The 288,358-nt window shown below is 43.9% G+C and overlaps 2 protein-coding genes across 3 annotated transcripts; one reads left to right on the top strand and one right to left on the bottom strand.

Annotated features, from left to right (window-relative positions):
* Positions 1-97,462: 97,462 nt before the first annotated feature.
* ASB3 (ankyrin repeat and SOCS box containing 3) lies at positions 97,463-254,424 on the bottom strand. Of its 2 annotated transcripts, none has more exons than XM_040430158.1 (10): positions 254,339-254,424; positions 248,675-248,876; positions 240,581-240,739; positions 185,102-185,214; positions 183,037-183,172; positions 148,797-148,974; positions 138,170-138,367; positions 126,539-126,784; positions 104,858-104,991; positions 97,463-97,860 (listed from the first exon to the last, which is right to left on the bottom strand). In XM_040430158.1, the coding sequence occupies exons 2-10, from the start codon at positions 248,868-248,870 to the stop codon at positions 97,643-97,645; spliced, it is 1,578 nt and encodes a 525-aa protein (XP_040286092.1). In that variant the 5' UTR covers positions 248,871-248,876; positions 254,339-254,424; the 3' UTR covers positions 97,463-97,642. The 2 variants fall into 2 exon arrangements, with proteins under 2 accessions (XP_040286092.1, XP_040286091.1); XM_040430157.1 differs by having other exon boundaries at positions 254,343-254,419.
* A 290-nt stretch (positions 254,425-254,714) lies between these two features.
* Positions 254,715-266,706, top strand: CHAC2 (ChaC glutathione specific gamma-glutamylcyclotransferase 2). The gene is made up of 3 exons (XM_040427540.1): positions 254,715-254,920; positions 260,194-260,229; positions 266,085-266,706. The coding sequence occupies exons 1-3, from the start codon at positions 254,786-254,788 to the stop codon at positions 266,466-266,468; spliced, it is 555 nt and encodes a 184-aa protein (XP_040283474.1). The 5' UTR covers positions 254,715-254,785; the 3' UTR covers positions 266,469-266,706.
* Positions 266,707-288,358: the final 21,652 nt, after the last annotated feature.

Genomic DNA, 288,358 nt, shown 5'->3' with positions numbered 1-288,358 from the left:
GTAGTCAAAGTGCTGGGTGGGTGACTACTCTCTATGTTCCAGGCCTGGTTTTGCCAGGCATAAAAACCAGCCAGCACTGCCAGGTGTGGTGGATTTACCTCCCTCTGACAGTGGAGCTCAGGAGTCTGTGTGCTGTGAACTGAGGGCTGTGCTGGGATTTGAGGTTTGAGCCGGACTGGAGGTCTCAGACCCCTCTAAAGGTGAACAGGCCGCCTATGGACTTGATGAGGCTGAACTGCTAACAGGGTGTGAATTAACACCCAAGAAAAAAGGTGACTTTTATTGTTTATGGACTTTCCTTGTGTGTGAACAAACTCCAAGCCACCTGCATTTTGTGATACACCTTATCTGCAATTTGTTATACACCAATGTGTGAATAAACACCGCTGTTTGATTCAAGAACTGTGTACTTTGCCTTTATACTGCATCCTCTTGTCCTAACTACCAGAGCGAATCCCCACAATATATATATATATATATATATATATATATAGTCAGGTCCATAAATATTGGGACGTCGACAAAATTCTAACATATTTGGCTCTATACACCACACAAATGGATTTGAAATGAAACGAACAAGATGTGCTTTACCTGCAGACTGTCAGCTTTAATTTTAGGGTATTTACATCTAAATCAGGTAAACGGTGTAGGAATTACAACAGTTTGCATATGTGCCTCCCACTTGTTAAGGTCCCAAAAGTAATGGGACAATTGGCTTCTCAGCTGTTCCATGGCCAGGTATGTGTTATTCCCTCATTATCCCAATTACAATGAGCAGATAAAAGGTCCAGAGTTAATTTCACGTGTGCTATTTGCATTTGGGATCTGTTGCTGTCAACTCTCAAGATGAGATCCAAAGAGCTGTCACTATCAGTGAAGCAAGCCATCATTAGGCTGAAAAAACACAACAAACCCATCAGTGAGATAGCAAAAACATTAGCCGTGGCCAAAACAACTGTTTGGAACATTCTTAAAAAGAAGGAACGTACCGGTGAGCTCAGCGACACCAAAAGACCCGGAAGAACACAGAAAACAACTGTGGTGGATGACCGAAGAATTCTTTCCCTGGTGAAGAAAACACCCTTCACAACAGTTGGCCAGATCAAGAACACTCTCCAGGAGGTAGGTGTATGTGTGTCAAAGTCAACAATCAAGAGAAGACTTCACCAGATTGAATACAGAGGGTTTACCACAAGATGTAAACCATTGGTGAGCCTCAAAAACAGGAAGGCCAGATTAGAGTTTGCCAAACGACATCTAAAAAAGCCTTCACAGTTCTGGAACAACATCCTATGGACAGATGAGACCAAGATCAACTTGTACCAGAGTGATGGGAAGAGAAGAGTATGGAGAAGGAAAGGAACTGCTCATGATCCTAAGCATACCACCTCATCAGTGAAGCATGGTGGTGGTAGTGTCATGGCGTGGGCATGTATGGCTGCCAATGGAACTGCTTCTCTTGTATTTATTGATTATGTGACTGCTGACAAAAGCAGCAGGATGAATTCTGAAGTGTTTCGGTTAATATTATCTGCTCATATTCAGCCAAATGCTTCAGAACTCTTGGACGGCGCTTCACAGTGCAGATGGACAATGACCCAAAGCATACTGCAAAAGCAACCAAAGAGTTTTTTAAGGGAAATAAGTGGAATGTTCTGCAATGGCCAAGTCAATCACCTGACCTGAATCCGATTGAGCATGCATTTCACTTGCTAAAGACAAAACTGAAGGGAAAATGCCCTAAGAACAAGCAGGAACTGAAGACAGTTGCAGTAGAGGCCTGGCAGAGCATCACCAGGGATGAAACCCAGCATCTGGTGATGTCTATGCGTTCCAGACTTCAGGCTGTAATTGACTGCAAAGGATTTGCAACCAAGTATTAAAAAGTGAAAGTTTGATTTATGATTATTATTCTGTCCCATTACTTTTGGTCCCTTAACAAGTGGGAGGCACATATGCAAACTGTTGTAATTCCTACACCATTCACCTGATTTGGATGTAAATACCCTCAAATTAAAGCTGACAGTCTGCAGGTAAAGCACATCTTGTCCGTTTCATTTCAAATCCATTGTGGTGGTGTATAGAGCCAAAAATGTTAGAATTGTGTCGATGTCCCAATATTTATGGACCTGACTGTATATATATATATATATATATATATTTATACACTGATGAGCAAACGGGTAACACTGTTTTGAACTTTTGACTTTCAGGCTCCATATCTCACAATCCACAGCTTCAAACGTGAGACTACCATCATTTTATAGACAATCATCTTGGCTATTTCATACATAAATTGGACTTGCAACTATTTAGCATATGATTAGTTATGCAGATTCTTGTCATTTAACTGCATTGTTGCTGTTTTGCTCCTGATGGTGGAACAATCTTTTTCTTCTTGTATACTACAAATTACAACCTGTTCTCACATTCCCTAATAGCTCAGTATGTTATTAGGTTGATTCCCAAGTCACTGGTTTGAATCCAGGAGCAGCCATGAAGATTTCCCAAGAAAAGAGAAAAAGCATCATCCAGCTCATTGATAGCGGTATCGCGATTGAGAAAATTGCCAAACTGCAAAATATCGGAGTCAACAAGTCGGCTCACAACAAGGTCTATCAGTTCTGGCTTGACAAATACAGCAGTGGAGGTGGTTCGTATGCTTTGCAATAGTGAGATCACAGACGTCCATGCAAGCACTGTGAGATTCGCATTACACAAATGTGAAATGGTAGTCTGAAAAAAGGTGAAGAAGCCTTGACTTCAATATCGTCATAAGAATTAGTGATGAGCGGGAGGTGCCATATTCGATTTCAACGAAATTCGCGAATATTCGCTAGAATATTCGTCTCATATTCGTCGAAATCGAATATTTGTCATTATTCTAGTTATCGCGATTAATATGCGATTTAAATAATCGCGTATTGCGATTTTAACTTAAGGCAACTTTCCTATTGGTTTGATATCTAGAATTAGCGAAGATGACGAATATGACGAATGTATTCATCATATTCCTCAAAACGAAGATAACGAAGTATTCTCCATCTTCGTTTTAGCTACCTATTCGTCAACTTTGCTAATTCTAGCAATCAAATAGGAAAGTTGACTATAGAGACAGCTGTGTTTAATTCGCTATGCGATTATATTACTTAGCTTTTTTTTTAATAAATAGAATAATTATAATAATTATCAAGTATTATAAATATTCTATTTATTAAAAAAAAATGCTAAGTAATATAATTGCATAGCGAATTAAACACAGCTGTCTCTATAGTCAACTTTCCTATTTGATTGCTAGAATTAGCGAAGTTGACGAATATGGAGCTAAAACGAAGATGGAGAATATTTCGTTATCTTCGTTTTGAGGAATATGACGAATACATTCGTCATATTCCTCTTCTTCGCTAATTCTACCAAGCCAACCATAGTAAACCAGGTCTAAGTTGAAATCGCAATGCGATTACTTCAAGTTCTATTAATCGCATTGCGATTTCAACTTAGACCTGGGTTTCTAATGGGTCAGCTTGCTAGATTTAACGAAATTAACGAATATGGAAAATAGCAGTGCTAAGTTGAAATCACAATGCAATTAATATAACTTGAATTAATCGCATTGCGATTTCAACTTAGCACTGCTATATTCCATATTTGTTAATTCTAGCCTAATATGGAATATAGCAGTGCTGTTGTAATCGCAATGTGATTAATATAACTTGAATTAATCGCATGTTCTATTTCTCATTAATGCAATTATCCAGTCAACCAATCACATGGCAGTTGCTTCAATGCATTTAGGGGTGTTGTCCTGGTCAAGACAATCTCCTGAACTCCAAACTGAATGTCAGAATGGGAAAGAAAGGTGATTTAAGCAATTTTGAGCGTGGCATGGTTGTTGGTGCCAGACGGGCCGGTCTGAGTATTTCACAATCTGCTCAGTTACTGGGATTTTCACGCACAACCATTTCTAGGGTTTACAAAGAATGGTGTGAAAAGGGAAAAACATCCAGTATGCGGCAGTCCTGTGGGCGAAAATGCCTTGTGGATGCTAGAGGTCAGAGGAGAATGGGCCGACTGATTCAAGCTGATAGAAGAGCAACGTTGACTGAAATAACCACTCGTTACAACCGAGGTATGCAGCAAAGCATTTGTGAAGCCACAACACGCACAACCTTGAGGCGGATGGGCTACAACAGCAGAAGACCCCACCGGGTACCACTAATCTCCACTACAAATAGGAAAAAGAGGCTACAATTTGCACGAGCTCACCAAAATTGGACTGTTGAAGACTGGAAAAATGTTGCCTGGTCTGATGAGTCTCGATTTCTGTTGAGACATTCAAATGGTAGAGTCTGAATTTGGCGTAAACAGAATGAGAACATGTATCCATCATGCCTTGTTACCACTGTGCAGGCTGGTGGTGGTGGTGTAATGGTGTGGGGGATGTTTTCTGGGCACACTTTAGGCCCCTTAGTGCCAATTGGGCATCATTTAAATGCCACGGGCTACCTGAGCATTGTTTCTGACCATGTCCATCCCTTCATGACCACCATGTACCCATCCTCTGATGGCTACTTCCAGCAGGATAATGCACCATGTCACAAAGCTCGAATCATTTCAAATTGGTTTCTTGAACATGACAATGAGTTCACTGTACTAAAATGGCCCCCACAGTCACCAGATCTCAACCCAATAGAGCATCTTTGGGATGTGGTGGAACGGGAGCTTCGTGCCCTGGATGTGCATCCCTCAAATCTCCATCAACTGCAAGATGCTATCCTATCAATATGGGCCAACATTTCTAAAGAATGCTATCAGCACCTTGTGGAATCAATGCCACGTAGAATTAAGGCAGTTCTGAAGGCAAAAGGGGGTCAAACACTGTATTAGTATGGTGTTCCTAATAATTCTTTAGGTGAGTGTGTATATATATATATATATATATATATATATATATATTATTGAAAGACCGCTCACTTGCTCTCCACTTTCTATATGTAGAGACCTGTTTCAATTTGAAATGGTGCCAGATGACTGTTGCCATGCTCTGGAATGCAAGTTACAAATTCAATGGAGAAAAATAGTAATCTTATTCCAGCACTCACTATTGAATCAGTTAAAAACAATCCTTTATTGAATCTTCATCATAAACAAAAGCTGTGCACAACCTAGAAAATACTTCCTACACGTTTCAAAACAATGCTGGTTTCTTAATCATAGCCCATCAGTTATCCATACTGGAATGTGTAGGCAGAAAACAACAATACGTACCCAGTAATCCGCTTGTGTGCAAACTGAACTGCCACCTAAGTTGCTGGCTATGCAGTTACTGCCATACCACTTAGTGGACTCCACTGCCTTTAGGGAACCGATGACGTGCACTGAGCCTTGATGGAAGATACCTAGCCACCATTATCTCTCAGAAAAACCATCTCTGTTTTATACTCTCAAATGGCAGAGAATGTGGGCCGTTTCTTGGAACTGTTGCTGTATAGCAAGGTGCATGGCACCATCAACATGTGAAGCAGCTGTTACGACCCACTTGGTCAATGTTTGGGTGGCAGCTGCGACACAGCAACACCGCAATGACCTAGGTGCTACTGACAGGACTGGTTCTCAGACTAGGTTCTTATTCACCTCCTTTACGTCCTCCTCAATAGACATCCTCCTGTCCCCAACATAAGCAGGGCAGATCATATCTTCCACTCCACCTCCCTCCTATCATATGTTACAGATGATGAGTCTTGGTGAGAGAAGACACAAAGACGATCAGTTACTAATGTGCATCAAGCAGCAAATTTCCCATTGGATGTATCTCTGCCAATTACAACTGGGCAAAGTGGTCAGTGACAATGGCAGGAATATTGTTGGTATGCTGCATTATGGAGATATAAGGCATGCTCCCTGCACGGAATGTATGATATATTTGGTAAAGCAATGCTTTCTAAAAAAATGTATGGTGGCTTACAGAAGGTGCTGGCCATGTTCAGGAGAGTGTCTATGCATTTCAGCCATTCTTATGTGGCTAAGAAGGTCCACCTGGACCTTCAGTGACAGAACAGTCTGCCTTGCACCGCTTCATCAGCAACATTCCAACTTGCTAGAATTCCACCTGGCATATGCTGGAGTATTTCTACAAACAGAGCGCAAAGTGGTTAATGATTACATCATGCATGAGTCTGATGAGCATGTGTTATTTTGAGCTCAGACAGTGGCAGTTCCTCAAGAACATACATAGTAACATAGTTTATAAGGCCGAAAAAATGCATCTGTCCATCCAGTTCGGCCTGTTATCCTGCAAGCTGATCCAGAGGAAGGCAAAAAAAAAACTGTGAGGTAGAAGCCAATTTTCCCCACTTAAGGGGAAAAAAATTCCATCCCAACTCCAATCAGGCAATCAGAATAACTCCCTGGATCAATGACCCCTCTCTAGTAGCTATAGCCTGTAATATTATTACACTCCAGAAATACATCCAATCCCCTCTTGAACTCTTTTAGTGAACTTCTCAGGCAGAGAGTTCCATAGTCTCACTGCTCTTACCATAAAGAATCCTCTTCTATGTTTGTGTGCAAATCTTCTTTCCTCCAGACGCAGAGGATGTCCCCTCGTCAGTCACAGTCCTGGGGATAAATAGATGATGGGAGAGATCTCTGTACTGACCCCAGATATATTTATATATAGTTATTAGATCTCCCCTCAGTTGTCTTTTTTCTAAAGTGAATAACCCAAATTTTGATAATCTTTCAGGGTACTGTAGTCCATCCATTCCAGTTATTACTTTAGTTGAAAACTCACTGAAAAAAGTGGCCTAAACGGGTGGAAATGCTCCAAACCCAGACACTGTAGCGTGTCTATAACCGGGGGAGCAATTCCTCCGCACGCGGTCCGCAGATAACGGCAATCCCCAGCAGAAAATGCGTACAATAGAGGATGCCAGGGCGAACCGCATGCACCACAAGGACATCTTACACAAAATGATAGCTAATTCCTCAAGCCGATATTAAAAGCTGAGAACTTTGCCAATATCTTCCAGTCAGGAACATATCGGAGCCCCTCATGCACCACGTCACGGTGTCTCAGCACGCATAGGGTCCTACCACTAAACTGCCCGTGGTGTGTGAACAGGGTCTGAACAGTGCTAGAAATTAACTCACAGCCAGGCTCACATGCCTCACCAATGCATTGTGAGGTAAAATAAAGACGTGAGCCGCACCCACAACAGACCATGTGACACAGAAGCTACCAGGTGCAAAAGAATGTTACCAACAAAATGAAGTGGCACATTCCATACACATGGACAAGGACAAAAACTCACTGAAAAAAGTGGCCTAAACGGGTGGAAATGCTCCAAACCCAGACACTGTAGCGTGTCTATAACCGGGGGAGCAATTCCTCTGCCTGTGGTCCGCAGATAACGGCAATCTCCAGCAAAAAATGCGTGCAATGGAGGATGCCGGGGCGATCCGCATGCACCACAAGGACATCTTACACAAAATGATACATTGTGCAGATGAAAAAATATATACATACACAAATCACTGCAAAAAATGCACCTAAATGATACGCAACTGACAATATTAGCTAATTCCTCAAGCCGATATTAAAATCTGAGAACTTTGCCAATATCTTCCAGTCAGGAACATATCGGAGCCCCATGGCGTCATTGGATGGGACCCCCCTTTTCTTCTTTTCGGACTACTGCAAATTCAACACAGCAGCATAATTCGGGAGTATACGAATAATCTGCAAAAAACTTTTTCGTTCGAACGAGAATTGATTCATCAATGCTACAAGGAAATTCAGCACAACTCACCCTCAAAGCTTTTAAGACTTTAATGAAGGAATATCGAAAGTCTCATTTTTAAATATTCGGAACAATACGAAATTTAACGAAATTGTAGCGAGGCCGGCTACAGGAAAACTCTTATCGGCACGGTACAAACACAGGAAGAATATAGAGGCAACAGGACGGGTGAGTGGCTGAGGAAAGAGTGGGACGCCCCCGATCACAGCCTTAGGGTCCATTCACACGTCAGTGGTGTGTTGCGGACCCGCAAATTGTGGATCCGCAACACACCCGGACGGCACCCGCTATAGAAATGCCTATTCTTGTCTGCAGCTGCGGACAAGAATAGGATATGTTATATCTTTTGCGGAGCTGCGGACCGAAAGTTTGGGGCCGCGCTCTGCAAATGCGGAAGCGGAGAGCACATAGTGTGCTCTCCGCTTCACGTCCGGGCCCATAGAGAATGAATGGGTCCGCACCCATTCCGCAAAATTGCGGAACGGGTGCGGACCCTTTTGAGGACGTGTGAATGGACCCTTAGGCTACATGCACACAACCGTACAGTTGTGTTCAAAATTATTCAACCCCCACTGAAATTTAGTGTTTTGGCCAGTTTGACATTGATTTTGATCATTTCAGTCATCTTGTTTACAATTAAATCAAAGAGGCACTTGTAAGTCAGACAAATATAACATAACATTTATAATGAAATAACCACAAATGTCTTTTCTGTGCTCACATCATTATCAGTTTTATTTAACCCCCAAGTGACATTCAATCTTAGTACTTAGTACAACATCCTTTTCCAGTTATAACAGCTTTCAAACGTGAAGCATAGCTTGACACAAGTGTCTTGCAGCGATCTACGGGTATCTTCGCCCATTCTTCATGGGCAAAAGCCTCCAGTTCATTCACATTCTTAGGCTTGCGCGCTGCAACTGCTTTCTTTCAGTCCCACCAGAGGTTCTCAATCAGATTTAAGTTTGGTGACTGCGATGGCCACTTCAAAATGTTCCAGCCTTTAATCTGCAACCATGCTCTAGTGGACTTGGAGGTATGCTTGGGATCATTGTCCTGTTGAAAGGTCCAATGTCTCCCAAGCCTCAGGTTTGTGACGGACTGCATCACATTTTCATCCAATATCTCCTGGTACTGAAGAGAATTCATGGTACCTTGCACACGCTGAAGCTTCCCTGTACCTGTAGAAGCAAAACAGCCCCAAAGCATGATTGACCCCCCACCATGCTTCACAGTAGGCAAGGTGTTCTTTTCTTCATAGGCCTTGTTCTTCCTCCTCCAAACATAGCGTTGATCCATGGGCCCAAACAGTTCTAATTTTGTTTCATCAGTCCACAGAACACTATCCCAAAACTTTTGTGGTTTGTCTACATGACTTTTGGCATACTGCAGTCGACTCTTCTTATTCTTTGGAGACAGCAAGGGGGTGCGCCTGGGAGTTCTGGCATGGAGGCCTTCATTATGCAGTGTGTGCCTTATTGTCTGAGCTGAAACTTCAGTACCCACATCTGACAAATCTTTTTTCAGTTCCTCAGCAGTCACACGGGGACTTTTCTCCACTTTGCGCTTCAGGTAGCGCACAGCAGTCGAAGTCAGCATCTTCTTTCTGCCCCGACCAGGTAGTGCCCTTTGCCTTGAATTTGCGAATGATGTTTCCTATGGTATCTCTTAGTATGTTTAACATCTTTGCAATCTTCTTATAGCCATTGCCCTTCCTGTGAAGAGAAATCACCTCTTCTCTTGTCTTCCTGGACCATTCTCTTGACTTCACCATGTTTGTAAACACACCAGTAAATGTCTAGAAGGAGCTGAGTATCACAGTCCTTTTAAATCTGCCTAATTGGTGCTTATTATGCTTGATTGCTGCTCCTTGACATTCACAGGTGTTTTCAATACCTGATCGAAAACACTTGAATGAACCTCTGTTCTTAAGAGTGGTAGTCTTTAAAAGGTTGAATAATTGTGTCAATGAAGAAATCACAAAAAATAACATTTAATACTGTATTACAAAAACAATTGATGTCATTTTAGTTGCATTTGGTTCTTTAACCCCTTAAGGACTCAGCCCTATTTCACCTTAAGGACTTGGCCATTTTTTGCAAATCTGACCAGTGTCACTTTAACCCCTTAAGGACACAGCCTTATTTCACCTTAAGGACCAGGCCATTTTTTGTAAATCTGACCAGTGTCAGTTTAAGTGGTGATAACTTTAAAACGCTTTGACTTATCCAGGCCATTCTGAGATTGTTTTTTCATCACATATTGTACTTCATGACACTGGTAAAATGAAGTCCAAAATTTTTTTTTTTTTCCATAAAAAAATACCTAATTTACCAAAAATTTGAAAAAATTAGCAAATATCAAAGTTTCAGTTTCTCTACTTCTGTAATACATAGTAATACCCCCAAAAATTGTGATGACTTACCATTCCCCATATGTCTACTTCATGTTTGAATTATTTTGGGAATGATATTTTATTTTTTGGGGATGTTACAAGGCTTAGAAGTTTAGAAGCAAATCTTGAAATTTTTCAGAAATTTACAAAAACCCAATTTTTAGGGACCACTACAGCTCTGAAGTCACTTTGCGAGGCTTACATAATAGAAACCACCCAAAAATGACCCCATTCTATAAACTACACCCCTCAAGGTATTCAAAACTGATTTGACAAACTTCGTTAACCCTTTAGGTGTTGCACAAGAGTTATTGGCAAATGGGGATAAAATTTGAGAATTTCATTTTTTTGCCTAATTTTCCATTTTAACCCATTTTTTCCACTAACAAAGCAAGGGTTAACAGCCAAACAAGACTGTATCTTTATTGCCCTGACTCTGCCATTTACAGAAACACCCAATATGTGGCCGTAAACTACTGTACGGCCACACAGCGGGGCGTAGAGTGAAAGGTGCGCCGTTTGGTTTTTGGAAGGCAGATTTTGCTGGACTGTTTTTTTGACACCATGTCCCATTTGAAGCCCCCTGATGCACCCCTAGAGTAGAAACTCCATAAAAGTGACCCCATCTAAGAAACGACACCCCTCAAGGTATTCAAAACTGATTTTACAAACGTTGTTAACCCTTTAGGTGTTGCACAAGATTTAATGGAAAATAGAGATACATCTTGAAAATTTCACTTTTTTGGCAGATTTTCCATTTTAATATTTTTTTTCCATTTACAAAGCAAGGGTTAACAGCCAAACAAAACTCATTATTTATGGCCCTGATTCTGTAGTTTACAGAAACACCCCATATGTGGTTATAAACTGCTGTATGGGCACACGGCAGGGCGCAGAAGGAAAGGAATGCCATACGGTTTTTGGAAGGCAGATTTTGCTGGACTGGTTTTTTGACACCATGTCCCATTTGAAGCCCCCCTGATGCACCCCTAGAGTAGAAACTCCAGAAAAGTGACCCCATTTTAGAAACTACGGGATAGGGTGGCAGTTTTGTTGGTACTAGTTTAGGGTACATATGATTTTTGGTTGCTCTATACTACACTTTTTGTGAGGCAAGGTAACAAGAAATAGCTTTTTTGGCACCGTTTTTTTTTTTTGTTATTTACAACATTCATCTGACAGGTTAGATCATGTGGTAATTTCATAGAGCAGGTTGTCACGGACGTGGCGATACCTAATATGTATTAAATTTTTTTAATTTATGTAAGTTTTACCCAATGATTTCATTTTTAAAACAAAAAAAAGTTTTAGTGTCTCCATAGTCTAAGAGCCATAGTTTTTTCAGTTTTTGGGCGATTATCTTAAGTAGGGTCTCATTTTTTGCGGGATAAGATGACGGTTTGATTTGCACTATTTTGGGGTGCATATGACTTTTTGATCGCTTGCTATTACACTTTTTGTGACGTAAGATGACCAAAAAATGGCTTTTTTTACACCGTTTTTATTTTTATTTTTTTACGGTGGTCACCTGAGGGGTTAGGTCATGTGATATTTTTATAGAGCCGGTCTATACGGACGCGGCGATACCTAATATGTATACTTTTTTTTATTTATGTAAGTTTTACACAATGATTTCATTTTTGAAACAAAAAAAATGATGTTTTAGTGTTTCCATAGTCTAAGAGCCATAGTTTTTTCAGTTTTTGGGCGATTATCTTAAGTAGGGTCTCATTTTTTGCGGGATGAGATGATGGTTTGATTGTTACAATTTTGGCGTACATGCGACTTTTTTGATCACTTTTATTACCTTTTTTTGGGAAGTAAGGTGGGCAAAATTTCAATTTCATCATAGTTTTTTATTTTTTATTTTTATGGCGTTCACCGTTCGGGTAAAGTAACATGACCGTTTTATAGATCAGGTCGTTACGGACGCGGCGATACCAAACATGTGTAGGGAATTTTATTTTTTTAATTTTTAATCAGTGATAAATGTGTTTTTTGATTTTTACTTTTTTTTCACTTTTTTTTACTTTTCTTTTTACCCAGACCCACTTGGTTCTTGAAGATCCAGTGGGTCTGGTGTCTGTATAATACAGTATAGTACAATATTTAGGGTACTGCACTGTATTTTACTTACACTGAACAGATCTATGCTTTCAGCACAGATCTGTTCAGCACCATGGACAGCAGGACGCCTGAGACGGCGTCTTGTTGCCATGGGAACCTTCCCCGTCTGCCACAACTTCGCAGACGGGGAAGGGTGAGGACTGGGCTGGCGGGGGGCTGTCTGGGAGTTCTCTCCCTCTCCCATCGGGGGGCTGCAAAGGCACAGCAGCCCCCCGATCGGAGAGGGAGGGCGCTCCCTCTTACTGTTAACTTTTTCCATACAGCGGTCCGTACGGACCGCTGTATGGAAAGGGTTAAACGGCTGACATCGCATCACCGATGTCAGCCGTTTATACCAGGGTGCTAGCAATGTGCTGGCACCCTGGTATACCCACTGTACACCAACGATTATTCATTGGGAGGCGGGCTGGGGATCGCGATCCCGCCTGCCGCACCGCCCGCCTCCCGCACCGCCCCCACCGCCCGCAACACCCCCCCTGCACCTCCCACCGGGCTAAAATCATTCAGAGGTGCAGGGGGGGTGATAAATATATATTTTCGCCACACTAAAGTTTCTGATCGCCGCGGTCAGTGACCGCAGCGATCAGAAACTGCAGAAAGCGCAACAAACCGCAGGTCTGAATTGACCTGCGGCTTTTTGCGATCGCGGACATGGGGGGGTCACGGGACCCCCCCGCGCATTTAGCCGAGGTGCCTGCTCAATGATTTGAGCAGGCACCTTGTTCCGATCACAGCCAGCCGGGCGGCAGTGATCGGAACGACACATGACGTACCGGTACGTCATGTGTCCTTAAGGACTCGGGAAACATGCCGTACCGATACGTCATGTGTCCTTAAGGGGTTAAGTGGTGATAACTTTAAAACGCTTTGACTTATCCAGGCCATTCTGAGACTGTTTTTTCTTCACATATTGTACTACATGACACTGGTAAAATGAAGTAAAAAAAATTATCTTTTTTGCATAAAAAAAATACCTAATTTACCAAAAATTTGGAAAAATTAGCAAATTTCAAAGTTTCAGTTTCTCTACTTCTGTAATACATAGTAATACCCCCATAAATTGTGATGACTTTACATTCCCCATATGTCTACTTCATGTTTGAATTATTTTGGGAATGATATTTTATTTTTTGGGGATGTTACAAGGCTTAGAAGTTTAGAAGCAAATCTTGAAATTTTTCAGAAATTTACAAAAACCCAATTTTTAGGGATCACTACAGCTCTGAAGTCACTTTGCGAGGCTTACATAATAGAAACCACCCAAAAATGACCCCATTCTATAAACTACACCCCTCAAGGTATTCAAAACTGATTTTCCAAACTTCGATAACCCTTTAGGTGTTGTACAAGAGTTATTGGCAAATGGTAATGAAATTTGGGAATTTCATTTTTTTGCCTAATTTTCCATTTTAACCCATTTTTTCCACTAACAAAGCAAGGGTTAACAGCCAAACAAGACTGTATCTTTATTGCCCTGACTCTGCCGTTTACAGAAACACCCCATATGTGGCCGTAAACTACTGTACGGCCACACAGCGGGGCGCAGAGTGAAAGGTGCGCCGTTTGGTTTTTGGAAGGCAGATTTTGCTGGACTGGTTTATTTACACCATGTCCCATTTGAAGCCCCCCTGATGCACCCCTAGAGTAGAAACTCCATGAAAGTGACCCCATCTAAGAAACTACACCCCTCAAGGTATTAAAAACTGATTTTACAAACTTTGTTAACCCTTTAGGTGTTGCACAAGATTTTATGGAAAATAGAGATACAATTTCAAAATTTGACTTTTTTGGCAGATTTTCCATAAAAAAAATTTTTTTCAAGTAACAAAGCAAGGGTTAACAGCCAAACAAAACTCAATATTTATTGCCCGGATTCTGTAGTTTACAGTAACACCCCATATGTGGTCGTAAACTGCTGTACGGGTACACGGCAGGGCCCAGAAGGAAAGGAATGCCATATGGTTTTTGGAAGGCAGATTTTGCTGGACTGGTTTTTTTGACACCATGTCCCATTTGAAGCCCCCCTGATGCACCCCTAGAGTAGAAACTCCAAAAAAGTGACCCCATTTTAGAAACTACGGGATAGGGTGGCAGTTTTGTTGGTACTAGTTTAGGGTACATATGATTTTTGGTTGCTCTATATTACACTTTTTGTGCGGCAAGGTAACAAGAAATAGCTTTTTTGGCACCGTTTTTTTTCTTTGTTATTTACAACATTCATCTGAAAGGTTAGATCATGTGGTAATTTTATAGAGCAGGTTGTCACGGACGCGGCGATACCTAATATGTATACAATTTTTTTTATTTATGTAAGTTTTACACAATGATTTCATTTTTAAAACAAAAAAAGTTTTAGTGTCTCCATAGCCTAAGAGCCATAGTTTTTTCAGTTGTTGGGCGATTATCTTAAGTAGGGTCTCATTTTATGCGGGATAAGATGGCTGTTTTATTGGCACTATTTTGGGGTGTATATGACTTTTTGATCGCTTACTATTACACTTTTTATGACGTAAGATGACAAAAAATGGCTTTTTTTACACCGTTTTTTTTTTTTACGGTGGTCACCTGAGGGGTTAACTGATGTGATATTTTTATAGAGCCGGTCGATACGGACGCGGCGATAACTAATATGTATACTTTTTTTTGTTTATGTAAGTTTTACACAATGATTTCATTTTTGAAACAAAAAAAATCATGTTTTAGTGTCTCCATAGTCTGAGAGCCATAGTTTTTTCAGTTTTTTGGCGATTATCTTGGGTAGGGTATGATTTTTGCGGGATGATATGACGGTTTGATTGTTACAATTTTGGCGTACATGCGACTTTTTTGATCACTTTTATTACCTTTTTTGGGAAGTAAGGTGGGCAAAATTTCAATTTCATCATAGTTTTTTATTTTTTATTTTTATGGAGTTCACCGTTCGGGTAAAGTAACATGACCGTTTTATAGATCAGGTCGTTACGGACACGGCAATACCAAACATGTGTAGGGAATTTTCTTTTTTTCATTTTTAGTCAGTGATAAATGTGTTTTTTTATTTTTACTTTTTTTTCACTTATTTTTACTTTTCTTTGACCCAGACCCACTTGGTTCTTAAAGATCCAGTGGGTCTGATGTCTGTATAATACAGTACAGTACAATATATAGTGTACTGTACTGTATTTTACTTCCACTTTGTCTGAACAGATCTATGCCTTTAGCACAGATCTGTTCAGCACCATGGACAGCAGGATGCCTGAGACGGCGTCCTGTTGCCATGGGAACCTTCCCTGTCTGCTCAGTAGTTGTCAGAACTTCGCAGACGGGGAAGCGTAAGGACGGGGCTGTCGGGGGGCTGTCGGGGGGCTCTCTCCCTCTCCATCGGGGGGCTGCAAAGGCACTGCAGCCCCCCGATGGGAGAGGGAGGGAGCTCCCTCTTACTGTTAACTTTTTCCATACAGCGGTCCGTATGGACCGCTGTATGGAAAGGGTTAAACGGCTGACATCGCATCACCGATGTCAGCCGTTTATACCCGGGTGTCAGCAATGTGCTGACACCCTGGTATACCACTGTACACCAACGATTATTCAAGGGGAGGCGGGCGGGGGATCGCGATCCCGCCTGCCGCACTGCCCGCCTCCCGCACCGCCTGCGACACCCCCCCCTGCAGGGGGATGGAAAAAAATGTATATGCGGCATTTTGAAGTTTGATCCCCGCGGTCAGGGACCGCGGGGATCAGAATCAGCCAAAAGCGCAGCAAACCGCAGGTCTGAATTGACCTGCGGTTTGCTGCGATCGCCGATACGGGGGGGTCATATGACCCCCCCGGCGTTGTGACAGGATGCCGGCTGAATGATTTCAGCCGGCATCCTGTGCGGATTAACCCCAGCAGCGCCGCAATCATTTTAAACTCATGACGTACCTGTCACGACTGTGACTGATCCAGACAGGTCTGGGAGGAGAAGGTTGCAGCGACTCGTGATAGCTTGTGAGTTTGGTCCGTGGTTCAGGGTATGTCATCCGGGTTTTGCCTTGTGAACCTTTTTGTCCTGACTGGGAGTTTGTAGGCATCCTTCTCAGGTGAGTCCTGTCTGCCACTCCCAGCTACTTTATTAGCTTAAGTTTCACTTGCAGTCATTGCCAGATATAGTCCTTACTTCCAGTGCTAGTCTGACCTTTGAAGGAGATAGTTTGACGGTGTTGCTGTGGAGCTCTTGTCCGGCGTGGACTGTCGTGTTTGGGATCGCCTTCTCTGCTCGTGACTGGATAAGTCTATCTCTGCTATAGATTGTTTGTTTGTTGCTGTCTTCCCCTGTTGTTCTCCTAGACGTGAGTGATGGTGACTAGTGCTCCCATCTGCCGTTCCCCAGTCTAGTCTTGTTAGGGTGACTGAGGGTTTAGGCATCCTGCTCGCCGCACGGGTTCACACCCCGTCTAGGGTATCAGGGCAGACAGGTGCCAGCTTAGGGTTAGTCAGGGGTGGCCATTCTATTTCCCATCCGTAGATAAGGGTCCCCCTTCCCCTCCGTCGGGTGCGACACGACTGCTGCTGGGATAGCGGTCGTGACAGTATAGCCATTTAAAAAAAAAAAGTGACATTTCTTTTTTTCTTTTTTTTGCCAGTATAGCCAATTAAAAAAAAAAAGTGACATTTCTTTTTTTTTTTTTTTTTTGCTTGCTGTTTTGCTTTGTATTTTTTCTGTTCCACTATGGATCCGGTTATGGTTTTGGCGAAACAATTACAGGGGTTATCCCTTGAAGTGGCAGGATTAAAAGCAACAGTGCTGCAGCAGCAGCAATCCTTGGGTTCCACCGTTGCTACGGGAAACCAAGGTACTCCTGAGCCAAAAGTGGCTTTACCTGATAGGTTCTCAGGAGGGAGAGACCAATTTGTAACCTTCAGAGAAGCTTGCAAATTGTTCTTCAGGTTACGCCCTAGATCCTCCGGCGGTGAGGAACAACGGGTGGGCATTGTAATTTCTCTCCTGCAAGGAGATCCGCAGGCTTGGGCTTTCTCCCCACCATCAGACTCTCCGGCCTTACGATCAGTGGAGGAGTTTTTTGAAGCCCTGGGTCTCGTATATGATGACCCGGACAGGGTCTCACTGGCTGAGTCTAAACTACGTAGACTTCGGCAAGAGAACCGGTCTGCTGAACTATATTGTTCCGAATTCCGTAGGTGGGCTACTGATACATTATGGAACGACTCGGCCCTTAGGAGTCAGTTCTGCCAGGGGTTGTCTGGAAAATTAAAAGACGCGCTGGCGGTATACGAGGTCCCTAGGTCTCTTGAGGCTGCTATGTCTCTGTCCATAAGAATCGACAGACGACTCAGGGAGAGACTATAAAATTTTACGGAGGCCTCTATAGGGCAGGGATCGGTTTATGATCTGGTCGAACCAATGCAAATAGGGGGCGCCACTAGACGGGTGAATCCTCCTAAGTTCCGCCGTAGGTCAGAGGTTTGTTTTCGTTGTGGGGGAGGGGTCATTTTGTAGAGTCCCCAGATTGTGCGGAGGATAACAGTCTGGGCGTATTCGTTTCCTCCATACGCATGTCTCAGTTTTTGTTGTCCGCTACCGTTGAGGCGGGCAATAAGACTGAGATCTGTTCCGTATTTTTGGACAGTGGGGCGGGGGTCAACTTGGTGGATTCACGGTTTGCTCAGGCTCTGGGTTTTACTCCAGAACCGGTACGCAGAACTATTCCTGTTTTTGCCATCGACTCCTCCCCTCTTACTCAGAGAGAGTTAACTCAGATCATCCATAATATCCATCTGCAGGTAGGGGACCTCCATAAAGAGCATATCTCTTGTTATGTCCTGGACGGTCTTCCGGCTCCTATGGTATTGGGGCTTCCCTGGCTGGTGACTCACAATCCAGTGGTGGATTGGCAGGCCGGGGAGATTGTGGAGTGGAGTGAACATTGTAAGGACAACTGCTTGAGTAGTAGGTGCTCTACACTCTCTGTAACATCTTTACCTGCCTTTCTGTCAGATTTTATGGATGTGTTCTCTGAGAAGGGTTGTCAGGGGTTACCACCTCATCGTCCATATGATTGCCCGATTAATCTATTACCTGGGGCAAAACTACCTAAAACCCGGTTATACAATCTTTCCGGCCCGGAGAGGAAGGCTATGCAGGATTATATTTCGGAGAGTTTGGCTAAAGGACACATCAGACCCTCTTCTTCACCCGTGGCTGCAGGGTTCTTTTTCGTTAAAAAGAAAGATGGGGGCCTGCGTCCTTGCCTGGATTTCCGGGAATTAAACCGGGTAACTATCCGAGATCCCTATCCTCTTCCTCTCATTCCCGACCTCTTTAATCAGGTTGCTGGTGCTAAATGGTTCTCCAAAATGGATCTCAGAGGAGCCTATAACCTGGTTCGCATCAAAGAGGGGGATGAGTGGAAAACGGCTTTTAATACTCCGGAAGGGCATTCTGAAAATCTGGTCATGCCATTTGGTCTTACTAATGCGCCTGCGGTGTTCCAACATTTTGTCAACGATATTTTTAGTCACCTTATCGGGAGATTTGTTGTGATAGATCTTGATGACATCCTGGTCTATTCCCCGGATCTGGATACACATAAGATCCATGTGAGACAAGTGCTGCAGATATTAAGGGCCAACAAATTGTTTGCTAAATTAGAGAAATGTGTGTTCACCGTAAAAGAACTGCCATTTCTGGGGTATGTGTTGTCAGATTCAGGTTTCCGCATGGATCCAGAGAAAGTCCGGGCGATTATGGACTGGGATCTGCCTGAGAACCTGAAGGCATTGCAACGCTTCCTGGGGTTTGCCAATTTTTATAGAAAGTTTATAAAGAACTATTCCTTGGTGGTCAAACCACTGACGGACATGACCCGAAAGGGATCCGATTTTTCCAAATGGTCACATGCAGCCAAAACTGCCTTTACATCTCTGAAGGAGAGATTCATCTCGGCTCCTATTCTCGTACAGCCAGATGTCTCGCTTCCTTTTATTGTAGAGGTTGACGCATCAGAGGTGGGGGTGGGAGCGGTACTATCTCAGGGCCCGTCCCCTGGTGAATGGCGTCCGTGTGTTTTCTTTTCGAAGAAATTGCCTACTGCAGAAAGGAACTATGATATTGGCAACAGGGAACTTTTGGCTATTAGGTTGGCCTTTGAGGAGTGGTGTCATTTTTTGGAGGGGGCGGTTCATCCCGTCACGGTGATTACTGATCACAAAAACTTATTATATCTGGAGTCGGCTAAACGTCTCACCCCTAGACAGGCTCGGTGGTCGTTATTTTTTACTAGGTTTAATTTTGTAATAACCTATCGCCCGGGGGCAAAAAATACTACGGCGGATGCATTGTCCCGAAGTTTTCCTGGAGGGGGTGATGTTGATGTACCAGAGCCCATTTTGCAGAAGGGGGTGGTGGTCTCTGCATTACACTCAGGTTTGGAGGGGAGGGTGTTGGAAGCTCAGGGGGACGCCCCGGCCTCCTGCCCCTCGGGTAAACTGTTTGTGCCAGAAAATTTACGCCTGGAGATACTAAAAGAACACCATAACTCCACACTGGCAGGACACCCAGGTAGTAGGGCAACCTCTGAGTTAGTGTCTCGTCGGTTCTGGTGGCCTAAGTGGCGCCAGGAGTTGTTGAATTTTGTGTCTGCATGTGCTACCTGTGCTCGTTCTAAGGTAGATCATACTCGTCCGGCAGGGCGTCTTTTACCTCTGGCCATCCCCAACAGGCCTTGGACGCACCTATCAATGGATTTCATTACGGATCTACCAGTATCAGCGGGGAAGACTGTTATTCTTGTAGTTGTTGACAGATTCAGTAAAATGGTGCACTTTATTGCTCTTGCCGCATTGCCTAATGCTAACACACTGGCTCAGGTTTTTATTGACCACATCGTGAAGCTTCACGGGGTCCCTTCCGATATTGTTTCGGATCGTGGTACCCAATTTGTTTCTAAATTTTGGAAAGCTTTTTGTTCTCGTTTAGGGGTTCATCTGTCGTTTTCTTAATCTTTCCATCCACAGTCCAACGGTCAGACTGAACGTACCAATCAAAACCTAGAGACATATTTGAGATGCTTTGTTTCCGAAAATCAGGAGGAATGGTCATCTTATTTACCATTAGCCGAGTTTGCCATTAATAATCGTCGTCAAGAGTCCACCGATAAGTCACCATTTTTTGGTGCGTATGGTTTCCATCCTCAGTTTTGTACGTTTAGTGAGGGGGGGCCGTCTGGGATTCCCGAGGAGGAACGATTTGCGTCTTCACTTTCTTCAGTGTGGCAGAGTGTGCAAGAAAGTTTGAAGAGAATTGGTGGTAGATACAAACGTGCGGCTGATAGGAAGCGCTCTGAAGGTCCGGACCTTGGGGTGAATGACTTGGTGTGGTTGTCTACCAGAAATATCAAGTTGAAGGTTCCCTCGTGGAAATTAGGCCCGAGATTTATTGGTCCTTATAGGGTAAGTAAGATCATTAACCCGGTGGCTTTTCGTCTGGAGCTACCTCAGACTCTAAGGATCCATAATGTCTTCCACAGATCTCTGCTTAAGAGATATGTAGAACCTCCTGAACCATTGCCACTACCGCCTCCACCGGTGGTTGTTGATGGCAGTCTTGAGTTTCAGGTAGAAAAGATTGTTGATTCACGATATGTTCGTCGCTCTCTTCAGTACCTGGTGCACTGGAGAGGTTATGGTTCCGAAGAGAGAATGTGGGTTCCAGCATCAGAGATAAAAGCGGACAGACTCATTCGGGCTTTTCATAGCTCCCATCCGGAGAGGCCTGGTCTTGAGGGTCCGGGGGCCCCTCGTAGAAAGGGGGGTACTGTCACGACTGTGACTGATCCAGACAGGTCTGGGAGGAGAAGGTCGCAGCGACTTGCTACTCGCGACTAGTGCTCCCATCTGCCGTTCCCCAGTCTAGTCTTGTTAGGGTGACTGAGGGTTTAGGCATACTGCTCGCCGCACGGGTTCACAGTACCGGTACGTCCTGGGTCCTTAAGGACTTGGGACCCATGCCGTACCGATACGTCCTAAGTCCTTAAGGGGTTAAAAAGTCCTTGTAAGATTTCATTCTGAACACAATTACAAATGTACACTAAATTCCCTAAAACCCTTTACAGCATTGGGGGTTGAATAATTTTGAACACAACTGTATGTGTTTTGTGGTCCGCAAATTGCGCATCCGCAAAAAAAAAGGATGACATTCCGTATGGCATCCGATTTTTTTTTTTGCGGATCAGTTTTTTTGCGGATCCATTGTAATAATGCCTATCCTTGTCCGCAAACTAGAAAAAAATAGGACATGCACTATTTTTTTTGCGGAGCAACGGAACGGACATACTGATGCGGAGAGCACACGGTGTGCTGTCCGCGTTTTTTGCGGACCCATTGAAATAAATTGGTCCGCATTCTATCCGCAAAAAAAAGGAACGGACACGGAAACAAAATACGGTCGTGTGCATGAGGCCTTATCCAACTAAGTCTCCTTTAAGTAGAGACAAGTATGTGTTACATCCTCTACTATAAGTCATTCTCTTCCAAAATGATATTTTAAGCATCTTGTCAAGAATTTTTAAGTGACCTCTCAAGCGCTATATTGCGATTATTTGCATCACATTTGATCACTATCGAACTATTTATGAAAAGTGACTATAATCTACATTGGAACCATACTACCTTTGTACTTTATTTATATAATATTTTTTTTGTACACTGGATTTCGGTGCACTTTATCTGCAGATTGCACAATATTTAAATCAATAAGAGACATAAATTTTTGCACCGTACTAAGGACCTAAGAGACTTTTAATTTCCTACTTTTTAATATATTTTTTTATATATATTTATATATATATATATATATATATATATATGTATGTATATATATAATACCACAAATAATGCAGCAGCACAGTCAGATGTGGAGCTCTGGGTGCAAGAAATCCTCACAGAGGCTGGCTTGTCCTCCAAGATATATATTCAAAGAATGAAGAGGCAGCACTTCCAGTTGTTAGGTGATAGGGTGACGACCCCAAACTTTATTCCAGCTACTTTTCTGCCTTCTCAATGAGGCCTGACAAAGGCCTCATTGAGAAGGCAGAAACGTAGCTGGAATAAAGTTTGGGGTCGTCACCCTATCACCTAACAACTGGAAATGCTGCCTCTTCATTCTTTGAATGTATATATATATATATATAGTGAAGGCGCTCGTTTCCTGTGCTTCTGTTGCTAGCTCGGCGGACGATCGCGACGTCACTTCCGGTCTCGGCAGCTTCCGGTTTGGTCCCTGCAGCGTGTGGTGCCCGCCGTGAGTAAGACCTTCGGCGCTTCCATCCTGCCCCTGCCTCCCCGGGCGCTTTCCCTCCTGCCGATTCAACTTCACGGCCGGACGTGCACTTCAGCCTCGTGGGGCCCTCCAGGCCCTGGATGGTCGGTTCCGGTCCAGCATCCAGGCGGCACCCCTTTCGGGCAGCCTGGCGCTCATCAGCCAGGCCGGGTTAGCCCGCAGGTACTCGCGGCCGGCGCTTGGGTCCATGCCTTGCTAGGGGGTGGGGTCCCAGCAGGCCACTCAGGCTTCCTCCACCGGCGGGTCTCGGCCCCACTGCGCCTTAAGCAGGGGTTCCTGAGCCGGGTTGCAGTATCCCCGCACCGGTCATGTTGTCACAGACAGAAGGGGGTGCGGTTGTTCTCCTTCCTGGCCTGCCATGTTAAGATTTCCCTCATCCCTCGGTCACACAGGTTCTTTCCCTTGCCGCAGTACCCGGCCGTCTAGGCCAGGCCACGTATCTCCCATAGGCTCAGGTCCTGTTCACTTGGGTGAAGGTTCTCTTAGACCTCCCTGTCACCTCCCGCCTAGGGCACGCTTAGCTTTGGCGTGGCATACCGCGGCGGCCAGGTGCGTTTCATTATCATCAGTTAACATGCTGAGACCACCTCTCGGGCTATGTAATCGGCTCCTTCCTTCACTCAGGCCACGTGTCAATCATACATTACTACCAAATTAGCTCAGTCTATCTGCTTAGCATTGCTACATTGGTCCCTGATTCGCTCAGGTCTATTGTTTTGTCTGTTCCGCTCAGGTTTCTTTCTGCAGGGGTTTGGTGGTTCCATTTCACCAGGTCAAGTGTCAATCATGTGGTTGCCCGATTTGCGCAGGTGCTGATGGTGCGATATTATGTTTGAATCCTGGGTCAGGTTCATGTAATCGCCTGAATCGCTCAGGTTTATGTAATTTCCTGAATCGCTCGGGTTTTATGTAATTGCCTGAATCGCTCAGGTTTTATGTATTTGCCTGAATCGCTCAGGTTTTTATGTAATTGCCTGAATCGCTCAGGTTTCATGCATTTGCCTGAATCGCTCAGGTTTTATGTAATTGCCTGAATCACTCAGGTTTCATGTAATTGCCTGAATCGCTCAGGTTTCATGTAATTGCCTGAATCGCTCAGGTTTCATGTAATTGCCTGAATCGCTCAGGTTTCATGTAATTGCCTGAATCGCTCAGGTTTCATGTAATTGCCCGAAACGCTCAGGTTTTTCTCAGGTTTTCTCAGGTTTTAGGTAATTGTCGGAATCACTCAGGTTTAAAGTAAATGCCCGATTCGCTCAGGTTCATGTTATTTCTCCATGAAAAGGTTTTTATGTTATTGCCTGAATCGCTCAGGTTCTATGTATTTGCCTGAAACGCTCAGGGTTTTTTTCCGCAGTGTCCGGTTGGTTCCTGTTTACCCGGTTCGTGTTCCGCATGTATGATTTCCTGAATCACTCGGGTCTTTTTTCATGATCGGGGTCATTCATTAGTCAAACATGGCACCCAGGCTGCATTCTGGTCTCCTTTTGCTTCAATCCGGTTCCACCAGGTCACACCCCTCTCCGGGTCTCGTGTCAACGCAAGCTTGTTTTTTCATTTAAGCAGGGCCTCAGGCTCCGGAATTCCGGTCCAACTCCAGTCGTGTCACAGTGCTCCTCTGTGTCCGGTCACTCCACGGTGCCAGGTTCCAGGTCTCCGGTCCCGCCAGAGAATTAGTCAGGGCTGACTGTTGGTTTGGACTAAAGATGTCCCAAGCGTCAGAGGCGGATGATAACATGTCATTACCCGGGTCTTTGGTGTCGGGACGCGCCAGTAACCCGTCCCTTTGTAGCTGGACAATTCCTAAACTCATTGCGGAGCTTAATAGGAGAGGGATTCATCATCCCGCATCAGCAAGGAAGGCGGAGCTCTATCGTCTCCTGATGACGGAGTCAGGGGGTTCAAACAAACAGCCCTCTCTCTCTTCTATTCAGCTGTCCCTGCTACAGTTGCAGTCCACCATCGGCAGTCTGGCCGGATCGGTGGCAAATATTCAAGTCAGAATGGGGGAATTGGAGTCCCGGCCTCCGGTGGCGCCACCATCTCCAGCTCCTCCACTTCTCAGGACCCGGCTCCAGGTACGGTCTGTGCCAGCCCTCAGATCGCTCCCTCGCATTTTATCCCGGAGAACTTAAAAAGGGATATCCTAGCGGGAAAGGATGTCAATCTGGCGTCCATTCTCATTGCGTCCCAGGATGTCTCTGAAAACAAGATCATCAATTGTGGGGAAGTGTAGGTTGTTCTCAGGGCCAAGGACGCTCGCTTGAATTGTAAATTGTCAATTCCTGAATTTGTACTTGCTTTCAGCCTCTACAGAGACACCATCTGTTCGGTACAACCGCACAGGCGTGAGGAGTTAGACTCATACTTGTACCGTATTACCGACTTAGATTACAAGTACGGTGGCACTAACTTTTATGACTACCACAGATCATTCTCGGCCAAGGCAGCCGCAGCCCTCGCCCAGTTCCAGTTTATCACTGACTGGGCGAACCTCGACATGGAACTCTTCTGTCGGTATTTCGCCGGTTTAAGGGCTCCTACTTGTGCGGCTTGCCAGTCAATCCAACATACCGCAGACTGGTGCCCCAACCTACCCACCCCGGCTCGGGAGGGTTCCCTCCCAGGTCCCTCTAGCGCCCAGCGGTTCCAGGCTTCAACCGATAAGCTGGGTAGACCTATTACTTATCTGGGACAGAGTCAAATCTGTAACAATTTCAATTCAGGGGGTTGCGGGTTTAACAGTTGCAGAGCTTTTCATATCTGCTCTCTGTTTTAGGGCCCATCCTCGTCCTAGCTGACCGAAAAAGCAGCACAAGACCCTATGACTAGCCGACATCAACATCGAGCTCCTGGGTGTTCTATTGCAGGACCATCCTGACCGCCAGTTGTCCCAGTTCCTTCTCTCCGGATTCGAGAGGGGTTTCCACACGGGTTTCATTGCCCTCCCTCAAGTTTCCTGGGAAGGAAGGAACTTGCTGTCGGCTACTCAGGAGCCGGTGGCAGTAGATACCCTGTTGCAAGCGAAAGTCCAGAAAGTGTTCCTGTTGGGTCCGTTCCAGTCTATCCCCTTCGCGACTTGGATAGTGAATCCGTTTGGCCTGGTTACCAAGCAGTCCTCCAATAAAAGGCGATTAATTTACGATTTGTCTGCTCCTCACATGTCTCCCATTCCCAGTTTGAATTTTTTAATTCCATCCGAAGAATTCTCCATGAGGTTCTCGTCCATCGATGAGGCCATCCATTATATCTTGCGGGCTGGGGAAGGGGCTTGGTTGGCCAAGGCCGACATAGCGAACGCATTTAAGTTGCTCCCTATTCTTCCCCAGCTATGGAAATATTATGGCTTGCATTGGGCGGACGGGTATTACTTCGCCAACCGGCTCACCTTCGGATCTAAGAGCAGCCCGTGGCTGTTTGATAGATTCGCATGCGCCTTGCATTGGATCCTGGTTCATCACGGGGGTTTGGACATGGTCATCCATTATCTCGACGATTTCCTGATCGTCGAGAGCCCCCAGGGTGAACCTACGGGCTTGGCGAGTTTGCTCCAGCTATTCGCCAAGCTAGAGGTTCCCGTAGCGGCAGCAAAGACTGAGGGGCCAGGTTCCAGGGTTACCTTCTTGGGCATCATCCTCGATTCTGTCTGCATGGAGGCCAGCCTCCCCATGGCGAAGCTTGCAAAGATCCAGGCCGCTGTCTCCTCCGCGGCTTTGTCCAGGGTCCTGTCCAAGCGGGAGCTCCATCCCGGTTAGGTTCCCTAAACTTTGCCTTCAGGATCATGCCCCAGGGCAAATCTTTTACTTCCAGGCTCCTCAGTCTCCTCCCTTCAGCTCCGGATCAGGATTCCACCGTCCAACTGGACAGGCATGCCATGGCGGACCTCCATATGTGGCAATCATTCCTTGCCAGGTGGAACCACGAATTTCCCTGTTTGTACCTTCCCTGGATTCCGCTTCCCCCATGGTCTTCACCGACGCCGCGGCCTCTCGCGGGTTCGCGGCCATATTCCATCCCCACTGGTTTGTTGGCAGTTGGCCGGTGGAATTCTTATCAGACGCTGGTTCTCTGAAGTCATCCCCTTTATTGGAGCTATACCCGATAGTGGCAGCCGCCCAAGTTTGGGGTTCACTCTGGGCCAACAAGTCAGTGATTTTCATGACAGACAGCCAGGTGTTGGTAGACGTCATCACGAAAGGGAGGGCAAAGTCTCAGAAAATCATGTCCCTCCTGCGTAAGTTAGTTTGGCTATCCTTGCAGTTTAAATTTCATTTTTTCACATTTCATATCCAGGGGGCAAAGAATGTCGCCGCCGATGCTTTATCCCGCTTTAACTACACCATCTTTTTTCAGGAACTACCAGAGGCAGACCCCATGGGTACTCCAGCTCCGCCATTCAGCTCCCTCCTGTTGGACTAGGGTCCCTGGTAGCCTCCGCATGGACTTTAGTTCAGCATTCTTTAGCAGCCAATACCGCCAGGAACTATGATGCCGGGTTCAAGGTCTTTCGTCAGTTTGTAGACACCCATCCTCAGGGGGATTTGGACGAAGTCACTTTCCTCATGGCGTTCATAGCTCATTGTCATTCTCACCGCCACCTATCTTTCAATACCATCAAACTGTATCTGGCAGGAATCCAGCACCATCGGATGCTCAGTGACCCCTCTGGCAAGTCCATTCTGGCAAATCAGGCCATTAAAGCTACTCTCAGGGGTATTCAGAAGGATAGCGCGGGGTTTCAGGTTCGCAGGCAACCGGTCTCAAGTGAGCTGTTCCGCAAGTTGTCTGTAGCCCTGGACGGTCTTCCTTTTGGGCACTCGGCCAGCATCACCACCAAAGCGGCCATGTACCTCAGGTTCTATGGGTTCCTTAGGCCTGGGGAGTTCACCTGCAGCTCGGTCAGCCATTAAACCCTCCTCAAGTGGCATCTCGTCTGGCATGATAACCATTTCACGCTGTCCATTCCATCCACCAAAACTAACCAGGCAGGTCCTCCCACCGAAGTAGAGTTCTTCCCCACATCCAATTGCTGGTGTCCCGTCAAGGTTCTCAAGGAACTTTTAGCCTCACCCCAGTCAACTGCCTAAGATGGCCCGTTGCTCCCGATAGACGGTAGGCCCCTTTCTTCTGCCCTTTTCATCTCTAACATCCGCACGCTAGCGGCAGGGCTGGGATACAATCCTAGTTCGGTCTCCGGGCACTCCTTCCGGATAGGAGCAGCTTCTGCGGCTTCCAGACATCAGGTGCCAGCTCATGTGATCCGTAAGATGGGTCGCTGGCGGTCGTCATGTTACGCGAGGTATATTCCTAATCCCCAGGTCGAAATATCTAGAGCCTTTTTGTTCCTTGGCATTGTAGGTTTCATTTTGCTCAATAAACTGATGCACCCTACACAGTGCCGGTCGACATTATTTTGCCCACATATTTAGGCCTTACCTCGTCTCTGGCTCTGGGCACACTCCAGCCAGATACGTCGGGGCAGTACGTAGGCATGCCTCTTCTGTCCCTCGCTCAGCTCTTACCACAAATAGTGAAGGCTGTGTACAGCCTGTAATTGTGGGAGGAGCTCCCTCCCCTACTTATACCCAGCGGCCGGGAGGCAGAGGGCGCTCGTTTCCTGTGCCCCTCCCTCCCATCCCCTTTTCTCATCTATCCCTCCTTGGGTGGCCCACATATTTAGGCCTTACCTCGTCTCTGGCTCCGGGCACACTCCAGCCAGATAGGTCGGGGCAGTACGTAGGCATGCCTCTTCTGTCCCTCGCTCATCTCTTACCACAAATATATATATATATTTATATATATTTTTTCATATTTTTTAATACCACTCTATTATACCACATTTTCACTATTACTTTTCTACCACACTTATAGGGATTATTGATATTTATCATTGATATTTATTATTGATATCTAGTATTCAATTTTGACATTACCTGTTTTCCCTAACTGATACTTGATATTTTACCCTACGACATTCAGTTTTAACCATTAAATACATCTATTTTTACATTGCTCTCAGATGGTGAGTGCCTGTATTGCCTTTTTTCTTTGATCTTTTACACATTTGTGACTAGGTGAGTCACACAACACAGAGCACCTTCACCAATTCTGATAAGGAGGGAGAGCCACCACAAATAGTATTTTGTTTAAACCTCATCTTCCACTTCTCTGCCCAAGTCTCCAATCTATCCAGATCCATCTGTAGCAGTATACTGTCCTCTTCCGTGTCAATTACTTTACACAGTTTAGTGTCATCTGCAAAAATTTATATTTTACTGTGCAAGCCTTCTACAAGATCATTAATAAATATATTGAAGAGAATAGGGCCCAATACTGACCCCTGAGGTACTACACTAGTGACAATGACCCAATCTGAATGTGTACCGTTAATAACCACCCTCTGTTTTCTATCACTGAGCCAGTTACTTACCACACATACAGACATTTTCTCCTAGTCCGAGCATTCTCATTTTATATACAGTTGTGTTCAAAATTATTCAACCCCCAATGCTGTAAAGGGTTTTAGGGAATTTAGTGTACATTTGTAATTGTGTTCAGAATGAAATCTTACAAGGACTTTTTAAAGAACCAAATGCAACTAAAATGACATCAATTGTTTTTGTAATACAGTATTAAATGTTTTTTTTGTGATTTCTTCATTGACACAATTATTCAACCCCTTAAAGACTACCACTCTTAAGAACAGAGGTTCATTCAAGTGTTTTCGATCAGGTATTGAAAACACCTGTGAATGTCAAGGAGCAGCAATCAAGCATAATAAGCACCAATTAGGCAGATTTAAAAGGACTGTGATACTCAGCTCCTTCTAGACATTTACTGGTGTGTTTACAAACATGGTGAAGTCAAGAGAATGGTCCAGGAAGACAAGAGAAGAGGTGATTTCTCTTCACAGGAAGGGCAATGGCTATAAGAAGATTGCAAAGATGTAAAACATACCAAGAGATACCATAGGAAGCATCATTCGCAAATTCAAGGCAAAGGGCACTGTTGAAACGCTACCTGGTCGTGGCAGAAAGAAGATGCTGACTTCGACTGCTGTGCGCTACCTGAAGCGCAAAGTGGAGAAAAGTCCCTGTGTGACTGCTGAGGAACTGAAAAAAGATTTGTCAGATGTGGGTACTGAAGTTTCAGCTCAGACAATAAGGCGCACACTGCATAATGAAGGCCTCCATGCCAGAACTCCCAGGCGCACCCCCTTGCTGTCTCCAAAGAATAAGAAGAGTCGACTGCAGTATGCCAAAAGTCATGTAGACAAACCACAAAAGTTTTGGGATAGTGTTCTTTGGACTGATGAAACAAAATTAGAACTGTTTGGGCCCATGGATCAACGCTATGTTTGGAGGAGGAAGAACAAGGCCTATGAAGAAAAGAACACCTTGCCTACTGTGAAGCATGGTGGGGGGTCAATCATGCTTTGGGGCTGTTTTGCTTCTACAGGTACAGGGAAGCTTCAGCGTGTGCAAGGTACCATGAATTCTCTTCAGTACCAGGAGATATTGGATGAAAATGTGATGCAGTCCGTCACAAACCTGAGGCTTGGGAGACGTTGGACCTTTCAACAGGACAATGATCCCAAGCATACCTCCAAGTCCACTAGAGCATGGTTGCAGATTAAAGGCTGGAACATTTTGAAGTGGCCATCGCAGTCACCAGACTTAAATCCGATTGAGAACCTCTGGTGGGACTGAAAGAAAGCAGTTGCAGCGCGCAAGCCTAAGAATGTGAATGAACTGGAGGCTTTTGCCCATGAAGAATGGGCGAAGATACCCGTAGATCGCTGCAAGACACTTGTGTCAAGCTATGCTTCACGTTTAAAAGCTGTTATAACTGGAAAAGGATGTTGTACTAAGTACTAAGATTGAATGTCACTTGGGGGTTGAATAAAACTGATAATGATGTGAGCACAGAAAATAAATTTGTGGTTATTTCATTATAAATGTTATGTTATATTTGTCTGACTTACAAGTGCCTCTTTGATTTAATTGTAAACAAGATGACTGAAATGATCAAAATCAATGTCAAACTGGCCAAAACACTAAATTTCAGTGGGGGTTGAATTATTCTGAACACAACTGTACTAACCTTTTATGCGATACAGTGTCAAATGCTTTGGAGAAGTCCAGATATACGACATCCACTGTCAAGTCTAGAACTTACCTCCTCGTAGAAACTGATTAAAATAGTTTGACATGACCGATCCCTCATGAAGCCATGTTGATATGGCGTTATTTGCTTATTTTCATTGAGGTGCTTCAAGACAGCATCTCTTAGAAAACCTTCAAACAGTTTACCCACGACAGATGTAAAACTTACCGGCCTATAGTTTCCGGTCTCTGTTTTTGGAACCTTTTTGAATATTGGCACCACATTTGCTATGCACCAATCCTGTGGAACACTCCCTGTCAGTATATATCCGTAAATATCAGAAATAAGGGTCTGGCTATTACATTACTTATTTCTCTTAGGATACGGGGGTGTATGCCATCTGGTCCTGGCGATTGGTCTATATTTTTAAGACGCCGCTGTACTTCTTCCTGGTTCAGACAGGGCACTTTTAATATGGAATTTACTTTTACATTCTGCATTTCATCTGACAGTTTAATTTCCTTAGTGAATACAGTGGAGAAAAAAATATTTAATAGCTTTGCTTTCTCCTCATCGCTCTCTGCAGCTCCCCCCTCATTACTCTGTAAAGGGCCGACACCTTCAGATTTATACTTTTTACCATTTATATAATTGAAGAACATTTTAGGGTTAGTTTTGCTCTCTTTTGCAATTAATCTCTCGGTCTCTAGTTTGGCTGCTTTTATTTGTTTTTTACATATTGAATTTTTTTCAGTGCTTCCTCGCTACCCTCCTGTTTTAGTGATTTAAATACTTTATTTTTGTCATTTATTGCTTTCTTTACATTTCTATTTATCCACATTGGTTTTATCTTGTTCCTTAATCTTTTATTCCCATAAGGTGTGTACAGTACATCCCACAATTAGATTTTAGGATGCTTTTAAAAATATCCTATTTTGTGGCTGTATTTTTTATTTTTGAGGACTTTGACCCAGTTAGTGAGACCTATGGCCTCTTTTAGTTGGCTAAATTTTGCTTTTTTTAAGTTTGGTATTTTTGTTCCTCCCTGAAGAAACACTCTTTTGAATGACAATTGGAAGGTTATTACATTATTGTCACTATTTCCCAGGTGTCCCCCAACCTGCACATCTGTTGTTCTGTCAGGTCTATTGGTCAATACTAGGTCCAGTATGGCCGTACCTCTAGTCGGGTCCTGAACCAGTAGGGAAAGGTAATGTCTTTGGTTATTGCCAAGAACCTGTTTCCTTTATGAGATGTAAAGGTTTAAGTTTCCTAGTCTATATCTGGGTAGATGAAGTCCCCCATAATAACCACCTCATTATGATCTACCGCCTCATCTATCTCATTTAGTAGTTGATTTTCTGTGGACTCTGGTATAGTAGGTGGTTTATAATAAACTCCTATTAGTATTTAATTATTGTTTTTGCCTCCATGTATTTCTACCCACTGTGACTCCACATGTTCATGTCCCTGACTTATATCTTCCCGTAGTGTGGGCTTTAGACAGGACTTTACATAAAGGCAGACCCCTCCCCCTCTCCAATTTTGCCGATCCTTTCTAAACAGACGGTAACCCTGTACATTAACTGCTCAGTTATAGCTATCATCCAGCCATGTCTCAGTTATTCCCATTATGTCATAGTCCTCCTCACACATCACTAATTTCAGTTCCCCAGTTTTATTAGTCAGGTTTCTGGCATTAGTATACATACAATTAGGAGGTTTATGTATATTTTTTACCTTACATGTATCACATACTCAGGTTACAAGCGGCTACCAGATTTGTAAGTAGGAACAACAGCAGCATCAATGATGTAATCTCCCTGATATTTATATTAGAGTTAATGTTCATACTGATGCAATAAGGGATGTGGAAAAACAGCTTCCACATCTTCTTCGTCGCCCTGTGGCTGTTGGGGACCCATACAGACAAAGTCACATGAAGGAGAAAGTGAAGGAGGATGAGGAGTTATCGAGGAGAAGTTGTTGGTGATGCAGGGCAACATGGAGTTTTGCCAGATATAGCTGCGGGATGAGGCTGATTATGTCTACTGGATAGCAAAATAGGGGAATGTCTTCCTGATACAGAAAGGTAGTCAAAAGTGTTGTATTACCAGGATACGCTCTACATCCAGCTTGCCATAGCTTTCATCAAGCAGACACCAGCTGCCCGTGTGTCTGACCAGGAGGCCCCTCTCAACCCTCCACTGAATTATTGACCTCCCATTGTATCTGCCAGCGATTCTGCTGCAACAAGTAGCAGAAGTCTAAGCAACAGCAGCAGCTGATTCAGTTTGCTTAACATGATGGAACAGTTTTTTTTCATGTGCCGTGCCAAACTGATGCATCTTCGCAAACAGATATGCACCACCTGAACAACCACATTCAGTCGTACCTGGACAATGCCCTTTCTTTAGAACATACTATGTTCTTCTGAGGAGGCAGATTAAATAGTTTGATATTGGTGTACTGTCTTTTCTAGCCTCCAGTGTACTGTTAGAGAGGTTATTCAGCACAGCATGTGGTATCATCACACTGAATCGGACATAATTGACATCCTCAAATTTATAGAAATGACATTTGTGAAAATAAATAAGCCTTGAATCTGTGAGGATTTTCACACACTTCCAGCTGATTCCAATGAACAGACCTGCCATTGCTGACAGTGACTGTTTATTGCTGGCTAAATGATGTCACTGCCTGCCTGTCCATCATGTTCCATACTGTATTGCTAATGCTACTCCCCCTACTGCCACTATTACTACATCTACATACCTGCACATTTTCTGCCTTGTCTGTCATTTTCCATACTGCACTGCTGCTGCTAGTACTGCCCCTAGTACTACCCTTACAAAGCTGCACATCTTATCCCTTGTCTATCAGATTCCATGCTGTGCTGCTACTGCTACTACTGCACTACTAATCCTCCACAGTGGCACATTTCCTGTCTTGTCCATCAGGTTCCATACTGTACTGTTGCCAGTCGCTAAAAAGGGAGATTTTATTATGGACCGCTTGTTCAGAACAAGCCACTGATGTTTTCGATATTACCCTCTGTGTATAAACATGCATAGGTATGTGCCCCAATTAAGGGATAATTTTGGACCACTTGTATAAAACAAGACTCTGCTTCTTGCACTATTACCATGTGAGTATAAAAATGGGCAGACATCAGTCACTAATAAGGGACCATTTTTGGAACAGTTTCTATCTTTTAACCACTTAAGGACCACAGGTGTATACCCCCCTAGTGACCAGGCCCTTTTTTACAAATAGGCACTCCACAACTTTAGCGGTTTATTGCTTGGTCATGCAACTTACCACCCAAATGAATTTTACCTCCTTTTCTTCTCACTAATAGAGCTTTCATTTGGTGGTATTTCATTGCTGCTGACATTTTTACTTTTTTTTGTTATTAATCGAAATTTAACAATTTTTTTTTGCAAAAAAATGACATTTTTCACTTTCAGTTGTAAAATGTTGCAAAAAAAAACGACATCCATATATAAATTTTTCTCTAAATTTATTGTTCTACATGTCTTTGATAAAAAAAAAAATGTTTGGGTAAAAAAAATGGTTTGGGTAAAAGCTATAGCGTTTACAAACTATGGTACAAAAATGTGAATTTCCGCTTTTTGAAGCAGCTCTGACTTTCTGAGCACCTGTCATGTTCCCTGAGGTTCTACAATGCCCAGACAGTAGAAAACCCCCACAAATGACCCTATTTCGGAAAGTAGACACCCTAAGGTATTCGCTGATGGGCATAGTGAGTTCATAGAACTTTTTATTTTTTGTCACAAGTTAGCGGAAAATGATGATTTTTTATTTTTTATTTTTTTCCTTACAAAGTCTCATATTCCACTAACTTGTGACAAAAAATAAAAACTTCCATGAACTCACTATGCCCATCACGAAATACCTTGGGGTGTCTTCTTTCCAAAATGGGGTCACTTGTGGGGTAGTTATACTGCCCTGACATTCTAGGGGCCCTTATGTGTGGTAAGTAGTTTGAAATCAAATTCTGTAAAAAATGGCCGGTGAAATCCTAAAGGTGCTCTTTGGAATGTGGGCCCCTTTGCTCACCTAGGCTGCAAAAAAGTGTCACACATCTGGTATCGCCGTACTCAGGAGAAGTTGGGCAATGTGTTTTGGGGTGTCTTTTTACATATACCCATGCTGGGTGAGAGAAATATCTTGGCAAAAGACAACTTTTCCCATTTTTTTATACAAAGTTGGCATTTGACCAAGATATTTATCTCACCCAGCATGGGTATATGTAAAATGACACCCCAAAACACATTCCCCAACTTCTCCTGAGTACGGCGATACCAGATGTGTGACACTTTTTTGCAGCCTAGGTGGGCAAAGGGGCCCACATTCCAAAGAGCACTTTTAGGATTTCACCGGCCATTTTTTACACATTTTGATTTCAAACTACTTTGCACGCATTTGGGCACCTAAAATGCCAGGGCAGTATAACTACCCCACAAGTGACCCCATTTTGGAAAGAAGACACCCCAAGGTATTCCGTGAGGGGCATGGCGAGTTCCTAGAATTTTTTATTTTTTGTCACAAGTTAGCGGAAAATGATGTTTTTTTTTTTTTTTTCTTACAAGGTCTCATATTCCACTAACTTGTGACAAAAAATAAAAACTTCCATGAACTCACTATGCCCATCACGAAATACCTGGGGGTGTCTTCTTTCCAAAATGGGGTCACTTGTGGGGTAGTTATACTGCCCTGGCATTTTAGGGGCCCGAATGCGTGAGAAGTAGTTTGAAATCAAAATCTGTAAAAAATGGCCGGTGAAATCCGAAAGGTGCTCTTTGGAATGTGGGCCCCTTTGCCCACCTAGGCTGCAAAAAAGTGTCACACATATGGTATTGCCGTACTCAGGAGAAGTTGGGCAATGTGTTTTGGGGTGTCATTTTACATATACCCATGCTGGGTGAGATAAATATCTCGGCAAAAGACAACTTTTCCCATTTTTTTATACAAAGTTGGCATTTGACCGAGATATTTCTCTCACCCAGCATGGGTATATGTAAAATGACACCCCAAAACACATTCCCCAACTTCTCCTGAGTACGGCGATACCAGATGTGTGACACTTTTTTGCAGCCTAGATGCGCAAAGGGGCCCACATTCCTTTTAGGAGGGCATTTTTAGACATTTGGATCCCAGACTTCTTCTCACGCTTTAGGGCCCCTAAAATGCCAGGGCAGTATAAATACCCCACATGTGACCCCATTTTGGAAAGAAGACACCCCAAGGTATTCAATGAGGGGCATGGCGAGTTCATAGAAAAAAAAAAATTTTGCCACAAGTTAGCGGAAATTGATTTTTATTTTTTTTTCTCACTAACTCTCCCTTTCCGCTAACTTGGGACAAAAATTTCAATGTTTCATGGACTCAATATGCCCCTCAGCGAATACCTTGGGGTGTCTACTTTCCGAAATGGGGTCACATGTGGGGTATTTATACTGCCCTGGCATTTTAGGGGCCCTAAAGCGTGTGAAGAAGTCTGGAATATAAATGTCTAAAAAAATTTACGCATTTGGATTCCGTGAGGGGTATGGTGAGTTCATGTGAGATTTTATTTTTTGACACAAGTTAGTGGAATATGAGACTTTGTAAGAAAAAAAATAATAATTTCCACTAACTTGGGCCAAAAAAATGTCTGAATGGAGCCTTACAGGGGGGTGATCAATGACAGGGGGGTGATCAGGGAGTGTATATGGGGTTATCACCCCCCTGTCATTGATCACCCCCCTGTAAGGCTCCATTCAGATGTCCGTATGTGTTTTGCGGATCCGATCCATGTATCCGTGGATCCGTAAAAAACATACGGACATCTGAATGGAGCCTTACAGGGGGGTGATCAATGACAGGGGGGTGATCACCCTATATAGACTCCCTGATCACCCCCCTGTCATTGATCACCCCCCTGTCATTGATCACCCCCCTGTAAGGCTCCATTCAGATGTCCGTCTGTTTTTTACGAATCCACAGATACATGGATCGGATCCGCAAAACACATACGGACATCTGAATGGAGCCTTACAGGGGGGTGATCAGTGACAGGGGGGTGATCAATGACAGGGGGGTGATCAGGGAGTCTATATGGGGTGATCACCCCCTGTCATTGATCACCCCCCTGTAAGGCTCCATTCAGATGTCCGTATGTGTTTTGCGGATCCGATCCATGTATCCGTGGATCCGTAAAAAACAGACGGACGTCTGAATGGAGCCTTACAGGGTGGTGATCAATGACAGGGGGGTGATCAGGGAGTCTATATGGGGTGATCACCCCCCTGTCATTGATCACCCCCCTGTAAGGCTCCATTCAGATGTCCGTATGTGTTTTGCGGATCCGATCCATGTATCCGTGGATCCGTAAAAAACAGACGGACGTCTGAATGGAGCCTTACAGGGGGTGATCAATGACAGGGGGGTCATCAATGACAGGGGGGTGATCAGAGAGTCTATATGGGGTGATCACTCCCATGTCATTGATCACCCCCCTGTAAGGCTCCATTCAGATGTCCGTATGTGTTTTGCGGATCCAATCCATGTATCAGTGGATCCGTAAAAATCATACGGACGTCTGAATGGAGCCTTACAGGGGGGTGATCAATGACAGGGGGGTGATCAATGACAGGGGGGTGATCAGGGAGTCTATATGGGGTGATCACCCCCGTCATTGATCACCCCCCTGTAAGGCTCCATTCAGACGTCCGTATGTGTTTTGCGGATCCGATCCATGTATCAGTGGATCCGTAAAAATCATACGGACGTCTGAATGGAGCCTTACAGGGGGGTGATCAATGACGGGGGGGTGATCAATGACAGGGGGGTGATCAGGGAGTCTATATGGGGTGATCACCCCCGTCATTGATCACCCCCCTGTAAGGCTCCATTCAGACGTCCGTATGTGTTTTGCGGATCCGATCCATATATCAGTGGATCCGTAAAAATCATACGACGTCTGAATGGAGCCTTACAAGGGGGTGATCAATGACAGGGGGGTGATCAATGACAGGGGGGTGATCAGGGAGTCTATATGGGGTGATGAGGGGTGATCAGTGGTTCATAAGGGTTTAATAAGTGACGGGGGGGTGTAGTGTAGTGGTGTTTGGTGCTACTTTACTGAGCTGCCTGTGTCCTCTGGTGGTCGATCCAAGCAAAAGGGACCACCAGAGGACCAGGTAGCAGGTATATTAGACGCTGTTATCAAAACAGCGTCTAATATACCTGTTAGGGGTTAAAAAAATCGCATCTCCAGCCTGCCAGCGAACGATCGCCGCTGGCAGGCTGAAGATCCACTCACTTACCTTCCGATCCTGTGAACGCGAGCGCCTGTGTGCGCGCGTTCACAGGAAATCTCGGCTCACTCGAGATGACGCCAATCGGCGTTAGTGTAGCCTGGGAGAGCCGCCGCAATGACGCCTTTCGGCGTTAGCGTAGCGGCAAGAGTTTAAAAAAGCATAACAAATCGAACAGTGCTTTTTTTGGTTGTTACAAAAAAAATATCAGTTAATACAGGTGCCTTGCAGCGCTAGGGTCCTGGGTTTGAATATGACCAGGGACAAAATCTGCATGGAGTCTGTATGTTATCCCTGTGTTTATGTGGGTTTGCTCCGGGTACTAATGTTTCCTCTCAGACTCCAAAAATAGGCAAATTAGCTTTTTATGAAATTGACTTCCCAGGGAGTCACCTTAGCCACACATTCTTGTGCTTTGAGTCCTTGCGAGAAAATGTTTGTTTTTGAGTTAAAGAGCCTGAGAAGGGAACACAGAGAAAATTTTATTTTAAAAAGTGAGATATACAAGAGAAAACTAAAAGTCCTAGGAGACCTAAGAGTGTCATACAGAAAGTTTCAGGCCAATTGTAGCACTTTTAGCACGTATTCGTGTCAAATAGAATCTTAGTTAGAACAGGACACAAAATAAATTTCAAGTCATTCCCTCATCTCTAGCTGTTACCCTAATATCACATTCCACACATAATGTACTGGGCCTTGAAAGCCTGATCATGGTAGTGTTCCTTCACCATATGCTCCCATCTTCCAGCACTGTTCTGGTTGTCACAGGTGTTATATAGGCAAATATCAATACCATGCATTGATTATTTTAATTGAAAACACAAATCTAAAAATAGACATGTCCTTCCACATTTGAGTCTTTTTACGTAGTTTTTGAAGCCAAAGGAAAGACTAGAGCTGTGGACACATATAAAGGAAAGCTGGAGTCTTCTCCTCTTTTTGAATCCAATTCTGGCTTTGGCTTCAAAAACTGCACCAAAAACCTAAACGTGGAATCCCAGCCTCAAATCTACCTGATATCTGATTTTTGGAGTGTGTCAATCCTTCATTTGATTTATGAGTTGTGCATAATGACAAATCTTTTATGAGGTTTATACTAGTGTTGAGTTTTAGGTATGGTATCTTTTAAAGAGAACCTGTTACATTGAACATGGTGTCAGATCTGCAGACACCATGTTATAGAGCAGGAGGAGCTGAGCAGATTAATGTATAGTTTCGTGGTAAAAGATTCAGTAAAACTTGTATTTCGTACATTTAAATTGCTACTCATTCTGGGCTTTGAAGTCCAGGAGGTGCTCCTATAAGTGAACGACGGCCTCCTCTCTATGACTTCTCTATACATAGATAGCTGTCAATCACTGATAGGACCGCCTCCTTGACTTCAAAGTTCAGATTGTAATCCCCTGATTGTAAAGCGCTGCAGAATATGTTGGCGCTATATAAATAAATATTATTATTATTAGAAGGAGCAGATATTTAAATGAATAAATTACACATTAGCTATACATCAATCTGCTCAGTTCTTCCTGCTCTATAATATGCTGCCTGTAGCTTACATTGCACTTTCATGGTGACAAATTTAAGCCTTTAATGCAGCTGTCTTCAACTCATCTCAAAGCATTCCGGGGGTAGTTGTTTTGAAACAACTAGCGAGTCATAGGTTGGAGACCACTGTGAGGTTTATATGTGTATATTTTACCTGGATCATATAAAATGCTGTATCTTGCTGTGTCAATGTGATCTTCGACTGAGGAGCCACTTGAATGCTTTCCTTTGAAGTCATATCATACCTGCAATACAGCATTTCATATTTTGTTTGAACCAGCATCCATCTGTGATTCCTCGTGAGGGGCTTTTGTTTTCCAAATGAAAATGAATCTTAATCTCTTGTTTTCTTGCCTGTGATATTTAATCCTTAAGGTGGCCAACAGTGTGAACGTCACATTCTTGTTCAGGGCTTATTGCTGTTCCTATAGAAGAAAAGAAAGATTAACAGCCATGTTAACAATCGCTGCATTACACACAACCTATAACAAATGAACAAAGGCAAATACTTACTGCAGTTGAAGCGCAATCCAAAGACAGACAAGAAGATTCAACTCCTATAAATGTGCATTTTGATTTCATTGTTAGGCATGAAAAGAAAAACAAATTACTACAGTAAGGCTGTGATAGTGCTGCAATTATACTTCTTTTATAAGAGAGCTGGTCATTTCCACAAAAGATTACCTATTACTACACATAGTAACGTTGAGATAGTGTTTAGAGCCGTATAAAGCAGACCAAGCAGTGATCAGGTGGGTAAATGTTATGTGGTCTTTACCATGTGAAGACCAGTCCCACCACAAGATTAGGAAGACCTGGTTATGAGATAAAGAAATTGTTTCTTAACAGCCAATGCATAATACCACCACGGTGGCTCAATGGTTAGCACCAGGCAAGGGTGCAAAGGGGATCACATTCCAGGGTGTATAGGGGCCTATGACAATCTCAGTAGAGTGCTGCAGAATGTGTAAATACTATATACCATATTTTTCATTTTATAATAAACACTTTTTTCCCCTTAAAAGTGGGAAACATGGCAGTGCATATTATAAAGCAAATGCTAGTGGCACTTCCATTATGGAAATATTCAGTAGTATGCAGTAGGTGTGGGGAGCCGTGAATACAGCACTCGTGGTGCTGGCTGCACTCACCATTCCCTGATCTTCTCCATGTAATGCGCTGCATGTCCTGACTGCCCACAGCATCAGGAAGTAGTGCGTGCACTATAACCTGTCGCTGTGCAATGTCAGGTCACAGTGCAGCGTGGACCCAGTGTACAGGGAGCGGTAATTGCAGGAAGAGTGACTGGATGTGAAGTGCTGCCCGGAGAGCTAAGTTAATTTAGTTATTTTTTGTCTGATCTGACAAAAAAATATGGGGATTTTATCTAAGGTCTGCTATGGGGGTCTGATCTGAGGTCTGATGAAATTGGGGTCTAATTTGGGCGTCTGATCTGAGGTCTGATAAAAAATATATATATTTTTTTTTCCTCTAAAACTTAGGTGCGTCTTATAGTCCGGTGCATCTTATGGAGCAAAAAATATGGTAAATGAAAAGAAAATAAATTCAAAACTAAAAAATGTTATATGGACCCTGTGTATTACTGATATTTGCGAAAGCACAGTGGCTAGAACCAAGCCCGCTTTCCCTATCTACTTGCAGTACAAGCCCTAGATAGCTAGACCACAACTGGTTGATGGTCCCTACGCTATTTAAGTGCAGAGATAGACTAATAAACAAAGACAGACAAACACAATACTGGAGTCGTACAAAAATGGGTCAGAACCAGACAGACTATGCTGTGCTAAATGAGAGACAGATAGTGGTCAGAAGACAAGCCAAGATCAGAACCAGACAGACTATGCAGTACCAAATGAGAGATTCAAATAAAGCCCAAAGTCCCTGGATCAAAACCTGATAGGTCCACTGCTAATCTCCCCCAGCACACACCTGCTGCAGGGAGAAACAGAGCATTGCATCCTGTTACTAATGCTGTCGCGTTACCAGGGGCATGGCTCAGCATCACGTCTCTCCCGATGCAGCTGTGCCGAGGCTGAGGATCACACCGCTGTAGCCCCGACAGGTTTGTTACATTACCCCCTCTTACAAGGGGTCACCGGACCCTCAAAATAGGGAGCAGGCTTCAATGGGAACTCATGATGAAAGTTCCCAATCAGACGAGAAGCATGTTCTCTCCTCAGCACCATATCTCTTCCAATAGATAAGGTACTGCAGAGAGCTTGCATAACAACTTGATCAGGAGGTTTAGTTGGAGGAATCAATGAAGGAATGTATTTCTTAAGTAGTGATTTGTGGAATAAATGATGTATCCTAAAGGTGGATAGCAACTAAAGAGCAAAAGATACCGGATTTATTATAGAAGTGATCTTATACGGGCCAATACATTTCATTGTGAGTTTACCTCTTACGAGCCTGGGCCCAAACTTTGCACAGATCATTCATGATAACATCCACCGCAGGATTCGCAGAACTAAAATCAGACACTGAAGAAAAATGTGGATTAAAGCCATAATTGCAATAGAAAGGAGAGAAGCTACTAGAGGAGCTGACATGTTGTTGACAGCAAACTCCACTAACGACAAAATAAATTTCCATTTCCAGTTGGCCATTTGTCTCAGGATAGAACGCTGAAAATAAGAAAAATTTGATTACCACCTTTTGCTAAACTATCTCCAGAATCTAGAGAAAAACGGTACTCCTCTATCAGAGACTATGGACTCAGGTCTTCAGGGCTTCAATTTGACAATATTTTCAACCAAAAAAACTGCAAGTTTCTTAGCATTAGGAAGCTTGTCAATGACTACCCAGATAACAGTTCTCCCCTGAGAGGGGAGAAGATCTGTTAAAAGGTCCATAGAGATGTAGGTCAAGAGTTTCTGTGGAATGGGCATAGGGACAAAGTAGACTCGCAGGACACCTCCTGGGTAACTTGGCCCTTGCGCAAACATCATGTGCCGAGACAAAGACAAACACATCTCGTGACCAAATAGGCCACCAATAATCTCTGTAGACCAGATGTTTAGTTCCAGCAACTCCCAGATGACCTGCAAGTACCGAGCATTGAGACAATACAAGGAGGATGAATGTTAACAGGTTTAGTATCAATAGACTCACAGGTCCCAAAACTATTGGACAAAGCATCCTCTTTCACATTACCAGACCCAGGACGATACGTAACAATAAAATTAAACCGGGTGAAGAACAAGGCCCAGCATGCTTAGCAGTGCAAAGGTACACCAGGTTCTTATGATCTGTAAGTACAATGACCTGGTGTTGGGCCCCTTCTAAGAAATGCCACCATTCCTCGGAGGCCCATTTTACAGCCAGAAGTTCCTCATTGCCAATGTCATAATTCTTCTCCGAAGAGAAAAATTTTCTAGAAAAGAATGCACATGGCTGCACATTAGTCAGCAAAGATGACCCCTGCGACAATACAGTATCCACTCCAACTTCTGAAGCATCCACTTCAACAATGAATTGCTTTGCAGGATGAGTACAGGAGCACAAATGAAACTCTCTTTCAGGGTTTAAAAAGCAGACAATGCATCCGAGGACCAGTTGATTAGAGGACCAGATCTTGCCCTTAGGGAACTTAGCATCAGCTACAAGTTCTATTGCACAGTCATATTCATGATGCGAAGACAAAGACTTGGATGCTTCTTTGAAAAAAACATCCTGAAAATCCTTAATAAATTGAGGTAATGGGCCTTCTCCTAATTCAAGAACAGCAAGCTGCATAAAAATGCAATGATTAAAGCACTGGGGACCTCATTTTACTAATTCACCAGTACTCCAATCAAAGACTATGTATGCTCAACCAGGGTAAACCCAGGACAACTTCAGCAGACAAATTTTTCATGACCTATAAGGCACACCTCTCAAAATGAATGGAACCATCCTTCATTATCAAATCTGGAGTCTTATACTAAATAAATCATCCAGCCAAAGGTGTAGTATCCATCCCAGATACCGGAATAGGTTCATGCAACCTAGGTAATTTGAGACCCAAAGCAATCACAAAATCCAAATTAAGAAAGCTACAGTAGCTGCAGCCCTCAAATCCACAAAAGCTAAGCCAGAAACAGATCTCTCTTGCTCAGGGAGATTCACAGGCAATAGAACCCTGTCAATTTTTTGGGGAAATACCTGTGCGTCTGGGTGACCTCCCTGATTATCACTCAGACACAAAGTTTTCTTTGTGGCCTAGTTGGACAGGATAGCAGTAGATGTGCCGGACTGCTGTAGTAGAAGCAAAAGCCATTCTTGAAGCTGTGTTCCTTCCTTTGCTCAGAAGACATGTTACCCACTTGCATGGGCTCCACTGGCACCTTCACCACATTAAGATAAGATAATATAAGATGCCTTTATTGTCACTGTACAATACAATGTAATACAATGTACAATACAATTAAATGTTGTTTGGAGCAATCCTAGATGCCATGGACAGAGGAACAAGAACTGACATTTAAACTAAAGCATTACACTAGAAAAAAAACAAAAAACATTGCACTAGAAAGCATTACTATTCACAGTTCACAGCATATATATAGCAAGAGCAAGCTAGGAAGTGCTTATGAGTATATATACACACTGATTCAGACACCACTGCAGACAAGAGATCATCATGGGTTCACGAATGCAGCAGTCACTTTCAGTCTGTGGTAGTTTCTATCCTAGGAAGGGGCAATAATCTCCGAGCATTTAGGAGACTGATTGTTTTGGAGTAAAAGCTGTTCTTCAGCTTAGTGGTGCGGGCATGTAGGGCTCTAAGACGCCTACCAGAGGGTAGGGGAATGAAAAGGCTGTGGCCGGGGTGAGTTGGATCCCCTCAGATAATTTTTGCCCTGTTGCTGCAGCGAGCAGTGAAGATGTCATCCAGTGATGGTAACTGAGTACCAGTGATTCTGCCAGCCATTCTGATGATGCGCTTGAGGGTCTTCTTGTCCTCAGAAGAGCAGCCGGAGTACCACACTGTAATGCAGTATGTGATAACAGATTCTATGGTGCATCTGTAAAAATTGACTAGCAGCTGTTTTGGGAGTTGTGCTTTCTTCAGACTCCTCAGAAAATAAAGCCTCTGAAGGCCTTTTTTGGTAATTTCTGTTGTGTTTTTTATCCATGACAGGTCCTGACTAATATGAACTCCCAAGAATCTGAAACTTTGAACTATCTCCACGTTTCCACCATTAATGCTAATGGGATGGTGTCCATTTCGTTTCTTTTTCCTAAAATCCAGAATTAGCTCCTTTGTTTTCTTGGTATTGAGTATGAGGTTGTTGTTCTTACTCCATCTCTCTAGGTTCTCAACCTCTTTCCTATAGGCTGTTTCATCATTGTTGGAGATTAGGGCTATCACGGTCGTGTCATCTGCAAATTTTATAATGGTATTGGTATTGTGAATAGGTTCACAGTCATTTGTGAAGAGGGAGTAAAGGAGAGGGCTCAACACACAGCCTTGCGGTACCCCAGTGTTTAGTGTTAAGGATGAAGAAAAGTGCTTGCCCATGCGTATTAGACGCATTAGACAGAGAGACAGAAGGGAAGGGAAAAAGATGGACAGAGACAGAATGTTCATACTTACGTTCCCTTAATCTAGTCGAATAGCAAGAGACATTGCCTTGTCTAAAGACCCTGGGGTTGGATGATTAACTAACAGATCCTTCAGAGTGTGTGAGAGGCCCATTCTGAACTGTGATCTAAGGGCCGGATTGTTCCAGCCACATACAGCACACCACCTGCAAACCTTGGAGCAATACTCCTGAACAGGCCATCTGCCTTGACACAAAGAGAGGAACTGCCCTGTCAGGCTCATCATACAGAAGACCGAGGGAAGAAAAAAAATTGTCTACAGAATACAACTCAGGGGAATTAGAGGGAAGTGCAAATGCCCACTCCTGGGGGTCACCTTGCAACAGAGACATGATACTGATTCTCTGTCTCTGTGCCTCGGTACCTGAGGAGTGATGTCTCAACCAAAAATACAATTTGAAACTTTCCCTAAAAGTTGCAAACCCTTACGGTCACTAGAGAATTGGTCAGGGAGCTTAAACTTAGGCTCCATCGGTGATAGGATTGCCGCAGCAGGAGTACTGGTCTGACAGGAATCCTGCTGTTAGACCCTCTCAGCTAAATCCTGCACCAAATGAGCAATGCCCTCCATCTGTGAGGCTAAAGTTGCCATGGCGTCCAAAGTAGTGGAAGTACCAAGTCTTTTTTGAGCCAGTGATAATGTTACGACTGTAGGTAGGGATAAACAAGGACAGTGATCCCTAAGGCTAGAACCCAGTCCGCTTTCCCTACCTACTTGTAGTACAATCCCTAGACAGCTAGACCACAACTGGTTGACAGTCCCTATGCTATTTAAGTGCAGAGATGGACTAACAAACAAAGACAGACAAACACAATACCGGAGTCGTACAAAAAGAGGTCAGAACCAGACAGGCTATGCAGTACCAAACGAGAGACAGAGAGTGGTCAGAATACAAGCCGAGATCAGAACCAGGCGGACTACGCAGTACCAAATGAGAGACGAGAGAGAGGTCAGGAGGCAAACCGGGAGCAGAAGCATGAGTAATCCAAATAAGCACAGGAGCAAGTACCATAAACACAGCTAGTGAGTCAAAGACTAATCACTGGCAATGGTGTACGGTAAGCAAGGGATTTAAATAGAGCGCTGAATCCCTGGATCAAAACCTGATAAGTCCATTGACTCGGTGCTCCATTAGTGAGACACACAAGACACAGTAACAGATCAGCTGAGCAAATCCCACTGCTAATCTTCCCCAGCACACACCTGCTGTGGGGAGAAACAGAGCATTACATCCAGTTACTAAGGATGCTGTTGCGTTACCAGGAGGTGTGGCTCATCCACGCATCTCTACCAGTTTGGCCTTGCAGAGGCTGAGGATTGTGCCGCGGGAGCTTGGACAGGTAAGTTTGGTACATAAAATTTTCAAAATACCAAATGCTCAAATACTACAAAATTAAGGTTTATGCATTTTGGCCGTAATACACAGCCTCACAGTTCTGTGTGGAGTGTCATATATGAGATTAAGTTTTCTGCTAGAACCCTGTTTGGTGTTTTAATGCACTGACATGAATTATGACGTATTCGGGGGACAAAAATGGCTATGTTGGGAAGTCAAATTCCCAAAAGCTGAATACACTGGTGGTGCTTGGATAAAGAAGACTTGTCATACTATTTGTCAGCATATCGCACCAGCAACTCTCCTCTTTCAATTTAGAGCCTTAAAAGGGCTTTCCAGGAGTTAAATATTGATTAACTATCCTCAGGATTAGTCATTAATATCTGATCTGTGTGGTCCAATTTCTGACACCCCAGCTGTTTGAAGGGGCACCTGGACGAGTTCAGCAGCTTTTCATAGTATACCAAGCACAATCTATAGTGGCTCTGTTTGGTATTTCAGCTTAATGCCATTCACTTCAATGGGACCGAGCTGTAAAATGGCCATGTCACAAATAAACGTTACATCACTGGCCGATCCACCAATTTGATATTGATGGCCTATCCTGAAGATAAATCACTATTATTTAAGTTTTGGATGTTATGAGCAACGGGGTCTCCCTGGCTGCTTCATATTCAAGTTACTAACTTTATTTGGGCAGATGTTATTTGACAGCCTGCATATGCATTTTGGGTTTGTTCATCACGTAGCTTTGCTGGTTGACTAAGGTGGGGTTGCTGATTGTTAAACTTTTATATATCCAGTCATCACTCCATTCTGGTGGTCGGGTATAGAGCTTGCTAGGTGCATTCCCTTCAGATATTTTGCACATTGTTTTGCATACTGGGAGCTCTAGTTCCATGATTGTATCTTGTTCTGGTCTACTGTGTTTCCTGGGATCTGTACTTCCATGTTTTTTCTTACTGTTTGAGATTTGTTTGTTTCTGTGCTGTTGTACTGTCCAGGCTTGTTGGCTGACTTGAATTCAGAAAGGGTCAACATGGTATTACTCCATTTCTGTTCATTCACCCGCTATCCACTCCAATGCTGGACCATCTCCTCCTTTCAGCATTCAGTTCATTCATCCACCAGTGAGTTTTAGTGTCTTGTTTTCTGCCAGTGTTGATAAGTACGTTTTTTTACTGTATGTCTTTTTGCGACCCTCTGGTTGTTGTTCAATTCTGCCCTACTAAGTCCTGGGGACAGCCATTGTTAGGACTGGGGAAAGGAGACTATAGATAAAGTCTAGTTCTGCAGTCTGGGGCGCACCGTATCATTACAACAGAAAACTGTTCAAAATGTCTATAGCCTGCGCTGCCCAGGAGAAGAACTGCAATATTCTGACCAGATGGCATAGATGCCCATCCGTTCTACACTCTTATTATGCCGAGGTTCCAGAAGTCTGCTGGCTTTGCAACTCAGAGGTAGGAAACATGACTCATATCTGGTGGTCCTGCCCTCTTATCCAACCTTTTTGGCGACATATTTTTAAAGTTTACCAACAAGTGACAGGCAAACAATTAACAGTAACTCAACAGATTGCTCTCCTTTCTCTCCTGCCGGGCCCTGTGTCAGCTATCAAGCGAGACGTCCTGTGTCACTTTCTCTCTGCCGCACACACAGTTCTCTCCAGACATTGGAGGTCTCAGACCCCCCCTTCTATTGAAGAATGGCTAACAGAGGTGGACATCTTGGAGAGAATAGAGACCTTAACTGCTGAGAACACAGAAAGGACTGAGGGGATGATGTGTATGTGGGACCCCTGGGTTAGATTTAAGGCCGGATCAGACTTTCCCTCTTGGCTTAAGAAAGATTAATCAGACCGAACAGGTCCTTTCCCTTGCACCCAGTTGGGGAGCTGCTGGAGCTAGTCGGGCTCCTTCCTTGTAACTGCTTGATCCTTGTCCCTATCTTCCCCATTAGATGAGCAAATTTTTAAAAAACTCGATTCACGGGTTCGCCGAATTTATTTGGAAAAATTTGGTTTGATCCGAATAAATTTGCAGCGAATTACGTTAAAAAACTTCTATTTCCTGGCTGCAGAGAGCAGCAGAGTCCGTATGACATGCAGATGACAGGTGTCGCTCTTAGAATCACTGCACACTTATTTGGGCAGTCAAGGGGCCAAAACTGACCAAATATATACTCAACCTTACAGGTCGATGTTAGCGTCAAGAAGAGCACTCCTTTTACCCCGTCGTCAGCTGATTCCACATAGATGTCTACAGAACCTATTAAACGCTTATACAAGTAGAGCCCCCCGACAGAGTGGAGAGGGTGTCAGCAGTAAGTTTGTGTTGTCACTGATTATTTTGCCCTTCCTCTGATCCGTCAAAACCATAACCCCCAAAAAACGGATCATGTCTGTTGAGCATCCGCCTCAACTCAGTCTGCATTTGGTCAGTAATTCATCAGTATTGCTAATGCCAAAAAAACAGGAGTGGATCCAAAACAGAGATTGGAGGTAGGAGCAGCATCAGGAGACCACAGAGTGGCAAGGTGACATAGTGTGGAGGTGGCGGCAGCATCAGGAGGCCACAGAGTGGCAAGGTAACAGAGAGTGGAGGTAGGAGCAGCATCAGAAGACCACAGAGTGGCAAGGTAACATACTTTGGAGGTGGTGGCAGCATCAGGAGGCTAAGGAGTGGCAAGGTGACATAGAGTGAGGTGACACAGAGTGGAGGTAGCAGCAGCCTCAGGAGACCACAGAGTGGACAGGTGACATAGGGTGTAGGTAGGAGCAGCACCAGGAGACCACAGAGTGGCATGGTGACATAGTGTAGAGGTGGCGGCAGCATCAGGAGGCCACAGAGTGGCAAGGTGACATAGAGTGGAGGAAGGAGCAGCATGAGGAGACCACAGAGTGGCAAGGTGACATACTTTGGAGGTGGTGTCAGCATCAGAAGGCACAGAGTGGCTATGTGACAGTGTGGAGGTGGTGGCAGAATCAGGAGGCCACAGAGTGGCTAGGTGACATAGTGTGGAGATGGCGGCAGCATCAGGAGGCCACAGAGTGTCTAGGTGACATTGTGTGGAGGTGGAGGCAGCATCACAAGGCCACAGAGTGGCAAGGTGACATAGAGTGGAGGTAGAAGCAGCATCAGGAGACCAAAGAGTGGCAAGGTGACATAGTGTGGAGGTGGGTGGCAATACCAGTACCCAATGAAGATGGTGGATGAAAGAAGGAGCACTTGGCAGATTGTGGCATCAGGCGGGTGGCAGCATCAGAATAGTAGCTGAGGCAGATAGTCAGAAGAAACCAGTCTCTTTTGTCAAAGTGGTGGTGTGGCACCATGGATTATCTAGTCAGATGCATCAGTAATTGGTGGGTGGAAATCCTGGCTGATCCACGCCTCATTCATGTTGACAAAGGTCATTCTCTCCACATTTTGGGTGGACAGACGAGTTCTCCTTGGGGTACCTATGGCCCCCGCCGCACTAAACACCCGCTCTGATGCCACACTACTGGCCTGGCAGGACAGCTTTTCCAGGGCAAACTCGGCCAGTTGCGGCCACAAATCCAGTTTGTCTGCCCAGTATTCCAGCGGATCTTCAATGACGGCTGGCAGGGTGCACTCCAAGTGTTCCACCACCTGCTGGTTCAGGTTCTGCTCCAGGTCTAGATGCTGCTGCTGGTGAGTAGTTTCTTCACTAGGCAGGTGAAGAAAGCTGCTCATCAGTGACTGTTGACTCAGGATGGAGCTGGTACTGCTCCTGCCACCCCACCCCTCCCCAGAAGCCATGGCAGAGGAACGTGAGCACAGTGGGCCCCCTGGTCAGACCAGCGAGAGGATGGACGATGGCGCAGATAGGCAGTGGCCAACTGACTACATTGGATGTCTCTATAGTAGTTCAGGTTGTCCTCCCTCTCAGCGGGTGTAAAAAAGGCCCCAATTTTGGACCGATAGCGAGGGTCCAACAAGGTGGAGAGCCAGAAGTCATCCCTCTGCAGAATGGTGACAATTCAGCTGCCACTACCCAAGCAAGTGAGCATACAGTGGGCCATTTGCGCAAATGACTGGGAGGGACTCCCTGCCTCTATCTCCACTGCATACTGCCACGGTGTGTCTGGGTCTTCTGCCTCCTCGCTCTGTAGCTCTGGGCTGCTCCTGCTCCTCCTCTCCTGTCCCCTGTGTAGAAAAACCACCCATTTTGCTACACATTGCTTGTGCTCCAATGTCCTCCGCCTCCTCCTTCAGTTCAGCCCCCACAGGGCTCATGTGGCCATGAGATCTAGGCGCCACGCCTCCAGTCCCCTGACCAGCCAGATTTACCAGCATCTGTTCCAGGACAGAAAGCAGTGGAATGACATTGTTCATCCTGTAGTCCTGGCGACTGACAAATAACGTGGCCTCCTCAAAGGGCCTGAGCAAACGGCAGGTGTCACGCATGAGCTGCCACTGGCTGACATCGAAGTTACACAGGGGAGAACTCCTGTCCGCTTGGATCATCAAGAAATTGTTTATGGCCTTACGAGTGGCTGAAGTGCATGCAGTTTCCTGGGGATTTTTAGGATGTCTTGCAGATGGGTGGAAGACTTCAGGAACCGCTTGACAACCAGATTGAACACGTGTGCCATGCAGGGCGCATGGCTCAGCCCTCCTTGATGCAGCGCCATCACCATGTTCTTCCCATTGCCGGTCACCATGGTCCCGAACTTGATTTGTCGCGGAGAAAGCCAGGATTCGATTTCTTGATGAAGGACAAGGAGCAGTTCCCCCCGTGTGACTCCATTCGCCCAGGCAAACAAGGTGCAGAACAGCGTGACAACGCCGTGCCTTGCACATGTGCTGTGAATTGTCCCTGCAGTGGAGGCTGAGGACACAGTGGAGGATGAGGAGGCAGAGGCGGACACTGTCGCAGGACCAACGTGGAGGGGGAAGCAGCATCACCTGGCCAAGTTGCTGGTGTGGCTGTGCAGGAACCACATTCACCCAGTGGGCTGTAAAGGACATGTATTGTCCCTGACCGTAGCTACAGCTCAACACATTGGCTTTGGCTACTTTTACACTGGCGTTTTGAATTCCGTTTGTGAGATCCGTTTCAGGGATCTCACAAACGGTTCAAAACGGATCAGTTCAGCCCTAATGCATTCTGAATGGATAAGGATCCGTTCAGAATGCATCAGTTTGGCTCCGTTCCGCCTCCATTCCGCTCTGGATGTGGACACCAAACCCCCCCCCCCCCCTTCCCGATTACACTACAAAAAGGGCTTTATAACATAACTGCACAGCTGATCGGCAAATATATTTTTCTTTTGCCACTAATACACGACAAAAAATGTTTTAGAACATATAACTGCACCGCACAAGGGCAAATAAGACATAGAAATATTTGCTTGTATTAAACCCTGTTAATGGCTGTATCAAACAGCACTTGCATCCCAATAAAAAGAACGGTTTGCTGGAATTACAGAGCTGTATAATGGCAATTTGGATCCACAGTCGGTGCAGCAAAGTGTAATAGGATTGTTCCTATTACCCAGGCTGTAACCTCCCCTACTGAACCCTGTTATGCATAAATGCTGTGGAATGATTCCTCCCTATCCTTTCCCTACACCTTGACTAATCTTTCCCTGAACTTGTAAATCGTTTTTTTCAGCACAATAAAGTCTTTCCTAGCACTGTCCCTAGCGCCTGCTGACGTCTCTCCCTGCACTAAGCCACACTGGAAAATTGCAGAATCCAAGATGGCTGAGGCTATTTATAGGGCTGTGAAATCACAGGGCTGGCTGCTGATTGGCTGCATGCATGGCATTGTGGGTGATTCCACCTTTACAGAGTTCCTTGCTCCATGTCCTTACACGTGCAGCAGCCATTTTAGGAAAAAATGCGATTCGTTACCACGAAGCATGAGGAAATTCGGATCGAATCAAATTTTTTCTGAAATTCGGATCTAATTCCACTTCGTCAACTTCGATTCGCTCATCTCTAATTCTGATTACACCAGCTTGTGTATAGCTCTGTATTGTGTACAACCAAATTTTTCTCATTGGACCTGCGTGCCCATAAGAGCTTTTCTTCTCTTTGATTGTGTACTTTTTCATAGAAAATCTTAATGAAAACAGATTGTACAACAGAAAACTGTACTCATCGAGTCATCGGTATCTCATCACTGACATTCATGTATATTTCTAGGAAAATGTTCCACTTTGTCTCTGCTTACAGCTTTTTCCATGTGCTGTCAAAAGCAGCCATTACAGTCAACAATGTCTGTTGGAGAGGACAACCCCATTAACGGCATCTGTATTCTCATTATCATACGGCAATTCCCTACTATATGATTACTCAAGCCGCTCCCTTTTTAAGATTTACCTTTATTTACTCTTCCCTTTTGCTTCCTGATACACCGGCTTGAGTATTAGATGTACAGTCAGGTCCATAAATATTGGGACATCGACACAATTCTAACATTTCTGGCTATATACACCACCACAATGGATTTGAAATGAAACGGACAAGATGTGCTTTACCTGCACACTGTCAGCTTTAATTTGAGGGTATTTACATCCAAATCAGGTGAACGGTGCAGGAATTACAGCAGTTTGCATATGTGCCTCCCACTTGTTAAGGGACCAAAAGTAATGGGACAGAATAATAATCATAACTCAAACTTTCACTTTTTAATATTTGGTTGCAAATCCTTTGCAGTCAATTACAGCCTGAAGTCTGGATCGCATAGACATCACAAGATGCTGGGCTTCATCCATGGTGATGCTCTGCCAGGCCTCTACTGCAACTGTCTTCAGTTCCTGCTTGTTCTTGGGGCATTTTCCCTTGTTTTGTCTTCAGCAAGTGAAATGCTCAATCGGATTCAAGTCCGGTGATTGACTCGGCCATTGCAGAACATTCCACTTCTTTCCCTTAAATAACTCTTTGGTTGCTTTTGCAGTATGCTTTGGGTCATTGTCCATCTGCACTGTGAAGTGTCGTCCAATGAGTTCTGAAGCATTTGGCTGAATACGAGCAGATAATATTGCCCGAAACACTTCAGAATTCATCCTGCTGCTTTTGTCAGCAGTCACATCATCAATAAATACAAGAGAAGCAGCTCCATTGGCAGCCATACATGCCCATGCCATGACACTTCCACCACCATGCTTCACTGATGAGGTGGTATGCTTAGGATCATGAGCAGTTCCTTTCCTTCTCCATACTCTTCTCTTCCCATCACTCTGGTACAAGTTGATCTTGGTCTCATCTGTCCATAGGACGTTGTTCCAGAACTGTGAAGGCTTCTTTAGATGTCGTTTGGCAAACTCTAATCTGGCCTTCCTGTTTTTGAGGCTCACCAAAGGTTTACATCTTGTGGTGAACCCTCTGTAGTCACTCTGGTGAAGTCTTCTCTTGATTGTTGACTTTGACACACATACACCTACCTCCTGGAGAGTGTTCTTGATCTGGCCAACTGTTGTGAAGGATGTTTTCTTCACCAGGGAAGGAATTCTTCTGTCATCCACCACAGTTGTTTTCCGTGGTCTTCCGGGTCTTTTGGTGTTGCTGAGCTCACCGGTGCGTTCCTTCTTTTTAAGAATGTTCCAAACAGTTGTTTTGGCCAGGCCTAATGTTTTTGCTATCTCTCTGATGGGTTTGTTGAGTTTTTTCAGCCTAATGATGGCTTGCTTCACTGATAGTGACAGCTCTTTGGATCTCATCTTGAGAGTTGACAGCAACAGATTCCAAATGCAAATAGCAGACTGGAAATGACCTCTGGACCTTTTATCTGCTCATTGTAATTGGGATAATGAGGGAATAACACACACCTGGCCATGGAACAGCTGAGAAGACAATTGTCCCATTACTTTTGGTCCCTTAACAAGTGGGAGGCACATATGCAAACTGTTGTAATTCCTGCACCGTTCACCTGATTTGGATGTAAATACTCTCAAATTACAGCTGACAGTCTGCAGGTAAAGCACATCTTGTTTGTTTCATTTCAAATCCATTGTGGTGGTGTATAGAGCCAAAAATGTTAGAATTGTGTCCATGTCCCAATATTTATGGACCTGACTGTATATTAGGCATATTAGCGGTGATGCATTTTTGTAATACAAGAGTAAACATTCACCTAAGGTGAATTTATACTTTAAAGGGATATTCTGGTAGGTAAAAATCATCCCCAATCCTACCGCTGGGACCCCCACTGATGGCCCCCTTCTGCTCCCCTGAAATGACTGGATCCGGCCAGGCGCACATGTGCGTGGCTATCTCGGGAACTCCCGTAGAAATTAATGGTGGCCGCGGACATGTGTAACCGGCTCCTATGGTCATTTCAGGGGAGCAGCAGGGAGTCTGCAGAGGGTTCGGGGTCCCCATTCTTGTGATCGGTGGAGCTCCCAGCGGTAGGACCCCAACAAACTGATAGGTATCTCCTATCCAGTGGATAGGGGATAACTTTTACCTATTGCATTGATGGGCAAACTGCGGCTCTCCAGCTGTTGTAAAACTACAAATCCCATCATGCCCTGCTGTCGGCTGATAGCTGTAGGCAGACTGGGCATACAGGGAGTTGTAGTTTTACAAAAGCTATAGAACAGCAGTTTGCCCATCCCTGACCTATTGGAATACTCCTTTAGTTTCTGTCCCGAAAGAAAACTTTAACAGGACCTAATTATGTGAACTGGGAAGCAGCCCTAATCCATCTGAAATCATGGATACCATGGGGTAAAAGTATGAGCTATGTCCTATTATGAAGCAAAAGATTAGAGACCCCAAAGAAAAAAGTGAAAGATATCAAAATTAAAGAGAATTTGCTGGTGCAGTATATCACACAAGACTCCTATTGCTAAGGACACAGCTGTGACTACATTCCGGCACAGCACATTTACAGGCTGCTCCCTGGTGAGAAGAAGAAATAATCCTTTGAATATCAATTGGACATGCCAAAAATGTCAATAGCTTGTACCTGCTAGTCACATAACACTGGTAAACATCATTTACTGAATATTAAATGAATGCAGATAAAACACACCAGATTCTCATTCTGTCAAACTTTTTATATTGTGATCAGTTTTAGTCTTTTTTAAGTCTTTTTGAAAAATAAAATATGGATGGCTTGTCTTGTTTAGTAAAACCCTCTTCTGATCTTGCATTTCCTTAGAGACAAAAGCGTATTGTAAAACTGCTCCTGTGTAATTGTAAACTCTTTTTTTTTTTTTTTTTGAGATGCAAATTCTCTTTAGGGCTTTTGCAGATTAGGAATTGAGGACTGCACAAACAAAATAGCACTGGATAGTTATGAGGATCAATAACCATCCCAAGTGGGGTTGCTCTATGGGAAATCAGACAGAACAGTCTGGGTTATATTGGCTTGCATCTGAATTGTAGAATTCTGCATTATTTACTCGCAGTAGTTTTCTATTGTATTATAGTATTTATAACACCTCTGTGCTTTTTCCTTTGTTTTATAGTAATGTGTTTAGGATGAAGGTTTTTTTTGCGGCTGTAATTATTTGGCTGCTTTCTTCTACAGTGGAGCTAAAAACCTGCCACATTTATTCACTCTTATTTAGAGAAGAATTGAAATTCTGATAAGGATGTATGTCTTGGAGATAATCGTTAAAAAGTGAAAGGCTCCTGCCTAACATTTCCAAACTAAAGAAAACTATTTCAATCTTCACTGGTGGTGCTTTCGGAGAAGCAGACGGTCTTGTGACTCTAAAAATGTTGCCGTTAACGTTATTTCAGACTCTTGCATATTAACCTTGGCAATTATATTTTACTACCTTGTGTTATCTCTGGTTACCAGATGGACTGTCTTTCTACCAAAACCATTCTGCTGAAAGTAAGGTGGTTTTAAACACCTCGTAATGACTGATAATAGTCTTTGTCATCCACACACGAAACCAGTGAATTAAATGTTATGATAATTATTAACCAGTCAGAGGGGCATAAACAGATGCTATTCATGTGTCTCATATTCCCACTTGCAATTAACACCTGTTACGGCTGCTTGTTATGTGGTACGGAACTGTATGTTAGCGAAACGAAGGATGAAAAAAAATAAAAATAAAGAAAACAGGAACCTAAAAGGGAGAATTAAAAAAAAATAATAATAATCTTTCATGGTAGAACTATAAAAAAGTTGCAGTGTTTGAAGTTCTTGGTTTCAGTAACCTTACCTCAAATCAGCAACCTACAACATTTCTAAAAGACCACCAGCTTAATCAATGTTTTTGCAGGTATTTTATACTTTGCAGGTATTTTATGCTTTGAAATTGTTCTGGCCTAGCAACAGCTTGTGTTTTTTATGTATAGCACCTGCGGTTTTTATGTAAACTAATGTGTGAACAAAAGAGATATACATGAACAATGGCCCTAATTCACACACAGGAAGCCGTTGCCCATAAGTACAGACAGAGTTGGCTATGAACCGTCATTGTTACACCATAAATAGGACCAATATAAATCACGTCATGCAATGACAAGAAACGAGTAGACGCTGTCTGTATGGCTTTTTAGCTTTTTGCATAAACAAACTACGGATTTTAACGAAGCTGGATTTCTCCATATATTTGTGCTATAAATAAGAATTCATAGCATTAGGCCAAATTCAGATGGCCGTATTATGGTCACATTAGCTGGACCTCTTGCAGATCTAATAACCTGGACTTCATCATCATAAGTTACCATGGCGATCTAAGTCCATTCTAGTTCTAGATATTATGAGCACCATATGGATGCTGTTCTGAATAGGTCACCATAGGTTTCATGGTGTTCTTAGTCCATTTTAGTAGAACTGCTATGGTGGTTTTAATACGGATGCTAGTATGCAGCCATATTACAGTCATGTAAAACTAGCCTAAACGGTCATTGAGATTGCCATTTTATACATCTTAGTGTGGGAGCCATATGGGGGGGACAAAGCAAGAAAAATGTTTCCAAAAGTTTAGCATTAGAACAGAGTTCCTGCTTTTTCCGGGCCTCTTCTGTATGGATAAACCAAAGGCAGGAACCCAAACATCTGAGCAGCAGGCCATTAGTGTAGCAGGGCAGGAACACAGATGCTGCAGAAGCGGAGACATAGCAGATCTGGCAGCAGACTTGTGACTGACAGCTACTAGTGTTTATAGCGCGACTGTAGTCATGCGGTATGTATAAGGATTGGTACCAGATCACACTCAAAATCACAGACAATACCAACAAAAAAAAATAAAAAAACATAGTTTGATAGGTCCGGACGGGAATGCTGTGGTTTCCGGCAATGCCGGATCCAGAGAGACCTGGCAAGCTGTTCCCTGCTGGATCTAACAACCCTAGTGTGAAACTAGCCCAAATTGGAAATTAAGCAACATAACCAACCAGCATTTTCTAAATGGGTGTCCCATAACGTCAGAGCCAGGTGCATGATGCCGCTACGTCCATATAGTTGTGTTCAAAATAATAGCAGTCAGACATCACTAACCTGATCACTGTTTTTGGTAGAAATGATATTTCTACATGGCAAATAATTTACTAGCAGGTGTAGTAGAGTAATAAAAACCCAACAGACTCAACAGTCATGACATGCATGCTGCTGATTCTCTGTAATTCAATCACTTATTGAAAGGGGCATGTTCAAAATAATAGCAGTGTGGAGTTCAATGAGGTCATTCATTCTTTGAAAAACAGGTGGCAATTATTGCCCTTATTTAAGGAAGGAAGGCAGCAAATGTTGTACATGATGGTTACAGTGCATTTCTGTCTGAAATTCTGAGGAAAATGGGTCGTTCCAGACATTGTTCAGAAGAACAGTGTACCTTGATTAAAAAGTTGATTGGAGAGGGGAAAACATATAAAGAAGTGCAGAAAATGATAGGCTGCAACGACCCCAAACACACCAGTAAACGTGCAACATTTTGGTTCCAGACCAACAAGAATAACGTTATGGAGAGGCCAGCCCAATTCCCGGATATTAACCTCTTCAGGACACATGACGTATATGTATAGTTCCGATCACCGCCGCCTAAATCATTGAGCAGGCACCTTGCCTAAATGCGCGGGGGGGTCCCGTTACACCCCCCCCCCCCCCCCGTGATCGCGATCGCCGCAAACCACAGGTCAATTCAGACCTGCGGTTTGCGGCTTTTACCTGTGGTTGCGGCGGTGATCTGAGGTGCCATCGGGTCCCCATGCGGCATCGCGCTGCCTTCCGGTGATGAGCCTGTGAGATCCAGCCCCCTGGATCTCACAGGCCGGAAGCTGTATGAGTAATACACACTGTATTAGGCCTCTTTCACACGACAGTATGTCTTTTTCAGTGTTTTGCGGTCCGTTTTAAACGGATCCGCTGTTCCGTTTTTTGTTTCCGTTGTGTTTCCGTTTCCGTTCCGTTTGTCCGTTCCGTTTTTCCGTATGGCAAATACAGTATACAGTAATTTCATAGAAAAAATTGGGCTGGGCATAACATTTTCAATAGATGGATCCGCAAAAAACGGAACGGATACGGAAGACATACGGATGCACTTCCGTATGCATTCCGTTTTTTTGCGGACCCATAGACTTTAATGGAGCCACGGAACGTGATTTGCGGCCAAATATAGGACATGTTCTATGTTAAAACGGAACGGAAAAACGGAAATACGGAAACGGAATGCATACGGAGTACATTCCGTTTTTTTTGCGGACTCATTGAAATCAATGGTTCCGTATACGGACCGTATACGGACCGCAAAAAACGGCCCGCAAAACGGAAAAAAAAAAACGGCCGTGTGAAAGAGGCCTTACTCATACAGCCAATGCATTCTAATACAGAAGTATTGGAATGTATTGTAAAGGGATTATACCCCCAAAAGTTGAAGTCCCAAAGTGTTACAAAAAATAAAGTGAAAATTAAAAAAATAAAAATAAAGTTTACCCCCCAAAAAATTAAAAGTTTCAAGTAAAAATAAACAAAAACGTCATTTTCCCCAAATAAAGTAAAATAAAATTGGTAAAAAATAGGGGGGGGGAGAGTATACATAATAGGTATCGCAGTGTCCGTATCGACTGGCTCTATAAACATATCACATGACCTAACCCCTCAGATGAACACAATAAAAAATAAAAACTGTGCTAAATAAAGCATTTTTTTGTCACCTTACATCACAAAAAGTACAACAGCAAGCGATCAAAAAGGCGTTTGCCCACCTAAAATAGTACCAATCTAACCGTCACCTCATCCCGCAAAAAATGAGCCCCTACCTGAGACAATCGCCCAAAAAATAAAAAACTATGGCTCAGAATATGGAGACACTAAAACATAACTTTTTTTGAAGAATTCGTATATGGATAGCGGGTCACCCTTCCTGCTTTCACGGATATGTGCTCTTACTAATATGTGATTCACCCTAATCACGGATTAATAGATTGAGAAAGTTATAGATATAGTGGGCACTCAATATCTGGACATGCATAGTGGGTACAACATATTTATTTACATAAAAATCTATATAAAAACAATATATAGAAGACAATTAAAATATTATTATATAGGTGATAAGAGGTAAACCACTAAAAATGTATAAAAAGATTATTCGTTAATGATAAGAGGTTCATTCAATAAAAAAGTTCTGATATTGCTTAGTAAGGTGCGCTTGATAGGATCCTATTATTATATTCCAGTATATTTGGTAAAAAGTCATTTGTTAGTCTTGGTTATATAGCATATGTTGTTTGACATCACAATCACCACTATAGGATACCAATTCCAGTCAATCTGGGTGTTAGTCCTTATTGGGGGTTATTGTATGCAGTTAGTTGTTAATACTCACTGCTGGCTGCTCAGTTATTTCTGTAGTCTGGCCGTGGTGGCGTCCCACCAGAGGTCAGTGCACTCATCCCTCTTCCTTTACCCAGTGGCGTGTGTCTGCCTGTAGTATCCTTCGGTGCTGTGGCTGTAATGTTCGGGACCTTCTTCCGGTTTCGATTCGGCGTACCACGTGTTTGGAGCGTCTCACGTGATCGGGGTGCCCCACGTGCCCTGAAAGCTATTCAATTTGCGTGATTTAGGCTCTTTACGTATTCCGGAGGCGGTACCAACCTCCGTGCATATGCTTTTGGGAGTCTTGTTGTTAGTTTTTCTGCAATAGCCAACTGTATGTTTCAGTAATATTACTATAGGACTTTTTCTAATATAGGGATCTCGTCCACTCCTGCTATACGCGTTTCGACCGGCTCTATAAAAATATCAGATGACCTAACCCCTCAGATGAACACCGTAAAAAAATAAAGACGGTGTAAAAAAAGCAATTTTTTGTCACCTTACATCACACGCACCCCAAAATAGTGCCAATCAAACCGTCATCTCATCCGGCAAAAATCATACCCTACCCAAGATAATCGCCCAAAAACTGAAAAAATTATGGCTCTCAGACTATGGAAACACTAAAACATGATTTTTTTTTGCTTAAAAAATGAAATCATTGTGTAAAACTTACATAAATAAAAAAAATTATACATATTAGGTATCGCAGCGTCCGTAATAACTTTCTCTATAAAAATATCACATGACCTAACCCCTCAGGTGAATACCGTAAAAAAATAAAAACCGTGTAAAAAAAGCAATTTTTTGTCACCTTACATCACAAAAAGTGTAATAGCAAGCAATCAAAAAGTCACACGCACCCCAAAATAGTGCCAATCAAACCGTCATCTCAGCCTGCAAAAATCATACCCTACTCAAGGTAATCGCCCAAAAACTGAAAAAGATTATGGCTCTCAGACTATGGAAACACTAAAAGATGATTTTTTTTGTTTCAAAAAAGAAATCATTGTGTAAAACTTACATAAATAAAAACAAAAGTATACATATTAGGTATCACCGCGTCCGTGACAACCTGGTCTATAAAAATACCACATGATCTAACCTGTCAGATGAATGTTGTAAATAACAAAAAATAAAAACGGTGCCAAAACAGATATTTCTTGTTACCTTGCCTCACAAAAAGTGTAATATAGAGCAACCAAAAATCATATGTACCCTAAACTAGTACCAACAAAACTGCCACCCTATCCCGTAGTTTCTAAAATGGGGTCACTTTTATGGAGTTTCTACTCTAGGGGTGTATCAGGGGGGCTTCAAATGGGACAATGTAAAGAAAAACAGTCCAGCAAAATCTGCCTTCCAAAAACCGTATGGCATTCCTTTCCTTCTGCGCCCTGCCGTGTGCCCGTACAGCAGTTTACGACCACATATGGGGTGTTTCTGTAAACTACAGAATCAGGGCCATAAATATTGAGTTTTGTTTGGCTGTTAACCCTTGCTTTGTTACTGGAAAAAATGGCTTAAAATAGAAAATTTGCCAAAAAATTGAAATTCTGAAATTTCATCTCCATTTGCCAATAACTCTTGTGGAACACCTAAAAGGTTAACGACGTTTGTAAAATCAGTTTTGAATACCTTGAGGGTGTAGTTTCTTAGATGGGGTCACTTTCATTTTATTTTTTTATTCTTTATTTATGAGTTTTCAAGAATATGGTAAAAGTTACATAATGTTGATCTACATATAACAGGATGAGTATGTTGGCACCAGGCCAACAAAAAGTCATAGGTAACATATTGATATCCTGTCAACAAGGTCAAAATATATGTAGGATATGATAGCCATCATATTGAATGATTAACATGAAAAAGCAATACAACCACTCCATGAGTGGTACAAAACATTAGGGCTTAATCAGGAATTTTGATAAAGAAAAACAAAGACCAAAAGAAAAAAAAAAGGGGGGGGAAGAGTCATAATGATAATAAGACTGAACAAAACAGGGGAGATGACAGGACAAACCCACATAGGGAGGGAAAGGTCACATAAGGTAAAGGAGAGCAAAAGAAAAAGGTTAAGCAGATGGAAATGATAGAAATGACCCCTTCAAGCCAGTAAGGATTGGTATTCCATTAAATCCTGGAAGACAAACCAAGGGGTCCAAGCAGTAACAAAAGCTTTATGAGTATTCTTTAAGGACGCCGTTAGTTCCTCCATTCTCCGGATCTCTTCCACTTTCTGTATCCAAAGCTCAGTGGATGGTGGAGTAGGAGACTTCCATTTCATCGGGATGCAGGACCTAGCTGCAATGACCAAATGGCGCAGGCAGGACCAACGAAGTAAGCTCAGGGATAAATCCGAGAGAAATAATAAGAAAAACCCTGGCGTGTTTGGTATGGGAAAAGAGAAAATAGATGCCAAGGTCTTGTGAATTGAGTCCTAGAAATGCTTGACTTTGTCACATTGCCAGAAAATATGAAGCAACGAGCCTTGAGATGTTTCGCAACGCCAGCACAAAGAGGACGTTGTCAGAAACATTCTCTGAAGACGGGTCGGGACATAATACCATCTTGATAGTATTTTATAACTGGCCTCCTGATACTTACTGGCAATGGAGGATTTGTGAGCCAATTGGAATATTTTGTTGTTCAATCATTTTATTGAGACACAATAAATGATAGCATACATAAGTACAACATAAGAATTATGGTATATATAATATCATTTTGGGCTGCTCATCTCGATTGAAAATCTCCGCACAAATTAAAGAACCCCGGCCCAAAAAGAAAAGAAGAAACTTCCACAAAAAGAGAAACTTATGCATAGACATGTAGACCAGACACACGGGTTGACAAACTATCACGACACATACACGACACATACACGACACATAAGGGTAGAGACAGTAACAAGGTATCCTACATAGAACCAAACGCATCACTCTGAAATAACCGGAGAGGCAATGGCCTGCCCCAACCAGTTAGGGAACTCCTGAGACCCCTTAAAGAGAAGCCATGGCGTCCACAGTTTCAGGTATTTCTGATCCAATCCCATGTCCGCAGCTATTAATTCCTCCATTCTGCGTAATTTTTCGAACGTCTCTAGCCATTCTCCCACCTTAGGAGCATCCTGAGACTTCCAGTGTCTCGGCACCACCAAACGGGCCGCCTGTACGAAAAATCTCAGGAGGCCCCTCAATTGGAATATTTTGAACCATTGGTCTGAGGAGATATCAAATCTTGAGTCCACTTGTCAGTGTAGGGGGGGGGGGGGCGAAAATCTGCTTCGGGCGTTGTAGAGTTCTGAGAGAGAATGGCGGTATACTCCTGAGCCTATGCATGTTTTTTCAAAAGGCGGAAGAGCTCTATCAAAGCCCGGGGAAGAGGGAATAGAGGAAAGGAAGTGATGTAATTGCCTAGCTCTCCACGGTCCGAGAGTACAGGGGTCAGACAGTCCCGAAAGTTCAGAGTATGTGAACCACCGTCCGGAGGTTCTAAAGAAAGGCGCGCGACATCTACCACTCAATCGCCGTTGTACAAATGAGCCTCCCAAACCACTCACCGGGAAGTCAGGATGTCCCAGGACAGGGGACATTGGGTATGGTGTTGGAGAGATCATGGGAATGTGTTGGAATTTGTGGAATTGAAGTAGAGTAGGGCCAATGATAGGGTGAGAGGAAATTGTAGATGGAATTTTCCTATCAGTCCATGGTAGTAGAGCCAGTGGGGTCTGGGATGAGAGTAGTTCAATGGAGATCCATTGTTTGAATGGAGCATGTCGGCACCAGTCTACCACCCGCTGAAACATGGAAGCAGCATGATATTTCCGTAAATCAGGTATCCCCAGCCCTCCCCTATCCCTCGGAATATGTAGCAGGGATCTAGTTAGTCTCGGGTTCCTTCCTGCCCAGATGAATTTAAAAAGGTCCTGGTGTGCAGTATTAAAGAAACTAGCTGGTATGTGGATGGGAAGAGTTTGGAATAGATATAACAGACGCGGGAGAACATTCATTTTAAAGATGGCACACCGACCAAACCATGTATATAGGCCTTTGGACCATCTCTTAAGGTCCTCCCTAATCCGACTCAAGAGAGGGGTGTAGTTTCTAGAAAACAGCTCCTTCAGATCCTTGGGGATCATCGTGCCCAAGTATCTAATGGCACCCGTCGTCCATCTGTACGGGAAGGAACCCGCTAGTACTGTTTCAAGGGAGTTTGGTATGGATATATTAACCCCTTAAGGACACATGATGTATCGGTACGGCATGTTTCCCGAGTCCTTAAGGACACATGACGTACCGGTACGTCATGTGTTGTTCCGATCACTGCCGCCCCCGGCCGGCTCTGATCGGAACAAGGTGCCTGCTCAAATCATTGAGCAGGCACCTCGGCTAAATGCGCGGGGGGGGGGGTCCCGTGACCCCCCCATGTCGGCGATCGCAACAAACCGCAGGTCAATTCAGACCTGCGGTTTGTTGCGCTTTCTGCAGTTTCTGAAACTTTAGTATTTCTAAAATACATATGTTTCACCCCCCCTGCACCCCTGAATGATTTTATCCCGGTGGGAGGTGCAGGCAGTGGGTATACCAGGGTGTCAGCACATTGCTGACACCCTGGTATAAACGGCTGACATCTGTGATGCGATGTCAGCCGTTTAACCCTTTCCATACCGCTGTATGGAAAAGGTTAACAGCTCAGGGAGTTCCCTCACTCTCCCATCGGGGGGCTGCTGTGCCTTTGCAGCCCCCCGATGGAGAGGGAGAGAGCCCCCAGAGAGCCCCCCTCCTTACCCTTCCCCGTCTGCGCAGTTCTGGCCACTACTGAGCAGACGGGGAAGGTTCCCATGGCAACAGGACGCCGTCTCAGGCATCCTGCTGTCCATGGTGCTGAACAGATCTGTGCTAAAGTGTAAGTAAAATACAGTACAGTACACTATATATTGTACTGTACTGTATTATACAGACATCAGACCCACTGGATCTTCAAGAACCAAGTGGGTCTGGGTCAAAAAAAATGTGAAAAAAAGTGAAAAAAATAAATAAAAATTTATCACTGATTAAAAATGAAAAAAATAAAATCCTCTACACATGTTTGGTATCGCCGCGTCCGTAACGACCTGATCTATAAAACGGTCATGTTACTTTACCCGAACGGTGAACGCCATAAAAATAGAAAAAATAAAAAACTATGATGAAATAGAAATTTTGCCCACCTTACTTCCCAAAAAAGGTAATAAAAGTGATCAATAAAGTCGCATGTATGCCAAAATTGTAACAATCAAACCATCATCTCATCCCGCAAAAATCATACCCTACCCAAGATAATCACCCAAAAGCTTAAAAAACTATGGCTCTTAGATTATGGAGACACTAAAACTTTTTTTTTGTTTTAAAAATGAAATTATTGTGTAAAACTTACATAAATAAAAACAAAAGTATACATATTAGGTATCGCCGTGTCCGTGACAACCTGCTCTATAAAATTACCACATGATCTAACCTGTCAGATGAATGTTGTAAATAACAAAACAAAAAAAACGGTGCCAAAAAAGTTATTTCTTGTTACCTTGCCTCACAAAAAGTGTAATATAGAGCAACCAAAAATCATATGTACCCTAAACTAGTACAAACAAAACTGCCACCCTATCCCGTAGTTTCTAAAATGGGGTCACTTTTTTAGAGTTTCTACTCTAGGGGTGCATCAGAGGGGCTTCAAATGGGACATGGTGTCAAAAAACCAGTCCAGCAAAACCTGCCTTCCAAAAACCGTATGGCATTCCTTTCCTTCTGCGCCCTGCCGTGTGCCCGTACAGCAGTTTACGACCACATATGGGGTGTTTCTGTAAACTACAGAATCAGGGCCATAAATAATGAGTTTTGCTTGGCTGTTAACCCTTGCTTTTTAACTGGAAAAAAATATTAAAAATATTAAAATGGAAAATCTGCCAAAAAAGTGAAATTTTGAAATTGTATCTCTATTTTCCATTAAATCTTGTGCAACACCTAAAGGGTTAACAGAGTTTGTAAAATCAGTTTTGAATATCTTGAGGGGTGTAGTTTCTTAGATGGGGGTCACTTTTATGGAGTTTCTACTCTAGGGGTGCATCAGGGGGGCTTCAAATGGGACATGGTGTCAAAAAAACAGTCCAGCAAAATCTGCCTTCCAAAAACCAAACGGCGCACATTTAACTCTACGCCCCGCTGTGTGGCCGTACAGTAGTTTACGGCCACATATGGGGTGTTTCTGTAAATGGCAGAGTCAGGGCAATAAGGATACAGTCTTGTTTGGCTGTTAACTTTTGCTTTGTTAGTGGAAAAAATGGGTTAAAATGGAAAATTAGGCAAAAAAATGAAATTCTCAAATTTCATCCCCATTTGCCACTAACTCTTGTGCAACACCTAAAGGGTTAACGACGTTTGTAAAATCAGTTTTGAATACCTTGAGGGGTGTAGTTTCTTAGATGGGGTCATTTTTGGGTGGTTTCTATTATGTAAGCCTCGCAAAGTGACTTCAGACCTGAACTGGTCCCTAAAAATTGGGTTTTTGTAAATTTCAAGATTTGCTTCTAAACTTCTAAGCCTTGTAACATCCCCAAAAAATAAAATATCATTCCCAAAATAATTCAAACATGAAGTAGACATATGGGGAATGTAAAGTCATCACAATTTTTGGGGGTATTACTATGTATTACAGAAGTAGAGAAACTGAAACTTTGAAATTTGCAAATTTTTCAAAATTTTGGGTAAATTAGGTATTTTTTTTATGCAAAAAAACAAAAAAAATTTACTTCATTTTACCAGTGTCATGAAGTACAATATGTGACGAAAAAACAATCTCAGAATCGCCTGGATAAGTCAAAGCGTTTTAAAGTTATCACCACTTAAAGTGACACTGGTCAGATTTTCAAAAAATGGCCTGGTCCTTAAAGGGATTCTGTCACCAGGTTTCACCCCTGTCAGCTAAACATATGCTGATGTTTAGGGCCTCATCAGAATTCCTAATGTGGGCTTCTAAATGTGATCCGTAGCCTTATTTTGCTAAAAAAACAGGTTTTACTAACCTGTCACTCAAAGAAATAAGGTGCCCAAGGGGATGTCAAGGGATGCAAGGTGCCGGCCGCACCCACCGCCGTTCGTGCCCAGCGCCGCCTTTCAAGACTTCTGTACTGCCTCCTAATCCTCTGTGCCGCCTCTCGCTCTCCCTCCCTCCCCCCTCCTCCTGTAAGATATTGTGCGTGCGCACAGGGCTCTGAGAGGCTGCGCCAGAGTGCAGGTCATACCTGGGTTGAGCAAAGTGCCGGCGCATGCGCACTTCGCTTTAAGAAGCCAAATCGAGAAGTCCGCACGGGCGCATCAGGCAGAGCCCTGTGCGCACGCGCGAGATCTTACAGCAGGAGGAGGGAGGAGGGGGAATGGAGGGAGAGCGAGAGGCGGCACAGAGGATTAGGAGGCGGTGCAGAAGTCTGGAAAGGCGGCGCTGGGCACGAACGGCGATGGGTGCGGCCGGCACCTTGCATCCCTTGACATCCCCTTGGGCACCTTATTTCTTTGAGTGACAGGTTAGTAAAACCGGTTTTTTAAAACGTCTTAAATTCAGCAATTAGATTGGGGAAGGTGATCCGAGGTTTGGTAATCGCAAACATCAGATCATCCGCATCGGCTGCTATCTTAAATTCCTGATCGCCCACTACCAAACCCGAGATGTCAGGGTTTTTCCTAATTGTCCTCAGAAGGGGTTCTAGGGTAAGAATGAAAATTAAGGGTGATAAAGGGCATCCTTGGCGGGTACCATTCCTGATATCAAAGGGGGGGCGAGAGCACACCATTAACCTTTGTGGACGCCGAGGGTGAGGAATAGAGAGAGCGGATCCATGATAACAGCGGACCCTCAATGCCCATATGGTTTAGTACTGCAAGTAACCAAGGCCATCCCACTCTGTCAAATGCCTTTTCGGCGTCGGTGGATAAAAGACAGAGGGAAGAGTGTTGTATCTTGGCGTGATGAATCAAGTTCAACACTTTCGTGGTATTGTCTCTCGCCTCCCTTGAAGGAATAAAAACCACCTGATCGGTATGTATAAGATCTGACAGGAAAGGGGTTAAACGTGTGGCCAGTACCTTTGCAAATAACTTAATGTCAACATTAAGTAACGATATGGGGCGGTAACTAGGGCAGGCAGTTGGGTCCTTACCCTCCTTATGGATTACCGTAATATGTGCATGCGTCATATCCTTAGGGATGGGGTTGCCCGAGCCTATTTTATTCAATGCATTGGTGAGAGGGATTTGGAGAAGGGGGAGATATCTCTTATAATATGAAGCTGGAAGGCCATCTGGGCCCGGTGCTTTACTAGGCTGCATTGATTTCAATGACTCTCCAATTTCTTCAGTAGTAATCGGGCCACTCAGACCCTCAAGGGCCTCTCTCGGAAGTTTGGGTAGGCCTGATCTGGTCAGGTATGTACGCATGGCTAGATCTAGGGATAAACTAGTTTGGTTAGACTGTGGGAGAGTGTATAGGTTCTGATAAAAGTGAGCGAAAGCCTCTGTTATGGAATCAGGGTTATTCAGAACATGGCCCCGTGGAGGCGCAATGCGGGGGACGTAATTCCTCGCTCTTTGTTCACGTAATGATCTGGCCAACAATCTACCACACTTATTGCCATATTCGAAATGTCTTCTACCCCTTGAAAGTATACATTTCGCACGAATATCTAGTTTGTCTTTAAGCTTACACCTGGCCAGTAAAAGAGCTAAACGAACCGATTGCGCATGGGAGCATTTATGAACCTGCTCCAGTTCAGCAATTTACTTCTGGGATCTGGGAAATTTCCAATGCCCTCTCTTTCTTGCGCCGAGCTCCATGTCTGATGAACTCCCCCCTTATCACACATTTGTGAGCAGCCCAAACCGTAAGGGGTGAGGCATTATTAACTTGATTTTCCTCAAAATAGCGAGAAAGAGCTAAGTTAATTTCTTGAGAAACTTCCAAATCCTGTAACAGTGACTCATTGGGGCACCACTGCCAAGATCTGGGAGACGGAAGAGGGGATTTCAAGGAGACATGTAGCATGACGTGATCCGAAAAAGTTATAGGATCAATTGAGGAAGAGGCGATGAGTGGAACTGCCGAATGTCTAAGCAAAAAATAATCCAATCTGGAGTAGACATCTCTGGGCGTAGAGTAGAACGTGAAATCCCTATCTTCAGGGTTAACTGCTCGCCAAACATCTACTAGCTGATAAGTATGAAGGAGGCCCTTAATGCGCCGAATATAGGAGTAGGCTAGGTGAGAGGATCTCTTGGAAACATCTACAAGTGGGTCCAATGCGACATTTCGGTCTCCACCGACCAAGAGTGTGCCCTCTGCAAAATCATCTAATTTACAGTACAGACCAAAAGTTTGGACACACCTTCTCATTCAAAGAGTTTTCTTTATTTTCATGACTATGAAGGCATCAAAACTATGAATTAACACATGTGGAATTATATACATAACAAACAAGTGTGAAAACTGAAAATATGTCATATTCTAGGTTCTGCAAAGTAGCCACCTTTTGCTTTGATTACTGCTTTGCACACTCTTGATGAGCTTCAAGAGGTAGTCCCCTGAAATGGTCTTCCAACAGTCTTGAAGGAGTTTCCAGAGATGCTTAGCACTTGTTGGCCCTTTTGCCTTCACTCTGCGGTCCAGCTCACCCCAAACCATCTCGATTGGGTTCAGGTCCGATGACTGTGGAGGCCAGGTCATCTGGCGCAGCACCCCATCACTCTCCTTCATGGTCAAATAGCCCTTACTTTCAAAGTTTTCCCAATTTTTCGGCTGACTGACTGACTGACCTTCATTTCTTAAAGTAATGATGGCCACTCGTTTTTCTTTACTTAGCTGCTTTTTTCTTACCATAATACAAATTCTAACAGTCTATTCAGTAGGACTATCAGCTGTGTATCCACCTGACTTCTCCTCAACGCAACTGATGGTCCCAACCCCATTTATAAGGCAAGAAATCCCACTTATTAAACCTGACAGGGCACACCTGTGAAGTGAAAACCATTTCAGGGGACTACCTCTTGAAGATCATCAAGAGAATGCCAAGAGTGTGCAAAGCAGTAATCAAAGCAAAAGGTGGCTACTTTGCAGAACCTAGAATATGACATATTTTCAGTTGTTTCACACTTGTTTGTTATGTATATAATTCCACATGTGTTAATTCATAGTTTTGATGCCTTCAGTGTGAATCTACAATTTTCATAGTCATGAAAATAAAGAAAACTCTTTGAATGAGAAGGTGTGTCCAAACTTTTGGTCTATACTGTATATAGAATTCCAGTTAGGGCCCTCAATTGTTTAGTATTGGGCAGGTATATGTTAGCCAAAGTGTACACCTGGCCTCCTATACGACCCTTGACAAACAGAAACCTGCCAGTGTCATCTGAACTAGTGTCCAGAAATTCCCAGGGGGTGGATCTAGCAATCACACCTCACACCTCTCGATTTTGATACGTTGTAACAGCTATGATAAGCACCTGGATATCTGGGAGAGCTAAACTTCGGTATAGTATCCCTGCGAAAATGAGTCTCTTGAATGAAGGCAATTTGTACCTTTTTACACCACAGGAGCCGGAGAATGGAGGAACGTTTCTCAGGAGTATTCAACCCATTGGCATTGATTGACGAGAAGGTAATTTCGGACATAGTCAGGGCCTGTAACAAAGCAAGAAATAAAAGAAAGGACAATAGGGGGGGGATAAGAGACAAAAGGGTAGGTGAACAATACAGAAGATTTAAATCAACAAAAACAAATACGACTATAAGGTCAGATATGTAAACCGGCTAATCCAGTTCAGAGAAAACAAAATTAAACAAGACTGTGGAAAATGTTATCCACTATGCGATACTTGGTAAGCCCGAATCGAGCGAGCCAAGACTCACGGTCCTAGTAGGGGTGAAGGAGAGCTATCTAGAAAGCATCCCTTTCCCCGGCCCAGACATTTTTAAGCAACAATAAGAGAATTAAGAAAGGAGATACATAGGACAGCTGAGGACTAAAATTAAGCGACTACCAGCGGGAAAAAACGGACCCGTTGAACATGTCAGAACCATATTCCATCCTCTGTATCCACTCTCTATCTAGCACAGTACCAAGTATTGTAGGTCACAGAACAAGGGTTCTTCTCAACCCATAGGACCTGAAACTACTTATGAAGCAGATAGTCCCCTATCCTGGAGATTGTGGAACTTGGGGACGGTCTCGTTGGGGACTACTGCTCAATCGTGGTGGGGGCCCAGTTGCTGGAGATTAAAAAACTGGAACGTCAAGCCAATCCGGTAGTGAGATGAGTGGACTGTCCAGAAACTGACTAAGCTCTCCAGCCTGGTCTGGGGAGTGTAGGGCAAATGTAGATCCATTTTTACGGACTATCAGGTGGAACAGATGGCCCAAACGATAGGTGGCCCCAGCATTGGTGATAATTTGCAGGAGGGGTTTGAGAGAGCGCCTCATAAGCAAGGTTCTCCTAGACACATCAGGTAGGATTTGGATTTGTGATCCGGAGAATGTTATAGGGCCCTGTCTCCAGGCTCTTTGTAAAAGTTCCTCTTTTTCTCTGAAGAAGTGAACTCTACATAAGACGTCGCGTGGAGCCGAATTCTCTGAACGCCTGTGGCCAAGGACCCTGTGTACTCTATCCAGTTCTATTTCAGACTCCTCAGGTCTGTCGAGAAGAGAGTTGAAGATGGCGGTCACCGTTTCCGTAATTCTGTGGCTTGGACCTCTTCAGGGATCCCACGTAACTTGATGTTATTACGTCGGCCCCTGTTTTCCTGGTCGTCTAGCTGCAAAAGTAGGTGTCTGTTTAAGGCCTGCTGCGAGGTAATGATTGTTTCCACATTAGTAAGGCGGGCATCCAGCTCAACTGAGACTTGGGCTTGCAAAGTCAACTTAGTAGAAATATCTGTTAGGTCAGCTTCGACTTCTGCTATAGCCTGATCATGTTTGGCCTCGACCCTTTGTATGATCACCTCCAGATCTGTTTTAGTAGGGAGCATACTAAGGAGTGACCATATATCCCTTAGCTTTGGGCGTTTAGCACGTCTACCTTGAGAAGAGGAGGCAGATGATGAAGCCCCTGAGGAATCAGAAACGGCTGAGGAAGGAAAAATAGCAGGAGTAGAGGGAAGATCCATTGGCAGAATCTGAGAAGGCCGGTCATCCCCATTTACGGTCTGTGAGCAGCTTTGGGCCTGCAGCTGAGTTGTTTGTTTCTGGGCCATTAGCGGAGCTTTGATACCATCAGACTGTGGGGCCAGAGTTTCAGAACGGCAGGGAAGATGAGACAATGCCGTCAAAATACCGGTACGAGGCCTAGGTGCGGTGTCACAATGCATCTCACTCACCCAGGTAAGTGTGGAGGTCTCATCCGTGTCCATGGACCCAGGAGTGGACGCAGAGGGCTGCAGAAGCGGGTCTCCGTCGGCTGGAACGCAAGGCATCGGGGCCAACTGCTGTGATGTCAGCTTGGCAGGGTCCTGCAGACCGTCCTTAAAGGTAGGAGCGAGGGGAGCAGTCATCTCTTGTGTTCCCTCAGGCGTCATCTTGGACCATAAGGCTGCCTGGACATACGACTTCTTGCCTGGTAAGTACGTGTGACTTATGGTTGCGGGAATCATTGCAGGCCAGTCTGAGGATAATGAGAGCACGTGAGAGGTTCTGGCACGAGAGTCGGCGTGGCAGAAAAATACCTCACGATGTGAGGTTCTGAGGCCATATATGTGGACCCACGGCGGCCCGAACGTCTGACCATTCTGTTCACGCCAGTTACTTCCAGATCGTTGTTTTTAGAAGCAGATAGAAGGGCCCAGGGTCCGGGAGCTCTGAAATGTGCGTGTTCACGGCTGCATGCTCAGGCCACGCCCTCGATGGGGTCACTTTTATGGAGTTTCTACTCTAGGGGTGCATCAGGGGGCTTCAAATGGGACATGGTGTCAAAAAAACAGTCCAGCAAAATCTGCCTTCCAAAAACCGTATGGCATTCCTTTCCTTCTGCGTCCTGCCGTGTGCCCGTACAGTAGTTTACGACCACATATGGGGTGTTTCTGTAAACTACAGAATCAGGGCCATAAATAATGAGTTTTGCTTGGCTGTTAACCCTTGCTTTGTAACTGGAAAAAAAATATTAAAATGGAAAATCTGCCAAAAAAGTAAAATTTTTAAATTGTATCTCTATTTTCCATTAATTCTTGTGGAACACCTAAAGGGTTAACAAAGTTTGTAAAATCAGTTTTGAATACCTTGAGGGGTGAAGTTTCTTAGATGGGGTCACTTTTATGGAGTTTCTACTCTAGGGGTGCATCAGGGGGGCTTCAAATGGGACATGGTGTAAAAAAAAACAGTCCAGCAAAACCTGCCTTCCAAAAACTGTATGGCATTCCTTTCCTTCTGCGCCCTGCCGTGTGCCCGTACAGCAGTTTACGACCACATATGGGATGTTTCTGTAAACTACAGAATCAGGGCCATAAATATTGAGTTTTGTTTTGCTGTTAACCCTTGCTTTGTAACTGTAAAAAAAAAAATTAGTGGAAAATCTGCCAAAAAAGTGAAATTTTGAAATTATAACTCTATTTTCCATTAATTCTTGTGGAACACCTAAAGGGTTAATGATGTTTGTAAAATCAGTTTTGAATACCTTGAGGGGTGTAGTTTCTAGAATGGGGTAATTTTTGGGTGGTTTCTATTATGTAAGCCTCGCAAAGTGACTTCAGACCTAAACTGGTCCATAAAAATTGGGTTTTTGAAAATTTCAGAAAAATTTCAAGATTTGCTTCTAAACTTCTAAGCCTTGTAACATCCCCAAAAAATAAAATATCATTCCCAAAATGATCCAAACATGAAGTAGACATATAGGGAATGTAAAGTAACTATTTTTGGAGGTATTACTATGTATTATAGATGTAGAGAAATTGAAACTTGGAAATTTGCAATTTGTTTACAAATTTTTGGTAAATTTTTGTATAAATAAAAATTTAATTTTTTTACTTCATTTTACCAGTGTCTTGAAGTACAATATGTGATGAAAAAACAATCTCAGAATGGCCTGGATAAGTCAAAGCGTTTTAAAGTTATCAGCACTTAAAGTGACACTGGTCAGATTTGCAAAAAATGGCCTGGTCCTTAAGGTGAAATAAGGCTGTGTCCTAAGGGGGTTAATCCAGTAGAAAACTTGCGGGGTGACATCAAAAATGCAGTTTCTGAGGCAAAACCAAGAAATAAAGAAGAACTGAGGAATGTAGTTCAATCATCCTGGGCTGGAATACCTGTTCACAGGTTCCAGAAGTTGGTTGACTCCATGCAACACAGATGTACAGCAGTTCTCAGAAACACTGGTTATACAACTAAATATTAGTTAAGTGATTCAAAGGCAAGCAAAATCTTCGAACATTTTTCAGTTTATGTAGTGAATGTTTAAGTTTGTAAAGAAGAATACAAACACTGCAATTTTTTTGGGAAAAGTCTAATATTCACTTTTCTTCAATTTTTAGAGGAACAACACAAGTTCAATATATATTTTTTATGTTTTCATTTGAAATAGAATGTGTAGTGTTCCCAATGCATTTGTGTGTATGGAAATAAAAGCTATTAGAAGGATTTTGAGCTTTATTCACTTTTTTAAACACACTGCTATTATTTTGAATACAACTGTATATCCATGTTCTGACGTATGGACACCACCTGCATCATGTGCTGATGCCTGACATCATGTCTTTTAATCTATTTGCATATTTCAATAAAGAGGTATGTTATTAATGTATTTTTCTTCAAACTTTGGCTTGTGGCACTCATTGCTTTCCCTGGTATTGCTTTATGGAGCTTTATTGCGGCATCCCAATAAGGCCTATAGCTGCGTGGCAGAGATTTTGCTGTACAAAGCCTTAAAATTATTCTCAGTGTAATGTTACTGGTGTAATGTGATTTTGCTGGTTTAGTGAAATGTCTCTGCTATTATCCTCAGTGTTTGAACAGTGAACTGGAGGCTGAAGTTTTAGAAAATACTATTTTAATTTGCCACTGCATCGTCTTTACATTATCTAAAACAAAATTTTAATTACATTCAGTAAGTGATTTTTCTAATGAAAGCTCTGTGGGGCATGTTCCCAGATCATTTCCACACAATTGCATTTACAATCCAAGTGGAATTTCCAAATACAGCTCTTACAGAGAGCACATGACCATTTTGTCCCTTTTTAAAAGGTCGTATCCCACGAGTCATTACTGTGCAAATTACGTGTTATTGCAATATACATGCAATAAATTTTTTATTTTTTTTTATGTACATCACATTTACCTCTGGTTTCATCCCCTGCCGTTACTCCTGTGGCTGACATTCTGGGCCACCTCCTTTAACATTTAGTGGTGGACTTTTCTTTCCCTTCTTCCTATATAAAGTATCTATATTTCTGTCTAGACAGTGTATGAGATTTTTGGAAGAATTACATACCATATTATCCTGGGGCTGTATGTAAGGGTCTAGGGCAGTGATGGCGAACCTTTTACAGACCGAGTGCCCAAACTGCAACATAAACCTTGAATACTACAGTCCAATATAGTATATCTTCTATGTACTTTATTATTTAGCTATAATATCCTGCCTACATTCAGTGCGCTGCCTGTGCTGTTCATAGTGCGCCCTGTGCTGATGACTGACAGGAAAAGTCTAAGGCATATTGGTACACCATAGACTTTTTCCAGGGTGTAGGTGCCCACAGAGATGGCTCTGAGTGCCGCCTCTGGCACCCGTGCCATAGGTTCGCCATCACTGGTCTAGGGGAAGGGTTAACAAGAACTAACTGCAATGCATCATGAGAGATGCAGGTGCTCGATTGTCTCAAATGAGCTGCTGCCCGCCCACAGAATGGGAAGAACGGAGTAACCCTAATTGACAGCTAATACTGTACACCATTTTACAGCAGCATTAGAACCAAGTCTGTTTATAGAGGACGGGGCCCCTATGCTGCAATCGTTGGGTAATAATGGGTTGCCACTGCAGCTGGGGTTCGAATGAAAGCCCCCAGGGCTGCTATCTTTGTATACCGATTAGGGCCTGCAAGATTCTTGACCTGCACAGGCGCAGTGGCAAGGTGCAGTGTTTTTGAATGGAGGAGACTGAAACATTTAAGGTAGCATGAACCTCCATCGGCAGCCATCTTAAGGAAGTGAGAAGCTGTGGATGGGATAGCAGGCTTGCCAAACAAGGGAGCATGGCTTCAAAAATTAACAAAATTGTGCACAGTTAAGAAAAGGATCCATGAGTAAGTCAGGTATATTAATCTTAAACATACATTGGATAACATGGCACATAAGTGAATTGTATACAGCTTATGGGAGGGCCTCCATATAGATATATCACATATTGGTGCTTCTTGGAGGGGTGCATGAATCTAAATTAAGAACCTGTAAGGCTACTTTCACACTTGCGTTTTTGTCTGATCTGGCAAGGATCAGCAAAAAACGCTTCAGTTACTGATAATACAACCATCTGCATTCATTATGAACGGATCCGGTTGTATTATCTTTAACATAAAAAGGATGGATCCATCGTAAACACCATTAAATAGGGATCGGTTCCGTTTTCTATTGTGTCCGAGAAAACGGATCTGTCCCCATTGACTTACAATGTAGATTTATGCCAGATCCGTTTTGCTCCGCATCCCATGACGGAAAGAAAACCGCAGCTTTTTCTACAGTGTTAGCCCAGCGGTCCGTGCTGGAGCTGCTGCCCCTACCCGCAGACACGTGTGCTGGGCTCCCTCTTTTCCTCCTGCCGCCATGCGCCGTGCTGACAAGCAATGGGCAGCAGGTGGCTTAACTCTTGTATCTGTGCTTATTGCCAGAGCTTACTTCCTGTTGAGTCCTGTACTGGTTTGTTAGGGCTTGCATAAGTGTGTCTCTCCTCCCTTGTGAGGCAGCACGTACACTCCCTCCGTCTCCCCAGCCTATGGCTGGATTGCAGGAAGTATTTAAAGGCGCTTCTTGCCCCAGGAAGATGCCTGAACAACTTATGGTCACTAGCTTGTCTAGTTCCTAGTGTGAAGGTGTTCTGCTTTTCTGTGTACCGGACCAGGCTTTTGGATTTATCGGATTTTGCTTTTTTGCTGCCTGCCTCTGACCTTGAACTTCGTTTACAGACTTTGCTTGATCGGTGCCTGCCCTGACTTCGGACTTCCTGACCACGTACTTCCCCTTGGTGCTTGCACCAGTATCTTTGACCCCCCTGGTCAGCTGCCACTGACTCGGGGTCTGCTCTGGAGAGGCACCTTGCAACAACCCTAACAGCTCAAGCCTATCCGCACCATCAGAGGCTCTAGTGAAGAGCAGGTAGTTGCTTAGTCACGCCCCTCCAAAGTATAGCCAGTCAGTGGCTCAGTGGGTCCACACCCGCTTGCATAACATACAGGATCTGAGCGTGGATATCACCTTATCAGAAAGTCCCCGGCACCTTAATATTTCGACCTCAGGATCCAGGCTGTAAGTTTTAGGAACTCTGGGTGAGGATGTAGAATGGACCCCTGTTGAAAAAGGTCCTTGCTGAGTGGAATAATCCAAGGGTCAGAGACAGAAAGTCTCTTGAGGGGGGAGAACCAGCTCCTGTTGGGCCAAAAGGGGGTTATCAGGATAATTGTCTATTTTTCCTGCTGGATCTTCTGAATCAGTCTGGAATTAGTGGAAGAGGCAGAAAAGCATGTCAGATTCCAATCCCATGTTAGTGCAAATTTATCTATCATCCAAGGCATTTTTCCACCTTCTTGTTCTCCTTTGAAGCGAACAAGTCTATGTCTGGTGTCCCCCATCTGTCAACAATCATTTTTAAGACCTCTGAATTTAAAGACCATTCTGTTTGGTCTAATTTCCATCTGCTTAGATAGTCTGCCTCTTGATTCTGAGAATCCTTGAGATGAGTTGCCGAAATGGACTTCACATTCTTTTCTACCCAGAAGATCCTGCTTGACAGGTCTAGAAGCTTTTCTGATTTTGTTCCTCTTTGGTGAGAGAGGCAGGCAATTGTTGTTGTATTGTCTGGAAGAATTCCCAGATGATCCTGAAGAGTCTTGCAGCCTTTAGGTTTCCCACACTGCTCTTAGCTCCCTGAAATTTGAGGACTGACTGCTCACCGACGGGTGCCAAGAGCCCTGGTAGTTAGTCTCCAATTTTCACTCCCCAGTCCGACTTGGTTGCGTCTGTTTTGATCTGAATATAAGGGGATCTCTTCCAAACTACCCCCTTGGAGAGGTTCCTCGGAATTGTCCACCAGGACAGGGATGATTTTATTGTACCTGGAATAAACACCTTCCGATTTAGAGACTTTTGTTGTTTGTCCATATTAGCAGAATCCAAGTCTGCATGGTGCGGAAATGTGACTGACTCCATGTTACTGAAGGAATGCATGAGGTCAACAGACCTAATATACTCATCGCCTCACTTATGGAACAATTTCTCCTTCTCTGAAAAATTCTGACCTTCTCCCTTAAAGACTGGATCTTGTCTTGCAGAAGAAAAGTGGACTGTGCCTGAGAGTCCAGGATCACTCCCAGGAATCGTACTTTCATTGATGGCTGTAGAAAGTATTTGTCAGGATTCACAATCCAGCCTAGATCTTTTAGCATGGATAAAAATCTGCTTAGATCGATTGATAATTGTCGGTCTACTGTATCGCCGACAAGTAGAAAGTCGTCTCGATATGGTACTAAGACTAGATCTTCCTGTCTTAGGTACGCTACCATTTCTACCACTAGTTTGGTGAATACTCCGGGAGCGGAAGAGATTCCAAACAGAAGGGCTGTAAATTGAAAATGGAGAATCCTGCCTTTCTGATCTCTGATAGCAAACCTTAGACATTTTTGGGAGTTGTGATAAATTGGGATGTGGTAGTACGTGTCCTTCAAGTCCACCGTGCACAAAGTGTTTCTTTTTATCAAAGGAATTATGGACCCAAGAGATTGCATTCTGAACTTCCTGTAGGTTATATACTTGTTCAGGAATTTTAGATTATAGTACGGAAAAAAACTTCTTTCTCTTTCACCAAGAAAAGACTTGAATGGAATCCATGTCCTTGTTCTGATATTGGGACTTGAACGACTACTCCTAGCTTTACTAGGTCCCGAACCCCCTGCCAAATGATGTTCTGGGCTTTTATTGATCCTAAGTTTGACACCAAGAATCTTTTCGGGGGGACTGAAGAAAATTCTATTTTGTAACCAGATCGGATTACCTCCAGGGTCCAGGGATTGGAGGCTATCCTTTCCCAGAAGGGAAGAAAATTCTTCAGTCTTACCCCTACTCTGGCATCATTGCTCATCTCCGGATTTATTTTAGGGATTAAGGAGAAACCACTTCCCTCTACCCTCTTTTGGGTAACTCCAGCACCCTGATTTCCCTTTCCCCCTAAAAGATCTATCCTGGCCGGAGAAGGAACGAAAGGGAAATTTTCTTCTATCTGTCCTCAGGAAAGCCCTTTTTCTTATCTGACACTTTTTCAAGAAGCTTATCTAAAACCGGGCCAAGTACATACTCTCCTGAGAAAGGGATGGAGCATAACTTCATCTTAAAAGTTTTTTCTCCGGACCATGACTTCATCCAGAGGGCTCAATGAGCCACATTGGATAGGCTCGCATCCTTAGCTGAAAACCTGATTGACTCGGCAGAAGTGTCTGCCAAGAAAGCTATTGCTGATTTAAGCAGAGGGATGTTATTTATTACTTCATCTCTAGGGGTTTTGTTTCTAAGATGATTTTCCAACTCATTTAACCAAATGTACATAGACCTTGCAACCGAGATTGCCGCCATGTTGTATTTAAGACTAAACATGGCTGCTTCCCAGGATTTCCGTAAGAAACTGTCTGCTTTCATCTCCATAGGATGTAGGACGAGTAAGAAACTGTTTACAGTGCTACTCCAGTGACTTCCTGGGAGCACCGTGGGGGCACCAAAGGATGAGACATGGGGGGGTGGTCTCAGTTGTGACCAAATAGACGGATCACCACTGTCGGGGATTAGTGTGAAAATACAAGAATACAAGGTTGAACTCCGTCAATGGTGCAGTAGTGAGTTAGGAAGAGAAATCAAAGGGGGTATACAGTCAGGTCCATAAATATTGGGACATCGACACAATTCTAACATTTTTGGCTCTATACACCACCACAATGGATTTGAAATGAAACAAACAAGATGTGCTTTAACTGCAGACTGTCAGCTTTAATTTGAGGGTATTTACATCCAAATCAGGTGAACGGTGTAGGAATTACAACAGTTTGCATATGTACCTCCCACTTGTTAAGGAACCAAAAGTAAAGGGACAATTGGCTTCTCAGCTGTTCCATGGCATGTGTTATTCCCTCATTATCCCAATTAAAATGAGCAGATAAAAGGTCCAGAGTTCATTTCAAGTGTGCTATTTGCATTTAGAATCTGTTGCTGTCAACTCTCAAGATAAGATCCAAAGACCTGTCACCATTAGTGGAGCAAGCCATCATTAGGCTGAAAAAAACAAACATCAGAGAGATAGCAAAAACATTAGGCATGGCCAAAACAACTGTTTGGAACATTCTTAAAAAGAACGAACGCCACGGTGAGCTCAGCAACACCAAAAAACCCGGTAGACCTCAGAAAACAACTGTGGTGGATGACCGAAGAATTCTTTTCCTGGTGAAGAAAACACCCTTCACAACAGTTGGCCAGATCAAGAACACTCTCCAGGAGGTAGGTGTATGTGTGTCAAAGTCAACAATCAAGAGAAGACTTCACCAGAGTGAATACAGAGGGTTCACCACAAGATGTAAACCATTGGTGAGCCTCAAAAACAGGAAGGCCAGATTAGAGTTTGCCAAACGACATCTAAAAAAGCCTTCACAGTTCTGGAACAATATCCTATGGACAGATGAGACCAAGATCAACTTGTACCAGAGTGATGGGAAGAGAAGAGTATGGAGAAGGATAGGAACTTCTCATGATCTTAAGCATACCACCTCATCAGTGAAGCATGGTGGTGGTAGTGTCATGGCGTGGGCATGTATGGCTGCCAATGGAACTGGTTCTCTTGTATTTATTGATGATGTGACTGCTGACAAAAGCAGCAGGATGAATTCTGAAGTGTTTCTGGCAATATTATCTGCTCATATGCAGCTAAATGCTTCAGAACTCATTGGACAGCGCGTCACAGTGCAGATGGACAATGACCCAAAGCATACTGCAAAAGCAACCAAAGAGTTTTTTAAGGGAAAAAAGTGGAATGTTATGCAATGGCCAAGTCAATCACCTGACCTAAATCCGATTAAGCATGCATTTCACTTGCTGAAGACAAAACTGAAGGGAAAATGCCCCAAGAACAAGCAGGAACTAAAGACAGTTGCAGTAGAGGCCTGGCAGAGCATCACCAGGGATGAAACCCAGCGTCTGGTGATGTCTATGCGTTCCAGACTCCAGGCTGTAATTGACTGCAAAAGATTTGCAACCAAGTATTAAAAAGTGAAAGTTTGATTTATGATTATTATTATGTCCCATTACTTTTGGTTCCTTAACAAGTGGGAGGCACATATGCAAACAGTTGGAATTCCTACACCGTTTACCTGATTTGGATGTAAATACCCTCAAATTAAAGCTAACAGTCTGCAGTTAAAGCACATCTTGTTCGTTTCATTTCAAATCCATTGTGGTGGTGTATAGAGCCAAAAATGTTACAATTGGGTCGATGTCCCAATATTTATGGACCTGACTATATATATATATATATATATATATATATATATATATATATATATAATTCATCAACTATCTCTATGGTCACATCATTGTGATATATATATATATATATATATATATATAAATCACAATGATGTGACCATAGAGATAGTTGATGAATTAGTACTGCAAAGGTGAAGGTGTCACGACTGTGACTGATCCAGACAGGTCTGGGAGGAGAAGGTCGCAGCGACTTGCTACTCGCGATAGCTTGTGAGTTTGCTCCGTGGTTCAGGGTATGTCATCTGGGTTTTGACTTGTGAACCTTTTTGTCCTGACTAGGAGTTTGTAGGCATCCTTCTCAGGTGAGTCCTGTCTGCCACTCCCAGCTACTATATTAGTTTCACTTTCACTTACAGTCATTGCCAGATATAGTCCTTACTTCCAGTTCTATTCTGACCTTTGAAGGAGATCGTTTGATGGTGTTGCTGTGGAGCTCTTGTCCGGCGTGGACTGTCGTGATTGGGATCGTCTTCTCTGCTCATGACTGGATAAGTCTATCTCTGATATAGTTTGTTTGTTGCTGTCTTCCCCTGCTGTTCTCCTAGACATGAGTGATGGTGACTAGTGCTCCCATCGGCCTTTCCCCACTCTAGGCCTTTTTAGGGTGACTGAGGGTTTAGGCATCCTGCTCGCCGCACGGGTTCACACCCCGTCTAGGGTATCAGGGCAGACAGGTGCCAGCTTAGGGTTAGTCAGGGGTGGCCATACTATTCCCATCTGTAGATAAGGGTCCCCCTTCCCCTCCGTCTGGTGCGACACGACTGCTGCTGGGGTAGCGGTCGTGACAGTATATCTGGCCTTTTAAAAAAAAAAGTGACATTTCCTTTTTTTTTCTTTTTTTTTGCTTGCTGTTTTGCTTTGTATTTTTCTGTTCCACTATGGATCCGGTTACGGTTTTGGCAAAACAATTACAGGGATTATCCCTTGAAGTGGCAGGATTAAAAGCAACAGTGCTGCAGCAGCAGCAGCCATCCTTGGGTTCCACCGTTGCTACGGGAAACCAAGGTACTCCTGAGCCAAAAGTGGCTTTACCTGATAGGTTCTCAGGAGGGAGAGACCAATTTGTAACCTTCAGAGAAGCTTGCAAATTGTTCTTCAGGTTACGCCCTAGATCCTCCGGCGGTGAGGAACAACGGGTGGGTAATTTCTCTCCTGCAAGGAGATCCGCAGGCTTGGGCTTTCTCCCTACCATCAGACTCTCTGGCCTTACGATCAGTGGAGGAGTTTTTTGAAGCCCTGGGTCTCGTATATGATGACCCGGACAGGGTCTCACTGGCTGAGTCTAAGCTACGTAGACTTCGGCAAGAGAACCGGTCTGCTGAACTATATTGTTCCGAATTCCGTAGGTGGGCTACTGATACGTTATGGAACGACTCGGCCCTTAGGAGTCAGTTCTGCCAGGGGTTGTCTGAAAAATTAAAAGACGCGCTGGCGGTATACGAGGTCCCTGGGTCTCTGGAGGCTGCTATGTCTCTGTCCATAAGAATCGACAGACGACTCAGGGAGAGACTATTAAATTTCACTGAGGCCTCTATAGGGCAGGGATCGGTTTGTTATGATCCAGTCGAACCAATGCAAATAGGGGGCGCCACTAGACGAGTGAATCCTCCTAAGTTCCGCTGTAGGTCAGAGGTTTGTTTTCGTTGTGGGGGGAGGGGTCATTTTGTAAAGGTTTGTCCCTCAGAACCCAAGAGACCACAAACAAAGGAGCCGCCGGAAAACTAGAGTCCCCAGATTGTGTGGAGGATAACAGTCTGGGCGTATTCGTTTCCTCCATAAGCATGTCTCAGTTTTTGTTGTCCGCTACCGTTGAGGCGGGCAATAAGACTGAGATCTGTTCCGTCTTTTTGGACAGTGGGGCGGGGGTCAACTTGGTGGATTCACGGTTTGCTCAGGCTCTGGGTTTTACTCCAGAACCGATACGCAGAACTATTCCTGTTTTTGCCATCGACTCCTCCCCTCTTACTCAGAGGGAGTTAACTCAGATCATTCATGGTATCCATCTGCAGGTAGGGGACCTCCATAAAGAGCATATCTCGTGTTATGTCCTGGACGGTCTTCCGGCTCCTATGGTATTGGGGCTTCCCTGGCTGGTGACTCACAATCCAGTGGTGGATTGGCAGGCCGGGGAGATTGTGGAGTGGAGTGAACACTGTAAGGACAACTGCTTGAGTAGTAGGTGCTCTACACTCTCTGTAACATCTTTACCTGCCTTTCTGTCAGATTTTATGGATGTGTTCTCTGAGAAGGGTTGTCAGGGGTTGCCACCTCATCGTCCATATGATTGCCCGATTAATCTACTACCTGGGGCCAAACTACCTAAAACCCGGTTAAACAATCTTTCCGGCCCAGAGAGGAAGGCTATGAAAGATTATATTTCGGAGAGTTTGGCTAAGGTACACATCAGACCCTCTTCTTCACCTGTGGCTGCAGAGTTCTTTTTCGTTAAAAAGAAAGATGGGGGCCTACGTCCTTGCCTGGATTTCCGGGAATTAAACCGGATAACTATCCGAGATCCCTATCCTCTTCCTCTCATTCCCGACCTCTTTAATCAGGTTGCTGGTGCTAAATGGTTCTCCAAAATGGATCTCAGAGGAGCCTATAACCTGGTTCGCATCAAAGAGGGGGATGAGTGGAAGACGGCTTTTAATACTCCGGAAGGGCATTATGAAAATCTGGTCATGCCATTTGGTCTTACTAATGCGCCTGCGGTATTCCAACATTTTGTCAACGATATTTTTAGTCACCTTATCGGGAGATTTGTTGTGATATATCTTGATGACATCCTGGTCTATTCCCCGGATCTGGATACACATAAGATCCATGTGAGACAAGTGCTGCAGATATTAAGGGCCAACAAATTGTTTGCTAAGTTAGAAAAATGTGTGTTCGCCGTAAAAGAACTGCCATTTCTGGGGTATGTGTTGTCAGATTCAGGTTTCCGCATGGATCCAGAGAAAGTCCGGGCGATTATAGACTGGGATCTGCCTGAGAACCTGCAACGCTTCCTGGGGTTTGCCAATTTTTATAGAAAGTTTATAAAAAACTATTCCTTGGTGGTCAAACCACTGACGGACATGACCCGAAAGGGATCCGATTTTTCTAAATGGTCACATGCAGCCAAAACTGCCTTTGCATCTCTGAAGGAGAGATTCACCTCGGCCCCTATTCTCGTACAGCCAGATGTCTCGCTTCCTTTTATTGTAGAGGTTGACGCATCAGAGGTGGGGGTGGGAGCGGTACTATCTCAGGGCCTGTCCCCTGGTGAATGGCGTCCGTGTGCTTTCTTTTCGAAGAAATTGTCTACTGCAGAAAGGAACTATGATATTGGCAACAGGGAACTTTTGGCTATTAAGTTGGCTTTTGAGGAGTGGCGTCATTTTTTGGAGGGGGCGGTTCATCCCGTCACGGTGATTACTGATCACAAAAACTTATTATATCTGGAGTCTGCTAAACGTCTCACCCCTAGACAGGCTCGGTGGTTGTTATTTTTTACTAGGTTTAATTTTGTAATAACCTATCGCCCGGGGGCAAAAAATACTAAGGCGGATGCATTGTCCCGAAGTTTTCCTGGAGGGGGTGATGTTGAGGTACCAGAGCCCATTTTGCAAAAGGGGGTGGTGGTCTCTGCATTACACTCAGGTTTAGAGGGGAGGGTGTTGGAAGCTCAGGGGGACGCCCTGGCCTCCTGCCCCTCGGGTAAACTGTTTGTGCCAGAAAATTTACGACTGGAGATACTAAAAGAACACCATAACTCCACACTGGCAGGACACCCAGGTAGTAGGGCAACCTCTGAGTTAGTGTCTCGTCGGTTCTGGTGGCCTAAATGGCGCCAGGAGGTGTTGAATTTTGTGTCTGCATGTGCTACCTGTGCTCGTTCTAAGGTAGATCATACTCGTCCGGCAGGGTGTCTTTTACCTCTGGCCATCCCCAACAGGCCTTGGACGCACCTGTCAATGGATTTCATTACGGATCTACCAGTATCAGCGGGGAAGACTGTTATTCTTGTAGTTGTTGACAGATTCAGTAAAATGGTGCACTTTATTGCTCTTGCCGCATTGCCTAATGCTAACACACTGGCGCAGGTTTTTATTGACCACATCGTGAAGCTTCACGGGGTCCCTTCCGATATTGTTTCGGATCGTGGTACCCAATTCGTTTCTAAATTTTGGAAAGCTTTTTGTTCTCGTTTAGGGGTTCATCTGTCGTTTTCTTCATCTTTCCATCCACAGTCCAACGGTCAGACTGAACGTACCAATCAAAACCTAGAGACATATTTGAGATGCTTTGTTTCCGAAAATCAGGAGGAATGGTCATCTTATTTACCGTTAGCCGAGTTTGCCATTAATAATCGTCGTCAAGAATCCACCGATAAGTCACCATTTTTTGGTGCGTATGGTTTCCATCCTCAGTTTTGTACGTTTAGTGAGGGGGGGCCGTCTGGGATTCCCGAGGAGGAACGATTTGCGTCTTCACTTTCTTCAGTGTGGCAGAGTGTGCAAGAAAGTTTGAAGAGAATTGGTGGTAGATACAAACGTGCGGCTGATAGGAAGCGCTCTGAAGGTCCGGACCTTGGGGTGAATGACTTGGTGTGGTTGTCTACCAAAAATATCAAGTTGAAGGTTCCCTCGTGAAAATTAGGTCCGAGATTTATTGGTCCTTATAGGGTTATTAAGATCATTAACCCGGTGGCTTTTCGTCTGGAGCTACCTCAGACTCTAAGGATCCATAATGTCTTCCACAGATCTCTGCTTAAGAGATATGTAGAACCTCCTGAACCATTGCCACTACCGCCTCCACCGGTGGTTGTTGATGGCAGTCTTGAGTTTCAGGTAGAAAAGATTGTTGATTCACGATATGTTCGCCGCTCTCTTCAGTACCTGGTGCACTGGAAAGGTTATGGTTCCGAAGAGAGAATGTGGGTTCCAGCATCAGAGATAAAAGCGGACAGACTCATTCAGGCTTTTCATAGCTCCCATCCGGAGAGGCCTGGTCTTGAGGGTCCAGGGGCCCCTCGTAGAAAGGGGGGTACTGTCACGACTGTGACTGATCCAGACAGGTCTGGGAGGAGAAGGTCGCAGCGACTTGCTACTAGCGATAGCTTGTGAGTTTGCTCCGTGGTTCAGGGTATGTCATCTGGGTTTTGACTTGTGAACCTTTTTGTCCTGACTGGGAGTTTGTAGGCATCCTTCTCAGGTGAGTCCTGTCTGCCACTCCCAGCTACTATATTAGTTTCACTTTCACTTGCAGTCATTGCCAGATATAGTCCTTACTTCCAGTTCTATTCTGACCTTTGAAGGAGATCGTTTGATGGTGTTGCTGTGGAGCTCTTGTCCGGCGTGGACTGTCGTGATTGGGATCGCCTTCTCTGCTCGTGACTGGATAAGTCTATCTCTGATATAGTTTGTTTGTTGCTGTCTTCCCCTGCTGTTCTCCTAGACATGAGTGATGGTGACTAGTGCTCCCATCGGCCTTTCCCCACTCTAGGCCTTTTTAGGGTGACGGAGGGTTTAGGCATCCTGCTCGCCGCACGGGTTCACACCCCGTCTAGGGTATCAGGGCAGACAGGTGTCAGCTTAGGGTTAGTCAGGGGTGGCCATACTATTCCCATCCGTAGATAAGGGTCCCCCTTCCCCTCAGTCTGGTGCGACACGACTGCTGCTGGGGTAGCGGTCGTGACAGAAGGACTTACTTTCGCTGGGAGGGAAGTATAGGATAACGGAAAATACAAATGTGATAGCACTCTACATCCAGCATTCTGCCCTGCCTCCATGCTGGATGAGGCATTGGTGTACATTTTGGCCAAAGCGTAATAAGCCACTCACCATGTCAAGGTCGCCTCTATTGAGTGGTCCCTAACACTAGTTCCTACCTGTTTATGGGCCATGACAGCCACACAAAGTCCAGGGAATGCAGGTCAGCGTGCACGCCAAGCACACTCTGCTTTTAACCCCGTCCGGTGCCATTACAGCTTTCATCGGATCCAGGGATGCAAGTACCAACATGCACGCTGAGCCCACCATGTTGGTACTTGAATGCTGGATGTAGAGTGCTATCACATTTGTATTTTCCGTTTGTATATGTATTTCGCCATAGTGATGTGCACCTACATACAGGTTGAGCTGACTCAATCCCCCACATTTTTTCTTTGTAGTATATATTGGAGGCGTGGCGATCTCCTTGGAGTCATGCACACCTGACCAGTCAATCTGTCCTGGAGGCTGGTTTTAAAAGTCAGTATAAAACTGAGTCTGCTTATATAGAACCTACCAGTAGCCATTTGGCTCCAGGAGAAGTATATGGTGGGCTCAGCGTGCATGTTGGTACTTGCATCCCTGGATCCGATGAAAGCTGTAATGGCACCAGACGGGGTTAAAAGCAGAGAGTGCTTGGCATGCACGCTGACCTGCATTCCCTGGACTTTGTGTGGCTGTCATGGCCCATAAACAGGTAGGAACTAGTGTTAGGGACCACTCAATAGAGGCGACCTTGACGTGGCAAGTATAGGATAACCTCAAGACACCTATACTTTCCCCACCAAGGTCGCCTCTCAGTATATAAATGTGGCTTCCGAGTCCCCAAAGGATGACACCAGGGCTCCAAGATGTAGCAGAAGTCGTTATTCGATATAAGAAGCTCAGCGCCATAGGATCTCTTAATTGAGATGCATCCTCAAAAGGGAAGGAATTATTTTTTATTTACTTGCAACTTGTACATCTATTTTAGGAATTTCGTCAAATATTTTTGACTCTGATGGATCAAACAGAAGATGACTTTTGAAATCCTTTGACACCCCCAATCTTCTCAGGATCTGACCACTCATCCAGGATCATGTCTCTGCTATTTTCATTGATGGGAAATACTCTAGTTCTTTTGACCCTCAAACCACCAAACATTTCTTCTTGGATGGAGTGTGCTTTCTCCACCCCCATGGTGGCCCTAACTGCTTTTAATAGATCATTTATTTAATCTGCAGCAAAGTATAATTTTTTACTTCCTTCAGAAATTTCCCCCTCTGATAAGGGGTCCTCTTCATCCCACTGTCTGGAGGAGGGTGCGTCATCCACCAAACACTCTGAATCAGAGGATGAAGACGCTATTAATTTTGGCCATTTGGGTGGAAGCGGCCCTAGGGAAGCTTCAGACATGTGAGACAAAGAAGATCTAATTTCTTCCTGTATCATGGTTCTGAACTCGTCCATGAGTCAGGGTTGCTCCGCACGTACAATATTTGCAATACAATCTTTGAAAAATTTTTGAGGGTACATATCTGGCAACTTTTTGTAGCAAGAAATACATTTTGATGTTTTTTAGGTTTTTTTCTGTGTCTCTTTAGGGACCTATGAGGCGAGAAACAGACCAAAATCAGCAGGAGAAGGGTGTATATTCATAATAATTACATATAAACAGTGTGTATAAATATATATATATATATATATATATATACGTCCTGGTGTGAGTTCAACACTAGGCGCATCTAAAAGAGGAAGGTAACCTTCCATTTCCTTAAACATGGGTGCTCCCCCTATGTCCCAGTGAGAAAATTAACAGGGAGGGAACTTACAGGAGGCAGCGTAGCAGCATCAAGCTTTCTAAAAGATTGCAGCATCAAAGCTTTCTAAAAGATTGCAGCTCAGGGCCCGACATAACTGATTTCCAGACCTCAGATCAGTCATGCCCCATGGCTCCCCACTTTATACCTGATATCCGGACGCTGCACTCCGCCTCCTGGGTCACTTCCTGAATCACACCAAATTGGAAGTGCCGACATTCAAGAGCGAAAGACGCGCTGGGTGCTCACTCCCAGATTAACCCACCAGGGGAAAGGATGAAGACGGCGCCCCGGATTAACCAGAGCGAGCCCTCCCGAATCTCTCCTGCTCAGCGTTAGTACTAGACCACTGGCGAGCAGGGGAACACCGTGATTCAGATAAGTGCTACTCCGCTCATCCGTGACACGTATAATAAGGATGGATATTTTCTTCCTTTATCTCCCTGACGCACAGGGAGACCTTTCTCTGCCCTTTATAGGTGTACGGTGGAGGGAGGGAGCAATTTAACCTTTCTCTGTTCCTGCTCCTACAGAGGTCGGGGGTAGAGTTGAGCGGACACCTGGATGTTCGGGTTCGACGGGTTCGGCCGAACTTGAGAAAAAAGTTTGAGTTCGGGACCCGAACCCCATTGAAGTCAATGGGGACCCGAACTTTTGAGCACTAAAATGGCTGTAAAAATGTCATGGAAAGGGCTAGAGGGCTGCAAATGGCATCAAAATGTGGTTAAGAGCACGGCAAGTGCTCTGCAAACAAATGTGGATAGGGAAATGACTTTAAATAACAAAAAATAGGTAAAAATAAATAATAATAATCTTGATCTTGGAGGACGAGGTCCATATGGAGTAGGAGGTTGAGGAGGCAGTGGATATGGCAGTGTAGGTGGAAGCGGCGGTGGAGGAGGTAGCCTACACTGCTTTTTGGTTTTAAATTTTATTTTTAAAATTAGGGTACACCCCAAAACATTGGGAAATATAACCTGTGAGAACCCCCTCCAGTCATGCTAAACACACGTTCCGACAATGCACTGGCTGCAGGGCAGGCCAGCACCTCCAAGGGGTAAAGGGCAAGCTCAGGCCATGTGCCCAATTTAGAGACCCAGAAGTTGCAGGGGCTGACCCCTGTCAGTCAGTTCGTGTAGGCGTGTGCACACTTACTGCCCCACCATGTCGCATGTCCCCGTGATGTTTACGATACAATTTGATATCTGCTCTATCAACTTTCAATGTTCTTTTATGCGCCTACCATGGTGATCACGGGTGGCGGGGAATCAGGGTTCCAGGCCAGAGAGGGAGCGTGAGAAAGAGAGACCGCATCCAAGGGAGGATTCATTTTTTCAAATTTAAAATTATAAAGTTAAAATATGGGAGAAATTATTAAAGCATAAAAGTGTAACAACTTTTCAAAGTTTAAGCATTCAATGAAAGGATGTGGCGCGCATTAATTACTGAATAATTTATAAAATTTTATTCCCTGTCACCTATGCATAGCAGGTGTTTATTCACGTCTAAAATTGTATAATGTCAATCCAAGAATGTAACAGAAAAATTATTGAAATTTATTAAGCTGTCAACTAGGTAGAGGAGGGGTATATTACACCCAAACATTGGTGAATTTCACCAAAAAATGTAACTGACAAATTATTATTTTTTTAAACCTGTCTACTAGGTATAGCAGTGGTACATCACACCCAAAAATTGGTGAATTTCACCCGAAAATGTAACTGACAAAATAGTGAAATGATATAAAATAAAATACACACAAATAAATAAAAAAAAATTTATTTATGAGGTGGAGTTCCATATGGAGTAGGAGTTTGAGGAGGAGGTGGACGTAGCGGTGTAGGTGAAAGCGGCGGTGGAGGAGGACGAGGTAGCCAACACAGGTTTTTGGTTTTAATAATTAAATTTTAAATTAGGGTACACTCTAAAAGAGTGTGAAATATCCAAAATACAAGAATGAGCAATTGCACTGCAGTATAACAATGGCTGGTTAGTGCCGGTATACATGTCTATTCTGCACAAGGTACGGACAAGTCCTGAGGGATCCATGCCTGGTTCATTTTAATGAATGTGAGCTTGTCCACATTGGCTGTGGACAGGCGGCTGTTCTTGTCTGTGATGACGCCTCCTGCCGTGCTAAACACACGTTTAGATAATACACTGGCTGCAGGGCAGGCCAGCACCTCCAAGGCGTAAAGGGCAAGCTCAGGCCATGTGCCCAATTTGGAGACCCAGAAGTTGAAGGGGGCAGACCCGTCATTCAGTACGTGTAGGCGTGTGCACACATACTGCTCCACCATGTTGGTGAAATGCTGCCTCCTGCTAAGACGTTCCATATCAGCTGGTGGTGCTGGTTGTTGTGGCGTGCTGACAAAGCTTTTCCACATTTCGGCCATGCTAACCCTGCCTTCTGAGGTGCTGGCAGTGCCCCAGCTGCGTTGGCGACCTCTTCCTCTGCCTTGTGCTTCCACTGTGCCCCCGCTGTCAGGTGGGAATGCCACCAGCAGCGCGTCGACCAGCGTGCATTTGGACTCGCGCATCTTACGATCACGCTCCAGTGAGGGAATTAAGGACGGTACATTGTCCTTGTAACAGGGATCCAGCAGCGTGGCCACCCAGTAATCAGCACAAGTTAGAATGTGGGCAACTCAGCGGTCGTTGCGGAGACACTGCAGCATGTAATCGCTCATGTGTGCCAGGCTGCCCAGAGGCAACGAAAAGCTGTCCTCTGTGGGAGGTGTATCGTCTGTGTCCTCTGTATCCTCCCATCCACGCACCAGTGATGGCCATGAGCTGGTCTGGGTGCCACCCTGCTGTGAACATGGTTCCTCCTCCTCCATCTCCTCCTCATCCTCCAGAACTGTGCCCTGGCTGGACAATTGTGTACCTTGGGTTTGTGGGTGCAGGAACCCACCCTCGGAGCCACTTGGGAATGACTGGCCGAAAAAAACCCTAGGAAATTATCCCTCTTCCTCCTCCTGTGCCACATCCTCTTCCATCATCGCCAGGAGCATTTTTTCAAGGAGGCATAGAAGTGGGATAGTAACGCTGAGAACGGCGTTATCGGCACTGGCCATGTTGGTGGAGTACTCGAAACAGCGCAACAAGGAACACAGGTCTCGCATGGAGGCCCAGTCATTGGTGGTGAAGTGGTGCTGTTCCGCCGAGCGACTCACACGTGCGTGTTGCAGCTGAAACTCCACTATGGCCTGCTGCTGCTCGCACAGTCTGGCCAACATGTGCAAGGTGGAGTTCCACCTTGTGGGCACGTTGCATATGAGGCCGAAGTTACGCTGCAGCGCTGACAGGCAAGCAGCAGCAGGGTGAGAACGCCGAAAGCGCGCACAGACGGCCCGCACTTTATGCAGCAGCTCTGACATATCGGGGTAAGTTTTAAGGAATCTCTGCACCACCAAATTCAGCACATGCGCCAGGCAAGGGATGTGCGTCAAAGCAGCTAGTCCCAGAGCTGCTACGAGATTTTGCCCATTATCACACACCACCAGGCCGGGCTTGAGGCTGACTGGCAGAAACCACTCATCGGTCTGTTGTTCAAGGCCCGTCCACAGCTTCTGCACGGTGTGGGGTTGTCCCCCAAACAGATAAGTCTTAAAACTGCCTGCTGTCGTTTACCCCTGGCTGTGCTGAAGTTGGTGGTGAAGGTGTTACGCTGACTGGATGAGGAGCTGGTAGAGGATGAGGAAGCAGAGTAGGAGGAGGAAGCAACTGGAGGCAAACTGAAGCGCCCTGCAATCCTCAGTGGTTGAAGGACATGCGCCAAACTGCTATCCGCCTCAGGCCCAGCCACCACTGCATTTACCCAGTGTGCTGTTATGGAGATATAACGGCCCTGACTGTGCTTACTGGTCCACGTATCCGTAGTCAGGTGCACCTTTCCACAGATGGCGTTGCGCAGTGCACACCTGATTTTGTCCCCTACTTGGTTGTGCAGGGAAGGGATGGCTCACCTTGAAAAGTAGTGGCGGCTGGGCACGACGTACTGTCACAGCCACCGCCATAAGGCCTTTAAACTATCCGTCTCCACCAGACGGAATGACAGCATTTCAAAAGCCAGTAATTTAGAAATGCTGGCATTCAGGGCTAGGGATCGCGGGTGGGTAGGGGGGTACTTCCTCTTCCTCTCCAGCGTTTGGGAAATGGAGAGCTGAACGCTTCCGTGGGACATTGTGGAGATGCTTGGTGACCCAGGTGTTGGTGGCAGATCCTCTGTTTGCGGGGTGGCAGGTGGCACTGTCACTCCAGAGGTGGATGAGGAGGCAGAGACTGCAGCAGAAGAGGAAGCAGGAGGAGCCAGAGACCTTTCTTGGTTTTTGAGGTGTCTATTCCACTGCAGCTCGTGCTTTGCACTTAAATGCCTGGTCATGCAGGTTGTGCTCAGGTTGAGAACGTTTATGCCACGCTTCAGGCTCTGATTGCACAGCGAGCAAACCACTCGTGTCTTGTCGTCAGCACATTGTCTGAAGAACTGCCACGCCAGGGAACTCCTTGGAGCTGGCTTTGGTGTGCTCGGTCCCTTGCTGCGGTGGGCAGTAGCAGGCGTACTGTCTAGAGGACGGCCGCTCCGCTTTTGCACCCTGCTCCCTCTTCTGCTGTGCTGGTGGCTCTGTGCGACCACCGCCTCTTCCTCCAAACTACATAGGTCATGATTCCATGTGGGGTCGAGGACCTCATCGTCCTCCACATCATCTTCCACCCAGTCTTCACCCCTGCCTTCCTTGTCGGTCTGCATACTTTCGAAAGCCCCAGCAGTTGGCACCTGTGTTTCGTCATCATCAGAGACGTGCTGCGATGGTCCTCCCATGTACTCATCTTGCAAGATAAGTGGTTGGGCATCGGTGGAAGGGGTTTCACTTGTGCGTGTAGCTGGTACAGATCGACCACGTCCTCTCCCTGCAACAGGAGCTCCACCAGCAGCACCACGACCTGGGCCACGTCCCTTTTTGACGCTCTCCTCATATTTCTCGAATTTAGGATCTTGCCCTAAATGGATGTTTAATTAATAGTAGAATAGAACTACAGTATGTAAAGGGTGTATCTCAGACGGCCTGAACCAGACCAGGCCTCAATTAAAGATTTGTTTGCCCAAAATGGCTGTATTTCAAATACCTGAATTAAACCCCTGTATTTAAAGGGTGTATCTCACACGGTCTGAACCAGACTAGGCCTCAATTAAAGATTTGTTTGGCCAAAATGGCTGTATTTCAAATACCTGAATCAAACCCCTGTATGTAGAGGGTGTATCTCACACGGCCTGAACCAGTGTAGGCCTGAAGTAAAGATTTCTTTGCCCAAAATGGCTGTATTTCAAATGCCTGAATCAAACCCCTGTATGTAGAGGGTGTATCTCTGAATCTAACCCAAATGTATTAAGGGTGTATCTCACAATGACATATGCAGCAAAGGCTGCCAAATAAACTTTTTTTGTCCAATCGGGTGTTTGTTTAACAACTGAATTTGACAGCAGTATATAACCCAGGAATTTCAAACGTGCTTATGCTGCAAGGCCTGAAATATTGTGTATTTTGACCCAAAAAGGGTTTTTATTAATGAACAAATATAAGCCCTGTATATACAGGGTGTATCTCACACGGCCTGACCCACTGTAGGCCTGAATTAAAGATTTCTTTGCCCAAAATGGCTGTATTTCAAATGCCTGAATCAAACCGCTGTATGTAAAGGGTGTATCTCACACGGCCTGAACCAATGTAGGCCTGAATTCAATATTGGTGCACCAAATGGCGGTATTTCAAATCTCTAAATCTAACCCAAATGTATTAAGGGTGTATCTCACAATGACATCTGCATCAAAGGCTGCCAACTATTTTTTTTTTGCCCAAGCGAGTGTTTGTTTAACAACTGAATTTGACAACAGTATATAAGCCTGTAATTTCACACATGCTGATGCTGCAAGGCCTGAAAATAGTGTTTTTTGGCAAAAAAGTGTGTTTTTAAAACCCTAGAAAATTATGGCTGTATTTCCAGCTTAAATTGCACACTGACTAATCCAGATGTTGTATATTGACAAAAAAATGGTGATTGTTAATGTCCCAAAAGCTCAGATGCAGTGCTGGTGCACTGAGCTTGCATAAAATGGCCGCCGCCCACCTAACAGACGGATAAAAGTTATTTTTTTTTGGTCAATGGGCTCAGGGCAGGGTAAAAAGATTTTGCCCTGCACCCACACAACTATTTCTATGTAGATCGCTGAGTTAGATTCTCTCCTATTCTCTCCCTGAAATCACCAGTCCAGCAGCATCCTCTCCCTACACTTGTAACAGCAGAGTGACGTGCAGCGCTACGTGAGTCAAGCTTATATAGAGCCTGGGTCACATGCTGCTCTGGCCAATCACAGCCATGCCATTAGTAGGCATGGCTGTGATGGCTTCTACGGTCAGACAGTTAAACGCTTGTTGATTGGCTGCTCTGCAGCCTTTCAAAAAGCGCCAAGAAAGCGCCGAACACCGAACTTTTACTGAAATGTTCGGGGTCCAAAAATCCTAAAGTTCGGTATGAACCCGAACTTTACAGTTCAGGTTCGCTCAACCCTAGTCGGGGGTCAATCTCCTTGTCATGCCGTTATGGTGATGATATGGAAATCTGAGCTTTAAGAGTATGAGAAGTTAATGCTACTGAAACTTAAATTGTTGAACTTGGAGATTATAAAATCTGCTTATAATCATAATTGTGTGGCCTGTAGTGTGTAAGAGTATGGTTTTATCAGTAGGCATGTGCAATACAACATACTGGTAGAAATATATAAATATTCATATAATCTAAATAGGTAGATCTGGTTTTCATTATACGTAACGGTCTAGTCTTTTCTCTACTAATGTATGCATATTTCACATATCTTTTATATTGTTTTAATTGGTGACAATGTTCAGCCAGTTCAACAGCTACTGGAACCATGTTAAATTTGTCATAATAAGCCCTCCTTAATAAATATGAGAAACTGTCTGTGTTACGTCAGTCTTATTCTTGAGCACAAAATGGTGCATATGCTTTCTTGTGGTCTCTACCAGCTGACGTAACTTAGGACAATCATTGAAATCTCTGGAGTGAACTGTGTTAGCGTGGAGTTCCTGAGCAACCTAAATTCTCTACTCTAGCAAGTAACTCCAGCTCGGTGAGCCTGACTTGTCCAAACATTACACTGTTGGCTGTTCATTTCGGTGATCATATGTGGCTTTCTCCATTGTTAGCACCTGATTGTAGGGGGTTAGATAAGCCACATTGGAAAAGGTCGGTCAACTTAGGTTAAAACGTGGATTTCCTGCTGAGACAATGCTTTGAAGTACTGTAAACTGGAACCAGCATCAGAGCTCCTATTGCTTGTGTCACACATATACTTGCTTGTTTCAGGATTACACCAAACTTGTAATTCCAGGGGAGAAAAAGCGGTCTAGAAGCCATTACTTCAAAGTGTGTACAACAGAAAATATAGGAGGAAATATAAGAACCATTATTAGGTATGATATACTCTTCCAGTAATTCTCTGTGTCAGTTTTCAGATATTTGTTTCCACCTACCGAGGAGCAGGAGGCATTACGGCCCATCTAGAATGACAGTTATATTAAAACATAAATAAATCAAACTACATGGTCGCAATGTCTTTCATACTGGAAGAGACCTTAAAAGATGCATTGAGTCCAGAACCAGCCGAATAACTTCCCAAGGAACATGTTTGCACAATGCATGAAAACCTTGATGCCCGTGAGCCTATACAAAGACACAAAACATTGACAATAGAACAATGCATATTTATAGGGCACATTTTACATGATATTTACATCTATACTTCCTGCTCCTTACATCGCAGATTTACATAGCAGCATGTTTCAGTCCAGAATGCATCAAAAACATTTTATAACATATCTACAAGTGGTATTCAAAATTGAAATTCAGCCTAGGGCAGTGTATTAATGTCCAGTCAAGGTGATATACGGATTTCCATCAATCACTTGCTTGAGAGATATTTGCTAGGTTATCCTCAGGAGAATCATCCTTTCTGGCAATACCATGGTGATGTAGCACATCAGAATACTGCAGATAATCTTGAAGGCAGACAGGAAGAGGCAGTCGAGATATGTATTTATTAGACCGTAAATGTTCCGTTTTCAAGAGCGAACGGATTTTAAGTCGGCAGAGATGCATCAGTGATGGGAGAGATGCTGTGCATAAGGGAACAAAAAAATTCATATTTTGAGAGGAATACAAAAGTTTGTTGAGTGTTTCAGTAAGCTAGAGGGTGCGACCACATTGAGGTAAGTCATTCATATATTGCAACAGATGTTTAAATCTTATGGCACGAGAAGTAGTTGGCAAATCGGACAGTGTAGTTGCTGAGGTTCCACATGAGGCTTGTTCTGCTAACATATGTCTAGTTATCTCCCAAGGCCTCAGACTTACATAGGTCCTAAATTCCTGGGGACTAAGAGCCTTCACACACGACCAACACGTGGAAGAGAGGCAAACGCTCTAGAGACACCAGGTAAATTTGTAGGTACTTAGTAGGGATGAGCAAAACCGTGGAAGTTCAAGTTTGCCGGGTTTGGGACCCGAACCCCATTGAAGTCAATGGGACCCGAACTTCACTTTATTATTTTCCGTTATAACATGGTTATATCAGAAAATAATAGCAACAATATGGCCATTTAGGGGTTTGAAAAAACAACAACTCGCCTCGTCAACTTGATCGCACTGCAGCACCTTCTTTTATCTTTACTGAACAGGACCTGCGATATGCGTGATGACATCACCATGTGGCAGGTCCTGTTCACTGAAGATAGAAGAAGCTGATGCGCGATCAAGTGGATGAGGCGAGTTGCTGGGTTTTTTTTTAACCCCTAAATGGGCATATTGTTTTGCATTCTGTCTTAAGAATGCTATTATTTTCCGATATAACCATGTTAACCCCAGTAAAGACTGGATATGGAAATAATAGCTTACCGTTTAGACTGAGAAGTCTTGGCTCTGGCTTTATATACTCTGCTTTGTCCAACTGATAATTTGGGAATTAACAAAATCTATTAACATTTTTATTCTAAAACCCATGAATGCCAAGTCCTGTATCCTGCTACTTTCAATTATCTTCAATGCTTGTGTCTGAGAAAGCACCAGTGCCACCCTCCTCATTCACCTCTATCCTTGCATGACACCGCTAGTTGAGTACACATCAAAAGAATTTCAAAGCCTCTTGCTTCATCCATCACCTCCTGAATAGATATTTTACATAAGGATTATATTTCTTTTTCCATCTTCATTTTTTTCCCACCGGATTACGGCGTGAATACATTTAGAAAGTTTGGACTGGATGCTTGCAAGTATTAGGCAGTCTTAAACTGAGCAGTTACAGTGTGTTCTGATAGGAGCCAGGAGGTTTATGATTGTCAAGCTTGTTATACAAGCTTCAGCTTCTCGCTAACTTTATGTGCTGACAGGAAACATTGGAAATCATCATTTATAAAAGTCTGTCAATGCTGGACTGTAAAAAAAAAAATATATATATATATATATATATATATATATATATATTTCCTATCCATCCTATTTTTAGCCTGAGCAGTGCTGAAACTTTTAGGATTCTTGTCAGAAGTTTAAAATTTAAAGAGCACCCGTCACCTACCGACAAAGCAGATGACCAATTTGTGAGCTGGGCCATGACGGCAAAGCATCATGACTTCTCCCACAGGTCTTGACGTATGTTCACAAGGATGTGCAGGAATCATTTACCTGCAGTGTGTTCATTATAGGTAAACAGCTTCTAAGACATCTTGAGAATTTGTCTCTCAAGACGATCATTGATTTTCTGGAAAAACCACTGCAGCAGACCACAACCATAGTATAAAGCAGTGGTAGAGTGCATGCACTGAATGGATTCTGACATATTTGTAGCTGCAATCAATATAGACAATCAGGAGCAGATGCTTAACAGATCAAAAAAGGGACTCAAGGGGACGTTCACATGGGGCGGAATTTTCAATGCAGATTTTGCTGTATTTCCACAACTGTGATTTTGAAGCAGATTTCAGCCTCTACATTGCAAAGGGTGAAATCTGCAATGGAAATACACAGCATAAAGTGACATGTGCCAGATGTAGAATGCACAACGCAGGTCAATAAACACTGCGTGGATGAACTTTATCAAAACCTCACATTTTTTGCTGGATGAGAATGCAAATTTGAAGTGTATCCATCTCACGTGGACGTACCTTCAACAGTCCCACTGTATGTCCAAGTGGACGTTTAGTTTGCTCATCTTTAGTTTTCTCAGTAAAGAAAAGCCAGCTCCAAAGACATCATTGGTGGTACAGCAAGAGTCTCCCATGGACATCTATGTGCTGAAACCTACTGGTAACTGTGGCTTGTGTACCGATATCCGTGTATACTGTCACAGGCTACTAGAGTGGGAATACCCCTTTAAATAACCTCAGCAGCACACGCTGAATACATAAACTGCAGAGAAATACAGAGGGATTTCTTTTAATTAGCACTGATATTTCTAGTAAAAGGTTAAAGTAAATGTAAACCACTGACTTTTCTCCTTTTGCTGGCGATTTAGCAGAATTTCTGATATGAAACACAAAATGGCATCTCAGTAAATAATTACCTATAAAAGCCGACTATGAAAGGTCTTTTAATTAAAAGGGGTTTTCTGGTAATTGTTATTTTTTATCAAGTGCCTGCAATATGCCCCCTGAAACAGAAGATTCATACTTACAGTACCTGCTCCAAACTGCTATGGTCTACTGCGCTGCCTCCATCTTCCGACATGGTTACATGCACCCCTCCACTGGTGACGTGCTGCTTGTGACCACATCCCAGCTGAAGCCAGTCATTGGCTGGAGAGGTGCATGGGACCATGTCCATAGCCAGCCCGAAGTAAACCGTGCGGGGAACGCTACACGGAGGCAGCAGGGGCAGCGCTGAGGACTGGAGTGGTGTGAAGCAGGTAAGTATGGTTCTGGGGAAATGCGGCAGGAACTTGATAAAAAATAATTACCAAAATAAAACCCCATGAATGGCCGTTCTACATTGCCAATGTATTTTCTAATGTTACCATGATTTTGTTTTAGGCATTTCTGTTACTAACTGTATTTATATTCAACTAGCAGAAAGACCCGGCTTCGCACTGGTATATTTCATCTAATGTTTGTGTGTCGTTAATATATAGACAGTATCCCCCATAACAGTGACATCTACAGTACCCCACTCCTTTTAACAGTGACCTTCACAGCCCCCCCCACCCCTTAACACTGACCCCCCCAAAGTGCCCCGCCTCCTTAAAATGGGACCTCCACAGCAGCCCACCCACTTAACTTTGACCTTCACAGCAGCCTGCCCCTTCAACAGTGACTTCTACAGCACCCGCCCCTTAACACTGACCATAGGTTACAGTCCCTTTAACTGTGACCTCCACCATTCCGGGCCGCCTTAACAGAGACCGCCACAGCGACTGTCCCTTTAGCAGTGATTGCCACAGTACCCCGCTCCCTTAACAGTGACCTCCACTGTACCCCACTCCCTTAACAGTGACCTCACAATACCCCGCTGCCCCTTTTAATAGTGGCCTCTACAGTCCCCTCCTCCCTTAACAATGACCTCCACAGTGCCCGCCCATTTAACAGTAACATCCACAGCGCCTTCCCCTTTAACAGTGACCTCCACAGCGGCCGCCCCTTTATTAGTGACCTCCACAGTATCCAGTCCACTTAAAGGGATTCTGTCACCAGGTTTCACCCCTGTCAGCTAAACATTTGCTGATGTTCAGGGCCTCATCAGGATTCCTAATGTGGGTTTCTAAATGTGATCCGTAGCCTTATTTTCCAAAAAAACAGGTTTTATTAACCTGTCACTCAAAGAAATAAGATGCCCAAGGGGATGTCAAGGGATGCAAGGTGCCAGCCGCACCCACCGCCGTTCGTGCCCAGCGCCGCCTTTCCAGACTTCTGCACCGCCTCCTAATCCTCTGTGCCGCTTCTCGCTCTCCCTCCATCCCCCCTCCTCCTGCTGTAAGATCTTGCGCGTGCGCACAGGGCTCTGCCTGATGCGCCCGTGCGGACTTCTCGATTTGGCTTCTTAAAGCGAAGTGCGCATGCGCCGGCACTTCGTTCAACCCAAGTATGACCTGCACTCTGGCGCCAGCCTCTCAGAGCCCTGTGCGCACGCGCAATATCTTACAGCAGGAGGAGGGGGGAGGGAGGGAGAGCGATAGGCGGCACAGAGGATTAGGAGGCGGTGCAGAAGTCTGGAAAGGCGGCGCTGGGCACGAACGGCGGTGGGTGCGGCCGGCACCTTGCATCCCTTGACATCCCTTTGGGCACCTTATTTCTTTGAGTGACAGGTTAGTAAAACCAGTTTTTTTAGCAAAATAAGGCTACGGATCACATTTAAAAGCCCACATTAGGAATCCTGATGAGGCCCTGAACATCAGCATATGTTTAGCTGACAGGGGTGAAACCTGGTGACAGAATCCCTTTAACAGTGATTTCCACAATAACCCACCCCTTAACAGTGACCTCCACAAAAGCTGCCCCTTTAATAGTGACCTCCACAGTCCCCCGCCCTATTAATAGTGATCTCCACAGCGGCCGGTCCTTTATTTGAGACCTCCACAGTACCCCGTCTCGTTAACAGTGATTTCCATAATAACCCACCCCCTTAACAGTGACCTCCACACAGGTCTGTTCCCTTAAAATGTGACCTCCACAGCACCCCGCAACCTTAACAGTGACCTCTACAGCACCCCGCCCCTTAACACTGACCTCCATAGCCGACCGTCACCTTAACTGTGACCTCCACAGCAACCGCCCATTTAACAGTGACCTCCACAGCGGACGCTCCTTTATTAGTGACCTTCACAGTACCCCATCTCCTTAACAGTGATTTCCACAACACCCCGCCCCCTTAACAGTGGCCTCTACATCAATCTGCCCCTTAACACTGACCTCCATATCAGACTGTCCCCTTAACTGTGACCTCCACAGCAGCCTGCCCCCTTAACTGTGACCTCAGCACTCTGCTCCCTTAACAGTGTCATCCACAGCACCCTGCCCCTTTACAGCAGTGAAGAAAAATGGCTGGGTTGTTATGGAAATCTGGTGTAAAACTGTGTGTATGTGGAGACTAAGGGCCTGCGAGCTTCTATTGGCTGATAAGGGTCATGTGACCATGTGTATGGCAGTCGGCATATGAGGAGAAAGACCTGCAAGCTTCTATTGGCTAATTTAGATCATGTGATGGTGCTATATTTGCATTTTTGGCAATATCTCAGGAATGGTCCAAGCTAGAGAGCTGAGACCTGGTCTAAAACCTTCCCGGACACCCGATGTACCTGTGTGCCAGATTTCGCAATTGTAAATGTGATGGTGCAGATTCCTTTAGCGGACATACATACTGTGAGGGGTAGCTCTCTTTCACTGGGGTCACGCTCACAGATATCTTCACAGACAATGGATTTTCATGTTCAAAATGTGCTTTATTGTGGCAAAAGCTCAAACATAAACAGTAGGAAATAAATGCCTGCCCGTCTGGGCACTAACTACAACATAAGACATGTCTCTCTGACTCACCTACAGTATACATCACAGTTCACACACTGTTTCAGGTGCAGCTTTCTCAGCCCAATAGTCCACCAATCCCCAGGCTGCAGCACGGTCAGAATATCTCCCAGCCTCCTGGTCTCTCAGCCTGGTCCAGCTGAGACCACACTCACAGAGCCTCACCAGGCCTCTGTTTGCACACTCCCCCCTTACTTACACCCTGGCCTGAGTACCTCCAGCTGGTCTCACTTGTGGTGGAATAGGGGTGTGGGCCGCACTATCCACTCCTTCCTTGCCTCTAATCTGTGTGAGATCTGTCACTGTCTCACAATACATACATACATACACTCAGTTTTATATATTAGATACAATCCATTGCATTTCCTCTGCAAACCATAGCATCTGTAAAGGCCCCCGTTCACATCAGTTTATTATTGGCCAAACTGGCTGACATTTTAATGTATTTGGAGAGCTCCTGACTCTTTCCCGAAGATGATGTTGGTGGAGTAAAGGATGGGGCAAACTGGGCAAATTTCTTTACCTGATCCTTTTCTTATCTGAGAGAAAAGCCACCACAATAGATGTCTGGCAGCAGCTTTCTCTTTTTCCCCCAATAAAAAATCCATACACACTTAAAGGAGTTATCCACAAATTAATATTGCTGACCTATCCTAAGGAGAGGTCATCAATATCAGATTGGTGGGGGTCTGACACCCGGGATCCCCGCCGATCAACTGTTAGAAAAGGCCTCTTCCTAGGCCATGTGACATCATCGTACATCAGTCACATGGCCTAGTTGCTGCTCAGCCCTGTTCACATAAATGTGGCTAAGCTGCAATACCAAGCACAGATGCTATCCAGTGTACGGCACTGTGCTTGGTAAGCTCCCGGGAGGCTGCTGCGCTCACCAGTGCTTTGGTGAGCGCAGCAGCTTCCCAAAACCACTGATTAGCGCCGGATGCCCCTTTAATGAACTGAGCATACTGTATGCGTATTATGTGTATAAGGGGGAGTCAGGAGAGAGAGCAGTCAACTGAACAAGGCGTTCTGCCAGCAGCCTATGAAGGTGTATGGGCACCATAACTTTAGGGACAACAGTAGGGCGTCAAACATAGTCAAAAAGTGCAACTTCGTGCATGAGAATTTCAAGCACAACCATACACTATAGGGCTAAAATTTACATTTGCCCTAGAGACTCCATTCGAAATTCTGATAGATTTGACATAAAAAAATTGTGAATGTTGATTTTTCTTGCCATAAAAAACTCTGAAACCCTAATGAGCTCCATTATAAGACAATAGGGTCCATCGTTCACATCTGTCCTACAACGGATATCACACAGCTACATCGCATGTGTGACTAAAGTCTCATGTGGACGAATCCTCAGAAGATATATCTCCATACGCTCATCTATACGTGTACAGTTCCTCTGCAGTAAAATCATTTTGTTATTTGCTTACAAGACAAGGAGCTGTTATTTTAGCCAAAAGCGTAGACTTGTACTTCACACATCTTACTTAGTCCTGTACTGTTGTAGTTTTCAGTAAATGCCCTGAAGAGCTTTTTCCCCCCCTCTAATCACTATAATCCGAGGCACAGAGAATTCATCTGACAGTTGTTTGCTTACCGAAATGCTTGTGTGGAATCCAGGTGAAGTGTTCTGCGTGGGTGGACAGGAGCATCTCCACATCTGCAGAAAGCCGCTTCCAATTAGTGAACTCGAGAGTAAAATTAACAACCTCGTTATTTACAGAACGGATCCTGCACAACGAAAAATGAAACGAAACGTAATACAGTGCCCTGGAACATCCTGTCTCTACCGCTTGGTGACATCACTCATTAAATACTGAATGGACAGATAAACAGATAAAGCAAGGGACTTCTATGGCAGAAATGGAAGGGGGGTGGTCATAAATAATAAAGATATTATTTGCATTTTTCTTAAAATATCTGTCAGTAGATTGTAAAGTCAAAATAATAGTTGGAAAACCTTAAAATAAAATCTGGAATCACTCGACCAGGTTCAGATTTTATAAATTTATACATATAACCTTACACAACACATTTTTTGTCTTTTGGGGCTGATGTCTACGAGCCTGGTACATTAACTGGAAGAGACATCTGTCCTTTCAACTATGCAATTTCCTATTATTCAGAGATCCCTTGTACACTGTCTAAGGACCACAACTGCCGTGTAACCATCTACAGCAGCTACATAGAGGATGCCGACCGGACCTCTTGAGAAGTTTACTTTTCATATTATGGTTTGCTTATCATATTTAGCTTGTTTAATCAATGTTACTTATAAAGGTGGTTGTCCACTTCTTTACTATTGATGATCTCTCCTCACGATAGGCCATTAATATCTGATAGTCAGGGGTCCAACATCCTGAACCCTGGTCAATCAGTTGTTTCAGAACTGTGAAGCCAGTGCCGGAAATACACAACTTGGTCCGTCGTGTAGTGGACGGAGCTGTCTGCTACAGCACTGCTCCCACTGAAGTGAATGGTGGCAGCACTGCAGTTACAAGGTCAGCCCACTGCCCAATGGATGGAGCTGTGTACTTCTGGCGCAAGACTCTAACAGCTGATTGGGGGTCAGACACTCTGCAACCTCACCAAAGATCAGATATGATATTGGAAATTAGTTGATAACCCCTTACAGTATTCTCTATCAAAGGTTGGCTCATTGATACTTGACATTCCAAAAGTACAGATTCTCAAATTCAAGAAAAAACAACCTGTAGCATGTTTGTTGTCTGTATATCTCTAATAACCTTCCACTCAACTACAAAATCAATTTACTACTCCAGGCATTATATTCAGTCCCAGTTTCTGATCCACTCTCTGAAAACTTTAACCACCGCTGCCTTAAATGATTTAAAAACTCAGCAATTTGGTTTATTCTTGCATTACACCTTCACTGTTCCTGTTTTGGCACTTACAAGGTCCCCCGCTTAGTCAGTCACTGGCTGAGGCAGGCCAGAGCCACGGCCAGTGATTGGCTGAGAGGGAATTTACTGTGTGTCAAATGGGACCAGAAAGCAAAGACCATTAGGTTCCCACTAAGGCCCCCTACATATTTGTCGAGCTTTCAGGCTCAGTTCCCCTCCGGCATGAAACAGAAAACGCACAGGGGGAACTGGGCCAGAACTGATTCCATATCTTTCTATAGGATCGTGGACATACATTTGGCACAACAGTTGTGATGCCGGATGCCAAATAGCACCAGACACAAAAAAAAACGCTGCATGCAGCATTTTTATGTCCGGCCCTATGAGTGTACAGTCGTGGCCAAAAGTTTTGAGAATTACATAAATATTGGAAATTGGAAAAGTTGCTGCTTAAATTTTTATAATAGCAATTTGCATATATTCCAGAATGTTATGAAGAGTGATCAGATGCATTGCATAGTCCTTCTTTGCCATGAAAATTAACTTAATCCCAATAAAACCTTTTCACAGCATTTCATTGCTGTCATTAAAGGACCTGCTGAGATCATTTCAGTAATCGTCTTGTTAACTCAGGTGAGAATGTTGACGAGCACAAGGCTGGAGATCATTATGTCAGGCTGATTGGGTTAAAATGGCAGACTTGACATGTTAAAAGGAGGGTGATGCTTGAAATCATTGTTCTTCCATTGTTAACCATGGTGACCTGCAAAGAAACGCGTGCAGCCATCATTGCGTTGCATAAAAATGGCTTCACAGGCAAGGATATTGTGGCTACCAAGATTGCACCTCAATCAACAATTTATAGGATCATCAAGAACTTCAAGGAAAGAGGTTCAATTCTTGTTAAGAAGGCTTCAGGGCGTCCAAGAAAGTCCAGCAAGCGCCAGGATCGTCTCCTAAAGAGGATTCAGCTGCGGGATCGGAGTGCCACCAGTGCAGATCTTGCTCAGGAATTGCAGCAGGGAGGTGTGAGCGCCATCTGCATGCACAGTGAGACAAAGACTTTTGGAAGATGGTCTGGTGTCAAGAAGGGCAGCAAAGAAGCCACTTCTCTCCAAAAAAAACATAAGGGACACATTGATCTTCTGCAGAAAGTATGGTGAATGGACTGCTGAGGACTGGGGCAAAGTCATATTCTCCGATGAAGCCTCTTTCCGATTGTTTGGGGCATCTGGAAAAAGGCTTGTCCGGAGAAGAAAAGGTGAGCGCTACCATCAGTCCTGTGTCATGCCAACAGTAAAGCATCCTGAGACCATTCATGTGTGGGGTTGCTTCTCATCCAAGGGAGTGGGCTCACTCACAATTTTGCCCAAAAATTTGGTGAAGAACAATGCATTTTCCAGCACGATGGAGCACCGTGCCATAAGGCAAAAGTGATAACTAACTGGCTCGGGGACCAAAACGTTGACATTTTGGGTCCATGGCCTGGAAACTCCCCATATCTTAATCCCATTGAGAACTTATGGTCAATCCTCAAGAGGCGGGTGGACAAACAAAAACCCACTAATTCTGACAAACTCCAAGAAGTGATTATGAAAGAATGGGTTGCTATCAGTCAGGAATTTGCCCAGAAGTTGATTGAGAGCATGCCCAGTCGAATTGCAGAGGTCCTGAAAAAAAAAAGGGCCAACACTGCAAATACTGACTCTTTGCATAAATGTCATGTAATTGTCGATAAAAGCCTTTGAAACGTATGAAGTGCGTGTAATTATATTTCACTACATCACAGAAACAACGGAAACAAAGATCTAAAAGCAGTTTAGCAGCAAACTTTGTGAAAACTAATATTTGTGTCATTCTCAAAACTTTTGACCACGACTGTACTAGTTTAGTAGCTCTTCTCTGAACTCTCTCCAAAGTATCAATATCCTTCTGAAGATATGGTCTCCAGTACTGCGCACAATACTCCAAATGAGGTCTCACTAGTGCTCTGTAGAGCGGCATGAGTACCTCCCTCTTTCTACTGGTAATGCCTCTCCCTATACACCCAAGCATTCTGCTAGCATTTCCTGCTGCTCTATGACATTGTCTGCCTACCTTTAAGTCTTCTGAAATAATGACCCCTAAATCCCTTTCCTCAGATACTGAGGTTAGGACTGTATTACTGATTTTATATTCTGCTCTTGGGTTTTTACGCCACAGGTGCATTATCTTATCCAGATTTTTGACCATTCCTCTAGTTTTCCTAAATCCTTTTCCATTTGGTGTATCCCTCCAGGAACATCAACCCTGTTACAAATCTTTGTGTCATCAGCAAAAAGACACACCTTACCATCGAGGCCTTCTGCAATTTCACTGATAAAGATATTAAACAATATGGGTCCCAGAACAGATCCCTGAGGTACCCCACTGGTAACAAGACCATGGTCTGAATATACTCCATTGACTACAACCCTCTGTTGTCTGTCACTCAGCCACTGCCTAATCTGGGAGTCCACGCACAAAGACTGCAATTTATTGATAAGCCTTCTATGTGGGACAGTATCAAAAGCCTTACTAAGGTTCAGATAAGCGATGTCTACTGCACCTCCGCCATCTATTATTTTAGTCACCCAATCAAAAAAATCAATAAGATTAGTTTGACATGATCTCCCTGAAGTAAACCCATGCTGTTTTTCATCTTTCAATCCATGGGATTTTAGATGTTCCACAATCCTCTCCTTAAGTATGGTTTCCATTAATTTCCCCACTATTGATGTCAGGCTTACTGGCCTATAGTTGCCCGATTACTCCCTACTACCTTTCTTGTGAATGGGCACAACATTTGCCAATTTCCAATCTTCTGGGACGACTCCTGTTGCCAGTGATTGGTTAAATAAATTTGTTAATGGTTTTGCTAGTTCGCCGTTGAGCTCTTTTAATAGCTTTGGGTGTATCCCATCAGGCCCCTGTGACTTATTTGTAATAATTTTAGAGAGCTGACTTACAACCTCTTCCTCTGTAAAGACACATGCATCAAAAGATTCATTAGTCTTCCTTCCTAACTGAGGTCCTTTTCCTTCATTTTCCTTTGTAAAAAGTGAACAGAAGTATTCATTGAGGCAGTCAGCTTGTTCTTTATGTTCTTCCATATACCTTCCTTCTTTTTTTTTTAAATTTGGTAATTCCTTGTTTTAGTTTCCTTTTTTCATTTATGTATCTGAAGAATGTCTTATCGCCTTTTTTCACTGACTGAGCTAATTTCTCTTCTGCCTGTGCTTTAGAAGCTCTTATAACTTGTTTGGCCTCTCTCTGCCTAATCTTATAAATTTGCCTGTCATCCTCGTTTTTTTTTTTATTTTTTATAATTACTAAATGCTATCTTTTAGTTTTTAATGATTCTGGCCACTTCTGCTGAGTACCACAGTGGTCTCTTCCTTTTTTGCTTTTACTGACAAGCCTAATGCAATTTTCTGTTGCCTTCAATAGTGCCACTTTTAAGTAGCCCCATTTCTCCTGGACTCCATTGAAACTGTTCCAATCTGATAGGGACTCGTATACCACTAATCTAATTTTAGAAAAGTCAGTTTTTCTAAAATCTAAAACTTTTGTTTTTGTGTGGTGTGACTCAGTCACTGTACTTATAGTAAACCACACTGACTGGTGATCACTGGATCCCAAGCTTTCCCCTACAGTAATATCAGATACCAAATTCCCATTTGTGAATACTAAATCTAAAATGGCTTCCTTCCGGCTCCTCAACTACTTGCTGTAGAGATAATCCCAGTAGGGAATTTTGAATATCTGTACTCCTGGCAGAACTAGCTATTTTGGTTTTCCAGTTTACATCAGGAAGATTAAAGTCTCCCATAATGATAACTTCCCCTTTCAATGTCATTTTAGCTATTTCCTCAACTAGTAGATCATCTAATTCTTTGACTTGGCTAGGTAGTCTATATATCACACCTACACGAGTTACCTTATGATTATCAAGCTGCAAGGTAACCCAAACTGACTCTAAATAGGTCTCGCTAACTTGTATCAAATTAGATTTCATGCTATCTTTCACATACACGGCCACCCCTCCCCCTTCTTGCCTTCTCTGTCTTTCCTGTATAGAGAGAACCCTGGTATTGTTATATCCCAGTCATTACTCCCATTGAACCACATCTCAGTAACAGCCACTAAATCTATATTCTCAGATGCCATTATAGCCTCAAGTTCATTGATCTTATTCCCTAAACTGCGAGCATTTGTAGACAAGAATCTGAGCTTGTCATTTCTTAACCTTTGTGCTACTGGCATCTTCTGGCATTGTTCCGGGGGGCAGTCGGACTGCTGGATTATCACTCTTTTGCCTCCCTTTCCTAGTTTAAATTCTCCTTAGCAAATACTGGGAACTGTTCACTGAGGACATTGGTTCCCTTGAGAGAAAGATGCAAACCGTCTTTCTTGTACAGTTCTTTTCCATTCCAACGAAAGCATGAGACACAAAGCCAAACCCTTGGTTCAGACACCATTCACCAAGCCATACATTGAATTCCTTAATGCGCATCTTCCTGTCATGCTGAAGGTTATGCACAGGCAAAACTGCAGAGAATGAAACAGTTGATGCAACCTCCCGTATATCATTTCCAAGTGTGTGAAAAGCTTCCTTCACCTTTGAAACCTCATTGCAAGCCAGATCATTTGTCCTAAGATGGACAATAACAACCACCTCTCTTTCCTGCTTTGCTTGCCTAACAATATTAAGGATCCGTCGTCTATCCCTGCTAGCGGTAGCACCAGGGAGACATCTCACAACACCATTTTCCTCAAACTTCACACCTCTTATGATGAGGATTCGCCCACCAACAGCTGCTTACTATCAGTCCTCACCTTCTCCTTTTTGTCTTTGGCTGCAGTCTTGCATACTTTAGGCATGGGAGATGATTGTTTCTCACCCACTGTGCTTGAGCCATCCCTCATGTTGCTCTTGCACTCTGAAAGTGCTGCAAATGAATTATGCAGAGCCACAGACTGTGGGACATGTCTTCTATCAACAACTCTCAGTCTACCAGAACCTGCAGTAACCCATCTTTCATTTCTAGGGGGCCTCTGTGGCAGTGGCATTGCAATGTTCTCCGCCTGAGTTTGTTTAACGGTTAATTTACAAATCTCAGATTTCAAAAATACGATTTCCTGCTGCATTATGAAGAGCTGTCTACAGATCAGACAGCATCCAAACCTTCTGAAGAGTGGAACCTGAAATAAAAGCACAACAATTCCTGCACAGAACCAGGTCTGCCATTTTAAAGAGGGGAAAGATTATAAACAAACAAATCACCTTAATCACCTATGCTCATTTGCAATCAGACAATAGTGATGGCGTTCAGTTAAGAATAAGGGTTCAGAAGGGGGAGAATTAACAGTGAAGAGTCAGTTTACCGAACATCATTAGCCCGCCTGAAAAGATGTGTTTTGAAGGCATGTTTGACGCAATGGAAGTTGGGAATTAACCTGATTGTCCGGGAAAGTGCGTTCCAGAGAGGAGGTGCAGCTCGAGAAAAGTTTCAAAGACGGGAGTGTGAGGTTCGAATTATGGAGGATGTTAATATTAGATCATTGGAAGAATGGAGAATGTGAGTAAGGTGGTAGATGGAAATGAGGGAGGACGCGTAAAGAGATGCAGCACTGTGGAGAGCTTTGTGGGTGAGAAGTTTGAACTGTATTCTGTGGTGGATAGGCAACCAGTGAAGTGATTGGCTCAGGCTGGAGGCATCCGTGTAGCGGGTGCACAGATAGATGAGCCTGGAAGCTGCATTTAGAACAGATGGAAGGGGGGAGAGTTTAGTGAGGAGAGACCTATTAGTAATTAGTTACAGTAGTCAAGACGAGGATGAATCAAAGTAACCACCAGAGTTTTGGTCTTTTCCACCATGAGAAAAAAGCTGGAGAAAAATATAATTACGATATTAACTTTAATTTATCCTCAATGAACGGCCACATACATATCAGTTGTGTCCAGCTCACGCCCTAAAATACCTCGCCGGACACAACTGATGTGGAGCTGGCCTAAGCATCAGAATGAGAGCGGTGAGGTGAATATCCTTTTTACTTAATCTTGTTATGCCATTCTGGCCATTTTTGGAAAAACCTCTTCAAAGGGGACCTCTCAGCTCTAACACGTCTGTTTCACTGGCATTTCTCTTAAAATGACGATGCTGCAGCACCTTCCACTTGGCTAGTTGCTTTTCCTTCTTTTACCTCCCAGCGAACTGATATCAGCAGTATCTGCAAAACAGCTCCTTGACAGACCCCTTAAGGACTTAAAAGTCCTACCGGTCATAATACACTGACCTAAAAATATGTGACCGTTCATTAAAGATACCGTAAATTAACCACTTGCCGTCACGGTAACGTCGATAGGCGTCCGGACGGCAGCGCTCTCAGGTCTCAGTGACGCCTATTGGCGTCATCTCGTTAGACCTGAGATTTCCTGTGAACGCGCGCTCACAGGAGCGCGCGTTCACAGGATCGCACAGTTCACAAGTTGAACTACAGCCTGCCAGCGCTGATCATTGGCTGGCAGGCTGTAGATTTTTAAAATAACCAATCAAATAGGTATATCAGACGCTATTTTGTAAATAGCGTCTGATATACCTGTTACCTGCTCCTCTGGTGGTCCATGGTCTTTTGCATGGATCGACCACCAGAGGACACAAGCAGCTCTGTAAGTAGCACCAAGCACCACACACACACACATTACACCCCCCCCTGTCACTTATTAACCCCTTATTAACCCCTGATCACCCCATATAGACTCCCTGATCACCCCTCTGTCACTGATCACCTTCCTGTAAGGGTCCCTTATCACCGCCAGTTAGTTAGCTACTTGTTAGGTAGTTAGCGCCCAGTTCACTGCACAGCAGTCACTGATTAGTCGCTGATTAGCGTCATCACTGTCGCTAATCAGCACTAGTGTAACATCCTGAAGTATGTCACCAAACTTCTGTTCCCCTGCTTCATAATGTTAATGTAAATGTGTTTTATCATCTTGTGTAGTATAACTGTGTATTTGCCAAAATGTATATTTTTATGCTTGTATTGTATATCTGCTGTAATTCTCAATGTACACCAGCAGGTGGCAGCAGTATGCAACAGGTCAGAGTTAGCTTCTAGCCTGGAACAGACCATTCCAGTCTAGTCTCCCCTACATGAGCAGAAGTGGGTTGTCCCATGCCATGCTTTATGAGGAGGAGAAGGAAGTTAGAGAGTGTGAGCCACCCCCCTGCTGGGGTAGGCTGTGTTAGTAGGCGCTCCCAGAACCATGGACCCCAACCAAGGATCCAAGCCTCTGCTGAGGCCCAAGATCAACCTTCCCAGCCTGAGTCCCTTACCTCAGCTGGTGGACAGAGAAAGCAGCCATCTACAGAACTATCAGATCTCCAGGAAGCCTCCACCATACCCTGCGAGCAGTCCTGTAAGTAAAGATCCAAAGCAGATCCAAACCAAGCAGACTAAAGACAGAGCAGAAGATAGATATCTGCCAGATTCTAATAGGCGTATGATCAGATGCAGAATACTTATAAATTCCTGCCAAAACCTGCTGGGACCCTAGACTAAAGCTGTATACTTGTATGGATCAAAGCTGCATATCATAACATCAAGTAAAGACAAGTTGGACCCTATTATCTGTGTGGATTTCCATCATTCCTCAATTACTCCTATTAACAGCACTCATTTTGTTGCATGTGAGCCAGGATACAGGAGTCCAGCCGTACCAAGGTAGGAGACACCGTTGATACTACCACATCTGCTATACAGAGACATTATCCCCCTCTGGCATTCTTTACCTAGTACGTGAGCTCATAACATCTTAAAGGGCCCTGCTACAGTACCTGCGCAAGCTGCAACTGGCGTCACAAACTTATACACATATAAACTGACCCACTGCATAGCATTCCCACTGACCCAGTGTCCTGCTCATTGCACTAGTACTATATAGTATCTGTAAGTGATCAAGACTGATCGCAATCAGATCTATATCAGTACATTAGGGTCACCTTAGGCTCTACAAAAAACGCAGTGTTCGCCCGATCAGGCCTGGTCTTGTGCCCACACTTGCGTTCAGTCCGCCCCACCGCAGTGACAGAATTGTTTTTTTTCTGATCACTGCAAAAACACCGTCAAATCGCTGCGGCGCTATAAAGATCACTTTTGAGCTTTTTCGATCTTTATTAGTGATCGCAGCTTTACTTCGCAAGCACTCCCTTTTTACTAGGCAGGTGTGCTCTTTTTCCTGGGTAGTCTCAGAGGAATACCCCCTAAATTTAGTTAGCCCAAAATGTCAAAAAAGGGGTATTCCGCTGAAGAGTATTTTTAGGATTTCACAGGGCATTTTTACGCATTTGGATTCCAAACTACTTCTCACACTTTAGGGCCTCTAAAATGCCAGGGCAGTATAAATACCCCACAAGTGACCCCATTTTGGAAAGAAGACACCCCAAGGTATTTCGTGAGGGGCATGGCGAGTTCATAGAAGATTTTTTTTTTTTTGCACAAGTTAGCGGAAATTGATATTTTTTATTTTTTTCTTACAAAGTCTCATATTCCACTAAGTTGTGACAAAAAATTTAATTTTACATGAACTCACCATACCCCTCACGGAATACCTTGGGGTGTCTTCTTTCTAAAATGGGGTCACTTGTGGGGTATTTATACTGCCCTGGCATTTTAGGGGCACTAAAGCGTGAGAAGTAGTTTGGAATCCAAATGCGTAAAAATGCCATGTGAAATCCTAAAAGTACTCATTGGAATTTGGGCCCCTTTGCGCACCTAGGCTGCAAAAAAATGTCACACATGTGGTATCACCGTACTCAGGAGAAGTAGGGCAATGTGTTTTGGGGTGTATTTTTACATATACCCATGCTGGGTGAGAGAACTATCTCTGTAAATTGACAACTTTGTATAAAAAAATGGAAAAAGTTGTCATTTACAGAGATATTTCTCACACACAGTATGGGTATATGTAAAAATACACCCCAAAACACATTGCCCTACTTCGTCTGAGTACGGCGATACCACATCTGTGACACTTTTTTGCAGCCTAGGTGCGCAAAGGGGCCCAAATTCCAATGAGTACTTTTAGGATTTCACAGGGCACTTCTCACGCTTTAGGGCCCCTAAAATGCCAGGTCAGTATAAATACCCCACAAGTGACCGCATTTTAGAAAGAAGACACCCCAAGGTATTCCGTGAGGGGTATGGTGAGTTCATGTAAAATTAAATTTTTTGTCACAAGTTAGTGGAATATGAGACTTTGTAAGAAAAAAAAACTAATAATAATAAATTTCCGCTAACTTGTGCCAAAAAAAAAAAATCTTCTATGAACTCGCCATGCCCCTCACGGAATACCTTGGGGTGTCTTCTTTACAAAATGGGGTCACTTGTGGGGTATTTATACTGCCCTGGCATTTTAGGGGCCCTAAAGCGTGAGAAGTAGTTTGGAATCCAAATGCGTAAAAATGCCCTGTGAAATCGTAAAGATTCTCATTGGAATTTGGGCCCCTTTGTGCACCTAGGCTGCAAAAAAGTGTCACACATGTGGTATCGCCGTACTCAGAAGAAGTAGGGCAATGTGTTTTGGGGTGTATTTTTACATATACCCATACTGTGTGTGAGAAATATCTCTGTAAATGACAACTTTAAAAAAAAATGTATACAAAGTTGTCAATTTACTGAGATATTTCTCTCACCCAGCATGGGTATATGCAAAAATACACCCCAAAACACATTGCCCTACTTCTTCTGAGTACGGCGATACCACATGTGTGACACTTTTTTGCAGCCTAGGTGCGTAAAGGGGCCGAAAGTCCAACGAGTACCTTTAGGCTTTACAGGGTTGCTCACAATTTAGCCCCGCCCAAAATGCCAGAACAGTAAACACACCCCACAAATGACCCCATTTCGGAAAGTAGACACCCCAAGGTATTTACTGAGGGGCATAGTGAGTCCGTGGGAGATTTATTTTTTTTTGCCAGAAGTTAGCAGAAATGGAAACTTTATTATTTATTTATTTTCCTCAGAAAGTGTCATTTTTCGCTAACTTGTGAATTTTTTTTTAATCATACATAAACTCACCATGCCCCTTCGCGAATACTTTGGGGTTTCTTCTTTCTAAAATGGGGTCATTTGGGGGGTATTTATACTATCCTGGCATTCTAGCACCTCAAGAAACATGACAGGTGCTCAGAAAGTCAGAGCTGCTTCAAAATGCAGAAATTCTAATTTTTGTACCATAGTTTGTAAACGCTACAACTTTTGCGCAAACCAATAAATATATACTTATTGGATTTTTTTTTTATCAAAGACATGTAGCACAATAAATTCTGACACAAACTTGTATAGAAATGTAATTATATTTGAACAATTTTACCAGAAAAAGTTAAAAATACACTTTTTTTTGAGAAAATTGCAGTCTATTTTGATTAATATCAGAAAAACGAAAAATGTCAGCAGCAATCATATACCACCAAAAGAAAGCTGTATTTGTGAGAAGAAAAGGAGGTAAAATTCATTTGGGTGCCAAGTTGCATGACCGAGCAATAAACCGTTAAAGTTGTGAAGTGCTGATTTGTAAAAAAGGGCCTGGTCACTGGGGGCTATAAACCTGTGGTCCTTAAAGGGGTTATCCCATCATAATGATCACTGTTAAATCTGTTAATGATTTGACAGTGATCATTTTTGTAAATATACTTTATTAACAAATTCCCACCGATTAGGAGAAAATTCATCCCCACTTACCTTATTGTTGTGACTCGGTCTCACCTGGTTACGACCACCGCTCTTCCGCAAGATCCCGATGGTCGCGCTTGCCCAGAAGACTTCTTCTTTTCTCCCGGCCGGGCCACTCGCTGTCCTGAACGCGCACGCTGCCGCGCATGCGCGACGGTGACTTCTTCCCGGCCAGAATAGTACAGAGCTGCGAACGCGCACGCCGGCTCTGTACTATACTGGCCAGAAATAAGTCACATTGCGCATGCGCGGCAGCGTGCGCGTTCAGTCCAGCGCGCGGCCCGGCCGGGAGAAGACTTCAATCAAGATGAAGCCCGCCCCCAGCCAGAATCCAGGAAGTGAACGCGCGGTGGCAGCAGGTAAGTATGAAACTGCTAAGTGGGATAACCCCTTTAAGTGGTTAAAGTGAATAATTATAATTTTTGCAACTTTTTTTCCTATGATATATACATGTAAGTACCAAACTTTATACATAAATTTGCTTGTAGGTGTATTTGAATCAGTTTGATTGGACTATACGCCCTGGGATAAAATGCCACAGTTTCTAAAAGTGACTATTTTTTCATTCTGTACCCAAGAGAGACCAGTGTGGAGGGGGCCGTGATGAGCACAGATTCAGAGGAGGGGGCCGGGTGGTTAGCTGTTCAGAGCAGCTTTTTATGAACTAGAAAGTGATAGCTCAGGCCCTGGGGAAACTGTGCTCCAGATGATGCCTGAGCTGTGAATTCTTTATGCTTTCTGAAGCTTATTCAAGTGCATACAATAGTGCTCCCATCTCTCACCAACTACGCAGCGTTTATCTGTCGGGTATGTTTGCACTGAATACTCATTTTTATTTCATAAAGAACTAATTATGTCTGTGTCGCTTCAGCAAAACTACATTGCATAAAGAGACCGCATGAAATGATCACAGCAACAAAAAAAAGAATGAAAAGGGAATCCCAAAGCCACCTAAACCACAAGGAGACCGCTGGTGTTCATTACAGAGCATTGATGTTAGAAAGGTATATAGCGCCCCCTGTACTGGTGTGGAGTTTGTATCAATGACATTTATCTTTCATAACACAAGGTGTGGCTTGACCAGCCAGGGAGAATAACTGGAAAGTGTTCAGATGGCAGCAATTGTAGGGGCCATTAGGATGAGCTTTTTGATGATAATCGGGGGATTCACCTGAACCCCTTTATGATGGAGCGATTTTTTGTTTTTGCATTTTTGTTCTTTTTAGGGCTCTTTCACACTTGCGTTCTTGTCTTCCGGCATAGAGTTCCGTCGTCGGGGCTCTATGCCGGAAGAATCCTGATCAGGATTATCCTAATGCATTCTGAATGGAGAGAAATCCGTTCAGGATGCATCAGGATGTCTTCAGTTCCGGAACGGAACGTTTTTTGGCCGGAGAAAATACCGCAGCATGCTGCGCTTTTTGCTCCGGCCAAAAATCCGGAACACTTGCCGCAAGGCCGGATCCGGAATTAATGCCCATTGAAAGGCATTGATCCGGATCCGGCCTTAAGCTAAACGTCGTTTCGGCGCATTGCCGGAGCCGACATTTAGCTTTTTCAGAGTGGTTACCATGGCTGCCGGGACGCTAAAGTCCTGGCAGCCATGGTAAGTGTAGTGGGGAGCGGGGGAGCAGTATACTTACCGTCTGTGCGGCTCCCGGGGCGCTTCAGAGTGACGTCAGGGCGCCCCAAGCGCATGGATCATGTGATCACGTCATCCATGCGCATGGGGCGCTCTGACGTCACTCTGGAGCGCCCCGGGAGCCGCACGGACTGTAAGTATACCGCTCCCCCGCTCCTACTATGGCAACCAGGACTTTAATAGCGTCCTGGGTGCCATAGTAACACTGAACGCATTTGGAAGACGGTTCCGTCTTCAAATGCTTTCAGTACACTTGCGTTTTTCCGGATCCGGCGTGTAATTCCGGCAAGTGGAGTACACGCCGGATCCGGACAACGCAAGTGTGAAAGAGGCCTTACTCCCTTGCCTTCCCGGATCCATACAATTTTTAATTTTTCCATTCACATAGCTGTATGAGGGACAAGTTGTGCTTTTTAATGGCACCATTTAATATTGCACAAGAAGTATTGGCAAGCTGGGGGAAAGAAAACTCCAAATGGGGTGGACCGTGGAATGGGGAAAAAAAAACACAATTACGCCATAGTTTAATGGGTTTCGTTTTTTTTAAATGTTCCCTATGCAGTAAAACTGACCTGTGCCCTTCATTCTCTGGGTCAGTACGATTACAGAGATACCACACTTGTATTGTTTTTCTTGGGTTTTAATAACTGAAATAAAAAAACTTTTGAAAAAAATATTTTTTTCTTTTCATCGTCCTATTTTGACTCCCATAACTTTTATTATATTTAAGTTTACAGAGCTGTGTGAGGGGCTCATTTTGGGCAGGGCGAACTGTAGTATTGAGTGATAAGCACTATGGAGTGTGTGACTTTTTGATCACTTTTTATAAAAATTTTGGGGGGAGGTGAAGTGACAAAAAAACGGCGCATTGGCCATTTTGATTTTATTTATGTTACACCATTCACTGTATGGGATGAATACATTTATATTTTAATCGTTCAAGAGTTTTGGGATGCAGCTGCGCAAATGATCTTTATTTTGTTTTTTATTGTTTATACTTTTTGGGGAAAAGGGGGGCAATTTGAATTTGTACATATTTAAGCCCCCCGTTACTTCTCCCATACACCACAGTGATTATATACAGTAGTGTATGGGAAATTTTGTGTATTCTTATGGAGCACTGCCACCTACAGGCATTTTCTATTCTGGTATTTTTATATTTTTTTATCACTGTAGGAGCCACTGAGGATTATAATTATTTGCATCCACACGACTGTTGAGCTGTCCTTTTGTCCACATGAAATGTGAAATGTACGGGATGATTTGTGAGAACGACAGTGTTTGTCTCGGTAAACCTCATTGTTAGTAGATGTGTCCTTCAATTACACCGTGGGGAAAACTGCTGTAAACACCAGATATTTAACTTTCATATAAATCATAAGTGATAGCTTTCCAAAGCAATACTGTATCACAGGCGAATGACAAGACTGCAGCAAGTTTAATTAGCAAACATTTCTTATTCCATTGGAAACACTTAATTTGTTGGGGGATTTTTTTTTCTCACCGGCTTTGGCTGACTTGCAAGTATTTTATATATCATGCCTGTCTTAAGCCTTTTCAGAATATCCAATTTGCAGACTGCATTGTGACAGGCAATTATTTCCGAGAGTAAATCTTTCTAACTTCAAGCTCTAATTTTTCTGTGTGTATATTTTGTCACGCTTGAAAATAATGAGAACAATCAAAAGTAAATGCCATGTCTACTGTTAGTTGATGAGGTGTTATTTTTTATTGTTGAGCTGCATTTATGAGACGTAGGAGCCTAAAATACTACAGTGTTAAAAGGTTTATTGCTACTTGCTATTGTTAGGGTCACAGAATAATCTCTCTCTTGCACACAGTTCTTGGAGGCAGCATCCTATGGCTCCATTAGAAGGCCTCTTGCACACGAACAGGTTTATTTTTTCCGTTTGTGTTCCGTTTTTTTTTTTTGCGTTCCAATTATCGTCCGCATAACAGACAAGGATAGAACTGTTCTATCAGGGGCCAGCTGTTCCGTAAAAACAGAATGCACAAAGAATGCACGCGGACGTAATCCGTATTTTTTGCGGACCGCAAAATACTGAAAGAGCCATACGGTCGTGTGCAAGAGGCCTAAAGCAAATGGTTTAGGCTACTTTCACACTAGCGTTTTTACTGGATCCGGCAGGGTTCAGCAAAAACGCTTCCGTTACTGATAATACAACCATCTGCATCCGTTACGAACGGATCCGGTTGTATTATCTATAACATAGCCAAGACGGATCCGTCAAGAACTTTATTGAAAGTCAATGGGAAACTAATCCGTTTTCTATTGTGTTAGAGAAAACTGATCCGTAGCCATTGACTTGCATTGTGTGTAATGACGGATCCATCTTGCTCCACATCCCATGACGGAAAGAAAACCGCAACATGCTCTCCGGTATGGGAACGCACGCAACCAAACGTAACGGAATGCTTTTTGGAGCATTCCATTCTGTTCAGTTACGTTTTGTCCCCATTGACAATGAATGGGGACAAAACAGAAGCGATTTTTTCCGGTATTGAGATCCTATAACGGATCTCAATACCGGAAAATAGAAACGCCATTGTAAAAGTAGCCTTAAGCCTCATGCATACCACCATATTTTGTATCCATGACTGCACATGGGCCTATTCATTTCTGTGGGTCCGCAAAATAAATAAATAATTAAACGGAATACACATGGATGTCATATGTATGCTGTCTGCATCCGTGCGTCCATTCCACAAAAAGATAGAACATGTCTGATTCTTGGCTGCAAAATGCAGCCCACGGACCCATTGAAGTCAACGGGACCACAAAAAAATCCAGACTTAACACAGATGTTACCCGTGTTTTGCAGGCCACAAAAAGGGATACATGAGGCATGAGGCCTTAGGGAACAGAGAAGAGATCCAGCAAAGGTTTAGGTCTTCTTTAAAGAGAATGCCCCTTCTGCAATGGATTCGGTAGCTCAAACCCCTGATAACGATCAGATGTTATTTCCTGAGTGAAGCCGTTTGCAGCAACTACTTTCTCCTGCAACGGCCACTTCAGGAGAAATGTGGTATTGCTTGTGTCCACTCAAATGAATGGAAGATTATGAAATACATGGTCATGTTTTGTGCAACAGTACTCCACCTTAAAGGCCATGTACACTTTTGGAGGCATTTTTTTTTTTTTTATTGCACTGTACTCATTTTGAGCTAAAATAAAATAAAAAAATATGCATCCTTTTTTCTGTACAGAGCCGACATGCTCTAGTAGCACCCTTTGGATTTTCTCTCTTTTCCAACATTTGGGGAGCTGAGGGACTCCTTATCTCTGTTCTCTGACATTATAAACAATCACTATAGCTCAGTTCTTATCTTACTGTTAAGAATGTGGCTTAAATAAGTGTTTATACTCCTCTTAGAAGTTTAGAGATAAGGGTTATTAGATGGCAAAAAGTGAAAGTACCAGTCACACAGTTAGAAAAAAAGTTAACCCTTTGTGACAGAACAGCTCAATATTTTTTAATAAAGACTAATCAAAAAAAGGATTTTTAGCCAAAAACACACAATAATAAAAAAAATATTGCCTCAGAAGGTGTACATAGCTTTTAAATATTAGGTATAGGTTCTGAGACAGCATTTTTGCGTCAATGGGTCAAACAGGTAAAAAAAAATACTAAGAAAAGGGCAACTGGTGATATCATAGTTTAAAAAATGATGATCACTGGCTACTTCTATAGCCCCTTTCCCGACTTCACTATCAAAATACAGGAGCTTAAGTAGCTAGTTTCCCTGGGAGCACCTACGTGGCTGTATCCATAAAGGCATCACTTTTGGTGGTTGAGGCATATTAGGAGATATGTTCCTAATATATGTGAGGGTTCATTGTTGGTTGAAGCATGATCAGCACTCTGTAAATTTAGACAAATTTATACATTTAGGATAGGCCAACATTTTTGTGATCAATTGTGGGTCCCAACCTCAGGACTCGCACCGCAATCATATGAATAGCAGCAGGTTATCAAGTAAAGATGAAGTACTCCAAAAATCTTCTCAAAAAGAGTGATGAACTTAAATATTTCACTTCCTCCACAAAATGATCTTCAAACAAAGGACAGAGGCAGACACATGGACATTACTGTGTCAGACAATGTAAGGGAGAGAAGCACGGCTACCCCAGTGATCAAACTTAGAAAATCTATCCTGTAAAATCCCAGAAAAGCCCTTTAATTAGTGTAGTCTATTAGGCTGACAGATCCACTTTAAGAGGAACTTCAGGGGTGATTTGGTGCCACCAACATACTCATCAAGTCCCAAGAAGACACCAGCACACTGATGAGAATAACCTTCATTCTACTATTAAAGCCACACTACCTGGAATAACATCGGGTAGAAATTATTTTTGCCCACAAAAAACTATTCTTTTCAGACATGGTCTGTGACATTTGGCCTTCCGTTGCTCATTCTCATTACTAAACTGATCTAGTGTGGTCCAAAAACCATCAAACAATTACCGTAAACATGTCATATGCAAATCCACTAATTAATTGTTGTCTGCTGCACTATGAAATGTGAATTCCATAAAGCTATGATAACGGCTTTTCCTGCCTAAGGTCAGGGAGCATTATTAATAAGTAATGTGGCAGTTTGTGGTGTTGTTAACGGAAGACAATTTTCTAGAGATCATTAAGAAACCGCTCCATTTTACACCTCTCAGTGACTGTAATCTCCATGAGAGTGATATAAAGGAGGCAGTGGTGAAGATCATCCTGTGGACCAGGCTGGTACAGTTGAATCCTCCTTAGGTTTCTCAATCACCCTTCATGTAAATTTCTCTCATGACGATGCTAGAGATACACGACATACACGAGTTGTGGATCTTAAGGCCGGTTCTGTGGAGAAACAGCGAAGTATGGATGGATATCTAAAACATAAGGTTTATTGACAATGATGAAAAACACCTATTGTGATAAAGGATGAGGTATCTAGATTGCAGAGCCCAAAAAATCTAAGAGGCTGTGCTCGATAATGTTCCTCATTTGCAGCAGAGTGGACCCACTCGCCCTGACCACACTACCCTTGCTGTCTCGCTGTGAAACGTCTCCATGATGAGCTTGACATTTCTATATAGGCAAAACATGTAGGAGAAGCAGCAATTCAGTGTGTAGGGTCAGTCATTTAGGCGTAGGGATTGGGTTCCGGTGCCAGACCAGGGGTCACCCTTGTCAGGGCAGGTGCTCCACTCATGTCTGGCTTTAGGGTATAGCATGCTCCTACAGCAGACATGTTGGGATGCTATTTCGGCATAAATGTCGGCTGGACAAAAATCAATGAATGCAGCGGTAATTGTCCAGCCAAAGGCCACCATTTATGCCACAAAGTGGCCAGATCACCGCCAGATCCCATTATAGTCAATGGGAATCTGGCGGAGAACTGTAGAGTCCAGTAAACTCCAGCATGCTGTTCTCTGCCGGAACAGCCTGACGGATATTTTCACCAGAGATATGAAAGCAGTGTAATGAAAGAACAGCGGCTACACCCACCTATCGGCTGTAGATATGAGGTGCTCACCTCTATTGGCCTCACCCTAAGGCCTAAGTAGCAAGATATGAAAAAAGAATTGAAAGGGGCACTCTCTACAATAAGGGAACACATATGGAAATATCGATTCACCCAGATAAATGATACTATGGTTTTAATATATTGACATAATATACGTGGTAATACTCAATGAATCTAAAATACACTTATCATTAGAATATGTTCAGTAAAAGAAATAAAATAAAATAAAACCCCTAACAGTGGGAGCAGTCCTTTAAAGAATGGTCCAATTAGCCTGTCCGCTCCTATAGAGCATACATTTCAATACAGTTCCAAAGTGTGCATTCCAGTATTGTTTGTTCCAGTAGGATTATAAAGTGCATATGCATATTATCAGTTAATTGCACCAAGGGCAGACCCCAGCCTATCGGTGCACCCTTGCTCCTCCTGCTTCCTCTGCCAGTCCTTTCCTCTTCTTCTTGGTTGACAGGGCCAGGTTCCTGCATAGTCATCTCAGCTGGCTCGAGCCCTACAAGCATCATGCCTGGTTTTATAGTGAATTCCCTGGTGACAGGTTCCCGTTCATAGTAAATTTGCCTTGTAACTAAACTATGAAACCTACAGAAGAGGACACCCCCACTATCAGCACTGTAATGGTGACTACATTGGCTTGGGTCATACCAGTCGTCCATTTCAGTTTAAAGGGAACCTGTCATGTTAATTAAACAAGGTGTTTGAGCTGCAGGCAGCATATTATAGAGCAGGAGAAATGGAGCAGATATGATATATAGTTTTATGGGAAAAGATTTTGTAAAACTTGTAATTTATTTGTTTAAACCCTTCCTGACCACCCCAGGTAAATTTACATCAGTGGCTGGGCATTTAAAACAGGTGCCTCCTGTTTTAAACAAATGTGACCATGGCATCTGGGAGGTTAAAGACTGGGAGCGTGTGCTCCCGACCGTGTACCGGCTCCCCCCGGAAAAAGGATCAGGGGAGCCAGATGTAATGTGCTGCAGTCTCTGTACTCAGGAGTGGAACAGAGTTGCCTCACATTAGTTCCTATGGAGAGCCTGCCTGTGCAATTCTCAAGCAATCTAATAATTGCTTGTTATAGTTCCCGAAGGGCACTATTAAAGAGTGTAAAAAATAAAATAAAATGTATATATATATATATATATATATATATATATATATATATTAAAATCACCCTCCTGTCCCCAAAATAAAAATAAATAAATAATAAAAAAATTAAAAAAACAATTAACATCACAGGCATCACCGCATGTGAAAACACCCATACTAAAATATAAAAATATAATTCCATATGGTACCTTTCACAAAAAATGTAATAAAAAGTGATCAATAGGTCATATGCACCCCAGAATGAAATCAATGAAAATTACAAAATCGCCCCGCAAGGAGTGAGCCCGGACACAGCTCCGTAAACATAAAAATAAAAAGTTATGGGGGTCAGAATATGGCAATGCAAAGAAAGTGCACCTTGTCCCGCAAAAAAACAAGCCCTCATACAGCTATATGAATGAAAAAATGAAAACGTTATGGCTTTAGGAGGGCTGGGAGTAAAAAACGGAAAATCACCCAGCCTCGAAAGGGTTAAATTCCTACTCATTCTGGGCTCCATATACATAGTCATAGAGGGAAGGCCGTCGGTCACTGATAGGACCACCTCCTGGACTTCAAAGCCCAGAATGAGCAGGAATTTAAAAGTATAAAATACATGTTTTACAGGATTTTCACCCACAAATCTATATATCAATCTGCTCAGCTCCTCCTGCTTTATAACATGCTGCCTGCAGATTACTTAGCATTTTCATGGTGACAGGTTCCCTTTAAAGGGGCTGTGTCATCTCAGACAACGAGGGCATATTGCTAGGAAAGGTGCAGGTCCCACATTTTCAGCTGCCCCCTAAAAACTAATAGACGGCAGGTGCGCATGTGCAGTGCACCCTCCGTGACTTTCAAGGCTCCGTTTACAAGATAAGTGCAGGTCCCAGCGGTGGGACCCGCACCTATCAGACAATGGGAGCCGATCCTAGCGATGTGTCCCCATTGTCTGAAATGGGAATACCCACATTTAGATACATGTCAGTTGTCTATCAAGAAGTTAACATGACGTCTAAGCTAATGGACGGTATGTTCGCATTATGCTGTTTGGTGTATTTGCCGAAAAAGCTAATTCTGGGTTGGGACGGACTCCGTTATTCCTGAGGCATCCAGTTAGAAACACATATTGCACAGAAAACTACTATAGGAGCCTGTGGGCAATGTACATCACAGTATTCCTATATAGTAGCACACCTAGGAGCCTTCTGTCAGGGGCTATGTGTTAATACAAGTACATTTTATCCCTCAAATATTACAGATTTTTTTCTTTTTAACATTTAGCATGCATACCATGTAGTCTAATATCAACGGATTACCACTGTGAACTGAAAGGACAGGAAAGTAATATATAAAATACATATATAAAAGCTCTCACCATGTAACATCCAGCAAAGGTGTAGGATCAAGGCCGGCCAGTAGCAAATAGGGCAGCCATTCTTTGTAATGGCTGGAAGATGACTGTAGTTTAAATGCATCAAGTTCATTCCCAGAAGGCAATGGGCAGGATTGGCTTAGAAAGTAGCGAAATAAAGGAAAATTGTTGTATTCTAAACACCGCTGTAAATAAAAGCTTGACAGCTGGAATCCATACTGGAGGAGAAGCGGAGCCATTACCGAGTGCCTAGAACAGACAGGGACAGGTCAGTGCTTGATGAGACAATATTGGCCGTCAATAGGTTACTTGACGTCTAAGCTAAAATAGTACATTCACGGACGTCAGAATCAGGAACGCACACATAAAACATCTTGATAAAAGACTACACTGGTGGGAGGTCAAACCCTTACCGCTCTCCGAGTAAACATGGAAACTTCCGTCACCATAGAACTTGATAAACAGCGCCGCCATTTTCTCAGTCTAGAACAGGGATGTTGTAGTGAACGGCCGCAGTGGAGCATCCCCGCTCTAGAACATTGATCGAGATTTACTAATCAAAATGCATTAGAATTCTGGCACAACTTGTGCCCAAAAAAATGTACATGCTTGCACCAGATTTACTAAATGATTTCAACCCTTTTTGACTACTCTGACAAGGGGGGGGGGGGCTCAGTGTAAACTGACATGGCCTACTGGAAAATGGCACTGTTAAAATGGGTAGTCTGACCCTCAAGATTAAATCACCTAGGGGCCCAGAATGCGTTAAAATAAGAAAGAAAGCCACGCATCTGTTCACCGGTGCTCCGTCCCAGCGCTGAGGGTCCCCGTACCCTTTGCATCTACTCTTACAGCTCTATATTGTGCCGTTCCTCTATTATCTCTGCTAGAAATGAACTGGATATTACCAGTTGAGGGGTGTTCCTGCACAGTTTGACACTGGTAGCATGGACTGGACGGTGCCAGAGTGTGTAAAAGCACATCTCTACATGGTAACACCCAACAGTACCTTTATTCATCAACTTCTAGAACTAATAATAGAGGAAGGGCACAATATAGCGTCATAAGAATAAATGCTCCAGAATAGTTATTACTAGTGTTGAGCGAACGTCTGTTTTCAAGTTCGGCGTACAAACTTCAGGTTATTTAAGAATTCCGTTGTGGATTCCGCGGAATCCGTAACGGACTTCATAGATGACCCGAACCTTGTACGCCGAACTTGAAAACAGAAGTTCGCACATCCCTAGTAATTACACGTGAAAAACAATTGTTTACTGAAGCATACATGTAGGGCTGGACTGGGAACATAAAGTAGCCCTAAAAAAATAATAATGGTTGTAGGCGGGGCCAGATTGACAGGAGGGCAGGGGAGGGCAGCACAAGTAGGCAGGGAAACAAGTAGGTGTGGCCAACAATACCATAGTGCAACACAAAATACTGCCCCAGCAGAACCAAATATCACGATGCAGCATAAAATACTGCCCCAGCGGAACCAAATATCACGATGCAGCATAAAATACTGCCCCAGCGTTACCAAATATCACGATGCAGCATAAAATACTGCCCCAGCGTTACCAAATATCACGATGCAGCATAAAATACTGCTCCAGCGGAACCAAATATCACGATGCAGCATAAAATACTGCCCCAGCAGAACCAAATATCACGATGCAGCATAAAATACTGCCCCAGCAGAACCAAATATCACGATGCAGCATAAAATACTGCCCCAGCGGAACCAAATATCACGATGCAGCACAAAATACTGCCGCCACAGTATTCAACCTGATCACTGTCCGGAGAACAGCAATACTGTTGAATCCAGGAGGGCACCTGGTCAGTGGCCTAAGTACTAGATGCTCCTTGCATTAATTAATGCTGTGAGTATGAGACTGCTATGTACCTGGCCATGAGGAGGGTTCAGGCGGCCCCCAGGGCATCAGCCAACCAAGAAATGACCCTATAGGGGTCTGCCCCACATAAATGTCAGAAGTGGTGATAGGTCCTCTTTTAGAATCAACTCAAATCCTGTGTAAAGTGTACTAAAGGTGAGAGAGAAGAGTACCGTTGAGTGAGGTATGCAGGTTTATAGAAGTAGTGACCAAGGACGGGGTTGTCTCGCTTCTGCAAATTGCATTTATCAGGAGACAAAGTTAATACAAGGCACTTACTAATGTATTGTGATTGTCCATATTGCCTCCTTTGCTGGCTGGATTCATTTTTCCATTGCATTATACACTGCTCGTATCCAGGGGTTACGACCACCGTGCAATCCAGCAGCGGTGGTCGTGCTTGCACACTATAGGAAAAGGCACCGGCCTCTCTGTGGGAGCGCGCATAGGCTGGTGCTTTTTCCTATAGTGTGGAAACAGGGAGATGGCTGCAGCAGAAAGGACACACGCCCCTGAACTGCCAGGCTTAAAGGGAACCTGTCACCGGGATTTTGGGTATAGAGCTGAGGACATGGGTTGTTAGATGGCTGCTAGCACATCCGCAAAAAAAACGATTTGATACATATGCAAATTAACCTGAGATGAGTCCTGTAGGTGAGATGAGTCAGGGACAGGACTCATCTCAGGTTAATTAGCATATTTATCAAATCGGGTTATTTACACAATAAAAGCACACAGAGCTATGGGGACTGGGTATTGCGGATGTGCTAGCGGCCATCTAGCAACCCATGTCCTCAGCTCTATACCCAAAATCCCGGTGACAGGTTCCCTTTAAGAGAAGCTAGCAAAACAAATGGAGTAAATTAATGAGGAGATCTCTGGATCGATGGGAGGTACAGGGCTGGTTCTATATGATGTCTGATTCTTTACATCAATCATGGCATAACCCATTTATGGGAAAGGTTTCACAAAAGTTCTCCATATGAGGATCTAAGAGCAGCGTGAAGCATTTATTTTATTGCTACAGGTACGCTTTAAAAGTCATTTTTTTCAGATCATTTTGAATTTCATCTTTACCTATAATTTTTTCCATCCGCATAACCTGCTGAAGTTAAAATGTGAAAGGGAAAGAGGACAAATCAAGAATCAGTATAATCCAGACCTGTGCTTATTATGATATTGCACTACACTACACTCGATAGCACTACTGCACTTTTTTATAGTTGTACTCCAGTAGAAGCACTTCCCCTCTTTATGCAAAATCTTGACTTCTAGTACTTAAATTTTCCATTAAAATGTTTTGATTGCTAAAAGAAAATTTGGGAGGATCCACCAATCCATCATCAAGCCGGAGTTTTTATTTCTATTTTCTAAAGTTTGCTGTACATTTAAAACCATTTCGAAAAGACTCCACTTGAATCTGGCCCTAAAACGACATTAAAAGTTACAACAAGCCATTAAGATTTGCTCTACAAAAATTAGTCACTGGCAATGGATTTCAGTTAAAAGCTGTCTCAAGGAGCTCACGCAGAATCACAATAAATTGTAGCTCCAGAGTCTGACTACGGTGCTTGTTATTCAGTTCACACTCCGCTCTGCCCTAAATAACAAAACTCCGCTCAGAAAAGCGGCCACTAGCAGTCAATTTCAGCAATCATACCTAATGGCAAAAAAACAAACAAGAGCAATGATACTCGGTGACAAGTGCCGAACAAATGAGACCTGAACTAATTTGATTTCTCCAGTTTAAAATCATCCTGAGATGAACGGCCGCAATATGGCTTATCAATACCGCAGTCTCTTTTTTTTTTTTTTTTTTTTTTAAATCAAATAAGAACTGCAAAAAGACTCAGTGATGACCTGACGGCTAAGCTTCTCCAGCACGAGACCAAACAATAACTGCACAAAAAACATCTAAATAGTCTATATTCAGGCAGCATGTTGACCAACTATAAAAAGCACAAAAAGCGACAACAAGGGGGGTTAGCCTATTATCTATTTTTTATTAAGTCATTTGCTGTAGACCAAACCAAACTCGCTAATGATGCGCTGGGATTTTTGGAGGACATGCTCCAGTTGATACACTGTAAAACGCTATACAATAAACCTTAAGCAGTGCTTCATTGCAAAGCTCATGCATAATTTATCAGGGACCTGCCAGAGAATACGCTGGCTATTATCCAGGCGTACGTGTTCACATGTGCAACCAAGGACTTGGATGAGTTCCTGCCTCGAGCAATTTCAAATCATCCACAGTCTGACCACAGAAACATTAACTATAATAGGTTAGCTATAATGCAAATGCTTTCATTACAGAGTGTGATCTCGCTGCTGTGCTTGCTCAGAAAAGGGCCCTTATTTCTTGCCGCCGAGCAGATGTACTCGGTATAAACGGTTTTGCCATTTTTTCTAAATCTAGAAAATAGAATAAAGTAACTTCAGTGGGTTGTGTCACTTCAGCCAATGGCATTTATCATGTAGAGAAAGCTAATACAAGGCACTTACTAATGTATAGTGATTGCCCATATTGCCTCCTTTGCTGGCTGGATTCCTTTTTCCATCACATTATACACTGCGCGTTTTTTAGGGGCTGCAGCACAGATACAAGGTGGCTGGGACAGGAGCTGCTGCGCATGCGGACCTACGGTATGCGCACTCCTGTGGCTCCTTTTCCTATAGTGTACGAGTACGACCACTGCTGCTGGATTGCAGGGTGGCCGCAGCCCCTGGAAATGAGCAGTGTATAACGTGATGGAAGAATGAAAGGAGGCAACATGGACACAATACATTAGTAAATGACTTGAATAAACTTTCTCTACATGATAAAATGTATTTTCTAAAGTGAGACAACCTTTTTTTTTTTTTTTTTTTGGTTTTAAAAGTTTTATTGAATAAATCAGTACAATACAAAAATAGAGCAGAAGAGAAGTAAACAAACTCCTCTACTCTTATATATAAGAAGAACAGAATACAGGTCTGTCAAATATTGTGAGACAACCCTTTTAATACGTTTTTCTTAAAGCTATGATGTAAGAGAGCTAAGTCCATTATTTATCATTTTATTAAAGAGGACCTTTCATGTTTTTTTATTAATTGAGATAAATACCTTCACTTGGGGGCAGTGATGGCCAGTTCCCCCCGCGAACACATGCGATCTGCCATATTAACTGACAAGTCCGGCAAGGCACAGGTAAGTCCTTACCTGTGCCTGTGCGCGAGCTGGTCTGAAATGAAATGCGGTTTCCGGGTGCAGGCAGTTCCGAGAACAGCCCGATGAAGGCCCCCGGAGGCTGTTCTCGGAACTGCCTGCTCCCGGAGACCGCATTTCATTTCAGACAGGCTCGCCGGACTTGTCAGTTAAGATGGCAGATAGCATGTGTTCGCGGGCGAACACGGCGAACTGGCCATCACTGCTTGGGGGGTACCCCCCGCTGATGCTGCCACCCTGCTGATTTTTTAAAATATCACTCCTGCGCCCAGCTGTGCCCCCTTGCAGTTTTCGCGCTCAGTAAGCTAATACTGAGCCTCAGTACAGGGAGGAGGAGATGCCAGGGTTTCTCAATGAGGCGTCTCCTTCTCCCTGGTTATGCCGCGATCCAATCAGAGCAGAGAGCGTCACAGCCAGGGAGAAGGTGAGTTTTCTCTCCTTGGCTGTGACGCTGTCCGCTGTGATTGGATTACAGCACGGTCAGGGAGTAGTCAATTTTTTTTTTTTTTTTTTTTTTTTTGTTTTTTTTCGGATTTACACAATAAATTTTTTTTTAACAAAATCATGTTTTTGTGTTTCCATTTTTTTTTTTTTTTTATGGTGTTCACCAGATGGGTTGGATCACATGCTATTTTTATAGAGCAGGTCGTTACTGACATGACGATGCCAAATATGCTTTTTTTTTTTACTTTACTTTATTCAATAAAAGCATGTTTGGAAAAAAAAAATCATGTTTTTGTGTCTCCATTTTACAAAAGCCATTGGCTTATGCAGGGGCTCATTTTTTGTGGGATGAGGTCACGGTTCGATTGGTGCTAATTTTGGATACATATGACTTTTTTGATCAATTTTTATACCATTTTTTGGGAAGTGCGGTGGGCTAAATTGCAATTCCATCATAGTTTTTTTTTTTTTTTTTTTATGGTGTTCACCATGCGGAAAAAGTAACATGATCCCTTTATAGATCAGGTCCTTACGGATGCAGCAATACATTACATTTTTAACCAATTATGTGTGGATATAGGAATTTTGTTTTATTTTTTTACTTCTTTTTCCCTTTTTTATTTATTTTTTGGACCCAGACCAACTTGGTTCTTGAAGATACAGTGGGTCTGATAGCTTACAATACACTACAATACACTATATAGTGTACTGCAGTGTATTGAACTTAGGGCTGGGCGATATGGCCTAAAATCTATATCGCGATATAATTTGAAGCATGTGCGAGAACAAAATATATCGCGATATATTATTTACTATATTTTTTTTGGGGGGGGGTAAACTTTTTTTTTTTACTATTAGCCCCCTTAGGGGCTAGGGGGGTAGAACCCTTGTCCTATTCATTCTAATAGAGCTCTATTAGGGTAAATAGGACTTTCACTCTCCCTGCTGCCCTGTGCATAGTGCACACAGCAGCAGGGAGCTTACCATGACAGCCAGGGCTTCAGTAGCGTCCTGGATGCCATGGTAACCGATCGGAGCCCCAGGATTAAACTGCTGGGGCTCCGATCACAACTGCCAATGCCACCAATGGGTGAGGAGGGGGGGACCCAGGGGCCACTGCCACCAATGATTTAATACTGTGGGAAGGGGGCGGGGGGGGTGGCGTACTGCGGGGGGGACCGCAATTTATACTGAGAAGAGGGGGAGTAGAAGGGAGGGACTGCGCCACCAATGAATATAGTTAATGCTCGAATACAAACGTAGCCTGCGTGTGCCGGCCATATCCTATACCTTGCCTCGTTGACTGCACGCTGCGATCCGCCGCAATTAACCACTCAGGTCCTGAGGGGTTAATTGTGGCGGATCGCAGTGCGCAGTCATAGAGGCCGGAGGGCCGAGTATGTAATATGGCCGGCACACCCAGGCTACGTTTGTATTCAAGCATTAACTATATTCATTGGTGGCGCAGTGGCCACAGTCCCTCCTTTCTACTCCTCTCTATTCTCAACGGTGGCCAGCGGCAGCCGCACACAGAGGGGAGGGAGGGACCGCGGCATGGAAGGGCCTAAACAGTTATGAAGCGCTGTGTGTATGTGTGCAGCGCTGTGTCCTGATTGGACGCCCCACCGCGTATGCCCAGTGCAAAACTGGTGACACACACGGACACAGCGAACTCACACAGGGATTTTATTATGTAGGATACACAGAATAAAGTGGATTTATACTAAATAATCTTAGTTTTTTATTACATTTTTTAAAAATACCATTAATGGATTACTGTTACACATCGTTATTTTAAACTTAAAATGTATTAGCATATTAACTTCTGTATGCCAATGCACATTGCGGATCCGTAAAACACGGATACCGGCACGGTGTGCTATCTTTTGCGGCCCCGTTGAAGTGAATTGGTCCACATCCAGACTGCAAAAAATGCGGACAGAAATATGTTCATGTGCATGAGACCTTGCTATGACCCAAAGTGCCCTAAAAGCAAACTTAAAGGGGTTATCCCATGATTAATGTAAACAATGAAAATCAGACATCATATAGTACATGAAAATCTCTTTCTAACAAAGCTAGACCCAGCCCTGTACCTCACATGGATCCAGAGATCTCCTCATTCACTGCTCTAAAAGATGTATATCAAGCTGACAGCTCAAGGGGAGTGTCTTTTCTGCTGCAGCTCAGGGGGCGTGTCCATTCTCTCCTATCACAGCTCAGGAGGCAGTTGAAGGATGGAACTGAGCATGTGCGGCCATCTCAGTGAGCGGGACAAAGAAATAAGAAAAAGAACAAAGAGCAGGTGCCGCTATACAGCTAGATTGTATTGAATAACTCAGTGGCTATGCTAAATTTTTAATTACATGCAATTACAAAAGTATTCAGATCCAGGTGCTGGTTTAAAAACTGTAGAATATTTTTTGTGGGACAACCCCTTTAATGAACAGACAGGGGTCCTTTTTAGATCCCCAGAGCTGACTGCAGATGGATCTCCCAGTCTTCACTTGGGTCATTGGGAAAAAGTTCTCTTTGATCATGCTCTTATCATGGACTGCAGAAATCAGTTAAAGGGGTTTTCTGAGATTTTTATACTGATGACCTATCCTATGGATAGCAAATGAAGAGAGGTAGCGGCAGCATCTCCAGTGAATCCTTTATTGGACGGACTTTACAGAAAGTGTGCCATAAAATCAAGCAGCAACGTTTCGGCTGTATCCCAGCCTTTGTCAAGGCTTGACAAAGGCTGGGATACAGCCGAAACGTTGCTGCTTGATTTTATGGCACACTTTCTGTAAAGTCCGTCCAATAAAGGATTCACTGGAGATGCTGAGGATAGGTCATCAGTATAAAAATCTCGGAAAACCCTTTTAAACACTAGAAATGCAAGGTTTCTAAGGTCCTGGCTGTAGAGCTGGAGCCTTCAATTACAGCTCATTCATGGCGCAGGAGCGCTCAGGGAAGCACTTTACTCCAGCAATGCCAAAAGACAGTATTGCAGACTACAGACCTGCATATCCACCATCGTTATATAACATTATATAACATTAATATATGCCACAGTGTTGTACAGACATTTCCCAGTAGTCCTAGTTGCCAATAGGGGGGTCACTAATTTCCCTATGTACATACTGTACACTTTCAAAAGCAGCAAATTATCCATATTTGGGAATGTGAAGGGAACACGAAGATCCTGGAAGAAACCCACATAAAGAAGTGGAGAAAATACGAATGCCATGTGGATGTTGTCCTTCGTCAGATTGGTCAGAACCCAGAGCCTTGGTGCTGCAAGGCAACAATGCTAAACTAACCAAGGGGCTTTAAATAATGTGATAACTGCAAAGAAACAATCTACACGTACATGAGGCACAAAAAAAGGCACCCTCGAAGAAAAAGAATAAAATTTGCTCTGCCTTAGTAAAACAACAATACAGACTACAACACTTGAAGTGTGTGATCTAACCTCTACTTGCTCCACACATGCCTACATCCTGATGCTGTCCCAATATATAACAGCGAGAAAAAAAAGAAACTGCGTACAGTGGCTGTCACACTATCAAATAGAAAGTGAAAACCTTCCTGAAAGAAAGCAAGAAAAAATATGTGGCTAGGTAGCTTACATGAAAAATTCAACCGTCTTAATTCAAGCTGAGCTAGAGACAATCTGGTGCGGCAGCGGTCGGTGTAAAAAAAAATAAAAAAATGTCGATTTAGCATTGGCTTCATTCAATTACAGCATCATGTCAAGTTCCAAAGACAGGGAGAGTTGATAACTGCTATTGGAAAGAGTAGGAACTTGAATGCAATTATGTTTTACAACTCTGCTCAGCAGCCAAGCTTCCCTGAGGAATATTTAGGTAGATCATTTATCACTTTTGAGACCCAGAGAACATATTGATGATAGTCTTCACCGAGAATAATACATTCTAGTTTACTTTTAAAAAGCGTACATTGTTCCAAAACTTTAAAGCTGAGGATCTTCAAAGGGACATTGGGTCAATGACAAACAACGTTTACGTGCTAAATGTGCTACAACGGCTTGCTTTTCTTCGCCCAGCCCTCTCCATCTCACTGGTCATAACAAGCCTTCCCCGAATTTAGCCCTCTCGTTGCAGTCAACGCAAAGGCAGTGACATGCCCTCTGCCGGTAAGGCAGCTACAGAAGCCGAATATTGCAGTCTCTGTATCAGTCTACACTGAGAGAGACTGAAATCCGCTTCACTCCCACTGTCCACTTACTCTGCCCTTCATGAGCGGTCTATGAAGGCTTCTGCAGAGAGAGATAGATGCTGTCAGCGACAGCATCTCCATGCATCCTGCAAAGAGTGAAAAACCTGCCTCAGAATGCAAAGCAGGGTCTAATAGGTTGACAAGAATAATAAACTGCAATACAAAAGCAGTACAGTGGATTATACCAGTGACTGAACCTGCTGCTGCTCAAGAGACTAAAAGAAAGTCTTAAGAAATGTAAATGTTCAAAAATATTTTTTTAAAAATCTCCATTTGGTATAACTGCATCCATTACAACCCGTAGTAAAAGGGTGGCTGCACACGGTGCGGATTACGTGCGTTTTTTTTTCCACGTGGATTTCGTGTAGAAAAACCACAGCATAATACAGTACCAAAAGAGTGTATGAGATTAGACCTGCTGTGTAGATTTTGAAATCTGCAGCATGTCCATTGAAGTTGTGTTTTTCTTGTGTGGATTTCACCCTTTTGAATGGAAAGTGAGATCTGCATCAAATCCGCAGAAAAACCTCACCGAAAATGCAATAAATGGTGCCGATTTATGTGCGATTTTGGTGCAGATTTCATGCAGATTTTCTAGGCCTAAACTATTGCATCTGCTGTTTTTGATTAACATGCCTTCAAAAACAATGGAATAAAAAAAGTTATCAAAAAGTTGTATGCAGCCCCAAATGGTACCAATAAAAGCCCTCCCAAAGCTGCGCTGATGGGAAGAGTATAAGTTATTTCTGCAAGTAAGCTTGAAATGGTCATCTTTTTCACATGGCCAGATGGACCCCACTGAAACCAATGGGCCCGTTTTTAAAAACAGTTACACTGTGTTAACAATGCCTTTCAGGGGTTAAAATAAAAATACCTCCGCTTGCAGGGCACTCGGTCCTCACTGAATGCAGCAGGACCTGTATTCCCGCCGTTGTTACCAAGCATGCACGTAGTTGAGGTTTTTGTTTTCCACTAATTGGGGCATTAATAATACTGGGGGGCACTAAGGGGGGTATTAATAGTGCTCAAGGGCACTAAGGAGCATTAAAAATACTGGGGCCACTAATGGGGGCATTAATAATACTGGGGGCACTATGAATTCTGGGGGCACTGCAAGGGTTGAAAGTTAAAAAATAAATAAACATTGAATGAATTGAATAATAAAACTGAACTAATCAGTTTTTAATGGCCATTAAAAAGGATGCAAATGGCCATCAACAACCGACAGAAAAATGGATGCACAAATGGTTAAAAAATGGCCATGAAAAATTGACAGTGTGTCTGTTTTTAAAAGGAGTTTTTTTTCCACTGTCGTGTGGACATAGCCTAACTGGGTGTCTGGGTAGGCACTAGCTTCTCATCATGTCCTCCCATAGACCACAAAGGGACATCAGATTCTGCTTCCTGACTCACTCGGAAGCACTATATTGCTAATATGTGATAAGTACTGAGCAGTATAGATGTGAATAAAGCACTCAGGGTGAGATTAACACTTACAATTAGCTTCTGAATCCTTCATGTGTTGTGTCTGTCTCTCTCAAGCTCTCTGCTCTTCCCCCCCCCCCCCCCCTCTCGATAGAGTTCTTTGGGGATATGTAATCAGAGAGTAGACTGCCTGTCTTTTTCTGACAAGACAGATTTCTCCAAAACTCAGAGAGAAAGTTAGTTTAGAAAAGGGGAGAGGAATAAAACAGCTGATAACTGTAGGCTACGGCATTTTCTCTGATAAGACATATGACCTGTACTACCTATTTATGCAAAGTTGTGTGAAAGTACAGTGACCATTTAATGACTTGAGAGAAATAATTATAGCAACTTTCAAAAAGTAATAAAAATGTTTATAATATGTGACATACATACCCTCTTTGAACAGCCATACACATTGGCGATTTGCATCCAAAGACTGGACACTCCTGAGCTTCTGGGCTAAAGCCTCCAGATAATAACATCTCCACACACTGCCTGTGGCCTCCATAAACTGCAGAATACACTGGACTCACTTGATCTTTCCCAGTATTACATATACGACCTGTGACCGTAATGAGCATTTCCAGAATCCTAAAAATACATATTATTATATACATAATAGTACAAATAGATTTTAAGGATCAGTATGGCGCACACAAACATTTGCCATGCGATGCCATATCTATAATGATGAGAAATTTTGCAGTGATTATATATATATCCATAAATATGCATCATGTCGGATTATATGAGGCACAACAAGAACAATCATTGTATATAATTGGTCAGATGCAACAAGTTGCACTCTTATAAAACCTAGGACCATTTACTAAAGTCATATTCATAAGGGACAAAACCGTTTTGATGATAGGAGTCACGAACATACACCGGCACTGCTGTGGCTTCCAGGGGCGGAAGGACCATAGACCTCAAAGGGAAATTTTCCAATGGGTACATGCCCAAAGGGCCATCTGAGCCTTCCTCAGTGGGTACATAATGGTCTGATGATCTCAGTATTAATTAATGTAGGAGCATTAGATACTTATGCACCTGACCAATAGCCATGGGTGCCCTTCTGAATTCAACTGTATCACCATCCTCAGTACAGTCATACAGCTGAATACTGTGGTGAAGGCAGCAGCATTTTGTGGTCCACTGTGGTATTCGTATCTGCTGAGGCAGTAGTCTGTGCTGCATTGTGGTATTTGGTTTTGCTGGGGTGGTATTTAATGCCGCACTATGGTATAGCTGGCATGCCTACCATTGTTGTCTCTGCCTTCTTATGCTGGACCTATCCACCTTATATCAATATGGACCCACCTACAACATGGAGGGCGACTGTGCAGTGGACCGGCAACTATCAGGTGTCGAGGCCTCACCTATACCTCTGAAGATAAGCTACCATTATGCCCTACCTGCTGCTGGTGTCAGTTTCAAGCCACTTGTTCTTTTGGGTCTACAGCTCCTATGCAGACCTACAATCAGGTCCATAAATATTGGGTCATCGACACAATTCTAACATTTTTGGCTCTATACAGCACCACATTGGATTTGAAATGATATAAACAAGATGTGCTTTAACTGCAGACTGTCAGCCTTAATTTGAGGGTATTTACATCCAAATCAGGTGAATGGTGTAGGAATTACAACAGTTTGCATCTGTGCCTCTCACTTGTGAAGGGACCAAAAGTAGTGGGACATAAAGAAATCACTTTTTTTAAATACTTGGTTGCAAATCCTTTGCAGTCAATTACAGCCTGAAGTCTGGAACGCATAGACATCACCAGACACTGGGTTTCATCCCTGGTGATGCTCTGCCAGGCCTCTACTGCAACTGTCTTCAGTTCCTGTTTGTTCTTGGGGCATTTTCCCGTCAGTTTTGTCTTCAGCAAGTGAAATGCATGCTCAATCGGATTCAGGTCAGGTGATTGACTTGGCCATTGCATAACATTCCACTTCTTTCCCTTAAAAAACTCTTTGGTTGCTTTTGCAGTATGCTTTGGGTCATTGTCCATCTGCACTGTGAAGCGCCGTCCAATGAGTTCTGAATCATTTGGCTGAATATGAGCAGATAATATTGCCCGAAACACTTCAGAATTTATCCTGCTGCTTTTGTCAGCAGTCACATCATCAATAAATACAAGAGAACCAGTTCCATTGGCAGCCATAAATGCCCACGCCATGACACTACCACCACCATGCTTCACTGATGAGGTGGTATGCTTTGAGGTGGTATGCTTAGGATCATGAGCAGTTCCTTCTCCATACTCTTCTCTTCCCATCACTCTGGTACAAGTTGATCTTGGTCTCATCTGTCCATAGGATATTGTTCCAGAACTGTGAAGGCTTTTTTAGATGTCGTTTGGCAAACTCTAATCTGGCCTTCCTGTTTTTGAGGCTCACCAATTGTTTACATCTTGTGGTGAACCCTCTGTATTCACTCCGGTGAAGTCTTCTCTTGATTGTTGACTTTGACACACATACACCTACCTCCTGGAGAGTGTTCTTGATCTGGCCAACTGTTGTGAAGGGTGTTTTCTTCACCAGGGAAAGAATTCTTCGGTCATCCACCACAGTTGTTTTCCGTGGTCTTCCGGGTCTTTTGGTGCTGCTGAGCTCACCGGTGCGTTCCTTCTTTTTAACCACCTCCGGACCGCCTAACGCAGGATCGCGTTCCGGAGGTGGCAGCGCTGCGCACAGTCACGCATATACGCGTCATCTCGCGAGACGCGAGATTTCCTGTGAACGCGCGCACACAGGCGCGCGCGCTCACAGGAACGGAAGGTAAGAGAGTTGATCTCCAGCCTGCCAGCGGCGATCGTTCGCTGGCAGGCTGGAGATGTGTTTTTTTTAACCCCTAACAGGTATATTAGACGCTGTTTTGATAACAGCGTCTAATATACCTGCTACCTGGTCCTCTGGTGGTCCCCTTTGTTTGGATCGACCACCAGAGGACACAGGTAGCTCAGTAAAGTAGCACCAAGCACCACTACACTACACTACACCCCCCCCCCATCACTTATTAACCCCTTATTAGCCCCTGATCACCCCTAATCACCCCTGATCACCCCATATAGACTCCCTGATCACCCCCCTGTCATTGATTACCCCCCTGTCATTGATCAACCCCCTGTAAAGCTCCATTCAGACGTCCGCATGATTTTTACGGATCCACTGATAGATGGATCGGATCCGCAAAACGCATCCGGACGTCTGAATGAAGCCTTACAGGGGCATGATCAATGACTGTGGTGATCACCCCATATAGACTCCCTGATCACCCCCCTGTCATTGATTACCCCCCTTTCATTGATTACCCCCCTGTAAAGCTCCATTCAGATGTCCGCATGATTTTTACGGATGCACTGATACATGGATCGGATCCGCAAAACGCATCCGGTCGTCTGAATGAAGCCTTACAGGGGCATGATCAATGACTGTGGTGATCACCCCCCTGTCATTGATTACCCCCCTGTAAAGCTCCATTCAGATGTCCGCATGATTTTTACGGATGCACTGATAGATGGATCGGATCCGCAAAACGCATCCGGACGTCTGAATGAAGCCTTACAGGGGCATGATCAATGACTGTGGTGATCACCCCATATAGACTCCCTGATCACCCCCCTGTCATTGATTACCCCCCTGTCATTGATTACCCCCCTGTAAAGCTCCATTCAGATGTCCGCATGATTTTTACGGATGCACTGATAGATGGATCGGATCCGCAAAACGCATCCGGACGTCTGAATGAAGCCTTACAGGGGCATGATCAATGACTGTGGTTATCACCCCATATAGACTCCCTGATCACCCCCCTGTCATTGATTACACCCCTGTCATTGATCACCCCCTGTAAAGCTCCATTCAGATGTCCGCATGATTTTTACGGATGCACTGATACATGGATCGGATCCGCAAAACGCATCCGGTCGTCTGAATGAAGCCTTACAGGGGCATGATCAATGACTGTGGTGATCACCCCCCTGTCATTGATTACCCCCCTGTAAAGCTCCATTCAGATGTCCGCATGATTTTTACGGATGCACTGATAGATGGATCCGATCCGCAAAACGCATCCGGACGTCTGAATGAAGCCTTACAGGGGCATGATCAATGACTGTGGTGATCACCCCATATAGACTCCCTGATCACCCCCCTGTCATTGATCACCCCCCTGTCATTGATTACCCCCCTGTAAAGCTCCATTCAGATGTCCGCATGATTTTTACGGATGCACTGATAGATGGATCCGATCCGCAAAACGCATCCGGACGTCTGAATGAAGCCTTACAGGGGCATGATCAATGACTGTGGTGATCACCCCATATAGACTCCCTGATCACCCCCCTGTCATTGATTACCCCCCTGTAAAGCTCCATTCAGATGTCCGCATGATTTTTACGGATGCACTGATAGATGGATCGGATCCGCAAAACGCATCCGGACGTCTGAATGAAGCCTTACACGGGCGTGATCAATGACTGTGGTTATCACCCCATATAGACTCCCTGATCACCCCCCTGTCATTGATCACCCCCCTGTCATTGATCACCCCCCTGTCATTGATCACCCCCCTGTCATTGATCACCCCCCTGTCATTTATCACCCCCCTGTCATTTAGCACCCCTCTGTAAGGCTCCATTCAGATATTTTTTTGGCCCAAGTTAGCAGAATTTTATTTTTTTTTTCTTACAAAGTCTCATATTCCACTAACTTGTGTCAAAAAATAAAATCTCACATGAACTCACCATACCCCTCACGGAATCCAAATGCGTAAAATTTTTTAGACATTTATATTCCAGACTTCTTCTCACGCTTTAGGGCCCCTAGAATGCCAGGGCAGTATAAATACCCCACATGTGACCCCATTTCGGAAAGAAGACACCCCCAGGTATTCCGTGAGGGGCATATTGAGTCCATGAAAGATTGAAATTTTTGTCCCAAGTTAGCGGAACGGGATACTTTGTGAGAAAAAAATTAAAAATATCAATTTCCGCTAACTTGTGCCAAAAAAAAAAAATTTCTATGAACTCGCCATGCCCCTCATTGAATACCTTGGGGTGTCTTCTTTCCAAAATGGGGTCACATGTGGGGTATTTATACTGCCCTGGCATTCTAGGGGCCCCAAAGCGTGAGAAGAAGTCTGGTATCCAAATGTCTAAAAATGCCCTCCTAAAAGGAATTTGGGCACCTTTGCGCATCTAGGCTGCAAAAAAGTGTCACACATCTGGTATCGCCGTACTCAGGAGAAGTTGGGGAATGTGTTTTGGGGTGTCATTTTACATATACCCATGCTGGGTGAGAGAAATATCTTGGTCAAATGCCAACTTTGTATAAAAAAATGGGAAAAGTTGTCTTTTGCCAAGATATTTCTCTCACCCAGCATGGGTATATGTAAAATGACACCCCAAAACACATTCCCCAACTTCTCCTGAATACGGCGATACCAGATGTGTGACACTTTTTTGCAGCCTAGGTGGGCAAAGGGGCCCATATTCCAAAGAGCACCTTTAGGATTTCACAGGTCATTTACCTACTTACCACACATTAGGGCCCCTGGAAAATGCCAGGGCAGTATAACTACCCCACAAGTGACCCCATTTTGGAAAGAAGACACCCCAAGGTATTCTGTGAGGGGCATGGCGAGTTCCTAGAATTTTTTATTTTTTGTCACAAGTTAGTGGAAAATGCTTATTTTTTTTTTTTTTTTTTTTTTCATACAAAGTCTCATATTCCACTAACTTGTGACAAAAAATAAAAACTTCCATGAACTCACTTTGCCCATCAGCGAATACCTTGGGGTCTCTTCTTTCCAAAATGGGGTCACTTGTGGGGTAGTTATACTGCCCTGGCATTCTAGGGGCCCAAATGTGTGGTAAGGAGTTTGAAATCAAATTCTGTAAAAAATGACCTGTGAAATCCGAAAGGTGCTCTTTTGAATATGGGCCCCTTTGCCCACCTCGGCTGCAAAAAAGTGTCACACATCTGGTATCTCCGTAATCGGGAGAAGTTGGGGAATGTGTTTTGGGGTGTCATTTTACATATACCCATGCTGGGTGAGAGAAATATCTTGGCAAAAGACAACTTTTCCCATTTTTTTATACAAAGTTGGCATTTGACCAAGATATTTATCTCACCCAGCATGGGTATATGTAAAAAGACACCCCAAAACACATTCCTCAACTTCTCCTGAATACGGGGATACCAGATGTGTGACACTTTTTTGCAGCCTAGGTGGGCAAAGGGGCCCACATTCCAAAGAGCACCTTTCGGATTTCACAGGTCATTTACCTACTTACCACACATTTGGGCCCCTAGAATGCCAGGGCAGTATAACTACCACACAAGTGACCCCATTTTGGAAAGAAGAGACCCCAAGGTATTCGCTGATGGGCATAGTGAGTTCATGGAAGTTTTTATTTTTTGTCACAAGTTTGTGGAATATGAGACTTTGTATGAAAAAAAAAAAAAAAAAAAAAAATCATCATTTTTCACTAACTTGTGACAAAAAATAAAAAATTCTAGGAACTCGCCATGCCCCTCACGGAATACCTTGGGGTGTCTTCTTTCCAAAATGGGGTCACTTGTGGGGTAGTTATACTGCCCTGGTATTCTAGGGGCCCAAATGTGTGGTAAGGAGTTTGAAATCAAATTCAGGAAAAAATGAGGAGTGAAATCCGAAAGGTGCTCTTTGGAATATGGGCCCCTTTGCCCACCTAGGCTGCAAAAAAGTGTCACACATCTGGTATCCCCGTACTCAGGAGAAGTTGAGGAATGTGTTTTGGGGTGTCTTTTTACATATACCCATGCTGGGTGAGATAAATATCTTGGTCAAATGACAACTTTGTATAAAAAAATGGGAAAAGTTGTCTTTTGCCAAGATATTTCTCTCACCCAGCATGGGTATATATAAAATGACACCCCAAAACACATTCCCCACCTTCTCCTGAGTACGGAGATACCAGATGTGTGACACTTTTTTGCAGCCTAGGTGGGCAAAGGGGCCCATATTCCAAAGAGCACCTTTCGGATTTCACAGGTCATTTTTTACAGAATTTGATTTCAAACTCCTTACCACACATTTGGGCCCCTAGAATGCCAGGGCAGTATAACTACCCCACAAGTGACCCCATTTTGGAAAGAAGAGACCCCAAGGTATTCGCTGATGGGCATAGTGAGTTCATAGAAGTTTTTATTTTTTGTCACAAGTTAGTGGAATATGAGACTTTGTAAGGAAAAAAAAAAAAAAAAAAAAAATCATCATTTTCCGCTAACTTGTGACAAAAAATAAAAAGTTCTATGAACTCACTATGCCCATCAGCGAATACCTTAGGGTGTGTACTTTCAGAAATGGGGTCATTTGTGGGGTGTTTGTACTGTCTGGGCATTGTAGAACCTCAGGAAACATGACAGGTGCTCAGAAAGTCAGAGCTGCTTCAAAAAGCGGAAATTCACATTTTTGTACCATAGTTTGTAAACGCTATAACTTTTACCCAAACCATTTTTTTTTTACCCAAACATTTTTTTTTTATCAAAGACATGTAGAACTATAAATTTAGAGCAAAATTTCTATATGGATGTCGTTTTTTTTTGCAAAATTTTACAACTGAAAGTGAAAAATGTCATTTTTTTGCAAAAAAATCGTTAAATTTCGATTAATAACAAAAAAAGTAAAAATGTCAGCAGCAATGAAATACCACCAAATGAAAGCTCTATTAGTGAGAAGAAAAGGAGGTAAAATTCATTTGGGTGGTAAGTTGCATGACCGAGCAATAAACGGTGAAAGTAGTGTAGGTCAGAAGTGTAAAAAGTGGCCTGGTCTTTCAGGGTGTTTAAGCACTGGGGGCTGAGGTGGTTAAGAATGTTCCAAACAGTTGTTTTGGCCACGCCTAATGTTTTAGCTATCTTTCTGATGGGTTTGTTTTGTTTTTTCAGTCTAATGATGGCTTGCTTCACTGATAGTGACAGCTCTTTGGATCTCATCTTGAGAGTTGACAGCAACAGATTCCAAATGCAAATAGCAGACTTGAAATGAACTCTGGACCTTTTATCTGCTCATTGTAATTGGGATAATGAGGGAATAACACACACCTGGCCATGGAACAGCTGAGAAGCCAATTGTCCCATTACTTTTGGTCCCTTAAACAAGTGGGAGGCACATATGCAAACTGTTGTAATTCCTACACCGTTCACCTGATTTGGATGTAAATACCCTCAAATTAAAGCTCTCAGTTAAAGCACATCTTGTTTGTTTTATTTCAAATCCATTGTGGTGGTGTATAGAGCCAAAAATCTTAGAATTGTGTCGATGCCCCAATATTTATGGACCTGACTGTATGTGTCTCCAAGGTAACAGACTACAAACAAGCCCTGTGTAGTCTGATCCTGTATCCATACTTTCTTCTGTCTGCACCCTACTTATTGCTAACTTTATGAACGCATGCTAGAAAATTGGGGTCTGAAGAACATATGGCTGCAAAATCACACTAAATAGAGTTTGGTTTATTTGATGTCTCTTACCAAAGTTCTGCATAGACACTGCAGACACAATGGTAGTATATTTTAATTTTAAGACCATTTGTAAAGTTGCTTCTTTCATTTAAGATGCATTGAGACAGTCTAAAAAATATGTCTACAAAGGTGTGCATAAAAGTCTTTGTGTTGCAAGGTTACCTTTTAATGGTAACTAGTTTAATAGTTCTTTCCCTTTAATTATTACCTTTAATGTAGTGAGTTATGGATATTACTTGTTTAATGTAGTGAGCAGATACAGGTGTACAGCACACTGGAGACCTTTAGGAGGGGCCACTGAGCTAGAAAGTATAAACTTCTATGCATGTAACAAAGAGCTCAGCTTCATTGATGGCATCAATCAGGTAAGATGATGTCTTGTAACTCTCTCTTTGTATTACCATGGGCCTCGGCCATGTGCCATGTTGGGAACTGGCCGATGGCTGCTCACCAATTTGCAGTCTAGCTGATTTGTTACTTTTCTAAACACTTTGTATTATATCACTGCTTAGTAAACTTTATATTCACTAAAGCCTTGTTAAAGGGGCAGTCTCTCTTCAGCAAATGGTATTTATCATGTAGAGAAAGTAATGTATTGCGATTGTCCATATTGCCTCCTTTGCTGGCTTTATTCATTTTTTCATCACATTATACACTGCTTGTTTCCATGGTTACGACCACCCTGAAATCCATCAGCGGTGGCCGTGCTTGCACATTATAAGAAAAAGTGCCGGCCTCTCTGGTGGCTGGGACCATGGGAGCTCACACAGGCCTGTGTTTTTTTCTATAGTATGCAAGCACGACCGCCGCTGCTGGATTGCAAGGTGGTCGAATCCAAGGAAACAAGCACTGTATATGTGATGGAAAAATGAACGCAGCCAGCAAAGGAGGCAATATGTATAATAACAATACATTAGTAAGTGCCTTGTATTAACTTTCTCTACACAATAAATGTTATTTGCTGAAGTGACACAACCACTTAAGGCCTATTTTATTCCCATATCTTAGAACGGACGGTAAAACTCTCGTAAGGTTGCTTTGCTTTCACACATTGGCTAGTTTTCTTCCGCATGTTTGCATTGGTTTTTTGCACCTAGGTTTTTTTGGGTAAAAACGCCAACACCAGATGTTAGCTGAAGGTCTATGGGAAATAAATGCAGATTACAGAAGCGGTTTTCTGCTAATGGTAAGACTTGTGCTAAAAATACCATAATATATGCTACAAAAACTGCAGTAAAGAATTTACACAACCAGATAGCTATGGTAAATTGTTAATTAACTCAATGGGAGTCACAATATATATTCACAGTGATGGGTGACCTTACTAAAACTTAACATTTAATAAATATACCTCAAAAATAGGCCCATAGACATAATTCTCAAAGATCGCAATTAAATCAAAACGAAACAAAAAAGGAACTGTACGCAAAAAATGTTCATGTTCCGTCCCTAATCATCCCTCACAAGCGGCGTTGACTGCCCAGCTTCGTCGTGGGAACAAAAGAGGGGAAACACTAATACCTTTGGGACATCCTGTAAAGTTGGTATGAGTGTTTCCCCACTTTTGTTCCCATGACGAAGCTGGGCAGTCAACGCCGCTTGTGAGGGATGATTAGGGCCGGACAGTGAGGTGGGGAATAGAGGAAGGGTCACCTGGGGGAATAGACCCAGCACCTGTGTCCCTCCTACCTCTAATGCTACTCTGTTTCTAAATGTCTGTAGGCTTGAACATTTTTTGCGTACAGTTACTTTTTTTTGTTTAGTTTGGATTTAATTGTGATCCTTGAGTATTATGTCTATGGGCCTATTTTTAAGGTATATTTATTAAAAACTGCAGTAAAGAAAACAAAAAAAATGCATGTGCTTATTCTGCCATTTATTTTTACAGGTAATGTGTGTAAAGACCCTAAAGAAGATCTTTGCTAGAGGGTTACATCTATTTTCATACGAATGCCCATAAGTTATTTTTTATGTGGATCAGATGACATACGAAGATGTATCAAGTCCTGATAAAAACCTTTATGAATGTAAAGATCTGTCCCCTCCGCTTTTCTCAGTCCACATTTAAAGTATGTACGGTATACCAAAATCAAGGTAATCATGAGTTCTGTGGGATTTTTATTACCTAAATATACTGAAAAAATGTCAAAAACTATTTTGACGTTAAATATTTCCTACGTCATACTGCTTTGGGTCGCTAATGAGCGTTTTCATTTGGCCTAGTGTTTACACGGCCTCGGTTTTTATTAGCTTGTCTGCGCAACAGAAAAGCATTTTTGCAAATCTTCTTGCCAAAAATTAAAATCAAATCCTTCCATCATTAAATACCTATTAGCGTTGTACAACACACGCACCCGTTACTACACCCCAAATGATTCAGATCTATTAAAAGATATTTGGTCGGAATGAAGTGGAAATTACAATTTTACAGGAAACAATCAAATTTTCTAATTACCTTATGCGGTTACTAAACTCTTTAATTAAACCCAAATATTAGACAACTTACTTGCAGCGGCCCATTTGTGCAGCTGCGTGTACTGGCAACTGCCAGCCGTCATCATTGCAGTAAAGATTTGGATCGGCTCCCGTAGACAGTAACAGCTCTGCGCATTTCTCGTGGCCTTCCTGCGCTGCGATGAATAATGGAGTCGCCTTGTCCTTGGCTTGGCAGTTGACATCAGCACCTGACACATTATACAGCTTTTAATAGAAAGGCATTTGGAAATCTTTTTTGAAAAAAAATTAGCTTGATGAACAAATATTGCAGCTTTAATGAAGCCGCCGTGCGTAGCATATGGCAACATCAATTTTATTTTCACTTAAAAGCAGATTTACTTTATTTGCTAAAGTGCAAAATACTCAGAAGCTATGTAAAGCATATTAACAAAGTAAGTGATGGTACAAGGGGCCACAACGAGTCGTACAGTTGTTTTTTTACATTTTTAGCATTTGCAAAACTAGTAAATGTATATGCATACACAAAAGTCTTGGACCCCTCCTGCTCTGTTGTGAACAAACTTAAAGGGGTTGTTCAGAGAGAAGTCTGTTTGTTGGTTAGGAAGTGTAACAAGGAGTGTACATCAGATCTGCCTATTTCAGACCTCCTGGAACCTCCATTTGCCATCGTGCCATCCCCCTGCTCTCTGCGTCGCAGTCTCAGGTCAGTTTTATTACCCGTGAGGGAGGGGACGGCCTGGCTTAGGTTACTTTTACACCTGCGCGTTCCCTTTCCGCTATTGAGATCCTTCATAGCATCTCAATACCGGAGGAAAACGCTTCAGTTTTGTCCCCATTCAATGTCAATGGGGACAAAACTGAACTGAAGGGAACGGAATGTACCAGAATGCATTCCGTTCCATTTCATTGCGTTCCCATGACGAACACAAAAGCGCTGTAAGCAGCGTTTTTTAGTGCATCTTGGGATGCGGAGCAAGACGGATCCGTTATGACTCACGCTGATGGATCAGTTTTCTCGGACACAAAAGAAAATGGATCCGTCCCTTATTGACTTAGGCTACTTTCACACTAGCATTGTTACTGGATCCGGCAGGGTTCAGCAAAAACGCTTCCGTTACAATAATTCAACCGCCTGCATCCGTCATGAACGGATCCGGTTGTGTTATCTGTAACATACCCAAGATGGATCAGTCATGAACACCATTGAAAGTCAATGGGGGACGGATCAGTTTTCTATTGTGTCAGATTGTGTCTGAGAAAACGGATCCATCCCCATGGACTTGCATCCCAGGACGGAAAGAAAACCGCAACATGCTGTGGTTTGCTCTCCGGTAGGGGAACGCAACCAAACGGAACGGAATGCATTTTGGAGCATTCCGTTCTGTTCAGTTCAGTTTTGTCCCCATTGACAATGAATGGGGACAAAACGGAAGCGTTTTTTTTCCGGTATTGAGACCCTATGACGGATCTCAATACTGGAAAATAGAAACGCCAGTGTGAAAGTAGCCTTACAATGGTTTCCGTCATGGATATTTGAGAGAGAATACAACCGGATCCGTTCATAATGGATGCAGACGGTTGTATTCTCATGACGGAAGCGTTTTTACTGATCCATAACGGATCCAGTAAAAACGTAGATGTGATAGCAGCCTTAGCTATTTATTGGAGCCAGGCAGCCAGTCCCCTTCACAAACATCAATGCGTTTACTGCAACAAACCCAGGAGTGAAGGTTTCGGAACCAGGAAACGGGGTCTGAAATAGCACTATCCACGCAGATTCTAAAACCTGATACATTATTAAGTTCAACTTTTCACATTTCATAGCCAATAAACACATATTTCTGCCACTGGATGACCCATTAAGGATCCTGTCAGCAGGATCAACTCTATTACACCAGACATACAGTCTGGTAGTTTTGGTCCTGCTGATTAAAAATTTACCTGTCATGTGAATATCGGTGGCAGGAGAAAATGTACTTTTAGGGGGATCATTTATGATGCGAAGTACGCCACTTTTTGGCGTATTTTTGTCACAGGTTTGGTCACAAAGGGGATTTGTGGGCGAATATGCAACTTTTCTCCGTGCACGCCACTTTTCCGAGGTGGTGGGAAAAGGGGGTGTGGCATGGATGGGGAAGGGGCGGTCCATCCGGTCCATCATATTTTTCATTATATGCCTCTACATAACTTAGGTGGATCAAGTGCCAGCGGACATGGACTAAGACCTGCAACTAAATTGTCAGTCTTCGTAAATGTCCCCCTTAATCTTTATGTAAATGAGGACTTCAGTGCAATGAGGGGCAGAACCTTGCTCCCTCAGTGCACCTCAGCTTCCCAGTGCTGGCCATGTCCCTCGGTGCACTGAAGCCCTCCTTTGCGTACAGAATAAAAGTAATTTTTCTCGGGAAAGCTGAAACAGAGGTTCACAAGACAGGCATGGTTTAATCAGCAGGACTAACCCTACCAGGTTTTATGTCTGGTTTAATAGGGTTGCCTTGCTTAAAGTATTACTTTTGTCAATTTTTAAAGGGTTGCCTCATCTGAGACACTAGTGGCATATCGCTAGGATATGCCCCCAATGTCAGATAGGTGCAAGTCCCACCTTTGGGACCCGCATCTCTAGGGGGCCCAAAGTGAACTTTCACTTTTATAGGAGTACCCATAATGGTGATGTATCCGGAACACCCATAGAGATGAATGCAGAGGTGGCTCCGTTCACTTCTATACTATTTCCGGAAAAATTTGCGTGCGCTTGTTCAGCTATTTTTGAAACTACCATAGAAGTTGAGCATGCACTCTCCTTCGCTTTGGGGGCCTCGTTTTAAAGATAGGTGCGGGTTGAAGAAGTGGGACCTGCACCTATCCGATAGTGGTGGCATATCCTTGCAATATGCCAGTAAAGTCTCAAATGACACAATCCCTTTAAGGAACCATTATAGTGGAAAAAAATAAAACATTAAATTTGTCGTGCAAAAGGCTGCATACACTGATAGTATTACGGCAGTGGTTTAGTAAAGCTGAAAAGAAAAGTGTTGCACAAAAACGCTGTGTGCAAATACTGTAGCGTCTAGGAAATGCATAAACCTGTTAGACCTTAAAGGGGTATTCCCATCTTGGACAATGGGAGCATATCGCTAGGATATGCCCCCATTGTCTGATAGGTGCGGGTCCCACAGCTGGGACCCGCACCTATATCGAGAACGGAGCGAGGAACGCTGTGGCTGGAGGACCCCAGATTTCCCGAGGTCCGTCCACCACCAAGCACTAATCCCCGCTTCTCCCATAGAAGTGAATGGGAGCGTGCCGCGCATGCGCGGCCCATGCTCCCATTCATTTCTATGGGGCATCAGGCAATAGCCGAGCCAGCGCTCGGCTATTTTCGGCGGCCCCATAGAAATGAATAGAGGGCGGCACCTATAAGATCCGCAAAAACGGGGTCCGTAGGTCTGTGATCCGTGACCGTTTTTTCGTCCGTGGGTCTTCCTTGGAGGATCCACGGACATGAAAAAAAAGTCGTTTTGGTGTCCGCCTGGCCGTGCGGAGCCAAAGGGATCCGTCCTGAATTACAATGCAAGTCAATGGGGACGGATCCGTTTGACGTTGACACAATATGGTGCAATTGCAAACGGATCCATCCCCCATTGACTTTTAATGTAAAGTCAGGAGTCCCTATTATACCATTGGATCGGAGTTTTCTCCAATCCGATGGTATATTTTAACTTGAGGCATCCCCATCACCATGGGAACGCCTCTATGTTAGAATATACCATCGGATTTGAGTTAGATCGTGAAAACACATATCCGACAGTATATTCTAACACAGAAGCGTTCCCATAGTGATGGGGACGCTTCAAGTTAGAATATACTTTGAACTGTGTACATGACTGCCCCCTGCTGCCTGGCAGCACCCGATCTCTTACAGGGGGGTATGATACGCACAATTAACCCCTCAGGTGCTGCACCTGAGGGGTTAATTGTGCGTATCATGGCCCCCTGTAAGAGATCATGTGCTGCCAGGCAGGAGGGGGCAGACCCCCCTCCCTCCCCAGTTTTAAATTCATTGGTGGCCAGTGGGCCACCCCTCCCTCCCCTGTAGTACTGTAGATTCATTGGTGGCCAGTGGGCCCCCCCTCCCTCCCCTGTAGTACTGTAGATTCATTGGTGGCCAGTTGCCCCCCCCTCCCCCTCCTAATTAAAATCTCCCCCCCCTATCATTGGTGGCAGCGGAGAGTTCCGATCGGAGTCCCAGTTTAATCGCTGGGGCTCCGATCGGTAACCATGGCAACCAGGACGCTACTTCAGTCCTGGTTGCCATGGTTACTTAGCAAGTTTTAGAAGCATTATACTTACCTGCGAGCTGCGATGTCTGTGACCGGCCGGGCGCTCCTCCTACTGGTAAGTGAAAGGTCTGTGCGGCGCATTGCTTATAGCACAGACCTGTCACTTACCAGTGGGAGGAGCGCCCCGCCGGACACAGACATCTCAGGTAAGTATAATGCTTCTAAAAATTGCTAAGTAACCATGGCAACCAGGACTGCAGTAGCATCCTGGTTGCCATGGTTACCGATCGAAGCCCCAGCGATTAAACTGGGACTCCGAACGGAACTCTCCGCTGCCACCAATGAAAGGGAGGGAGATTTTAATTAGGAGGGGGGGCCCACTGGCCACCAATGAATCTACAGTACTACAGGGGAGGGAGGGGGGCCCACTGGCCACCAATGAATCTACAGTAATACAGGGGAGGGAGGGGTGGCCCACTGGCCACCAATGAATTTAAAACTGGGGAGGGAGGGGGGGGTGCCCCCTCCTGCCTGGCAGCACATGATCTCTTACAGGGAGCTATGATACGCACAATTAACCCCTCAGGTGCAGCACCTGAGGGGTTAATTGTGCGGATCACAGCCCCTTGTAAGAGATCGGGTGCTGCCAGGCAGCAGGGGGCAGTCATGTACACAGTTCAAAAAAGTATATTCTAACTAGAAGCGTCCCCATCACCATGGGAACGCCTCTGTGTTAGAATATACTGTCGGATCTGGTCCTATTTTTTTGACGGACAGGAAACACGGATCACGGCCGCGGATGAACAACGGTGCATTTTCCGAGTTTTCAACTGACCCATTGAAAGTCAATGGGTCCGCAGAAAATCACGGAAAACGGCACAACGGCCACGGATGCACACAACGGTCGTGTGCATGAGGCCTAAGACAATGGGGGCATATCCTAGCGATATGCCCCCAGTGCCTGAAAGGAGAAAACCCCTTTAAAGGGGTATCCCCTACTCACTAGGACAGAGGTCAGCAACCTTCAGCACTCCAGCTGTTGTGAAACTACAATTCCCAGCATGCTCCATTCATTTCTATGAGTGTTAAGAGAAGAGCAGAGCCAGTATGCATGTTAGGAGTTGTAGTTTTACAACAGCTGGAGTTCCAGAGGTTGCGCATACCTACACTAGGATATGCCATCAATATAGGTTACATATTTGGAAGCTGCTCCTATCTCTTGGTTCCAGAGAGATGAATGGACAACCCCTTTAAATAGTCCACCACTTTTGCAATGGGCTGTAATCTGGCACAGGAGGTCAGCCACATTCACCTAAATAGTACTGAGCTACAATATTATATACGGCCCACAGAGAGGACTATCGGAGCACCTTTAAAATGCTAATTCAGCTCTGCTCCATTTGTAATATATTGTGTGTTGTAATTACAAAAAGAAATGAAAAAATGCAGAAATACACTTTCTATCTTCAGAAATACTTGAGAATGTAGAGCTCCTGCTGAGGACATGGTTCATGTTTGCCGAAAATCTAATATAGAGGAAGATGTCCCATGGGCATATAATGCACCACACACTGGTTCTTCATGAAGTAGGGAACGCGGTATGTGCTTCGGTGTCATAAGTACAATCACTGGTGTGTGAACGGATTTTTCCTTTAATACAAGCCCTTCTTATGCATAAAATGTGCAGGTACAGAATTAAAAATATAACAAAGAAAAAAGGGTTCAGGAGCATCCAGATCCTGCCAGCACAAAGCAGCATGTGCACAGCAGCATTTTAATGCGGAGAAATCGGCTCTTTTTAATCTTCTGATAAATGATGGATGATCTGAGCAGACTCGGCAAGTGCAGCATATGTGGAGGGCTAGGACTACAAGTATGATTGAAAGGAGTTTCCGCAGCAGGTCTGCCTCTGGAAGAGCTAAGCCTACAGAAATTGAATTATGCTGCCTGCATTCAATTCGGAATGGCTTTGATAAGCGATGATGCATTGTACAGGAATCTCAAGGAAGGCATGTGAAGGATGCCTGTTTTGCACTATAAGGCTACACCTGTGTCAATGACAATTCCTGGAAATGAATGCACAAAAAAACAAGAAGACCCACAAAAAAAAAGCCATCAAAATACGGAGATCCAGTTATATGGAAGAGTTCGGTCGCCTCATTTTATGTTTTGTATTGTCAATGGCAAATACATTAACAGGAAGGATTTCCGGAAATGTTTTAGCCCTGATACTTAGGGTCCATTCAGACTCCCGTAAGTGTTTGGCGGTCCGCAAAACACGGAGACCGGACGTGTGCGTTTTTCGCATTTTGCGGACCACACATGGCCTGCCCTATGATAGAAATGCGGACAAGAATTTGACATGCTCTATCTTTTTGGTGTGCCGCGGAACGAAACTACAAATGCAAACGGATGCGGAGCCAGAACTACGGACGTGTGGGGGTCATTTAGGATTAGACAGACCCTGTTTTTTGGCGTATATCTGTTGCAGATTCAGACGCGAAGAGGATTTGCGGCCGAATCTGCAACTTCTTACCCTTCAGCACAACGTACGCCAGTTCTAAAAAAAAATGGCTGGCAGGCCAGTCTCATTATATCATTTTCTACTACAGTTTTTGGCGCAGAAAATGATTTAAATCTACACCAGCGTAGATTTAAGATTGTTGGGCGCAGGCGGTGGATGCACCTCAGTTATGTAGAGCCAGCGCAGGAGTATTAATAAATGACCCCATAAACTTCTCAGTTTAGGGCCTCATGCACACGACCGTTGTTGTGTTCCGTTCCGCAAAATGGGGTTCCGTTGTTCCGTGATCCGTTTCCGTGTGTCTTCCTTCATTTTTGGAGGACCACCAGACATAAAGGAAAGTAAAAAAAAATCTAAGTCAAGTTTGCCATGAAAATGATAGGAAAAAAACGGACGCGAACGCGGATGACAATCTTGTGTGCCTCCGCGTTTTTTCACGGTCCCATTGACTTGAATGGGTCCGCAAACCGTTTTCCGTGAAAAAAATAGGACAGGTTATATTTTTTTTACGGACTGGAACCACGGATCACGGACACGGATGGCAAACGGTGCATTAGCCGAGTTTTCAACGGACCCATTGAAAGTCAATGGGTCCGCAGAAAATCACGAAAAACGGAACAACGGACACGGAATAAAACAACGGTCGTGTGAATGAGGCCTAAGAGAGTCCTAAAATGAAATAGCAAAAGGGCGTTAGAGACCCAGGTGTCTCTATGGTCTGAGACCCTAAATGTGACTGTTCGTAGATTCTAATTACCCTGCACACATCACAGATTCAGAGCTCTGGTGCCATGAAGTCTTCATGCTTTTCAGACCGCTTCCTTTTTCCAGCCTATTCCCTTTTCCAGGACCATACCCTTTCCCAAAAGTGCTGCTTTCCTGGAACAAGACATTACTTAAAGTACAAATTGCAATTAAATCTTTCTCTATCTGGGAATCCCGAGGGCTGATGGTTTTTCATGGTTTGTCTCTTAAATCTAAAGATGCGCACTACTGAAACTATTGCCCTTTAATGTAGGCCTCATGCACACAACCGTGTCTGTTTTGTGGTCCGCAAACCACAGATCCACACAATACAGAAGGGAGCCGTGTGGCATCCGCATTTTTTGTGGACAAACTGACTTAAACAGATATGTGGTCCGCATTTTGCAGCCATGTATAGGGCATGTTTCGTCTTTTTGCAGAATGGACATACAGATGCAGAAAGCACACCGATGATCTGTATGTTAGTTACGCAAAAAGAGAGAACATGTCCGCAAAATATGGACCACGGACCCATTGAAGTCAACGAGGGTCTAAAAAAGTGGGCAAGGCGCGGGCGGGGAAGGGCCGGCAGGCACATTTCATTTACCACTTTCTACGCCTGTTTCAGGAGTAGAAAAAGGTCTAAATGTAAGACAGCTCGGAAGAACTGGTGGAGGATACGCCGAAGTTATGGAGAGACCGACGCCTCTTCACAACTTCGGTGGAACCACCGCCAGCTATGGGGCTTTATTAAGACCAGCATCTAAAATGCCAGTCTTTATAAATGTGCCCCAATGTGTCCACAAATAGAATGTGGAAGGCACACAGACCACATCTGTATTTTACAGATCCGTGGTTTGCAGAAGTCAAAACGGACACAGTTGTGTGTATGAGGCATAAATTAAAGGGCAATAACTGAATGTTAAGACTTTGGTCCAGAATTTCATTTTGAAACGGTCCTTGGGAGACAGGACATGTCTGAAATATTGCTAATATGGACGTCAACATGTAGAATGTGCATATGGTCATCACTCAGGGCTCCTACGGCGAGCCACACATCAGTGGGTTGTGGAATTTGTCTCTTTCCAAAGACAGTCTGTTCAGGGATATATTTAATGCACTTTATTGCAGTGACAGTGAGAAGTTCAGAGGAAGTATGCATGCTGGGAGTTGTAGTTTCACAACAGCTGAAGTGCGGGAGGTTGCCTACCCCTGCTATATGCAAACAATCGACCACAACTTTTGTCTGCCAAAATGCGATCTGTCACGTTGCCATTTTTAAACTGAAGCTTGATGTGTACAGTACGATTCCACCATTTAAGGTGATTCGCCATTTTGGGCAAGTGCCTTATTTTTTTTTAAATATCTTCGATCTGCTGTATTTGGCAAGTTATTGGTTGGATCACTCGTACGAATAATCTGATGTACTGACCGATCTCCTGCCTTCTGCCTAATCCTAATCTTATGTACATGGCCAGCCCCAACCTTTTATACCTTGTGAACCACATTCAATTTTAATCTGACACCCAGCACCCCCACTGATCAGCTGATTGAAGAGGCTGCAACCGCTTCCTAGGACAGCGGGGTCACTTTCATCGGTCACCTGGCCTGTGTGTAGCTCAGTCCCATTTAAGGGAATGGGCTTGGACTGCAATACCAGGCACAGCCACTTTACAATGTATGGTACTGTGAGGAGGCCCCAGCATGACTTTTTTAAACAGCTTATCAGTGGGGGTGCCGGGTGTGGGATCCCTACCACTCAGATATTGAAGACCTATCCTGAAGATCCTGGAAGTCATATAAGCCATAAAACAATGCAAGGGGTGTGTGTGTGTGTGTGTGTGTGTGTGTGTGAAGGGGGGGGGGGGGGGGTCATGGATCACCTGTAGCTCCTAAGCCACTGGTTGGTAAAGTCTAAATGAATCATTGTCACCTAAAATCAATAACAAGATCTTTACACCCCATAAAATCAATAGAGGTCCTCTTATTTGCAAACCTGTGTAATATCTTTGTATTTGATATCACCACTAGCAGAAAGATCCTGCTTCACACGGGTATATTTCATTTAATGTTTGTGTGTGTCGTTAAAAGATATCGACAGTGAATGATGATCAGATCAGCTCCAAGCCCTGAATTTAGAAATTTCCCTGGGAGAACTACAGGAAGTAATCAAACACCTGGGTAATTCAAAAGCCCCGGGCCCAGATGGATTCACTGGGGAGTATTATAAGGCACTGTTCAACCAGGTCTCCCCAGTTCTACTAGAGCTGTTTAACGGAGTCCTTCAAGGCCATAGGTCATTGGATAAAGAAAATACGTAATATATCAAGCTATTGCCTAAACCAGGAAAAGATCCTTTGCTTCCAGGATCCTACAGGCCTATATCGTTAATTAATGTAGACGCAAAAAATTTGGCTAAAATTGTGGCGGATCGTCTAGCCAGAATATTACCGCAACTAATAGGACCGGAGCAGGTGGGGTTTGTTCAGGGAAGATCAGCAGTGACGAACATCAGGACAGTGCTGACGGTCTTGGATAGGGTACAACACCTACCTAGGGAGGGTGAGCTTCCAGCCATGCTCACTTTGGAAGCAGAGAAAGCCTTTGATAATGTCAGGTGGGCATGGCTGGAGGCGGTCCTGGATAAAATGGGATTCTCGGGCGCATTCAGAACCTTCCTGTCCCAGATGTATCGTAACCCAAGAGCTAAGGTTTATACCCAGGGTTTCCTATCTAAACCTTTTAATTTGCTGAAGGGAACCCGTCAGGGCTGCCCATTATCACCCCTTTTGTTTCATCTAACTTTGGAACCGTTGGCTAGAGAATTGTGCGGCTCTAATGGCTTTGAAGGTATCAAAGTGGGAGACACTCAGGTGAAGGCAGCGTTGTTTGCAGATGATGTCATATTATTCTTAGCCAAACCGAGGGAACATTTGGGGAGAGTGCTGGAGATGTTGAAGAGGTTTGGGAACTATTCTGGGTATACTATCAATGTCTCTAAATGTGAGCTGTTACCCGTATCCCAAGGGGACAAAGGCTCCTACATCAAATCTCTGGGATCTCTCAGGCATAGTCGCAAATCACTTACTTGGGAATCAAGATAAATGGAATGTGGAGATTTCCCTATCAACTGAATTATCCACCATTGCTATCCAAAATAAAAAATGACCTGGACAGATGGCAGAATCTGCCTTTGTCGCTGGTTGGTCGTTGCCACTTGGTTAAGATGATGGGGGTTGCGAAACTATTATACCCACTTCAGGCTATTCCTATACTCCTGCGTCATGCAGATATCAAAGGGTTAGAGAGTAAGTTCATAAACTTTATCTGGAATGGGAAGAAGCCTAGAATCTCCCTGAGGAAATTAAAACTGCGGAAAGAACACGGAGGTCTCAATTTCCCAGATATACGGGGCTACAATATAACCTGCCTTAGCAGACACATTTTGGACTGGTTTAATGGCACATCTTACTACTCCAACCTAGGTATAGAGAGACACTTAGCTGCACCCTGGGATCTGATGGCTTTATTACATACAAAAATGCCCAAACTCCCGTATGTGGCAAGGCGATCGCTAATTTTAAGGGATACTATCATAATATGGAAAAATGTTAGGAAATTATTTGGTCTTTCGTACCAGTTTTCCAGGCATCTCCCCATACATAATAACCCTGGGTTCATCCCGGGACAAAAGGAAAAATCCTTCAGGTGTTGGGCGACTAAGGGATTGATGAAAATGCGGGATCTCTTCCATGAACGGGAGGCTAGATGGGCTACTATATCAGAATTGGAGGATAAATGGAACTTGCAAGGCCCAAATCTATTTCCCTATATGCAAGTAAGGAGTTATGGGATGAGCCTAGTCAAGGATGTGTCCAAGGAATTGCGAAGGAATAAATTTGATTCCTTTCTTGAGAACAAAAATAAAACCTCCATTTCAGTATTATATAATGTTCTGAGAGATGTATGGGAAGATTCTGTATCTGAAGGGTTATTCAAAAAGTGGGGTAATAAACTGGGCATTGAGGATGTCCAACCAGTGGCTCGTGCTGGCATACTTGCCTTAAATAAGGCAGTGCTAAACGAAAGGATGAGGGAAACACATTTTAAGATCCTTCACCACGCACTGTATGGCTTTGATCTGCCGGTGACAGCGGCGAAGCCGGATAGAATTACAACTTGCCCCAAGTGTGCCACTCCAAAAACAGACTTGTTCCACGGTCTATGGAGTTGCACGAAATTAGGAGAGTTTTGGAAGCAGGTGACCCTAATCTTGAACCAGACCTGCAATCGTCGCCTGCAGCTCTAACGCCAAAGTTAGTTATACTTCAGGCAGATACCAAAGGGGAACCCAGGGTTAGTGGGGTGGGGGACGAGACAAGGCTAACTATGTTAGGACACAAAGTGGTACTAGAAGCTAAACGGTGTTTGTTGTCACAGTAGCTTGAGTCAGAGGTCCCGAGTGCCGAAATGTTACTCAGACAATTACGACATATCTTTCACTTAGAGTGGTTAGATGCTCTAACTAGAAAATAAATATCGGGGAAAAAACTTTATCGGACATGGAGAAGGTTCATTTTAGATTATATACCAGATTCCGAGTATAATACATTGATGGAACCTTTTCAACTGACAGCATGGTACCTACGAGAAGATCTGAAGGGTCAGCTAGGTAGACTGAAAAAAAGAGGTTGATGGCCTTCATTTGGATGAGATCTGTGACTAGTGATTCATGTCTATACTGAAGAGGTAGATCAGGGGAGTATGAGGGTCATCTAGAGAGGTGTAGGGCAGGGGGGGTTCTAGGGAGGGGGGATGGGATAAAGATGTAAAAGAATTGTTGTGTTACCAGACTGCATTATTTACCTCTGTGATGAAAAAAATTGAATTTTGTACTGCATTTGAGATTTGATCCATTTTGAATGGAATGTATCACTGACCTTATTGCAACACGATAATAATAAAGAATTGGTAAAAAAATAAAATCAAAAAAGATAGACAGTATCCACTATAACAGTGACCTCTACAGCATCCCACCCCCTTAACAGTGAATTTCCACAGCACCCGCCCCTTTAAAAGTGACTTCCACAGTACCCCACTGCCTTAACAGTGACCTCCTCAGCAGCCCTGCCCCCTTAACAGTAACCTCCACAGCAGTCAACCCCCTTAACTTTGACCTTTACAGCAGTCCGCTCCTTTAAGGCCCCATTCACACGTCCGCAATTTCGTTCCGCAAAATTGCGGACCCATTCATTTCTATGGGGCCACACGATATGTGGCCCGGCTCCGGAAATACGGACCCGCACTTCCGGGTCCGCATTTCCGTTTCACGAAAAAAATAAAACTTTTGCGGACAAGAATAGGCATATTCTATTAGTGCCAGCAATGTACGGTCCGCAAAATGCGGAACGCACATTGACGTGTCCGTGTTTTGCGGATCCGCAAAACACGTTACGGACGTTTGAATGGAGCCTAACAGTGACCTCCACAACACCAGACCCGCCCCCTTCCCCCCCCAACAAAGACATCCACAGCGGGACATTATTGTCTTTAATTGACAGTATATAAAACCCCACAGAATTAGTATACACTTAAAGGGGTTCTGCACTTTCATTTAACTGATGATCTATCCTCTGGATAGATCATCAGCTTCTGATCGGCGGGGGTCCGACACCCGGGACCCCCGCCGATCAGCTGTTTGAGAAGGCAGCGGTGCTCCAGCAGCGCCGCGGCCTTCTCACTTTTTACCGCCGGCCCACTGACGTCACGACTAGTATCAACTAGCATGGGCGGGGCTAAGCTTCATTCAAGTGAACAGAGCTTAGCCCCGCCCACGCTAGTTGATACTAGTCGCAATGTCAGTGGGCCGGCGGTAAACAGTGAGAAGGCCGCGGAGCTGCTGGAGCGCCGCTGCCTTCTCAAACAGCTGATCGGCGGAGGTCCCGGGTGTCGGACCCCTGCCGATCAGAAGCTGATGGTCTATCCAGAGGATAGATCAACAGTTAAATGAAAGTGCAGAACCCCTTTAAGGTCATGGGAGTTACATCTGCCTCCACAACAACGTTGGCTAAGCGTCGCAGTAGAGCATTAACTCACACATAAGCTGTCTTATACTAGGAATGTCCTTCGTTACCTACAGCAACCAATCAGAGCTCATATTAATGACCTGTAGCAAAACAGAAGCTGAGCTGTGATTGGTTGCTATATGCAACCTGCTGAATATCTAGGCTAACTGCCACAACAGACAAGGGCTTCTGTAGTTTGGCGGTTAAGTTACTGAGCGTATTTTTTGGCAAATAACTGGAAAGAGCAGGGTGAAAATTTCAACTCAAAACATAGTCTATGACGTTCCCCGAGTCACAGGAGCCAGCTGTGCAAAATCTCATGATTTACGGGAACATACAGTACAGACCAAAAGTTTGGACACACCTTCTCATTCAAAGAGTATTCTTTATTTTCATGACTATGAAGGCATCAAAACTATGAATTAAACACATGTGGAATTATATACATAACAAACAAGTGTGAAACAACTGAAAATATGTCATATTCTAGGTTCTTCAAAGTAGCCACCTTTTGCTTTGATTACTGCTTTGCACACTCTTGGCATTCTCTTGATGAGCTTCAAGAGGTAGTCCCCTGAAATGGTCTTCCAACAGTCTTGAAGGAGTTCCCAGAGATGCTTAGCACTTGTTGGCCCTTTTGCCTTCACTCTGCGGTCCAGCTCACCCCAAACCATCTCGATTGGGTTCAGGTCCAGTGACTGTGGAGGCCAGGTCATCTGGCGCAGCACCCCATCACTCTCCTTCATAGTCCAATAACACTTACTTTCAAAGTTTTCCCAATTTTTCGGCTGACTGACTGACCTTCATTTCTTAAAGTAATGATGGCCACTCGTTTTTCTTTACTTAGCTGCTTTTTTCTTTCCATAATACAAATTCTAACAGTCTATTCAGAAGGACTATCAGCTGTGTATCCACCTGACTTCTCCTCAACGCAACTGATAGTCCCAACCCCATTTATAAGGCAGGAAATCCCACTTATTAAACCTGACAGGGCACACCTGTGAAGTGAAAACCATTTCAGGCGACTACCTCTTGAAGCTCATCAAGAGAATGCCAAGAGTGTGCAAAGCAGTAATCAAAGCAAAAGGTGGCTACTTTGAAGAACCTAGAATATGACATATTTTCAGTTGTTTCACACTTGTTTGTTATGTATATAATTCCACATGTGTTAATTCATAGTTTTGATGCCTTCAGTGTGAATCTACCATTTTCATAGTCATGAAAATAAAGAAAACTCTTTGAATGAGAAGGTGTGTCCAAACTTTTGGTCTGTACTGTACATACATACACTCAGCTAAAAAAAAAAAAAAAAAATACCAATACAAGTTCCGAGCACATAAACAGCAGCCTATTACACGACAAGTTTATTACCTACTCCTTAATATACAGTTCATAAAATATGCGAAGACTAGAAATCGAAGAAATCGAATAGAAAGCGATAACAACCTTTGTTTCTTTCCTAGACGATGCACATTTTCCTTTTAAAGGCTTCATAAACTTTCTACAAGGAAATCGACGCTCATTTGCAGCAGCGTCGATCACTTTATGTGACATATTAAGTGACTTAAAAGAAGCCGGTAACAGCCAGCGATTTCCACATTTCATCATCATAAATATTATGTACGTTATATAATTAATTTGTATTGCAAATACAACCGTTCTCAAATAAACCCTGCTAATCTCTGGACTCGCCTCCAGTCCATGTCAAACACTTTGTGTTATCTTTGTTTGCTTTCTGGCCTGGAATAAAGGCGATGCGCACCTGGAAGGAGGCCAGGGAGTGTCAGCAATGCTGATCAAGAAAATACATAGCAATTTCTTGTGTCAACAGAATACGGCTGGATGTGCCGCCGCGCACAAATTGCCAAACTGCTTTTTCAAACGGAATAAGAGGTTTGGCTGAAGCTCAGGCTTGTACAGTATGTCCTCCTGGAAGGTCCAACTGTTTAAAGGGGTTTTCCGAGAGTTCAGATATTGATGACCAATCCTCAAAATAGGTCATTAATATCTGATTGGCGGTGGTCCAACTCCCGGCACCCCTGCAGATCAGCTGCACCCTCTTAAAGGGTTTCTATCACTTCATATGACATAATTAGCTGGCAGACACTAGCGATCTGCTAGTGTCTGCTCTGGCCAACCATCCTACTATAATCACTTGTGGGGCAGCGGTTTTGCTAAAAAACTAACTTTTATAAATATGCTAATGAGCCTCTAGGTGCTATGTGGGCGTCATTAGCACCTAGAGGCTCCGTCTACCTTCATACACAGCGGCCGCCCAGCACGTCCCTCCAGCCCGCCCATGTCCTCCTCCGTGTGACGCAACGGCCGAATTCTCGCGCATGCGCCGTGCGCGGCTGTATTCGGCGCATTAGAGATGTCTGAGCTCGGAGCGGTCAGACATTCAATGCGCATGCGCGGCTGTATTCGGCGCATGCGCATTGAATGTCTGACCGCTCCGAGCTCAGACATCTCTAATGCGCCGAATACAGCCGCGCACGGCGCATGCGCGAGAATTCGGCCGCTGCGTCACACGGAGGAGGACATGGGCGGGCTGGAGGGACGTGCTGGGCGGCCGCTGTGTATGAAGGTAGACGGAGCCTCTAGGTGCTAATGACGCCCACATAGCACCTAGAGGCTCATTAGCATATTTATAAAAGTTAGTTTTTTAGCAAAACCGTTGCCCCACAAGTGATTATAGTAGGATGGTTGGCCAGAGCAGACACTAGCAGATCGCTAGTGTCTGCCAGCTAATTATGTCATATGAAGTGATAGAAACCCTTTAATACGTCAATGACGTCATGTTCATTGGTCACATGGCCTAGGTGCAGCTCAAGTGAATAGGTCTGAGCTGGGATATCAACTACAGCCGCTATGCAATGTACGGCTAACTGCACACTCGTGTGGGTTTCCAAACAGCAAATCCAAGTGGTTTTTCATTTGGATTTCTGTGCATTTCCGCACCAAAAACTGCATGTGTTATTTGCGTTTTTTGGTGCAGAGTTGATGCAGAGTTTCACCCTTGCATTGAAAAAGGTTAAATCCACACACAAAAAAAATTGAGATGCTGCACATTTCAAAATCTGCACCGCAGGCCAATTTCTGCATGAAAAAAAAAAGAAGCAAAGAGTACACTAGATTTGCCCAATTTGCTGGTACTGTAATATGCAGAAAAAGCATGTAAAAAAACTGTGCATAATCTGCAATTTGCGCAGGTAGTCTACTTGGTAAGCTGTGAATAGGCAGCAGTCCTGTGGCTTATTCAAAACAGCTGACTGGCGGGGGTGTCGGACCCCAACCGGTCAGACATTTATAGGTCATGAATATTAAACTCCCGGAAAACCCCTTTAATGACATGGGCCAGCTCGTTTTAAAAAATGGGAGCACATCCAGCCATGGCAAAACACAGGTACAGCACACAATATGAAAGGAAATTCATTCCTAATGGCTTCATCTGAAATAGCCGTTTACAAAGGACATTAAAGGAGGTTTCTGGTTTTATAAAATAAAACGGCTACACGCACCTTCACAATCAAATTATTTTTACTGCCCGACTACAATAAAATGAAGAAACTTTTCAACAGATCTTAAATGGGTTGTCCGGTTTCATGACTGATGACCTACCTTAAAGGGGTATCGCAGTTATTTTGAGTTATCCCCTACCAATGGAAACCCCACTGTTCAAGAGAACAGGCCACCGTACCCTTTAGAGTACCCTGTTCTTAAGATCGGTGGGAGTACCAGCAGTGAGACCCCCACTGATCTAATAGTTATCCCCGATCCCGCGGACAGGGGATAACTTAAAGGGTTATTCCTGTTAGGTTAAGGATAGGTCATCAATATCAGATTGGTAGGGGCCCAACTCCCATTTAAGTTAATGGGAGAGGAAGCTGTAATTACCTTGCACCACCACTACAAAGTGGACGAAGTGCAGGTAAATACTGAAGAGGATGCAGCGCTTGCATGAGTGCCGCGGCCCTTTCAAACCACTGTATGGTACTTATCCTGAAGATAAGTAATTAATACCATGAAAATGAACACATCCTTTAATAATTATAAAATTCCTATAGTTTGGTTTTAGCTCCTATGCAGATGGTGTTTGTAGTCTGTTACTATGGAGGCATACAGTCAACATGTAGAAACAAGACAGTAGGACATTTTTAAGTTAAGGGTTATCCCATGACTAATGTGAACAATGAAAATCAGCCATCATATAGTACATGACAATCTCTTTCTAACAAAGCTAGAACCAGCCTTGTACCTCACATGGATCCAGAGATCTCCTCATTCATTGCTCTGCTAGATTTATATACAGTCCCTGACAAAAGTCTTGTCGCTTGTGTAGAAATTGACCTGAAGTGCCGCTAAAATATATTTCTAATCAATATTTTGTTACAAGAAATGGGTCATTTTAATCCCAACAGCTTTTGTAATAATGTTTCAGTGCAAAACAAAACTGACAAAAAGTATTCTAATATTCACAGCTTGGTAAAGCCCATTGAGTCAATTTTTGCCAAGACATAAGTGTTGTCGCCTTGTCATATGAGCTTCACCTGTGACTAATAATGGATCAATCAGGTCTCAGGTGTGTATAAAAAGATCCCAGTACACTAGACCTTCACATCAACTGCAACTAGACCTCTGCAAACATGCCTAAGATTCACCCGGAGACTAAAGTGTCGATTATCAAGAGGCTGAAGACCAGATCCACTGCTAATGTGGCAGACATCTTCAATGTGTCTCAGCGTCAAGTTCAGAGGATAAAAAAAAGATTTGAAGAGACTGGAGACGTTTTGGACAAGGCCAGGTCAGGCCGACCCCGCAAGACAACTGCTCGAGAGGACAGTTTGTTGGCTCGAAAATCGAAGGCCAGCCCATTTTCCACTGCAGCAGAGCTCCACAAGACCTGGTCACCTGAAGTCCCTGTGTCAACCAGAACAGTTTGTCGGATTTTGTCTCGAAATGGCCTCCATGGTCGAATCAGTGCCCATAAGCCAGCACTAAACAAAAGACAATTGAAAAACCGTGTGGCATTTGCCAAGGGCCACAGCCTGCTAAAAGGATGGACGCTGGAAAAGTGGCAGAAGGTGGATTTTTCAGATGAATCTTCTGTTGAATTACACCACAGTCGCCGCAAATATTGCAGGAGACCTACTGGAACCCGCATGGAGCCGAGATTTACCCAGAAAACAGTGAAGTTTGGTGGAGGCAAAATCATGGTCTGGGGTTACATCCAGTATGGGGGTGTGCGAGGGATCTGCAGAGTGGAAGGCAACATCAATAGTCTAAAATACCAAGAAATCTTAGCTACCTCTTATATTCCCAACCATAAAAAAGGCCAAATTCTGCAGCAGGATGGTGCTCCATCGCATACTTCAATCTCCACATCAAAGTTCCTTAAGGCGAAGAAGATCAAGATGCTCCAGGATTGGCCAGCCCAGTCACCAGACATGAACATCATTGAGCATATGTGGTGTAGGATGAAAGAGGAAGCATGGAAGACGAAACCAAAGAATATTGATGAACTCTGGGAGGCATGCAAGACTGTTTTCTTTGCTATTCCTGATGACTTTATCAATAAATTGTATGAATCCTTGCCAAACCGCATGGATGCTGTCCTTCAAGCTGTCCATACAAGATATTACATTTGGATCTCACAGCACCACTACTTAATTTTCTGGACATATTTTTGGATTTGCAGTAAAGTTGTTAAATTTCTGTATAGGCGACAAAACTTTTGTCTTGCCAAAATTTGACCTTTCTGTCTTGATTAAATTATAAATCTTTTTTCAGTGAAACTAAATTATTTCAGTGCATTAAACATCATTTGGGAGGGCTTTAGCTTTTCATATGAGCTATTTCTAACACCAATTGATTAATTAAAAGTCAGGTTAATAGCAGGAGTTTCTACAAAATAGAGAAGCGACAAGACTTTTGTCAGGGACTGTAAAGCTGACAGCTCAGGGGAGTGTCTTTTCTACTGCAGCTCAGGGGGCGTGTCCATGCTCTCCCTATCACAGCTCAGGAGGCGTGTCTATGCTCTCCCTATCACAGCTCAGGAAGCAGTTGAAGGATAAAACTGAGCATGTGCGGCCTTCTCAGTGAGCAGGACAGAGAAATAAAAAATAAAATTAAAAAAGCAGGTGGCGCGATACAGATAGGTTTTATTGAATAACTCACTGGCTATGCTAATGTTTTAAATACAAAGTATTCAGATCCAGGTCCTGGTTTGAAAACTGTAGAATATTTTTCGTGGGACAAACCCTTTAAGGGGTTGTTTGGGATTTTAAGATTGGCCTAATGGCATGAAATGCTATGTATAAACCCTTAAACTATTACCAACCTGTTTAATTCCCCCTCTCCAGAAGTGCCAATTTGGTGGTCCCAATCAGCTCTGCAGTGATGACATCACGTACATCATTCACCTGACTGCTGCAGCCAGTGACTGGCCCCAGCATCCACGCTTGCATGTGTTTCCCTGGGGCCAGTGACTGGCTGCAGCAGTCACATACATCATGTGATGATATCATGGCGGGACAAGCAGGGAAAATGGACAACTCTTTAAAATCAAAATGTCAAAACTGCCAAGACTTGGCGCACTTGTTTTCACTTCCCAGCTGACGGACGGAATAGATTTCTATAGGATTTTCCGCTTCTAGATATAAATAAGAATGTTTTCATCAAAAGGGCAGCCACCAAATCCAGAAAATGAGAGATTTGTAATGTATTCAGCGCTCAGAAGACTGGGTAAACTGGTTTAATTGTACCGAAGCAGAGACCAATTACAAAAAGCATCCCCTGCTCTGGCATGACTTGTCCAACCATTCATTTGAAGAGCCATGCAATACTATCACCTCAGTAGCATCTTGTGAGATCAACAGACTGCAAAGGAGACAACCCCTTTAAAGGGTTTCTATCACTTCGTATGCCATAATTAGCTCTCAGACACTAGCGATCCGCTAGTGTCTGCTCTGGCCAACCATCCTAATATAAGAGCTTTTTGGGCAGCCGTTTTGCTAAAAAAAGAACTTTTATAAATATGCTAATGAGCCTCTAGGTGCTATGTGGGCGTCATTAGCACCTAGAGGCTCCATCTACCTTCATATACAGCCACCGCCCAGCGCGTCCCTCCAGCCCGCCCATCTCCTGATGAATGCGATCCTCCGTGTGACGCAACGGACGAATTCTCGCGCATGCGCCGTGCGCGGCTGTATTCGGCGCATGCGCAGAGAATGTCTGACCGCTTCCCTGCTCAGACATCTCCACTGCGCCTGCGCCGATGACGTCATAGTGCTCCAAGGAACAGGCGCAGTGGAGATGTCTGAGCAGGGAAGCGGTCAGACATTCTCTGCGCATGCGCCGAATACAGCCGCGCACGGCGCATGCGCGAGAATTCGTCCGTTGCGTCACACGGAGGATCGCATTCATCAGGAGATGGGCGGGCTGGAGGGACGCGCTGGGCGGTGGCTGTGTATGAAGGTAGACGGAGCCTCTAGGTGCTAATGACGCCCACATAGCACCTAGAGGCTCATTAGCATATTTATAAAAGTTCTTTTTTTAGCAAAACGGCTGCCCAAAAAGCTCTTATATTAGGATGGTTGGCCAGAGCAGACACTAGCGGATCGCTAGTGTCTGAGAGCTAATTATGGCATACGAAGTGATAGAAACCCTTTAAGGGCTCATCAGACTATCTGTAAATGATGAGCAATCCTCTGGACAGGTCATCAGCATCTGATCAGTGGGGTTCTTTTGAGCACCGTGGTCTTCTCACTGCTTACCCTTGGCCAGTGATGTCACAACCATCAGTCACGTGGCCTAGGCGCAGATCAGCCCCATTTACTTCTATGGGGCTGAGATGTGCACAGGCCACATGAGTAATGGCCGTGACATCACTAGCCTAGGGTAAGCAGCCAGAATGCCACGGTACTCACATGAGCGCCAATCCTTCTCAAAACAGTTCCTCAGCAGGGGTCCCGTGTGTTGGACCCCACTATCAGATATCTTCATTTTTAAATAGTCAGATAACTCCTTTAACCACTTCAGCCCCCAGTGCTTAAACACCCTGAAAGACCAGGCCACTTTTTACACTTCTGACCTACACTACTTTCACCGTTTATTGATCGGTCATGCAACTTACCACCCAAATGAATTTTACCTCCTTTTCTTCTCACTAATAGAGCTTTCATTTGGTGGTATTTCATTGCTGCTGACATTTTTACTTTTTTTGTTATTAATCGAAATTTAACGATTTTTTTGCAAAAAAATTACATTTTTCACTTTCAGTTGTCAAATTTTGCAGAAAAAACGAGATCCATATATAAATTTTGCTCTAAATTTATTGTTCTACATGTCTTTGATAAAAAAAAAATGTTTGGGTAAAAAAAAAATGGTTTGGGTAAAAGTTATAGCGTTTACAAACTATGGTACAAAAATGTGAATTTCCGCTTTTTGAAGCAGCTCTGACTTTCTGAGCACCTGTCATGTTTCCTGAGGTTCTACAATGCCCAGACGGTACAAACACCCCACAAATGACCCCATTTCGGAAAGTACACACCCTAAGGTATTCGCTGATGGGCATAGTGAGTTCATAGAACTTTTTATTTTTTGTCACAAGTTAGCGGAAAATGATGATTCTTTATTTTTTTTTTTTTCCTTACAAAGTCTCATATTCCACTAACTTGTGACAAAAAATAAAAAGTTCTATGAACTCACTATGCCCATCACGAAATACCTTGGGGTCTCTTCTTTCCAAAATGGGGTCACTTGTGGGGTAGTTATACTGCCCTGGCATTCTAGGGGCCCAAATGTGTGGTAAGGAGTTTGAAATCAAATTCTGTAAAAAATGACGAGTGAAATCCGAAAGGTGCTCTTTGGAATATGGGCCCCTTTGCCCACCTAGGCTGCAAAAAAGTGTCACACGTCTGGTATCTCTGTATTGAGGAGAAGTTGAGGAATGTGTTTTGGGGTGTCTTTTTACATATACCCATGCTGGGTGAGATAAATATCTTGGTCAAATGCCAACTTTGTATAAAAAAATGGGAAAAGTTGTCTTTTGCCAAGATATTTCTCTCACCCAGCATGGGTATATGTAAAATGACACCCCAAAACACATTCCCCACCTTCTCCTGAGTACGGAGATACCAGATGTGTGACACTTTTTTGCAGCCTAGGTGGGCAAAGGGGCCCATATTCCAAAGAGCACCTTTCGGATTTCACAGGTCATTTTTTACAGAATTTGATTTCAAACTCCTTACCACACATTTGGGCCCCTAGAATGCCAGGGCAGTATAACTACCCCACAAGTGACCCCATTTTGGAAAGAAGACACCCCAAGGTATTCCGTGAGGGGCATGGCGAGTTCCTAGAATTTTTTTTTTTTTTGTCACAAGTTAGTGGAAAATGATGATTTTTTTTTTTTTTTCATACAAAGTCTCATATTCCACTAACTTGTGACAAAAAATAAAAACTTCCATGAACTCACTATGCCCATCAGCGAATACCTTGGGGTCTCTTCTTTCCAAAATGGGGTCACTTGTGGGGTAGTTATACTGCCCTGGCATTCTAGGGGCCCAAATGTGTGGTAAGGAGTTTGAAATCAAATTCTGTAAAAAATGACCTGTGAAATCCGAAAGGTGCTCTTTGGAATATGGGCCCCTTTGCCCACCTAGGCTGCAAAAAAGTGTCACACATCTGGTATCTCTGTATTCAGGAGAAGTTGGGGAATGTGTTTTGGGGTGTCTTTTTACATATACCCATGCTGGGTGAGATAAATATCTTGGTCAAATGCCAACTTTGTATAAAAAAATGGGAAAAGTTGTCTTTTGCCAAGATATTTCTCTCACCCAGCATGGGTATATGTAAAATGACACCCCAAAACACATTCCCCACCTTCTCCTGAGTACGGAGATACCAGATGTGTGACACTTTTTTGCAGCCTAGGTGGGCAAAGGGGCCCATATTCCAAAGAGCACCTTTCGGATTTCACTCGTCATTTTTTACAGAATTTGATTTCAAATTCCTTACCACACATTTGGGCCCCTAGAATGCCAGGGCAGTATAACTACCCCACAAGTGACCCCATTTTGGAAAGAAGAGACCCCAAGGTATTCGCTGATGGGCATAGTGAGTTCATGGAAGTTTTTATTTTTTGTCACAAGTTAGTGGAATATGAGACTTTGTATGAAAAAAAAAATTTAAAAAAAAAATCATCATTTTCCACTAACTTGTGACAAAAAATAAAAAATTCTAGAAACTCGCCATGCCCCTCACGGAATACCTTGGGGTGTCTTCTTTCCAAAATGGGTCACTTGTGGGGTAGTTATACTGCCCTGGCATTTTCCAGGGGCCCTAATGTGTGGTAAGTAGGTTAATGACCTGTGAAATCCGAAAGGTGCTCTTTGGAATGTGGGCCCCTTTGCCCACCTAGGCTGCAAAAAAGTGTCACACATCTGGTATCTCCGTACTCAGGAGAAGGTGGGGAATGTTTTTTGGGGTGTCATTTTACATATACCCATGCTGGGTGAGAGAAATATCTTGGCAAAAGACAACTTTTCCCATTTTTTTATACAAAGTTGGCATTTGACCAAGATATTTATCTCACCCAGCATGGGTATATGTAAAAAGACACCCCAAAACACATTCCTCAACTTCTCCTGAATACAGAGATACCAGATGTGTGACACTTTTTTGCAGCCTAGGTGGGCAAAGGTGCCCAAATTCCTTTTAGGAGGGCATTTTTAGACATTTGGATACCAGACTTCTTCTCACGCTTTGGGGCCCCTAAAATGCCAGGGCAGTATAAATACCCCACATGTGACCCCATTTTGGAAAGAAGACACCCCAAGGTATTCAATGAGGGGCATGGCGAGTTCATTGAAAAAAAAAAATTTTGCCACAAGCTAGCGGAAATTGATTTTTTTGATTTTGTTCTCACAAAGTCTCCCTTTCCGCTAACTTGGGACAAAAATTTCAATCTTTCATGGACTCAATATGCCCCTCAGCGAATACCTTGGGGTGTCTTCTTTCCAAATTGGTGTTATTTGTGGGGTGTTTGTACTGCCCTGGCATTTGAGGGTCTCCGCAATCATTACATGTATGCCCAGCATTAGGAGTTTTTGCTATTCTCCTTATATTGAGCATACGGGTAATGAGATTTTTTTTTTCCGTTCAGCCTCTGGGCTGAAAGAAAAAAATGAACGGCACAGATTTCTTCATTCGCATCGATCAATGTGGATGAAAAAATCTCTGCCAAAAAAAGAAAAAGGAGGGGAAAGGCGTCTGCCAGGACATAGGAGCTCCGCCCAACATCCATACCCACTTCAGCTCGTATGCCCTGGCAAACCAGATTTATTCATCCACATCGATTGATGTGGATGAATAAATCATTGCCGGGATTTTTTTTTTTATATATACAAAGTGTTTGCCAAAGTATATGAACACCGCCACCTCCTCAGCTCATATGCCTCGGCAAACATATCTTTTACTGCAGAGGAGAAATCTCGTCTTGCAGCGCCGCATACACCGACTTGCGTGTAATCTGACAGCAGCGCAATGCTTCTGTCCGAATGCACATCAGTGCTGCAGCTGGTCGATCGGTTGGTCCACCTGGAAGGTAAAAAAAACAAAACAAAAAAGAAAAAACCAGGCCGCAAAGCAATAACTTTATTAACTTTAGAACAGAACATATTAACTTTTTTAACTTTTTTACTTACCGGTAATTTTTTTTTTGTTTAGTTTTTTTTACCTTTATAGAACAAACCTCTCCTTCCCCATGGGACAATGTGCAAAGCGCAAATCGCCCAAAGATGTGGCGAAGTACGTTATGCACTTTATCCCAGGTGAAAGGAGAGGTTTGCAGCAGCTGAGAGTAAAAGGGCCCTAATAGCCCTGTGTGCCTGTCCTGTGAGATGCGATCCCTATGCTAGGTGTACCTGTGTGTGGTACTTCCGGAAACACTCACCAAAGCATAGGGCAGGGTGGTCAGGACAGTCAGGACAGAAATAGCGGGTGTCACGCCTTATTCCACTCCTGCTACAGACACGACATCTTTTTCGGGGTGACGGTTGGGTTGAGGTACCAGGAACGACACTGGGGAAATGTCGCTCGTGTAGACGGCTAACTACACTGGTGGATGGGGCCACGGAACCTCCTGGGTAAAGGAGGTTCTTGATGATCTCTTCCTGGAATTTGAGGAAAGATCGTGTTCTCCCAGCCTTACTGTAGAGAACAAAACTATTGTACAGCGCCAATTGAATTAAATATACAGACACCTTCTTATACCAGCGTCTGGTTCTGCGGGAAACTAAATACGGAGACAACATCTGGTCATTGAAGTCCACCCCTCCCATGAGCGCATTATAGTCGTGGACACAGAGGGGCTTTTCAATGACACGGGTTGCTCGGTCAATTTGGATTGTCGTGTCTGCGTGAATGGAGGAGAGCATGTAAACGTCACGCTTGTCTCTCCATTTCACCGCGAGCAGTTCTTCGTTACACAAGGCAGCCCTCTCCCCCCTTGCAAGACGGGTGGTTACAAGCCGTTGGGGGAAGCCCACGCGACTAGTTCGCGCGGTGCCACAGGCGCAAATCCGTTCTAGAAACAAATGCCTAAAGAGGGCCACACTTGTGTAAAAATTGTCCACATAAAGATGGTACCCCTTGCCGAATAAGGGTGACACCAAGTCCCAGACTGTCTTCCCACTGCTCCCCAGGTAGTCAGGGCAACCGACCGGCTCCAGGGTCTGATCTTTTCCCTCATAGATCCGAAATTTGTGGGTATAGCCTGTGGCCCTTTCACAGAGCTTATACAATTTGACCCCATACCGGGCACGCTTGCTTGGGATGTACTGTTTGAAGCCAAGGCGCCCGGTAAAATGTATTAGGGACTCGTCTACGCAGATGTTTTGCTCGGGGGTATACAAATCTGCAAATTTCTGGTTGAAATGGTCTATGAGGGGCCGAATTTTGTGGAGCCGGTCAAAAGCTGGGTGGCCTCTGGGACGGGAGGTGGTGTTGTCGCTAAAATGCAGGAAACGGAGGATGGCCTCAAATCGTGCCCTGGACATAGCAGCAGAGAACATGGGCATGTGATGAATCGGGTGCGTGGACCAATATGACCGCAATTCATGCTTTTTTGTCAGGCCCATGTTGAGGAGAAGGCCCAAAAAAATTTTTATTTCGGAAACTTGGACTGGTTTCCACCGGAAAGGCTGGGCATAAAAGCTTCCCGGGTTGACGGATATAAATTGTGTGGCATACCGGTTTGTCTCTGCCACGACTAAGTCCAAGAGCTCCGTAGTCAAGAACAGCTCAAAAAATCCCAGGGCCGAACCGATTTGAGCTGTCTCAACCCAAACTCCAGACTGGGCGGTGAAAGGGGGAACTACAGGTGCGGCTGAAGTTGGTGACTGCCAATCAGGGTTTGCCAGCACCTCAGGGATTCTAGGGGCTCTACGGGCCTGTCTGTGCGGTGGCTGCGACGGGGTAACTAGTGCACGTGCCACCGTACCAGCTTCAACTGCTCTTCTGGTGCTCGCCACGTCACCATGTTGTACGGCAGTGCTGGTACTAGGTCCAGGGAGGGCTGCGCTGCTGGTGTATGCCTCACCACGTGATCCGGCAGCGACAGCCCCACTCTGCTGCTCTTGAAGCGGATCCTGCGCAACCTGTGGTCTAGCGACACGGGGCCGGGTACGCCTGGTGCTGCCAGGGACCTCCACCTCCTCGTCCGAACTTTGGGTCAGAGAGCCACTGCTTTCCACAGGTTCATATTCTGACCCGCTAGATTCGTCAGATGAGGGTTCCCACTCCTCATCCGACTGGGTCAGAATCCTGTAGGCCTCTTCAGAAGAATACCCCCTGTTTGACATTTTGGACTACTAAATTTAGGTGTATTCCCTGAGACTACCCAAGAAAAAAAGCAAGCCTGTCTTACAAAGGGGAGGCTAGCGAAGTACCAGAGGCCGCTGCGGTTGATAAAAAATATCAAAACTGATTTTTTTATCGCCGCAGTGCGTGTAAAATGAATGTGCAGTGATCAAAAAATATATATTTTTTGTCACTGTGGTGGGGCGGGCGTGGGTGAACGCACGTGTGGGCGACCGATCAGGCCTGATCGGGCAAACACTGCGTTTTGGGTGGAGGGCGAACTAAAGTGACACTAATACTATTATAGATCTGACCGTGATCAGTTTTGATCACTTACAGATACTATAAAAGTACAAATGCTGATTAGCGATACGCTATTCAGCGAATAAAAGTGACTGCGGTGCGGTGGGGTGGGCGCTAACTGACGCTAACTACCTAACCAAGGGGCCTAAACTATCCCTAAAACCTAACAGCCAATACCAGTGAAAAAAAAAATGTGACAGTTTACACTGATCACTTTTTTTCCTTTCACTAGTGATTGACAGGGGCGATCAAAGGGGTGATCAAAGGGTTAATTGGGGTGCAGGGGGGTGATCTGGGGCTAAGGTGTAGTGTTTGGTGTACTCACAGTTCAGTCTGCTCCTGTGCTGGATCCAACCGACGAAAAGGACCAGCACAGGAGCAGACAAGCCATATAACAGATCATATTTACTAATATGATCTGTTATATGACTTTTGATTGGATTTTTTGAAAATCGCCAGCCTGCCAGCCAATGATCGTTGCTGGCAGGCTGGTGACGAACTTCTTCTTTGAATTTTGCCGGCCCGCGATGCGCATGCGCGGGCCGGCTTTGAGCGAAATCTCGCGTCTCGCGAGATGACGCGTATATGCGTGATTGTGCGCAGCGCTGCCACCTCCGGAACGCGAATCTGCGTACAGCGGTCCGGAGGTGGTTAAAGAGGACCTTTCACCTGGAAAAACATTGTGAACTAAGTATCCTGACATATACAGCGGCGCCCCCAGGGATCTCACCGCACTTACTATTATCCCTGGGCGCCGCTCCGTTCTCCCATTATTTCCTCTGGTATCTTCGCTCAGTAAGTTATAGTAGGCGGAGACTTAGGACTCTTGGTTATAGTAGGCGGAGTCTGCCCTTGTTCTGCTGGGCGTCTCCTCCTCCTAGGCTGTAGCGCTGGCCAATCGCAGCGCAGAGCTCACAGCCTGGGAGGTTTTTTTCTCCCAGGCTGTGAGCTGTGCGCTGCGATTGGCCAGCGCTACAGCCTAGGAGGAGGAGACGCCCAGCAGAGCAAGGGCAGACTCCGCCTACTATAACTTACTGAGCGAAGATACCGGAGGACATAACGGGAGAAGTCTTCCTCGGTACCTACAGTAAATTATTTCAATTGCTCTAGTTTTCAAATTACCAGCAGCATGTTTACTGTAAGCAAATACAAGCACAGAAACATCAGAACACATCATGGCGAGCCGACACATTGACAACAGCAGGAACTCAGAAGCCTCTGTTGACAGGGAAACCATCAGCAAGGTCATTTTCAGAAAAAAAAAAATACTTTTGCACTAAATTTTTAATCACGATAAATTATAAAACCGTTTCTCAAAAAACAGAATTTCATTTTAAGAAAGCTCCTTATGAAGAGTCATTAAATATTTGTCACAATTCATAATTCAATGTGCAATTCTTTAAAAAAAATAAAAGAAAAAAGTTTCTAAAGATAAAATCTGTAATAAACTAAACAATATGAAGCCTCAGACCTTCCAGGCTCCTTGTCTCTAATGGGAAAAAATTACTCCTGGCTTCTACACCTTGGGTCAAGTCATATTTTAAAGGAGATTCATCCTACAGACGGATGCAGCCTGAGAATCATGTGAGCTCATAACCAGCATAAATCGCTTTACTAACCTTTGCTACCAATCACATTTACTATTTGTTCCAGAAAATATTTTTACATTACGTGTCCTATTTCTCTGACTTTTTTATATATAAATCTGTTCCCTCTACAACGGCCTTGGTTATTATAACAGTAATGCTGCTAATCTGTCCAGAAAGTACAAGTGAGCCGCATTTTCTTCCAGACCCACAGGCTACAGACAGACAATTGGGGGGGGAGCTTATTCTGGTTTTAAAAAGTTGCAAAATAGAGCTTTTTGAGGAGCTCTTGCATCTTTTTGGGCTTATTTGCACAAAAATGTGCGACTTTTCGCAATTTTTAACCGCTCAAGTTTTGAAAGATGTGTGGGTAGATGGGTGCATTTAAGCTACCTTAATTTGTTTCACTACATATTTTTCATTATGACTTTTTGGAGGCGTTAATCCCGAGTTATGATACTTTTTCTTATTATGCAAATTTGGTACAATGAGGGCGTCACCACTGCTCTTGTTGCAACCAGCTCCTCCCTCGCTGTTTTGCCACTGCCTGGCCCTGTCAATCAATGCAGCCAGGGAGGGGAGAGTGGAGATTAGGTGCAACAAGAGCAATGGTGATGCCCTTATTGCACCACAGGCCTAATTTGCATATTAAGAAAAAGTATTAGAACTCAGGAACGGAACCTTGAATCAACAAAAGAAAAATACAGTTTTAATCAGGTGATCCCCAGCTATATGTCTAGTCAAACAGCTGGATGGGGGGGGGGGGGGGGATCACTGCTGCTGGTTTGTGATTTACTGTCTTTATTAACTACTGGTTTTGCATCTAAACTGCTTAGTTTGGCCGTGTAATGTCCTCCTGAGGGGGTGCTACAAAGAGGAAGCAGAATCTCCTGTTTCTCCACGTCTAGTCTTTGGGCAGACATGAAACAAGCTAGTCTCCACCCGCTAACTCATAAAAAATTAGAATTACAGAGACTGCAAAGGGGAAACTGCTAAAAATGCCAGGTACATGTTATATAATGGCCAACTATAATGTTAAGCAACTTATTCTGAAATATTACCTGAAATTACAGTTAGGGCTGTATTAGACATCCCGATTCTGCAGGCGATTGTCGGGAGAGAAGCGTTCCTTCCTAGCAATCGTCTTCGAGACCGCTGCTATTCCATCCAACGATCTCATCCACAGCATGAGGAGGAGCTATCGTTTGCCGACATCAGATTGCGATTAGACAGCATGATCTGCTGCCGCCAAACAAAGATTTTCAAGCATGCTGAAAGATTAGTAACTGGCGACAGTATTAGACTGTCCGATCATCGCTAATGAGTGTCCCTGCGAACGCTTGTTAACGATAAACTGGAAAACAATTGGCTTTTTTGCTCATTGGCTTCAAAAAAACTAAATTAAACCACTTTCGAAATAGTCTACATTAAAAAAATATCCTGTCAATTTGCTTCTGTATAGTGTGTAAGGCTAATTTCCCACTTGCGGCAGCAGGGTCCGGCAGGCTGTTTGCCGTGCTGCACCCGGACCTCCAGCCAGCCCCCATTATGGTGAATGGGGCTGGAGCGGACTTCCGGCGGCACGGTGAGCTAGTGTTGGCACGGATTCCCTCACCGAAACAGCCTGCCAGACCATGCTACCGCAAGTGTGAAAGTAGCCTAACTCCTTTACCTAGCTGACTGTCTGAATCTAACATAAACCGGTCAGAGGTTTGATCCCGTTTCTGATGGCTCTCTCTCCTCCTCCCTTCTCTAGAGATAGCAGCAGGGAGGAGGAGGAGGTTGTGCATGGCAGATGTGTGATGAGGAAGCAGTGATGGCAGATCACACAAGCTGCAGATACAAGGCACTTACTAATGTATTGTTATTATCCCTTTTGCCTCCTTTGCTGACTTGATTCATTTTTCCATCACATTATGCACAGCTCGTATCCAGAGATTATGACCACCCTGCAATCCGGAAGCGATGGACGTGCTTGCACACTATAGGGAAAAAGTTCTGGCTTATGCCCACTTCCGTGGTCCCGGCCACTAGAGAGGACCGGGCGCTTTTTCCTATAGCGTGCAAGCACACTTGTATCAACTTTGTCTACTTGATAAATGCCATTTGCTGTAGTGAGGCAATCCTTTTAAAGGGGTTTTGTGGGATTTTAATATTGATGACCTATCCTCAGGATAGATCATCAATATTAAAAATCCCGGAAAACCCCTTTAAGGTAACCGCTAACATATGCAAAAGTAATTATTTTCAATGTTAAAAGGTGCCCATAAACTTTAAAGGGGTTTTCTAGCTTCCGATACTGATGACTCATCCTGAGGATAGGTCACCAATATCAGATCGGCGGGGGCTGACTCCAGGCACCCCCGCCAATCAGCAGTATGATGAAACAGCAGCTTTCCTGCAAGCTCTTCACTGTTTCCCGGCTTGTGTTGAGCAGGCGTAATTACAGCGCCTTCGTCCCGTTCACTTGAATGAGACAGAGTTTAAATGGTGCATTCTCTTCATACAGCTGATCGCGGGGGGTGCTAGGAGTCCTGAGCATGGGTCATCAATATAGGAAACCGAACAACACCTTTAACACATATTTTTAGGATACGTCCCCATTGTCTGATAGGTGCAGGTGCCATCGCTGGGATCCGCACTTATATCGAGAACGGAGGGGAGAGGACCGGCCACCACCAAGCGCTCTCCCCATGGAAGTGAATTGGAGTGCATCGCGTTTGCGCGCCGACCGCTCCCATTCATTTCCATGGGGCTGACGGAAATAGCCGAGCCAGTGCTCAGCTATTTTCTGCGGCCCCATAGAAATGAATGGAGGGCAGTCGCGAACAAGCATTGCCACTGCTGATCAATCATATGAGATCCCCTTCACCCTCTAGCAATGAATGGAGTCCTTAATGATCCATTAATTGTCATCTATTCAATGGAAACACCCCGGTACTTGATAAAATCTTCAAGAATGACATATTTACGACTATTAATTATTCTGTGACGTAATAAATGACATTTATTAGTCACGTAAAGAATATCTTTCTTTTACAGTCTCTGAACTGGGCAGCGGCCATGCTCTGGCACACAAGTCTACTCCATCTCTCACAATTTTCTGTTTCACGGAATATCTGAGACGACTATTAACCTTCTTATCACGGTTGGCATCCTGGTATTTCCCAATGGCTTTATATTATCTCAGTCCTCCTCATTCCACCTTTTATTCTCCATCCTCCTGTTATTACTTCTCTTGCCTCCTCTCTCACACATGAATCGGAGGTCATAAATGTCTAATGGAGAATCTGTTTTGTTAGCGAATATACAGTGCCGGAGGAAGGGGGGGTGACACGCATCGAAAAAAAAAAGAAGCAAAGATGGCGATTAAGAGAAAGCATAAGCTGAAGCAAAGGTCTGAAAGAAAATTACGAGGGTCCCGTGTTATAGCTTCTCAGCCTGTGCGACGGACGGATCCAAGGCCAACCATCAGTAAGACAAGAGTTTTGCTTATTCGAGCGGTTTCTAGAACGCCAAGCGTTGGAAGGAATGCCCCTTTAATTCCATTGCTTTCTTGATGGCATTAAATGCTAGCACGAGCGAGGGATGAAGGATGACCTGTCAGCCACATAAGCGTGGTGCATTTTTTATGACCACAGGAAGAAAAAATAAAAATAAAATAATACGTCAGCTTCAGACAGGATGCCTACAGTGGCGACTCTATGTATTTAATGCAAGCCATAAAAAATAAATGGCAGCAAGTAGCTAGCAGCTGTGAGAATAAGCAAGCCACTTGTGTGGAAGAAGAGGTACATTAATGATGCATGGTAGAGCCTGAAATATTCATACTGGGGGGACGGGGGGCGGTAAAGAGTTACGATGGGCTACAAAAACATCCCAGGCATGACTATTTGTTTCCTGATTATACATCTCTATCAGTGCACGTTACAGCATGGTACCCTGCTGAGCAGAGCTTTACATAGGCAGGTATATGGGAAACCTATATATTATTTTTTACAAACCAAAACCACACACTGCTTTCATTCTATTATTGTAGATTTTTTATTCTATGTCCTGCACATTATTATTGGACAGCCATTTTGCCTGAGCTACTGTTAACAGCCTTTACCGATAAGCTTTACAGCAGCCCCACGGACCATAGGAACCTGTGGTCTGAAGATGACATACTGACTTCTACAGGAGCGTGGTTTGAACATGCTCGGTGCAGAGGTCATTGTGCAGGGAGTCTGAGTAGATACACATTAACCATAAGCTATGGTGAAGGGCGGATCCTGTGTTATCTATACAGAGGTATTATCTGTCATTGGACTCCTACCCGTTATAATAATGAGATGACTGCTTGAGGAGTGATCTCTACAGCACAGAAATGGTCAGCCTACTATGAGGCACAGTGGTCAGTGTGAAACCGGCAGAGTGTTTTTTCTTTGCTTTTAAAACAGCAGATTAGTGACATAGAAAAGTAAAAAAAAATAAAAAATCTAAAAACCTTGATTTGAGCAATAGTTCATATTCGGACAACACGCTCGCTTTAAAGGGAATGTGTCACCAAGATTTGGCCTATATAAGTAATGCTACCATGCTGCTGTGCAGCCAGACTTGGTTTAAATCAGACCATTGATGTTTACTCTACATGAAAATTAGGGTGCAAAGTGCCCAGCAGGGCGTTTCCAGGCTTTCTAAGAGCCCAAGCCTGCCCTATTCAGTGAGCCCAAACCCAACCATCCACAGGGCTCAGTACCTCCCCTGTGCGTTCCTAACTACCTCTCCGCGCTCTGCCTTGGCCTGTGCGTCTCTCCGCGCTCTGCCTTGGCCTTCACTTGAAAGTGAAGGAGCCAGCCACTGGCCACATGGCATCAGTCCAATTGTCTGTACTTACCCTAACGCCATCCATATGCAATTATTCACCCCTAGATCTACTTACCACAAGACAACAGAAAATTTAAGCTCTCATATTTTCCGTACTGTGCTGCAATAAATAAAGGGGTAATGCCAAAGTCATCCTTGCACTCCTTATCCACTCCCTTGTCAAGAAGTAGCTGTATTAGGTCGGTGCGGCCCTGGAAATACAGAGACATTCAATGAGTTCAATCATAGCAATACAGGAAATCACAGCTGGTAAAAGCATATTCAAGGGGTACAGAAAGGGAACTATTAAATCGGCTGCATCCAGCCAATAGCAGCGCATGATTTACAAGTTCACATATCGTAGGTTAAAGGGGTATTTCAGTTACAGAAAGTTATACCCTTTCTCAGAAATAAGGCCACAGATGGGGATGGGACCAAGAATGCTAGCTTCTGCGGACCTGCACACATCAGCCTGTTTCACTACAATGATTCTGGTGACGGAAGCCCTTTAACCACCTAACTATTTTGCCCGAGCCCAGCTCCAGCAGTGGGAAAAGTAGCTAACTGGAGGGGGGAGGGCTGTTTTAGATGCTGCTATCTCCTGAATGATAGCAGCTAGAGACATGCAACTGGTCTTGTTTGAAAGCTGACACTACGTTCAGTACAGAAGAAGATATCACTGGTAGAAATCGGGATGCTGTTAATGCAGCTGAAAATGAAAGTAAAAGAAGGTTTTACCCACGATTATTCCCAACTCAATTTCTAACACTGATTTCTCCTCTGTTGCTTGGACTTTAGCTGTCATTCTGGAATGTCAGCTTTCAAACAAGACCAGTTGCTTATTTCTAGCTGCTACCATTCAGGAGCATCTAAAGCAGCCCTCCCCCCTCCAGTTAGCTACTTTTCCCACTGCCCGAGCTGGACTCTGGCAAAACAGTTAGGTAGTTAAAGGGTAAATTGACACCCTAAGCTTAGACAGGCCATCAATGTGTGATTGGTGGGGTCACATTCCACCAATGAAGCTCAGTGGAGTACTTAAATAGCCTTTCCATAAGGACCGACAGTGAAACAGAAAATTCTGGAACCCCTCAATTGTGTTTCTTTTACTCATTTCTTCCTACCATCTATTTATTTACAGATAATAAAGGGTTATTCTAACTTTTTAAAACTGATGACTTATCCATTGGATAGGTCATCCATATCAGATTGGTGGGGGTCCGACACACCCACTGTTCAGCAGCTGTGGACAGAGCTGGAAGCAGAAGGCTCCATCTCCAACTATACGAGGAGACAGAGGACCCATGTTCGTTTGATCTGTGTGGGATCAAGCAGTTGGACTCGCACCAATGAGATACTTACCCGAAACCTTTGGAAAAGTTTAGATCTTGGCACAAAATCCTTTGACCCTTTCAGCCCCAGAGGTTACTTGGTTTTTGCGTTTTCATTGTTCACTCCCTGCCTTTCTAAGGCTATAACTTTTTTATTTTTCCGTTCACACGTACGAGGTGTCATGCTTAGGTGTGGGAGGGATTATAGCGCTACCATATATGTAGTTTATCTTGCGTTTTGTGTGAGCACAAATTTTTTGCAGGGTGATCTGTACTTTTCATTGATACCCTTTTGGGGTGTGTATGATGTTTTGATCACTTTTTATTTAATATTTTGCGGGAGGTGAAGTGACAAAAAACAGCAAATCTCCCATTTTGACTCCCCCCCTCTCCCATTTCGCCGTATGAGATAAATATTTTAATAGTATGGGTGTTTTTGCATGTGGCGATGCCCAAAGATGTGTATTTTTTTTTTATGTTTATGTATTCTTATTTTTGGGAAAGGGGGGTGATTTGAAGTAAAAGGAACTCCTCTCACTCAGGAGGACAGAGACTGCCGCACACACTCCGGCTCCCCCGATTCCGGCTTGCGTGCTTCCAGATTTCTTACGCATTTAGATGGGTCAAAAGTCTGTGATCGGCATTACCGCTGGTCACGGATATTATGTCCAGGTGTCTGCTGTTTAAAACAGCAGGCACTCGGTGACTATGGCATGTATGGCACTGGTCATGTAGGGTTTAATGGAACCACACTTTGTTGTAAAGAATACATACAGTAGGCTTGCCTATCGTAAAATGATTTTTGCAGCATACCATAAGTGAAGCCTGATGAAGTGGATTCCATCCTGAACAAGAATGTGACCCATTAACATTTGCTTTGTATTTCAGCAGCAGCTTGACAACAGCTTCACAGCCGCTCTCCACAGCTTGGGAAAAGAAAAAGGAAACAGTTAATACAGTAGTAGATTATAAACATAAAATACATTAAAAAATTACCTTATCAGTACTGGCATTGTGCATTAAGCCCTCTATAATTAATAAACACACATCAAAACAATAATCATGATAGAAATGAACATGCAGTTAATGTGAAATAAATTTCCTATGAAAAAATATTCTACAGTTTTCAAACCAGCTCCTGGATCTGAATACTTTTGTAATTGCATGTAATTAAACATTTTGTATAGCCAGTGAGCTATTCAATAAAATGTATCTGTATAGCGCCACCTGCTGTTTTTTTTTTTTTCTTATTTCTTTGTCCTGCTCACTAAGATGGTCGGACAGGCTCAGTTTCATCCTTCAACTGCCTCCTGAGCTGTGATAGGCAGAGCATAGACACGCCGCCTGAGCTGCTGCAGAAAAGACACTCCCCTTGAGCTGTCAGCTTGATATAAATCTAGCAGAGCAATGAATGAGGAGATCTCTGGATCCATGTGAGGTACAGGGCTGGTTCTAACTTTGTTAGAAAGAGATTTTCATTGTTTACATTAATCATGGGATAATCCCTTTAAATAAGAACACAAGATTCCAAATGGCACCCGAAAAAATACAATATACAGTGGATTTAAAAGGCTACACACCCCTGTTAAAATGTCAGGTTTCTGTGATGTAAAAAAATGAGACAAAGATAAATCATTTCAGAACTTTTTCCACCTTTAATGTGACCTATAAACTGTAAAACTCAATTGAAAAAAAATGAAATCTTTTAGGTGGAGGGAAGAAAACAAAAAAAACTAAAATAATGTGGTGGGGATGTAGCTGTGTTCAGAATTAAGCAATCACATTAAAAAATCATGTTAAATAGGAGTCAGCATACACCTGCCCAGTGGCGTAACTACCGGGGAAGCGGCTGCTTCGGGGCCCGGGCTGCCAAGTGGCCCTGCGCCCCGGCAGCGTGTGTGACAGTTTTCAAGTTAGTTAAATATGATCGATTCTTGTCTTTATGTTCAGGGCCCCTTCACAGCAGCAGAGGCAGCGGACCAGGCCCCCTCGCTAATGTGATCTAATATTACTGTCTCCTGATGTGTCTGGGATTCGAAGCCACAACCTTCATGTACCATGTATCAGAGGCAAAGCATTTACCCACAACTACTGATTGAAAAAATATGAGACTTCTACTGTTATAGCTGGCTAAGTGTACATCTATACACATGACAGCTGCCCCAACACACCCAGCACTGCTATATCTCTATATGACAGCTGTCCCAGCACACTCAGCTCTGCTACAGTCATGTGAAAAAATTAGGACACCCTTTGAAAGCATGTGGTTTTTTGTAACATTTTTAATAAATGGTTATTTCATCTCCGTTTCAACAATACAGAGAGATTAAAGTAATCCAACTAAACAAAGAAAACTGAAGAAAAGTCTTTTCAAGATCTTCTGTAAATGTCATTCTACAAAAATGCCTATTCTAACTGAGGAAAAAGATAGGACACCCTCACATGTATTCCCTCTTAAATTGGCTCAGATCTCACACAGGTATATCACACCAGGTGCACATAATTAGTAGATTGTTACTCTGCATGTTGAATGAGGCTTGCCCTATTTAAACCTCAGACATTTAGTTTGGTGTGCTCCTGACTGTTGAAGTGAGAGTGAGCACCATGGTGAGAGCAAAAGAGCTGTCAGAGGACTTCAGAAAAAAGATTGTAGCAGCCTATGAGTCTGGGAAGGGATTTAAAAAGATCTCAAAAGATTTTGAAATCAGCCATTCCACTGTCCGGAAGATAGTCTACAAGTGGAGGGCTTTCAAAACAACTGCCAACATGCCCAGGACTGGTCGCCCCAGCAAGTTCACCCCAAGAGCAGACCGCAAGATGCTAAAAGAGGTATCCAAAAACCCTAAAGTGTCATCTCGAGAACTACAGCAGGCTCTGGCTACTGTTGATGTAGAAGTACATGCCTCTACAATCAGAAAGAGACTGTACAAGTTTAACTTGCATGGGAGGTGTGCAAGGAGGAAACCTTTGCTTTCCAAGAGAAACATCGAGGCCAGACTGACATTTGCCAGCGATAAAGTTGACAAAGACCAGGACTTCTGGAATAATGTTCTTTGGACAGATGAGTCCAAAATTGAATTATTTGGACACAACAGCAGAGGACATGTTTGGCGTAAACCAAACACAGCATTCCAAGAAAAGAACCTCATACCAACTGTGAAGCATGGAGGTGGAAGTGTCATGGTTTGGGGCTGCTTTGCTGCAGCAGGACCTGGTCAGCTCACCATCATAGAATCCACGATGAATTCTACTGTGTATCAGAAGGTGCTTGAAGAACATGTGAGACCATCAGTTAGAAAATTAAAGCTGAAGCGGAACTGGACCATGCAACATGACAATGACCCAAAACATACTAGTAAATCAACCAAAGATTGGCTGAAAAAGAAGAAATGGAGAGTCCTGGAATGGCCAAGTCAAAGTCCAGATTTGAATCCCATTGAGATGCTGTGGGGTGACTTGAAAAGGGCTGTACGTGCAAGAAACCCCTCAAACATCTCACAGCTGAAAAAGTTCTGCATTGAGGAGTGGGGTAAAATTTCCTCAGACCGATGTCGAAGACTGGTAGATGGCTACAAGAACCGTCTCACTGCAGTTATTTCAGCCAAAGGAGGTAACACTCGCTATTAGGGGCAAGGGTGTCCTATCTTTTTCCTCAGTTAGAATAGGCATTTTTGTAGAATGACATTTACAGAAGATCTTGAAAAGACTTTTCTTCAGTTTTCTTTGTTTAGTTGGATTACTTTAATCTCTCTGTATTGTTGAAACGGAGATGAAATAACCATTTATTAAAAATGTTACAAAAAACCACATGCTTTCAAAGGGTGTCCTAATTTTTTCACATGACTGTATATCTCTATATATGATAGCTGCCACAGCACACCCAGCTCTGCTACATCTAATACACATGACAGCTGCATCAGCACACTCAGCTCTACTATATCTCTATATATGACAGCTGCCCCAGCAAACCCAGCTCTGCTACATCTATACACATGACAGCTGCCCAAACACACCCAGCACTGCTACATCTATACACATGACAGCTGCCCCAGCACACTCAGCTTTGCTATATCTCTAGATATCTATCTACTGTATAGCAATACTTAGAGATATATAGATGTAGCAGTGCTGGGTGTGCTGGGGCAGCTGTCATATATAGAGATATAGTAGAGCTGAGTGTGCTGGTGCAGCTGTCATGTGTATTAGATGTAGCAGAGCTGGGTGTGCTGGGGAAGCTATAATATATAGAGATATAGTAGAGCTGAGTGTGCTGGTGCAGCTGTCATGTGTATTAGATGTAGCAGAGCTGGGTGTGCTGGGGAAGCTATCATATATAGAGATATAGCAGAGCTGAGTGTGCTGGGACAGCTGTCATATAGAGATATAGCAGTGCTGGGTGTGTTGGGACAGCTGGGTGTGTTGTGTATAGATGTAGACTTGGCCAGCTAAAACAGTAGAAGTTTCATATTTTTTTCAGTCAGCAGCAAGGCAGCTCTTATGGCCGTGTGGTTAGGTGCTTTGCCTCTGATACAGAAGGTCGTGGGTTCGAATCCCAGTGTTTATTTTTTTTTTTTTAATACCCGACTGTTACTGCCATGGGGGGAGCGGGAGGCACTTGATACTGGCACATGGGGGGAGGGGGGTTGGCACCTGATACTGGCAAATGGGGGGGGTTGGCGCCTGATACTGGCACATAGGGGGGGGGGTTGGGCCTGATACTGGCACATAGGGGGGGGGAGAGGCACCTGATACTGGCACATGGGGGGGGAGAGGGGTCACATCACCGAAAGAGAAGACGTCATCGGCGCAGGCGCACTGAGGGAGTGCTGAGGAGACGAGCCTCCTCATCTCAGAGCGCCTGCGCCGAATGACGCGAGGCGCGCGATTTTTGAATTACTGACAGGGCCGGCCGGAGGAGGAGATCACGGCTGGCCCTGTCAATCAACACGGCGAGGGGGCGGATTTCTGCAGCAGCTACCAGCAAGTAGACGCCCTACTTGCTGGTAGAGCCCGAATTTACATATTATAAAAGTTCGTTTTATAAAGAATCGGCCGCATGAATGTAAGTAAGAGCATTATATTCTGCTATATCGCACTATGAGCAATCTAACTATCCAAAAAAAAAAAAAAGGAGTTTTGCAGGGTGACAGAAACCCTTTAAAGTGACTCTCCTCTTACTAAGCTTCATTCCCCTCAGTGTGGCAGTTACCGGATAACATTTTTCTCTCCGCTGGGTTAGTAGTCTGTGCTTTATAATCATCCTACCCTTGATGTAACAGAAATTAGCTCTCCTGACTTCCTGTGATAGACATGTGTTTACATATAGCAGCCAATCAGAGGAGGCCGAGCTGTTGGGGGAGGAAAAAAGCAGCAGCCTAACCCAATGATGTAGCAGGAGGTGTGTCCAGGACTACCTCAGACTCCCAGAAGGCACAGTAGCTAAACTGTAGTCACAGATCACCAACAAAAAAAAAAGCTGAGGAATGTAAATAGCAAGTAAATAAAGTTTCACACTTTTAATGAAGAACCATTGAAAACTATATTTCATTGCCTTCTGGGAGTCTGAGGTAGTCCTGAACACACCTCCTGCTACATCATTGGGTTAGGCTGCTGCTGGTTTCCTCCCCCAACAGCTCGGCCTCCTCTGATTGGCTGCTATATGTAAACACATGTCTATCACAGGAAGTCAGGAGAGCTAATTTCTGTTACATCAAGGTTAGGATGATTATAAAGCACAGACTACTAACCCAGCAGAGAGAAAAATGTTATCCGGTAACTGCCTTAGGCCTCATGTGCAAACTGCGGGTCCACAAAAAACGGAAGCCACCCATGTGCCTTTCGCAATTTGCGGAACGGAACAGGCGGCCCATTGTAGAAATGCCTATTCTTGTCCGCAAAACGGACAAGAATAGGACATGCTATATTTTTGTTTGCGGGGGCCACGGAACGGAGCAACGGATGTGGACAGCACACGGAGTGCTGTCCGCATCTTTTGCGGCCCCATTGAAGTGAACGGGTCCACACCCGAGCCACAAAAAATGCGGCTCGGATGCGGACCCGAACTACGGTCATGTGCATAAGGCTTTAGGCTGCATTTTCATAAGTTACATCATTATTTACAGCAAAAATATTTGCTGATTGGCTTGTTGAGAGGACTGATGTATCAAAAACCTACAAAACAATTTGGGCTTAAAGGCTATGTAAACCTTTAGGGGCAATTTTTATTTATTTATTATTACATTGTACTCATTTTGAGCTAAAAATCATTGTTTAAATTGGCCTTTATTCCAAATATGGAATCCTTTTTTGTGTACATAGCTGAGATGCTGTACTAGCAGCCTGTGGATTTCTTGTCTTTTCCGTCAGTTGGGGAGCTGACGGGCTCCTTATCTCTGCTCTCTAACATTATAAATAGGGATGAGCGAATCGACTTCGGATGAAACATCCGAAGTCGATTCGCTCATCCCTAATTATAAACACTGATTAAGGCTCAAGCCTTAGCTTACTGATAAGAATGTGGCTTAAAGAGGTTATCCAACCCCTATAATGCCCCCAAAATGCCCAGGCCCATCATACTGGTTAAACTTACCCCCTTCCCCGACACCCTCGTTGCTTCTCATGCCCGCCCGCTGCATCTCCCTGTTGCACGGATCAAAACAACCAGCGACAGGGGAAGACAATAGCAGTGTTTATGACATCTTTGTAATTTAGAGATAAGAGTTATTAGATGACAGCACAAAGTGAAAGTACCAGTCACACAGTTAGAAAAACTGTTAACCCTTTGTGACAGAATGGCTCAATATTTTTAATAAAGACCAATTGAAAAAAAGATCTTTAGCCAAAAATTTGAAAAATGCAATCATTAAACAAAAATGCCTCTGAAGGTGTACATAGCCTTTAAAGCACCAAAGCAGGAGGAAATAAAATGTCTGCCATTAAAGTTATTTACATTTTCAATGGCAGCGTTCTATTTTCCATGTTTAGTTTTGGTCTCCTGATAAATGGAAAATTTTCAGAGGCAAACGGCCTGAACTGGTAATACATGACAACAATAGCGCACATTATTAACGCATAACCAAGGTAAAGTAGGCCATTTATTAAGAGGTTTTGTAAGCTTTTAAACCTGTGTCACAGCAGGGAGACTCGTCCTAACAGCGACTATAAATATATCGGAGGGGGGCCATTTGCTACATGCTGAATAGACGCAGCAGGCAGGCTACTGGGTAAATAAAGAGCAGTTGACAAAAGAGGCAATGCAACGAAGTATCAGGTCCCCTGGCCGGAGACCAAGTAACATTTCTTATGCGAGAGCCACAATGACATAGAATATTTAGGTTTTTCTATTTTAACTCAAGTTCATTTGCAAAATGAAAACGCTTCGAGCTCTAAAAGGGAATTTCCTGGAATGATGGCCTAGCCTTAGGATAGATCATTAATATCATGTCGACAGGGGTCCGACTCCTGGCACCTCCACTAAACTTTCCACAAACTCCAGCCGCAGAACTACACAGCTCGGTCCATTCAAGTGGGAGCATCGATGTAGTAACCAGGGACAGCCACTACACAGTGGACGGCGCTGTGTAGTCTTGGTGCTAGAGTTTTTGAAAACAGCTGATTGCCAGGAGTTCCGGGAGCAGGACCTGATACTGATGATCTGGATAGGTAATCCATAAGTAAGTCCTGGAACACCGCTTTAAAGTTACCCTAGCCAAAAGAAAATCAGTTGATGGTGCTTCTGAATGCATATGTGCAGAGACTGTGTGAAGCACTTCAACAGTAACCTCAGTCATCACCTGCTTAACTACCGTACTTATCAACACAAGGCAATGTTACATCCCGTGGGCCACAATAGCTCTTTTAAAGGCAATATATCTCTCACTTAGCCAAGCACGTACTCAAAAAGCTGGCAGCATAGGGAAGATTCCTTTCCCAGTTGGGTGTGTCCTTTCTGCTGCAGCTCTCTCTCTCTCTCTGTAACTGTCACAGCTTCTCACAGTAGATACGGTTGATAGCAGTAGGAGGATGGAACTGAGCACGTGCGACCACCTCACCGAGGTGGACAGAGAAATAATGAAAATAACAAACAGCAGGTGGCACTATACGGAGTTTAAAATAAATAAAAAATTGATGGCTATATTAAATTTTTTATTACGTGCAATTACAAAAGTATTCAGCTCCAGGTGGTGGTTTGAAACAAGTAGAATATTTTTCATGGGACAACCCCTTTAAGTCATATTAGTATACAGCTCCCCACTGACGACTGCAGAGGTATTGAGTCCGAGATTCACCTATTCTTAAGACCTTGAGCATAGGTCGGAGGATAAGTTGTCATTTGTAAAGACTTGGAAAACCCTTTTAAAATGGAATACGCATTACATGAAGAAGTGCCGGATTTTCTTTTCAGTTTCACTCTAAGAAGTGGGATCCAGAGATCTCCCTGCTCATTGCTCCAATTGGTCTGCTAGATTAATTTCAAGCTGGCAGCTCAAGGGGCATGTCCTTTCTGCTGCAGCTAATTTAACAAATACTAATAATAATGAGGATTGCTAATGTTGAGCGAATCGGACTTCAATCCAAATTCCGGGGAAAATTTGATTAGCTGTGAAAACGAATTTCCTCGTGCTTCGTGGTAGCAAATCGATTTTTCCTGAATGGCGGTAAAAATCAGACTTAAATTCATCCATTAGCTCGCGATAGGCCAGCCGCCACCATATTGATTGAAGACCTCGCACGGAATCCTGGACGCGAGGCCATGTGAGATTTCATTCTAGATCTTCAACCAAGAGGACAGCGGCCGGCATCACGAGGTAAGTCAGGTTGAATTTTTTATTTTACACTGTGTTATTACTGTCAAATTCCGCGACTAGCTATGAACGTGGCATCTAAGGGGTACAATGACGGCCGCTCTCTGTCTTTGCACATACTACTTACAAAAAAGTGCGCTTCATGACAAAGTAATTTTGGCAAAATCATAGCGAAATCATAGCTTAACCCCTTAAGGACACAGCCTTTTTACACCTTAGGACCAGGCCATTTTTTGCAAATCTGACCAGAGTCCCTTTAAGTGCTGATAACTTTAAAACGCTTTGACTTATCCAGGCCGTTCTGAGATTGTTTTTTCGTCACATATTGTACTTCATGACACTGGTAAAATGAAGTAAAAAAAAATTTTTTTTTTGCACCAAAAAATACCTAATTTAACAAAAATTTGGAAAAATTAGCAAATTTCAAAGTTTCAGTTTCTCTACTTCTGTAATACATAGTAATACCCCCAAAAATTGTGATGACTTTACATTCCCCATATGTCTACTTCATGTTTGAATTGTTTTGGGAATGATATTTTATTTTTTGGGGATGTTACAAGGCTTAGAAGTTTAGAAGCAATCTTGAAATTTTTCAGAAATTTACAAAAACTAAATTTTTAGGGACCAGTTCAGGTCTCAAGTCACTTTGCGAGGCTTACATAATAGAAACCACTCAAAAATGACCCCATCTAAGAAACTACACCCCTCAAGGTATTCAAAACTGATTTTGCATACGTTGTTAACCCTTTAGGTGTGGCACAAGAGTTATTGGCAAATGGGGAGGAAATTTGAGAATTTCATTTTTTTGTCTAATTTTTCATTTTAACCCATTTTTTCCACTAACAAAGCAAGGGTTAACAGCCAAACAAGACTGTATCTTTATTGCCCTGACTCTGCCGTTTACAGAAACACCCAATATGTGGCCGTAAACTACTGTACGGCCAAACAGCGGGGCGTAGAGTGAAAGGTGCGCCGTTTGGTTTTTGGAAGGCTGATTTTTATGGACTGTTTTTTTTTTTTTACACCATGTCCCATCTGAAGCCCCCTGATGCACCCCTAGAGGAGAAACTCCCTAAAAGTGATCCCATCTAAGAAACTACACCCCTCAAGGTATTCAAAACTGATTTTACATACGTCGTTAACCCTTTAGGTGTTGCACAAGAGTTATTGGCAAATGGCGATGAAATTTGAGAATTTCATTTTTTTGCCTAATTTTCCATTTTAACCTATTTTTTCCACTAACAAATCAAGGGTTAACAGCCAAACAAGACTGTATCTTTATTGCCCTGACTCTGCTGTTTACAGAAACACCCCATATGTGGCCATAAACTACTGTACGGGCACACAGCGGGGTGTAGAGGGAAAGGTGCGCCGTTTGGTTTTTGGAGGGCTGATTTTGCTGGACTGTTTTTTTGACACCATGTCCCATTTGAAGCCCCCCTGATGCACCCCTAGAGTAGTAACTCTGAAAAAGTGACCCCATCTAAGAAACTACACCCCTCAAGGTATTCAAAACTGATTTTACAAACTTTGTTAACCCTTTAGGTGTTGCACAAGATTTAATGGAAAATAGAGATACAATTTCAAAATTTCACTTTTTTGGCAGATTTTCCATTTTAATATTTTTTTTCCAGCTACAAAGCACGGGTTAACAGCCAAACAAAACTCATTATTTATGGCCCTAATTCTGTAGTTTACAGAAACACCCCATATGTGGTCGAAAACCGCTGTACGGGCACACGGCAGGGTGCAGAAGGAAAGGAATGCCATACGGTTTTTGGAAGGCAGGTTTTGCTGGACTGTTTTTTTTACACCATGTCCCATTTGAAGCCCCCCTGATGCACCCCTAGAGTAGAAACTCCAAAAAAGTGACCCCATTTTAGAAACTATGGGATAGGTTGGCAGTTTTGTTGGTACTAGTTTAGGGTACATATGATTTTTGGTTGCTCTATATTACACTTTTTTTGCGGCAAAGTAACAAGAAATAGCTTTTTTGGCACAGTTTTTTTTTTGTTATTTACAACATTCATCTGACAGGTTAGATCATGTGGTAATTTTATAGAGCAGGTTGTCACGGACGCGGCGATACCTAATATGTATACAATTTTTTTTATTTATGTAAGTTTTACACAATGATTTCATTTTTAAAACAAAAAAATGTTTTAGTGTCTCCATAGTCTAAGAGCCATAGTTTTTTCAGTTTTTGGGTCTCATTTTTTGCGGGATGAGATGACGGTTTGATTGGCATCTATTTTGGGGTGCATATGACTTTTTGATTGCTTGCTATTACACTTTTTGTGACGTAAGATGACAAAAAATGGCTTTTTTTTACACCGTTTTTATTTTTTTACGGTGGTCATCTGAGGGGTTAGGTCATGTGATATTTTTATAGAGCCGGTCGATACGGACGCGGCGATACCTAATATGTATACTTTTTTTTTTATTTATGTAAGTTTTACACAATGATTTCATTTTTGAAACAAAAAAAATCATGTTTTAGTGTTTCCATAGTCTAAGAGCCATAGTTTTTTCAGTTTTTGGGCGATTATCTTGGGTAGGGTATGATTTTTGCGGGATGAGATGACGGTTTGATTGTTACAATTTTGGCGTACATGCGACTTTTTTGATCACTTTTATTACCTTTTTTGGGAAGTAAGGTGGGCAAAATTTCAATTTCATCATAGTTTTTTATTTTTTATTTTTATGGCGTTCACCGTTCGGGTAAAGTACGCATGACCGTTTTATAGATCAGGTCGTTACGGACGCGGCGATACCAAACATGTCTAGGGAATTTTTTTATTTATTTTTTTAATCAGTGATAAATGTGTTTTTAGATTTTTACTTTTTTTTTCACTTTTATTCACTTTTTTTTTGACCCAGACCCACTTGGTTCTTGAAGATCCAGTGGGTCTGATGTCTGTATAATACAGTACAGTACAATATATATTGTACTGTACTGTATTTTACACTTTGTCTGAACAGATCTATGCCTTTTAGCACAGATCTGTTCAGCACCATGGACAGCAGGACGCCTGAGACGGCGTCCTGTTGCCATGGGAACCTTCCCCGTCTGCTCAGTACTGGTCAGAACTGCGCAGACGGGGAAGGGTAAGGAGGGGATCTGTCGGGGGGCTGTCTGGGGGCTCTCTCCCTCCCCATCGGGGGACTGCAAAGGCACAGCAGCCCCCCGATGGGAGAGGGAGGGAGCTCCCTGCGCTGTTGACCTTTTCCATACAGCGGTCCGTACGGACCGCTGTATGGAAAGGGTTAAACGGCTGACATCGCAGATGTCAGCCGTTTATACCAGGGTGCCATCAATGTGCTGGCACCCTGGTATACCCACTAGAAGCCAACGATCATACCAGGGGGGCCTCCCGCACCGCCCCCACCGTCCGCAACCCTCCCCCTGCACCTCCCGCCACCATAAAATCATTCGGGGGTGCAGGGGGGGGTGAATAAAACTTTATTTTAGGCATATAAAGTTTCTGATCCCCGCGGTCAGGGACCGCGGGGATCAGAAAATGCAGAAATCGCAGCAAACCGCAGGTCTGAATTGACCTGCGGTTTGCCGCGATCGCCGACATGGGGGGGTCACGGGACCCCCCCCGCGCATTTAGCCTAGGTGCCTGCTCAATGATTTGAGCAGGCACCGGGTTCCGATCACTGCCAGCCGCACGGCAGTGATCGAAAATACACAGGGCGTACATGTACGCCCTGTGTCCTTAAGTACCAGGGCACAAGGGCGTACCTGTACGCCCTATGTCCTTAAGAGGTTAAGTAAACTTACCTTATCCATATCTCACTGTGCTGACTGCTACAGAAGGACAATATTTTGTATTTAAAGAAGTTTTCCAAGGTTTCAATACTGATGAACTATCCTCTGGATAGTGTCGTCCAACACCCGGGACCCCTCACCGGTCAGCTGTTTGAGAAGACAGTGGTGCCGTGGCCTTCTCACAGGTTAGTCTAGGCCAGTGACGACACGTTCATTAGTCATGTGGCCTAGACGCAATTCAATTCAAGTTAATGGGGCTGAGCGTGATACCAAGCACAGCCGCTATACAATGTACGGTGCTCACAGGAGCGTCAGTGCCTCTTCAAACAGCTGATCGGCGGGGGTCCCGGGTGATGGACCCCCACCGATCAGATACTGATGATCTATCCTGAGGATAGGTCATCAGTATTAAAATCTTGGAATACACCTTTGATTTTCAACGGCACGTACTGTCACAAATAAAAAAATATATATAATAATGTTGTTTTCTATGAATATTGAATTAAAAAAAATATTTTTGATGGAAATATAAAAAATTAAAACATCCATGTACTATAAAAATCCTGCAATATATAATAAATGACACCTACCAAGTAAGCCTAATAATTTGGAATAAATAACCCATAATGACACTCAATTCTTCATCGCTCTTAGGCACAGCAATGCTATAAAATCCTGAGCATGTTACGCTGCCAGCCCTCAGCGGTCAATCAATTTCTCCTTAACCAAATGCAAACAAACTTATTAGGAAACACAAAGATTCCCATTACCAGGGCTCAATTTTATTTACATTAATTTCCATTACATTTCCATTGATTTAATATCTCATCCTCCTTATGAGACTTATCATGCCCACACCGCAGTCATGTCCGCTGCCATCACTCACTTGTACAGGAAAGCTCTGCGATTAGCCTGCAGATAAGAGGCCTCCCCCTGCAGTACATGCCTCCACACGCACTGTAAAGCTGCAAGGCTTGTGAAATAAATAGGCTGATAGAAGTAAGCGGAGCGTTCATGGCTTTTAAACAAATGCAAACTATTTATTAATAGACATCCATCAAAAACCCAGAGAAGCTGTAAAGAGGTATGAAGGGAACGTAAAAAACTCATTTAACAGGAGAAGTAAACACGGAAAATAATTACATTTATATTTTGTTGGCAAATCGAAGAGAGGCCTCGTGATGGCTTCTGAGAAGTGGAAATATATTGGAGTTGTGCTTGACGAGATTTGCCGCGGGAAAGCAGCTGGAACAGTTGATCAAAGGCTCAAAGAAAAATACATTCCTTACACAATACTAATAGAAGTAATAGTAATGATCAGAGTCATCAGGTCATTTTTGCCTCCTGGCAACCATGCGAACAGGGTTTCTCCTGAACGTCCTGTCTGGCTGTTCAGGCTTCAACTCCACGATGGGTATTTGCTTCCAGTGTAATCACCACGTACATCAAGCAGTTTTTGTTTAGGTGCTTGACCTGCCACGTTACTCAAATGTGCCAAATTTTGAAAATGTGCCTAACATTTTCTAACCTCAAAAACTTTTGGCTAGCCCACATTATATTACACCATGCACTGTACAAGAGTTTTCTGTAGTATGTGTAGTACAGTATTACATAGTAATATAGGGGGTCATTTATTAAGATCAGCGTTTTAGACGCCAGTCTCAATAACCCCTATATCTGGCGGTGGATCCGCCTAAATTATGAAGAATAACTTCGGCGCATCCAGCGCCAGTCTAAATGCAAGATAACTTCCTTGTTGTCTTACAGTTAGACCATTTTCTACGCCTAAAACAGGCTTTTTGTTTAGACCTGGTGTGAGCTGGGAAAAGTCGCAGATTGAGTCGCTGCAATCTGCGCCTAAAATACACCTAATATAGATGTATTTCAGGATAATAAATGACCCCCGTAGTTTGCAAGGCTGAAAAGACAACCTATGCCCATCCAGTTCAGCCTGTTATCCTGCAAAGTTGATCCAGAGAAAGGCAGATTTTTTTGCAGATCACACGTGGACCCATTCTTCATTTCTACTGGGCCACAAAACTCCAGACGGCACACGGATCATCTGTGCGGTTGTGCTGCAAGTTATATAACATGTCCTATTCTTGTCCATTTTGAGGACAAGAATAGACAATTTGACAATGGGGCCGGAAAGTGTGAGATGCACATGTCCGGTATCCACAATTTCCTGGACCCGTGAGAATTCTAGTAACTTTAACCTGTAATAATAGGAAGCCTGCTCCTATGGCAAGGTCTATAGACATACCTGGACCAGTTTGATCAGCAGGAGCGTCACAAAGCCCTTCTGAATAAACAGAGTAGTGTGGTTAGGGCAAAAACAAAAACTCCCTTTACCAATTTGCCCAAAGGGCAAGCAAAACAAAGTACAACAGCACAAAGACTGCAGGGGTATTTGTCCGGCCACCACTCGGCATATTTGCCGTGCTGCGGCCGGATCTCCACCGGTCCCCCATTATAGTGAATGGGGCCGGATGGGTACACATGGTTGTTACGGATCCGGCAGGGGAACGAGTAACGCCAGTGTGAAAAAGGCCTTACAAACTAGGTTACTACGCTGCGCCAAACCGCTTCTTTAAATATGGCCCGGCTGGCGATTAAAATGCATTTTCTGAGAAATAAACCAAGGGAGGACATCATCGGGGACATGTCAAGCAGAGTGGTCAGCTACTATAGGAGGTTTGGGGGGCTATTTCCAGCTAGCAGGTTCTCTTTAAGACGACAAAACAACATTTAGTAAAATGATGCCTGTGTTTGCTGGGAGAAAATAAAACCTATGTATTACGCTTTCAGGAATAGTTCTCAAAGTTGATGAAGTGATGGAGACCGCTGTGAAGATTACTGGGGACTTAGGCTGAGGAACAATAACATTTATTTATACGGTTATAAACACAATGCGTTTAATTTAAAATTCTATAAAACACATTATATTTCAGGACTCATTGCCTTTTCAGCAGATAATCAGAATTCAGGGATTTGAAAAGATTGTATAATCCAGAACTCAGCCGTCTAATAGCTCTGCATTCACGTTTATCAGAATGAAGAAGCATCGTGTCGCCATGTTGGTCACACAACGCAGATCCTGACACCTAAACCAGTTTAATGTCGTGACTCCTAAGTAACCTGGATCCTGGACACAGAATCGGTATTCTGAATGTAGCAAGTCATCCTGTGTCCTCTGTATAGGGGGTAAGTATTAGGTCCCTTGCAGACGAGCGTGAGCGGATTAGGTCCGGATGCGTTCAGTGAAAAATGCACTTGCTTGCGGAAGCGATCTTCACGCAGCCCCGTTCACTTCTATGGGGCCAGCATTGCGCGAAAAACGCAGAATATAGAACATGCTGCCATTTTCACGCAACACAGAACCGATGCGTGAAAAGCAACGCTCGTGTATTGAAATGAATGGGTCCGGATTTAGTGCGTGCGCAATGCGTTCACATTACGCATTGCCCACGCGCGGTGTGAAAGGGGACTTAGATCGGTGGGACCCCACACTGATCACAAGAAAGGGGGTCCTGTACTCAGTGGGCACCTCTGCAATGAATGGCGCGTTGTCTCTCCAGTCATATCTATGGGAGTTCTGGAGCTAGCAGAGCACAGTACTCACTTATTTCCATAGAGATGAACGCAGGAACAGTGCACCGGAGGGTGTCGTGGTTTACGGGGTCCCCGTTCCTGTGATCAGTGTGGGCCTCAGTGGTGATCCGCAAAACATGGATGCTGCCTGTGTGCGTTCCACAATTTCCAGAATGGAAAGGGCCGCCCATAATAGAAATGCCTATTCTTGTCCGCAAAGCAGACAAGAATAGGACATGCCCCACTGAACAAAGCAACAGAGTGCTGTTCGATCTTTTGCGGCCCCATTGAAGGGAATGGGCCGGCATCTGATGCGGAACCAAATAACGTTCGTGTGCATGAGCCCTAACTCCGATTTCCCTAAAGGCATATAGGAATATGGGTTTTCTACACTAGACAACCCCTTCAAGTAGCATCAATGTCAAGTTCTGGCATGTATTTAGGAAAATTGGAAATGCCCTTGCCCCTGTCAGCATCCGCATTTGCGGTCCGCAGCTCCGCAAAAGATAGAACATGTCCTATTCTTGTCCGCAGCTTGCGGACAAGAATAGGCATTTCTATAGGGGTGCCGGGCGGGTGTCTTGCGGATCCGAAATTTGCGGGTCCGCAACACACCATGGATGTGTGAATGGAGCCTAAGGCCTCATGCACACGACAGTGTTTTTTCACTGTCAGTGATTTGGCTTCAGTGGTCCGTGTCCGATTTAGCTTCAGTTGTGTTTCCTTGTGTCTTCCTTTTTTTTTTGTTTGACAGGGGAAAAAAGGAAGGTTAATGAAAAGTGTAATTTTATTGCACCAAGGTCGTGTAGAAAAAAAACGGACGCGGATGACATACCAGTTGTGCATCCGTTTTTTTGGACGGACCCATTGACTTGAATGGGTCCGTCCTCCGTTTCCACTAACAAGAAGGACAGGTTATATTTTTTTGATGGACTGGAATCACGGACGCGGAGAAAAAACTGAGGACTATCAGGTTTTTTTCACAGCTCCATAGAAATGAATGGGACCTCCGCTAAACTGTGAAAAATGACGGAACAGACGCGGATGCACACAACGGTCGTGTGCATGAGGCCTAAGGACAAGTCATTTCAGCTCCTTAATTAACAATTAGATCCTTTTCAGGATTCACAAACTGCATAACACACAAAAAATGAAATAAATGACGCACATAAAGCTTTACAATAACCTCAGAGCCTATACGAGGTACATCCAGCATTTCATCATTGCAAGTGGAGGAGGTGGGAGAGATGTACGCAGCTCCATACGTGATCAATGCATTTCATACACAACTCATTGATTTCATCAGATCTACGTGCGGATGGGTTTATTCATTAGGAGACGCACACCGAGGCCGAACACAAATAAGTCATTGTTGCGCTGAACTTGCTGGTTCATGCGTCTTGACTAGTGATGAAACATTAGCATGGAGAGAAGGCACCTGACGCTTAGTTACAGTGCCCCCTGGTGGTGCCGAGACAAAAACGCAACCTATCGGAAATAGGGAATGATCGCTGCAATAACATAATTGATATAAGCGGTTTTGCCGGTCTAGAGTGATTAGATGAATAAACAGGGAACGGCTGCGCGCAGCGTTAACACAGTCATACCGGGCCGGCTGCTTTGGTATGGGCAAGAGGAAAGAAGAAATGGAAGGCGGAAAGAAATGTCAAAATGCAAAAATCCATTAGCAAATGTGAACATGGCGAATGCAAAAGTGAAATGAAATTAGGCTCTATTTACATTTCCCCACCAATTCATAAATTATTCTCCCCTTTGAAGCGCTCAGTTTTGGATCATTTGATTATAAAATGGTGCATTTTTAATTTTTATTTTATTTCATTCCCTCTGCAGAGCGGCTCAGGATCTAGGTTACAGTGACACCCAGTGGCGGTTCTGCTTTAGTGCAAAGTCAGGACGCCAGTAAAACATAGCACAAGTGGCCATTTTCTGCGAGCAATTACTGCAGCTCCAGCGCTCATCGCTCGTCTCCCACACACTTAAAAGGACATTAAGACTTAATTCATACAACAATACCAATACAAACACAAAGCATTGCACGGCTTCAGCGGATCGCTGCCGCACATGTCCATGGATTTTTTCCAAGAAATAGAAGAGCTTCGCAAATAAAAGCAAGCCTTATATTTAGAGGGAGGCAAAACATTACATAGTCCGCTGTAACATTAAAGGGGTATTCCAGGATTTTAAAGGGGTTGTCCGGTTTCCAATAATATAATAATAATACAGGATAGGTCATCAATATCAGATCGGCGGGGGTCCGACACCCCTGCTGATCAGCGCTGCCTTCTCTTCACTGTTCACCTGCTTGCCGTCGACATCGCAGCAGCGAGCAGTGGAATTACAGCTCCTCCGTCCCGATTACTTGAATGGGACGGAGCGTAACTACATCTGCTGCCTCCCATTCAAGCGATTACACTGCTCGCCGCGGCGATGTCGGCGATGAGAATGCATGTCTCGCAGGAGCGCCACCAACTGTTGGATGTTAAATCTGCACAGTGACAGATGGGGTTTGGTTCAGTATAGATAAAGAAGGTGCTGTGTAAATAGTAATAGTGAGAATACATTAAATATGGTTTCAAATTAAGGCTCTGGGGAATATCCAAAATTCACCACCTCGATTTTTTTTTTTTGAACAGTTCGATCCCAAAGAAAGTGATTGAGGATGTTACCCCGAGGCTGCACCCAATCGTCTGTTACTTTATTTGTACTGTCTGTAATGTAACTCTAATCTAGGGATGGGTAATTATCCCCCAATATATATATCTTGATTATTTCCATTTTATGGACGATTTTAAATCTCAATTATTTTTCTCCTTTTTTATCTTTCTGTCGGGGGTGCACATATACATTAGAGGGAGGACTGGAGGGTATATCGTTTATATAGAGTGAGGAGAGGAGGAAGAAAGGACTGCTCAGCCAACCACTGGTCTTAGTCAGTGACTGGCCGAGGGGTCCTTTCTTGGCACTTCCAGGGTGTAGGGCAGTGGGGCCCAAACCATCTTCAAAGTGTCAGGAGTGTGGGATTGGTGGAGGCGAGTAATCTTTTCTTTAGCTGTAAGCCATTCTGCCCCCCACCCTTTTTATGTACTCGCCTCCACAAAACGTATGCCAACTGATGGCATTTGTAAGACTGATCAGGATTCTGATCAGTCAGAAAAATGCATTGAAATGCGGTGTCATCTGGAAAAACGGATCTGGCATTAATTTTTTTCACCTTTTTTTCGGTCTGCACATGCGCAGATCGGAAGGATGTAGCATGCTGCGGTTTTATCTTTTGCCTGATCAGTCAAAAAGACTGAACTGAAGACATCCTGATGCATCCTGAACGGATTGCTCTCCATTCAGAATGCATTGGGATAAAACTGATCAGCTCTTTTCCGGTCTTGAGCCCCTGTGACGGAACTCTATGCCGGAAAAGAATAACGCTAGTGTGAAAGTACCCTAAATGCAGTTCGTCCCCTCCCAACACTATGAAGTGAAGTGCTACATGAACAGTATGGCGGTCACTGACTCCAGATCTCTAATTATCATGCTGATACTCACCCCCATACCTCAATCGCTGCTGGAATCCACGCTCAGAAGGTCCCCTCTGTTATAAACACATGCTCAGGAGACCTGTCAATGTATTCCAATGGGGCATTGGTTGAGTAACATGATATTAATTAGTAATCCAGTCTTGCCAGCCATACTATTATGTAGTACTGCATGTCCTAGTACTTGGACGAGATGAACCACCTCCCGCTTGCCCATACGTTCTATTAGGACAGACACTTTCAGCATCTATGACTGCCAGGCAACATGATGTCAGGACATGCGCGGTATTGCAATAGGGAGGGCGCGTTGTCCAGGACAGATACCAAATTTACCGTATGATACATGGACCCGACCTCTTATGAATTTTGCACAAGTCCACACATTTTTCTGAACTAACAGAGACGTTTATATTTGCTCATGTTTTTTCTTTTGCATTTATTTATGTACCTTAAGATTTATCACTTGACCTATGGGGGTCGGTTCTAGCCCCAAGAGGTGGGTCAAACCCCAGAGGGTGTACACTCCTTATATGTGTGTGTGGAACACTGTTGTATACTGTCACTGTTCTTGAAAAAGACTCATTGTAGTCTTGGTGAACAAATAAGGAATTGCATTAAAGACATTGAGTGCTGCAGTATTTCTCCCAAATCCTTGATTATCAGGGGCCCGCTGGGCTAAGGCCTAACACTGCTGGCACCGCCACTTCATGGACTGTCCAATTTGATATGAATGGCCTAATTTTTATTTATTTTTTGCAATATATTTTACTTAAAAAATAAATAAATAAAACTGTAAAGTAACCTGTCTTCAGCATGCTCTGTACACTGATTACAGCTAAGGGCTCTTTCACACCTGCGTTCTTTTCTTCCGGCATAGAGTTCCGTTGTCGGGGCTCTATGCCGGAAGAATCCTGATCAGGATTATCCTAATGCATTCTGAATGGAGAGAAATCCGTTCAGGATGCATCAGGATGTCTTCAGTTCCGGAACGGAAAGTTTTTTGGCCGGAGAAAATACCGCAGCATGCTGCGCTTTTTGCTCCGGCCAAAAATCCGTAACACTTTCCGCAAGGCCGGATCCGGAATTAATGCCCATTGGAAGGCATTGATCCGGATCCGGCCTTAAGCTAAACGTCGTTTCGGCGCATTGCCGGAGCCGACATTTAGCTTTTTCTGAATGGTTACCATGGCTGCCGGGACGCTAAAGTCCTGGCAGCCATGGTAAAGTGTAGCGGGGAGCGGGGGAGCAGTATACTTACCGTCTGTGCGGCTCCCCGGGCGCTCCAGAGTGACGTCAGGGCGCCCCAAGCGCATGGATCACGTGATCGCATGGATCACGTCATCCATGCGCATGGGGCGCTCTGACGTCATTCTGGAGCGCCCCGGGAGCCGCACGGACTGTAAGTATACCGCTCCCCCGCTCCTACTATGGCAACCAGGACTTTAATAGCGTCCTGGGTGCCATAGTAACACTGAAAGCATTTGGAAGACGGATCCGTCTTCAAATGCTTTCAGTACACTTGCGTTTTTCCGGATCCGGCGGGCACCTCCGGCAACGGAAGTGCATGCCGGATCCCAACAACGCAAGTGTGAAAGAGGCCTAAGGCTAGTTTCACACTTGCGGCAGGACGGATCCGACAGGCTGTTCACCATGTAGGATCCGTCCTGCGGCTGTTTCGCCGTGCCCCCGCTCCGTCCCCATTGACTATAATGGGGATGGGGGCGGAGCTCCGGCGCAGCACGGCGGTGCACGGAGAAAGCCGCCGGACTAAAAAACCTGACATGCAGTAATTTTAGTCCGGCGGCCTTAAGCCGTGCACCGCCGTGCTGCGCCGGAGCTCCGCCCCCATCCCCATTATAGTCAATGGGGACGGAGCGGGGGCACGGCGAAACAGCCGCAGGACGGATCCGACATGGTGAACAGCATGTCGGATCCGTCCTGCCGCAAGTGTGAAAGTACCCTTAGACCTGATTCATAGGTCAGTGTTTGGTCGGTGATTTCCATCAGTGACTCTGAGCCTAAAGGAGGAGTGGGGCAAAAACACAGAACAAGTGCAGATCTTTCCATCATACCTTATCTACGATTTTGGCTAACTCATGGAAATCACTGACCAAATGCACACGACCGTTGTTTTATTCCGCGTCCGTTGTGCCGTTTTTCATGATTTTCTGCGGACCCATTGACTTTCAATGGGTCAGTTGAAAACTCGGCTAATGCCATCTGCGTCGTGATCCGTGGTTACAGTCCGTCAAAAAAATATAACCTGTCCTATTATTTTCACGGAAAACAGTTTGCAGACCCATTCAAGCCAATGGGACCGTTAAAAAACGCGGAGGCACACAAGATTGTCAACCGAGTCCGCGTGTCCGTTTTTTTCCTATCATTTGCATGGCAAACCTGTCTTAGACTTTTTTTTACTTTCCTTTATGTCTGGTGGTCCTCCAAAAATAAAGGAAGACACACAGAAACAAAAACGGAAACGGATCACGGAACAACTGAACCCCATTTTGCGGAACGAAACAACAACGGTCGTGTGCATGAGACCTAAGATGCAGAGGAGACTTCTTAGCTGCCTCCAACCCCCTTTAATGGATCTATAGCTCACGGTCAGTGCTAATCGCCATCAGCCCCACTTGTCGGTACTTTCCCTGCTTGTCCTGGTGGCTAGTTAGTTAGTAAGTGCAGGGAAGGTAGAAGAGAGTGGGACTGTCAGCCATTAGTGCTCACAGTCAATTATAGAGGCAAAGGGACACAGGGAAAAAAGGATAAAATGTAGGGAGTCAGCTGCATCTTACATAGCCGTATTCAGTGTACAGTACATGCTCAAGACGGATTCTTCTTCATCTAGAACGGTGCTAAGGGGACACTTTACAGGCAGTTTTTAATAAAAGTATGCAAAATTCACTAATAAATTATATTGCAAAAACACTTAAAATCCCTGTCCCTAAATATTAAAAAATTAAACAGTTACAAAATAATTTGATTATACAAAGAATAACATTTTATTTTCTGAAACCAGAATATTTCTTCGAGTAAGAACTAAGCGGAGAGAATGGAGACCCAAGACAATGGAAAAGATGTCTAAACTGGTGCAAAGGAAAAGTAAAGTAGTTGTTTATGACAACCAATCACATTGCTGCTTTCATTTACTAAAGGCTAGCAATTTATTACAGCTTCAGCTCATACAAGTGAATCCGACTGATCTGTAAATACCAGGCACAGCGGCTACCTTGCCTGGTAAACCATGAAGAATGCCAGAGCTCCTTCGAACAGATGACTAGTGGGGGTGCCAAGAGTTTGACCCCCACAATCCTATATTAATGGCCTATCTTACAGTTAGGCCATCAAGTCCCAAAACTGTCCATCTGGAGAAAAAAAAAAAAAAAACTTTCTTGTGGAGAAGAAGTTCTTAAGAGTGTCTGTAGCAATTCTTCATTCTGGGAGTCCCAAGCCAGGAAACGTCCTCGTATGAAACCCATAGGTCATAATGTGGCCTATGGAAAACATCTTTAGGGTCCATTCAGATGTCCGTACGGACGTTCTGCGGAATGCTTGCGGACCCATTCATTTCAATGGGGCCGCAAAAGATGCGGACAGCACACCGAGCGCTGTCCGCATCCATTGTTCCGTTCTGCGGCCCCGCAAAAATGATAGAGCATGCCCTATTCTTGTTCACAGCCACGGACAAGAATAGGCATTTCTATCACAGGGCTGGTGTCCGTGTTTTGCGAATCTGCAATTTGCGGACCGCAAAACACTCGCAGACATGTGAATAGACCATTAAGAATATACAAGTGTACTGCCTGTTGGACCTCTGTGAACTATTATTTAAGCGCCAGACCAGTGAGCAATGTGATGAGGCAAGCAAAGCAGTTGGAACGTAACAGAAGTTGAGAAAAGTTTTAGAGCCAACGTGCCCCCAACAATTAGGAAGAGAGGAGCTATTTACAATGACTTGACGTGGGTAGTCACTTGGCAGCCTCTCCTAGCTGATAACCCTTCAGAAAATGCAATTCAATTAATGACACAAATGTTAAGGTAAAGCCTCGGAAATAACAGGCTTTCGTTAGATGTTCATTTCAGAAGAACAATGCTCTGCCGTATGCGGCGAGCACCTGGCACAATCCGGGAGATAGAGCCTTTTAATGATAACGGGAGAGCGGTTTGCGTTACTTACTTTGTGAAGGCAGTGACTTCTCAAAGAACACATCACCCACAGAGAAGACTGGAAATTACCATTAAGCTGCAGCGAGATAAACTGTGGAGGTGTACTAAATGCGCAGTAGGCGTTTTATGCATGAAAGATGAGCCGTCTCTATAATTTAATACAGAAAGCTGAACTAAAACCGCAGACAGCTTATCAGAGGGGTAAAAACCGCCACCCACAGAAATCATCTGCGGCCACTGGGGGAGCAGCGTAAACTACTGGACGCTTCTTTTATTGATTTTAGGACCAGAGTCTCATTTTTCAGATTTCTGTAAAGGAAGGAAATATACTGTACTTCTGCTATTAGCGTATTTTTTCAACACTTAAAATGTACCTAAAGGTTCACATAAGACTTATTAAAAACCTATTCTAAAATGTGATTAAAAAATAAATTGTAATATACTTGAACTTTTTTTTTTTTTTTCTTGTAAAAAAGGCACCTGAAGTTTACGTGCCTATAAAGCCCTATAATGTCGTGCGGCGGTAAAGGTAGATCCAAATAACACAATATTAGACATCTAAATAAAGTAATCATAAAAGGCACTGTTTCAATATATGAGGTCACGATAAACTCGCACGTATACAACAGTCCAGGTAGCGGACTTGGTAGGTTGTTCACCGTGTGTTAGCACTGTTACCGTGCCATAGGAGAGTCTCATATAATATAATTGATTTACAATGCTGCACCTCCTCAGATTGCAGTATAGGCGTCTTCCAGGCTCTGGCACGTCTGCGCAGGCAGAGGGCAGCTGCCAATAATGATAAGCGTGCCTATAATACGGAAGCACTTTGCCGCAATGTCTTGCTTGCCTGTCAGCTGAGCTCCTTGATGTTAATAGACGTCTGTAACGGCAGTGCAAGAGACAACAGGGACTATTCTTTACTGTACAAAGCAGCAGATCGCCAAAGATTATACTCAGGCGCTAGAGGCATTTCCAGGTCTCCAACACCCTCTTCAGTAACAGACTAATGTGAGACACTCTCCTATGGGACAGCGACTGTGCTACACTTGGGGGTGGATTTACACTGCCGTATTCAGGCAGATTATAGGGAATGAAGGTTCCTGCGGACACTCGTTCCGGACAATCGGCCCCTCTATAGGTGCAGCAGATCAAAACGCTCGCCCATCGGGTGATCCTGTTGTTTGTGCAGGGAAACCAATTATTGTTTCTGGGCAGCAGATTGCGCAGTCTGAACAGCGATCTGCGGCCCAGAAACAATGCAGCCCTATGAGGATGAGCGATTGTAAAAGCGACCCCTCATCCTCGTACTGTGGAGGAGATCGCAGCATGTAAATGCAACTGTCTCCTTCACCGAACGAGCAGCCGACAATTGGCTTTTAAGTTGGGATGTAGAAACCCACCTTTACATATGGGTAACAATCTACAAGTCCGCTACCTGGCAACATAATTAGGACCAGCACATCTATTGCATACACTGGAGTTTAATGTGACATTAGATATTTAAGCAGCATTTATATTGATACAACATTTATGTGCCTTTTATTAATTTTTTAGATGTTTATTATTATGTGTTATTTGGATCTACCACTGGTTATCCTTATTTTATTCTTGTTTTGATCTACTTTAAAGGGAACCTGTCACCAGGATTTTGTGTATAGAGCTGAGGACATGGGTTGCTAGATGGTCGCTAGCACATCCGCAATACCCAGTCCCCATAGCTCTGTGTGCTTTTATTGTGTATAAAAAAACTATTTGATACATATACAAATTAACATAAAAGAGTCATATCTTACTTGTGTGACCAGAGAAGAGTCATATTTTCAAGCTCTGACTCATCTCAGGTTAATTTGCATATGTATCAAATCGTTTTTTTTACACAATAAAAGCACACAGAGCTATGGGGACTGGGTATTGCGGATGTGCTAGCGGCCATCTAGCAACCCATGTCCTCAGCTCTATACACAAAATCCCGGTGACAGGTTCCCTTTATATATCCATAATTATAAAGCTTGCCAGATTTAAAGGGGTTTTGTCACTTCAGCAAATAGCTTTCATCATTTAGAGAAAGTTACTACAAGGCACTTACTAACGTATTGTTGATTCTCCATATTGCTTCCTTTGCTGGCTTGATTCATTTCTGCATTACATTATACACTTTTCATTTCCATGGTTACGACCACCCTGCAATCCAGCAGCGGTGGCTGTGCTTGCACGTATAGGAAAAAGCACCAACCTGGGTGCCCTCCCAAGGTCCCGGCCACCAGAGAGGCTGGCACTCTTTCCTATAGTGTGAAATCACGAGCACCGCTGCTGGATTACAGGGTGGTCAAAACTGGAATTAAATGGATCCGTGACATTTAATAAATCCAGATGCAACCGTTTAGGGCGGATCCAGTTGTATTAAATCTAAAGTGAACAAACCGGATCCGGTATGAAAATCAATGTAAGTCAATGGGTGGAGGATCTGGGTTTTTTTGCCCAAAAAAAAAAAACACATCCGGAACCATTGATTTTCATGCCGATTTGGGTTTTGCAGACCGGGTTTTCGCAGACCGCATTCAAAACCGCAGCTTGCAGTGGTTTTGTGTCTGGTCAAGAAACGCTACAAAACGGAACGTAATGCATCCTGATCAGTTTGGTCCCCATTCCCAATGAATTGGTAGAAAAATGATCAGTTTTGGCCCGGTTTTAGGATCCTCTGCCTGTACTCAAAACCAGAAAGCCAGAAAGCAATTGTGAAACAGGCCTAAGGTGCGACGGCAACGCCCTCGTTGCACCAAGGAGATAATTTCCATAAAATAAAAACTTTAATATCTCTGCAATGGGGCCACAGATGGAGATGGGGCAAAGTGCATTGAAATCAGCTAAAAGGTCATTTGAATTGATAGGCATCTATGTGGTGACAGATTCCCTTGATCTAAAATGGCTCTTAAGGTTAAAACGACGTAGTAGAGTTGTGCCATAAAACAAATGCAAATCTGCTACATCAAGCCATTCCAGAAAAAAATAGCCTCCTAGGTGCATGCCACTTACATTTGCTTGAACATAATGGTATACGCCGTGTTCCTGGATGAACCACGTCTGTTATTCTTGACAGCAAATTTACAGCTACAGCCTTTTGTGCTATTAGTACAAATCGGGCAGTAATTGGAAGACATTACGGGCACTGGAGCCCATTCTGTAAACAGATGACAGCTCCACTTTCATTGCTGCGACAAACAGGAAACAGAACATGGTGGTCCAAAGCCCCATCAATAATATAGATTTGTGTTCCGCGAAGCGGTGAAGCGCAGTGTGACCGTTAAAGGTCACATTATTTTTAAAGAACCCTGCTGTTTACCAGATCATTGACTCGAATATTGTAGCATCAATTTTGATGTCGGGGCTGCAATTTGGGCAAACCTGCCGTACATCTTTATGAACTTATCGGAATATTGAGGCCATCATTAAAAATAAGCGCTGCATTGGGAATGAATATTATTTTATTTTTTTAAGTCTAGGGAGAGCAAAAAAAAAACTGAAAAAAATAAAGACATTTATAATGAGGAACGAGCTTCAGGGGGTTCAGCAGAACCTCGCACATCACAGAGAACTGCACTGGAAGTTCAGGAAAAAGAGAAAACATAACGCAGTAAATTCAATTAGTTTTTAACAAAACTCGCATGCTAAAGTTATAATAAACTGAACATACAGTTCTAGAAAAAGCAGCAGCATGAAAGGACACCATGAAGGAAGTCACTGCTGTCTCAAGAAAAAAAACAAAAAAATACCACCTTGTCTTGAGTGGGACCGAGACCACCTCGATGTTCCATGAGATCAAAGTGGAACATGTTAGCACAAATGCACAAGGCTGTGTTTGGAGGAAATGGACAGTGCACACCAACACCACCAATACGTGGAGCATGGTGGGGAGAGAAGCATGGTTTGGGGCTGGTGGAGGGGGCATCATCATGGGTGATCACTGAGTGGACATTAAATTCTAAGAAGTAGCAAAAGAATTAGGGAGGAAGTCCATGACCTCAAGATGAAGAGATGTTAGGTGATGCAACAAAACAAATAGGGATGAGCGAATCGACTTCGGAAGTCGATTCGCAAAAAACTTTGTCCTAATACTGTACGGAGCAGGAGCTCCGTACAGTATTAGAATGTATTGGCTCCGAATGTATTTCTCCTAATTGGACAGCTCAATTTGTGATTGGTGCAATGTTATATGTGTCCTGCTGGGATCTAAGAGGGCTTACATTTTTAGGGAGACTCCAGAAAAACCAAGGAGGGCTGGCAAATAGGCAACTGATTGTCCCAGATATAGGGGCCGCCATTTTGCCCCCATTAGGTCTCATGTACACAACTGTATCCATTTTGAGGTCTGCAAATCGCATCCGTGTGCTATCCACATCTCCATGCTGCAAAAGATATAGCATCTCCTGTTCTGGCGGACCCACTTAAATCAATGGGTCCGCAAGAAAATGCGGATTGCACACGGACCGCATCCGTGATTTGCGTACCGCAAAATGGATACAGTCGTGTGCTTCAGACCTTATAGTGAAAGCCACAATGCTCATAGATGTAAAGTACAGAGACGCCAAGTACACTATACTGTGCAATAGTCCAATATACCGTGTATAAGACTGTCCTATAACTGACTCCTGTGCATTCGTCCCAGACCGCCAGCCACTGCTCCCGGCCACAACCACCAGACGTCCCTGTTCAATTCTTATTGCATTGTGTTTTGCACAGTCTTCCGCTCCAATCTCTACGTGAGAGATTTGGTGCTTCAAGAAAGGTAGGGATTCAGTCTTCTGAGAGAGAAATGTAAAAAGGTCAAAATTTGCTATTTCTGCATGGAAGACATTATAGAGGAGACTGGTAATGGTTTCCTTGCCGAAATAGCAACATCTTAACTTTATTTAGGCCTGTGTATTATATATATGAATTACCGCAAATTACGCACTCCTCCTCGGCTAAAAATACTGCTCAAAAATGGTCAGAGGAGTATTTTTACTCTTCCGGAAAAAATGTAGCGCGACCTCTGGGCTCCGATGAGCCGAAGTTATTGCTTCGTGAAGTCTCACGAGACTTAATTTGTACTGTAAAAAAAACATTTCCCGAACTCGGGTTCGGTTCCAAGTAGTACCGAGGTTTTATGGGATCTGACTTCGGATGTTTCATCCGAAGTTGATTCGCTCATCCCTAAAGACGATGAACCAAAGCATACAAAGTAAGGCCTCATGCACACAACCATGTCCGAACTGCAGTCCGCAAACCACAGCTCTGCTAAATATAGAGCGCAATAAGCATTTTTCTCATACCCGTTACTAGAAATGACTATTTTTGTCTGCAATACAGACAAGAAAAGGACATGTTCTATAATTTGCAGAATAGACACAGATGACATCCATGTGCTGTTTTGTTGTTGGTTTTTTGCAGACCCATTTTCCAGAAAAAAAGTAAAAAACGGACATGGATACAAAATATGGGCCATGTCCACATTGGGGTCTGCAAAATACGGACACCTTCCATTTTGCCATCCGGATTTTTCTCACTCCCATCACTAGAAATGACTATTCTCTCCTACAATACGGACAATTTCTATAACAAGTTATATGACATCCGTGTGCTGTCCGTTTCTTTTTTTGCACAACTATAGAAATGAATGGGTCCATGTGCTATCTGAAAAAAATAAAGATTGGACACGGATACAGAATACAGTTGTGTGCATGAGGCCTAAAACAAATAAAGAGTGATAAAAAAAAAAGACAAAAAAGATTTGTCTTTTAATATAGCCAAGCCCTTCCCTCAACCCCATGAAGATGCTATGGTATGACCAAAGGAAGGCTGTGCATGCAAGGCTTCCAAGGAATAGTGATGAAAGGAAACGTTTCCAAGGAGAAATGGTTCAAAATTCCACCTCAACATTGTGCAAATCTTATTTGCAGCTACAGGAAATGTTTGGTGTGGGTGATTGCTACTAAAGGGGTTTTCTACAGGTTATTAAATTTAAGGGTTAAATGTGTTGTGCAGGCAGTACTTGATGATTACCTATCCTCAGGATAGGTCATCAATATCTCAACTGCAGGGGTCCGACGCGCTCCTTGCCTAGCACTGCTTCCTCTTCATTACACTGCCGGTCTTCTCCCTTGCAGAGGTGGCGTAGTGTAATTACAAGTACTCGCTCCATTTTTAGTGAACGGAGCGAGTACTTGTAATTATACTGTGCTTCCGAGATGACGGGCAGTGTAATGAAGAGGAAGTAGCGCTCCCATCGAGCGCTGCCTCCTCTTCAAACAGCTGATTGTTTAAAGGTATCCCCTATGCTGTGGATTAGATTCGATTTTGGAGGTCCTACAGCTGGGACCCTCACTGATCATGAGAACAGGGGCCCCGTGCCCCCTGCAATGAACAGAAGGGCCAGTCGAGCATATGTGTGCATCTCTTGAACTCCTATAGAAATTAATGGAGCGGCCACACGCATTTCAGGGGGCCTGCAGGGGGTACTGGACCCCCAATCTCGTGATCGGTGAGGGTCCCAGCAGTATAACTCCCTTTGATCTAATAAGTTAGTCCTAATCCTGTGGATAGGAGATAACTTCAAAAAACCGGAATACCCCTTTAACATCCACAGTGCAGGGAGAAGTTATTCAATGTTGTCCGTAAAAGACATGAACGGTAAAATGGTTTGTGTTAATAGTTTAGTCTAGGCTCACATCTGCGGCTGATTCCAATGTTCTGTTCCGGCACTGGAAGAGAATGACGGAATCGCTGGATCCAGGATGTGCAGAACATGGCCAGCATCTGTAAAGGGGTCTGTCGGGTTTCCGGCATGCAGTAGGGTTTTATCCTATTTTTGTGTTTTTTCGCTGGAATCTGTGATAGAGGCTCCTGCCTGGCCCTCCACCGCAGAAGTGAATATAACCTTAAGGTGGATTTAGGAAGCGTTCCTTCTCGACAGTCGCTGCTCCCTCAGTGAAGGAGACATGCAGCGATCTCCTTCACTGTATAAGGTCGGGGGATCGCTATTACAATCGGACCACAATTCAGGTCATTCCAAAGGCTCCATTCAGCTTTCCTTCCATCAGTACTGTACTGCAAGCTAATGTAGAAGCCGGGCTGTAATGCAGAATAATTCAACAAGCCTTGGTGTTCCCATCTTATGAGAGCTCCCGGGTGCAGAGTGAGCTGGAGATGTTCAGGCACAGCGAGTGGATAATACATAGAAATCTCTTTCGCAGGTTTCCAGCAAGGAAAAAGTAATTAGATTCTAAAACGGTATTATATGATATTATTGTGCCCAGAAATAAAGGCCACAAAATCCCGACACTTCTCGTTAGCTAGTGATACCGAAGTTATCACAGAAGTGACAAGAGATGAATATGATTAATAATTACTGGAAAGCCACCATGAAGGGCCTATTCATATACAAAGAGACATGAGTAATTAGCATTGTTTCGGGTATCAAACTTTCGATACCCAGTCAATACTTTTGTCCTGGTATCGATACGATACCGGGATTTGTCTGTTATCGATACTAGGCTGTGCAACTGCACAGCCCAGTATCAGAGAACATGAGCGCGCTGCTCTCAGCATGCACCATGTTACCCCAGCAGCACGGGGAGAAGGAAGAAGTCTCTCCCTCCCCCTGTGCTGCTGCTGTCTCCAATGAGAGTGCAGAGGGGCGGAATTATCATTGGAAGCCACCAATGATAACTAACGTTTAATACATTACAAATACAGGCGGCAGAAACACATTGCCGGCACCCTGCCTCTGACAGGGTGCTGCGATCCACGGCAATTAACCGCGGCGCAGCGCCCTGTCAGAAGTCGGGTGCCAGCAATGCATTTCTGCCGCCGGCTGTATTTGTATATTAAACGTCAATGAATTAAAAACATTGGTGGCGCAGTGCGTCCCCCCCCCCCCCCCCCACAGTATTAGGGCTCGTTTACACGAACGTGTGAAGCCCGTGCTGTGGACCGCAGGCGCATGGGCATTGCAGATCCATTCACTTGAATGGGTCCGCGATCCTTCCGTTCCGCAAAAAGATAGAGAAAGATCTTTTTGCAATGCTGAAGCACGGAACGGAACCCCAGAAAGCACTCCGTAGTGCTTCTGTAGTGTTCTGTTCCCTTCTTCCGTTACGCATCTCCGGATTTGCGGACCCATTAAAATGAATGGGTCCGCAGCCGTGATGCGGAATGGTCACGGAACGGTGCCCGTGTATTGCGGATCCGCAAATGCGGTCCGCAATACGGCAACGGGCAGCACAAGTTCGTTTGAACGAGCCCTTAAAAACATTGGTGGCGCAGTGCGCCCTCCCCAGTATTAAAATCATTAGTTGCAGTGGCCACAGGGTCCCCTCACCTCCTCTCATTGGTGGCAGTGGCAGCTTCTGATCAGAGCCCCAGCAGTGTAATTGCGGGGCTCCGATCGGTTACCATGGCAGCCACGACGCTACTGAAGCACTGGCTGCCATGGTGAGCTCCCTGCTGCTGTGTGTACTATGCACAGGGCAGCAGGGATAGTGTGAAGTCCTATTCACTGAAATCTCAGTGAGAACACCTAGCAAAGTAGTCCCTCTAGTCCAGGGGTGCACAACCTGCGGCCAGCTGTGTTTCTGCACAGAGCGCCGCACAGCAGATGGATCACAGGTTTTGCTCCTGCACTGTAGGACCTCTTGGGGGACATATCATATAGCAGAAATATATTAAGTTAAAAAAAAAATTATACATAAAAGAAAAAACACCCACACCAATCAAAACCGTCACCATTACCGCCCCATTCGCGTGAAACTTTTCATATTATATAGCAAAATACACAAAATAGAGAACTAATTATAATAATTTATTTTGGTGTCAGTTTGCATATTTAAAGAATAAGGAGCTATAGTTTGAAAAAATATATACTTTTTAAAAACATATTGTACAGTTTCCCCCAAATAAAAATTGTTGCAAAAATGATCTTGGTAGTCCACCAAATAAGATAGTTACAACCATTTGAACCACCACGCGCGCTAAATCACAAAAAAGTGTCTGGTCATTAAGGCCTTTTTGGGCCTGGTCATTCAAGCGTTAACCAATAAGCACCTTCCCCACTAGCAAGGTAATGTGCTTACTGGTTACTGCAGGGCACCTATAACTGGATTGGCAGGAGATGGTGATAACCAGTGAGCTCCATCCTCTGCAGTGAAGGAAACCGCTGATTTATAAATAGGAGGCAGGATGGAAGGAAATGTCGCCACTTTTCTGGTAAAAATGATTTTTAACTAGTTCCTGCAGCATGGCCTCTGAAATAGAAGATTCATAATTACCTGCTCCACTCCGCTCTGGTCCTCTGCACTGCCTCCATCTTCCGGTTCCTGCTCTGTTTATACCTGACAGTGCATGGCCATGGTCACTTGCACGGCTCCAGTCAATGACTGGCTTCAGCAGTGACACGCTGCTTGTGGCCACATCACCGCCTAAGCCAGTCATTGTCTGGAGTGGTGTATGACCATGTCCATGCACTGCCAGGTGTAAACAGCGGAGAGGTGGGGAGCAGGTAAGTACAACTCTTCAGTTTCAGGGGCTATGCTGCAGCATGATATTTGGGACAATTACTGGGAACAAGTGTTCATAGGAGCGCTCATATCCGATATCTGGCCGGTATAATCGTGCAGCTGATCAGTCGATAAACAAGGAATTGCTCATTTGTCGGCTGATTTGCATATTTTATCAGGATGAAAGATGTCCGATTATCTGCAGCACGACCGTGGCAGTGATCACTCCTCCCCAGTCACTTTGCACTGGCTTGTGTAATAGGCAGATGAGCGCTGATCAACATTTTTTTTTATTTGCGGCCCCTTGAAATAGAGCGATGTGACAATGCGGCCCCCTGGCCAAAAAAGGTTGTGCACCCCTGCTCTTGTCTCTAGTCCATCAACCACTGAGGCCACTGCTCAGGAACCTGCAGACAATGTTTCTTATATTTTGGAATAAGAAGTTCACATAAGGCTCTTTAGGGTACATTTATTAGCTAATTCCGAGTTCATATCGGAGGGTTACCCGTTCAGAATCTTCACCTGTTGCTCAGAATGGAGAACAGTTAAAGCAGGCATGCTCGACCCGCGGCCCTCCAGCTGTTGTAAAACTACAACTCCTACAATGCCCTGCTGTAGGCTGTTCGGGCATGCTGGGAGTTGTAGTTTTGCAACAGCTGCAGGGCCACAGGTTGAGCATGCCTGAGTTGAAGGATATGTACACCTTTGTAAAAAAGAAATTATTTATTTTGTGGAGAAAATCATTTCTCCAATTGGTTCTCCCTGCTAATGACAGCCCCAGTCTGCGATGTGTTTCACAGCTCCCAATACACATCCCAGGGGTGGCCATGTCTATTAGGGGCTGTAAAACACATCCCAGGCCAGTGCTGTCATTAGCATTAACAGTACTAGCTAGCAGCGCGCTATGCTCACCAAGTTCCTGAAGACCAGACGGAGCGGCAGGCAGGAGAAGCAGCGCAGCAGTGAAGAGGAGCGGCAAACATCGGTATGCGCCCCTCTGGCCTATGCCTGCGCCCACCTGGCCCATGCCTGCAAAATGAGACAACACTGAAGATCTGACACTTTGATACAATGTCAGTGTACGGCTTGTATAACAGTGCAAATTAGTTGTGCCCTCAAAATAACTCAACACACAGCCATTAATGTCTAAACCGCTGGCAGCAAAAGTGAGTACACCCCTAAGTGAAAATTTCCAAATTGTGCCCAATTAGCCATTTTCTTTCTCCCCGGTGTCATGTGACTCATTAGTGTTACACTGTTACAAGGTCTCAGGTGTGAATGGGGAGCAGGTGTGTTAAATTTGGTGTTATCGCTCTCACACTGTCTCACTGGAAGTTCAACATGGCACCTCATTGCAAAGAACTCTGTGAGAATTGTTGCTCTAAAAAAAGATGGCCGAGGCTATAAGTAGACTGCCAACATCCTGAAACTGATCTGCAGCACGGTGGCCACGACCATACAGCAGTTAAACAAGACAGGTTCCATTCAGAACAGGCCTCGCCATGGTCTACCAGAGAAGTTGAGTGCACGTGCTTAGCGTCATATCCAGAGGTTGTCTTTTCAAAATAGACGTATGAGTGCTGCCAGCATTGCTGCAGAGGTTAAAGTGGAGGAGGGGTCAGCTTTTCAGTGCTTAAGCCATATGCCGCACACTGCATCAAATTGGTCGGCACGGCTGTCGTCCTAGAAGGAAGCCTCTTGTAAATATGAAGAACAAGAAAGCCCCACAGACAGTTTGCTGAAGACAAGCAGACTAAGGACATGGATTACTGGAGCCATGTCTTGTGGTCTGATGAGACCAAGATAAACTTATTTGGTTCAGATGGTGTCAAGCATGAGTGGTGGCAACCAGGTGAGAACTACAAAGACAAGTGTGTCTTCCCTACAGTCAAGCATGGTGGTAGGAGTGTCATGGTTTGGAGCTGCATGAGTGCTGCCGGCTGTGGGGAGCTACAGTTCATTGAGGGGACCATGAATACTAACATGTAGTGTTGAGCAAACTTGTGTTTTAAGTTCTGCATCCAAAGTTTAGACATTAATGGCTGTGTTGTGTTATTTTGAGGGCACACCGAATTTACACTGTTATACAAGCCGTACACTGACTGCTTTACATTGTATCAAAGTGTCAGATCTTCAGTGTTGTCCAATGAAAAGATCTAATAAAATATTTACAAAAATGTGAGGGGTGTACTGTATTTTTGTGAGATGAGAGAGAGAGAGAGAAGAGAGGAGAGAGGAGAGAGGAGAGAGAGAGAGAGAGAGAGAATACATTACTGGGGGTATATACAGAGCTGGGGGTATATTAGAGGTCTCCATGACAGCACAAACTGAGATTGCCTTCCTCTGATAGGACAGGAAAAAGCACACAGAGAGGTTAAAAACCCCACCCCCACCCCTCATCACTAGTGTATTATAACAGGAATAGGACAAGGGGCAGAACATAACTAGTCAATTTAGTCTATTGACAAAGAAACAAGGGCGGGACAAAAGTGTGCTGTCATGGAGACTTCCAGGAAACCGGATTACCAGTGAGTGTAATACTCATTTCCCCAGTCGTCTCCATGACAGCACAAACTGAGAACTAACAAAGTAACTTAGGGGGGGACTACAGCACCTAGGACCTTACGTCCAAAGGCCAAGTCCTCGTCGGCAAATACGTCCACCCTATAATGCTTAGTGAAGGTGTGGGCCTTCTTCCAGGTGGCCGCCCTGCAGATCTGTTCTAACGAAGCAGAGGCTCTCTCAGCCCAGGAAGTGGAGACCGATCTAACCGAGTGGGCTCTAAGGGATGGAGGCGCCTCCTTACAGGAAGCTTTATAGGCCTCGGAGATGGTGCATCTAATCCAGCGGGATATAGAGCTCTTGGCTGCCTTCTTACCCCTATTTGGACCTGCACACTGGAAAAAAAAATTTTTTGTCGATACGCCACTCCTTTGTGGCGTGTAAATAATGAAGAATTGAACGCCTAACGTTTAAATTGTGGAATCTAGATTCCTGCTCATTTTTAGAGTTAGGAAAAAAAGACGGGATAACTATATCTTGTGATCTGTGGAAGGAGGAGACCACTTTGGGAAGAAAACAGGGGTCTAACTTGAAAACGAGTTTGTCCTCCAGCACCCTGAGGAAAGGTTCCTGTATGGACAGGGCCTGGAGCTCGCAAACCCTCCTTGCGGAGGATATGACCACTAGGAAGATGGTTTTCAGAGTGAGCCACTTAATGGATAGGGAGAGAAGAGGCTCAAACGGTACATCCGACAGCCCTGACAGGACGGTGTTAAGGCTCCACGGTGCGACCATGTTCCTGACTCAGGGATTTAGTCGATCCGCCGCTTTCAGCAATCTTGCTACCCAGGGGACTTCATAAAGGCTGGTATTATAGAGGGCCCCCAAGGCCGACACCTGGACTCGCAGTGTGTTGGGAGCAAGGCCCAAATCCAACCCATCCTGGAGGAATTCCAGGATAAGAGGGATATTAGGGGTGGACTGGTTGAACCTGACTCCGCCCCAGGAGGCGAACTCCCTCCAAACCTTGAGATATGCTTTGGAGGTGTTGGACTTCCTACTGAGTAAGAGGGTCTTAACTCCTCTTTAAGAGAGCCCTAACCCTAACAAGAGGGATTGCTCAGAATCCAGGTGGACTGCTTGAGGAGGTTGGTATTGGGGTGCGGGATGGGACCCTGAGTTAGAAGGCCCCCCTCCGGCAGGAATCGGATGGGATCTTCCGGGCTGAGGGACCTGAGGAGCCCAAACCAGCTTCTCCTGGGCTAGAATGGGACCACCAGAATCAGTCTGCACCTTTCGGACTGAAACTTTTGGAGCACTCTTGGGATTACTGGTATCGGGGGAAAGGCGAAGACTAGGCCCAACGTCCAGCTCTGGGTAAACGCGTCTATTGCCACACATAGGTCTCTTCGGTTGAGGGAGAAGAAATCCTGAACCTTGTGGTTCTTCACTGAGGCGAACCGGTCTAGGATGGGACTCCCCCATCGATCCCGAATCTTTTGGAAAGTGGTCTGGGACAAGGACCATTCGCCTGGATCCAGACTTTGCCGACTGAGGTAATCTGCCTGGAGATTCAGGGATCCCTTCAGATGTACTGCTGCGAGGGATTGTAGATTCCTTTCTGCCCAAAGGAAGATTCGGTCTGAGAGCCTCTGGAGGTGACCGTGTCTTGTTCCTCCTTGGTGCTGGATAAACACCACAGCTGTGGAGTTGTCCGAATGGACCAGGACGTGGCGATTCTTGGCCTGTACTTGGATGGACCTGAGGCCCTCCCATACTGCGGGTTCTCTGTAGTTGGGGGACATCCTTCTTTGGTCCTCGGACCAGATCCCCTGAAAGGCCTCTGAAGCCGCGAGGGCCGCCCAGCCCCGGGAGCTGGCGTCCGTTGTGAGGGAAAACACATACTCCTGCCTCCAAGGAACTCCCGTTTCCAGGTTCTTGGTCCTGAGCCACCAGTCCAGTGAAGCTTTCACTTCCCGGGACCCTGACAACCTTCGGTCCAGGGATGATTGAGACCAGTTCCATTGACTTAGGACCAGCTTCTGTAAGGGTCTCATATGGAATTGGGCCCAGGCTACCGCAGGAATGCAAGAGGTGAGATGGCCCAGCATTTCCATGCCCTGCCTTATTGAGCAACAGGACTGCTTGGTGAAGTGGAGGACCCTTGACTTCAGCTTTTGTATCTTTAGCGGGGAAAGAAAGGATCTTTGAAGAGTCGAATCCAAGAGGATACCCAGGAAGATCTTCCGATGGTCTGGGAGCAGGTCGGACTTCTCCCGGTTGACTAACCAGCCCAAGTTCTGGAGGCGCAAGAGAACCACTTGGATGTGCCTGTGAAGGATATCTGAGGTTTCTGCCACTATTAGCAGATCATCCAAGTAAGGGACAATTATTATCCCCTCCTTGCTTAGGGAGGCTACGACCTCCGCCATAACCTTGGTGAATATGCGGGGTGCCGATGATATGCCGAATGGGAGGCACTTGAATGGATAGTGGCGGGCTGTCCCACCTTGCTTTACCGCGAACCTCAGGTATCTTCTGGAACGGACCTGTATTGGGATATGGAAGTATGCGTCGGAGAGGTCTATTGTAGCCATCATAGCCCCTCTTTTGATGAGCTTTACCGCTGACTTGACGGTCTCCATCCTGAACTTGTGGTAAGTGATATGTTTGTTCAGGGGTTTTAAATTTATGATGGTCCGAAAATTGCCATTCGATTTCCAGACCAGGAATAAGGGGGAGTAGGGACTCCTCCCCAATTCTCCGGCAGGGACCCTTTCTACTGCCCCCAGGCGTAATAAGTTTCTTACGCCCTCGGATAAGGGAGACTCGAGGCCCCAGGGGAGCTTGGTCAGGACGAACCTCTGCGGAGGAAGGGAATCCCGCTCTATAGTGTAGCCATGTTCTACGATGCCTAATATATATGGATCCATGATGGTTTGTTCCCAAACCCCTAGAAAGGAGATGAGCCTTCCTCCGACCGGGATGATGTCATTGTTTTGACAAAGAGGGAGAGGGATCTCCCCGGTTGGGATTGAGGAAAAAACTTTTTCCGCTCCCACCTCTCGTAAATCCGCGACCCTCGCAGCTCCTCCTATCAGCCCTGGGATCCTGCTGGGGCCTCCGAAAAAACTGTCTCCTGGACTTGGATTTGTCCTCTGGAAAGCCCCTCTTACGGTCCGTGGCGTTTTCAAGGATCTTGTCCAGGTCAGACCCGAACACATACTGACCGTGAAAGGGTAGATATATCAGTCTGTTCTTTAAGACGGTATCGTCCGACCAGGCCTTAAGCCACAGCACCCGTCTGGTAGTATTGGAAAGGACCGCCGGCATCGGCAAGGAAGAAGGTGGCCTTCTTTAAAAGAGGAAGACTGTCCAGGATCTCCTCCTAAGGGGCCTTATTCTCTTTATGGTGCTCTAGTTGTTCAAGCCACACGGCAAGTGTACGAGCCACGCACGTTGCTGCTACCCCCGGTTTTAGGAGAGCTGCTGTAGCCTCCCATGTCTTCTTGAGCAGGCTCTCGGCTTTCCTATCTAGAGGGTCTTTGAGCTGCGCCGCGTCCTCAAATGGTAGGACCATCCGTTTTGCTACCTTGGCAACGGGAGCATCAACCCTGGGAATGGCTTCCCAATCGGCACAGTTTGCTTCGTCGAAGGGGTATCACCTCTTAAGACCCCGTGGGATAAAGGAACCCTTCTCCGGCTTTTCCCATTCTGCCTGTATCATCTTGTGGTCATTGTCCGGGACCGGGAACACAGACTTGTGCCTCTCCCCTAAACCCCCGAAAATCTCTTCCTGGACTGACTTGGACCTCTTAGGGATCTCCATCCTAATAGTGGCCCTGATGGTTCGGATCAATTCATCGATATCCTCTGGGTTAAAGAGGAATCTCCTGTACTCACTACTTTCCTCCGATTCCAGAGATCTAGCAGTAGTTTCCACATCTGATAATTCAGAGTCGGCCGAGTCCAGGTCACTCCCAGATCAGTCAAAGCCTCTGGAGGAGGGTGGTCTGTGGCCCTGGCGAGGCTGGGGTTTAGGGGAGGCAGGGGGGTCCCTATCGGCCAACGCTGATTGGACCTCCGTTCTGACCAGAGTCTTAATCTCCTCCATAAGACTAGAGGACTCAGCCTTCACCACGGTAGAGGTGCAGTCCTTACATAGCAGTTTGGACCCTGAGGAAGGAAGGCGTTTAGAGCAGACGCCACACTTCCTGGGTCTGGATTTAGCAGAAGAGGTAGACTCCTTTTCTCCCTGTAATACACAAGGGAGGAAAGGGTCAACCACGGCAGGGCAAATACATAAAATGACTAGGTGCCAGCAGGCTACTCACACCGCCCAGAGTGGTAGGGGTCTCAGGACCCGAGCCAGTAGTGGTAGAGGAGCTCATCCTCTCAGCTCCCGTCCACTTGTGTTGCTGCCAGCAGGCAGGGTGAAAACTGCAGGCCTCAGAGCGGTCAGAATCAGCGTCCTTTTGAATTTGGGGCCGGCCGCGGCCTCCGTGACGTCACGACGTCATCGTCATAGCGTCGCTCCAGCCGCCCGTACCACGCTGCATCAAGCCCGCCTGGGCCGCCGCAGAGGGAACTTCGCCGGGGTCACCATGAATAAGGGAGACCCGGGCATAGACCGCGCCTGGAGGAGGGAAGAGCCGGACCCTGGAACCGACCTCCGGTCTATCAGGTGACGCCCCGCCACAGCGGGGCGATATAGAAGAAAAAAAAAAAAAAAAAAGACTAGTGCTGTCATGGAGATGACTGGGGAAATATATATATACATACATACACATATACACACACATACAGAGCTGGGGTATATATAGAGCTGGCGGTATATACAGAGCTGGGGGTATACATCTCTGCCACATGGTGTCCACTACACACACAACTCTGCCACATGGTGCCCACTACACACACAACTCTGCCACATGGTGCCCACTACACACATACTCCAGGACTGAGTAGACTTATGGCCCCGTCTCATCCCCAAAATTAAATTAATGGCAAAGTGATGTAATTTAGTGTTGAGCGATGAGAGGAAATCTCAGTCCTTCACATGGCCTCACAGACATTTATCATAAGGCTTGAAAATCGTAAATGATATCAAAACGTTTTTATATTGCGCCAGAAGATTTTACTATGACAATACTGATAAACTTGCCTTTAACCCCTTCATGAAATGGCAATCTTCTGTTTTTACATTTTGATAACTTTTTTTATTTTACCATTTACATAGTGATAGGGGGGCATTTTTTTTTTTGTTTTTTTTGCAGGACAAGTTGTACTTTCTAATGGCATTATTTAATATTGCATAGAACGTAGTGGGAAGCTGGAAAAAAAATGGCGAATGTGGTGGGGAAAAAGAAAAAAAACGCAATTCCGCCACAGTTCTAGGAGTTTTGTTTTTATGGCATTCATTATGCAGTAAAACTGACCCGTTACTTTTATTCTCTGGTTCAGTACAATTACAGTAATCGCCTATTTATATTGTTTTTCTTGTGTTTCAATACTAAAAAATGTTATTTATTTTTTTCATCACCATATTCTGACTCCCATAACTTTTTTTATAGTTAAGTCTATGGAGCCGAAAGCTTTTTTTTTTTTTGCAGGTAATTTTTACTGATACCATTTTGATTACTTTTTATATAATTTTTGTGGTAGGTGAAATGATGAAAAAAATGGCAAATCAGTCATATTATATTTTTTTCCATTACACTATACACTGTATGGGATAAATCTTTTTATATTTTAATAGTTTTGTTTTTTTCGGATGTGGCAATGCCTATGATTTTTATTTTTATTTGGGGGGGGGGAAGGAGGGTGATTTGAATTTTTTTATATTTTTAAAAACATTTTTTCCCCAGATTTTTTAGGCTCCCAAGTGGACCCCCAACATACAATCATTGCAATTTGTATAACTTAATGGAATTTTAATCATTACACTATACAAACATCAGTATATTCCAATACAGTGCTGCCACCTGAAGGCCTGAATTGGAATATACCAGTAAAAAGCCTAGACTCCAAGTACAGGCTCTGGCTTAAAGGAGTTGTCTCATCATAGACAATGGGGGCATATTGCTAGGATATGCCCCCATTGTTTTATAGGTGCGGGTCCCACCGCTGGGACCCGCACCTATATATAGAACGGAGCCCCGCAAGGTGGTGGCTGGAGGACTCCGGTCCGGCCAACACCAAGCCAGCTCCCCATGGAAGTGAATGGGAGCGTACCACGCATGCGTGGTCCCCGCTCCGATTCATTTCTATGGGGCTGACGGAAATAGCAGAGCCAGCGCTCGGCTATTTTCGCCGGCCCCATTGAAAATGAATGGAGGGCGGCTGCGCAACCGCAGTGCGCCCTCCTTCACTTGCGGGGCTCCGTTCTCGATATAGGTGCGGGTCCCAGCGGTGGGACCCGCACCTATAATACAATGAGGGCATATCCTAGCGATATGTCCCCATTGTCCATTATGAGACAACCCCTTTAATACTTCAATGGAACACCTTCCCCGATCTCAGCAAGCGGGAGGCGTTCCTGCCGGAAAGCATGCTCTTCCTGGTTTTTCAAATGTTGTGGGGTTAAATGTCCACAACTGGCATTACTGCCGAATGCAGTCTGTAGCCCCGGGTGTCTGCTGTGTGAAACCTGGTAGCTATGGCACTCACTCCACTCCAGAATAGGTGCCATCTTTAAAGACCCAAATCCTCCATAAATGTAACATGAGGTTTAGGGGAATCGGTCACCAGGAAAATATGATTTAATTGACAGGCAGCATGTTATAGAACAGGAGGAGCCGAGCAAATTTATGTATAGATTTATAGGAAAAGATTCAGTATAAGGGGGGGGGTTCACATAAGCGTTTTGATTTCAGTTATAGCATTCCATTATAACAGAAAATAACGGAATTGGTATAATGGAAACCAAAAGTAACACTGTCATGTCTGCATTACACATGTGAAGAAGTCTGGCATGCCCGATTTTATTTTGTTCTATTGTTTTCCCACCAGGGAAAATGTTGAAATACATGATATTGTATGCTGCATGCTATTATCTTGTATACACGTTTGTACCACGAATCCGTCCTAATATAGTTGAATGGAGAATAACGGAAACCAGCATTCCGTCTGATTTTCGTTATTTATAATGGTTTGCATTATTCTCCATTCAACTATATTAGGACGGATTAAAACGGAGAACGGACAGTGTTACTTTTGGTTTCCATCATTTTCTGCTATAAGCATGTTATTATGGAAATCAAAACACTTATGTGAACCCCCCCCTAACCTGTAATTTATTCATTTAAAGGGAATCTGTCACACTGAACATGGCGTTTGAGCTGCAAGCATGTTATAGGAGCGGAGCAGATTGATATACGATTTTATAGGAAAAGATTCAGTAAAACTTGTAATTTTATATATTTATATCTCTGCTCATTCTGGGCTTTGAAGTCCAGGAGGCGGTCCTATCAGTGATTGACACAGTCATAGAGGGAAGGCTGTCAATCACTGATAGGACCGCCTCCTGGACTTCAAAGCCCAGAATGAGCAGAGATATAAATATATAAAATTACAAGTTTTACTGAATCTTTTCCTATAAAATTTATATAAATCGATCTGCTCAGCTCCTCCTGCTCTATATTATGCAGATCAGACACCATGTTCAACGTGATAGGTTCCCTTTAAATAGAAGATCTATCATTAATTAACAATGTGGATTTTACATTATAAAAGGTATAATTGGTGATTAATGTATATATGACATGGAAATGCTAATAGAGGCAGCGCTGCTATTCACACTGTCTGCACTCAGCTTCACACAAAGACGTTAATTAAGCCGGTCATTGACATAAGACATCGCTAACTCAATAATCATTCAGCAGCATGCGGAAGAAACACTGAATTTTTTATATTAAAAAAAAACCCACACATCCAGAACCAATCAGAAATAAAGGGCATACATCTAGATAAAGCAGAATCTGCATGGTTGACAGACCCCAACCATATTCGGCTGTGATTTCTTCTTTTCCTAGTACACAGGACATGGGACTCTATGGTGGCGTATTATGTTTATGTTTTATTTTATTTGTTTTATACTCTTTGCACATTTTGGTTGCTGTGCTTCATCTGTACCCGTCTCGATGTACGTTTTATGCACAGAGTATGCGATGTATATCTGCACCTCGCAGCTCAAGCGCGGTATGCTGGATTATGACCTGTTTATTTGTAAAAAAGTAAAAACTTAATAAAAAGATTGACCCCTGTAATAACGATGATCGATCCTTAGTACAGGTCACCAATATCAGATTGTGTGGGGCATCTGACTACCGACACCCCGTCCGATCAGATGAACGGCTGCTGCGCTCTTGAAACAGCGCAGCTCGGTACATTGGGTAGTGGCTGTGAATAGTACGGCAGCTTTGCTTCCATTTAAAGCGTAACTGTCCTTTCAGAAGATGTCATGAGTGTGTATGTGAGCAATAGCATTGTATTTGCCTGTTATATGATTGGTATCTGCCATTTCTTTAGCAGTTTTTTTCCTTTGCATAAGGCCTCATGCACACGACCGTTGTGTGTTTTGCGGTCCGCAAATTGCGGATCCGCAAAACACGGATGGTGTTTGTGTGAGTTCCGCAATTTGCGGTACGGCACAGACAGCCATTAATATAACTGCCTATTCCTAACAGATTATATTTTTTTTTGGGGAGCATGGAACGGAGCAACGGATGCAGACAGCACACGGAGTGCTGTCTGCATCTTTTGCGGCCCCATTGAAGTGAATGGGTCCGCATCAGAGCCGCCAAAACTGCGGCTCGGATGCGGACCAAAACAACGGCCGTGTGCATGAGGCCTGAGGCTACATGCACACAACCGTATGTGTTTTGCTGTCCGCAAATTGCAGATCCGCAAAAAAAAAACGGATGACATCTGTATGCCATCCGTTTGTTTTTGGCGGATCCATTGTAACAATGCTTAAAACAGACAAGAATAGGACATGTTATTTTTTTTGGCAGGGCTACAGAACGGACATCGCGTGTGAGGGCCGGACAAGATGCGGGTGCGTTGCGGGAAAATGCGCGATTTTTCCGCGTGAGTGCAAAGCGTTTTAATGCCCATACCCGAACCCGAACTTCATCACATGATGAACCATGTGATGAGCGCAGTGACGTCATCAAAAGGTCCTTTAGCCAGGTCCTGAAGAAAGTAGAAAGAAGAGGAGATCCGTACGCAACTAAGTGGATGGGGTGAGTTAAATTTGTTTATTATTTTTAACCCCTCCATCCCTATTTTACTAAGCATTCTGTATAAAGAATGCTATTATTTTCCCTTATAACCATGTTATAAGCGAAAATAATAAAGATCGGGTTCCCATCCCGATCGTCTCCTAGCAACCATGCGTGAAAATCGCACCGCATCTGCACTTGCTTGCGATTTTCACGCAGCCCCATTCACTTCTATGGGGCCTGCGTTGCGTGAAAAACGCACAATATAGAGCTTGCTGCGATTTTCACACAACGCACAAGTGATGCGTGAAAATCACTGCTCATGTACACGGCTCCATTGAAGTGAATGGGTCCGGATTCAGTGCAGGTGCAATGCGTCGTTCACCTCACGCATTGCACCCGCGCGGAATTCTCGCCCGTGTGAAAGGGACCTTAGTATTAGCTGCTGAATCATGGCTCTGCCGCTCATTCCACCTCCCCTCTCCATATACGTCTAAGGCTAGGTCTACACAACATGTGTCGCGCGACTACACTGCAACATTTGTCGCGCAACATTTTTTATAATGATAGTCTATGGTGTCGCAATGCGACATGCGACTGCGACAGTTGCAGAAAAATCCATCTCGAATGGATTTTTTGTGACTGTCGCGTCGCAGTCGCAGCATGTCGCATGTCGCAGTGCGACACCATAGACTATCATTATAAAAATTGTCGCACGACATTGGTGCGACAAATGTCATTGTGTAGACCTAGCCTAAAAGGATGATCTGATCCTTGAGTGAGCAGGCAGTCCAGCCTTACCTTCGTTTTGTACAATATGGATTTATCACAAATTTTAGAGATAACGTTGGTATAGGAAATGTTGTGGGGAGGAGAAATAAAACAGCTGTTAAATCACGGCCACAACTCAGGGTATGGAGCTGTGCTGTTACGGAGCGCAGCGGCCCATGGTGTGGGTGCCAGAAGTTGTGGGGTACAGATCTGATGCCTTACCCTAAGTATAGGTTATCAATATTAAAGTCCTGCAAAATACCCATAAAGGGGGTTACAGGATTTAAAAAAAAACATGGCTACTTTCTTTCAAAAACAGCACTATACCTGCCCATGGATGGTATGTGGTATTGCTTTAATTCCATGTCATTGAGACACAATACCAGAAAAACTATGGACAGGTATAGTGCTATTTCTGGAAGAAATGTTTGGTTTCTAAAGCTGTACTGCTCCTTTAAAGAGAGCCTATCAAAAAATCTTTTATTTAAAAGAATTACTGATTTTTGTAAAATACTGTATTTTTCGACCCACCAGACACAGTTTTTTTCCCCCCAAAGTGGGGGGAAAATTTCCCTGCGTCTTATGGGGTGAATACTAATGAGCACTTCCATTATGGAAGCGCTCATTAGTACCGGAGGACCGGGAAGCGGTGAAGGCTCTGTACTCACCGCTTCCTGGTCCTCGCCTGTGCTGTAGCTGCGCACATCGTGAGGGAGCTGTGTGATATGGGGGCTGATCAAATGAGGCATGGTCTGAATGGGGGTCTTATTTATATTGGGGCTCTTATGTGAGGTCTGATTGTGGGTCATTCACATTGGGGTCTGAGCTGAGGTCTGATTGAGGTCTGATTAACATTGGGGGTCTGTTCTGAGGGCTAATGAAAAATATATTTTTCTTATTGTCCTCCTTTAAAACCTAAGTGCGTCTTATGGGCCAGTGCGTCTTATAGGGCGAAAAATACAGTAATCTCTAAATACATTTATTTTAAAAAATAGCTCAGTAACTTGAGTGTGTGGCCCATGCATCTTATGTAAATCACCGGACTATGACATCATTTCCTTCATCCACTGGACTGTGCAGTGAAGTTTGGAGTAGGACCACTGAATGACTGATATAGATCCGAACACTGAAAGGTTAGTAAGGGAGAGTTCACATCACCTGATCTGGTAGAAGAATAGAAAATAAAAAAAACAGATCCTGTAAAAACAATGCATCAGTTATACACATTTGGCATCCGTTTGAGCCATTTGCGCATGAGATCCGTTTTTTGTTATTTTTTTACACAGAAAAAAAAATGCATGCAATACTTTTTTTTCCCTCTAAAAAAAACTGATCTCAGATGGAAATGGTTTAAACAGATGCCAAATGTGCAGGATCCAGGTTTTTTTTTTTTGTTTGTTTTTATTTACAGGATCCTTTTTGTCTTTAATTTTCTGTTCTTCTGACAGATCAGAAGAACGGAGAAATAACGGTGATGTGAACTCTCCCTAATTAAGCCTCCCAGGGATCCTGCTCTGAACTTTACTACACAATGCGGTATGAAAGGGAAAGCAGCACATTGTCACTTCCAGCCCCCTTCACTGCACTTATTCAAATCCTGCCAATACAACCTATTCATCACTACTAGTGAATAGTCTGTAAAACAGAGAATCCTCTTCTATGTGAGAAGAGAGAGGTCTCGCCCCTCTATGAATCAGCCTGGCTGTCCAGAAGCCGTGTGCTTATCTACATGACCTCCCTCACCTCAACCAGAAACTGTACTAAATAGCTGCTGTCCCCCTGATAACCTCACCATGTCCCCCACCGTCAATTTACAGCCACTAACAAAGATGAGTGTCTGCAGGTACTGTATATGCTGTATGTCCTTTATGTCCATATATGTACAGTATGTCCTTTGTCCATATATGTAAGGTATGTCCTTAATGTCCATGTACAGTATGTCCTTCCTGTATATGTACAATATGTCCTTCGTGTCCATGTATATACAGTATGTCCTTCATGTCCATGTACAATATGTCCTTCAGGTCTATGTGTGTGTGTATGTATGTGTATATATATATATATATATATATATATATATATATATATACATACACACACACACACACATAAACAGGGAGTGCAGAATTATTAGGCAAGTTGTATTTTTGAGGATTAATTTTATTATTGAACAACAACCATGTTCTCAATGAACCCAAAAAACTCGTTAATATCAAAGCTGAATATTTTTGGAAGTAGTTTTTAGTTTGTTTTTAGTTTTAGCTATTTTAGGGGGATATCTGTGTGTGCAGGTGACTATTACTGTGCATAATTATTAGGCAACTTAACAAAAAACAAATATATACCTATTTCAATTATTTATTTTTACCAGTGAAACCAATATAACATCTCAACATTCACAAATATACATTTCTGACATTCAAAAACAAAACAAAAACAAATCAGTGACCAATATAGCCACCTTTCTTTGCAAGGACACTCAAAAGCCTGCCATCCATGGATTCTGTCAGTGTTTTGATCTGTTCACCATCAACATTGCGTGCAGCAGCAACCACAGCCTCCCAGACACTGTTCAGAGAGGTGTACTGTTTTCCCTCCTTGTAAATCTTGTAAATCTCACATTTGATGATGGACCACAGGTTCTCAATGGGGTTCAGATCAGGTGAACAAGGAGGCCATGTCATTAGATTTTCTTCTTTTAGACCCTTTCTTGCCAGCCACGCTGTGGAGTACTTGGACGCGTGTGATGGAGCATTGTCCTGCATGAAAATCATGTCTTTCTTGAAGGATGCAGACTTCTTCCTGTACCACTGCTTGAAGAAGGTGTCTTCCAGAAACTGGCAGTAGGACTGGGAGTTGAGCTTGACTCCATCCTCAACCCGAAAAGGCCCCACAAGCTCATCTTTGATGATACCAGCCCAAACCAGTACTCCACCTCCACCTTGCTGGCGTCTGAGTCGGACTGGAGCTCTCTGCCCTTTACCAATCCAGCCACGGGCCCATCCATCTGGCCCATCAAGACTCACTCTCATTTCATCAGTCCATAAAACCTTAGAAAAATCAGTCTTGAGATATTTCTTGGCCCAGTCTTGACGTTTCAGCTTGTGTGTCTTGTTCAGTGGTGGTCGTCTTTCAGCCTTTCTTACCTTGGCCATGTCTCTGAGTATTGCACACCTTGTGCTTTTGGGCACTCCAGTGATGTTACAGCTCTGAAATATGGCCAAACTGATGGCAAGTGGTATCTTGGCAGCTGCACGCTTGACTTTTCTCAGTTCATGGGCAGTTATTTTGCGCCTTGGTTTTTCCACACGCTTCTTGCGACCCTGTTGACTATTTTGAATGAAACGCTTGATTGTTCGATGATCACGCTTCAGAAGCTTTGCAATTTTAAGAGTGCTGCATCCCTCTGCAAGATATCTCACTATTTTTGACTTTTCTGAGCCAAAGGAAAAGAAAGTTGCCTAATAATTATGCACACCTAATATAGGGTGTTGATGTCATTAGACCACACCCCTTCTCATTACAGAGATGCACATCACCTAATATGCTTAATTGGTAGTAGGCTTTCGAGCCTATACAGCTTGGAGTAAGACAACGTGCATAAAGAGGATGATGTGGTCAAAATACTCATTTGCCTAATAATTCTGCACTCCCTGTATATATATATATATATATATATATATATATATATATATATATATATATATATATATAAAGAAATAAGTACACCGCAGCACATCCGTCTGGTGAAAAGTGGTGGGATCCCATATATATATATATATACACACACACACACACACACAGTATGTCCTTCAGGTCTAGGTATGTACAGTATGCCCTTCATGTCTATGCATGTACAATATGTCCTTCATGTCTATGCATGTACAATATGTCCTTCATCTAATATATAAAACTGAGTGTATGTATGTCCACTTAAGGATTCCGCACCATCGCATTTAGAATCACGAGATTTGGCACACAGGTACATCATATATATATTATATATATATATATATATATATATATATATATATATGTTATACGTGCCAACTATTACTGAGTCACTTGCGGGAGAAGAGAAAATGTGATGCAAAAATAATGGACACCACTTTTGGCAGACTATTCTCGTGGTGCCATAACTCCTTCAGCACGTCACTAAGCCCCCCCCCCCCCCCCCCCCCCCCCCCCACCCTCTCAATATAGTTTGGGTGCCAGGACAGTGTTCTATGATGCAGCATCTTGGCGCCACATACCACTGAAGTGCATGTTTTCTGGGTAAAGCAGCCCTCCATGCAGAGTCCGGAAGATATGCCAGCTCTTCCAGGAAGCCGGGAGGTCTCTGCTTTTTCCAGGAGTCTTAATGAGAGAGAGAATGTTTTAAGGCATTTTTATTACTTTCTGCAAAGTCAAAAGTTTACATACATTTCATTAATATTTGGTAACATTGCCCTTAAACTGTATGACTTGGGTCAAGCGTTTTGGATATCCTTTCACAAGCTTCTCACAATAGTTGTTCGGGATTTGGGCCCATTCCTCCTGACAAAACTGGTGTAACTGAGCCATGTTTGTTGATCGCCTTTTCAGCTTTGCCCATAAATTTACATTAGGATTGAGATCAGGGCTTTGTGATGGCCACTCCAAAACATTGACTTTGTTATCCTTAACCCCTTCACGCCCAATGAAGTACATGTACGTCATCGGTCCGGTCTTTAAACATGGCGCCCGATCGCAAGCGCTGCGGGCGCCATAGCCACGGTGGACGCCTGCTTCTTATAGCAGACACCCGCGGCTCATGTCTGCAACCGGCAATAATGCAGATCACGGACATTTAACCCCTCAGATGCTGAAAACCAAAAGTGTGCGCTTTTGGTTATGCTCCAGCTCCCCGTGTGGCGATCGGAGGAGCCAGAGCTTGTGTGCAGCAGCCCCTGTCTTTGTGAATGGCAGGAGGCTGTTGCATAGTAATTCCTATGGAGCCCTTGACTGTAATAGGGCTCCATAGGAAAGTAGTAAAATCATCATAGATTTCAATGCAAGCGCATTGGAGTCTATGATAATAGTAATCAGATGATTGATTGCTATAGTTATGGGAACTATAAAAAAAAAGTGTAAAAAATAAAATAAAATTGAAAAATAAATAAATAAAAACATAAAAATTCTAAATCACTCCCCTTCATGGGTGTTGCAATGTGCGAAAACGCCCATAGTATAAAAATAGATTCCCTATACGGCAAACAGCAAAACGGAAAAAAGCGTCCAAATAGCCGATCGCCGTTTTAGGTCGTTTCATTTTCTACAAAATTAAATAAAAAGTGATCAAAAATCATATACACCCCAGAATGGTATCAATGAAAAGTTCAGAACTCCCCGCAAAAATTAGCCCCCATACAGCTCCGTACACATAATTGAAAAAATGTTATAGGGGTCAAAATATGGCAAGAAAAAAATATAAAACAGATTTTTTTCCCACTTTTTAGTTTATCATCACTCAAAAATGCTTTATTATGCTAGCTATGATCCACCATTGCAGGGTAGTAGAGGGAAACCTGTCTACTCAAGTCGCTTCTGCCTTTGCTTTTCGCATTTGCCTTCGCCGAGAGAGCTTATTTTACTGTTATCTTACCTTTACTGAGATTTGTGCCCTTGTCCAGGCCTTAATGCAGATATACCATCTCTGTTTTCAGCTTTGTATTAGTTGCCATTGGTAAAATGTCCATGACTGCTCATCCCTATTCCCCTCCCCCCCTTGTTTTTCCCTGTTTCCCCCCCCCCTCCTTTTTTCTTCCTTACCTCCCAATATTGTGTCTTGACTCTTCATACTGATATCTGGTATTTTATTATATGTGCTGTAACCATTACATCTCTGTACTCACTTTGCTCGTTATGTCGAGACAGAAAATCTTAATAAAAAGAGATTTGATTTAAAAAAAAAATGCTTTATTATGTAAAACTAAAAAAAAAAAAAAAAAGTAGTCATGTTCGCTATTGTCGCGTCCGTAACAACCTGCTCTATAAAAATAGCACATGATCTAACCTGTCAGATGAACATATGATCTAACCTGTCAGATGTAAATAAGAAAAAAAAAAAAAACTTGCCTCACAAAAAGTGTAATATAGAGCAATCAAAAATCATATGTACCCTAAAATAGTACCAACAAAACTGCCACCTTATCCCGTAGTTTCCAAAATGCATCAGGGGGTCATGTGACATGACAGCTTAAAATGATCCCAGTAAAATCTGCCCTCCAAAAACCATATGGCGTTCCTTTCCTTCTGCGCAATGCTGTGTGCCCGTACAGTAGTTTACGACCACATATGGGGTGTTTCTGTAAACTACAGAATCATGGCAATAAATATTGAGTTTTGATTGGCTGTTAACCCTTGCTTTTTTAAAATGGAAAATCTGGCAAGAAAGTGAAATTCTGAAATTGTGGTGTAGTTTCTAAAATTGTGTCATTTTGGGTGGTTTCTATTATATAAGCCCCACAAAGTGACTTCAGACCAGAACTGGTCCTTAAAAAGTGGGTTTTGGAATTTTCTGAAAAAGTTCAAGATTTGCTTCTAAACTTCTAAGTCTTCGAACGTCCCCAAAAAATAAAGTGGGCATTCACAAAATGATCCAAACATGAAGTAGACAGATGGGGAATGTAAAGTAATAACTGTTTTTGGAAGTATTACTATCTATTATAAAAGTAGAGAAATTAAAATTTGGAAATTTTTCAAAATGTTTGGTAAATTTGGTATTTTTTTTTATAAATAAAAATGAAATTTTTTGACTCAATTTTACCACTGTCGTGAAGTACAATATGTGAGGAGAAAACAATCTCAGAATGGCCTGGATAAGTAAAAGCGTTTTAAAGTTATCACCACATAAAGTGACACTGGTCAGATTTGCAAAAATCGGCCTAGGATTTAAAGAGGACCTTTCACCTGTATAAACGATGTTAACTGAGTATGCTGCCATATAGAGCGGCGCCCGGGGATCTCACTGCACTTACTATTATCCCCGGGCGCCGCTCCGTTCTCCCGTTATAGGCTCCGGTACCTTTGCTTCTTAAGTTATAGTAGGCGGGTCTTCTCTTGTCCTGTGGGCGTCTCCTTCTCCTAGGCTGCAGCGCTGGCCAATCGCAGCGCACAGCTCACAGCCTGGGAGGTGTTTTTCTCCCAGGCTGTGAGCTGTGCGCTGCGATTGGCCAGCGCTGCAGCCTAGGAGAAGGAGACGCCCACAGGACAAGAGAAGACCCGCCTACTATAACTTAAGAAGCCAAGGTACCGGAGCCTATAACGGGAGAACGGAGCGGCGCCCGGGGATAATAGTAAGTGCAGTGAGATCCCCGGGCGCCGCTCTATATGGCAGCATACTCAGTTAACATCGTTTATACAGGTGAAAGGTCCTCTTTAAGGTGAAAAGTTGCTCGGTAGTGAAGGGGTTAAAGGCATAGTAATCTTAGTGTATGTAAACTTTTGACATTGCAGAAAGTAATCAAAATGCCTTAAAACATTCTCTCTCCCATTATTCTGGCATTTGGCAAATAATAATTATTATGGTAATCCTAATTGACCAAAAACAGGAAAGGTTTATTCTGATTTCATGTCAGATATTGAGAAAAACATGCATATGTGTATTTTTATATAGTGTATGTAAACTTCTGGTTTTAACTGTAATATATATATATATATATATATATATATATATATATATATATATATATATATATATCCAAAAAGCAGGCAGCACTCCAAGGTAAAGGTGAAAAAATATGCAAGACTTTATTCACCCATGTTTACTGTATAGCATGCCCAAGTTGCGTTATAAATATATTAGTACAATCTTATGATGAGTTGACATACGTCATAGTATGATTAATTTGAGGAGAACCCTATGGGGTGCTATGGGGCTGGACGTCCGGGATGTAGCGGTAGGACTGTCGCACTGTCATGCGCGGCTCTGCCCCTTTTTTCTCGGGTGGTGAATGGACCACACCTGGCGGTGTGCTCTTTTACCGTTATGTCCATGTAGTCCTTGTTTTCCCCTGTTTGGATATACATGGTGGATAGGCCTGGATGTTCTATGGGGCTATTGGGTGTGTTGATGACAGACGTGCGCGCTGGGAGACATGTTACCCGTAGCCCTCTTCCAATATGGCCACTGGAATAAAAAAATACACCATGGCGCATGCGCGGTGGGCGCACTAAGATGGGATGACTCCGGTTGTCATACACGCGACTCTGGGCATGCATTCCTTGTTTTTATTGATCACATTTGACACTTTATGATACCTAATCATTTTTATTTGCACTTTACACAGCAATGTATACATCGATTGGATATTTATTGTTTTATATAAATTGTAAAAAAAAATAAAAAATCCCATTTTTACTGCACATATTACCACTATGTATGTGCATATGTGCAAGAGCAAGGTCTGGATTTTAATTTTGGGAGTGATTTATCCAATTTGAATAATTGAACACAATTGTGTGTCACATGTTTTTCACCCTATATATACACTGCTCACCTGGTTTTGTAATTTTGCTTGAGAAAGGCTCATACTGAGCAGAAACGTTGCCTTGTCACATAGGTGAATAAAGTCTTGCATATTTTTTCACCTTTACCTTGGAGTGCTGCCTGCTTTTTGGATTTTTCATATCGGGTAAGCTGTATCCCGTTTAGGCCTATTGCACACGGACGTTTTTTTTTCCCGTTTACTGGCCGTTTTTTGCGTTCCGTATACGGTCCGTATACGGAACCATTCATTTTAATGGTTCCGCAAAAAAAACGGAATGTACTCCGTATGCATTCCGTTTCCGTATTTCCGTTTTTCCGTTCCGTTTTAACATAGAACATGTCCTATTATTGCCCGCAAATCACAGTCCGTGGCTCCATTCAAGTCAATGGGTCCGCAAAAAAACGGAACACATACGGAAATGCATCCGTATGTCTTCCGTTTCCATTCCGTTTTTTGCTGAACCATCTATTGAAAATGTTATGCCCAGCCCAATTTTATCTATGTAATTACTGTATACTGTATATGCCATACGGAAAAACGGAACGGAAAAACGGAACAGAAACGGAAACACAACGGAAACAAAAAACGGAACAACGGATCCGTGAAAAACTGATTGCAAAACACTGAAAAAGCCATACGGTCGTGTGCAATAGGCCTTAGGCTGTGCACCCACTTTTTTCCTCTTTTTGTTTTACTTTCCCGGTGCTGCCATCTTTTATATACACACACACACACACACTGTATATATACACATATACATACACACACACTGTATATATACACACACATACAAAGATTCCCAAAGTGCTGTGTGATCTTGCCATTTACTAAAAACCTATAATTATTTTTTATGTGCGGTTGCTGAAAGGACAAAGCTCAGCATCAGCACCTTCTAAATCCGGCAGGTAGAATCGCAAAAAAAAAAAAAAGTTGTATATGCCTTCCCCAGCATCACTAAGGGCTGTTTCACACGAGTGAGTCCATTGCGGTAATCATGTTCCGTGTGTGAGCGTGATCCTCTGTTCTGGACCTGCAGAAGGGCACAGCATTAGGGTCCATTCACACGTCCGTAAGTGTTTTGCGAATCCGCAAAACACGGACACCAGCAATGTGCGATCCGTAATTTGCGGATCCGCACATCACAGACACTATAATAGAAAATGCCTTTTCTGGTCCGCAATTGCGGACAAGAATAGGACATGTTCTATTTTTTCCAGGAACGAAATTGCAGATCCCGAAAATGCGGATGTGGATCCAGGAAAATGTGGATTTGCATCCGTTCCAGCCCCATTGAAAGTGAATGGGTCCGCAAATTGCGGAACGAATGCGGACCCAAATTACGGACGTGTGAATGGACCCTTATCATGATCTATTTCTGTAGAAATAAGGTCAAGCAGAGACACACAGCATTATAAATCATGATAATGCCGTGCGCTCCTGCAAGTCCAGAGCAGAGGATCACGCGCACACATGGAGCGTGATTCCCGCGAAGGACTCGCTCATATGAAACAACCCATTCACACAGACCAAAGTAAATGTGCGATAATTGCACTAAGGGTGTATTCAGACGGTACAGTTAAAACCACATTGTGTAAAAATTTGTGTTTTTATTGCACCGTCTGAATACACCCCAACCATTTTGGCCATTTAAAAAATGATTTGCTGCCCTAAAATTGTTGACAGGTAAGTACAATACAAATAAGCCTGCAGTGGGCAGGTCTATACAGTCTACTGTTTCTAATACAATCATTCAGAATAAAAAAATGAATAAAAATAAATGCAATATTCCACTTCTTGAGAGTTTATGACATTAATCACGTTACAGATTACTATCCCACAGAATTCTATAGGCTCCCCTTTACATTACCTAGGAACAGCGGTGTCGTTACATCATTGGTGAGGTCATTGGGATCGGCCCCGGCTCGCAGCAGGAACTCACAGCATGGAACACTTCCACGCTTAGCGGCAAGATGTAGCGCGGACTCCCCTTCAAACGTCTTTGACTTTAGGTACGCCCTGGACGGAGCTGTCGGAGTGGAATTACACAACATTAGGACACAGAGGGCAGTTCTTCAGCTTGACTAATCTTATTGCAATGTCATCAGAATACTCGTATTTATCCTCAAGCGTTGTAATAACAGAGACTCGCGGACCTGGTCGCTCAAGGAATAACTGAAATGTTTGCTGTATTGGAAAGCATAACTGTCGTCCAGTGGTGAAGCGGAGTAGGCTTTCAGATAAATGCAATAACCATATAACAACTTAATCCTCTTCACCTGAATCCGCAGTCAGTGGAGATGGCGGGAAAGCCCACGTGTAAGATGTCCCACACACAAAAAAAAACGCAACATACTACAGTACTAGAAAAGTGTATAAGATTAGAGAAATCTAATGTACACTCTGGGCGACATTTATCAAGACTGCTTTTTACCCCATTGTCCCCCCTCCCGCGTTGCCGTTCTATATGGCTAATTTATGACAAGGCATGCACCTCATAATAAAAACTCAGCCCCTTACTGGTCTAGATTTCCATCTACTTTCTTGTCCATTTTCAGGCGAAGAAGTAGTACATTTTGCTTGGAAACAGACAAGAAAGTAGATGAAAAACTAGACCAGCAAGGGGCGGCATTAAATAGTTGCAAAAATGCCCTTTGCGACTATTTTTACGCCAGAGGAGCTTTAATAAATTACCCCTTTTGCCTTTTTTTTTTCCGTGCGGAAATTAACCGGACATGTGGATTTAGAATTCTGTAGCATGTTAATTCTTTTGTGCGATTTAATTTAATTTTTTTGTGCATATTTCACCTTTTTCAATGCAAGGATGAGTTCTATGGAAAATCAGCATCAAATCCACACTAAAAACCACAAGTAACACAATCAGTTTTCAGTGCATAAAAACGCACAGAAATCCGCACTAAAAAGGTCACAGTTTCTGTTTTAGAATCTGCATCCGTGTGCGTGTACAGTGACATTATGGCCTCCTGTGGGCTCCTGTGAACAAGGCAGACATAGCAGAGCTGGAGAGGGTACAGAGGAGGGCAACTAAAGTAAAAACTGGAGTGGGGCAACTACAGTACCCTGAAAGATTATCAAAATTAGGGTTATTCACTTTAGAAAAAAGACGACTAAGGGGAGATCTAATTACTATGTATAAATATATCAGGGATCAGTACAGAGATCTATCCCATCATCTATTTATCCCCAGGACTGTGACGAGGGGACATCCTCTGCGTTTGGAGGAAAGAAGGTTTGTGCACAAACATAGAAGAGGATTCTTTACGGTAAGAGCAGTGAGACTATGGAGCTCTCTGCCTGAGGAGGTGGTGATGGTGAGTACAATAAAGGAATTCAAGAGGGGCCTGGATGTATTTCTGGAGTGTAATAATATTACAGGCTATAGCTACTAGAGAGGGGTCGTTGATCTAGGGAGTTATTCTGATTCCCTGATTGGAGTCGGGAAGGAATTTTTTATTCCCCTAAAGTGGGGAAAATTGGCTTCTACCTCACAGGGTTTTTTTGCCTTCCTCTGGATCAACTTGCAGGATAACAGGCCGAAATGGATGAACAAATGTCTTTTTTCGGCCTTATGTACTATGTTACTAAACGGGTCTTAGGGGAGGGGCAAGGATAAAAAAAAAAAAAAAAAAAAGAGCTGGACAACCCCTTTAACCACTTCCCATCTGGGCCCTTTGCCCCCTTCCTGACCAGGCCAAATTTTGCAAAACTGACATATCTCACTTTATGTGGTAATAACTTTAGAACGCCTTTATTTATCCAAGTCATTCAGAGATTGTTTTCTCGTGACACATTGTACTTCATGATAGTCATAAATTTGAGTCAAAATATTTCACCTTTATTTATGAAAAAATCCCAAATTTACCCAAAAATTTGAAAAATTCGCAATTTTCTAAATTTCAATTTCTCTGCTTTCAAAACAGAAAGTGATACCTCATAAAATAGTTATTATTTAACATTTCCCATATGTCTACTTTATGTTGGCATCATTTTGGAAATGTCATTTTATTTTTTTAGGACGTTAGAAGGCTTAGAAGTTTAGAAGCAATTCTTCAAATTTGTAAGAAAATTGCCAAAACCCACTTTATAAGGACCAGTTCAGGTCTGAAGTCACTTTGTGGGGCCTACATAGTGGATACCCCATAAATGACCCCATTGTAGAAACTACACCCCTCAAGGTATTCAAAACCGATTTTACAAACTTTGTTAACCCTTTAGGCGTTCCACAAGAATTAAAGGAAAATGGAGATCAAATTTTTAAATTTCACTTTTTTGGCAGATTTTCCATTTTAATCAATTTTTTTCTTTAACACATCGATGGTTAACAGCCAAACAAAACTCAATATTTATTACCCAGATTCTGCGGTTTACAGAAACACCCCACATGTGGTCGTAAACTGCTGTATGGGCACACGGCAGGGCGCAGAAGGAAAGGAACTCCACATGGTTTTTAGATGCCATGTCCCATTTGAAGCCCCCTGATGCACCCTTACAGTAGAAACTCCCAAGAAGTGACCCCATTTTGGAAACTAGGGGATAAGGTGCCAGTTTTATTAGTACTATTTTTGGGTACATATGATTTTTTGATCATTCATTATAACACTTTATGGGGCAAGGTGACCAAAAAATTGGTTGTTTTAGCACAGTTTCTATTTATTTATTTTTACAGCGTTCACCTGAGGGGTTCAGTCAAGTGACATTTTTATAGAGCAGATTGTTACGGACGTGGCGATACCTAATATGTATACTTTTTCTCATTTATTAAAGTTTTACACAATAATAGCATTTTTGAAACCAAAAAATTATGTTTTAATGTGTCCATGTTCTGAGAGCTATAGTTTTTTTATTTTTTGAGAGATTTTCTTATGTAGGGGCTCATTTTTTGCGGGATGAGGTGACGGTTTTATTGGTACTATTTTGTGGGACATACGCGTTTTTGATCACTTGGTGTTGCACCTTTTGTGATGCAAGGTGACAAAAATTGCTTGTTTTGACACAGTTTTTTTTATTTATTTTTTACGGTGTTCACCCGAGGGGTTAGGTCATGTGATATTTTTATAGAGCTGGTTTTTACGGACGCGGCAATACCTAATATGTATACTTTTTTTTATTTGTTTCACTTTAACACAATAATAGCATTTTTGAAACCAAAAAAATGATGTTTTAGTGTCTCCATGTTCTAAGAGCTATAGTTTTTTTATTTTTTGAGAGATTTTCTTATGTAGGGGCTCAATTTTTGCGGGATGAGGTGACGGTTTTATTGGTACCATTTTGTGGGACATACGCGTTTTTGATCACTTGGTGTTGCACCTTTTGAGATGCAAGGTGACAAAAATTGCTTGTTTTGACACAGTTTTTTTTATTTATTTTTTACGGTGTTCACCCGAGGGGTTAGGTCATGTGATATTTTTATAGAGCTGGTTTTTACGGACGCCGCAATACTAAATATGTCTATTTTATTTTATTTTTATATTTTTTTTTTTTATTCCTTACTTGGGATTTTTTTTTTTTTTACATGTGAACCTTTTTTTTATTTTATTTTTTCAACACTTTATTTTATTTTTATTTTATTTTACACTTTTCGTCCCCCATAAGGTCATACAAGACCTCTGGGGGACATTTACGTCACTTTTTTTTTTTTTTTTTTCACAGTTGATTTCTCCTGTAACTGGGGCTGAGATAGTAGCCCCAGTTACAGGACAAATGCACCCCTATAGAGGCTGTACAGCAGCAATCCTGCGCTGTACAGCCTCACAGCAGGGCTGATCGAGGTCTCTGAGAGACCTCACACAGCCCCTGCACTCTCCGGTCCCGGCGGTCACATGACCGCCAGGCCGGAACAGGAAGCGCACAGCGCTTCCTGCTCTGCAGACACAGCGCTCGGTGAGCGCTGTGTCTGCAGCGATCGTGAAGGCAGGGACACCTGGGCACTGTCCCTGCCTTATCTCTGGGTTGCCCTGCTGTCACTGACAGCGGGCAACCCGATCAGCAGCTGCACGATTAGCGTGCAGCTGCTATTTCTGACAGGACGTTTTAAAACGTGCTGTCAGAAATAGACGTCCACCCATAGGACGTTTATATCCTATGGGCGGACGTGAGGCGGTTAAGCAATCCGCATACAAAAAAAATGTAATCTAAGGCTACTTTCACACTTGTGGGAGAGTGATCCGGCAAGCAGTTCCATCAGCGGCACTGCCTGCCGGATCTAGCAAAACGTATACAAACTGATGGCATTTGTAAGACGGATCAGGATCCTGATCAGTCAGAAAAATGCATTGCAATACCGGATCCGTCTTTCCGGTGTCATCCGGAAAAACGGATCCGGCATTTATTTTTTTCACCTTTTTTTTTCGTTCTGTGCATAAGGACGGATCTGGCACTAGTACATTCCTATGGAAAAAATTCCCGGATCCGGCATTCAGGCAAGTTTTTTGGGCCGGAGATAAAACCGTAGCATGCTGCGGTTTTATCTTTTTCCTGATCAGTCAAAACAACTGAACTGAAGACATCCTGATGCATCCTGAACGAATTACTCTTCATTCAGAATGCATGGGGATAAAACTGATCAGTTCTTTTCCGGTATAGAGCCCCTGTGACGAAACTCCATGCCGGAAAAGAAAAACGCTAGTGTGAAAGTACCCTAACTGAATAAACCTCATACAGTCTCTTACGGAGCATAATCGTGCACCTGTCAACCTTTCCTGAGTCTTCACTTCAGTCTCCATGCTCCCGTTACGCTCCATTGTTTACAACCCGAACTTCCAGGGGTTGTGGGCGTAGATGAGAAGCAGCCACAACACTTCCCATAGTAAAGTGTTGTGGGGAGGGAAGAAACAAGAGCGCACTGTGCAAGCGCGGCCACCTCTCCATCCATCGCTATAAGACTGCCATAAATAGCCAAATGAGCAGTCAACTATTCTTTGGAAATCCCATAGCGGTGAACAGAGGGTGGCCGGGCAATCGGGCTGCTCTCTGCTCACTTCAGGAGTGCCGTTCTGGAGGTAGGAGTGGGTCCCAAACGTTGGATTCGCACCTATCTGACATTGATGACATATCCTAGCAATACGCCATCAATGTCCCAGACGAGACAACCCCTATACTAGGTTCTCTTAATGTTTCACTCTGCCGATGTGCACAATAAAAGACATTATTGGTACAATGCTTTGTGTGTTATTCATTTAGTTACATTGCATTTATTTTATTTTATTGTGACTTAGATAAGAATCAGACCACATTTTATTAGTAAGCAATGCATAAATTCAGGTAAATTGAAAGAGTTGATACTGAACACACAATTTATTCATAAAACCACATTATTTATATCCCTTAAAAAACTGAATTAAAAAGCTGTAATAAAAATAATTGATACACAATGTAATGCAATATGCGGGTAATTGGAAAATCCCCGCTTGGTAATATATTACACCTGAAAGGAGGATAAATATTTCACCAACTCCTCTGAATCGTTATGACCTCAATCAGCTGAGATATTTCACCATGGGACGATCTCAATATAGTGCACCGCAATAGGAATAATACCCCAATAAAAGATTTCACTGTATATATTCCCCCAATCGAGTGTCTCACTGTAGAGCAATTCTGATACACTGCAGGATAGTTCTAATACACTGTATATCCTGAGAACCTAATATATATAGTCTCTCTTGGTAACGATATCTGAAAATTCAATTCACTTATTCCCAGTTGTAGTGAATCTAGCAGCAATGTCCGTTCATATCATTTACCAATTGTGCAAATCTATGCAGATTTTATTGGTGTTTTTTCAGATTCTTATGTCACTTGATAGTTAAAGGGGTTCTGCACTTTGTTTTAACTGATGATCTATCCTCTGGATAGATCATCAGCATCTGATCGGCGGGGGTCCGACACCCGAGACCCCCGCCAATTAGCTGTTTGAGAAGGTAGCGGCGCTCCAGTAGCGCCGCAGCCTTCTCACTGTTTATCGCCGGCATCCCACGTGTCAAGTGGGTGGGTATCGAACAGCCGGCTGACTGCACCGACCGCACTCCCTCTTTGTATATATCAGATGTCTGCCATTCAGTTCCTGGAGCGCTCCATCGGATGTTGTTTTAAAAGTTCACTAAGGGGTACTCGCACATAGAGGTTCTCCAAAAACACGTATGGTTTGGAGAAGCTCTATGCGCGAGTGAGACACTCTATTGGGGGAATATATACGGTGAAATCTTTTATTGGGGTATTATTCCTATTGCAGTGCACTATATTGAGATCGTCCCATGGTGAAATATCTCAGCTGATTGAGGTCATAACGATTCAGAGGAGTTGGTGAAATATTTATCCTCCTTTCAGGTGTAATATATTACCAAGCGGGGGTTTTCCAATTAACCGCATATTGCATTACATTGTGTATCAATTATTTCTATTACAGCTTTTTCCTTCAGTTTTTTATAGGGATATGAATTACGTGATTTTATGAATAAATTGTGTGTTCAGTATGATCCCAGATATTGAGTGCCTATCTTTTGAAACAAATCAATATATCAACGTAAGACGATTGGGTGAATTATACTGATAGTGCACCTATTCCATACCAGTAAATAGGAAAGCCACCTTGAAATACATCTATTATAAATCGAAAGGGTGTTCACTTACTTTTTACAGACCAAAGCAAACTAGACAAAGAAAAATAATGTTTGAAAGCACACATGAAAAATAGACAGTCAGAATACACTCACTGTATAGCAAGGTATTTTAGTGGTCCTGTCCCCATGAATTCCTTGTAATGCACTTGGTTAGTGGTACTTGGTGATACCTGGCATTCCTGAAGTATGAAGTAACTGTACATGAGTACTGACCTTCAGGTGGTTCTAGGAGGGACCAGGAGGCTAGAAAACATTTAGCTCTGTAACAAAGAGGTTAGCTCCATTGAAGACATTATCAGGGTAAGATGTGTCTTGCTACCATCACCTGTCTTTCTATCATATGGGCAGGTGCCATGTTGGGCACTGGTCGATGGGAGCTCGCTTATTTGTTCATAGCTTTTGGTGACTGTTTACCCTGTATATTATCGTTTATATAAAACTCTTTTATCATAGTTTTATAAACTTTTATGCACCAAAGTTGTGTTAAAGGGCTTCTGTCACCCCACTAAAGTCTTTTTTTTTTTTTTGGGCTAGTTAAATTACTTATACTGCGATATATGAAAATATAATGGTCTTACTTACTTTGCTTCAGCAGTTTCTTAAAAAAACGAACTTTTATAATATGCAAATTAGGTCTCTACCAGCAAGTAGGGCGGCTACTTGCTGGTAGCTGCTGCAGAAAACCGCCCCCTCGTCGTGTTGATTGACAGGGCCAGCCGGGATCTCCTCCTCCGGCCGGCCCTGTCAGCATTTCAAAAATCGCGCGCCTGTGTTCATTCTGCGCAGGCGCTCTGAGATGAGGAGGCTCGCCTCCTCAGAACTCCTTCAGTGCGCCTGCGCCGATGACATCACCGAAATAGAAGACGTCATCGGCGCAGGCGCACTGAGGGAGTTCTGAGGAGGCGAGCCTCCTCATCTCAGAGCGCCTGCACCGAATGAACAGAGGCGCGCGATTTTTGAAATGCTGACAGGGCGGCCGGAGGAGGAGATCGCGGCTGGCCCTGTCAATCAACACGACGAGGGGGCGGTTTTCTGCAGCTGCTACCAGCAAGTAGCCACCCTACTTGCTGGTAGAGACCTAATTTACATATTATAAAAGTTCGTTTTTAGAAGAAACTGCTGAAGCAAAGTAAGTAACACCATTATATTTTCATATATCGCAGGATAAGTAATTTAACTAGCCCAAAAAAAAAAAAAAAATGACTTTAGTGGGGTGACAGAAGCCCTTTAAGTCTATTTTTTCTCAAATCTCAGAGTTCACAATAATACACTCATGGAGAGAAGACTGAGCCGGACGTTAGACGTGCATGCAATAACTCCTATACCTGAATGAATCAGCAGCTGTAAACACTGAGCGGCATCTGAAAACGCTGCTTCATGAATTGGCATCCATCCTCTGTTATCAGGCACATCCACGCTGCTTCCTTTTTTAATTAGTTTCCTCAAGGATTTTATATCACCTCTTCGAGCTGCATGTCCAACAGTAGAACATCTATCAGTATACGCCTCTGAGAAATCCATTTCCACCTATACACAAGACAGAAGTTCAATAACCAAAACGGTAACACAGAAGAGGTGTTCAACTCTGCCTAATAATAATGTGCTGGAGCTAGAATAGCAGGAGACATGAGGGATTCGACAGTCTGAGTGGGCTGATGAAATAGGCAGCTTCTTTGTATGGTGCAGTTCGGTCTGCAGATAGCAGTAATTACTGACGGGTGGATCAGGGAGTCTGGAAAACCAGTGGAAACCATTTACCATTTGTGTACGCAGGGCTGTGGAGTTTGAGTCAAAGCTAGTTATATGGGTGGAGTCGGTAGAAAAGTACTGACTCCAGCTTAAAAGAAATATCACATTATTAACATTGACTAATTTATTAACTTTTAAATGAATTTATTTAATATAAATCATATAAAATTAGAAAAGTTAATAACAAATCTATTTTATCTTCTATCAATCCCTTATTTATCAAAAACAGTGATAAGCAGGTGTTCTAGTGGTGATAGACAATCAGTTCTCACCTCTCCTGTGTTTGCCACTGTCCTTATTCTCCATCACCACTAGAACCCCCCGCTTATCACTGTTTATAGTATAAGTTCTCACCTCTCCTGTGTTCTCTCATGTCCTTATACCATAAACCGTGATAAGCAGGGTGTTCTAGAGGTGATAGATAATCAGTTCTCACCTCTCCTGTCCTTACACTATAAACAGTTATAAGCAGGGGGTTTTAGTGATGGTGGAGAATATGAAGAATAAGTTACCACCTCTCCTTTGGTCTCTCCTGTCCTTATACCATAAACAGTGAGAAGAAGGGTGTTCTAATGGTAATAGATAATCAGTTCTGACCTCTCCTGTCCGTATACTATAAACAGTGATAAGCAGGGTGTTCTAGTGGTGATAGATGATCAGTTCTCACCTCTCCTGTGTTCTCCTCTGTCCCTACACAATAAACAGTGAAAAGCAGGGTGCTCTAGCAGGGAGGGATAATCAGTTCTCACCTCTCCTATGTTAACCCCTGTCCTTACACTATAAACAGTGATAAGCAGGTGTGAGGAATATGGAGTATGATTTCATTCCTGCCATTTTCTCCAGGAGTGGCAGAGGAAATCAAACTCCACATGGGGGCTCCGCTTCAAATCGCAGCCAGAGAGCAGAAAACTCCTAGCAGGCCACATTGGGTTACATTTCACACCTCCATTCAGACAGCACAGATTCTGCAGAAAAACTTCCCTGCAGGGGGTCTAAGCAACTATCAGACATCATGGATCCGGCGATTCATAAGGAATTATGAATCGCCCATCCATCACAGGCATAAACCAGATATATATTTGCGACCCTGTGGCCAAGATGGACAGGATCCTGCTAGTAGTTGGGTAGTAGGATGGCAGGGAGGGGAGATACGGAGATCTCCCCACAGAAACCTAATAACGGTACCATGTGTGGACTCTACTTGTAGCCGGAACCCAGGCGGACCCTTTGGTCCCAGAACCATCTCCCTGGAGCTATGGACTAGGGATCGACCGATTATCGGTTTTACCGATATTATCGGCCGATATTCAGTATTTTGACAGTTATCGGTATCGGCATCTATTTTGCCGATATTCCGATAACGTATGGGGAACACAGATCGCGCTGCTCTCAACGCTCTCCATGTTCCCTCAGCAGCACAGGGGAGAAGGAAGCAGTACAAGAGAAGGGGAGGGGTTATGGCCACTGCGCCACCAATGAAGAGAAATCTCTCATTAATTCATATACAGGAGGCGGGAGCTGGCTGCAGAATCCCATAGCCGGCTCCCGACCTCTGTGAGCAATAGCTGCGATCTGCGGTAGTTAACCCCTCAGGTACCGCGGATCGCAGCTACCGCTCATAGAGGTCGGGAGCCGGCTATGTGATTCTGCAGCCAGCTCCCGCCTCCTGTATATGAATAAATGAGAGATGTCTCTTCATTGGTGGCGCAGTGTGCCCTCCAGTATTAAAAACATTGGTGGCGCAGTGCGCCCCCCCGCCCAAGCCCCCCGCCCAGTATTAATCATTAGTGGCAGTGGCCACAGGATCCCCTCTCCCCTGCTCCTCTGATCGGAGCCCCAGCAGTGTAATCCTGGGGCTCCGATCGGTTACCTTGGCAGCCAGGACGCTATTGAAGCCCTGGCTGCCATGGTAAGCTCCATGCTGCTGTGTGCACAAAGCACAGAGCAGCAGGGACAGTGTGAAGTCCTATTCACCCTGATAGAGATCTATCAGGGTGAATAGGACAAGGGTTCTAGTCCCTAAGGGGGCTAAAAGTTAGTAAAATAAAAAAATAAAAACACACCAAAATATTAAGTATAAATGAAAAAGAAAGATTTACAAAAAAAAAAAACTACACGTTAACAATAAACATATTAATTTTCAGCAGATTTGTGTAGGAATTTAATTTTTTTTCAAAAATGAAAATTCCCAGAATATCGGTATAAATTATCGGCTATCGGCCTGAAAGTTCACAAATTATCGGTATCAGCCCTAAAAAAATCAATATCGGTCAATCCCTACTATGGATTTGTGGGTCGTTTGGCTGCCAGGACCAGGAGGGAGGGGCGTGGCCGACTACAGGTGAAAAGACCCATGCAGGCAGAGTCCAGCGTCTTTTATCCGAAGGGGAGTCACGCTTAGAATAGTGTTTGGAGGGACCTTTAAAGGGACACTGACAGGCCCAAAAAGCATATTTAGGTATATTTATGACAGTACAGGTCTTATAAAGTGTATTAGAATCATCTAAGTATCCCCCCTGTCCACCTTATAAATACAGTAAAATGAAGTTTTCTAACCTGCTTGAATCGTGTTCAATCTGCCCAAGGGGCGGCGTTTCATCTCAACTTGCGCCCAGCCAGCCTCGCCCCAACTACCGTTTGAAGCGCCGCCCAGCTCATCAATATTCACTTCGCTGGGCGGCTACTAGTGTCCCCGACGCAAGATCCGGCGCATGCCCAATACAATACTATGGCCATCGGCCTCCGGCTCATCTTCAGCCGGGCACAGTTCATAGCAGCGCTTCAGAGCGCTGCTCTGTTACATCTCAAAAGGGGTTAATTAGTGCGCAGGCGCGATATGATTAGTGCGGATTAGTGCACCGCCCAGCGAAGTGAATATTGATAAGCTGGGCGGCGCCTCAAACGGCAGTTGTGGCGAGGCTGGCTGGGCGCAAGTTGAGATGAAACGCCGCCCCTTGGGCAGATTGAAGACGATTCAAGCAGGTTATAAAACTTCATTTTACTGTATTTATAAGGTGGACAGGGGGGATACTTAGATGATTATAAGACCTGTACTGTCATATATATATATACCTAAATATGCTTTTAGGGCCTGTCAGTGTCCCTTTAAAACTGCTGACATCACTGCCTCCCATGTGACGACAGCCAAGGATTACAGGAACCATTATTCATCAACCCAAAGGACTCATCCATCTGGTAAACTGACTTTTTGCTCTGTTTAATCCAGTTTGTACCATACCACCTGTATTCTGCACATCGGACCACTGTATATATTCTCTGTTATATTGTGTACTGTCTAGTGAGCCTTTAAAGCGATTAAATATATAATTGAATCTTGTGCTGTCCTGTATCTCGATCACGAATACCCACATCCATGTTTCGGCATAGTTATACGCTACCGTGGGTTGGTTTCTCACCCTATATAATCCTGTTAGCGGACCGGGCTTACATCAAAATGAGAAACTGGTGGCAGTATACCCGGGTTGAGGAAGCGCTGTTTCACTGGGGCAGTGAAAAGGCTCTCTCAGCTTGTCAGGGTTGTGAGCGAGTGTCTCTAACGCTCTGCCTCTCTGTGCCCGCGTGGACAGGAGGCAACTGTGTAAACTGTACTAAGCTTACCTTACCTGCTCCTCCGGGAGGGCGTAACGTCACGTCTTGGTAACCAGTGACTATACCGTATCTCATGAGCTCGACGTGAGGTGCGGTATTAGTCACAGCAGGGTGCTCTAGCTGTGATAGACAATAAGTTCTCACCTCTCCTGTGTTCTCTCCTGTCCGTATACTATAAACAGTGATAAGCAGGGTGCTCTAGCGGAGACAGACAATAAGTTCTCACCTCTCCTGTGTTCTCCTCTGTTCCTACACTATTAACAGTGATAAGCAGGGTGCTCTAGCTGTGATAGACAATAAGTTCTCACCTCTCCTGTGTTCTCTCCTGTCCGTATACTATAAACAGTGATAAGCAGGGTGTTCTAATGGTGACAGACAATAAGTTCTTACCTCTCCTGTGTTCTCCTCTGTTCCTACACTATTAAGCAGGGTGCTCTAGCGGTGATAGACAATAAGTTCTCACCTCTCCTGTGTTCTCTCCTGTCCGTATACTATAAACAGTGATAAGCAGGGTGTTCTAATGGTGACAGACAATAAGTTCTCACCTCTCCTGTGTTCTCCTCTGTTCCTACACTATTAAGCAGGGTGCTCTAGCGGTGATAGACAATAAGTTCTCACCTCTCCTGTGTTTTCGTCTGTCCGTATACTACAGGAGAGCATTAAAGGGGTTGTCCAGGAAAAAGTAACTTTTCACAGGTGCCCACATTGTGTCTCTGCCATGGAAAGAATCATACTTACCTACCCCCGCAGCTCTGGTCTTGCGTGCAGGTTCCTGTTCGTCCATTTTCCGGTCCACAGCTTGTTTCCGTCCCCGACACGGGCATCGACACCATCATCATCATCTGCTTTGCTGCAGCGCTGACGAGTCTCTTCTGGAAAGATCACCGGTGAATTCAGTCAATGGCTGCAGCGGAGCAGATGATCATGCCCACGGCGGACTGAAACACAGACTCACGAGAGCCAGCGCACAGGACCAGAGCTGCGGATAGCAGGAAAGTACGAATCTGCAAGATTCAGCGCAGGGCAAAGGAGAACATCGGAGTATGAAATGCTCACATCAGGGGGCTGCCTGGGTGAAATCGGGGGTAAGTCCGGGATCAGCTTTGAAGGTACGTATAAAATCACATGTCAGAAAACCCACATTACAGCAAAAAGCCACTATATCATTCCCCACAAAAAGGTACTATGTTCGTGCAATTGATTGGGCCCCCCCTTAACCTCTGGGCCCCATAGTACGGGCTATGGCTATAGTTACACCCGTGGCAGCTACACGTTTCTTTCATTCCTATGTAGACTTCCACATGATTCTGGTTGAAAGGCCTCTGAAGATAGACAACCCCTTTAAGGCCCTGTTTACATCCCCATTAAAAAAAAAAAACAGTGGTCGTGTTCTGCTGTGCTGCCTGTCATTTTGATGGGAAAAACAGCGAAAGAGGCTGTAAAGTGTGTGTGTATTTATATATATATATTTACAAAGCCCAGCACCCATTCACTTCAGCTGCCATAACAAACTCAGCTCTGCTCCATCTGTGCGCATAACTAACACTTCAAATCTATGCATTAATTAGTGAATCTGAACGATGACCCGGAAGCACCGGACGAAAAACCACGTTACAGGCTTATGACGTCACCTACACCTGAAGCATCCGCTCTCCCGCGCTGTTCTTTTCCTTTTATTTTCCCCTCTTTCTCAGCCTATTACATCACATGACACGTCAAGCCACGCCCATTCCAAAACGTCACTGAAATTCCGTCATCAATTTAACTCCTTCCCCTGCTCCTCCCGCTGTACCTCAGATTACTAATTCAAATATACCCACGCGTGGTAAACTCTTTCTACCGAACCTTAACCCACACTGTTCCTTGTCACTAAGCAATAAAGATCGTTCAAAATAGGATTGCTTTGCTGAGTAACCATGACTTTGAACTACATTTCCCGTTATGCTTAGCGGCGGAGCGTCATTGGCTGGGACAGAGCGATGGGAGGGGTTTGATGACAGCTGACCAGTTAGGCTCCGCCCCCATCGGCCGCTGCCGGCCGGTAAACGAGATCTCGGTGTGAGCTGTCACCGGTCATCATGTGGGTGTTCGGTTACGGCTCCCTGATCTGGAAGGTGGATTTTCCATACGAGGAGAAGCTGGTGGGCTACATCACGGGCTACAGCAGGAGGTTCTGGCAGGGCAGCACTGACCACCGAGGGGTCCCGGGCAAGGTAAATGCTGGAGCGGTGTCAGCAGGGTCATTGTCACAGTGACCCTGCCTGCTCTCTGCAGTCCCATAGGCTGCTGGTGGGATGCTGAGCTGCCGTATCTACCCCGGATCAGGTGACATGCCTTCTGTCCTTAACCCCTTCAGAACCTATTGTATCCAGGAGAACGTATCCTTTTTAATACTGCACTGCAGAATCTTCCAGAAAATGATTTGGCAATTCCGTCATTGTTGTTTGTTTGGTGTTTTTTTTTTTTTTATATATATATATTACTCCATTGATGTATGTGGCCCATTTTTTGTTGAGTGAGCCATCATTTTTATTTGGTTTCATATTTCGATTATTCCCTTTTTTGGGGGGAGGCAATTTGACCTAAACTCCAGTTCTGACAGTTTTGTTTTGTTTTTTACTGGATTTGGCTCAGAAATCTGCACCAAAAAGGCACGTGTGAGCCCTGCCCAGGGAGAAGTTCTCTTAGGCCTGTTTCACACGAGCGTGCGCAGTCCAGAAATCACGCTCCGTGTGTAAACGTGGTCCTCCGTTCTGGACTTGCAGGAGGGCACGGCATTATACTGATTTATAATGCTGTGTGTCTCTGACCTTAATGCTACAGGATGATACTGACATAAAGCTGTCACTATGATTCTGTAGCAATAAGGTCAAGCAGATTATAAATCAGTATAAGGGTCCATTCACACGTCCGTAAATGGGTCCGCATCCGTTCCGCAATATCGGGAACGGGTGCGGAGCCAGTCATTCTCAATGGGGCAGGAATCGATGCGGAGAGCACACTATGTGCTCTTCGCATCCGCATTTCTGGAGCGTGGCTCCGCAAAAAAAATAACATGTCCTATTCTTGTTTGCAATTGCGGACAATAATAGGCTGTTTTATGGGGGTGCCGGCCGGGTGAATTGGGGTCCGTAATACACCATGGACGTGTGAATGGACCCTTAGGGTCCATTCACACGTCCGCAATTTCGTTCCGCATTTTGCGGAACGGAATTGCGGACCCATTCATTTCTATGGGGCAGCACGATGTGCTTCCCGGATACAGAATTGCGGACCCGCACTTCCGGGTCCGCAAATCCGTTCCCCAAAAAAATAGAACATGTCCTATTCTTGTCCGCAATTACGGACAAGAATAGGCATATTCTATTAGTGCTGGCAATGTGCGGTCTACAAAATGCGGAACGCACATTGTCGCTGTCCGTGTTTTGCGGATCTGTGGTTCCGCAAAACACGTTACGGACCTGTGAATGGAGCCTTATTCCGTGTGCTCCTGCAAGTCCAGAACGGAGGACCACGCTCGCTAATGATTACCGCACTGCACATGCCCGTGTGAAACAGCCCTTAAAGGGGTATTACCATCTCGGACGTGGGCATATCGCTAGGATGTGCCATCAATGTCAGATAGGTGCATGTCCTGCTCCTATCTCCGGAACGGGCTCCCCAAAGTGAAGGAGAGCACAGTGCGCACGAGCGGCCACCCTCCGTTTACCGCCATGGGACCACCTGAAAATAGCTGAGCGCGCTCACTCCTCTACTTCCAGAACACCCACAGCAGTGAGTTGGAGAGCGCATCGCACATACACGGTGCGCTCGCCTTCACTTCGGGGCCTCTGTTCTAGAGATAGGAGCAGGAACCAGAGGTGGGACCCATATCCATGTGACATATCCTAGCCATACGCTATCCGTTTCTGAGATGGGTATAAACCTTCAATTCTTAATTATATAGCGCTGACATATTCTGCAGCGCTGTACAGACATTATCATCACTCACTGTCCCCAGTGGGGCTCACAATCTATGTTCCCTATCAGAGGAAATCGGGAAAACCTGGGGAAAAAAACCCAGGCAAACACAGGGAGGACTTACAAACTCCACGTAGATATTGTCATTGGTCGGATTGAAATCTAGGACCTCGGCGAGTAGCTCTTCTGCATTCAAATTGGGGCGGGGTTTCTTGAATCTGCAATGGAGCTTGACAAAGGCAAAATCTGCTCACACACACAGAGGGACAGACAGACACGCAGGGAGGGACCGACAGACAGACACGCAGCAAGGGACCGACAGACAGACACGCAGGGAGGGACCGACAGACAGACACACGCAGGGAGGGACGGACAGACAGACACACACGCAGGGAGGGACGGACAGACAGACAGACACACGCAGGGAGGGACGGACAGACAGACACACACACGCAGGGAGGGACAGACAGACACACACACGCAGGGAGGGACAGACAGACACACGCAGGGAGGGACGGACAGACAGACACACACACGCAGGGAGGGACGGACAGACAGACACACGCAGGGAGGGACAGACAGACACACACGCAGGGAGGGACAGACAGACACGCAGGGAGGGAGGGAGGGACAGACACACACACACAGGGACAGACACACACACAGCTAGGCCTCACCATACTCCAGCCTTGCTCTTCTCTGTGCAGGAAAATAGCTCTCTGCTCCTCAGGCTCCTCCCCCACTGGTCACATGGGTCGATGACGTCAGGAAGGTCCTTTAGCCCGATAGGAAACTCCATCTACCCTGTTCTGAGTCCTGGGGCCTCCCACCCCAGCAGTGCACATGGCGAAAATTGTCTGCATTGCTGGGGTAAGCTGCCCTAGAAATCAGAACAGGCAGTTTAATGAAGACCAGGACACAGCTGCAGGAGTGAGCGGGCACAGTGGGCCCCGACATTTGGCCCGATGCTGACTCCGGTCCTGCTGCTCAGGATCCCGGTGACATCTCCTCTTTTGAAAATCTATCTTCTGGCAATGTCACGTCCTTAAAGGGGTTCTCCAGGAATTAAGAAAATTAAAATTCTTAAATATTTCTTCATTATAAGTGTTTTCCCAAATACCTTTCATTAGTTATAATGACTTGTTTTGTCTAGGGAGCAATCATTAGGAGACATAAAATGGCCGCCGTCCTATCAGTGCACACAAAACCTGTCCTAATCACACAGCAGGGCAAGTTACTTCAGAACAGGGAGCTAAAGAGCTCCCTCATCCTCCTCTCTGCTTTACTTAGATTATGATCCTGAATACAGCTGATAAGATCTTCAGATGAATCTCTGTAGGAATAGTTTCTGAGGAGACATGAAGTAAAGAGAGGAGGTGGGGATGTGGATAATGAGTAGCAGCACTTGTATGCAGTCTCCATTACCACTGTCTGTCCTGTCCATCCTCTCTGTACTTCATGTCTCCTCATGAACTCCATACCTACAGAGATTTAGCTGAAGTTCTTATCAGCTTGTATTCAAGATCATAATCCCTGACAAATATGAGAGGAGGATGAGGCAGCTTCTGAAGTAACTTGTCCTCCAGTGTGATTAGGACAGGTTTTGTGTGTACTAATAGGATGGCCGCCATTTTATTTCTCCTAATGACTGCTCTCCAGACAAAACGAGCCAGTATAACTAATGAAAGGTAATTGGGTATATACCTGTATTTATAATAAGGTAATATTTAAGCATTTTCATTTTCTAAATTTCCGGAGAACCCCTTTAACCAGGTTTCCAACCTGGTCTATGGACAAAATGTCACTTCCCCTGTGGACGGTGCCAGAATTATCCCTCTCCCTGGCACATGCACAACTGAGGTGTATTCAGGAGTTTGGGCATGTGCCAGGTAGAGGAGTAGTTCTGGCCCCGCCTACAGCGGAAATAACGTCCCCTTCATATCCCAATTTGTGTGAGATGGGGTGGATTGGGAACTTAAAGAGGACCTTTCACTAGATTAAAAAATCTAAACTAAGTATACAGACATGGAGAGTGGCGCCCAGGGATCCTCCTGCACTTACTGTTATACCTGGGCGCCCGGTATAGCCTCCGGTATCTTCATAGTTAGGCTCCACCCAGGGGAACCTGCCGGCGTCTCTTTCTCCCATGCTGTAGCGCTGGCCAATCGCAGCGCTCAGCTCATAGCCTGAGAGAGAAAAAAAACTCTCAGGCTATGAGCTGAGCGCTGCGATTGGCCAGCGCTACAGCATGGGAGAAAGAGACGCCGGCAGGTTCCCCTGGGTGGAGCCTAACTATGAAGATACCGGAGGCTATACCGGGCGCCCAGGTATAACAGTAAGTGCAGGGGGATCCCTGGGCGCCGCTCTACACGTCTGTATAGTTAGTTTAGATGTTTTATTCTGGTGAAAGGTTCTCTTTAAGACTTATCCTCATGATAGGTCATCAGTATTAGATATGTGGAGGTGCGACACCCGGGATCCCCACCAATCTGCTGCCTCTTCCTAAGCCAGTGACCTCACTGTACATTGGTCACATGGCCTAGTGGCAGCTCGGCCTCATTCAAGTGATTGGGGCTTAGCTGCAATACCAAGCACTGCAACTATACAATGTACGGCGCTGTGCTTGAAAAGAGGCCAGGAGCCTGCATCGAAGCACTGGTGAACGCAGAGACTCCCTGAAACAGCTGATCTGCGGGGATGCCGGGACTTGGACCTCCGCTGATGTGATAATGATGACCTATCCTGAGGATAACTCATCATTATCTTTTCCAGGATAACCCTTTTAAAGTGGCTCTGGAAAAAAAAAAAACTAAAAGTGGTCCCATGTTATAGGCGAGTCCAAATTGACAGAAGGTGGGCACAAGTAGACGGGGACAACACACGTAGTCAGGGACAACAGAAGTAGGCGGGCCAGCAATACCATAGTGCAGCACAAAATACCACCTCAGCAGGATCAAATACCACAGTGCAGCACAAAATACCACCACCCCCGCCACAGTATTCAACTGTGAGGATAGCGACACAGTTGAAGTCAGGAGGGCACCTGTGGTTGCTGGCCAGGTGCATAGGTATTTGATGCTCCCAGCGTTAATTAATGCTGCGAGCATCTGATGATTACTTACCTGGATGGTGGCCATGGGGAGGGCTCAGGCGGCCTCCTGGGCATCGGCCCATCGGGAAACTTCCCTGTAGGGTCTATGGCCAGTTTGCCTCTGTTTGCGAGGAACCTCTTATGCACATGAAGTTAATGGTGGGATACAGACCCTTGTTGGCTATATTGTATAGATTGGATGACTAGATTATTTTTTTTCTATTTTTTTTTTTTTTTTTTTTAAAGCAAGCACCTCCTTCCCCTTCCTCCTTTTCTAATCCGGGAACATCTTTTACCTCGGGCATTGAACAGCAGGATATATTAGGCGGCATCATGTGCTGAGACATGCCGGAGGGTGGATGCGATCGAGCACACGTTGCTGGGTAAACACTTTCTGTAACCGAATAACATGTTTTCTTTTTTAATTTGTTGCAGCCTGGAAGAGTTGTGACGATTGTCGAAGATCCAGAGGTAATTACAATCTATACGCGACACGTGACTTCCAGAAGCTGGAACTTGCCTTACTTCATATTTTCTAGTACAGGTTAAAGAAGAAATGTGAAGGCAGTGGGTCACAGTTCCAAGGGTTCCCAAATGTCATATAATGCATTGCCTAAGGGTCCATGTGAGGACACCACTGGCATATGGCATCCCTATGGTTCTGTATTACATACCTATAGGTCAGGTACCTCCAGAAGCTTCTAGGAGAGAATATGCCAATAATATGGCATCCGATAGAACATGCCACAATTTCTTTTTCTCACCGATTCCATATGAATCAGTGAGAGAATATATTAAACCACAGAGGAGAAACAGCATGGACTTCCAGCATTCCATGGACGCTCATTAATGGCGTAGTGGCGTAGCATGGGTTGCCAGCACCCGGGGCAAGCCAAGTCATGGCATTCTCCTGTGCCGTGCTACTGCCTCATAGGCATCAGACCTAGTGGCTTCAAGCCTTTGAGACAGAACGGGAATACGCCCAGCTGGCACTAGGAGGCAACACTAGAAATAAAGAAGTTGGCCCCACCCACGTGGGCTATACCCTTTTCACAGGGTCGGGAGTCATGAGCGTATACTCATGTGGTCACATAACTCACCCTCTCATTCCAGAACGTATGCACCGTTCCCATAGATATAGAGGTTGGCGCCTGCTCACAACAATGGGACAAATAGACAGAATGGTCCTAATCTAGACAGAATGGTCCTAATCTATACATGTAACAAAGTGTAAATCCACCAATAAAGGATGTGTAGTTAAAGGGGTTATCCCATGACTAATTTATAAAATGGAAATCACACACCATAGTACATGACAATCTCTATCTAACAAAGCTAGAACCAGCCCTGTACCTCACATGGATCCAGAGATCTCCCCATTCATTGCTCTGCTAGATTTATATCAAGCTGACAGCTCAGGGGTGTGTCTTTCCTGCTGCAGCTCAGGGGGCGTGTCTCAGCTCTGCCTATCACAGCTCAGGAGGCGTGTCTCAGCTCTGCCTATCACAGCTCCTGAGGCAAAGGATGAAACTGAGCATGTGCGGCCTTCTCAGTGAGCAGGACAAAGAAGTAAGAAAAAAACAAACAGCAGGTGGCGCTATACAGATACATTTAATTGAATAACACAGTGGCTATGCTAAATTTTTTTATTAAATGCAATTACAAAAGAGTTCATATCCAGGAGCTGGTTTGAAAACTGTAAAATATTTTTCATGGGACAACCCCTTTAAGAGTTCCTGATGTATGTAATTATATACCAATACAAATATATACGTTCTGTGAAAATATGAAAATCGATAGTTAAAAGGGTTTTCCATTACTTTAAAGAGGTTCTGTACCTTTTTATTACTGATGATCTAGCCTTTGGATAGATCATCAGCATCTTACTGGCGGGGGTCCGACACCCAGGACCCCCACTGGTCAGCTGTTTGAGAAGGCAGTGGTGTTCACAGTAGCACCGTGGCCTTCTTGCTGTTTCCCGCAGGCCCAGTGACGTTACAACTATTATCACTGGCCTAGTAGTTGAGCCTATTTTGCCAATCAGTCAGTTGGCATAGAAGTAGTAATAAATTAACCAGAGTTTTTTTTTAACCCCTGTCGTCCCTGTTTTAGAAGGAGATGAGTGCTTTGTGTCAGCTTCTGCTCTATTAATGAACTGTAACTAACAGCTCCGGTTCTTAGAGCAGCCTTTTTCTCTGCAGCCATGATCGGAGGTAGCTCCAAGCCCAACTGTTAACCTTTTTATTGTCACAGTCTTTGCCCGTAACATAAACAACTGCTCCCTGCACTGCATTTCTGGTCCCGCATATAAACTTTTGGCACGGGAAGGGTCACATGTGCTGCTGCATCCAATGACTGGCCTCAGTGGCAGACCACCGCGTAGGTCAGTGTTTGGCTGCGGAACATGAGATGCTGACAGGGACCAGAAGTGCGGTGAAGATGGCTAGGGAACCGGAGCTGAGCGTCAAGGGGTAGGTAAGTATGTTTCTCTTCACAGGTCTTGCTGGCTGGGGAATGAGTAGGGCAAATTAAAACGTTTTTCTCAGAAATTTTAATACTGATGAGTTGACCTAATCCTCTGGATAGGTCATCAGTATTTGATCAGTGGGGGTCTGACACCCGAGACGCTGTTTGGAGTGGCACCAGTGATTTTCTGAGCGCCGCAGCCTTCTATCAGCTCATAAAGCACAGCGCTGTACATTGTGTAGCGGTTGTGCTTGGTATCTCGCTAAACCCCATTTACTTCAATGGGGCTGAGCTGCTCGTAGTCCAGGTGACTCATGAACGTGTCGTCACTCGGCCTAGGGAAAGCTGAGAGAAGGCCGCGGCACTACAGCGAGCACCAGTGCCTTCTCAAACAGCTGATCGGCGGGGTCCGGGGTGTCCGACTCCTACCGATCAGAGGATAGGTATTCAAGACTTGGAAAACCCCTTTAAAAAAAAAAAATATATAGAAAAACCTGGACAACCCCTTTTAAGGTTCGGCATGCCCACAACAGAAATACCGTAAATACAAAATTTGCGTACTGACACACTGTGTCCTAGTCGATGTGGATCTGTAGTACGGCCATTTGTACATGGGTCCTAAAAGAAGTAACATGTCGATGGCAGTTACACAGACACGCCATAATGAAGTGCGAAGGCCAGCGCCCTGGATAATAGCAGGTGGAATGTAATGGTGTCATGATGTGCCCAGTAGTGGATAAACACATCCACACGCAGCCCCGACTGATTGTTTTTTTCCGCTGTTTGTTCTGTCACTTTCTGTGGGCTTTACAGTTCATTAAAGGCATCCTTATCACGCCATTATCTGTCCTCTATGTCCAGCGCGTTGTCAGGGTTTGTTTATTCAGATATTAAGCCTCAATTGTCATTACCGGTTTCAGGCTTCACCTTCCTCTCATTTTGTGATTTATATTTTTTTGCTTTGCACATTTTGTTCGCATGCAAATTAAATAAACATTTACAGACAACATTAGATTGCATCTACTTATACAGTCAGATGATCAGATATTCCGGGTTATCGATCGGGCAGAGGAAAAGTTTGTAAAATTATTTTGTAAAACATTCAGCAAGAAAGACATACTAAAAGAGAGTATGCCAACGTCGGGTGCTTGTTTAAAGGGGTATTCCCGTCTCAGACATTAATGGCACATCGCTAGGGCATGCTATCAAAGTCCGATACATTCAGGTCCCACCTGGGGCTTTCTACTATGCCCCTGGAGTGAAGGAGAGCACACTGCGCATGCGCGGCCACCCTCCATTTACCTCTATGTGAGTTCAGAAAATAACCCCGCCCACTATGAGCAAGGATTTAAAGGGCATCTGCCAGCAGTTTTGTACCTATGACACTGGCTGACCTGTTACATGTGCACTTGGCAGCTGAAGGCATCCGTGTTGGTCCCATGTTCATATGTGTCCGCATTGCTGGAAAAAATTACGTTCTAATATATGCAGTTGCTCTCTCAGCAACTGCTGCACCCCCAGTAGTTTTCACTGCCTGGTCCTGTCAAAGTGCAGGGGGTGCGGCAGTTTAGACCCTAGGTGTAACAGCACCACCCCCTTGCTACTAGAGGCTTATTTGCATATACAAAAACTTCATTTTTCTCAGCAATGGGGGCACATATGAACATGTGACCAACACAGATGTTGTCATCGCCTCTGTTATGTTCGCTGTGACACGGTTGCGGTGCATGCTGTTGCCAGCGGCAACGTGTGTTTGTTGCAGCATGTGGGTGCCTGCCCCTTTTATCCTGCTTCCCTTCCCTGTTTGGTGCTGGAGGGGTTTACTATCTGGCTGGTGGAGATCTAGCTGTGTCCTGGGTGTGGCCTCTTGGCTCTTTATATCCTGGTGTTGTGAGTCTGAGGTCAGTTGCCATCCGACCTTAGTGTGAGCTGGTTATACCATCTGTCCAGTGGGAGGGCCTCCTAGCTAGATATCGATGTCACCATGATGTCTCCCCTATGTCCCCTCTGTCCTTTTCCCATCCTTTAGTGTGGTTGGTGTTTTGGGTGTGTGTTTATGTCTAGTTTGGTGTTTCTTGTCTGCTATGTTTGGTGTTGGATTCCAGCATGGTTGCTAGACATTTCCACTGTCTATCTGTTGAACCTCTGGAAGTGGGTGTCTGGGTTCCCGGGGGAATCACAAGTCGGTGACGCCATGCTTCCTGTCTGCATGGGGGTCTGGTCGTCGTTGTGGCAGCGGCAGGTAAGTGCGTGTTGTTTCTGGGCTCTTACCTGCGGATCCAGTGGCTGTTCACTGGCTGTCCCTTTCCTTGCAGCTAGGCCAGTGGAGACTCCTGTTCATCCACGTCTGTGATGAACAGGTCGTCTCCTGCTCCTAACCTTATTTCAGGAATCTTCAGGGTGACTCGGGTTCCTAGGTTCTTGTATATGAGACCACCTACCATCTGGGTCTGCTCAAACGGTAGCCTAGCTGCTTCCCCGTTTACCCCCATTATTCAGTGGGAAGTTTCCCCCCCCACTCCCCACCGTAACAGATGCCTTCAGCCAAGTGCACATGTAACCGGTCAGCCAGTGTCATAGGTACAAATCTGGTGACAGATGCTCTTTAAATGAATACATTCCAAGTTTTGCTGAACCTTTTCCCCCATAAAACTATATATGTTAATCTGCTCAGCTCCTTCTGCTCTATAACATGCTGCCTGCCCTTTCATGGTGACATGTTCGCTGTAAATGTCAAAGCAGCTTGAATAAATATCCATAACTATATCTGTAATAAGGAAGAATATACAGATAAAGATGGAAAAACAATAAAAAGCTCAGATCTTAAAGGGGTTGTCCCACAAAAAAAATCTTCTACAGTTTTGAAACCAGCCACTGGATCTGAATACTTTTGTAATTGCATGTAGTTAACAAATTTTGCATAGCCAGTGAGTTATTCAGTGAAATCTATCTGTATAGCGCCACCTGGTGTTAGCCCTTTTTCTAATTTGTTTGTCCACCTCACTGAAGTGGATGCACATGCTCAGTTTCTTCCTTCAACTGCCAGCAGCTGCAGCAGAATGGACACAAAACGTTCCGTTCCGGAACTGAAGACATCCTGATGCATCCTGAACGGATTTCTCTCCATTCAGAATGCATTAGGATAAAACTGATCAGGATTCTTCCGGCATAGAGCCCCGACGACGGAACTCTATGCCGGAAGAAAAGAACGCAAGTGTGAAAGAGCCCTTAGAAAGAGGCATCATGTACTATATGATGTATATATTCATTTTTCACATTAATCATGGGATAACCTCTTGAAAGGGCTTGTCTCATTGTAGGTGGCCCTTTCAAGAGCCCGCTCCGAGCACCCCGTGCAATACCCGATTTTGCCAGGGGAGAGACAGCTAGGTGAATGGTTATCTCAAGTCAAGCAAAGAGAAGACACTCTTAAGAGAGCCTCTCCATGCTGGCCCATAGAGGAAGGTCCCTTCAGGAGACAACCCCTTAAAAATATGGATGAAACATATCTGTATAAGGCGACTGTATTTCATCTGTCCTTGAATATGGCTTCTCTGTTACCAGACTGATGGTGACCCTGATGGAAAGAAGGATCAGGCTTTTGTATTTTAGCATGCCCAATCCTTTTTTTCTGTAGGGTGGGTGCTCTCTTAGCATCTTACTCTCCTTTCCTGCATTCTAAACACGTGCACGCTCGTCAAGAGTCCAGTTTGCATGTGTATGGGGGAGTTGGAAGGAATAGCCGTCGTCAGAGCGAGTGGTCGGCTGTCACCTCTCTAAAGTGTGTGGCCCAGTAATGTTGACATAGCAATGGACCACAAGAAGCCAACAACTGTATCTGATCTGCTTCATTTCAACAGGGCTGTGTATGGGGTGTTGCCTACAGACTGCCAGAGGGAAAGGAAGAGGAAGTAAAGGCGTACCTTGACTTTCGAGAGAAAGGAGGCTACCGGACTACGACTGTTGTCTTTTACCCAAAGGATCCTTCAATAAAACCATTCAACGTCCTTCTGTATATCGGAACCTGCGACAACCCCAACTACCTCGGACCTGCTCCTCTAGAAGACATCGCCGAACAGATTTTTAATGCTGTTGGGCCTAGTGGGGAAAACATTGAATACCTGTTTGAACTTGCAAATTCACTTAGGGACCTTGTACCAGAAGAGGCAGATGAGCACCTTTTTTCCCTAGAGAAGTTAGTGAGGGACCTTTTGGAGAGACGTCAAAATATTAATTGTCTATAAATTTTATGCCTTTCATCCATAGGAATGGAGACGTACACAATGTGTCCGGATATTATTTATGCATTGCTAAGCATTTAGTGGGATATCTATATTTTCTATGCAATTGTTTTAGTGCTTTCTCTCGCTGAACGTAAGACCTTTCAGGGTACCTGCGCACGTTGCGGATTACATGCGGTTTTTCCATACAAAAATCAAAGCAGAATTTCTGTTTATCAACCTGCACCCGTGTGCAAGTACCCTTAGGCCCCTTTCACACGAGCGAGTTTTCCGCGCGGGTGCAATGCGTGACGTGAACGCATAGCACCCGCACTAAATCCTGACCCATTCATTTCAATGGGGCTGTGTACATGAGCGTTGTTTTTCACGCATCAGTTCTGCGTTGCGTGAAAATCGCAGCATGTTCTATATTCAGCGTTTTTCACGCAGCCCTGGCTCCATAGAAGTGAATGGGGCTGCGTGAAAAACGCATTGCATCCGCAAGCAACGGCAGGTGCGATGCGTTTTTCACTGATGGTTGCTAAGAGATGTTGTTTGTAAACCTTCAGTTTTTTATCACGCGCGTGAAAAACGCATCAAAACGCATTGCACCCGCGCGGAAACAACTGAACGCAATCGCAGACAAAACTGACTGAACTTGCTTGCAAAATAGTGCGAGTTTCACTGAACGCATCCGGACCTAATCCGTCACGCTCGTGTGAAAGAGGCCTTAGGGTGCTAGTGCATATTTGCAGATTACTGCTAGTTGCTATACGGGACCTGTACTTCCAAGCTGCAGCCCAGCAATTCTAGGTATTCTGCATGTGGTTACTGTACTGCACGTGTAAAGGGAACCGTAAAGTATAGGGTTTATTAAGGCCAAATATTAGAAGGTAGTATAACCTAGATACAGTGTTTGCTTAATAAGCAAGCGATAATAACAGTATGTCACATTCTGCACACATCAACATCTCTATGTTAAGGGGGGTTGTCCGAGTTCAGAGCTGAACCCCAACATATCCCCATTTTCACCATGGCAGCCCCCACGCCGATGCTGTCCTATGCCCTGCGCTGAGATTTGGTACCGTACCGGGCTCCCCATAGGATAAGCTAGGCGGAGGCTTCCGCCCAGCGGTGAGCCCGGTGATGTCACCGGCACTGATGGGGCAGGCTTTATCGCTGTAACCCTAGCCTGTGAAATGGCTAGGGCAGCGCTAAAGTCCACCCATCAGTGCCTGTGACGTCACCGGCAACACTGCTAGGCGGAAGCCTCCACCTAGCAGTGTAAAAATATAAACAAACATGCTGGATCCCGCAGGGCAAGGGAGAGCATCAGAGCAAGAAATGCTCTTGTCAGAGGGGCCGGAGGGGTGAAGATGGGGATATGTCCAGTTTCAGCATTGAACCCAGACAACCCCTTTAAAGGCCTAGTTCACACTTCAGTGATTTCCATCAGTGGAGGCTACACAGAGATAAGGTATAAGGGAAAGATCTGCACCTGTTCTGTGTAGGCTTCACTACTGGTTTTGGCTCACAATCACTGATGGAAATCACTGAAGTGTGAACTAGGCCTTAAGGTGGTTTTTCCATCTTAGATATTTCTCAACGATAAGTTCTAAATGTCTGATGGATGCGTGTCCCACCATTTGGACCTGCATATATTTCCAGAACAGGGGTGCTCAAACCCACATTTTCCGTCTGCCGTGAATGGAGAGGTGGCTACACATGCACATCTTTCTCCATTCACTTCTAGGGGAGATCCGAAAACAGCCAAGTGGGCCTGCTCTCCTGTTTTAGTGCCCCCCATATAAATAAATGGAGAGAGTGAGACAGGCACAGTCACCTCTCCATTCAGAGCAGATGGGGGGTTTGGGAGACCCTGTGCTGGGGATAAATTTGGAACCTGCGTCTATCATGGACATTTATGGTATATCTTTTGGATAAAATGCCTAAGATGGTTAAATCAACTTTGTATTAAACCTTCTTTAATATAGAGCTGTTGTACTTCTGTCACATAATGGGGTTGGCCCATCTCTGACATGGATGGCACATCACTAGGATATGTCATCGATGTCCGATAGGTGTGGATCCCACATTTGGGACCTGCTCCTGTCTCCAGAATAAGACCCCTGAAGTGAACGGAGAGCAGCCGTGCATTCGTGGATGTCCCCTGTTCACAGCTATGGGGGGGGGTTCCTCTTTGAGTGAAGGATAGAGAGGTGGCCGCGCTTTCACGGTGCGCTCTCCATTCACTATAGGGCTTCTGAAAACGGCTAAGTACGCTTGCTCCGCTATTTTCAGAATTCCAATAGCAATCAGTGGCGAGCGCACCGTGCATGTGCGGTGTACTGTCCTTTACTTTGGTGGCCCTGTTCTAGAGTGCTGGTCACTTAGGTGGGACCCACAACTATCTGACATTTGGGGTATATCCTAGCGATATGCCATCATTGAGTGAGATGGGCCAATGGCTTAAAGGGGATGTCTCATGAATTAAATGGCCACCATGTAATACTACATTCCCCCTGCAAGGAAGAAAACATTCTCCCTGCTGTTTTGTCACATACATTGTATTAACCAATTTATAATGTAGCGCTATAGGAAGATCTTCTTTCTAACCCCAAGCAGAGCTTCAATCATGCATTTGAAAAAATCTCCACCAACTCATACTCTATATTCTGAGGGAGCTCAGTGACAGCCTCCTAAAGGGGTTACGCCATGATTCTTGTAAAAAATTAAAATCGGACATCATATAGTACATCATACACCAGCGCTGTACCTCACAGGGATCCAGAGATCTCCACATTCACTGCTCCAACTGTTCTGCTGGATTTATTTCAGGCTGGCAGCTCAGGGGGTATGTCCTTTCTCAGTGGAAGTTTCCTTATTGCTGTAGATCTCTCCCTGCAAGGGCTCATGCACACGACCGTATGTATTTTGCAGTCTGGAAAACACAGGTCCGCAAAAAAGAAAAAGGGTGACATCCGTATTGCATCCATTTTTTTTTTTTTTTTGAGGATCCATTGTAACTGCCTGTCCTTGTCCGCAAAACGGACAATAATAGGACATGTTCTATAGTTTTGCGGAACGGACATACGGAAACAGATTGCACACAGAGTAATTTCAGTTGTTTTTTTTTGCGGACCCATTGAAGTGAATGGCTCCGCATACGGACCTGTAAAAAAAACGGAAATTAAATGTTTTTAACAGGGTTGGTGACAGTTGAAGTTTTAAACTGAGCATGTGCGACCACCTAGGAGAACTAGACAAAAATCCAACAGCAGGTGGCGCTATGCAGATACATTTTATTGAATAACTCAGTGGCTGTACAATATTTTTGATTACATGCAATTACAAAAATGTTCAGATCCAGGCGCTGGTTTGAAAAATGTAGAATGTGTTTCGTGGCACAATCCCTTTAACGGATCCATGGTTTATGGTTACATTACAACTTGTATATCGTTCTTTGGAGAACACAAGGGTTAGATACAGGTAGACAAGCAAGCTGATCCTCCCACGTGCTGAGAAAAGCAGCCGCATTGGTGGTAACTAGGGATGAGCGAGTCGTCTTCGGGTGAAACATCCAAAGTTGATTCACATAAAACTTTGTTTCAATACTGTACAGAGCGAGCGCTGCATTAATCAGTGTTCACTCGTTTTTTTCTTACCTCTGGGGCTTAGTTTTTGTGCATCCTGTATCTACCAACTCTTCTGACCTCTGAAATGGCTAAATAGTAACTCGGTACTGTTACAGAACACAAGGGGACAATAGATCAGCAGTGGTGTAAAGTAGAGCTGGCCTAGTTGCCCATGGAAACCAATCAGATTCCACGTTTCATTTTCCAAAGGAGCTGTGAAAAATGAAAGGTGGAATCTGATTGGTTGCTATGGACAACTAAGCCAGTTTTCTTTTACACCAGTTCTGATAAGTCTCCACTAAGATGTTTGCCAATTAAAGGAGTTGTCCGGATTCAGAGCTGAACCCGGACATATCCCCTTTCTCACCCAGGCAGCCCTACATGCTCCAATGCTCTCCCTTTCCCTGCGCTGAATCGTGCAGGACAAGGCCTTTTTTTATCAGATCTGGTGATGTACTGGGCCTCTGCTAGGCCCAGGGAGCCTGGTGACATCACTGGCACTAATAAGCGGGCTTTAGTGCTGCACTGGCCGTTTTACAGGTTAGGGCAACACTAAAGCCTGTCACTTAGTGCCAGTGACATCACCGGGCTCACTGCTAGACGGAAACCTTCACCCAGGAGTGTAAAAACGTAAACAAAAAAGCTGGATCGCTCAGGGCAAGAGAGAGCATCGGAGCATGAAAAGCATATCAGGGGGGCTGCCTGGGTCAAAAAGGGGATATGTCCGGGTTCAGCTCTGACCCTGGACAACCCCTCTAATTTGCATTGTGGGTGAATCAGGTTTCCCACCCAATCCGTACCTCAGTCTGAAGGTGAAATTAATGCTTTAAAGGCATCTTTCTTACGGCTCATGCACACGGCCGTAGTTACTGTCCACATCCGATCCGAGTTTTTTGCGGATCGGATATCCATTCATCTCAATGGGGTGCATATGCGGACAGCACACCCGTGTGCTGTCTACATCCGCAATTCCTTTCCATGGCCCTGCAAAAAAACGTGTCCTATTCTTGTCTGTAGTGCGGACATTTTTGCAGAAGCTTTAAAAAAAAATGGCGGCATGCAGTCAGTGGTATCTGGACTGCAAAACACTTACGGCCATGTCTATGAGCCCTGAACCACATAAGATATTCTCTATATCCACATTCCTGTGAAGTGCATTATAAACTGAAACCTTTAGGCCATTTTCACATGAGTGTATTCAGTCTGTAAAATACGCTGCGCATCACAGCATTGTATCCTGGGCTGAACTCGCAATGTTACAATAATTTATTATATGAATTCCAGTCTCACCGCTGATCTACTGAACTGTAGCCACTGCATTATGTGATAACCATTCAGTAGATCAGCGGTGAGAATGGAATTCACAACATCATAAATCATTAGAATGTTGTTAGTTCACTTCACAGGAGCAGCGTTTAGGCCGGGCAGTACCTCTGACACGCGAAGCGTATTTCACGGACTGAATACGCTCGTGTAAAATTAGCCTTATGTCTATGTTTCGAGTTGCTTTTTCTGTGGTGACCTCAGAACCTGGCGCTGCTTAAAATCACTTTCATTGTCTGTTGATCGCACCTTATATTTGTTCGTCAGTACATGAATCAATCGATCGTTCACTAGGATGGGAGGAATTTACATTTTGCCGACAAAGTGTTAAAAAATGGATTAGGGGGGAAAAAGTAATTCAGTCATGACAATAACCCTTGTTCACAAATGTCCATAACTCATTTAAGTTTAATAAATTATTTTATTGTGAGCACAATTATTTTTTTTTTATTATTCCCTTTCTTTTCACCCTTAATTGGTGGCACCAAAATGTTTGGTTTTGGATTTAGGCCGTGTGAATTCCATATTGCGTTGCGGATCCATAGACTTGGATGGGTCCACAAAATACAGCAAAAGATAAGACATGTCCCATCTTGCAGATCACGGACCCATTCAAGTCAAAGGGTTTATGATCCGCAATACGGGCACGGAGCCCTTAGGTTTGTGTGAATGGGCACCTACCATGTATTCTTTGTCCTGATTAACCTTTTTTTTTTTGTCTGAATTGGATCTAGACGTTAAACAGGAGATGAGATTGGGGTCATGGAGCTCCATCAGACATGGAGACAGACCTGATGCTTTTGTTAGTGAATCCTAGTGATGTCTGGCTTTCCAGATTTATCCCCTTTGTCCTATCACCCTTCTGTTCATAATATACAGCTTTAAACACTACATGGACTAAATTATTGGGACTCCTACAGAAGCTTTTATGACATCCTATTCTAAATCCATAGGCATAAGTATGGAGTTGGTCCTCCCCTTTGCAAACACAACAGCTTCACCTCTTCTGGGAAGGCTTTCTTTAAGATTTTGGAGTGTGTCTGTGGGAATTTTTGCCCATTTACCCAGCAGAGCATTAGTGAGGTCACACACTGATGTTGGATGAGAGGACCTGGCTTTTAATCTATGTTCTAGTTCATCCTAAAGTCATTTAATGGGGTTGAGGTCAGGACTCTTTGTGAATCAGTCAAGTTCTTCCGCACCAATTATGCCTTCTTGGACCTTGATTTGTGCACAGGGATACAGTCACGCTAGAACAGAAAAGGGCCTTCTCCAAACTGTACCCCCAAAGTTGGAAGCATACAATTGTACAAAATGTCTTAGTGTGCTGAACGATTTTGATATCTCTTCACAGGAACTAGGCCAAATCCTGAAAAACAGCCCACAACATTATCCCTGCTCCACCAAACATCACAGTTGGCACAATGCAGTCATGCAGAATCTGCAACTTCTTCCCCGCTCACACCAGGTGGGCGTTGTAGGGAAGGGGACCCTACATAACTTTGGCGGATCCACCACCAGCTATTGGGCTTGTTAAGATCAGCGTCTAAAACACCGGTCTTAATAAATGTGTTCAGTTCATGTGCTGTCTGTTCTGCTCTTGGACAGCACCCAGACATGTTCACTAGAAAAACACCATAAACACTACTCACGTTTATTTCTATACTGCATGTGGTTTTATGGCATTTTTTTTTATTCTGGCATCCATGTAGAGAATTCAAATGGCAGAATAAAATGCAAAAAACATGTACTTTTAAAAATAAAAAGAGACCCAAAAAGCCACCTAATTAACTAAAACACCAGTAGCAAAAAAAAAATACTTGTGTTTCATATTTCCCATAGACTTTCAGCCGATATCTGGAGCTGGCATTCAAACCGCAAAAAGCGGCACTAATTAGTTAGTGCAGCATGAACCTGAAGATAGGTTTCCTTTAAGTCAATGGATCCATTTTCATATCACCGGTACCAATATTAAATATACAGATCATGTCTGATATGGCAGGTAACAGATGTGCGGCACAGAATGAAGGGAAGAGAAGTATCCTTCCACTAGTAATAGGGAGGTGTGGTGATCCCTAGCTCGCCTGGCACCTGGCTGCTTACCCGTACGCCAATCACGTGCCTCGCCCCTGGCTTACCCTGAAATAAGCCCTAGGTAGTGAGTAGGGCGATGGGAGCATTAGTCCTCACCACTGACACCTAGGGTAACAAGAGGGAAAGGACAAACACCACAAACAATCCCTGAAGGGAGACAACAACAACAGGAGAGAGACGGAGATCCGACAGCAACAGTTGTCTCAACTCCACCAGAGGTCAGACTAGAAGATCTGGAAAGAAGGTCTATATCTGGCAACAAGGGAAGCAGAAAGGGAAAATATGTAGTAGCTGGGAGTGGCTGACAGAGAACAGCTGAAAGGAAAAGCTACAGATTCCTAAATGGGACAAAAAGGATTGCAAACCTAAGCAGGAATCTATTCTCACCACTAGGTCATGGAGCGATCTCTTGAGAAACAGAGCATGTAGCCACCCGCTGCGAACCTCTGACCCCAGGCACAACAGGGTCAGCGATAGGTTGTGACACCCTCGTGACAATATGGTTACAGACAACAGAAGAGTGATGCTACATCCATATACGATATGCGCTTGTAAGACCTTGTTCAAATTTCAATGTCCGTTTGACATCAGTAGAAAGTCCATCCCGTTTCCTCCATGAAAAATCTGTGTTTGGTTTGTCTCTCAGATTTTCCCCTCCGTATGTCACCTGTATTCCAAGTTTTTTTACATTCATCTCACGCCGATTAAGGTGATCTCGCCAAGGATAGATAGTACCCCCCCAAATCCTGACTCTCCCCAAGTTAAGCCAGTTCTCTCTGTTCTGCACTGATGAGGGGCAATCAACCTAAAACAGCTGTCTGCAGATGAGGTACTGGCTTATTTAATATCCAAGTCATGTCTCAAATGCCTATTTATATGGTCGAACATTGACATATTGGATAGCTGCCTTACATCTGGTGGCATTAGGGTGCTGGCACACAGTGCTGTTCTGACATGCAGTCAGGATGCCCTTTTTTTTTTTTGTAGCTAGCTGAAATTACTTAAATCATTCCCACTATGCAGAACACCAAGGTTTAACAAGGCTGCTAACTGGCTAAATTGAAAACTGCATCCTGAAAGCACGTCAGAACTGCACTGTGTGCCAGCACCCTTAGGCGCCTTGCAGACGAGCATTCCTCCCGCAGCGAGTCCGCATCGCAGCACCCGGCCTGACCTCCCAGCACTGACGGGATTTACATAGCATTATATTGATTTATGATGATATGTAACCCTTACAGTTCTGGAATGTATTGGATAACACTGGCAGCATTATGCTAGTGTTATCCAATTCAATCCAGAACTGTAAGGGTTACATAGCATTATATTGATTTATGATGCTATGTAACCCCCGGCAGCGCTGGGAGGTCAGGCCAGGTGCTGCGAGAGGAACGCTCGTCTGCAAGGGGCATTAGAGGCAGAGCTTGGTAAGATAGTTTTGTTCCGCATCCAATTCCCATTATTGGGGCATTGGATGCGGACCCCTTAGTTTCAATGGAGCGGAAAAAGATGCAGACAGCACACAGTGTGCTGTCTGCATCTCTTGTGGCCCCATTGTAATTAAGGGGCCGCATCCAATCCCCCAATAATGGGAATTGGATGCGGAACAAGGCTGGTATTTTAGTTCCCTTGCCGGTGCCAGAATTTTCCTGTAAGGACTGTTAGGGTACTTTCACACTTGCGGCAGGACGGATCCGACAGGCTGTTCCCCCTGTCAGATCCGTCCTGCCGCTATTTCACCGGACTGCCACTCCCCATTGACTATAGAGGGAGTGGAGGTACAGCGCAGCATGGCAGTGCACGGTGTGAGGCCGCCAGACGAAAAAGTCGGACATGTAGTACTTTTAGTCTGGCGGCCTCTCACCGTAGCTCTGCCCCCATCCCCATTATAGTCGATGGGCACAGAGCAGCGGCACGGCGAAGTAGTGGCAAGATGGATCTGACGGGGTGAGCAGCCCGTCGGATCCGTCCTGCTGCAAGTGTGAAAGTAGCCTTACTAATGAGCGCTTCCATCATGGAACGCCCATTAGTACAGCATTTACCTCCACCGCTACTTGTGCTAGTAAAAAAATAAATAAAATTACGGTACCTCCACCTCCATTTGCTCACGCTGTGGAGAACACTCCCTGCTGACTAGAAGCTCAGGACAGGACCTACAAGACGTCATCACGTTGGAGCACCGGTCCTGAGCGTGCAGTCAGCAGCGAATGTTCACCACAGCCAGGTGAATGCAAATAATTTTTTTTTTTTGCAAAAGCAGAGAAGGGGGGCACTAATGGGGGCATTACTCTTACTGGGGGCACTAATGGGGACATTATTCTTACTGGCCATTACTAATTCTGGGACTTACCCCGGGTGTTCCAACATAACTTCAGAGCGCCCCACGCGCATGGATCACATGGCATCTTTACTGTTGGCGTTCAGCTCGGACCTTCACACGACTGCAGACCCAGGTATGTGGACCTTTAATAAAACTAGTTGAGTACCCCTGCCCTATATGTTACAAAAAACTAATAGTCAAAGAAGCCGAACCCATGCTGACATAAAACAAATCCAAAGAATATACGAAACACAACCGGTACTTGACGTTGGTGATATGGTCTGAGTCCTGTTCAGATTGATTTCAGTTTCAATTTTGCAAAGAGAAATAAAAGGGTGGGAACATCGTAGTCATGTATACCACTTCGTATGTGAAAAAAGCAGAACTTAAAAATGAAGAAGTATATGCCCCCCCTGAAATTTTATCCTACGCACACATATCAGAAATAACTAAGGTCCCTTTTGTGAAAATTTGTTGATAAGGGAGTTCTCTTTACATCCACCGCGGAGAAGCTGTTCCTGCAATTCCCTGTTAGACCTGTGTGGCATTGCATACGTCAACCTGGGCGCCCCATTATTACGGGAATTGGCTCAGTTACTGAGCCTTTATCCCAGTACATTGATTGGCTTTTACGCCCCCTATTAAAGAGGATCCCCTCATTTTTTAGGGACACCAGTGACTTTTTGGATGCAATCAAGATCTGGAATGGCAAGATAGTTTTGCATTAGCATCCATCGATGTTGAAAGTTTATATACCAGAAAACTTTAGGATTTGGTGGTGCAGTGTGTCCGCGATGTTCTGGAGAGTTACCAAAAAAATAAAATAAAATGTTAACCAGATGAATATGCGATTTACTAGCAAAATACATTTTCAGGAGTTGGAGTTTTTGGATGTTAAAGTGGAAATTAGAGGTGGCACCATTCACACTAATATATATAGAAAACCGACCTCCACTAATTCACTACTACACTACGACTCCTTCCATCCACCTTATATAAAATCGGCCGTTCCATATGGCCAATTTATGCGACTTAAAATAATCGTGTCAGATCAGGATGAGTATCTTGAGCAATCTAAATTTTTTTTAAAAGTTTCCTCCAATGTGGCTATCCAGACAAGGTAATTGACATGGCATTTAGAAATGTATCCAGCACCCAAGAGGTTAATCCTAAGTCTAAAGCAAGCGAAGATAGGGCGGTGTTCACATTCGATTATTCTCCCATGGCTCCAGCCATCGAGAGGGCCATCCTTAATAATTGGCATATCTTAATACAGGATAATGTTTTGAAAGAAAAAACACAGTTTAACCCCATTGTTAGCTTCAGGAGAAGTAAAACAATCGGAGATGTTATTGTGAGGAGTAATTTCCAAGCACCAGAACGAAATTGGCTAGAAAAGTGCCCTCTGAAAGGCAACTTTGCGTGTGGTCATTGCTCCATGTGCAAATATATGTACAGAAAGAGATTATTTTAGGCTAAGAGGCACGGAGTGCATGGTCAACCAATTTATCTCTTGCAAAACGCAATTTGTAGTTTATGCAATTTTTTGTCCCTGTGGGAGGTTTTACATCAGCAAGACCATCAGATGTCTATACATCAGATGTAGAGAACACAGGAGATCTATAGAGACAAGAATTGGGGCTACCAGATTGATTGACCACGTACATGAAGCACATGGAAGAAATGTGCAGGGATTGAAGCTGTCCAGACTCTGGTAGGGGGTGGTGATAGAGGTCGTATTTGAATGTTCAAATTGTAAATCCATTTACTCTCGTTTCTTGACATGAGTTTGAGTTTGAGTTGGATCTGGTTTTATTTGTTCAATACCCCCAAAAGTAGAACCCACCAAACTTCCCTCCATGTTTTTCTCTGTAATGTCGTGAAAGTAGGTGACCATCAATTTTTTTTTTTTTTTTTTTTGAACAATAGTTTTTATTGAAAAATTTTTTATAACAATAGGTTACATAACAAATGACAGCATTCACATATACATCTTGGTATAGGTAATAATATGGCAGATACGTAGCTAATACAAAAATACAATATTTTTCACAGCATACGGTTGTAAATGTTGAGCTTGAGTAGGTAGAAAAGTTGTATGGGTACATATATATACAGGAAGGTTTGGAGAAAAGACAATATAAAAGTAGATAACTGGAAAGGCTGTCATGAAAATCATCATAAATCCATAGTAATCTTACATTCTAATGGAGGCACTAGGCGGCAAATTACATCTTTTGTGGTTCAACCAGACTTCCCATCTTTTCAGGAATGTAATTTTCGAATTGTTAGAAGATGCCCATAAACCTTCATATAAGCAGCTATTATCTAGAGATCTGCAAATCCTATTAATGTTGGGGAGGTCCCCAGATTTCCAGCAGGCAGCTATTTTTAGTCGGGTTATGAATATTAAATGACTAGCTATGAATCTGAAATGATAGGGTAGGTCTATCAGTCCTACAGACAACAAGGCCATCTTAGATGAAGGTTCAATAGGGAAACAAGTTAATGATGATATAAAACTAAATATTGAGCACCATAGGACTTTAACAGTCGGGCAATCCCACCACATATGTAAAAAACTACCTATCGCTTGACCGCATCTCCAACAGTCTGGGGATGAATCAGGAAAGATTTTGTTAATATATATGGGTGTTCTATACCATCTATAGAGAATTTTTCTCGCCCCTTCTAGATGATCAGAGCATTTAGACAGCTTGGGTACAGAGGTGAAGGCTTCAGACCACTCTGTGTCCGATAGGTCAGAACCTAATTCAAGATTCCATAGGTCTAGGATATGTTGTAAGGGATTAGCGCATGACTCTTTCAGTAAGGTATAGCCTTTAGTAATGCCTTTATCTAATTTTTGGGTCATGTGTATCCATTGTGAGAAAGTTTGATTGTTTGTAGCATGTGAGAAAATTTTTGAGGATTTCAGTAAGTGTCTTAACCTTAGGTATTTGTAGAAATCTGAATTGGGGATATTGAATTTTTTATGAAGATGGGCAAATTCCACAAACACCTCATCCTTCCATAGTTGTTTGACTTCAGTAATGCCCAGCCTTACCCAATTGTCTAGTCTAATGTCTGGGATAGCTAGTTCACAAACCTTCAGGGGCATTGCGAAAATTGAGGTATTAATTAATTTATCTATCCTAGCAACAGAATACCAGGTGTTTAGAATTGTTGTCAGGGTTAATAATGGGGAGTTATGTTTGATACCAAAAGCCGCTACAGCAGAAAGACGCAAGTTTATATTGCAGGGACCCATAATAGTTTTTTCTAGTGCTACCCATTTTTTTGTAGAATCATCCTTAAGTAAATATCTCAGTTGGTCAAGTATAGAAGAGGCATGATAATGCTTAATAGAAGGTACATTAAGACCTCCTGTTTTGAGAGGTTTATTAAGTATAAGGGCTTTCACTCTGGGTCTGAGTTTACCCCAAATGTGGCGATTGATTAGAGATTGGAGCTTGTTTATATAACTAGAGGGAATAGATATAGGAATATTACGGAACATATAGATAATTTTGGGTAGAATAACCATTTTCAAAGCAGCTATTCTCCCTAACCAAGAAATATGTTCTAACCTTAAATTGTTCAAGGAATTATTAATTTTATCATATAAGGGCCAAAAATTGACCTTGAATAGTTTGTTAGTAGGAAAGGCAAGTTGAATACCCAGGTATGTCAAGGACTCGTTTGCCCAGGAAAATTTATATAATCTGGAAATTAGACGTTTAGTAGATGGGGGTAAACCCAAGTCCAGAATTTGAGATTTATTTACATTTACCTTATAGAAAGAAGCTTTTCCAAACTTAGAGATGATGTCATTAATGGCAGGCAAAGCTATATTTGGGTTTGATGTAATAATTAAGACATCGTCTGCAAAGAGACCTATGCGGTGGTCTACTTCCCCTACTTTTATCCCTTTAATAAGTGCCGAAGATCTGATGTGTTCTGCGAAAGGTTCCATTGCAAGCGCAAATATCAAGGGTGACATAGGGCATCCCTGCCTGGTTCCATTGTTAATATTAAACGGGGTGGACAGAAAACTAGACGAATATATAGAGGCGCTTGGATTGGAGTATAAAGACATTACTGCCGATAAGTAGAAGTTCCCAAACCCAAACTTTTTCAATGTTGCGTAAATATAATCCCAGTGAATTCTGTCAAATGCCTTCTCTGCATCCAGGGATAGGAGCAGAGAAGGAGTTCGGGTATAATGTGCCACATCTAGTAAGTCTATAAATCTTCTGGTGCCATCTGATGATTGCCTGTTAGAAACAAATCCTATCTGGTCATTGGAGATTAATGAGGGTAATATATTGGACAACCTTTTTGCGAGAATTTTCGCAAAAATCTTTATATCAGAATTTAAAAGTGATATGGGTCTGAAATTAGCTGGAGTGTCTGCTGGTTTACCAGGTTTTGGTAAAGTTATGATCAGTGCACTTAACATGTCCTTTGGAATTGACTTTTGTGTTGCTATTGAGTTAAAGGTTCTATTTAGGAAAGGGTTTAAAATATGCGAAAGAGTCTTATAATACTCATTTGTGAGGCCGTCTGGTCCAGGGGATTTGTTATTTTTGAGGGAGTGGATTGTTTCTGAGATTTCTGAATGTGTAATTTCAGCATTTAGGGATTGATTTTGAGTTGGCGTTAATGATGGGAGAGACACACCCTCGAGGAACTCATTAATGTATTCAGAAGTGGGTTGAAGAGTGTCTGTTGAGCTACTTAAGTTGTATAACTTTGCATAGTATTTTGCAAATTCATCTGCTATTAGTTTGGGGTTGAATAATTTTTTTCCTTGAGAATCATACAAAAAGGGAATTCTAGTTTTGACTTCTCTTTTTTTTATTCTATTTGCTAGGATTTTTGAAGCTTTGTTGCCTTGTGAGTAATGATCTGCTTTGATTTTACGTAGGTGAAATTCATGCCTTTCATGTAAGTGAAGGTAAAGATGGTGTCTGGCCGTTTTTAACTTGCTAAGAATTTTCGGGTCTAGAGAGGATTTAAGTGAATCCTCTAGGGACTTAATATCAGTTAATAGTTTATCCAAGGTTTTCTTTCTATTTCTTTTTTGGATGGCCGCGTGTTTTAACAAAATCCCTCTTATGAACGCCTTGTGTGCACTCCAAAGTGTAGTATCTGAAGTCAGGTTGTTGTCATTAGTCCTAAAGTATTCTTTAAGCGAATTTTCCACATCTATACGAATACTCGAATTCTGGAGTAGTGAGTTATTGAGTCTCCAAGGGGAATAGACTCTATTGTTGTACATATCATCTAATATAAGGGTTATAAATGCATGATCTGACCATGTTATATTAGAAATGGATACATCCAATACTTTTTGGAGAAGCCATTTATCTGAGACAAACAGGTCAATTCTAGAGTATGTGTTGTGTGGATGTGAAAAAAAAGAAAAATCTTTTTCATTTGCATGGTGAACTCTCCAGATATCATGTAGACCTTCTTGAAATAAAAAATCTTGTAGATAAGAGGAATTATTGGAAGGAGGATGAGCTGGGAGCCTGTCAATTGATGAGTCAGGGCACATATTAAAGTCCCCACAAACTAACAGAGACCCTTGTTTGGCTTCTTGAGCCATTCTAATAGTGCGCTTGATAAAATTTATCTGATCAGAGTTTGGAGCATATAGATTTACTATCGTATATCTGGAGTTGTTTATGTCACAGGTGATTATAATATATCTACCCTCATTATCTAATAAGATATTGTGACACTGGAATGCTATAGTGTTTTTAAAACCTATAATCACACCTCTCTTTTTTTTTGTGGCTGGAGATATAAAGATGTGTGGGAAAGAGGGGTGACAGAATCTATGGGAATCCTCCTCATTAAGGTGAGATTCCTGAATGCAAATAATGTCAGCTCTCTGTCTTTTCACTTCGTTCCAATATGTGGAGCGTTTAAAGGGGCTGTTCAAACCTTTAACATTTGTTGATAGGATCTTTATGCCATTGTTAGCCATCTTGAGTCTTCAGATGAAGTAACCCTGTAGACTTCAGAATCCTGAGAAAATTGTGAAAAAGAGACAAAGTGAACAGGTGAAGAAAAAAAAAAAAACAAAGTACCCCAATGTTACCATTTGGTGAGTGAGGGGACCGTGGAAATAAATCCTTGTTTTCATATTTGTTATGAGCTGAAAATAGACCCCCTGTATGCAACCTTAAAAAATAATAAGTTAAAATGTAAAACATAACATAAATAATAAATAACAATAACATATTAAGGGTCCAACAGTGACCGTAAAATTAGTGATGTCTATCACTTAGTATAAGAGGCGTAAAGTGAACAATGGATTAGGGAAAGTGAACACCTAGATGGAAAAAGTGTTCTGTAAAATAGAACAGCAGGGTGTGGATCCCCGCAAGGCTTGAAAAAAAAACATAGCAATTTAATCAGAAGCAAAGGTAGTTATATTTACTGTCCCGGATTGAAGTCATGGTGGGATTCTTCCAACTCTTGTCCATTCTGGAGTTAAGTTGAGATGACTCTTATCAGCAGGAGGTTTATTAGGAGAGGCAGTCGTAGCTTTGTCTTTATCTTTGTCTTTGGTGCCCTCTTGTGGTAGAATAATGTTCCATTTGGAAAAAGCTTCTGATGCTTCTTGAGGAGAAGTTAGGACATGTGAAGAGTTTTGGTGTCTCACAATAAGTTTGACAGGAAAACCCCATTTGTAGGGGATATTGTTATCTCTTAGCGCTCTGGTGTAAATTTGAAATTCCCGTCTCCTGCTTAGTGTCGCTGGGGATAAATCTGTGAATAGGAGTACAGTACTGAATCTCTCAGGAATATCTTTTTTCTTTTTTTGAGCTTCCCTCATCAGGGAATCTTTCAAGTGGTAAAAATGGATCCTAGCAAGGACGTCCCTGGGAACAGAGGCAGGGAGAGCTTTTGGTTTAGGAACCCGGTGTACCCGGTCAATGATTAGCTCTGACTCAAGGGTATCTGGAAGATATGATATAATAAGATCAGAAATAAATTCTTGCAGCTGAGAGTCTGAGACGTTTTCAGGAATATTTCTAAATCTTATGTTGTTTCTTCTGGAGCGGTCTTCCAGATCCGCAATTTTGAGCTTAATGGCTGCTATATCATCCTCAACCACGTTGTGATTATCAACTAGCGAATTGTGTGCTGTGACAAATTCCTCCATTTTTTCTTCTAGATGCGCAGTTCTTTCTCCTATGGCTACTATATCAGCATGGATGACCGAGATTGTCTCTTTGAAATCTCCATGAATGGATCTTTTTAAATCTGCCAGCATGTCCTGCATTGCATTGACAGTGAGACCAGGATCTATGCCTGGTGAAGGAGGGTAAGTATCAAGGGGAGGAATAGATGTATGATGTTCACTCACCCTTTTTTGTTTTTTAGGCTCCTGTGAAGCTGAAGGACTGGAGCTTGCTGAAGATGGAGTCCCTGAGGAGCGCTGGTCGGGTGTCGCTGCCGGAGAGACACGGAGCTCTCCCTCTGTGTGGCGGGAGCCGGCGCCATCTTGGATCGAGCCTGGAGCAGGGTGGAAGAACGCAGTCATTTTCTGTGGCTGCGTTCCCTTCTTCTTCCCCCTCGTCATCATCAGCCGAGCTATGGGAGCAAGTACCGTCGCGAGACAGGTAAGTTTTGAACTAATTGCTTGTTTTTTTTTGTCGCTTTAGGCCGCTGTGTGGGGATCCACGGACGGAGCTCAAGCTCTAAGCGTCCTCTCCTCCCGGCATCCGGCCACGCCCCCCAATTTTATTTATATTCCTTATATGCACACTTATTCTGACTTGTAATGCCCATTTTGTTCTTCCCACGTATAATCTCTCATAGGGGCATCTAATATAATAAATAACTCCATTTGAATGACAAGTAACTGTTAATTTTGTAAATTTTCAGTAAATTTTTTTTAATTCTGTAATGGATTTTTTACATTTCAAAAATTGAAACGCTTTACATATTTTACAGGGGAAAAAAACTTTTTTATTCTATTTTTTTATTATTATTTTGATTTCTATTCATAGTTATAATAGTTTTAATAGAGGGAGCTACTAAATTCCCAAAATGTTTTGCTTTTCTAAAGATAAACCTGGGATATTGGGATAATTTTTCCCCTATCACCTTATCTTGCTTAAAAGTGTCCCAATGACGTTTTACAATTTCTTTAAAAAAAAAAAAAACTCTCCTTTTCACTGTATTGAGTGATTATAGGGACTTTGAAATCAATTTCATTCTTTTCCTTACTTTCATTTTCATTGTCCATGGTCACCTTTTGTAAAAGGGTATTTCTATCAATTTGCTTTACTTATTGTTTTATTTTTTCTAATTCATTCATTTTATAGCCTTTTTCTTCAAATTTCATATGAAGACAATTTGCCTCTTTTTTAAATTGTTCTACCGTCGTACAATTCCTCCTCAGTCTGATATATTGTCTACAGGGGAAATTAATAAACTATATTGGTAAATGGCAACTATCCAATGAGATTAAACTGTTGCTATCTATTGGTTTGTAATACGTTTGAGTTTGTATTTTATTATTCGGAATCAATATAGTTAGATCCAAAAAATTTACTTCCTTCTTACTGAAAGTGGGCGTGAATTGTTTTTAGAGCTTTTGAAGCCTTAGTCCTGAGGGACTTAAGGAAAAAAAATCCCCAAAAAAGGACATGTACCCAATAACTTAAGCAGGGAGGAACAGAAAAGTATAAAAATGTTACAGATGAACAATGATGTGATTATCCGCCCTGCGGACAATGGGGGGAATGTATTGTTGTTTCAGACTATGAACAATACCATAAAATAGAAAAATGAAAAGTCAGTCCTGTGTCCCACACGGACAGATTACTTGCGCTGCTGCTGGTCCCGGAATAGTGTGGTAGGTCGTACACACTGGTGAATACAATATGAAGGGTTTTGGAACCGCGCTGCTCTGAACCGAGTCTCCCGATAAACGTGGATGGCAGAGGATGAGCCCCTTTTTCCCAACACCCAAAGGATCCAATCTTCAAAAGATCTCCTCCTCTAAGGGTTCAAATGGGATAGGCAGAATAGTGAAGCACCCTTTGCAGTTTTTTCTTAAAAGGTTTTATTATACTCACAAGAGTTGGTAGACAAAAAGCATATAATACAAATGTCAGAACGTCAGGTTCCTGCCCGACCCGGGTTTCGCTGCCTCGCTTCCTCAGGGGCATCTACTGTGCAGGCTTGCACTCAGGCCCTTAAATAGCCCAGCTGCTCTTAATCAGTTAACCGGTGTAGTTCCGGAACATGCAGCAGTTACTAAAACACAGTTGTACATCTCACATTCTTATTTTATCATTGACATTCCTTTATACATTCACAAACACATTAGATCTAAAAGTAAAGACCAATTCCTTCCTGTTTCATAAAATCATACATAAAACATATAAAACATTAATAAAAGACATAGATCAAAAATAGGGGACCAATTCCCTCTATTACAAAAATAAACCACATATATATCCTTTGGTTGCCGCACCATTACATATTAAGTTACAGCCTTATTCGCATTATAATTATATCATCACATACCCAAAATCTACATTGCCGTTCCTTGTATCCACCCACTCCTAGTGCATAATGCTGGTGTCCCCACCCTTTCTTGATAGCGTCATCCCGGTATCCCTTACCCCGCCTCCCTCCTCTGTCGTGCATAGCATGTGACAGCACCGCCCAATTAAACGGTCCGGGCACCATGACGTCACCCACAGGTCCTTGAGAAGCCAAGCAAAAGAAGGACAGATGCTGCCATGGGTGCGGACAAACTACTAAAGCATATAGTAGATATATAACTGTCCCCTAAACTGCCCACTCCTGGATCTTATATCCAACAATCTCCACCTAATTCCTCCTATAGCGTAATCCGGGTATCCTCAACCACGCCTCCCTCCCCCGGTGCGCGTCTATTGGGGCATCGTCACTCCACCCCCACGACGTCACCCACAGGTCCTTTGGAGGCGCGGTGGTGGAGAGCCAGATCACGATAATGGAACAAGTTACAGTATACAAGGTTTCAAATCAAATTCGATATTGAGCCCTCCTGGTTGTAGGGTCCCTAATTGATAGATCCACTCCACCTCTTTCTTATTAATCTGTGCCAAAGCATCCCCTCCTCGCCAATGATGTTTAACACTTTCTACTCCCACAAATATTAAACCTCGCGGATTTTTATCATGCTTTAATTTGAAATGTGCTGATACACTGTGGGTCATCAGGCCTTTTTTTATATTACGTAGATGTTCCTGTATTCTGACTTTCAGTTTCCTGACCGTCCTGCCCACGTACTGGAGCCCACAAGGGCACTCCAGCACGTATACCATACCCTCTTTTTCACACGAGCAATCTCCTCTAATACGGAAATCAGCCCCATTCTTTTTTGATGTTATAGAATTGGTGTATCTCTGCCGTTCTTTCGAATTCCGGTTCTTACATCCTGCGCAAAATCCGCACCAGGTGAATTTTCCTCCATTTTTTTGGGTCTTACTATTTATTGGGGGGATGGCACTGTGCACAAGTTTTGTTCTGATACTTGCTGCTTTTTTAAAAATAAAGGAGGGATTCGTTGGTATCGTTTTTCCTAATATCGGGTCATTCCTTAGAATTCCCCAATTCTTTTTTACCATTTTCTTAATATTATCGGACATGGAGCAGAATTTGGTTACAAAGGAGAATCTATAGTCCCTATCCACCTTTTTGTTTATCTCTTTAGTTTGTTCCTTTCCTCCCACTTTTTCTAACTCCACACTCCGGATGCACTCATCCAAAACAGCCTCATTATAACCTCTCTCCAAGAACCTATCTTTTAGTACCCCACACTGTATCTTATAATAGCTCGTCTCTGTACAATTAAAAAAGCAGCAAGTATCAGAACAAAACTTGTGCACAGTGCCATCCCCCCAATAAATAGTAAGACCCAAAAAAATGGAGGAAAATTCACCTGGTGCGGATTTTGCGCAGGATGTAAGAACCGGAATTCGAAAGAACGGCAGAGATACACCAATTCTATAACATCAAAAAAGAATGGGGCTGATTTCCGTATTAGAGGAGATTGCTCGTGTGAAAAAGAGGGTATGGTATACGTGCTGGAGTGCCCTTGTGGGCTCCAGTACGTGGGCAGGACGGTCAGGAAACTGAAAGTCAGAATACAGGAACATCTACGTAATATAAAAAAAGGCCTGATGACCCACAGTGTATCAGCACATTTCAAATTAAAGCATGATAAAAATCCGCGAGGTTTAATATTTGTGGGAGTAGAAAGTGTTAAACATCATTGGCGAGGAGGGGATGCTTTGGCACAGATTAATAAGAAAGAGGTGGAGTGGATCTATCAATTAGGGACCCTACAACCAGGAGGGCTCAATATCGAATTTGATTTGAAACCTTGTATACTGTAACTTGTTCCATTATCATGATCTGGCTCTCCACCACCGCGCCTCCAAAGGACCTGTGGGTGACGTCGTGGGGGTGGAGTGACGATGCCCCAATAGACGCGCGCCGGGGGAGGGAGGCGTGGTTGAGGATACCCGGATTACGCTATAGGAGGAATTAGGTGGAGATTGTTGGATATAAGATCCAGGAGTGGGCAGTTTAGGGGACAGTTATATATCTACTATATGCTTTAGTAGTTTGTCCGCACCCATGGCAGCATCTGTCCTTCTTTTGCTTGGCTTCTCAAGGACCTGTGGGTGACGTCATGGTGCCCGGACCGTTTAATTGGGCGGTGCTGTCACATGCTATGCACGACAGAGGAGGGAGGCGGGGTAAGGGATACCGGGATGACGCCATCAAGAAAGGGTGGGGACACCAGCATTATGCACTAGGAGTGGGTGGATACAAGGAACGGCAATGTAGATTTTGGGTATGTGATGATATAATTATAATGCGAATAAGGCTGTAACTTAATATGTAATGGTGCGGCAACCAAAGGATATATATGTGGTTTATTTTTGTAATAGAGGGAATTGGTCCCCTATTTTTGATCTATGTCTTTTATTAATGTTTTATATGTTTTATGTATGATTTTATGAAACAGGAAGGAATTGGTCTTTACTTTTAGATCTAATGTGTTTGTGAATGCATAAAGGAATGTCAATGATAAAATAAGAATGTGAGATGTACAACTGTGTTTTAGTAACTGCTGCATGTTCCGGAACTACACCGGTTAACTGATTAAGAGCAGCTGGGCTATTTAAGGGCCTGAGTGCAAGCCTGCACAGTAGATGCCCCTGAGGAAGCGAGGCAGCGAAACCCGGGTCGGGCAGGAACCTGACGTTCTGACATTTGTATTATATGCTTTTTGTCTACCAACTCTTGTGAGTATAATAAAACCTTTTAAGAAAAAACTGCAAAGGGTGCTTCACTATTCTGCCTATCCCATTTGAACCCTTAGAGGAGGAGATCTTTTGAAGATTGGATCCTTTGGGTGTTGGGAAAAAGGGGCTCATCCTCTGCCATCCACGTTTATCGGGAGACTCGGTTCAGAGCAGCGCGGTTCCAAAACCCTTCATATGAACAAT

This window comes from Bufo bufo, chromosome 4 (assembly GCF_905171765.1).
Source record: "Bufo bufo chromosome 4, aBufBuf1.1, whole genome shotgun sequence".
NCBI lineage: Eukaryota > Metazoa > Chordata > Amphibia > Anura > Bufonidae > Bufo > Bufo bufo.
The sequence above is the reverse complement of the archived record's forward strand: the minus strand, read 5'-3'. Positions and strand labels throughout refer to the sequence as shown.

Coding starts and splice junctions, on each gene's coding strand:
- ASB3 (XM_040430158.1), bottom strand. CDS start 248,870: ATGGATTTCTCAGAGGCGTATACTGATAGATGTTCTACTGTTGGACAT. Junction 183,173..185,101: donor TTCATCAGGCTTCACTTATG/GTATGCTGCAAA, acceptor CTGTATTTCCAG/GGCCGCACCGACCTAATACA. Junction 104,992..126,538: donor CCTTTGCTGGATGTTACATG/GTGAGAGCTTTT, acceptor TTCGTTGTGCAG/GATCCGTTCTGTAAATAACG.
- CHAC2 (XM_040427540.1), top strand. CDS start 254,786: ATGTGGGTGTTCGGTTACGGCTCCCTGATCTGGAAGGTGGATTTTCCA. Junction 254,921..260,193: donor ACCGAGGGGTCCCGGGCAAG/GTAAATGCTGGA, acceptor AATTTGTTGCAG/CCTGGAAGAGTTGTGACGAT. Junction 260,230..266,084: donor CGATTGTCGAAGATCCAGAG/GTAATTACAATC, acceptor TCATTTCAACAG/GGCTGTGTATGGGGTGTTGC.